General features: G+C 43.5%; 2 protein-coding genes across 5 annotated transcripts in view; one reads left to right on the top strand and one right to left on the bottom strand.

Annotated features, from left to right (window-relative positions):
- LRIG1 (leucine rich repeats and immunoglobulin like domains 1) overlaps positions 1-95819 on the top strand; it is a 178585-nt gene extending 82766 nt beyond the window's left edge. The window contains exons 4-19 of the mRNA XM_053295529.1: positions 40244-40381; positions 42236-42379; positions 46255-46398; positions 48915-49058; positions 54702-54845; positions 57521-57601; positions 66595-66666; positions 70427-70498; positions 72731-72894; positions 81164-81484; positions 83797-84078; positions 85162-85581; positions 87925-88050; positions 88733-88879; positions 90366-90671; positions 92673-95819. Coding sequence (XP_053151504.1) covers positions 40244-40381; positions 42236-42379; positions 46255-46398; positions 48915-49058; positions 54702-54845; positions 57521-57601; positions 66595-66666; positions 70427-70498; positions 72731-72894; positions 81164-81484; positions 83797-84078; positions 85162-85581; positions 87925-88050; positions 88733-88879; positions 90366-90671; positions 92673-92863 — 2896 coding nt within the window. The 3' untranslated portion in view covers positions 92864-95819. The remainder of the gene's footprint in view (positions 1-40243; positions 40382-42235; positions 42380-46254; positions 46399-48914; positions 49059-54701; positions 54846-57520; positions 57602-66594; positions 66667-70426; positions 70499-72730; positions 72895-81163; positions 81485-83796; positions 84079-85161; positions 85582-87924; positions 88051-88732; positions 88880-90365; positions 90672-92672) is intronic.
- Positions 95820-101766: 5947 nt separating this feature from the next.
- SLC25A26 (solute carrier family 25 member 26) lies at positions 101767-286723 on the bottom strand. Of its 4 annotated transcripts, XM_053297812.1 has the most exons (10): positions 286591-286723; positions 278150-278306; positions 273501-273610; positions 243407-243511; positions 236877-236924; positions 159703-159747; positions 127321-127390; positions 114624-114688; positions 113705-113778; positions 101767-102610 (listed from the first exon to the last, which is right to left on the bottom strand). In XM_053297812.1, exons 1-10 carry the CDS (start codon positions 286621-286623, stop codon positions 102514-102516), a joined length of 804 nt encoding a protein of 267 aa, XP_053153787.1. In that variant the 5' UTR covers positions 286624-286723; the 3' UTR covers positions 101767-102513. The 4 variants fall into 4 exon arrangements, with proteins under 4 accessions (XP_053153787.1, XP_053153791.1, XP_053153788.1 ...); XM_053297816.1 differs by lacking the exon at positions 113705-113778; XM_053297813.1 differs by lacking the exon at positions 159703-159747.
- Positions 286724-288358: the final 1635 nt, after the last annotated feature.

The raw sequence follows: 288358 nt of genomic DNA, 5'->3' as shown, positions 1-288358 counted from the left end.
GATGCTTTCTTAAGTACCCTGGACCTAAGCCATTCAGGGCCTTATAGATAATAACCAGCACTTGGTATTTCACTCAGAAACATTTTGGCAGCCAATGCAGTTATTTAAAGATTGATGTTATATGGTCTCCTTGGGTAGGGATGTGAACAAACCGGTTTGGAGGCCCTTTTATGGACCTCTGAACTGTTTGAAAATCTGGCGGTTCAGCCGGATCGAAGTGGGGGATAGCTCTAAGGACCAGGAAGGTTGATCTACTCTACCGCCATGTTTTTTCCTCCGGCGCTGTGTTAAAAAATGGTCCCGCAGGACAGCAGCGTACCTCCTTGCCGTCCTGGTGCACACCAGACCATAAGCACCCTCCTTGCCCCCTGGTGCACTAGCTTCTCCCTTCAGCTTAGTGCCAGTTTAATCCCCATGATGGGACTTGAGATTTTATAAGTGAAAGTGAGAATTTTACTAATAATTGCCACTGAAGAAGACTCAGTGCAGTTGAAATGTGTTTGGCAAAATTATAAGGCGGACTTGATATTGGCAAAATTATAAGATTGACCTGATGTATGGATATATTTTATTGATCTTGATTAATTATATCTAATTTTCAATCACATAGTTTTATTACTAATATCACATTAACACATTAATATTTAGTATTTGGATTCTTTTCTGATATTTGTTGCATTCTGAATCAGTTGTAGTTTGTGGACTACATACAAAGGCAGCCCCACATAGAGTCCATTACAGTAGTCAAATCTGGAGATTAGTAGGATCTGTAATACTGTGTTAAAGTCACTTACCTCGAGAAATGGGCATAGCTGACGTATCAGCTGAAGCTGATAAAAATCATCTCTGGCCACTGCCTCAGCCTGTGAAATAAGAGAGAGTTTTGGATCCAGGAGCACTCCCAAGCTATGTACCTGATCTTTCAGTGGGAGTGTAACCCCATCCAGAACAGGCAGATCTAAACCATCTCTTGGGTTGATCCCTCACAATCAGTACCTCCGTCTTGACCTCATCCAACCAATTACCGCTTCCAGGCAGGCATTTAGGAAAGTTATGCCATTTCCCGATGAAGATATAGGGAGAAATCAATCTGGGTGTCATCAGCATATTGATAAAAACTGTGCACCAAATCTCCGGATGATCTCTCCTAGTGGTTTCATGTAGATGTTTAAGAGCGTTGGAGACAGTATGGAGTCTTGTTCAACTCCAACCAGTGCAATTCAGCAGATATTAGGGCCCTGCCCTGCCCTCCCTAGTCCCTTAGCTATTCTTTGAAGAAAATATCTTCCTGCTGCAAGAGCTTGGGGTCCTGTTCATCATAGGAACTGTGGGAAAGGGGTCACCAATGGAAAAGGGATTCAGACTTTTACTCAACTTAATGCATTATTCCAAAGAAGCTCAGAGGCCAGTAATATTTGAGAGAGCTCAAAACATGTATCCAGATGTGTGAGGTTGAGAGGTTGAGTTGTCTCAGTGGGAAGTGTATTTTCCCCTTCTCAGAGAACCATTAGTGTTGTCATCCTTGGACTTAAAGAATGCCAACAATTGCACTCTTCCAGTGGCACCTCATGTACATTAACCATCCCCGGTGACAGAATATATAGTTCCCATTTGTGGTGGTTGACAGTTCACTCTCTAAAACATTGCTCAGGATCTTGGACTAATGGGCTGGTCACACACTAAGCATACAAAATGGCACAATTCAGTCCTGGGTTTGTATACACTCTGTAGAAACGACTGTGTGAGCAGGTGCATAGCCCCGTCCACCTTGCTAGGGAATGAACTCTATCAAGTATTGTTGCCACACTGCTTCCATGTGAACAGTCATCATTTGTTTTTGTTCTATGATGTATTGACTCTTGTTAGCTTTAATTATTATTTTACTCTTAAAATTAGTATGGGTGTGTGTGTATGTTTACTGTGTTAATATACTTTCTGTAAAACAAAATCAATAGATAAGTGTAAGTGAACACTGTTATTAAAGAGGGAAAGCTCTTAATAAGATAATTGCATCAGGGTGCGATTGTTGGCATTGTTGCTTATCTTTCTGCCATTAAATTAGCTGTCACTACAGTATTAGCTTTAGTCCCGAGACAACTCTCTAATCCTGGGATGGCCTGCTTGTGGTTGGTTCTTACAGACAATGAAAAGATGTGCACTTGGAGCAATTCGAGGTGACCTTGACATGTATGCTTGTTTTTTCTATTTATAGTACACTGAGTGTATAAGGGAGCAAAACAAATTGGGTTGCATTCCTATTTTTCCATCAAGACGGTGCTAAAACATGGAATGCTGTGGAGCTCCCTAACTAAGGTTAAAATGGGCAGCTGTGGCACTTCTCTCCTTCATTTGGCAAGGAATTAGTTCATATTTCAAACAAAACAAAGTCAGATTCAGATACTTAAAGATTTGTTAATTTGAACATTTTTCTCTGATCTTCCTTCCCCCACATGCCATCGACAGTGGGTGGGTAGCACACTCCTCTTGTCTGTTCTACAAGAGAAACAGATAAAACTAGTTGGATAACTTAGATAAAACTAGATGAAGAAACCAACCATCCTCCTTGCGTTCATGTACCCTTTCACTCCGATTACCTATGGAGATGTCCATTATACCAGTACTGGTGCTGTGGCTTCTGGGAGAGTGTTGGCATCTGATGTTCTTACCTACAAGGCATGGTTTCCAACATGGTGGACAAGTAACCACAGGGACCTAATATTGGCACCAATATTTCTTGCTATATTTCCCTGGTACTTTAATGTCACTGAATGGAAGGTCATGAAACCACCTTTTCCGCCATTGTGATTGTAGAGTGTCAGGTGCTCTGAGTTAAACTGCAAACCTCCAGGGTTTGGGACTGATTTAGCTTAGTGGGCTATACCATAGCTCACTATGTTTCAGGCCTCGCTGGTTTCTTCAGGATCAGAAGAGAATAGAGGTGTGTAGCTTGCTGTGGCTGGCCAGCAGCAAGAAGCCTCTGTATTGTCCAAGGCCTATAAACACTAAAATCCTGGAATTCAGGGGTTTTGATATTAAAATCCCTGGCTCTGTCAACATAAATTTTTGTACAAGCTGCAATTCTGCAGCTGGCTCTGCCTCCCAAAGCCACCATTTTGTGACTGGTTCCTGCTCCTTGAGCTTCTATGTCATGGTGGTAGCTTCCAAGGCTCTGGCACACACACCACCCCCCACCACACACACACACTCCTGGAAGCCTTAAGTCTGTCCACCTCTGGTCTGTGTTGTAGTTCAGATTTGTCATTCATGTTCCCCAGAGGTGATTGCTACTTGTATTTAGCAAGGGGCAAATAGTAAGCTGGGGACCAACCTTTGGCAACCATTCTGATTTATTCTCAGCCATTGCACTTGCCAGTTGTGAATCAGGAGGGTCTTTTCTGAATTTTGATATATAATTAAAAGCATGCAAAATCTCAGCTTGATTATTCCCCCCACTGCTGCCCCACACTGTTCCAAGAGCTTAATTTTGATCTTAATGCAGGTGTTGAAAAGACTTGCTTTGGATCTAGAAGCGAACACATAGATTTTTGGAGCCAGACTCATTTTTTCACCCTTCAGAGTTTACCTGGATTTCATTCCAGCCTTGATTTGTGGCTCACCCATTATGGTGCATAAGTGAACAATTTCTTTCTTTCTTTCTTTTTTTAACAGCTTAATCTTTATGGTCAAAACATCAATGAGAGTTATTGCACACAAATCTGCAGTCAGCCCAGTCTTGCTGCGTTGATTCTGTTTCTAATAAATAACCAGGAAAGCTGGTTGAAGAGAGAAAGAGAGTGACTGGATGGTGGGGGTGGGAGGGTGGGGAGTACTTCTCACCAGTGTGAGAAATTACTGGTAAGAATCCAACCACATATGGATCTAGGCAACCAAAGGAAACAAAAACCAACCCCGTGTACAATTTCTCTACCCCCTTTTCATTTTTAAAGAAATTTTAAAAAGGGTAGTGAGTATGGCAAGCCACCTAATGGTGCTGCAGGGAAATGCTTGACTAACAAGCAGAAGGTTGCTGGTTCAAATCAGCACTGGTACTATATTGGGCAGCAGTGATATAGGAAGATGTTGAAAGGCCTCATCTCAGACTGCACAAGAGGGGGCAATGGTAAACCCCTCCTGTATTCTACCAAAGACAACCACAGGGCTCTTGGGTTGCCAGGAGTCGAAATCGACTTGACTGGTGGCAAGCTCCCCGCCACCCCATTTCTTGAATGAATGAGAAGTGGGGTGAAGCCAGTATTTCACCTGTCATCAAATGCTCCTTCACAGGCAAGTAGCCCTCATCCTTTTCTAGTCATACAACCCGAGTGAAAATGGCAGGGTGTTCCTCTGAGGCAAAAAGGGAATGCAGCATTGGGGACAAGAAATATTTCTTCCCCAAGTCACTGCATTAATATCTCACTCCTCCACCTCTTTCCCCCTCACACCACAGCATCTTTCTCTCTGCCAGCACGCTACACAATAGTTTCCTGAAGTGTAAGTGCTGAGGAAGAAAGAGAAGGGGCAAGAAAGCAGGCAGGGCTCAATGGAAAGGAGGAAGGGGGTCGCCCTTGTCCCAGACGGGCAGTCCCTTCCCTGGCTGAGGACTGAGTTGGGCTTCCTGCCTGAGATAGGGGAGAACAAGGAAGCTCCAGCAGGCGGCACCAGGCACGTCTCATGTCAGAATCCGCTGCTCAGGAACCTCACATGCCTCTGCCTGGTCTCACTTCAGTGTGTCTCAGGTGAAGTGCAACAGGTAGTAGCAGCAAAAACTGCTAGCTGAGGCTGTCTGTCTTGCCTGTGTCCCACCCAGACTCAGCACCTGTTCCCTCTCATCCTGGCCTCCTCACTGCTGCCGCCACTGCCTGCTTGATCCAGGCGATGGACAGACTCAAGCTGGAAGAGGAAGTAGCCTAGCCTAGCCTTGCCTTGCTTGCTGCCTTCTGCTTGCATCTGTCTGTTGCATAGCTCAGGTGCCAAGATTAATTTTTGGGTGCCATGGTGAGTTGGAGCCCAAGAGTTGTTGAACACTGTCTTAATGTTTTCACGGGTGGGATTTTGACAGTCCTGCCACTCAAGTTTTATGTGAATAAAAGATTGTTGTTATTTAAAAATTATAACACATGCATCAAATAAGTCATGCAACAATAGATTGTTAGTTGAAGCTAAGCCAAAAGTGTATTTCAGTATTATTATTCACTGGCGAGCAAATTTTATTTTTCTTCTTTTTGAAAAGATTGCCAGAGCAGTTCATCTCCAATGCAAGCAAATATGTAGGGTTTGGAGGAAGGATTTTAAGGGAAAACAAGAAACCAGTTTGTATATAAGTTAACCATAGATGGACCTGAAAATGCATTTAGATGCTATAACTGTTAATGCAACCCAGTCACTGTACTCCCCGAGGAATTTCAACATTTAGGAACCAGATTCTAATTCTAAAGTTACAGCAGAAGAAGACTTTTTATCATAGTACCCTCAGTTATTTATTTAACCATCGTCTTGCAGAATAGAGCTTATGGGAGTTATTTACAGCTGTTCTCAGAGAATGTGTAGCTCTGGAATTCTCTCTGCTGCCTTTGTTTTGCCATCATCTAGTGTCTTAACTCCCTCCATCTTTTATGAGAGACTCTGTATAAGGATCCCTTTTATATGGGGGACAGCAGTTTCAGCGTTATTGGCAGTCAGAATCCAACATCCAGCAGTCAGACTCCAACATGGTAGTCATGGCAGTCAGAATCCAACATCCAGTCTCAGAATTCAAAATGGCTTACTTGCAAAATGAGGAACAGCCTGAGGATTATTATTATTATTATTATTATTATTTTACATTTATATCCCGCTCTTCCTCCAAGGAGCCCAGAGCGGTGTACTACATACTTGAGTTTCTCTTTCACAACAACCCTGTGACGTAGGTTAGGCTGAGAGAGAAGTGACTGGCCCAGAGTCACCCAGCTAGTTTTATGGCTGAATGGGGATTTGAACTCGGGTCTCCCCGGTCCTAGTCCAGCACTCTAACCACTACACCACGCTGGATGTTAGTGCCAGTGCTCTGAAGGGTGATTTAGTTCTAGCATGAGCTTCTTGCATGGCTGATATATATCAAGATAGTGCCCCTCACTGTTCTCAGTTTTTTGCCCTTCACTCTCCTCATTTTTTAGCTTTTCCAGGACTATTAGAACCACTTGATATGATCACAAATCCATCTAAAGAACACTGTGAGCCTGTTCACATGACCATATGGGGCTGGGCTGGGGGTGGAGGGGACTCGTTCCTACCCTGTGCCGTCCAGATGACCCAGTTAGATTTTTTTCCCCAGCCTCCACATGATGAGACTGCCACATGCTGCAGCAGGGAAGAAAAATCCACACTGGGTCCACCGTTATCCCACAATGCAATGCACGGGTAGTGGAGAGGCATCCCTTAGTACAGCAGCAGCTCCCCTCTCCCTGGCTTTCCATCCAACCCTATGGTTAAAAGGGCCACCAGCAGCCTGGGAACAGTTAAAATGTTCCAGTGCTGCAGATGTCCAAAACAAATGGTAGAATTGGCTCCATTTTTGTTCCACTTCACTTCTAACCTGGGTATTGGGTCTGGGCTATCCAGGTTTGGAACTGCTGGGTCCAGGAGGACTCCCACTGCCCCAGATGACCACAGGTCCTGGGTTACCCTCTCCTACCATTTTTCTCTTTGCAGCATATGAGTGGAAATAGGATCTGCTAAAAGGAGAGTTAAAGACCAGTGTGCCCATTTCAATAGAAGACTGGTGTGCACACTGTACATGTCAAACAATAGTAGAACACAGTAGTTTGGGTCCCAAGATGTAAGAGCGAGGCAGCAATTTGAGTAATAAAATAATTCACCCTTGTGTCTTCTAAGCATCTTTACACTTATGTCAGTCTTTCGCCCTTTGCTTCCTTGTTAGGCAGTTAATTTATATTGTGAGTGATCATTGTGCTTAGAGGAAATTTACAGAAATTTCTTCAGCAACTTAACAGATATGCAAACTGTTGAGGTTTTATCTAACTCCTCACTGGCCTGCCTTGTGACAGTTGCACTTTACTATTCAGTCTTGTGCTTTATGTAGTGAGGATATCTGTTGGTGCATTTATCCCATGGCATGATTAGGTGAAATTACAGTTAGATCAGTGAGTTGTTTTAAAAAGCTGCCAACTTTCAAATTGCAAAAGTTCTTGACCAGATTTTTCGGGGGGCGGGGGCGGGGCAGGGAATAGAGATGAACATATTACGTTTGTTAAATCATTGTTAATATTCCGCCACCCTCGGTTCCAAGGAATGATATAACAGATCAACATGGGGGGAAAGGGGTTGTCTAGAGAGGTGCTTACCTAATTCATTTATATCACTTTACCTCTTCTTTGGGCTCGTTCATGCGTCTTGTGACATAAATGCTTGCTTTGTTTACATATATGAGCACTGTGCTACAGAGACTCATGTTTGTAGGTTCCAGTAGCCATGCACCAGGGAACTGTGACTTCTTGGCGCATCTCCAAGTCTTCTTTTCATACTTTATGGTGTGAAAAACCAGGAGGCACAATCAAATTGGCCTTGGGTCTCAAAGCTTTTGTACTGTGGGAAGAGTGGAGAAATGAGCTAGTTGAAATAACCAGAGACACCTTCTACTGTATCTTCTAAACTCAAAGGGGATTGTGACCCAGAACACCCAGCAGCCTGCTGACTGGAATCTGTGTTCTGGAGCCCCTTCAGCATTATGGCACTGCTAAGAATAGACAGCAAGGATGAGGAAGTCAGAAGCAGGGCTGAAGGTAGGGGGTTTGGGGTTTTTTTGTTTGTTGTTTTTTGTTTGGAGCAAAAGAGTGGAAAATAGGATTAACTAATTCATAAAGGACACAGCAGTGCTCTACAGTGTATTTAGTGCCAGAGTAAGATCAATAGGCCGCCAAACAGAGCATAAATCTCTCTTGTAAAACATCACTCAGTTTTGCAGACTCATTAGTGTGGAGATGAATTCACATTAAATTGTTATTAAACAGAGAAGTCTAATAATGGAAGGTAAACTATCTGTTCTACCACTGTTATTTCAGAATACATGGATGTGCAGCTTTCTCTTATACCAAGGTTTTTTAAACAGAGCTTTGGGACTATCTACAGGAGTATCTGTTGTATGGGGGAAGAGAGAGGATTTTTCTTCCTTTCTTTATCATATTTATATACTGCCTGATATATGTAGCTCTATGCAGTGCACATAATCCAAATTACAACAGATACAAATAATAAATAATATTATTTCTTTATTAATAAAGAATAAAGAGAAAACACTTTCACAGGAAAAACATTAAACAATTTAAAATTAGTTTTATTTAAAAGCCTGAGAACACAGGTGTGTCTTAAGGGTCTTTTTAAAAAGAATCAGAGATGGTGAAGCTTCTATTTCAACAGGGAGTGCGTTCCAAAGCTTTGGGGCAGCCACAGAGAAGGCCCAGTCCCAAATCACCACCAGATGAGCCAGTGGCAAATGTAACTGGCTCTCCCTGAATTATCTTAATAGGCAGCAGGGTTCATGACAAAGAAGGTGTTCTCTTAAGTACCCTGGACCCAAGCCTTTGAGGGCTTTATAGATAATAACCAGCACTTTGTATTTCGCTCAGAAACATATTGGCAGCCAGTGCAGTTCTTTTAAAACCAGTGCTTTATGGTCCCTTTTGGATTGTCCCAGAGAACAGTCTAGCTGCCACATTCTGTACTATTTGTAGTTTCTAGGACTACGTACAAAGGCAGCCCCATGTAGAATGTGTTACAGTAGTCAAGCCTGGAGGTTACTAGCATATGCACCACTGTTTTAAGATCATTTTCCTCCAGAAATGGGTGTTGCTGATGTATCAGCTGAAACGGATTAAAAAAGCACTCCTGGCCACTTCCAGGAGAAACCAGAGAGAGTTTTGGATCCAGGAGTACCCCCAAGCTACATACTTGTTCTTTTGTGTGGAGTATGTGCCAGATGGGAAAGAATTCAGAGAAGGGCTCAAAGTTGAAAGAAGGCTAGTAGGACCATTAACATCAAAATTTAAAACCATTCCTTGGTTTCTTCTCCTTTCCATCTGCCTCCTCCTCCACCTCCAAGGATCATGTCAGCAGACTTGAAATAATCTTCTTTTTCTCTAGGCTAAACAGATTGAATTCCTTCAAAATTCCCCAAGCTACTGCTTGCCCACCGCAAAAACGTTTAAGATGCAGCTGCCCAAATCAATCCAATGCCTTGCTAAGAAGGTGCCGAAAATGTTCGGTCACATCTCTACATCCTCACTTTCCTAAATGGTTGGTTTTTAAATGTGGTCAATTATTTCAGTAACTTTTTATGTTGGTCTAACATAACCTACATACTGTAGATTTTAGTACAGTGCTTTACAAAAGCTGCATTTTTTGCTGTATGACCTATTCAGCAGTCCAGAAAATGACCACACTGCACAATGGGTTGGTTCAGACACGCATACCATCACTTGGTGGTATGTACATATGTGACTGGGTGACTATAGAATCAAGTGGAGACATGCAGACCCAGAGGGGTTCTTCAGCAGCTGATGTTAAAAGTATATGAGGAATGCAAGTATTGAGTAAGTAAGTATCTGTCAGACTGCATCTGCCTATATGAACCTGCTGGGGCTCTCCATTCTACATCTCAGGCCCTACTCGCAGCCCTGCCATTGACTGAGATTCAGTTGATGGGGACTGGAGATTATACCTTTTTGGTTGCATCCCCAGCTTTGGAATGCCCTCTCATATGAGTTTTACCATGTTCCCTCTCTTAGAGTTTTTTAAAATCACTTTAAAAACACATTTTTTAAGAGAGGCATTTCTGGTAGGTTTTTAATCTGTAAATCTGATTTTAATGGGGTTTTGTCTTTAACTGAATGTTGATTCTATATTGCTTTGTTAGTTTTATCGTCTGTGAGCTGCCCCAAGCAATATTGTACTGGAGGAGTAAAATATAAATATTTTAAATAAATCATTACATGCACATATTGTATGAATCTACTCAGTGAGATACTAGGTTTTCCAGTATGGGATCACATGTCTTTTCCTGAGTAATTGAACTCCTTGGCTTTATTAATGTAACCTCATGGTTGTGTAGGAGAAGTCTAGAGACGGTGATTAAAAGTTCATGAGCAAATCGGGTGTTTGGTATGAGTCTTTGATCAAAGGTGGGTTTTCCATCTATTTGTAACTTGTATCACCAGCTCTTCTCTGCATATTTGTTTCACCTTGGTAAAGTTGTGCCATCAAGTCAGTGTTGAATCCTAGTGACCACAGAGCCATGTGGTTTTCTTTGGTAGAATACGGGAGGGGTTCTCCCACTCAGTATGAGATGCCTTTCAGCATCTTCCTATATTGGTGCTGCCCGAAATAGGTGTTTCCCATATTCTGGGAAACATACCAGCAGGGATTCGAACCAGCAACCTCTTGCTCCCTATGCAAGTTACTTCCCCACTGCACCATTAGCTTATGTTAAACCTATCTTGTTTTATGCCTTTATGCACCTGTCAAAGCCTGTCCATTTTGCAAAACACAGTTTCACAACCAGTACTAAGATGACAAATTCAGAAAATGTGAACTGAGTCTCCAGCTTTTGTTGTTGTTGAACAGCAGTATATAAAAATTTTAAATTACTGATAATGACTTTTAATCTCAGGAAATGTGATTAATACAGCTCAGGTAATGATGGCCAAGGAACATGAAATTTATAGCTTCCTCTGGTCCTGATTCAATTTGGAACTCAGAGAAAGGTACCAATCCTGTCCTCTTCAGCAAGTAATTATGCTTTTGAACGTGCTTGGAAGGACGATTTCCAGTTAAAGGAGAGACCAAAAACACCTCTCCTGCCTCCATGAGCTTTGCCAATCACAGTTCTGCCCATCTTTCTTAAAGTTTTTGTTTTGTTTGGGGGGAGGAGGAGGGATTGTCAGGGAAGAGGGGATTCACCCATTTGGGTTTTCTTTGGTGCTTCTTGGGGGGGGGGACCTTGTAGGGGGGGAATACTTGTTTTTTCCCTTATTTCTTTAAAAAGCTCCCAAAAAAGAATGCTTTTTGAGACAAGCCAAGGGGGGGCTCAGTGTCCATAGTTCTCATTACAGCAGCTATACTATATGAATCGGCTTCTCTCAGTTGCAACCTGGGTAATGTAGCCCTTTGTGTACTGGGTGCTGTAGAAAAAGTATAATAAATAATCAGACTCTCCGTCTTACTTTTTAAGTTTTTATTGATCTTGCCCGGCTACCATTTTAAACAACAAGTTGAGTTCCTTGTGTTATGGCTTTTAGTGGTGCTGTGATGATGGTATCTGCTGCTCATGTAAAGCATGGTTTGGGCACCTGGGCTTCGTTGAGGGTGGGGTGAGGAAGGCTTGGTTCTTACAGGTTAGCAAGCAGCCAGTCTAGCAGTCCACATGAGGATACGTTGCCCACAGCTGTGTCAATTTGTTGTTGTACAAAGTACCTTTTTACCTCCTGAAGAATATCTCCCACTGTATATGCCTTCTTGCCTGCTTTCTCAGCCAACAATGGAAGCTTAGACAGTTCATTGTCATTCTCATTGATGAACGTCAGGTTGGGCACATTGAGATGGGAAGCCACCATCCATTGGAGAATAGCCTGGAGCTCTTTATTTACTTGACTGTTGTCAGAATTCTGATTGCCCACTATCACTTCAGAGTCAGTTAATTGTTCACCATTGGCTGGTGAAGCTGATGTTTGCCCTTCTGAGAAGGAGTCGCCAGAACCATTTTGTTTGTCTGTCAAGTCATCAGTTGCTGAATCGGAGCCATTGTCTTTATCTGAGTCTAAAGACAACTTTGTTATTGATACTGACAGTTGATCCATAGATTGGTTGTTTGTCTGGTTCATATTATCATGTACAACGGGAGCACTTTTGGTCTGTTCTGATAGGCCTCTGCCAGTCTGGGGTGAGTTCTCAGGATAATGGGTTGTGTTATTGGAGCTGTGAGACATAACTGGAACCAGCTTCACTTTAACAACCTTACCCAGGGCTGTACAGAGTCCTCTTTCAGTCGAGCAGCTTTTGTTGACCCAGCCGGACTCAAGATGTTGCCTGCTCTCTCAGATGTCCATACTGTTATCCTGGCTAATGGCATTTTCCCCTTGTGTGGGTGCACGGTTTCTATGTCAACAGTGACATCACAATGCATCATTTTAACCCACCAACCAATTACGTGTTGGCAATGCAGTATTTATTTAGATGTTAAGCCTGCCCAATTCCAACAGTTTGGGGCAGGTAATCTATTAGAGCATACATGAAATAATAAAATAGCCAATACATTCACCCCTGTGAATATTAAAACTTCTTCAAACAATTCTGAGATTTGGGCAAGTTTCCAAAATAAGATTTTGAGAGAAGCCATCAAAAATTCCTTTGTATATTATTATTATTATTATTTTACATTTATATCCCTCTCTTCCTCCAAGGAGCCCAGAGCGGTGTACTACATACTTGAGTTTCTCTTTCACAACAACCCTGTGAAATAGGTTGGGCTGAGAGAGAAGTGACTGGCCCAGAGTCACCCAGCTAGTTTCATGGCTGAATGGGGATTTGAACTCGGATCTCCCCGGTCCTAGTCCAGCACTCCAACCACTACACCACGCTGGCTCTTGTATTTCCCTTGTATTTGTAGCCAGACACATATGACCACCAAGTTAAGAATTGTACTTACCTTACATTATGAATTACTTTGGGAGCGCCATTTCCTGGAAAAGAAGTATATAATACAATTCTGTGAAATAAGACTCTTGAGTGTACTTAGAGGTAATCCAGCCTCAAAAACACAGCCCTACCCTAAAGTTTCCAGGCAAAAAATAATAATCAAAAAACACCTCAACAAAGAGTTCATATGAAAGCTTCTAGAAGGCGCCACAGTGTGATGTCTTAAATCACAGTCTTCCATGGCCAGATCTAAGTGTCTTACCCTCAAAGCACTGGGACAGATCTCAAGAGAGGGAGTTATTTGCTGATCTTTGCTAAGTTGCAGTCCCACTTGGATGATAGCCAGAGAGGATGCGGATGCTGCTGCTCTTTAGCTCAGCCATACCACTGATCTGGGGAATCAGGCGGGGCCTGCGTGGTCCTGTATAACAATTGCTTCAGACTTGGTTCTTTAGTCTGGGGAAGTCATCACTAGAGTGGCCACACAGTCCCCTTGGCTTGCCTTGCCTTCTCTTGGACTTCTGCATTTTGGAACTTGATCATTGGCCTGACCTTGACTCCATACTGCCTTCTGCTGCTGCGTGGGACCTCTAATTCTGCCCAACCTGATTACTGCTAGTCTTCTCTGGGTCCTCACCTAAACCCTCACTGGGCCTTTCTGAGGTCTGACAGATGAATCTGTTCTAGACTAAGGTTCTGTTACCCATTCTGAGCATCATTGTCTCTGGGAATGAAAAATACAGTATCAGTAATCCTCCTAGGTTTTGTGTGTCTGTCATTGCACAACATGGTTTTGTGAACACTTTGCATAAGGAAGTATTTGTTCCAAGTGAAGGACTGATATTAGGGTGGTGGTTTGCAACTTGTAATATCTGATTGCAAAACAGGCTCATGCTTGGCTTGTAAGAACACAGAGTTGTATTTCTACCTGCCAGAAGATTGTCTAATTTAATATAAATATTAAGTAGGACAAAGGACTACAAAGAGAGTTCCTCTGCAACTTACTCATAGCCTCCGTAGTTTTTCAAATGTAAATAACTATTGGATTACAATGAAAGGTATTATTTGTCACTTAGCATATTGGAGATAGGAATTAACTAGCAGTTCCATGTTATTTCAGATTGCCCTGGGCAAAGATAATTCCATTTGTAGTTGGAGGCCTTGATTTCCATGGCCAATCTTTCAAGAAACAGAACAAAATAAAACAAAAATCATGTACTCTCTGTTGATGATGATGATTATGCTTGACTGGTTTCTTCCTGTCCACAGCCATATGGTTCAATACTGGTGTATCATATCAAAGTATAGATAGAGATAGGTTTACACAACAACAGTATTCATCTGTCTGCTGGTTTACAGCAGTCTGGCACACTTTAGTGCATCTGAGAAGTGCAACTTGTGACACAGTTCAACAAAGGGTAAATTAAATTTATATATTTTCTATATAAATACTCCTAGCAGTGTACAATAAGTTTAAAGATATAAACACTAAAAGTACAGTATACAAATACATTACAAAAATACAGTAAATAGTTTTTTTAAAAAGCAGCAGCAACTCTTGGTCAAGATGATGATGTAGCCAGACGCACTTCAATGTGCTCTAACTGCTTAATCTCCTCATAACAGCAGGGACTTGCTCATTAAACAGGTGATTATTTTTCCTTCTCTATGGAGGAGGTCCCGCCAGTGAATTTCATAATGGCTTCTAAGCCAGGTAAGTGGGAAAATAGAGGCATGTTGGTATGGTGTTCCTTTAAGGTATTGTGCTAGACATAATGACATTGGAGGCAGGGTAAGCAGGTATGGCCCAGTCCTCCTCTCCAGGTCATTTATTCTAATCTCCTTTCTTAAAATAAACGGCAATCTGTAACCAAGGTTCAAAGTGAGTTACTGGTTTTGTTTTATTTCAAATAAGTAGGTGGTTGTTGTTGTTTACATTTATAAACCGCCCCATCTAGAGGCTCTGGGCAGTGTTCAACAACTTTTAAAAAGACATAAAAACACACAATTCAAAACACAGTGCTAAAAACAATATAAAAACAAAACCATTTAAAGCCAATTAAAATACTTTGGAAAAAACCCAACACTTTACAAGCCTTGGAAGACCAGGCCAAACAAATAAGTTTTTAGGACTCTCTTAAAGGCTGACAGCGAGCCTAAACTGTGGATATCTGCCGGGAGTGCATTCCCTAGACCAGGAGCAGCTACAGAAAAGGCCCGGTTCCGAGTCGCCACCAGACATACCAGTGGTAACTGGAGACAGACCTCTCCAGATGACAGCGAGTGATGGAGATCATACCGAAGAAGGCGCTCTCTAAGGTAGCCCGGACCCAAGCCGTTTGGAGCTTTAAAGGTACCAGCACTTTGTATTTCGCCCGGAAACATATCGGCAGCCAGTGCACCTGTTTTAAGACAAGCATAATATGGTCTCTCTGGGTTACTCCAGAGACCAATATGGCTGCTGCATTTTGAACTAACTGAAGTTTCCGAACTACGTACAAAGGCAGCCCCATTTAGAGTGCATTGCAATAGTCGAGCCTGGAGGTTACCAGCTGATGCACTACTGTTTTGAGATTGTTCTCTTCAAGGAATGGATGCAGCTGTCGAATCAGCCGAAGCTGATAGAAAATGCTCTTGGGCATAACCTCCATCTGAGATACCATGGTGAGGCCTGGATCCAAGAGCACTCCCAAGCTGCGTACCTGTCCCTTCTGGGGGAGTGTAACCCCATCCAGCACAGGAAGATCTAACTCATCCTTAATTCCTATCCCCCACAATGAGCACCTCCGTCTTGCTTGGATTCAGCTTCAATTTGTTCTACCTCATCCAACCCATTACTGCCTGTATGCAGACATTTAAGGGAGTAAATGCCATTTCCTGATGATGATGATGATGATGATGATGATGAGGAGAAATAGACTTACTGATACTGATAACACCCTGCACTGAATCTCCTGATGACCTCACCCAGTGGTTTCATGTAAATATTAAAAAGCATTGGTGACAGAATAGAGCCCTGAGGGACTCCATATAATAGCTCTTGTTTTAAAGAGGAACTGTCATCAAGCTCCACCATCTGGAATCTGCCTGAGAGATAGGAGCGGAACCACTGCAAAGCAGTGTCTCCTATCCCCAGTTCCCCCAGGTGATCCAGAAGGATACCATGGTTGATGGTATTGAACGCCGCCAAGAGATCTTAAAGAACCAACAGAGTTACACTCCCTCTGTCGATTCCCCAGTAAGAATAAATCATGTCTGGTTAGTTAGGACAATACATGGAAAGGGAGAGGCCTAGCTAAAGTACTAACACACCAGAAGTCAAACTTCATCTCTGAGAAAAGTAGAAACATAGGCAGCTGCCTTCTACCAAGTCAGACCATTGGTCCATTTAGCTCAGCATTGTCTACACAGAATGGCAGCGGCTTCTCCCAAGGTTTCAGGCCTTTCTGATGATGCCAGGGAGGGAGTTTGGAACCTTCTGCTTGTAAGCATGCAGGTACTCTTCCCAGAGCGGCCCCATCCCCTGAGGGGACAATCTTCCAGTTCTCACATGTACTCTCCCATTCAAATGCATACAGGATGGACCCTGCTTAGCAAAGGGGAGAATTAATGCTTGCTACCATGAGGCCAAATCTTCTGGCAGATGATAGTATGCCAAATACCGGCACTAAGATTGATTGAGGAGGAAAAATGGCCTGACCCACTTCTGTCCTTTTTACAGTAGCCTGATATGCAGGAATTGGCAAGAGAATCATGGCATCTAGCGAAGTATGGTTCCCTGTCAATTGCTGAAGATCAAACTGCTGTTAAAGGGGCCAGTTGAATAGCTCACAACCCTAGCTGTCATATGCATGCATGCATACATGTGCACATATATGATAAATATTTATATACTGCTTTTCGACCAAAGGGCTCACAATCTAAAAAAGAAACATAAAGACACCAGCAAGAACCCCTGGAGGGATGCTGTGCTAGGGATGGATAGGGCCAGTTGCTCTACCCCTGCTAAATAAAGAGAATAACCACTTTTAAAAGGTGCCTCTTTGCTCACTTAGCTCTGTGTGTGTGTGTGTGTGTGTGTGTGTGTGTGTGTGTACACACACATACATATACAGGACCCCACTGATTCAAGAGTGGGGCACACACACTCATTCTTTGCATCCCCAAACCCAGGTGCAGAACCAGCCAAGTGGCGGCCTGGGTCCAGCCCCACCCGGCGGCCCCTCTGAAGGTGTCGTGTGTGTGGATGTCACACACACAAGGTGTGCCCCAAATGTTTGCCCCAACCCCCCCCCCCCGCCACGCCTGGGTACTGGGAGCCCCGAGCAAGCGTTGGCTTGCCTAACATTTTCAGGCAGCATTTGCAAAATGCCTAACATTTTCAGGCAGCATTAGCACGTGCAAAAGGGAAATAGACACTTTTCAGGCAGCATTTGCTGCCTGAAAGTGTCTATTTCCCTTTTGCACGTGCTAGCCCCACTCTTCAGTTGGTGGGATGCTGCACTCTATGTAAGCCAGTCCCCCCCCACCCCCATTTTCAACATTTTTCTGCCTGGCTTTTCTTAAACAGTTTTTGACAGTTTATTAGAAGCAGGCAAAAGGTTGTTGAAAATAGATGAAACCGGCTTATAGAGATGCTTAGATTTCTTGGAGTTCAGGAGATTGCAGTCCATTTGTCATAAAATTTAAATAAAATTGAAAAGTAAATTGCTACAATTGTCTGAATAAACTATACTTCTAAATATAATATACATGATCAATGCAAGTTATACATAATAAATGCTCCTAAAGAAAGTAACCTTAAATTTGAAAAAGTGCTTTAAAAAGGTATTGTGTATATTTCAGTTCTCCCGTTCCCCCATTTCTGGATTTTTCCAGAAGAAAACCCAGAAAAACTGCGGGTTTTCATTACTTCAAAATTTCTGTACATTTTACATCTCTACACAAGACAGTGGTAAACTTGGAGAGCAAGGTCAGAACAGCAGGTGGATAGGGAAAAATGTACATTTAGCAGGGAAGATGAGGTGCAACTTCTCTCTGGGAAACCACTTTTGAGCTATGCTTGAGTACTGCTTGTAGCTGTGGGTTTTGTTTTTGTTTTTGTTCTTTTGCTACACCAGATGGACTGGGTGGGACTTCTAAAAAGGCAGCCATTCACAGGCAAACAAATCTCTATGTATGCAACTCATAACCTCCGGGGATTTAATTAAGTGTCTTAACCACTCAATCACCGGTCCTTGAGACAAGCTGAATTTCATGTAAAATGCACAGACCAAAAAGGGAAAGTTAAAACCAAACAAGCCTCCCCTGGCCCCAGGCTCCACCCCAACTCTAGCAGCATTCAGCCTAATGGTAAGGAGCCATCTTCTGTATCACTGCTCAAAACTCCAAAGTAAGTTTTTTTGAAAGGTTGTTCTTGCTTCTGGCTCCTATAAAAGGGATTGTTTTATGAGCTTGTAGCAAAAACTCATGACAATTTTTATGCACCACTTCTAGTTTTCCCTTATATATCAAAAGGCAAAGCAAAGACAGTACATGTCATTGTGCTGGAATCTAAAGCTCGTTCCAAAGTAGGAACTCTGCAAGCTCTAGGAACAATTATGTACTACTCAGTTTAACAGGATATTGGCTCTTCTTCCTTGGATTGCTGCGGACAGAGATTTTAGGCTCTTATTACATAATCAGGCATGTGTACTCTATCCACAACATAAATTTGGAATGGGGACAGGGAGGGTGGAATGTTACACAGTGAAAATTCAGTGTGAATATTTGTGGGACTTTTTTTGCTTCACAGGATAGAAATAAGATATATAAAACTACAGATATTTTTGAAACCACATACCAAGACCATGCTAGATAACAGGACAATCTCATGTCTAATCACAAGCAAACTTAACACACAGTTTTTATGTTTGAAAACTGCAGTTAGGGTTACAGGTCAGCAAGCTAACAGAACTGAATGGATTACAATGAAAGCACTGAATAAGTTTATTTCTGACACTCCACGAGATCAGATATAATGTTGTTAGATGTTAGGAACTGTACAGCACAAGTATACAGTTTCCAAAGATGTAGAGGGCAACTGTTTGCTTATGCCTGGAAAGGGGGAGGCCTAGATGAAGTACTGAAAACGTTAAACTTCATGTTGTAAGAAAGATACAGTTGGCCCTCATTACTCGCGGTTTCAACAACTGCGGTTTCACGTATTTGCAGATGGGCCTTAGCGAACCATTTTCTTTATCCACAGTATAAACCTGGGCTAAGATTTGCCTATTCCCGGCAGAGATGCACCTAGGTAATTTCAGAGCCTGAACCTAAAGACCTTTGAAGACCTCTGTCCCCCGTTTCAAGTTAAGTGTGTGTGTGTACACGCGCGCATGCACACACACAGCCAGTGACATATGTTGTATGTTTATCACATGGGTTTTTAAGGGCACAAACAGTAACTGAACTCTCAAGAATGTAAGAATATAAAACAGATATATTTATCCAAATATGTATCAGCAGAAACATTTCAACATACTACTTAATATATTCCCATTCAACTCTCCCTTCTGTCTTTAAAGCAGAGGTCAAGCTTGGCTGCCTGGCACAGGTCACAGACACACTTGGCCACTCAGCTCAGTGTACGTCGGCGGTGCAGCAACCATACCACCAGGGACAGACAAAAGAGGATTTGGGGGCCCCAGGGTGTGTGAGAGCGCTTCTGTTTCCTGGCTTTGAGTGACTAGAAATGATCCGGAAACAAAATTCTCTATGATCTTTCCATAAAAAATCAGATAAATTGGGGGTTGGGGGGTAAAATACATATTAGGGATGGGGTGGGGGAACCCAACCGGGCCAGTTGGGCCCGGCACCCCCTCAACCACCATCCCAGTTCAGTCGAGGGGGAGCGTTCACGAGCTTAATTTTGTAACGATAAATAAAAATATAAATTTCCTCTTTTTTAAACCTTTTACTCCCCCTGGGGAGTTCCTGGAGGCAGTGGCAAGATCTGCAGAGGTTCCCCCTCCCCACCGCTGGCCTTCAAAATGATCCCCTCTGCCGACTCGGCTGCTCTTCAGCCGGTTTTCAGCCTTCACCCGGTGGCCCGGTGGCCATTATGGGGGCCGCACGCCTGCGCACATGGCCTTTGCACATGTGCACATGGCTTCTGCAGGGTTGGACCGAACAGGGGATGGTTCGGTTCGACCCAGAATGGTCGAATCTGTTTGCACACCCCTAGTGGGGGGTTAAAATACTCTCCTTTCCTTCTATATTTATGGGAAGTGTGAGAGTGAGTGAGTGAGTGAGGGAGGGAGGGAGTGTGTGTGTGTGTGTGTGTGTGTGTGTGTGTGTGTGTGTGTGTGAGAGAGAGAGAGAGAGAGAGAGTGACTGATCTATAGTGGCACATAATAATTTACATGTGCTCACACTGTCTTGATACTGGTAAGCACCTTCTAATTTACTTTAAAGGGGCCTCTCACCACCACCACCCTGGCGCTGCCCTCACAGGCTGCTGCTGATCTGCAGGAGGGCTAATTGAGCAGCCCTGAAATAAATACATAAAAGTCTCACATACTAGACAGCCTCGAGCAATTTATTGTGTCTCAACCTCAATTATCCATCTATAATATGGTAATAGTAGTGATCTACCTCACACTTGTTCTGAGAAGAAACAGCAAAGCAATTTGCAAAAGTGTTATAAGTAGCCTACAAATAGGACAAAAGATGTTACATGGTATGTTACTGGAGGTCACCAGTACCTCCAGTGACTGTTGCTGGTGTCTATCTTACGTTTCTTTTTAGATTGTGATCCCTTTGGGGGCAGGGATCCATCTTATTTATTTATTATTTCTCTGTATAAACCACCCTGAGCCATTTTTGGAAGGGTGGTATAGAAATTGAATAAACAAATAAAATGTGTTGAAATCACGGGGATCACTTTTATCCACATGCTTGTTGACACTCTCAAAGAACTCCAAAATGTTCATGAGGCAAGATTTACCTTTGCAGAAGCCATGCTGGTTCTCTCCCAGCAGGGCCTGTTCTTCTATGTGCTGTACAATTTTATCCTTGAGGATGCTTTCCATCAATTTGCCTGGAATGGACATTAAGCTAACCGGCCTGTAATTTCCTGGATCACCCCTGGATCCCTTTTTGAAAATCGGTGTTACATTTGCTACTTTCCAGTCCTTCGGTACAGAGCCTGATTTCAGGGATAAGTTATATATTTTAGTAAGGAGGTCAGCAATTTCATATTTGAGTTCTTTGAGGACTCTTGTATGGATGCCTTCCAGCCTGTGAAGCTCCGGATGGTATCGTATGCTGCACCTCTATATTTCATATTTATTTGAAGGAGGAAATGTTCTAACTACTTAGCAGGAACAATGGTAAGAGCAATGACCAAATCAAATATAACACTAAACCAGTGGTAGGTAGCCGTGGCTCTTCAGCTGTTGTTGAAATTGTGGCTTGAGATGATGGGAGTTGTAGTTTAACAACAGCTGGAGAGCCAAGGTTTCCCACCCCTGCACTAAACCACAGTTTTGTGCTATGTGAATGCATTCAAGGAACTGATTGATTTGATTTGATTTGATTTGATTTGTATACCGCCCTTCCAGAATGGCTCAGGGCGGTTTGTAGGCTTGTGCATTCCCTCTTGTTGCTTGCACCCACGCAAGTGGAGGAGAGGAAAAGTTTCTGCTTTCATTTTAAGAACAAACCACCATTCCCCTTTACTACATTTAAAACCAGCCAGGGTTTGATATCCTGATTTGTTTTAATTATCCTGATTTGTTTTAATCAGGACAATTCCCCAAGTTCATATATATATGGGAGCAGCAGTATTCTAAAGTAAACATTTTGCATTCACTCTTCTCCTCTCTTGTACACATGAGAGAGGAGGGTGTGTCTGGGGTCAGGGTGGGGAGCATGCAAGCCCATAGTTCCCTTAAGCTCCACTAAACCATGGTTTAGCGTTACAGGGGTTTGAATAACTTCATGGAGGAGAGGTCTATCAATGGCTACTAGTCGGAGGGCTATAGTCCACCTCCAGCCTCAAAGGCAGGATGCCTCTGAGAACCAGTTGCAGGGAAGTTACAGCAGGAGAGAGGGCATGCCCTCAACTCCTGCCTGTAGCTTCCAGCGGCATCTGGTGGGCCACTGTGTGAAACAGGATGCTGGACTAGATGGGCCTTGGGCCTGATCCAGCAGGGCCATCTTTCCTTATGTGAGAGCCAGTGTGGTGTAGTGGCTAGAGTGCTGGACTAGGACCAGGGGGACCAGAGTTCAAATCCCCATTCAGCCATGAAACTAGCTGGCTGACTCTGGGCCAGTCACTCTCTCTCAGCCTAACCTACTTCACAGGGTTGTTGTGAGGAGAAATCTAAGTATGTAGTATACCGCTCTGGGCTCCTTGGAGGAAAAGCAGGATATAAAATGTAAAATAAATAAATAAATAAATAAAAAATGTTCTTATGTTCTATCTGGGCTGGTCTAGTGGAGTATATTCCCAACAAAGTTTATGAGGTCTTGTGCTAGACATTTTTAAACAAGTGAAACTGGGCTGAGCGATATATAATTATTTCCTGCATGCTGCCATTTTATTTCCAGAGTGACCTTTAGCTAAAGATGTTCTGAAACCAGGTTCTTGAAGCTCTCATTGGGGGGGCGGGGAAGAGTGTGATATTGCAGAGGCTGAGTATGCCTCAATGAACATAAGAGACAAAGGTCTTTGGGCATGTTCCCCTGGCAACAAATGACAACAATAATCTAAGTCTAATTGAGGTGCTAAACCTGTGTCTGGACTGTACCGCTTCAGACTGCAGCTGGGGCTCATATGGTGGCTGCTCCTCCATAGGGTTGGGGAAAAATCCTTCCACATAGAAACTTGCCAGGGAAAAGAGTTCTTAAACTAGCCTCCCTGAGGATAGGGTAAGTGAGCCTACCCTAATGAATTTCCAATCTTGCTAATGTTCAGTGTGAAACTTTGATATGTATACTATACGGGGGGAGGGGGGAGAGGGAGAGAGGGAGGTGCAATCTGTCATTTGAAGTGGTAATATCCTAGATAAAGGTTTGCCACCTCAGTGGGAAGTAGCTCTCTGCCACTCTTAAGATATAGACCCTGACATTTTTTCAGACTTTACAGCAGATACACAGTACAGTGGATGTGGGCTATACAACTAGGAAACAAGGCAGAGTTGCCTATTCTGGGTTAGACCAGTGTCAATCAAAGTGGTTTGATTGGGTGTTTTAAAAATTTCCATTCTTATTTTAAAAGGAGAAGATTATATGGCCCTCCTTTTTCTTTTTCTTTTAAAAGATTCTTTCCCACTCTAAATCAATCAAGACTTTATCTGGTTTTGTTAATACAGAACTTACTAATAAGAATACCAATACGTATTGGAAGAGGCCCTAGGTGGCATGGGACATATTCATCTTGGATGCTTTGTTAATACTTTCTTGGTCATTTTAGGCTTCTATCAACACTTTCATGGCATATATGATAAAATGTGGCTAGCTGGTTAAGCATAGCATGGAAAGCCTGCTCACATGCTGTTGAAAGGACTTACCAGTGTTGTCAAAAAAACTGCCTGCAAGGTATTGTAGGGAATGGGTAGACCATCCATGTTGAATTTTCTTCTACTCCCCGGGAATGTTCAGACTTTCAGTGGAAAAAGCATCAGCATCCTTAAGTATGATGTTTCCATTAGCAAAGAACATGGATTAAGTGACCTCTAAGTGACAGACTTGCACATTCCTTTATTAAAACTAACATCCATGAAACATTTGGTTCCAAGAAAGATGTTCAAGGAAGTCAGATATGGGAGAAATAACTAATTATAGATGCTAGGCCTCTTACCAAGCAAAATAGCTACCGTATATACAGTTTCTGAAATAGCTACATACAATTACTTCTTTAGCTGCCTTCCTTCCATAAAGGAAATGTGTTAATTGCTATAAGGCCATATATATTCAGGGATAAGTAATGGTTTATTCACCATGGCCACACAGAATACATTCCGCATACAGTCATACCTTTCATAGAGCCATACAAATGTAAAACATGAGTTTATAATAAATGGACCAGCATAACTCTGGCTTGCTTTTTAAAAGGCTCTACTACAGCTTCTAAGTATGCTGTCTTTTTAATGTGATTCATGATTGGTCGAGTTTAAATACTTTGGAAACTCAACATGTACACAGAGTAATGTTTTATTTTTGTTTGCTAATATATAATTCAACATTAAATAGACTTGACAGATGGGACATGTTTCCTTCCAACTACTTTCTCCCTATCAGTACATGTGTATCTTTCACTGATAGAATTATGCATGCACTTTACTGAGAAGGGAAATTATTCTAAAAAGAAGTGATTTTATGCCTGTATCTCATACCACAGACATGAGGTATCACTCTTTCTAATTCACAGTAATAGACAGCAAGGCTGTTCGAACGATCAGCCCAACCCAGGCTAGGGCAGCCCAGCCTGCGTTAGGTTGCTTGTGGGCAGCACTGGGATTGATTTGGATACCGGTGCTACCACGGCACCTAATCCACCTTTTTGACCTGGCCTTTAGCCAAGGTTAAGGATGCAGGTATGCCCTTAATCTAGCGGCCAGGATCATGTGTTTGTTTGGGCTGCTTACAGCCTAAGGAGATACAGAGATGGGCACCTAGCGTGCTCATCTGATGGGGGAATCCCCCAATCCACCATTCTTGTTGCGTGGTGCATTTTGGGATTCTTAGAGGTCAGGATGCATTGTCCTGGTCTCCAGAAAGCCGTGTGGTACCTGGGAGAGCCATTTGTATGCGTGGCTGAGCCATGTGGCTTGGAGGCAGTGGGGGAGGGCAAGGAGATGGTTTGGGGGGAAGGTAAGTTGAATACAGCTTTCCACTCCCCTCCCGCCACCGTCTGCCCTGCCTCCTGTTTTTGTGAATAGCCTTAGTATGTTGTTGTTTTTAATTAAATCCATTATGAAGCTAGGTTAGATCACAATAGATGATCTATTTATTTCAGACATACTGAGCTAAGAACGGGGAAGAAATGCTTTCCCATAACCCCTTTCTACAATAGGTTATCCTGGATTCAGCAAGAACATCTTCAGAATGAAATGGCTTTTGCCACAGGCACGTTCAAAACAGCTTGTCAAGCAGTCACTGACATTTTAATTATGTCAGTTAAACAAAAAATGCTTCAACCTATTTATTTATTTATTTATTACATATTTTTATACCGCCCCAAACTTACATGTCTGGGTGGTTTACAAAATAAAAACAGAAAGTAAAACATTAGTTGAAACAAAAACAAAAAGTTTAAAAAAACCCCACAGTTCAAAAAAATTTTAAACAATATTTTAAAACAGCATTAAAACAATATTAATTAAAAGCCTGGGTGAACAAATGCATCTTTAAAGACAAAAGCTGTCAAAGATGGGGAGGCTCTTATTTCACTAGGGAGCGCATTCCAAAGCCTCGAGGCAGCAACGGAGAAGGCCCGTCCCTGAGTGGCCACCAGACGAGCTGGTGGCAAATGCAGATGGACCTCTCCAGATGATCTCAGTGGTCAGTGCGGTTCATGACGAAGAAGACGTTCTCTTAAATACCCAGGGCCCAAGCTGTTTAGGGCTTTATAGGTTATAACCAACACCTTGTATTTTGCCTGGAGACTTATTGGCAGCCAGTGTCGCTCCTTCAATACAGGAGTTATATGGTCTCTCCGAGATGACCCAGAGTCCAACCTGGCTGCCGCATTCTGGACCAACTGTAGTTTCTGGACTACATACAAGGGCAGCTCCACATAGAGCGCATTGCAGTAATCCAGTCTGGAGGTTACCAGCATATGTACCACTATTTTGAGGTCGTTCACCTCAAGAAACGGACGCAGCTGGCGTATCAGCTGAAGCTGATAGAAGGCACTTCTGGCCACTGCCTCAACCTGGGAGAACAGGGAGAGGCTCAGATCCAAAAGCACCCCTAGACTACTTACCAGTTCCTTCTGGGGAGCATCCAGAACAGGCAGATCAAAATCGTCTCTTGGGTTCTGACCCTGCACAATGATTACCTCCGTCTTATCTGGATTCAGTTTCAGTTTGTTATCCCTCATCCAGTCCATCACTGCCTCCAGGCAGGCATTTAGGGAGGTTATGCCCTCTCTTGATGATGCTGACATGGAGAAATAGATTTGGGTGTCATCAGCATACTAATCACACCCTGCACCAAATCTCCTGATGATCTCTCCCAGCAGTTTCATGTAGCTGTTAAACAACATCGGAGACAATATGGAGCCCTGAGGCACACCATACAAGTGTTCAGATTTTGAAGAAGAGCAGTCTCCAAGGGACAGCATCTGGAATCTGCCCAAGAGGAAGGAACGGAACCACCGCAAAGCAATGCCTCCAACTCCCAACCCCCTCAGATGCTTCAGAAGGATACTATCATTGATAGTTTTGAAAGCTGCCGAGAAGTCCAAAATGACCAACAGAGTCACACTTCCTCTGTCCATTTCCGATTGGATATCATCCATCAGGCCAACCAAGGCAGTCTCCACCCCATAGCCAGCCCGGAAGCCAGTTTGAAATTGGTCTAGATAACCCATTTCCTCCAAGACTGTTTGGAGCTGGGAGGCCACCACCCTCTCATTTACCTTGCCCAGCCACTGAAGGTTGGAGATAGGCCTATAGTTGCTCAACTCTGAGGGATCCAAGATATGCTTCTTCAGAAGCGGTCTAATAATTGCCTCCTTTAGACAAGGAGGCATCCTACCTTCCCTCAGAGAAACATTTATAATCTCTACCCAGCCTTCTACAACAACCTCCCTGCCAGATAGTATAAGCCATGTTGGGCAAGAGTCAAGAGAACAGGTGGTGGGTCGCACCATTCCAATCAGCTTGTCCACATCCTAGGGAGTCACAAACTGGAACTGATCCAACCTATTCACACAGGAGGAGTCGCTAGACACCTCCACATCAGACACTGAAGTAATTGTGGAGACGGAATCCAAGTCGGCCCGAATATGAGAGATTTTCCCCACAAAGAATTTGTTAAACACATCACAGCGGGTAATTGATGGTTCCAGATTCTGATTCAACAGAGGAGGGGTACATACTAGCCCTCTCACAACCCTGAACAACTCCGCCAGATGTGAATTTGCGGATGCAATCTGGGCAGAAAAGAATCGCTTCTTTGCCGCTCGTATTGCCAGAGCATAGGTCTTCAAATGAGCTCTATGTTGCAGTCTGTCGGATTCAAGCTGAGCCTTTCTCCACTTGCTCTGTAGTCTTCTGCCTCGCTGCTTCAACCCTTGTAGTTCTTCCGTATACCAAGGGGCCAGTTTTGAAGCGGGTTGGAGAGGACATTTAGGAGCGATCATGTCTACTGCCCCTTTGATTTTGCTGTTCCAATTCTCCAGCAGGGCATCAACAGGATCACCAGCAGAGCCAACACTAAATCCCTCCAAGGCTTCTTGAAATCCTATTGGATCCAATAACCTTCTCGGGTGGGCCATCTTAACAGATCCCTAGCCTCTGCGAAGGTGGGAAGTGGTTGTAAGTCCAACCTTAACCAGATGGTGGTCCATCCATGACAATGGGGAAATCACATGATTCCCCACCCATGGAACACCATCCTAGAGTGAAAGACCAAATCAAGCGTGTCACCAGCAATGTGTGTCGGCCCTGAGACCACTTGAGATAGGCCCATAGTTGTCATGGCCGCTATGAACTCCTGAGCCGCCGCAGACAATAGGTCCCAAATTGTACATTGAAGTCCCCCAGCACCACAAGCCTGGGAGACTCCAACACCAAGTCCGAGAACAAGTCCGTCAGCTCAGTTAGGAACTCTGTTGAGCAGCGGGGCGATCAGTGCACCAACAGAAGTTGCAGTCTATCCCTGGTCCCCAGACTTAAGTACACACATTTGATATGGTCCGACACTCTAACAAGGATCCTGGTAAGGGAAAGACTATTCTTATAGACCACAGCTACTCCACATCCCCACCCACAGTCCCTCACCCACTCCTCAACAGAGTACCCTGGAGAAAGAAGCTGGGACCACACTGGGCCCCCAGCCTCCCCCATCCAGGTCTCTGTAATACATACCAGGTTGGCTCCTTCCTCCGGAATAAAATCATGGATGGTTTCTGATTTGTTCTGGACCAACCTGTCATTACAGAGGAGTCCAGATGATTGGATTGGGGCTACCACCTTGGGGGAAGAGCAAGCTTTCTATTATGGATCTAAATACATGAATCTTTACAGCAGTTAAATACCCTTAAGCTTCTTCTCACATATATAATTTGATTAAAACCTCTATTAAAAATCTAAGTTGTATTGGATAGTAAAGCAAATAAGATACCTTATTCAAAATTATCTTGAAAATTTTTCAAAGGAGTCATTCTTTTACTGAGATCATACCAAGTTTCAGCAGTTCACCTTTATAAGTGGAGCATGCATAGGAGATTAATACATAGAATCTGTGGATAAACCAGGATGTTTATCTTCAGATTATATGTATTAATCGCATACATATGCATCTGAGCCAATATTGGTTTATTCTAACCTACTTACTTGAAATAAACTATGATCTCTAACCAAGATTTGGAGTGGGTTACAGTAGATGTTCGTGCAGGTACGGGAGCAGGGAGCACATGCTCCTGTGACTCGGGGATGTTCCACTGGGCTGGGCTTTAACAATGATTTTTATGTGACATCTGGGCTAGCCCAGTAGATAATTCTTTTTAGAATGGATCCCAGGTTTTTGTAGAGACCCCAGAGTTCTGCCCAGATGTTAATCCCCAGAGATGTACGAGTCCTAACTTTTCTTCAAGGACCCACAAGGTTTAGGCTTAGCTCAAGAGCCAGACCTTATTTGTGGTCACCACCAATCACCTCTCTTCTCTCCAGTCCTCTTCTGGCATATGGGCAGACGTCTTAGGAGAGAAGTGGATCTTCCGTCAATTGTATCAGGATATGGAGATGGTAAGAAACAGTGGGAGCCCTCAGCTACAGCTCAGAAAAGATTCTTGCTGTTTCCTGTTTACTCAAATATGGCATTGGTAATGAAAGCCTTGGAGAAGAGACCAGTGTGGTGTTGGGTGTCCTGTTCACCAGAGGGCTCGGGGCAGGGGGCACTTACCACTGGGAGCTCGTGAGTAGATTTGTAGGTATCTGCTTTTCTTCCCTGATCTGGAACAAAATTGAATACACTTGCTAAAAATTAACACTGATAAATTAGGGCATTTATGTGGATGCCTTTAATTTATGTAATAGCAAGCCTAATACTGGTGTAGGCATAGTGTGGAGCCATGCCTTTGTAGAGGATCGTGGGATTGCTTGGCCAGGGTTCTGAACTGAAGTTTAAAGGTATCCTTAACCATGGCTAGCAATAGTCATTTGTAATGCCAAGCTAGGGTGGAACAAAAAAAATATAGCAGATGAGAAGAGGTGGAGTGAGAAAGTGGCTAACATTTCACCTTTGTTGAAGTAGTTGTGAGTTGATTCTGAGACTTAATGTTTGCTCCCAGAGTGAGATAGCAAAGGCTAGCAGCAACAATCCATCACAGGAAAAAAGTGGTAATGTGTGTTGGCTCAGATATCTGCAGTCCACTCCAGTTTTTTATGTAGTATTTGGTGGTTACTGCAGATGTTTAAATCAAATGTTGTGCCTTAAATGGATATGTGCATATCTGCATGCAACTATGACCAAAGAAAGAAAACACATATTTTCAGCCAGACAAAAGAAAGATGCATGACACAAGGGACATGAGTATGATAGAGGGAAAAGACAGATGTTTATAGAGAAGAAAAGATGCTTTGTTCACATTTTCAGGTTTATGTCTGCAATTCTGTTCCCTAGAAGCCAGCTGAAGTATTTTATGTATGTATGTATGTATGTATTTACTTATTTACTTATTCTAATTTATATACCACCTGATATGTGTATCTCTAGGCAGTGTACACAACTTAAAACAAATATAAAACAGAGTAAATATAATTAAAAGAATCCACAGATTAAAAAGTTTAAAACAATCTCATGGGATAAAAACAACTAAATAGTATAAAATTAACTTCAGTTAAAAGCCTGAGAAAAAAGGTATGTCTTGAAGGTATTCCTAAAAGAAACAGAGAAGGAGATGTACTTATTTCAACAGGGAGCATATTCCAGAACTCCGGGGCAGCCACAGAAAAGGCCTGGTCCTGGGTCGCCACCAAACAAGCTGGCGGCAACTGTAACCGGACCTCTCCAGAAGATCTTAATAGGCAACAGGGCTAATGACAAAGAAGGCACACTCTTAAGTACTCTGGACCCAAGTCATTAAAGGGATTTAATAACTAGCACTTTGTATTTTGCTCAGAAACATATCGGCAGGCAGTGCAATTCTTTTTTTTAAATTGTCTTATATGGTCCCTTTGGGTTCACCCAGAGACCAGCCTGGATGCCCTATTCTGTACCAATTGTAGTTTCTGGACTATGTGCAAAGGCAGCCCCACACAGAGTGCATTATAGTAGTAGAGCCCGGAGGTTACTAGTGTATACACCTGTGTTTTAAGGTCATTTAAATCTTAAATGGGCATAGCTGACGTATCAGCTGAAGCTGATAAAAAACACTCCCGGCCACTGCCTCAACCTGAGAAACAAGAGAGATTTTTGGATCGAGGAGCACTCCTAACCTATGTACCTGATCTTTAATGGGGAGTGCAACCCCATCCAGAACAGGCAGATCTAAACCATCTCTTGGGTCCCAACCCCCCCCCCCCCGCAATCAGTACCTCCATCTTACTTGGATTCAAGTTCCGTTTGTTATCCATCATTCAGCCCATTACCACCTCCAGGCAGGCATTTAGTAAAGTTATGCCATTTCCTCATGAGGTTGATATGAGAAATAGATTTGGGTGTCATCAGCATATTGATAACACCCTGCACCAAGCCTCCTGATGATCGATCCCAGTGGCTTCATGTAGATGTTAAAGAGCATTGAGACAGTATGGAGCCTTGTGGAGCTCCATACTTTATTTTTTGCTTTGCAGAGTAACAGTCTCCAAGAGTCACCATCGGGAATCCACCATCGAGTGGTACGAATGGAGCCACTGTAAAATAGTACCACTCAATTCCAGCTCCCTCAGGTGACCCAGAAGGATATCATGGTCGATTGGTATCGAAAGCTGCTGAGAGATCCAAAAGTATCAGTAGAGTCATACTCCCTCTGTCACTACCTAATTGGAGATCAATACCTAATCGGGCCAGCCAAGGCAGTCTCAATCCCATAGCCTGCTCAAAAGCTGCTTTGAAACAGGTCTAGATAATCCGTATTATCCAAAACTGCCTGGAGCTGAGAGGCCCCCACCCACTCAGTCACCTTGCCAAACCATGGAAGATTAGAAACAGGTCAGTAATTAGCTGAGGGATCCAATGCAGGATTCCTCAAATGAGGTCTAATAATACTCCCTTTAAATCATGGCGGCATCCTGCCCTCCTTCAGAGAAACTTTTGTAATATTTACCAGACCCTCTCTGACAACACGATTACCAGAGGAGATAAGCCAAGTTGGGCAAGGTTCAAGAGAACAGGTTGTAGGATGCACAGTCTGAAGCAGTTTGTCCGCATCCCCACGAGTCACAAACTGTCAGTATTCTGACATCAGTCCATTGTCAAATAAGTTGATGGGACAACCTTGGATATTATTAAAATCATTAATCTATCATTTGAAACAGAACAAAAAACCAAGGTATTGGGGCTTCATCTTGTGATTGTCAGTGGGATTGCCATACCAGATGCCTTTCACAGCCTGATGCTATGGATTGGCTCTAGCGGGTGCAGTGCAACGGAGACAGAGCAAAAGTAGACCAGGCTCATTTTCCTGTCAGGAGAGCAATGAATTCTAAGCAAGGAAAATCTATCCATCTCGGTTTTTCTCCGGGTTAGGTTTTGCCCCCATAAATCTGATATTTTTAACTGCTATAAATGATCAGGTCCATAAAGATATCACCTAAATTGAAGATGTATAGTATATCGATACTGTATCCTTGTTTAGAATTAATCTGAAAATTGAGGAATTGCATTCCTCTGGTCAGCTTGGACGGACACTGTTGCAATATACATGGGCTATACCGTGAGGGCATTTGTGGGAGAGATACATGGTGATGTGGGGAGCTTGGCTAAAGTACATTTTGAAACTGCCTTATTCTCAATCACGGACTACTACCTAGTCCAGTAGGGTCTGTTTTGGCAAGAACTTTGGCAAAGTTCTGTTCCCAGCCCTGCTACCTGAAGTCCCTTTAGCTGGAGGTGCTGAGGATTGAAGTTGGAACAGTTGGCATGCAAAGCATGTAGTCTACCACTGAGCTGTTGCTCCTCTAAATTATTGGAACCACAATTCTGGGTAGGCTCAAGAGTAACTGGTTTAGTCCTGCCAATAGTTTTCTGCAACAAGTGGGAGTTGCAGCTGGCTACAAGAAGGAAGCTGCTGCATATATAAAGGGGGACTGAAGAGTGAAGAAGGGCTCCCTCCCTTCCAATTTTCCATTCTGTGTGCAGAGAGGCATTCTGTGTGAAGAGAGGCTTTTCCATTGATCATTTCTGGTTAATGGCATGACAGGAAGAGAGCTGGTCTTGTGGTAGCAAGCATGAATTGTCCCCTTTGCTAAGCAGGTCTACCCTGGCTTGCATTTGAATGGGAGACATGTGTGAGCACTATAAGATATTCTCTTTAGGGGATGGGGCCACTCTGGGAAGAGCACCTATATATCTGCAAGGTTCCAAGTTCCTTTCCTGGCTTCTCCAAGATAGGGCTGAGAGAGACTCCTGTCTGCAACCTTGGAGAAGCCGCTGCCAGTCTTTGTAGACAATACTGAGCTAGATGGACCAATGGTCTGACTCAGTAGAAGGCAGCTTCCTATGTCTCTTGAGTACATAAATTATCATTGAGGTGGAAAGTCTGCTCATAATGATGTACTGGAACAAGCCTCGTTGAGTTATGAGGAATCACGAGGCTTTTCCCCCTAATGCCAAGCCACTCCTTTCCCCGAGAACATGTTTTAGTTTGGGATGTAGTGAATCAGAGTATGGCTGCTGCCAGAAATGGAAAGCTGGAAGAGTTATTCCTAGCAGCACTGATTGATTAATCTCATGTAACCTTCCTTTCTGATCTAGGTCTCCCATCATGGCCTGGCATTTTATTTCTCTTTGAGATGAGACCTTGTATGTCCTTTGGTAGCAGACATTTTTAGGTGGTGTAATTGTTCCCCTCCTTGCACAGAAACATTTGAATATTAATAGAATGAAAATGGATGTGTAGAACTCCCCTCATGTTTGAAGCTCAGTTTTGTTTTTGATGCTTATAGCAGGTGGTGTCTTAATAGAGTTTTCCTGTATCAAGGTTCCCCCCCACTGCCCCGCTAAATTAACAAAGCCTAGCCAGTACTGTAAGTTGATATCAGATGAAGGCCAACCATGCAATTTCTCCCTGTTCAACATGGTAAACCGAAAATAACTTCTGCCATGCAGAGAAAACTCCACCTTGTTAGCATCAGAAGGAGAATCTTCCCCTCCCAGTTTTGCTTGTGAAAAAGGCTGTTGGAAAGACTTACCAATAAATATTCACTAAGACATTTAGAAAGACTGGCCTACCCGCTGGGATTAAGGTGTAACCTTACCTTCTAAAGCCTGTACCCATATTCCTAGCAAAGGCATGATCTTTTGAAGTAGCACCACCTGTTTTACTCTCTCATTTCTCACCCCACCCCAGTGCACAAGCACCCACTTCTTACCTTCTGCTTAATTAGCATGTGTGCTTAAATTGCAAGCAATAACACTTTGCTTAGCAATCAATACAAGAAGGTTTCTTTGGCTCTACAAATAAAGTGTATTCTCCATAATAAAAAGCTGAAGACGGACGAAGGTTGCAATCCTAGACTCACTTACAAGAGAGTCCCATTGAACTCAGTGCAGCTTATTGTTGAGTAAAAGTGCATAGGATCAGGTTGCATGTCGTGCAAAAATGCAGCCATTATTTTGAGTACTTGAGTGTAGTTCTCCTGTGTGGAGAAACTTGCTGTGGGCAGGTGAAAGGGTATGAGAGAATCCTATTATGAGAGAATCCCATAAAGCAGTTGTCTATATGTGGAGACTGGAGTACCAAAGAGTGGGGATACCAGGGAAATGTGTGTTTGATCTTTAACAGCTTGTATATGTAGGCCATGTAAAGCAAGTTTTTAGCAAATGTATGTGGTAGTTTTAGAAGGTGTTTGATGTAGAACAAGATTGGCCGATGACCCATGAAGGCATCTCTTGCTTGAAATGGTCTTTTTATAAGTTTTATAATGTGATCTAAGTTTCGAGATCACATGGTTGCAAATGCTGACTCATTTTTAATAATGTTAATCATTAGCAATATTAGGGGTCTTGTTTTATTGTAGGTGCCCGGATTGCTTACATGTTGTTGTGCCAGGCCTTGACACCCTTCCAGACATGAGAAATGAACTTTCTTGAAACTGTTAAACTTGACATACCCAGACTTGTGTTTGACAACACTGTGGTGGTGTTTTTTAAATCAAGCATTTTAATAAAGGATGTCTACATGAAAATATCTATGAAATAATGATTATCTTTATAACATTGCAAGGATTGCCTATTTTCCGTTTCAGATCAGAAAGGACCAAAATTGCGTCTAGAAAATGTGGACTGTATCCTCTAACTATGATCCACCATATGCATGCTGGTTACATTACTAATGCAAATCAGTTGCAATCTTCCAGCATGTGTGGTTTTTCTCACTGGTCCATTGAAATGGAACAATTCCCTACCCTGACTTTAGTGCTACTGTTAGCTGAACTATAGGTACTACATGCTGGACGTGAACACAGAAAACCTAGATTCCTGTATTCCACATTGTCTGTGAAATCCTGCTTTTCTTCCAATGCCTATGAAATCTTGCTCTTCCTTGGTCTTTGGGTAATCTCCATTTCTTACTTCTTTCCACTGTGAAAATTGTCCATGTATTCCTACTCACCGGTTCTTTAACCTGTTACTATAAAGGACCTGCCCTCTTATCTCCTGATTGCTAAGTTTATTCAAGAGCCTTTGATAAGAGCTGACTTTATCAAAGGTGTTCAAGTATACAGTGTCAATCAGATCACCTCTATCCACGTGCCTGTTGACACTCTTCAATGATTCTAAATGCTTATTGAGGCAGGAATTACCATCCTTCAGCAATGCTTGATTCAGAGGTCAAACCATAGCTCAGTGGCAGAGCTCATGCTTTGCATGCAGAAGGTTTTGGGTTCGATCCTTGGCATCTCCAGGTGGGGCTGGGAAATACCCCTACCTGAAATCCTGGGAAGCTGCTGCCATTCAGCGAAAAGAATACTGGACTAGATGAACCAGTGGTCTACCTCAGTTAAAAACAGCTTCATATGTTCATAGCAAGGTAGGGATTTCCATATCCTTCAGTGCCTTATCATTTCCTCTGTGTTTTTATCTATACAGGTGAACCCCGTTATCTGCAGGGGTTCTGTTCTTGTGTGGATAATGGAACAGCAGATAATGCGTCATTATGTCAATGGGACCAGGGTGGGGGTGTTAGGTTCCTGGAAGTGGGTGTGTGTGTCTAAAAATGGCTGAAATTTTGATAATTATAGAAACTAAGTGCTATACCGTGCTCCGGAGTCTCCAGATGCCTAACAGTGCCCCCCACCCCGGCCCAATTCTTCCTTTTTTTTGGGGGGGTGAAAAATCATGATTAAAACATTTTAAAATTGAAAATGATCCACAAATTGGCTCTTGTCCTCAAAATGGTGATTATGACCTCAGAGGTCATTTCTGGCCACCCCAAAACTGCAGATGTGAGGAGAGCTGAGGTCAGTATTCCACATGTGCTGAGGTTGGGTGCCAATTACCCACCCGTAGCTATGTAAAACTGCAGCTGTCAGATCAGCAGATAGTGAGGTTTGACTTTTAGTGATAATTTAAACCCAATCTCTGATTTCTTATTGTTGAACAGCTTATCAAGTGTCTGTGGAAACACTTTAAAAAATAATTTTTAAAAAGCTCATCCATTGCAGGGTTCTTGGCAAATGCTGCCAGAAATATCAGTGACTATTCTGATTTAAAAATCATAATCTGCATCTGTTTTCCTTATTGTCACTAATGTGTTTTTTCATTGGCAATTTAAATTGTTCTGGTTTTACTCCAGCTCTTGTCAGAGAGTTTTTAATTAAAGCAGCAACCCCCTTCACCTTACACCCCCCCCCCGCCCCCCACCAATAACCACACAACTCCTAATGTAGTTTTCTTTTCTCCAAGTAATTTAAGTATTGGCTGGGCAACCTACTGAACATAACGGGGGTGAAGGGGTGGGGACAGGAGGGAAGCTGCACTGGAATCATGTAATGAGTTGGAGACATACCAATAATATGCATTTCTTCCTAATATTTCATTAACTTTCTGGTTTTTGCATACAGTTTGTATTAAGATGAGCATGAAGGGAGCATGTATCCACAAGTGGTAGATACACGGGAAATCAGTATGATGCCATTCATGCAATGTATATTATGACAGTAGAAGTGTGAATTCTTAAAATGTTTTGGAAACTAGTCAGCCAGTTGAAATTCTATCCTACACTTGTTTAGCATATTACAGGGAAAATGTTTTACTCACGGATGATGTGGTATGTGCGTGCGCATGGGCGTACGGGGGAGGTGTTGTCTTTAGAACTTCTTTCTTCATATTTGTTGCCAACAGGGTGCAAATCACAGCAGCTAAAAGGAGTCTGGGTAGCTTGAGGAGGCAGCTGCTGAGAGGAAATACTTGAAAAATATGGCAGATGTGCAGAATGGTGTGTTCACTACTTCTAAATTGTTGTCAGTAGCTCCCATGTTAGGATGTATATTCAGTAATCCAAAAACCTCCAGTTTAAGCTATGAGTTAAGATCCTTTACATTTTTACTCATGCTCTGAAAAGAATGGAAATTGTAAGTTGAGGTGCTCATCTTAACTTCCACACCATAAAAGCTGTAAATACTTTGTACCATCTGGTATATAATGATGGCTTTAGGAATGAGGTTCAGTGTACCCACGCTTTGCCTTGATCAGGAATGCATGAGGCAGAAATTAATCAGGAAGTGATTAGGAAAGCTGTATCTCTTAACTCTCAACAAAAATACCTTTGTAAAAGAAATTGTTTTACTTAGGATGGTGTGTCACACCAAAATGTCTTATGTTTTTATATTTACCAACGTTTAGTTTTTCTTTGTGTGCGTAATAAAAAGGTCTCTTTGTTGTGAGCTTGGAGTTATTATTTGTATTGCATCACCGACATATCGACTTATTGTATCTGTTAAATTTCTGCCTGGATGCATCCCTCTCCAGCCCAATGTCCAACTTAAAGTCCAAAGCAAAGTGTTAGAACCAGGAAACACTTGCTAGAAATTGCCAGGACTTTAGCTTCAGAATTCCAAGTGGGCAGACTCAGTTATGCTTTTAGCTAACGTTTACTTAGCTATTTCCCCTTTTATTGTATTTTGAACAACAATTACTCAAAAATCACTAAAATGGTGTTTTTCAAACCAGCAAAAGGCACCAGTCCAGTACAGGCGTACCTCACTATCCGCAGACTCACCATCTGCAGTTTCACCTATCCGCGATCAGGTAATGGACACCTGACCTCAGCATATGCAGAGAAAAACTGGCCAATGGGGGGTTAATTTCACATATCTGCAGGTCGGGAGTGGTTGGAAATTATATTGGAGGTAATTTCTGGCTGCCATTTTGTGGAGAAGAGCCATTTTTAGGCTCTCTTTTAAAAAGTGATTTTCCACTGAATTTAGCAGACTTTTGGACTTATGGCGCATCCTTGGACTCCTGAGAGCCCCCAGAGCAAGGCAGAGCACTTTATTTTGCTCATTTGGGGGGCACTTTTGGGTTTGTTTTTTTAGTCTGTAAACCTAACCCCTGTGATCCCATATACTCAATGCCTCATTATCCGCGGTTTCGTTACCCGCAGTAATCTGCGGAAACAGAACCCCCACAGATAATGAGGTCTTCATGTATAGACATAAATTTTTGGGAATGCTAAAAAGACATCAAACACTTAAAACTATATACATTATCTGTGGTGAAGAAAATATGCCAACACTTTGAACCCTCTTTTTAGGAGTTTAAAATGTCCTGTACCACAGCCATTTTGCAATAGATTTGCACCAAATTTGGAGGAGTTGTGTCTGTTGCCACTTGGTTGATGTGTGCCAGATTCCAGGTGGATTGGGTAGATACTTCTGACTTTATAAGCAATTGCAGTGAACTGCCCCTCCTCTCCCCTAAAGAGTGAACCGGAAGTGAACTCTGTCGTGACCTCCAGGGCTCAGCCAATCAGGATACCAGGTGGTTGGAACCTAGACAGGAGTTGGGAGGAAGAGAAGGGTTTCTTTGTTAGAAAGAAGCTGGGCTGAAGGTGCAGCCATATGTGTGGCCAGGGAAATGGCTGCAAAAGGACTGCAGTTCTTGGAAGACAGGACTGCAGGGGCTTGAATTCTCCATCCAGGGGTTGGTGAGCTTCAAGGAAAAGGAAGCCAGGGTTTTTGGCTTCTGGAAGTTTAGTCTAGGGAAAGTTTGTTTAGTCAGATTTAGCATTTCCTCTCGTGTGCTCTGTATATCCCTGAACCTGTTCTGCTGATAATCGGGTTGTGGTGGCAGCATAGGTCCTACCAATATTACAGGAAGGTTTTGGGAGAAGCCTTTGCCAGAAACCTCAGAGGGGATGATTCAGCATTTTTCTTCCCCTCACGTGGGCTTCCTCTGAGACAAATGCTTGGTTGTCTGCTACAGCAATAGAATGTTCAGAGCTTATAATCATGGCACATACATTGCTCATGTGGGGTCCTTTTATCACTTTAGTGTAGCCTTATTAACCAAATTAGATTGCATAAAATGGTCAGATGACCGAATATATTTTTTATGGACAAAGGTGCCTTTATCTATCTAGATATCTAGCTATTTCTAGCTATCTATTCATAGCCACACTATGAATACACTGTTTCTTCCAGGCTGATTCCTGTGATTTCTCATTCATATTAAGATCATCAGAGGAGGTAAAGTTGTGGTTGCCTCCTGCTCACTTGGTGGTGAACCCAAACCGGGCCTTCTCTACGGTTGCCCCATGGCTCTGGAACACCCCCCCCAAATGAAATCAGAATCTCCCCATCTCTGATTGATTTTAAACGGCTTTTGAAAATATACCTTTTTATCAGGCTTTTAGTTTATAATGTTCTACAGTTTTAAAGTTTTGTTTCTGAGAATGTTTTTTTTAAGATGATTTTTTGGTTTTAGTTGTTCACAGGTACTTTCAATGACCTATGGAACAATACTTTGATGGGCATACTTTGATTGTTGTCACATATGTCCCAATTTTCCTAAGATTTTTAACCTGTTTTTCATTCTGTTATTGGTTTTATATATTAAAAGTGGTTTAGTGAGTCATCTTGGTTCCTATGGCTATATTTCACCCTTTCGTAGCTGGCAGTGGGGGAGCCTCACATTTGAGTTTGCCAGTCTATCACAACCTAGATACTTTTTAAAGCTATCTTTCTATTCTGTCTGATATTCAGTGTAACTTGAAAACTTGCCTACACTAGCATATGTTGGTCCAAAAAAAGGTGTCACCTTACATTATTTTTTATTTAGAATCTCCAAGAACATAAAGAGAATGCTGATGGATCAAAATAAAGGTCTGTCTGGGGGAATATCTCAAGATATTCAGTGACCAAACAGAAGCCTCTAGGAAGCCCAGAAATGAGGCATGTAGGCAGATAGCCTGCTCTCACTGTGGTTTCCTATAAACTGATATTCAGAGGTGTACTGCCTCTGAACTTGGAGGTAGCATATAGCCATAATGACTAGTAGCCATTGATCAGCTCGACCTCCATATTTCTGTTTCTCTTCTCCATGAAGCACACTGAATGCCAACTGAGAACTAATGATGTGTTCAGACTGATCTGGAGGCCATTCTGCAGGCCTCCGGACCAGTCTGGCCTTGGGGCAGTTTGGCGGTTCAGTTGCTGGGGTGGGGGTCCCTTTAAGGGCAGGGAGAGGGTGTACCTATCCCTCCCTCCGCTTGTCCCCTGCCGGTACGTGTCCGTTTAGCGAGCATTTGGGGTGGCAGGATACCTCCCTGCCGCCCCTTCCCCCTCTGGCAGCAAAAGGCTTCAGGAAGCCTTTTGCGCGTGCATACGTCACGCACACACGTCACATCTCTGCAACGTGCACACGACGTGCACATGCTCAAAAGGCTTCCTGAAGCCTTTTGCTGCCAGAGGGGGAAGGGGCGGCAGGGAGGTATCCTGCCGCCCCAAATGCTTACTAAACGGACGTGCACAAGCGGAGGGAGGGGTAGGTATACCCTCCCCTCACCCTTAAAGGGACCCCCACCCCAGTGCCAGACCGCAGCTCCACGGTTCTGTGCACATCCCTACTGAGAACCAGATGGGTTATCAGAAACTCAGAGATGTAGACACATGTAGTTATTTTGTTTTTACCCAAGAAAACAAGTGGATTGTGTCAAATTCTTTTCCTTTCTGCACTGTAGGAATCGCAACAAGATCCATAACATCGAAGCCAGCCAGCTGGAGCCCTATGTTGCCCTGGAAACGTTGGACCTGAGCTCAAATAACATCACGGAAATCCGAAGTGGCTGTTTCCCAGTGGGCCTTCATATAAAGGATCTGTATGTTTGTTTCTAAATTTTTTAATGATATTCCTTTATGCACCAAAGAGGAGCATAATGAGCATCTCTTGATATATATATTATGTATTTTTAAAGGCTTGCAAATATTTTACAGTTATATTATGGAGTGACTCCATAAGTCAGTGGAGGCTTGCTGTTTTGTTTGTATGTATGCACATGCATGTTATCTCAAGTACCCTCTTGGTCAAGTGATCACATTACATATGAGAGTGGCTGAAAGAACACCTTGCTATAGCTTCCCCCTGCCTCTTTCTGACTCTTGGTAGTGGACAATTGATGGGTCAAGAAGTAATAACCTGTCTTTGAACTGCTTTGCTCTCCCATGCCTGCTTGCAGTAGCAAATAGGACAGGTTTGCAATGAGGGCGGATAGCATGGAACACAGCAACTCCCTTGTATAGCTAACATAGAGTTTCAGAAGAAGTAGAATTGGGTGTGGTTATTTGTGTCGGATTTTTAATCAGAATATTTTCCCCACTCTTTACTGCATAGTACATGATGATAATCCTAATGTTTCACCATTGCTGCCCACCCCGCTGCCAAATCTTAGCCAATTAAAAACATGAGGATTATAGCCTAATCCCATCTAAATTTATGTGGAAGTCAGGATTTACTTGCAGGCAAGTGTGCATAGGATTGCAGCCTTTGTCAAATAAATCTTTGAGAAGTTTCATATGACATTATCATAACTTTTGGGATGTGGCTATTTATTTGTTAAGTTTTTATCCCTCCCACAAACATTTATGGTAGCTCAGGGCTATATGCATGGTGGTTGCTCCCTCCCCAGTTTTACACTCACAACAACTGTGTGAGGTAGATCTAGGCTAGAGAAAGTGACTGACCCAAGATCACCCAGCATCCTCTTCTGGACTGAACTGGGATCTCTGCCAAGGAAGGGATCCAGTTGCATGACACCAATCTTGAACAGCACTGGGGGCCAGGAACCTGAAGCTATGTTAGTACTGAGTGGAATTTTGGAGACATGTCCCGCAGCTTATCAGAGCAGAGTGCTGGGTTTAAGGCTGCTGCCCAGGCAGAGTGACTTAGCTCCACCCCTTCCCTAGGGAAGAGTCTGTCTTTTAAAGGGACCTTGTCCAGTTTTGTAAGCACTGGCTAGCAATGCTTGGGAGGCCTTTGCCAATATTGGTAGGTCCTCAGGGGACTCCTCTAAGTTGGAGGACAAAGGCAGGGCAGTGTCCTTAGATTTTGGTGGAGGTGCTTGCTTGGATTCCCCTGGTGTGGAGTCTCAGTGGCATGAGTTCACTTAGGCTCTTAGTTGCAGGTTCTTCCCTACATTGTCTCATTCTCTACATTGTCTCCCAGTGACAATGTAGCTATGACACCCTGTGAGGCTAAAGGGCAGGGACTTGCCCAAGATGACCCAGTGAGCTTCATGTCTGAGTGAAGATTTAAAGCGCGGTCTTCCTGATCTTAGTTCAGTACACTAACCACTGTATTAGACTGCTCTTAGTGAGCCAATGTAGAACTCGCGTTTGAACACAGTTCTCCTAGGTTCAGTTAAAGCACTTGCTTTACTAGGCCACATTGTTATGTTCTGGGTGGGTGTGGGTGGGTTTCTGTACTCTATAGGTCTGACAGGGAATGCATAGTCTATTGATTCTTCTGGGAAACTCAAGGTGCTGAGGTATGTCAGGGGATCTCTTCTCATCAGCTGTCTAAATTGTGCTAATGGAAAAACTGACCTCATTTGTCTGAGGGAAAAACAGCAACTTTTGAATGTGATGTGTCTAATGTCACCAGCCACTCTGATAAAGCACGAGCAACAGAGACCTCTGACATAGCCATTTAAATGTTCTGTGTTGAATTATTGCAGCAACCTGGGGAGCAACAGAATCAGCACCCTGGAGATCAAGGCTTTTGATAGCCTGTCACGATCCCTACTAACGCTTCGCCTGAGTAAAAACAGGATCACCAACCTTCCTGTTAAGGCATTCAAGCTGACCAAGCTAACACAACTGTGAGTAGACATGTGCACTTTAATTATGGCTAACCAAACTTTATGGAGACAAACATTCCCTGAGGACATGCTCACCAAATTCAATCCTTCTTCACCCTGCATCTATAAAACACCGAATAAGCTATATTTTAATGACCCTATGGTGACACCTAATAAAACAAATTAGGGGTAGTTGTTTGTTTGTTTGTTTTTGGTGGTCCTGTACACTATTGACTTATCAGATCACTCTCTTAACAGGACTGCAAAAAAAAAAAAAAAGGTTTTAATATTAATTAGCATCTGAGTTATCAAGAACACTTAGTGTAGTGTTTTGTTTTTGTTTCACCTCTCTCAAGCCAGCTGGGGTATTTTATTTTATTTTTGTTCTTTCCCCACTTTGTTTCATAAGAGGGCAGTGAAAGTGAAGCAGGTCAGAGGGCTTTCTAGAACCATGTTTTCAGGACCACACATGCATCTTTATGTAGTTGTAAAACAACAATGAGGGAAGGCCGTTAAAGTGTGCAGTTGACATTTGGATGGACAAAAGAGTGCTTTTGATGAGTTAGCACACACGTTGTTGTTTGTTCAGCCAGAGTATAGCGTGGGCTGCATTTGATCATAAATATACATCTGCATCTGTGAAGGTGCTTTTATGTGCAGAAAATTGACCTTTGACTTCCAACATTTGCCCAATGCTTCTTTAAAAGTTTGGAACTTGACTCAAAGGCTAGATCATGCAGTATTTGATATAAGATTTCAAGTAATACTATAAAGATAGATTTTTATGTGAAAAGAGGGCAAAGTAGTTTATGATATCCCTTTTAAAATTGAAATTAAGTTACAAGTAGAATTTTGGTGGACCCCTCCTCTCTTATGAAACTGGTTTTCCTTATTCCCTAGTGGACAAGTCACCTGTTCAGACTAAAATCTGTGCTACCTCTGCATGAAAGGTTTATGTTTCCTTTATCGCAATTCTGAATAGCGAGGCTTTATAAGGTAGAGTTTCAAAAGCACATAAAGGATTTTGGAGCTTAGTTCTTATTGGGCATTTATGGCATTTCTTTAAATACCTTTATCATATTGGTAAACCTGTAATCCTATATAGGTAGATTTTTTTAATAATAATAATAATAATAATAATAATCCACTACATGGTCAATATTTGCACCACTGCATGGTCAATATTTGCACAATATAAGTGGAAAATCAGACATCACCAAGACCTGGCAATGGCTTAAGAATGGCAACTTGAAGAAAGAAACAGAGGGTTTAATACTGGCTACACAAGAACATGCACTAAGAACAAATGCAATAAGAGCAAAAGTTGAAAAATCAACAACAAACAGGCAAGTGCCGCCTTTGTAAAGAAGCAGATGAAACAGTGGACCACCTAATCAGCTGTTGCGAAAAGATCGCACAGACTGTCTACAAACAAAGGCATGACAAGGTAGCAGGGATGATACACTGGAACATCTGCAAAAAAATAAAAGCTACCTGTAGCCAAAAATTGGTGGGACCATAAAATTGAAAAAGTTGTAGAAAATGAAGATACAAAAATATTATGGGACTTCTGACTACAAACAGACAAACATCTGCCACACAATACACCAGATATAACTGTAGTTGAGAAGAAAGTAAAACAAGTTAAAATAATCGACATAGCAATACCAGGGGATAGCAGAATAGAAGAAAAAGAAATAGAAAAAAATCACCAAATACAAAGATCTACAAATTGAAATTGAAAGGCTGTGGCAGAAAAAGACCAAAATAATCCCAGTGGTAATTGGTGCCCTGGGTGCAGTTCCAAAAGACCTTGAAGAGCACCTCAACACCATAGGGGCCACAGAAATCACCATCAGCCAATTAGAAAAAGCAGCTTTACTGGGAACAGCCTATATTCTGCGATGATATCTATAATAAGAACAGCAACAATATTGATGATAAAATTCAGCCATCCCAGGTCCTTGGGAAGGACTCGATGTCTGGATAAAACAAACCAGTCAATAACACCTGTTTGACTGTGTAAACAAGAAATGATAGTAATAATATAAAAAAACACAACTTTGTTAGCCACTCCATAACAAATTGTTCTCTGGGCAAACTAAATTATGAATTAATCCCAGAGAAAGTTATTTTTTCAGCTGTCTGGATACTATCTTGCCTTCTGGTTCTTTAGATCTAACCCTGTAGTTTAGATCCAAAGTGTAGTCTCCCTCTTGTCTCCTGTTCTTCGGATTTTCCATGTTAAGAGTAACACAAGTTTGGGTAGTTTATTTCCCTCATCATGTACAAAGAAATGACTGTTGTTGTTTTCAAGTTGTGACTTTTAAATATCTTCCTACTTGAAACATGAGATGGAACTAAGAAGTTGACTTTCAAATACAGCTAATGTAATTGAAAGCCTCATATTGGCTTAATGTTTTTTCTCTTGATGGCAGGGGCACAGTTCAGATGTAATGGGTAACAGTTCGGCCCAGATTGTTTTCCCAAATTGTGGTTTGAAGTAAACCATGGTTCCCTGAGTTGGTGCATAATGTGGATCCGTGTTTTGCTTCAAACGGAAAGGAAACGCTTTTCCTCTTCTCCTCTTGCAAGCAGAAAGGGAAGAGAGGGGAGGTGGGAAGTGCATGAGCTTGCTGCTCCCCCGGGCTGTTCTTGTATCAGGAAACCATGGTTCCCCATTATATATGTACTACAGGGGCACACTTAGATAATTTTGGCACCTGCACTTGAAGGGCTTTGGAGGCCCACCCCCCACTGTGAGGCCCCCCTTACAATTTTTTAAAATAAAATTTCTGTCCTGGGGGGTCGTGCCGCTTGCCATTTCTGCCCCGCTGCTGCCCTGCTGTGCCACTCCTTTCCATTTTTGCCGCTGCTATGTGCGCGGCCAGGGGGGTGGGAGGTGAGCCAAGTAGGCCTTGGCCGGCAGGCACAACAGGTGGTAGGCCTGTCCGTCTTGGCTGTGAGCACGCATGCACAGTGGGAATATGAGTGTTGCAAGCCCTGTGGCATCAAGGGCTTGCGACTCTCATACTCCCACTGTGCAGGCGCACTTGCAGCCCAGAAGGATGGGCCCACCAGCCGCTGTGCCCGCTACCACCACGGGGGAGGCTGTGGCCTGCTCAGCTCACCCACCCACCCCGGCCACGCACATGGTGGCAGCAAAAATGGAAAGGAGCGGGGCAGCGGCGGGTGTGGGGTGGCAGGAGGCCCCAGAGGACATTTGGAGTCCTCCACAGACTCAGGAGGCTGCTAGCCAGGGCCCAGAGGTCCAGGAGTAAGAACGCCTCTGTATCTGTAAAGGGTGCCATCGAGTTGGTGTCAACTCCTGGTGACCACAGAGTCCTTTGGTTTTCATTGGTGGAATGCAGGAGGGGTTTACCATTGCCATCTCCCGCGCAGTATGAGATGATGCCTTTCAGCATCTTCCTATATTGCTGATGCCCAATATAGGTGCTTCCCATAGTCTGGGAAACATACCAGCGCGGATTCGAACCAGCAACCACTTGCTTGCTAGTCAAGACATTTCCCCGCTGCACCGTTAGGTCAATAAATAAATCCCTCACTCATGCTGAAAGTCTCTACAAGGACAGAAGAGGTAAAGCAATGTTGACCCTGTTTTTGCCCAAGTAGTAATTATATTCAGGCTTTGGAGATATGCAAAACTCTTAAGCCAGCAGAACCCCACTTTGTAATTTAAAACCTTGCATGCCTCTAAACTGGTAGGACGTCATACTGGTAACATACTGCCTGATCTACCCCTTGCTTGCTAAAACCATAGTAGTTATAACTGTCTGTGCTATATTTAAGGAAAGTGCAATCACTTAAAACAAAATAGATGAATGCCCTCAAAGAGATTGGGGTTTAACATTCTGCTGCAATGTTGGTCATTTTAGGGAGCTAAACCGGAATCGTATTCGCCTCATTGAAGGCCTGACCTTTCAAGGGCTGGACAGCTTAGAAGTTCTGAAGCTGCAGCGGAACAACATAAGCAAATTGACTGATGGAGCCTTTTGGGGTCTGGCCAACATGCAAGTCCTGTAAGTGAAATGGTTAATGCTATCCTGTATATTGATTGGTTATATCTAGTCTTCCAGCAGTTGACTGCTCTTATGCATATGCTGCATATATACCTGGTATATATCCAAGATGTCATAAATGCAGTATAAAACTATGCGAAGATACAGCTTTAAGTACTTACAGTAGCTGTGCCAAAGAGATGATGAGATTTTTTAAATTTATTACATTTTTGTACCGCCCCATTCAACGGTTCTGGGCAATGCAATCAAGATAGAAACAATCAAGATGGTTTTAATACAATATAAAACTATGCAAAGATATAGCTTTAAGCACATGGAATTAGTGCTCTGTGTGTCTATCATTCTTTTTTGGCACAGTTATGTGCTTAAAGCTATATCTTTGTAAAGTCTTATGTGGTATTAAATACATCTTGTTGTTAGTCATATTAGCACATTAAGTTTTGCAGCAGTTTTTTGGTTTGGGTTTTTAAAGAATCCCTTCTTTTCTTACACCTCTTTACAGATTTCACCTCTACAGCCGCATTATACTGGCATAGTCACTCAGTGTATTTAAGATGAGTGTTTTCAGTGTTTTGCCATTCTAAGCCCTGAATATTCTATTGCTTTATTGGTGCAAATTTGTAGCAAAATGGGTGAGATACAGCAGTTTAAGTATTTAATTATTAAAAAGAGGGGCCAAAGTGTTGTGATGTTTTTTTCACCACTGATAATGTATATTTTTAAATGTTTAATGTCTTTTTAGCATTGCTCAAAAATTCAGGTCCATCCTGGACTGGTGCCTTTTTGCTGGTTTGAAAAACATCAATCTGGTGATTTTTGAGTAATTTTCCTTTGAAATCCCCATAATAACAGGGAAAATAACTAAGGGAAGGTTTGCTTAATGCATAACTGCGTCTGCCCACTTGGAATTCTGAAGCCACACTTGGGAGGGCTAAGTCCTGGCAAATTCTAGCGAGTGACTTCCTGATTCTGAACATAGGTGCCTGATAACCATAATTTATAATAGGGATGTGCACGAATTGAGATTCAAGCAAAGATTCAAAACCGAGCTGATTCATGGGGCCGCTGAAACGATTCAACTGGTGGAAGGCGGCACCTGGCAGGAGTGGGGTGGTGGTGAGTGGCACCTTTAAGCGTGAGGGCAGCAGGTCTTTACCTGTTCCTCTTCTGCTCCATGCAGCTTCCTGCTGTGGTGGCGCACCCCCCAGTAGTCTACGCGCACCAGCAGTGCTCACCACAGTAGCCCTTGTACGGCGGTGATGCAGTGATGGCACACACATGCAGAGGACATGTGGATATGGAAACTTCACTTGGCTATACTTAGGAATGAAGCCTCCACATTTACAGGCAGTTTGACTCTTGTGTAGAACTTCCATGTGCAAGAGCAGTCTAAACCAGAATGACAGTTTTTTGGTCCTGGGTGGGAAAAGTTTCTGGGATTTCCTTGCTGTACTTCTTTGGGGTTTTCTGGAAGCATCTAGCGGACCACTTTAAAAAAAAGTATGCTGGGCTGGAGTAAAAGATAAAGATAAAGTGTGCTGCCGAGTCGGTGTCGACTCCTGGTGCCCACAGAGCCCTGTGGTTGTCCTTGGTAGAATACAGGAGGGGTTTATCATTGCCTCCTCCTGCATAGGATGAGATGATGTCTTTCAGCATCTTTCTTATATTACTGCCGCCCAATATAGGTGTTTCCCATAGTATGGGAAACATACCAGCGGGTACAGATGCCTTTTCCAGCAGCATTTTGTTAACTGAGCCTGTAGTTCTATACGCAGAAGGATATAAACTCCAATAAACCCAATGGGACCTGTTTCCAAATAATGAGGGAACAGTTAAAAAAAATCCCTCAATAATGATGTGTGTGGTGGTGGTGAATAATAGAAACGGCCTTTTAAATATGTGGGTGAGAAAAAAAGCCATTCCCTCTGAATGACTATTCTGATGTAGACTGCTCTTGATCATGGAAGTTCAGCATCAGAGCCAAATTGCTTGTGAATATGGAAGCCTCACTTGATCATACTGAAGAAATGAAGCCTCCACAGGCAGTTTTGCTCTCATGTAGAACCTTCATTTTCAAGGGCGGTCTATACCAGAATAGTCATTTGTTGGCACTGGGTGGGAATGGATGCAATTATTTATGCACACTTAGAAGGGAGTGAGGTCCATTAAACCCAGTGGGTCTTGCTTCAAAAAGAAGGAATAGTTAAGCAGTCCTTGAAAAATGATGTTGGGAGGGAAATAATGGAAAGATCTTTTTAAAAAATGTGGGTGGGAAACATGTAAAAATTATGTAATATAACTCCACAACCACTACCATCACCCTACCCAGTGCACTATCTGTTCTCATAGAATCTGGCTTTACCCACAGCATGCCACAGGATATAGACTTTGTTTGCTAATATGTTTGTAGTCAGAGAAGCCACCTGAATTTGCTTTCATAAGACACGGCATGGTGTGGTTTTTGTTTTAAAATAAGTGTGATCTTGTGCATATCCTAAACTTGGTTGTCCCTCTAGGCATCTGGAGCACAACATCCTCACAGAGGTGAACAGCGGCTCTCTCTATGGACTTGCATCTCTCCAGCAATTCCATCTCAGTAACAACTTGATATCCCGCATCAAGCCTGGCGGATGGAACTTCTGCCAGAAGCTGAATGAACTGTAAGTTAGCTGCTTTAGGAGTCAACAGCTGGCAATGAAAGTAGATATTAATGTCCAGAAGTAATATATCCTCTGTAATAAAATGGAAAGAAAATATGGGTGTGAGGGAGCAGGCAGCCTTAACATTGGAGGAAAAGGCTTAGTCTTGTTTTGATGGCCAGCAGCAAAGGGGTTCCAAGCCTCACTGCTACCCACCACCAGATTTGCAAGCTCTAGCCTTTGTCTCCGGCATGCAGCTAGAGGGAGGGCAGGAATCTTCTCCATGGCTGCACTGTGTGGGAATGAATTGTGTCCTCTCCCCAGTTTCCTTTAGCATTCTTGCCAGAGAGCAATAGGACACTCCCTATGGCAACCATGGCAAGAACTTCCTGACCCTGATTCTTGCACACCATCTTTATCCTAGTGCTGTTCTTGACACCTGAACAGCGAAGAGCCTTCTCACTCCCCTGAGGCTGTGCGCTGCTCCCTCCTCTTCCTTCCTCTGCTTGTGTCCTGGGAGAATTATGGTTTGCTAAACCACAGCTCTATCGCTTGTCTGAAACAGAAACTATTGTTTAACAGGCGCTTACAAACCATAATTATAACAGGTAGGGATGTGCACGAAACAGATTTGGCGTTCTGCTTCAAGCTCAAAACGAAATGCAAAAAAACATTCCATTGGAAACAGTGGTTGAACCGTTGTTCCGACAGGACAAACTCAAAATGTTTCGAGTGTTTCGGCCGTAGGAATCAATGGGGAAACCTGAAAAACCCCATTGTTCTCCATGGGTAGCTCCTGGAGACACCAAAGTGGGTTGGGTAGTAGGGCATGATGGGTGCTACCTACCAATCAGCCCACAAAAGAAATGGGCAAGCGGGTGATTTAAAACACATTTTTAACCTTTCCCCAAAATCCTCATAGGATCCTATGGGGTTTGGGGGAAAAGGTTAAAAATGGCCTGGCTGCCCATTTCTTCTGTGGGTTGGGTAGTACCCATCATGTCCTACCATACAGCCCACAACACTTGGTGTCCCTAGGAGCTACCTATGGGGAACAATGGGATGTTTTGAGTTTCCCAATGTACCCTATGGCCGGAACAAGCTGCACTCACAGAGTGCACTGCACAGAAGTTTTGCTTAGCAATTTGCAATGCATTTTGCAACTCTGCCTTTGAAAGCACTGCAGAAGCACACGGTAAAAGGGAATCGGTCCCTCCCAAGACAGAACATGCATTTCAGATATAGGCCAAAAAAGAATAACTGACTCAGAAACCATTGCCAGCCACAATGTGCTGCAGTAACATCATTGGCACAAGTTGCTCTCTTGCACACAATTATGGCTCCTTACGTTACTTCCTAGCACTGCCACAGCAGCACCCTTACTTAGCAAACATAGCCATGAGCTCAACTAAAGCAACTTTAGCCACATTTTTTGACTGAGTACAATTTGCTATACAGATTGAAGAGCAGACCAGAGCAGTGAGTGAAGCACAAGTTAGTCTCAAGGCTAGACCTGGAATTCATGACAGCAATCACAAAGAAATCTCTCACTCTCACTCACACTCTCTTTCTCACAAACCCCACCCCCTGCCACTGTCCATTTCTCACCACAACCCTATCTCACAAACAAAACAAAACAAAATCACAACTCAAGGAAAGAAGGAAGGCACCCAAGTTCTGCTTTTGTCAACCTGAGATCCAGCAAAACCAGATAGTTATAGCAGCAATAGCACTGCATGTTATACTCAGAACAGAAAAAAGAAAACCACAAAATCAAATCGTCATTCCTCCTCTTCTGTCCTGATGTATCTGCTTCATCAAGAGAGGCAAAGTATCAGGGCTTTCTCTGCCTCCCAGTCCCTTTGAATATATTTTGAAATTCCCTCCTTTTGTGTCCTGTTCGCCCCCCCCCCCCAGCCAGTGGGGCACAGTTGCCCATGACAACGCTTGATTTGTAGGATAAGCCAACCAAGAAGCAAGGAGATCGCAAGCCACTTGGAAGCCAGTGCCAGAAAACCAATCAGCAAGGGGAAAACCGGCCTTTAATAGAAATGGGCTTGTTTTGTTCCAAGCTCAAAACAGGTCCTTTATTTAAAGGGTGTCCTGTATCGAACTTGAAACATTCTAAACGGCCAGTTTTGAGTCAAAATGTTTCGCCAGCGAAGCATCCTGCACATCTCTAATACCAGGATGTGAAACCAAGGTTTGAAGTACTGGTTTAATCATGGCTTGTAAATGTTGGCAACATCTCAAGGTTCAGACAAGCCATAGAGCTCTTATTTCAGTGTTCTTCATTGCTGAGGCCACTGGTGGCCCATGGGGACCCCTCTGGTAGCCCCTGACCTTCTTCTGTCCCCTCCCCCCCACCAATTTGGCATGTGCCCTCCCCCACGCATCCTCTCTGCTGCCTTCTGCTGGGAAAAACAGGAAGGTGCCTGGTAGCACCTTCAGCGTGCAACCTCCCCGCTTGCCGCTGGGGTGTGTGCTGCTGGCAGGGCCATTGGGCCAGGCACAGGTCCATGGCAGATGGCGTGGGGGGTGGACTGTAGGGGGGCACGGGCTGGCGGCCCCCACTGCAAAGTGACTGAAGACGGCTGGCTTATTTAATAAACCATATTGTCCTTATCAGAGCTCAAGAGGTAAGGGAAAGGGAAGTATGTAGGCTCAGGAGGTTTAGAAGCCATGCTCCCAATCACAACAAACATAGTTTGTTGATTGTGTGACCCAGCCCCTAGAGAAGCACAGCGCATGTGTTATAGGTAACACCATAATAAAAGAGTGGAAAGTTTAGCATTTGAACAAACATAACGTGTGTTGGTAGATTCTGAAAGAAAAATGAACTGTTTGCTTTACAAACAGGCTGTAGGTGAATATATTGAAGGATAAGGGAAGAATAGTACTACAGAGTGTGTGAGTATGTGCATCTTTCCAGTTGGCTGAAACCGTAATGATGGATACTTGAGGTTTGCTCTTGGCTATCTGTAAATGACGTCAGGGAAGAAACATGCCTCTACCAGTTCTGACAGAAACCCCCATGCAGAATATCAAAGGGAACATTTTTTTGTTCAAGTCAAGTTTAGCATTACCTGCCAGTATTGGATTTCTCAATTTCTACCCTTCCCCCTTTTCCCCTTTGAAAAATTCTTTCATCGCAGGTGAGGAAATAATTTTGACTGGCTGCCATTTCTTCATAATTCAACACTACAGATTCTTTAGGAACGCATGTATGTTGTCCTATGCCTTTTTGAAATCCATTAATCTCTTCTGAATTTCTTCCCGTGCTCTTAGTTGCACCACCACCTCCTTTGCTCACACTTCCAAAGACAGACAGCTTATTTGCCGAGGAAATGACACTCCTAGCACTTAAAAGTATGTTCTGTTTTGACTTAGGCTTTGGCTCGTGCTGTTAACTTTCATGTGCACCCTAGACATGGTTTTTTATGGTGAGCGTCAAGAGCCAGCCAGATCTAAGAGAGAAAAGTGCAGGTCTAGAAGTGGACAAAATTATATTGTTTCTTCTATTACACTATGTAATATCCTCATAAAATATGTGAAAAAAATGTGTCTCATGTTTTGCCTGAGGAGATGTTGCTCAAAGGCTCCCAGAATGCAAAACAGCCTCCTTAAGCAAGGTACAGACAGTTGCTAGGGAAGCACAACCTTTTACTTGACACTCTTGTTGTCAGCTGGCACAATGCCAGCATCCACTCACAAATTCGCACAGTGCTGGAGACAGTGTGCCCCAGTCCTTTGGTTGCTTGGCAATGCTCTGGGTTTCTGAGGCAAACCTTTTGAGAGGAGGCAGTCTCCTGATAATTCCATTGGTTGTATGTACTGAAGCCTGAATTGTGTTTTTTCTTGACTTAGGGAGGCTCACTGGGCTAGTGTGAACAATACTCACCAGCTATTGTGTAAGGAGGATAGGCCACCTCTAAATACCAGTTGCAGGGGAGCAGCACTAGGAGAGGGGGCATGCCCCTGCCCTTACCTCTTGCCGGTGGGCTTCTCAGAGGCATCTGGTGGGCCACTGTGTGAAACAGGATACTGGACTAGATGGGCCTTGGGCCTGATCCAGCAGGGCTGTTCTGAGGAGGAGGAGGAGGAGGAGGAGGAGGAATTTGTACATGCATATTTCCCTCACACTGGTTCATTGTTCTGTAATTTCTAAATTACAGAACAATGTACATTGAATAAATTACATTGTGGATTTCTAAACCACCTGATATAAAACATCTCCAGGTGGTTTACATAAAAAAACAACCCATTAAAACCATTACAAAGAACTTTAACGTAAGTTAAAAACAATTAACAATTGGGGGTGTGTGTCCAAAGTGTCCCCCAACATACCATTTAAATACTGCTTTAAAGGGGTGGTTTGAATATCTCCCTGCTCCTGGTCACAGAATGGGGTACCAGATGTGGGGGAGATATGTGTGCACATGCACCTCATGGCATGCTGGCTGGGTGTATCATCCAAACAGGACAACTGTTGTACAGCCTTGGACCCTGGGACCAGTATTCCCTCTAACAGGGATTCCCAGATGTTGCTGACTACAACTCCCATAATCCCCAGTCAAAGGCTGCTGCAGCTGGGGATGCTGGGAGTTGTAGTGAATAACATCTGGGAATCTCTGTTAGATGGAACACTGCTTGGGACTAGTTTGATAGTATTATTTATTATTTATTTGTTTGTTTGTTTGCTTGTTTGATTTCTATACTGCCCTTCCAAAAATGGCTCAGGGCGGTTTACACAGAGAAATAATAAATAAGTAAGTAAGTAAGATGGATCCCTCTCCCCAAAGGGCTCACAATCTAAAAAGAAACATAAGAGACACCAGCAACAGAGGTACTGTGCTAGGTGTGGATAGGGCCAGTTACTCTCCCCCTGCTAAATAAAGAGAATCACCACATTAAAAGGTGCCTCAAGTTAGCAGGAGTGTAGTAGTAGCTGAAGCTCTAAAGCTAAGTAGGCTTGGGCCTTGCCAGTCTGGAAACCTTCTGGAAACCCCACGTATAACACTTGAGCTTCCTGGCGAAACTGTGTTAATATAATTGCTAGGTAGCATAGCCTTTGTCTCAGACCCACTCATTGCTGCATTCAGATGTAACTCCAAACCATGGCTTGTCCAGCCATGCTTACACATTATAATTGGTGAATAGGTGACAAACTAGGATGAACCATGTTTTGAATCTGGCGTTCTGTTGTATCAGAATTCACAAACCACAGTTAGGCCTTTGCTGCACCTCAAGAGGCTGTTGTGCAGTGCAGACAGGTGTTGCTTAATCTCAGGAGGCTCCTGCATCATGAAGATGAGAGAAAACTTTAAAAAGTATGATTCTGAGTGCTAAGCAGATAGAAAAAGAAAGCCGACAAGCAGCTCTAAACTATAGTTTGCCCATTGTACATTTGGAAACTCAAACCATGGTGTGGGTTTTTAACTTTTCTAAGCACCAACTTTGGCATGGTTTCTGAACTGACAGACTCTTTATCAGCTTTAGGGACGTTTGACAGATTTTTTTCACAGTGAAGATGTTGTGGGCATTTTCTGCATATTCATTCTAGTCAGGACAAAGCTTCTGAGAAGCCATGTCGAACTACTGGAGACAGATACAAGAAAACTTTAGGAAACTGCCATCTTTGATATTTTTTCTTTCTGTTCTCAGGTCCTTGTCGTTTAACAACCTAACCAGACTGGATGAGGGGAGTTTAGCAGACTTGGGAGGGCTACAGATACTACACCTCAACCACAACTCCATCAGCCACATTGCAGAGGGAGCGTTCAAGGGACTCAAGAGCTTGCGTATTCTGTATGTGTTTCAGACTTTGATTTTCTGACTGCCCAGATGGCCCCCTGGATCAATCAAAAGTGACCGTTTCCAGTTTTTGCACATCTTTACCTATTAAGACACAAAATGTAACATAAAAACCAGATTTGCCATTGAGCTGATGTGCAATTTGCATAGTCTGTGAGGTGACATTTCTCTATTACACAATATTTTGTGACACTTTCCAACCTAGGAAGTGGGTGTGTTTTTGTTTTTGTTTTTTTAAGGTTTCCCATGCTTGATAGAACTCTAGGTAGAACTGTACCTCTGTGCTCCATGGAGCTGTTCATCTTCAGTTAGGGTGTGTAAGAGCTAGCAATGCTTCTGGCTTCTTCTTTCCCACAATTTATCTTGGCTCTTAATGCCTTGAGATTATGCATGCACAATTATTAATCCTCTAGTGTCATGAAGTCCTTAGTGCCAGTTTTCCAGCATCCTGGCCAGCACTTAATGTGATCGTTGGGTTTGTGTGTATGTGTGTGTGTGTGTGTGTTTTAAACTACTAAATTAATTTTATTTAAGACAGATAAACAACACTCAATACTCTTTTTTTTTAAAAAAGTGTCCAAAGCCTTTCAAAAAACATTTTGGTTTAATTGAAAGGAAACAAGCACTTCCCTTCTTCGTTACCACTCTGTGTAGCTATTTATTCCTTTGTAGAGCAGAGGGAGGAAGTGCTTTATGTTTCTTAGCCTTTCCCAGAACCATTTTTGATCCCATGCATGTTTTCCAAAAGGTCCTTCTCCTAGGCAGCTGGCATAGAAAAGGACCAAAGACTTTCCCAAACCCCAAAGGGTATTTGGATTGCAGCTAATTCTGCTCTTCTTTTGTGTCCAGTGCCCAGAGAGAAGGGAGGGTGGGAGAGCAATTTCTAATTGAATCAAGAGGAAGGCCCATCGGGTCCTGCACCTGGTGAAAAAGAGCTGGGCATGCTTTAATTATGGCCTATTGTTGACGAGCCTTTGGTGGGTGTGAAACTGCTGAAATGCGAAGCTATTCAAATAGAGGTCAGGCCTGGGGACCTTGCAGCAGAATGATTAACAAGGCAGTATGCATTCAGGGCCAGCCAGCCAGAAAGAATAGGAAATTGGCAACAGGGGCTGGGAGAAAAGCAAAGTGAATGCAAAGAAAGCTGGACCAGAATGCTGAATCCCTGTACCTTTTTTGGGTGAAAGACTCTTTTTTTCCCCTTGGTATTAAAAGGCATTTGGGGTTCTTTTGGAAGAACATCATAGCAACAAGACATGCTCGTTTTCTCTCCTGTAATAGAAAATGTAATGCAGAGGCCAATTATTTAAAAGTGTGCTGCCCCTGATTGTCATCTGGGTATACATCATATGAGATGTGTGTTCCCACAGTGTCTTTTGCCCATCTCAGGTTTGGCATTACAAGGGGGTACCATTTCCCACTCCTCTGTATTTGCAAATGGGGAAAACAGAGAGGACCCTTGCTTATGGTACCACATGTGGAACTAGAGAAATGCAGTTCAGAGAAGTGAAGCTAAGCTGACTGTAGGCCTGACTTGGCAGCCTGTTGACATTAAAAAGCTGTGGCTACATCCTCTTTGCCTAGTTTGCACACAGATCTTTCCAGCAGCCACATTTACATCACCATGGTCAGCAACACCCTGAGGCCAGGAATGTTAAATGCCCCCTTCAGCAGCTAGATTACAAGGGGGCCCTAGGGCAAAGGCCTACACTGAACTCCTCCCCCCCACCTCCAATGGTGTACTGGGCCTGCCAGTGACATATCTGTGTCCCCTGGTATGTTCTTCCTCCAAACATTCTGGCAAATGAGGAGTCTGACTCTGCAGAAGCAGCAGCAGCAGATGGTGAAAAGGCTCCACCCATTCTCTCCCTTGGAGGGTGGGAAAAGAGGTGAAACTACTACCTCCATTGCCTACACACTCCTACTTGCCAAGGGGGATGGTGGAAAGGGAGGAGTTACCACTGCAGCTCTTGGGTGCTCCTCTTCCACAGGGGGATTTCTCCCCTTTGCTGAATGGGCATTCTTCCCAGAGGCTCCTGTGTCATCACAGGGTGTTCTGGTTGGAGGTCCATTTGCTGAGGGAGAAGACAGGAGGAGTCAGTGGCACCGCATGTTTCTCGCATTGTAGTTGCCTTCTCTCACCACCTTCCCATCTAAAACATGTTCCCATTTGTGGATAGGGGAGCCTTGGGAATCTACCCAAGGTGGGCCTTGTGAATCTACCCTGGGCCCTTGGGCCAGTGCTTAACTTGACTGACTGCTAATGCTACCTCTGAGCTCTAGAATAGTAGTTGTGGCTTTGATGTTCTTAATTTTTGTCTAATCTGCAATGTAAAACAAAACCAAACCCTTCCTTTGTTGCCTGGAAGGAGAATGAGAACAAGTGAAATATACTTCAGATGTAAAGAGGATCAGATAGATAAAGAATCACTTTGGAAATTTCCTATGAAAGAAAACAATATGGAAGAGGCCAGGTCTAGTCAGCAAGAGTTAATTGCCTCTGCTTCTCCTGCAAGAACTGGGCAGTTCTGGTAAAAGCTTTATGATGTAGGGACAAAAGAGGCGGCCTTTAGTAAACTTTTCCTAAAGGTTAGCCTTTGGCTCTTTTAACGTTGAGCTCACAAACTGGGAAATTGATTGGAAGCTTTCTTTTGTCTTCTGCTCTACAGGGATCTGGACCATAATGAGATTTCAGGCACAATAGAAGACACCAGTGGGGTCTTTACAGGCCTGGAAAACCTAAGCAAGCTGTGAGTGTCTAAGATGTTTTTGTTTCCTTTTTGTAAAGGTTTTATTTTGGGGTGCTTGTATTTTTTTGTATAGCCCCTTTTTCTTCCTCTTGCATTGCACTCAGCAGATCCAACTTTTAAGACTTGGGTGGAGGGAAGAGAAATCTATTGAAATCGTACTACATGAAGTTCCACACTTGTAATAAATGGAGTGCAAATATTTTTATTAGTAGCACATGCCTTTGTATTATGGAAGCAAACTCAGCAGCACTGTTTCAGAAGCCAAGTACCCTTTTGCTTAACGTGCAGTTCTTAAGGAGAAAAGAGAATGTTCCTTGTTCTAGAACTCTCAAATCATGAATCAGTTACAAAAGCAAGTCTCTCTTCATACCCTTATCAAATTGCTAGTTAACTGATATTCAGCATCACCACAAATGCCAATTAATATGAGAGAGACAAAAGAAATTTTATTTGTAGTGAACTGTGTTTATATGCAGACTTTACAAAATAAAATGCTGTCATTTGCTCTTTTTACACTGTAGCAGTACAAGTTTTTTTTAAATAGATACATATGCATTCATTTTTTAAAATTTTATTATTTTTTAATTACTGGTGGTTTTTCACTTAGCACATCTGTATAAACTTTCATTTAAAAGCTATCTAAATTAAATTCCATATGGCAAACATTACTTTTCATCAGGCAGGAACCTGTGTTTAAACTGTTAACAGCAAGCGTTTAAATGCATTAGCATAAGGGGGAGATGGGGAGCGGGTGGACACTTAAGAGGAAACCTTCAAATGAATTAATAATTACCCCAGCTCTTTGGAGATTGCTTTAAAAGCTGCCCCGCTTTTGATCTGTTGTGGATAAGCTTCTGAAAGGGTTTTGCAATGAGCACTGCAGTGCCTTGTTCAGCATATTGAAGGTGTAAAACTGGGAGAAAGGGGCAATCCAAGTCACTAGCCTTCTCTGAATTATAGATGAGTTTCTCTAGCATGGAGAAAGCTGGCCTAAATTAAAAGATCGCCTCCAAAGAGTGATCAGAGAACTGCTCTGGCATGAACTGCATGGCTGGTGTCACTGGGGAGCTGCTAATCTCTTACCCACCCCAACCCCTTAACTATTCAGACTATTTATTTATTTGAAATATTTATAGCCTTCATTTTGAGGCAGATAATAACATAAATGTATAAAATACAGTTCAGATAAAAACTTAAAAATATATGAAAGCACATTGAATTGAATATATGAAAGCACATTAAAATGGCTAAAATAAATAGGAGCTCCAGCTAAAGGTTTATAGAGTAGCAGAAGGCCCCTCTGCTACCTGCCGTTGAAATCGCCTTCAGAATAAAAGTTTAGCTTGGTGCCAACCGATAATGTCCCTAAGGAGCAGAGTTCAGCTTGGTGCCCTCACCATGATGAGTGTTCTGTTGTTCTGTGGTGAAGATGATGAGAGGAGCCTTGGCCTCTCTCTCCAACATGGAGCTGGGGATGGGGGTGGGATCATTCCCACCATTGTGCTGACCTTTGCCTTTCTCTTCCAATGGAGAGGGGTTGTCCATTCTGAAGCTGGATGGGTGCCATCCCAACAACAAAAGAAGCTTGCGCTTTCCCTTCCAGCTCTGGAGAGGGAGACTGAAGTTGTGCTGAATGTCCAAAGTCCCCTGAGTGTCTCACTCGCTCAGCCTCAACAATCTCCTGCTTCTGTCTTTAGCTCCAGTCTTGGAACTAGGAGGGGAGCAGAAGGTTGTTCCTGACTCTTCATGAAGTGGCAGTGCAGGATTGGGGGCTAAAGGTGCAATACTGTGCACACTTACTTGGGAATAACCCTCACTGAATACAGTGGGACTTACTTCTGAGTAAATGTATGTAGGGTTGTGCTGAAGGAGAGTGACAGGGCAACCACACATTTTGATTTGACAATCAATGCTATTGGCTGTCAGTGCTACCAGGAGGCTATTTTGTAGCTTGGACCTACCACTGAGAAGGCCCTGTCTATAGTGACCACTTGCCAGACCTTAGTGATGATCTTGGTAAACACGAAGGCTCACAGTGGAAGAGATTGTCTAGGACAGGCTTGCTCAATTTAGCCCCCCACCCAGCTGTTTTTGGACTACAACTCCCATGATCCCTAGCCATAGTGTCAAATAGCCAGGGATTATGGGGTGAGATAATCCTTCTGGCAGGTGTAAAGCTGACAAGAGTGGAAAGCAATGGCTTTCCAAAGAAGAGTAATGTGTATGGGACAGATACACCCCAAGCACATGGCATAGATGCAGCCCACTTTTTAAAATTATTAGATACATCAGTACATCTTAAGTCAATGTGTATGGGACAGGTGCAGTTTTTATTGTTTGATACATATAAACGTACAATCAATGCATCTTAAGTCACTGATTTTTACACTTCAAATATTGCTCATTATGACGACCTAATAAACACTTATCAATTAGCCATATATATTGTTATAATTCAAGCTAAGAGTAGTGGAGCTGCACAACACTCGGCTTCATACGTTCATTTTATTCCTGTTGCTGTAGTGCAGCAGTGGCTCCCAAACTGTAGCTTATCAATGCAAACACAATGCAAAGCCATGGTTAGCACTAATTGTGGTTTGCAAACCAACTTCACACCACAGTCTCAATCTTGATTTGTTGGGTCCAAACAAACTATGGCTTATGGAGCAGACATAATGCAAAACCGTTGTTTAGCTAAACAAACCAGGGAGCACTTGCTACTAGGGATGCACAAACCGGCTCAAAATAGAGCTAGTTTGCACTCGAAACATTTTGGTTTGAGGGCCCAACCTTGGACTGAACCAGATCCGAGATCAGAATGAACCTCTTGGGCCATTAGGCCCCAATTCGAGGGTGGGGGAAGCTGTTAAAAGTTTTTTAAAAGATTGACTTACTGCCACCAAGGGCTGCGGCAGCCATGGAGGGGTGATGCAGTGGCTGCAGAGGGACTCAGTTTCTGGCTGTTTGGGGGCTATTTCGGCCCTGTTTGCACATGCGGTGGCCATTTCTTTTTTTGGCCACCAAGCATGCATGGGTGCCGTTTGCATGACTGGGTCATGACCTAGGTTATGCAAATAGCCTGCACGCACACATGGCAGCCAAACTGGGCCAAAACAGCCCCGAAACAGGCTGAACTGGTCTGAGGAGACTCAGGGGGATGCTGGTGGGGGGAGGGGTAGCCGCCAGAGACACCCCCACGGCTGCTGCAGCACCACCAAGGCAACAAAAGCCCTCAGCAATGGCAAGTTGATCTCTTTTAAAACAAGCTTTAATGGTGCTCACCACCCTCGAACCAGGCCTGAACTGGTTCTAATTTGAGCCAGGGGCCCCGTTTGATGGGGCAAAACAAAGCATGCCCTGTCTGGTGTGAATCCGGTTTGGATTTGAACCGAGCCAGGCAAACCGGTTTTGTGCACATCCCTACCTGCTACTGTCTGCAAGCAATATCCCCCCTCATTCAACCTCTCAAAACCCAAATTACCAAACCACTAATGAACTGGTTATTTTATCCATTTGGGTAAAAAAATAATAATGGTTTAATGTAAGCCAAGACTTGCATCCAAGCCCTGGAAATGTGGAGTAATAATCTCCAACTCTATGCAGAATATTTTTCACCACTGAGCAATCACACTAGGTTCCATACGCCTGGGCTTAGGGCAGAGTACTGCAGTCTCAGCCACATGGAGGGAAGGCCTAATATGAAGTTCAGACTCCAGAGAGTCTGAGTGAGCTATATATGACACATGCTGCCATGCCTTTCTGGATTGCAGCCAGTCAACAAGTCCCTTCTACACAGGTAGCTTTAATGCAGCCATGTGGACTATTTTCTTTTAGACCCACAAGGTATGTACTGAGTTTGCCTTCGCAGTAGGGATAGGGAGGAGAAGCAGCCAATAGGCAGTCAGGATTCCAGGTACAAGCCTTGGGCTGGGGAAGGAAATAGCCCAGCTACAGGTGGCCCTCGCCTAAAACCACAGATAACAAAATGGCGGATAACGAGACCTTAAGGCGATGGAATTTAGGGGGTTAGGTTCCTGGAGGTGAAAAAAGGATTTTAAAAGGCAGAAACGATAGAAATGAAGTGCCACACAATGCTCTGCAGGTCTCCAGCTGTCCAGCAACCCCCCCCCCCATTCTGCCGATTTTCCATGAAAAATCATGGAGAATTTTTATTTTACAAAAGAGCCACAAAATGGCTCAGCTGAGCAAAATGGTGGCCGGAATTGACCTTAGAGGTTATTTCCGGCCACCCAGGAACCGCAGAAAAGCAAATTCTTACTGTTTTTTCAACCACATATGAGGAGGTTGGGTCTACATTGCCTGACTGGGGATACGTGAAACTGCAGATTCCTAGATTGCAGATGACGAAGGCCATCTGTATGTGGGAAGGACCTGTCTGGCTGTATTTCAAAGAGAACATAAGAACAGCCCTGCTGGATCAGGCCCAAGGCCCATCTAGTCCAGTATTCTATTCCATACCAATGGCCCACCAGACGCTTCTGGGAGCCTACAGGCAGGAGTTGAGGGCATGCCCTCCCTCCTGCTGTTACTCCCCTGCAACTGGTGCTCAGAGGCATCCTGCCTTTGAGGCTGGAGGTGGCCTATAGCCCTCTGACTAGTAGCTGTTGATAGACCTCTCCTCTAAGAGAAGAGGCAGCCTGAGTAACTCCCTGCCTGACTGGTGGCTTGAGTATGACCTGAAGGGTAGTCTGGAGAACAAAAAGAATTAAACAAGTGAAATGGTTGTTTTTACTTCGGTCTCTCTCTCTCCCCCTTTAACCAGGTTTACCCTTCAGTCAATAATGGTAAAACTGCCCCTTTAGGAATCCTTTAGGAATCCCTGGAAATACTCAGTGAAAGTGCTGAGAATTCTCTTGTCAGAAATTTGGCTTTCTAAGACCTCTACAGTTCCCAGTGTTTCCTCCAGTGTTCCTTTGAGGAAAACCATGACAATTAAATCAGTTTTTAAATTTGAAGTGCAGACATGACCTAATTTCACCAAAGCTCCACATTGGAACAGGAAGAATAGTCTGCCCTGACCTATAATGATTTAGAACCGGGGTTCCCAAACATCTCTGCCAAGCTCCCCCCACCCCCTCAGAAGTTCAAACCCTGATGAGCTGCAATCCTCTCCTTTTCTTTCTTTTTGCATTGTTTTCTTAACCCTCTTGGGACACACATTCATGTTTGAAGTTCTGTGAGAATGTAATGCTGGATAACATATAGGTCTGCCTTGGAAAACAGACATGTGAACTCTGGAAACTCCTCTTAGGAGTTCTTCTTTACCAAAGTGCTTCTTTTAGGATTAAAATGGGAAACTGCCCTGAGGTTCAAGCATAGGCAGTGCTTATGTTGGTTTATGTGGGATAGTCAGTTTATGCAGCCAAGATACAGTTTCCTTCATACAGTTTGCCAGCTCCTCATCTGATCCCCTAGGTTTGCCTGGGTGTGGCTGAGAACTGACTTGCCAGAAAAGGCATATCTGAAATATATAGCATGTGTTCTTGGGTGGAAGTGGTTACACATGCGGGTTACTTATGTAAACTATTGAGATAATTTTTCACTTTTCTTACAAGCTGCTTCAGCAGCTGTTCCTAGCTCTCAGTACTGGCACTTGATGTGTGAATCTCCCACAATGCCGCTATCACTGTAGTATGGGGGTCGTTTGCAAGTAGCACTTTGTGGGTTTCATGTAGGTCGATGTGCTTGTTATGGAAGTTGCAGAGGACTGAGCAATACTCTCTGGTGTTGCATCTTCCATAAGAACTGCTCTAATAGTGGATGTTTTTAAAGATGCATCTTGAGGCCTAAATCTTACAAAACTGGAAGGTCTCGGGCAGGAACCATCACTCATGTCTCTTCCATAGTCAGACATGTGCTCTCCTGTTTTCAGAGCTTTGCCAAATGTCCAATTTTGCTCTGAAATAGATATCTACATGATCCTTCTTACATGTTTGCACGCCACTTCAGACACTGATATTCAGAAAGTGCTGCCAAAAGCACAGCTGATTCTGAATAAAACTTTTAGAATACTATATAAGACGTCTAGTAGCACAGAGCACTATACTTACAGAAAGATCTCAGTCCTAGCAATGCATTTTCTGATTGTCTGCATTAATCCTATGTGATATCCTGCTCCAGCCTCTTTCTCCAATCATAGGTGATGATGATGATGATGATTTACATTTATATCTTATATCTAAATGAGCCCCTGGTGGCGCAGTGGTAAAACTGCCGCCCTGTAACCAGAAGGTTACAAGTTTGATCCTGACCAGGGTCTCAAGGTTGACTCAGCCTTCCATCCTTCCGAGGTCGGTAAAATGAGTACCCAGAATGTTGGGGGCAATATGCTAAATCATTGTAAACCACTTAGAGAGCTTCCAGCTATAGAGTGGTATATAAATGTAAGTGCTATTGCTATTGCTATATCTTGCTCTTCCTCCAAGGAGCCCAGAGCATTGTAGTACATACTTATGTTTCTCCTCACAACAACCCTGTGAAGTAGGTTAGGCTGAGAGAGAAGTGTCTGGCCCAGTCACCCAGCAAGTATCATGGGGATTTGAACCCGGGTCTCCCCGGTCCTAGTCCAGCACTCTAGCCACTACACCACACTGGGTCAAGATGGGGGATCTTGCTGACTTCCCAAAGCTCCCATGTTTTTGGCATCTTCATTTGTTTGTTTATGCACAGAAGTGAGATAGGGAAGCTCTTGTTAATGAAAGTTTAAATACAAGAAGCATTCCAGGACCCGTATAGTACCTTTCTGAATTAATGTATTTCAGCATTTTAATCTGCCCATTATCAGGATTCAGAATGGGCTACATTGCATTAAAAATCAAGGCTAAAACTCTAGAAGTAAAACATAAACAACAGAATAAAACCCTCAAGAACACACAACCAAAATCCCAAACTAAGGTCTTCAGTGCCAACTTAACCCTGAGCCCTTTCTCACGAGCAGTGAGAAAAGGCAAGAGGGCTTTTGGGGAGGAATTCTTTAAAAAGCTTATCTCCCTGGAGACAACTGAGGGCTCACTCTTCAGCGGGCGGATTGGCCGCCCAGACGATTACTAGCTGCTGTCGGTAGCTTGGAGGTTTGGGGTGCAGGGACGCGTCATTATGGGGATCCCCCTCCCCTCCCCAAAGCTGGCCTGGAGCCCCGCAGTCTGCCAGCCCTGGCTGCAAGCAGCCACGGCTAGCATACAATCACAGAAATGGGCTTAGGAGAGTGCTCACTCTCCTCACCTCATTATAGAGAGTGGCTACAGAGGTGGGTTTGCTGCCAGGGCGCCTCCGGGATCAGGCCCAATCTCAGCAGTACATGCGCAGGCAAAACCAGGCTGGGCTTCCTTAGCCCGATGTTGCCTGCACGTGAGAATAGCTTCCCTAAGTATTAAAATCCATCAGGAAGTCTTCCAGCGTATGTCCCCAGATGCGGTTCTTTGTTTTTATGACTGTTCAAGCTAGGCCACTTGAATGCCCTCACACTGCATTTGGTAAGGCCTGGTTTACAGATGCACATACACATATAATCTTGATGTAATCTTGAGGTGGTATTTTGAAGCTGCAGGTGAGAGACACAGTTTTTGACTGCTCTCTCATGTTCCAAGTTTCCTGCAAGTAAAAAGCTAGCACATCAGGAAGAAAGATTTAAACCCAATTCCACTCTGCAGCACAATTTTTACATAGGGGAGCATTCAAATACATGTTCAGGACTCTTCTGTTTCATTGCCACCTTGTTCTGCTGCATGTGTAGACTCAGTGAGACTGAGCAGCAAATGACAACATTCCCAGTTAGGATTCTGACGTGGCTTGAGTGGCTTGCCTTTTGTTTAAAAGTAGGTTTCTCAGCCCTCCTACAACAGAGAATATTGAGGATGTGACTGCACTTTATTGTAAAGGCTCAAAAGGCAAAATCAAATTCCCACACTCTAGTTTGCCAGATCCCATGATTGCAGGGACATGTGTCTGCTGATTTTGTACTTTCAGACTTTTTGTTCATCATGTCTAGCCAGCTTGCCAACTAAGTGGCAACAATGGAATCGTCACACTTTCTTTTGATTCAGGAATAGCTTTCTAAAAAGGTACCCATTCCCCATTTTGATTTTGTCATGGGCTCAAGTGTGTTCTTTGTGAAAGTAATATTTGACTTCTGATAATAAATGAGTTAATTGGTATAAGCTTGAAATTTCTCTACCCCCCAAAACTATCCCCAATCTGTAGTGTGGCCACAAAAACCCATGCTCAGCTACCAACAAAATTAAGACATTTAGAATAAATGCAACAAAGTACCTGATTACTGTATGCCACTCTTTTAAAAATGTGTGGAACTTTTTTGGGTCAGAAATTTAGCCAACAGATGAGAGACATGGGGGAACTTGAGAGACCCTTGTGTTGTTTCTGGAGGGAGAAAGGGAGGTATGCAGAATGAAAGGAGCCTGGCTTTTGGCCACTGGAAGCATCACCTAAGCTTATTGTGATAGATTAACAGATTCTTCAAAAGGCTCTTGGGGTTGTTGCTTTTTTGCTTGTGGTAATGAGGTCCAGAAACCTCACTAAATTCTCTGGGAATTATCAGAGTTTGCATTCAAAGCCATTTTTTTAAAAAAAACAGCTGTAAGAAATCAGGACAGAAATGTGCTGAAGCAATAGTCAGGTGTCTTGTTTAAACAGCATTCCCTGTGATAAGTGGTCACCCATATTCTGAATCCCTTTCCCCAGTAACCAAAGCAAAACGGCATTTCTTAATGCAGTACAACATGTCCTGTGTAAAGCTATCATCACTATTAAGTTGTAAGAAAGATAAAAGTATTTAATTTCAGGGAAGGGGGAAGAGTATGCATACTTCAGCTTCCTTAATCTCCACAGATCGTATTTCCAGCGCCTTACATGGGGATGTTTCATCAGATATAGCCACGCTAATTGGGGTCTTTTCATTTTCTTTTCTCCCCCCCACCCCGCCCGCTTATCTGACACTGGGTGTTTGGAAACTGCAGAACTCTGTTTGGAAACAAGATCAAGTCTGTGGCCAAGGAGGCGTTCTCAGGCTTGGAGACCCTGGAACACCTGTGAGTAACCCATAATGCTTTGCAGTTTTGAAGTGAAGTGGCTGGGTGGGAGAAGGGGAGCCTGCCAGAAGTGGCTGCTGGAGAGGCCTGTGAGCAATTTAATAGCATCTTTGTAAGCTGAGAAGCCAGTCCATTTGTGAGAGCCAGCTGCTTCCTTCTCATAATGAGAAGGCTCAACTTTGGCTTTTTTTCTGCCAGGAAGAAAGTTATAGAACACATGGCCAATTTGCATGCTCTTTTTTTTGTTCTTGGTATTTTTTTTAATGTACAGTGGAATACATCTTAACTTGCTCTCACAGATGCATGACAACGATTCTAGCCAAGTGGGAGACATATGCCTGTTCCTTTGCTCCCACTCTCTGTTCTGTCTTCCCTAGTGTGCTGGAGTAGTATCCTTTGCTCTGTCCCCCTTTCCCACCCAGGCCTAAGTGCTGTACCTGGAAGGGACAGTGGAGGAGCAAGTCTGTCACCATTCTTCTGGCTAGCAAAGTGGGGCAAACAATATAATAACTATACATGTACATTTCTGTAGCTTTTCCTCTGCTTGAAAGGAATTCAGAATCAGGCAAGCAGGACTAGGAGGCAACACTGAGAGGGCAGTATTTCATATAACTGCTAAACGAACCATTCCTTTGGTCTGTTTTGCTTCCCTAACTGGCAGTAGCTATCCAGGGCAGGCATCTTTTCCAGTCCTCCTACCTGAGATTGAGGCGGGTCTCACAATCAGTGAGACCCGCATTTGCTGGCTCTGCAGGGAGAGTGGGCTAAACCTGCTCTCCCCGCAGACGAGCAGGGTGGGAGCCCTGGGTGGCTGGATCGGGCACCCACACAACTGCTGGCTCTGTGATGGAGCCGGCAGGGGCTGGGGAGTTCAGGGGCTGCGCGGCCCCCGGAAGCTCCAGTGTGCCCTGCTTGAGCGCGCAGGGCATATTGGGGAGACCCCCGAGCTGGGAGGCTACTTCTCAGCCTCCCGCCGGGTGTCTAATCGTGAGTAGCCATGGTGCGGAGCCGCGCTGCGGCTACTCACGATCCCAAAAACTGGGTTTGCGGAGCGCTTGCTCCACAAACCCAGTTTAAGGGGCAGGCTACTTGAGCGGGTTACCCACTCAAGAACCACCAGGCTCTCAGCCGAGCCCGGTGGTTCACATGGTTGTAAGAAATTGGGCTAGCAGAGGCTAGCCCGATTTTCTACCATCGTGTGAATAGCCTCATTGTTTTATGTGGCTGGGTTGAACATGGAACCTTCTGCATGCAAAGCTTGTGTGCTTCCACTGAGCTATGACTACTCTTGCCCTTTGGCATTGCCCCCATGTGCCCCATGTTGCATGAGGCACATGATGGACTGGTAGACTGCTATGTTGTAGGCTAAAACCTCTTAAGCCCTGTCTCATCATTTTGCCCTTTCTGTGTGTTTCTCTGCTGGCAGTGGGATTGCCTAGGTCAATTGATTAGTTAAAATAAAAATACTTTTGATTGACTAAAAAGGTGCTTTCAGTTGAGAAGTCAGCCAATTATTTAGAAGAAGCTTATTATGTTTAATCATGACGAATAAACTCATTATGGCAGGTGGCAAGCATCATTTTAGACATTCCTCTTTTATTATGCTTGTTGTAACACATGGGGAGCCACCTTAAGTGGCACAGTGGGGAATTGCTTGACTAACAAGCAGAAGGTTGCTGGTTTGAATCCCCGCTGGTACGATATTGGGCAGCAGTGATATAGGAAGATGCTGAAAGGCATAATCTCACACTGCGTGGGAGCAGGCAATGGTAAACCCCTCCTGTATTCTTCCAAAGAAAACCACAGGGCTCTGTGGGCACCAGGAGTCGAAATTGACTCAATGGCACACTTTACATTACTTTAACACATGGGGACATTGCCCAAAAGCAAAGGGCACAATCCAGTTCACCGTGGGTGCAATGCCCACATACAGACTTGTCCTGAGGAGCTTTCAGTCTAAAATTCAATGTGGGAAACAGCAGGAAAAGGGGAGGGGAATGGAGGCAGGGATGGATAGGTGATACTTCACATATTTTATGGAATTTGGTGCCAGAAGAGGTGGTGAGGGCCACTAGCTTGAGCCTAGTCTGCACATGCAACACAATGGTGGAGTTCCAAGGTACTGGATGGACAGGATCACATGTGATGGCATTCTCAAATGCTCCTCTAGACCAAGAACTGTAATAATTTTAATTATAGTAATCATAAGCTACTGTTCCTTTAGAAAGGTTAGAACAGCTTTCAGGTGGATCCAGGCAAGTCTCAGGTCTCTACACCTGCTTTGCTTTATCAGTGCTGTAACATCAGGGGATCCCAAAGAATATTTGTTGCTTTTGAGGAACATGTTTTTTAAAATTCATTTTTAAAAAGCAGATTAAAAACATAGGAAGCTGCTTTGTATTGAGTTAGACCTTTGGCCCTTGTAGCTCAGATTTGTCCACATGAACCTGCTGTTGGTCCTCCAGGATTTGAGGTAGGGATTTTTCCTAGGTGAATGATTTATAAGATCTGAAGCCAGGGGTCTTTCCCAGCCCTACCTGGGAATGCCTGAACTTATTTATTATTTATTTAATTATTATTTATTTGTTCAATTTATATACCACCCTTCCAAAATGGCTCAGGGCAGTTTACAACAAAGTAAAAACAATTAAAACAAATTAACAGTTAAAATCAGAACTATAAAAACAAAATAAAACCAATTAAACATTCAACAGCTAAAAAATCCTGGAGATCCAGGGCAACCATTTAAAACCAATTTTAAAACAGTTTTTCAGTCATTTAAAACCGTGGAAGGCCAGGCCTAACCGGTCTTAAGGGCTCTCCTGAAGGACAGTAATGATCTCGAATTACAGATTTAAGCCTGGAGTGCACAGCCCAAGAGCAGCTACAGCGAAGGCCCACCTCTGGGTCTCCACCATACGAACTGGTGGAAACTGGAGACGGATGAACTTAGGTCCTTCTGCATACAAATATGTATCCTACCATTGAGCCATGGCCCTCTTTGAGATGAACAGCTTCTTCTCAACGTGTGTTGATATTTGTTATCAAGTTGAACTGAAAGGAGGAATTCCACCGCCAACAATCCTTGACAAACTAGATTTTTGCTGTGTCCAATTTATGTTAGCTGTGAAATCCATTGGGTGATTGATTCATATGAGCTAGTTGCACTTGAGTGTCAGTATAAGGGAGTGACAAAAATCAATGCAAGCAGCTCATTGTCATCTGTCCAGAGAGTCTTTATGTTCTATGTAAAGAGACACTAATGAAGCTTTGGCTCATCACATCTGCTGAAGCTCAAATATAGAATTTCCCCCCAAAACTGTGTCATCTCGATTCCAAATAATTCCTGCCTCTTGTTTACTTCTGATTATTCTAATTGATACTGGAGCAAGATCAATTTTGGGAGCAGAGTATGTTGTGAAATTGTTTATAGAGTAAATATTGGATTTAAAAGATTGTCAACTACAGGCCATTACACTGTGATTCATCGTGAATTATGGTGATATATAATTTGATTTTACACAATCTCTGATTAGCAGAGATTCAGATTTTGTGAGTAGATAAATGCAGAGGTGTACATTTTTGGATATAACAGAAGGCCAACACTGAATCCTAATTTCCTCATTGTAGCCAAGACTTGAGAATGCCCATTGTGTGATACGAACTAAACGGGCACAAAATCTTGTTTAGTGACAAAATCCATTAATATTTTTGTGCATGTGTGTGTATTAAAAGAAAAAACATATTTTATGTTTTCCAGGAACCTTGGAGATAATGCAATACGGTCTGTTCAGATGGATGCATTTGTCAAGCTGAAGAACCTGAAGGAGCTGTAAGTAACCTGGGTTATTTAGGCTCTCCTGTAGAGGTGTGCATGAAACAGATTTTGCATTTCATTTCAAGCTTGAAACGAAACACAAAATGCTTGAAACTTTTCATTTTAAAAAAGCGGCCAAGTTGGCTATTTCAACAAAACACTCAAAACATTTTGAGTGTTCCCGGCGCCATTTTGGAGAGCTGTTTTTCCAGGGAGAGCTGGTCTACCAATTGGAGTTGAGTAGACCAGGCCTCTACTATGGATTTAGCATTGACTGGGCTGACACGCTAAATCCAGGGTGAAGGCCTGGTCTACCCACTTCATTTGGTGGGTAGACCAGCCCTCTGAGGCGAGCCACCGCATCAAGTCCAGAGTGGAGGCCTGGTCTATCCATCGACCCCAATCAGTAGACCACCTCTCCCTGTAAAAACAGTAGTCCAAAATGGTGCTTGAAGCACTTGAAATGTTTTGAGTTGAAGCAGGGTTGTTTTGTTTCAAGCTCAAAACAGGCCCTTTATTTGAAGGCATGTTTCAAGCTCAAATCATTTTGCACATCCCTACTCTCCTGTAATGCTGGAGCATTGTTGTGACTCTTTGTTCCAGCAGCTTCGCCCCCAACCACACACCCAGTATCGTTGCTTTCCACTTGCTACCCCTCTGGAGCTATTTTTACACTAGAGCAGATGTCACAGACTCATCTCACATTCAGTAATGAGTGAAATTGGATCAGATCGGCAGCTTCTTTCATTGGGCTGCATCTATGCCTTTATCCATCTCTGCCCAGGAAATCCAGACTGCTGTTCTCTAGTTTTACAGAGCGTTCAGTGACTTACTTAATTCCAAATCTGCCTCGCCTTTTTATACCTATGTTTTGGGTGCACTGACATTTCATTGATAAGCAGACTTCAGATTTGATCCTCGTGCCCACTTAGTCTCAGGGATGGGGAAATTACTGACACATTAGCAGATCTGACACTTTAGCTGCATGAGGGAGATCTTGTTTAGAACATTAAATACCAAGCTTCCTGTCTTGTAATGATTTCCACCTTCAACCCATCCCCAAATGTTAATATGCTACTTATGTGCTACCGGATGTCCAAGTGATTTTGATGTCCAGGAACTAAATTTATTAACTAGGTCTTCAAATGTGAACAGCCACCAGGCAAAAAACCCCATATATTATACTGTCTAAGATCTTATGGATCTGTACCTGTCAGGAATCACTGTGCCCCTTAGAGGTCATTTCATTTAAACATAATTTAGGGAGTAGCCTTATTCATTCTCTCTCTCTCTCTCTCTCTCTCTCTCTCTCTCTCTCTCTCTCTCTCTCTCTCTCTCTCTCACACACACTCACACACACACACACACACACACACACACACAATTTGTAAGCAGAATTTGGTCATCAATTACATAATCTTAGTAGTGACAGAGGCATGTTCATTTCCAGTCTAAGCAGTATCACAGCAGCCATATCCCTAGGTATTAAAATATGCAATTTAATTTATGTACCTTGCTTTCCTAGGATGTAGTTATGGCTTTAAAAGGTGATTAGACAAATTAACAGTGGATTGGTCTATCCCTGGTTGTGGAACCAAAAAAAAGAAAAGGAAATAACCTTGACTATTTTCCCTTGTGAACAATAGGAACAATTATGACCTGTCTTATGGGCCAGTTCAGATGTTATGCAGAAACACAGTTACATTATGGATCTGTGCAACATCTCCTAACCTCAGGAGTGTGTGTTCCCCCTTTCCTTGGGCATTATGATATGGCACACAGAGCCAAATTGAACTGGCCCATTGTGAGACCGAAGGAAAGATAGTTAAAGCAACAATAAAATGGTATGGTATAGAGATTATATACTCAGTATCTGGTGGACAGTCACAGCAGTCATTTAAGGTATATGAAGTGAGAGATAGTAACTTGTTCAGGGGCATCCAGCAAGCTTTATTCCTGATCAGGATCTTGGCCAGTCTCTCCTGGCCAAGTCCAACTACCCGCTATACTGAAAAAAGAAACTATATCCTACCATATACTTGCCTGCTACAGTTATGGAGTTTGTGCTACTTTGGGCTCATTGTGCAATGCATGAAAATGCCCCCTTAGCAGACTTCTCTGTTTCTTCTGTCAATATCTGTGTTGCTGCTCATACTAAGGAAAGGCAAGTATGCCAACATTTTAAGACTCCCTTGCCAGTTCCCTAGAAAATTCTTTTTAAAAAAAATTGTGTTTGCTTCCTTCTAGCCACATAAACAGCGAGAGTTTCCTGTGTGATTGTCATCTCAAGTGGTTGCCACAGTGGTTAGCCAGGAAAGACCTGCAGCTGTTTGTGGTAGCCACCTGTGCCCACCCTGGGTCATTAAAGGGCAGAAGCATTTTCGATGTGGTGCCAGAAAGTTTTGTTTGTGGTAAGTCTTGGCTGTAGCCTGGTAATTTTGAGGTTGTTTCAGAGGTCAGGCCTAACCCGGAAATTTGTATGTACTTTGTGGCCAGCTTCTTCTGTTGTGTGTAAAGAATTCCCCTCAGGCAATCAAATTGTCACTGAGCAGAGATGATTTCCTGTCAGAAACATGCATCTTTTTGACAGCCTCTGGCAGTATATGTGTGAAATGTTGATTCCTAAATGGGGGCTTGGGGAGCCATCTGTAGGGCATGGGAGCTTTCTTGAGTGATCAGTGCAAGTGCCTGAGGTGAATGTGACCTCTGTATCAAGCTCTAGAATCTGTTGCAAAAGGTTTTATAGGGATCTGTGGGCTTCATACAGTTTGAATTTACATACTTTTCTTCACCTCCACGAGGCAATCCCCATATTTCTTTTAACAGTGACCTGTGCAGTCTCCCAGTCCCACAGTTTCTGTCAGGGGCGTAACTATAATAGAGCAAGGGGAGACACTTGTCTGGGGGCCCACTGCCTTGGGGTCCCCCCAAAGGCAAGTCACATGACTGACTCCCCCAGCCGCACACCCGCCTGGGCTTCCTTCAATTGTATTTATCCTCCGAAATTGATAGGAGAGTTAAGACCTGGAGCTACCAGAACAGCATGTCTTTCTCTAGTACCATTAAATGACTTGCATCGTCCACAGTTTAAAAAACCTTTTAAAAATATTTTAGGATGGTGTTCTAATGTGGCACATAGGTAGGCAGATAGAATAGATAGAATAGATTTTACTATGCTTTTTGTTACCACTGTTCAGCCTCATTTAAGATTTCTTTACTGCATGAGCTGAACTTCAATGCGGGGGGTGGGCATTTTAAAAACTTGTCTCTGGGCCCACTACAATGTTGCTATGTCCCTGGTTTCTATAATACACTCAAGGCCCACTGATATATATATATATCTTTTTTACTGAAAACATAATTACAATGCAGCTTGTCATGACTCTTCTCCCTTGCTCACACGATGAAATGGTTTCATGCAGAATGTGGGTGGAGCTTTTGGCAGCTTTCTGCCAAAACCAGTCTAGGTTTCCCAGGATGGTAAATGAAATGAGGATCTGCTTTTAGGAGATCTTAAGAGACAGAAATTTCCCAGCACTGTGTAAAGCACAAGTCTGAAACTGAAAGTCCCAATGGTATCATTTTTCTATATACATGTGTGTGTGCACGTACACACACACACACACACACACACACACACACACACACACACAGCCCTAAATATACACACACAGTCTGAGACCTGAATACCAGTTGGACTACATTCTCCCATATAAAGGAGCATGTGTCCTAGGGTTATCTTCAGAGTCATTGACATGTGTTTCCTCTCTCTTCTCCTCCATTAGTGTTTTGAGGGTCATCACACAGGGCCTTCTCAGTAGTGGTTTTTCTGAGACTATGGAACTTGGTCACCAGAGGTTCATCTTGCTCCTTCTTCATTAGTTTTTAGACAGCAGGTGAAAATATTTTTTCCCCAGTGGGTGTTCACTAAGTTTATGTTTCAAGTACTTTTTTGTTTATTTGTTTATTTCGGCCCAAGGCCAGCATATGTTTCAAGTACTTGTGTTCAGTTGATAGAAAGTGTGTGTGTGTGTGTGTGTGTGTGTGTGTGTGTGTGTGTGTGTGTTATCATGAGTGACATCCAGACCTTCAATGGAGCAGTGTTTGGTCAGTAGATGCTCCTTCCATTCACAGAAGGAGCAGCATGCTTTAGCAAGGGGTCCTTCCACTTCCACCAAACTATTGACACCAAATTATTTAGGGTAGTGAAATCCAAAACAGATTGTGAGGAGTTCTGAAAGAATATCTCCAAACTGGGGGATTGGGCGACAAAATGGCAAAGGCGGTTCAATTTTGGCAAGTGCAAGATGATGCATGCACATTGGGATGAAAAACCCAAACTTCATGTATACGCTGATGGGATCTGAGTTGTCAGTGACTGACCAGGAGAGAGATCTTGGGGTTGTGGAGGACAGCTCGTTGAAAGTGTTGACTCAGTTTGTGGCAGCTGTGAAAAAGGCCAATTCCTTTTTCTAGGGATCATTTGGAAGGGGATTGAAAATAAAACTGCTAATATTATAATGCCCTTATACAAAACTATGGTGTGGCTACACTTGGAGTACTGCATACAATTCTGGTCACCACATCTAAAGAAGGACATTGTAGAACTGGAAAAGGTGCAGATGATCAGGGGCCAAGAGCACCTTCCTTATGAGGAAAGTCTACAACACTTGGGGCTTTTTAGATTAGAAAAAAGACAACTGCGGGGAGACATGATAGAAGTCTATAAAGTCATGCATGGTGTGGAGAAAGTGGGATAGAGAGAAATCCTTCTTCCTCTCACACAGTACTAGAACCAGGGGTCATCCCATGACATTGATTGCCAGGAAATTTAGGTCCAGCAAACAGAAGTACTTATTCACACAATGCAAAATCAACTTGTGGAATTCTCTGCCACAAGATGTGGTGACAGCCAAAAACCTGGGTGGCTTTAAGAGGGGTTTGGATAACTTCATGGAGGAGTATCAACAGCTGCTCATCGGAGGGCTATAGGCCACCTCCAGCCTCAAAGGCAGGATGCCTCTGAGTACCAGTTGCAGGGGAGTAATAGCAGGAGAGAGGGCATGTCCCCAAATCCCACCTGTAGGCTTCTAGTGGCATCTGGTGGGCCACTGTGTGAAACAGGATGCTGGACTAGATGGGCCTTGGGCTGATCCAGCAGGGCTGTTTTTATGTTCTTATGGACCTCTTAAGAACATAAGATGTTCTTATGGACACAAGGACCTCTTGCATGGGCACAACGCTCCTTCCATTCATTAAAGGTGTCTGCTCTGTTAAAGGCCTGGATGCTGACTTGTGTTTTTATTTCTGTAACCTGCTTTGTGGACTATTTGGGATCGAAACACAGGATAAAAGTAACTTAACTAAATTAAATGGATTACATGTATATCCTGCTTTTCTTCCATGGAACTCAAAGCAGAATACATAGGGCTTCTAAGTAGTTTCCCATCCAAGCACTGACCAGACCAGTGTAGCTTCAGCTTGATTGCTATGTTGTGTTTCTTCAAGCCATGAGCTGAGACTTACATAAACCAAAGGCAGCAGATAGACGAGACAATGGCCAGGAAACGGGACAGCGTGAGACTCCTGTCCAGATCAGTTTTACAAGAGCTCACACCGCTTAAATGACAGACCTGATTTTGTACAGCAAACACCAGAAGATGGAAGTGCAAACAGTGGTTATTCCTTGGGTATGTGTGCTGTGGAATGTTCCTCCTTCCTTATGCAATCACCAGTAGTAGATTGCATGAAAAGCATACAGTCTTGCTTTTTGTGAAGACGGCAACAAAACTGTGGCAGCCTTCTCTTTTAGGTTCTCTATCAAATGTAATACTTAATAAAAAATATGGTACATAAATTATGTAATCACAGATCTTGAAATGGATGGAATAATAGAGTTCAAAAAATTATCAGGTTACAAGGTAAACTAGAGAAAGTCTGAAATTTTGCCATTACATCAGACATTTCCAAAGTCATTATTAATAAGAATTTTAAATAGCAACTTGAGGAAATTTGTTATTTAGGAATTACCCCATTTAAAAGCTGATCAAATTTAATATTTTTTTTAAAAACTGAAGTTATGGTTTTGAACTAGCATATTTTCAATGTTTCTGTAGAAGAGTAGTCACGATTTAGGACCAGCTGTGGGGCAGCCAGTTGCTAAAGTTGCCATGGTATATAGAATCATTAACGTTTTCTCCCTGAATAGACCTTTTCTGAGACTTTTTAATGCTTCAGGTTCAGGGTAGGGTTATGAACCAGCATAACAAATACAGAGCAGCTGAATACACACGTGCATAACTTCTTCCTTTTTTCTTTTCTTTTTTGGTTTTCTAAAATGGAACAGTTGAGGAGTTTAGATCCACAGCCAAGTCACAGTTGCTCACATTTTCCTCCTCTTAAACAAAATGGGGCATTGTTTCTAGAAATCTTTTTCCTTTGTTCAGCTTGTTTATTGACATAGAGCTGAAGCTGTCATCATTCATGAGGCATTCATTGCTTGTTTTACATGGAGCAATAACGGCTTCACGAGGATCTACCCTACTCTTTTGAAAGCCTAATCCATCAGTCTCATTGGAGTATGTTCACGCCACACGCTGCAGTCAACTAGGCACAAATATATAGACACCTGCTATACAGGCATATCTCAGCTGCTTGGGTGATCTCATTCTTCAGCTGTGCTTGTGTTGAAAATGATTAGGAAATGTATAGGCAGTCACCCAGATGATACTGCAGTCCCACCCACCATCACAACCAGTGGTTGCAGCCACACCTTGTTTACTGCTTGAAGTTACATTCACTCTCTGTAAAAGAAAACAACAGCTACGGTTTGACTGAGTTAAGAAACAGAAAATCAGAAATAGGAGATTGTGGTTATTCCCCCCAGTGTAAAAGCTGGGGGCCTAAGCTGAACCCGCTTCAGCACTGCAGGCACTGTGTTGACATCTCTTACACCTTCAGCCCCAGAAAAGCCCATGTAGGTTGTGGCTCAGTAACACTGGTGCTTGTGGCACAGTGGCTGGGCCCTGTGGTCTCTTGGTGTTTGCTGGTGAATGGCCGCTGATGCTGCTACATGGGCAGGTCCACTTGGTGCAGGCAATCTGAGCACATACTTTCTTTATAGATGTCTAAACTTGAGAGGTGGGGGTTCAGATGGGAAACAACGCAGGCAAGATCTAACCAAAATAAACACACTTGTTACCTGTCTCAAAATATAATACATAATAATGTGTTTTGACAACAAAGAAAATGGATATGAAGAAAACACTGTTAAATCTATCGTCTCCAACTAGATAATTAAAGCCCAGTTTCAAACAAATTTATCTCTTGTATCATTTCCTCCCCTAATTTCTGTAATATGTGAGTTTTATCATAAATGCCATAAGCAGGAATTCAATGAATATTTATATACTGCGTTTCAACAAAAAGCTCCCAAAGCGGTTTACATGGATGTAGATATAAACAAAGATGGTCCCCTGTCCCCAAAGGGCTCACAATCTAAAAAAGAAATATAAGATCGACAGCAGCCACAGCCACTGGAGGGATGCTGTGCTGGGGCTGGATAGGTCCAGTGGCTCCCCCTGCCACTAAATAAAGAGAATCGCCACTTTAAAGAGGTGCCTCTCTGCTCAGACTGACACCTTAGTCAGGTTCCAATAAAAGCAGTCCTCAGATTTATGACAGAATTTTGGTTCCAGAGAACTGTATCATAAGTCACAAACATCTTAACTTGGAACCAGTTTTGGAAACAATCTTATAAATGGGGGTTTGGTTCTTGAACCAAGGCTGCATACCCTCTTTTTACCAAAACCACCCAGAGGAGTGCAGAAACCCACCTGGAAATCTATAGATTGCCTTGTTTTAGGAATGAAATTGACAGGAAACCAAAACTTGTGTCATTCTGAGGTGATATTGCCAGGTTTGTTGTTTTAGATCTAAAAAATGGAAAGTGCACCAAAAGACAGACCTCAGCTGATTCATCCAACTTGTTTCTACAGGTTTCTTGGAGTACACTTACATACATCTAAAATCTTTTCTGCAAGTATGCCTTGTGGTATAATTTTGTTCAATCCAGACAAATTGGTAAATATAGTTTAAAGAGTGCAACCTCTTCTAGCAACCTTAAAAAATTATTGGAGGCTGGGTGTATATGCCCGAGGATGAGTGAGTGGGCAAGCTGGTTCTCCATTTCTTTCAAAGCTTCTGTATCAGCCAGTGTTGTTACCGTGTGCTGTAGAGAACTGGCTTGGTTAACTGGGTAGGTCCTTGTTTGTTGAATTAATTCTCTTCCCTTATGAAGATGGAGGGGATTTTGAGGGCTGTCCAATCCATTCCCCCTTCAGCATCAAGCTTTTCCTTTAAATTTAAAATATCCTCGATGAATGCTCATCTAGCCATCTCTGATTCCTGATCAGCTAGATTCTTACAGCTAGTGCTCAAGAGATGAGGAAAGGAAGTACTTCTGTACTGCATCCTTCAATTCAGTGGTCATAATTTTGCTCTTGCTTCAGAAGCTTTGTTTAATCTTTTTTCCCCCAATGCCATTTCTTTATCAGGTATTCAGATTTATGAAAACTCTCATTGCATCCCACCTGATCTTTTTTTTATTGCTTTAAAGACACACATCTGCTTCCCTCAGGGCCAATCCAGTGATGTGGAAAGTGCATGGGATACAATCCTTTTTGGACTGTTTAGAATCAGGCTGCAGCTGGTGGTTGGTTTGTCTGTCTGTCTGTCTGAATGCTCTCCTCTTTCTTTGCACAGGGAGATTAGCACGTCAGGGCTGAACAAAAACCTTCTTGTCTGTCTTGCTAGCTTTCCATATGCAGGCTTGGCTTCTTTTTCCAGCATGCTGGAGCAACCTGCAGTCTGAGGTTCAATAGTCTGGAAAAGCAGGATCCCATGTGCTGCTTCCAAGTGTGAATTGACTCCCAGTTGTTGTTGTTGATTTCTAAATATATGCGTTCCAAGCTCTGTATTCTTTTTAAAACCTGGATGTGATTTGAAGGCAAAGTTGCCACCTGTGTTTCCCCTTTCCATTGGAACACAGGAAACTGCCATATACTGAGTCAGACCATTGGTCTATCTAGCTCAGTATTGTCTACACAGACTGGCAGTGGCTTCTCCAAGGTTGCAGGCAGGAATCTCTCTCAGCCCTATCTTGGAGATGCCAGGGAGGGAACTTGTAACCTTCTGCTCTTCCCAGAGCGGCTCCATCCCCTGAGGGGAATATCTTACAGTGCTCACACTTCTAGTCTCCCATTCATATGCAACCAGGGCAGACCCTGCTTAGCTATGGGGACAAGTCATGCTTGCTACCACAAGACCAGCTCTCCTCTCCTCATAGCCATTGCTATGGCTGTGCTTTTGGGGGCAGAGGCGGGGGGGGGGAATGTTAGCCTTGAAATCAGAGATACCTTTCGTGTGACTCATAGATGGAGCAGCTTGGAACCTGGCTAAACCAAGCAGTCTTCGGTGTCAGGCCCCATGAGCCCAGGCCTTTGCTTTGGAAGGGTGACAAACAGATGCATCTGCTGTTCCTCGGATGTCTTTGTGCCAGGATGCTATCCCGCCTGTCAGCACTTGTCATGGGTGAAGTTAATTGCAACAGTTGCTGTAACTCTTAACAAATTAACAATGTCAGTGTGTGGTAGCAGCACTCTGAGAGCATCTCAGAGGCCAGCTGACGTGAGAAGATGGAAGCCGGGTGGTGCATATAGTGGCACATTTTTTTCTGTACACTTTGGAATTTTTTCTGCACTAAAAATATATTAGCCCAATAGATAGCACCAGAAGACTTTTCATAAGTCTCCCAAATGAGTTATGGCTATCATTTTTGCTGCATACATTTAGTGCTGCTTATCCAAGTTATCCACTGATATATATCCCAGCATTTGCAACCAGCAAATACGTTTTTTGAATTTCTTCTGGTATTTTGCATGCTAGCTACTGCAATACAACTTCATTTATGCCGATAACACTGGGCAATGGGAACAGGCAAAAAACATGCATCCCAGGTCTGACTCTCATGTCCTGAGGGCTGACCCTCTCCACTTGCATCCCACCATCACTGCCAACCACAGTGGAGCACCAGCAACCATGTGAGGAGGCCTCGGAGCTTTGTGGAACTGCTGCAGAGGCTAGCCGGGGATGCTTTGTGAAGGTGACACGAGCACCATGAGGGCCTGGATGTCTCAGAAGATGCCAGGGCTCTCATGGGCACCCGTGCCACTTGCTCCACACTATTTAGGGTGGAAGGGAGGCTGCCAAGGGCAGCTCTTGCCTTTTGCCCACCATTGTAGGAGCGGAACTGGGTGGTGTAAAGACCTTCACTGCCTGGGGCAGAAGCAGGGGGGGTGGCCCTTGGAGGCTAGTCTTGGGGCAAAGCACACACACGTGCATAAACAGAAGTGCCATTTAATCTAGAGTTACAGTAAAGTGTCACTGCATGAGGGAAACGGTGAAGGTGGACAGTTATGGTTCATATTTGTGGAGGGAGTGTTCTATTGCATTTGAACTAGAGAGAGAGAGAGAGAGAGAGAGAGAGAGACTGGGTGAAGCACAGATCTGTCCTTACTCTGGTCAATGGAAAAAAGCTCACTCTGACATCTCTTGGTGAGTTTTGAGCACCTGTGGCCACTGTGCCTTTTTAAAGGGAAAATACTTTGATCTCTTTTTCAGAGGATTTCCCCAAGCCCCAGATTATTGTTGAGCCAGAAACGACGATGGCCGTCCTTGGCAAGAACATCCGCTTCACTTGCTCTGCTGCCAGCAGCAGCAGCTCCCCCATGACCTTTGCCTGGAAGAAGGACAATGAAATCCTGCACCATGCGGAGATGGAGAACTTTGCTCACGTCCGGGCCAGAGATGGGGTGGTGATAGAGTACACCACCATCCTGCACCTGCGCCATGTCACTTTTGACCACGAGGGACGCTACCAGTGCATCATCACCAACCATTTTGGCTCTTCCTACTCTCTCAAAGCTCAGCTTACTGTGAATGGTGAGTGAGAAGGAGGCCGTCATAGCCAGAGCTGAAACTAACCTGCATTAGGGAAACCCACATTTCCACACCTCTGTTCTTAAAAAATGCATGCTATTTAGGGTGCTAACCCCATAATGGTTAGCACTAAAAATGCGAATGCAATAATGGGTGTCAATTTTAAGACACAGCAACAAATGGAGGAAAAATCTAAAATGCAGAAAGCAGGCCTGTCTGGGTATAAATGGAAGAGGAAGAGGTCAGGCTCAGAACACACTGGGATACTTCCATGAGTTTGTGCCATGTTCAATTTCTTTTTCCTTTTTGTTTCATTTCGTTAATGGTGCAGCTCTCCAGGGTTACTTGGTTAATGTTAAAACTTAACTTTTGGAGGTCCGCCATTTTATTATTCCTTTCACTTTCACAGGAGAAGCAGCACTTGAGGAGCTGACTGACTGACTTCTTTTGTCAGTCACTCTGGGGCATTTTGCCCTAAAGGCAGGTTAAAAAATAGGAGACAACCAAATAGCAGAAGGGAGTAGTAGAGTGGATAGTATTACTTCAGACTGCAGGCAGAGAGCACCATTTTAAAATGCTCCTCCACATTAAAAGAAAATCCCTGACAGAAGAAAACTAGCACAGCAAGAAGAAAGGTACAGGCCTAGCCCTTTCCCTGCTGTATTGGTTTCCTAATTACAGGGAAGCTTTCTATACAAATAAGGATTCAGATATGTTCCTCCCACATCAGGATTCTACCACCTTATTTTGCTGCCTCTGTAGATACAACCCGATACAACCTACAATTCAAATTTTGATACCCACATTTGAAAGGTGACAGAGAGTTGCAACTTGGTTGTCAAATCTCAAGATGGACAAGTCTTTTAAAAAGCCTTAAGTCTGCAGGATTAAAATTAAAGAAATTGATTGTATTTCAGTTTCCCCCCCAGAATTCTACTCCTGTTCTAATTTATAGATTTTTGCATAGGGGGAAATTGGCCCATTTTATAAACTGAGAGCAATATGGCATGCACTTGTCCTTCATTGTTGCTGAATGGAACTGATCACTTCAATGATGTCAGATTCAATGCTTTCGTGGAATCAAAGTTGATCCTGTTGATCGTTAGAATGCAAAATGATGCTTTGGGCGTGTGCTCAGCTGTGCATGAGATATCTCTAATACATGTAATTGGTTTTGTTAATGTTCTATTTAGTTACACTTCTAGCTTTTCTCCATAATTTTGAACACAATTTATGTGTGTTCACAATTTATGTGTTCATAATTATGAACACATAATTTTGAACATAATTTTGATTGTGCCTGAACATGCAGATCAGGGCAAAGAATGCCAGAGCGAGGGATGCAGGCTCCCTTGTGTCCGAGCAGCCTTGCAAACCATGGAGGCTGTCCACGTGCGCAGCCTAGCCCAGGCTAGGGCAGCCCGGCCTGGGCTAGGCTGCACGTGTGCTCGATCCTGGCGCTGCCCCCACGCCTAGCTCCGCTTTGAACCCAGTCCGTGGTGCAGCCCACCCTAGGATGCGGGAGTTGGGGAGAGTCCTCCCACTCCTGGCTACAGCCCTTGCTGTGCCCGGTGCTCAGACAGCTGCTGCTCATCTGCCAGGGAAGCCAGGCGAGTTCCTGCCTTGCCAGAAGCGGCCGTGAGGTCATGTGGAAGATCTCATGGCGTTTCCTTAATACAGCTAGGATGTTGCACTCATGCGTCAACAAAGGAGAATGCCGCAGAACTGGTAGAAAGACCTGGGTGTGGCTGGGGAGCAGGATGAGGGAGTAGCACGATCCTGTCCAAGGGCTTACCGCTCCCTTGTCTTGGTACAAGACTGTGATGGCAGAGTAGGGCCATTAACTCCAGAGTATCAGTGCCAAGTGCAAAGCAGGCCATAGCTAGGAATGGGAGACTAAACGGCTTGCACCCGCGAAGCTGCCAGTTTAGCAGCTTGTCCTTTAGTCAGTCAGAAACATCAGGTGGCCAGGTGTTCCAGTTGCCTTGAGGGTGTGCCTTTCCCCCTCATTACTAATTCCAGGCTTCCCAAAGTCTGTCCCACAGTTTCTGAAATCCTATTACATGCCCAGTTTCACTAGTTTTATAAAACCACTTCAGGTGGTTTTACAACCTGGGGTTACTTGAATAAGTTGAGTAACCAAATAAAACATGCCAGGCAGATACACACTAAGTGTGTTGCCCTGCAGATCCTTGAAAGAAATGATCATGTGGATACCTGCAGTATCCCCATAAGATTGTAGACTTCTTTGATCCTTGCATCTACGGCCAGTGCTCTTCAGGAATCATGGTTTCCATTCTCACTCTCCTTCACAGTGTTGCCTTCATTCATCAAAACCCCCCATGACATTGCGGCCCGGACAGGGACAACAGCCCGGTTGGAGTGTGCGGCCGGTGGACACCCCACCCCACAAATTGCATGGCAGAAAGATGGAGGCACTGATTTCCCCGCAGCCCGTGAGCGTCGGATGCATGTCATGCCTGATGATGATGTCTTCTTCATTACGGACGTGAAGATAGAGGACATGGGCATTTACAGCTGCACTGCCCAGAACTCTGCTGGCTCTGTGTCTGCAAATGCTACCCTGACTGTGCTAGGTGAGGAAACTTGCTTCCTTGGGAAGGGCATGGTGGGGGGTGCTCTGCAAGTACCTTAGTTTATATATCGCTTCTTGGAAGGGCAAAAGAACGGGACCTGTGAGGTGCTATCGCCAGACATCTATGACCAATGTATGGAAGTTCTAGCATTCCTCTTTTTTCGTCAGAGCAATCCCTTAGTTCTCGTTAGGATGCAGGGCAGAGGAAAATACTGCAGTCTCCCCCAGCCCCAAAATAGCAGCATCTCACTCCTCCCAGGGATTGGGGAAGCCTGTAGTGGTGGGCCACAAGATGTAATGGGAAGCCCCAGCTTTCTGAACTTCTGCAGTGCCTTCAGTTTATTTAATAGTATGTTGCAGAGTCAGTTGGGTCTTGAGTTAATTCTGGATGGGTGAGTAAAATGCAATGATAATTGGCTGTTCTGGGAAACTAAGATGGGGACAAGGGTGTGTGGGGTGGAGAGTTGAACTTTTGAACAGGGTTGGCAAAAAACAAGTTTAGGGATTCTTGGAACATAGGATCTTGGAAACCTATACCATCATACACAGCAAGTCTAGACGTTGCAGTGAATCTTTATATTCCATATAGAAGAAAAACACAGAGTAATAATACTTACTACAACCAGGAACTATTGATCCTTCTCACCATATATTATCCTTAATTGATAGAATTGATAGAATTGTAACCTGTCTATTTGAACAAGTCTGCTTAGCTGTTACATAGTTTTTGTTGGCATTCTGGCTTCTTTGAATCTCTGTTTGAGCAAATCACCAATTTTAGAGTTTCATGCATTTAAACAAACACCCAAACACAAACACACACCCCTGTAAATGGAAATTCCTTTGGGAGCAGAGGAAACCCTTCCTCTTCAACAAGAAGCGAGCTGTAGGAGCTACGTGAGCTAAACATGGAATACGAGGGTAGGCAGAGCACACTACAGAACTAGGTATTGTGGAGAACCCCCTGTTGCCCGTAGCCTGAATTTCATAAATTTGGTGGCTGTGACATTAAAAAAAACAAGAACCATAGCAAGCAAAATCATACCATTTCTGTAGGCTAACGTCTCTCTCCGCATCCTTGCAGAGACACCGAGCTTGATTCATCCACTGGAAGATCGCATTGTATCTGTTGGGGAAACTGTGGTCTTGCAGTGCAAAGCGACTGGAAGTCCACCTCCCCGTATTACTTGGCTAAAAGGTGACCAGTCTCTGACAGTTACCGAGAGGCAGCATTTCACCCCTGGCAACCAGCTGCTGATTGTCCGGAATGTCATGATGGAAGATGCTGGGAGATACACTTGTGAAATATCAAACATTGTTGGAACAGAGCGGGCGCACAGCCAGGTTAGCGTGTTGCCGTCACTTGGCTGCCGGAAAGACGGAACCACAGTTGGGATCATCACCATTGCTGTTGTGTGCAGCATCGTTTTGACTTCTCTGGTTTGGGTGTGCATAATATATCAAACCAGAAAGAAGAGTGAAGAATACAGTGTCACCAACACAGGTAGGCCCCAGTTCTGGAGGGATTCTTTTCTGAAGCCCCACTGTGTGGTGCTACTGCAGTATTTGTGGCTTTAAAAAACAGGTTGACTCAATTGAACCATATTTTTTCCACAAATCTGTCAGGCAGCAGCTGAAGCCACTAAATGTCCCAAGTGGCGTTGTTAGCTGTTTGCATGGTTTATTGACATGTTATTTTCCCATCCCCACTTCCTGCTCTTCAGGAATTTGCACATCCTGTCCATGGTCCTTCATACTACCAACTTACTGACGTTTTGATGAGGTTTGGGTAAACAACCCATATTTACCTTACCTCTCTTGGTACCTCACCTTCTTTCTGTCTGAGAGAGAGAGAGCGAGAGCGAGTTTGTGTGTCATCTGCGTAACAACAAAAAATTCGGATTCAAAGCCTTTTGAGTAGCGAGGAACACAATGCACATGCATTTTGTAGATTGTGCAAATAATGCAAGTTAAGGAGTTTAGCCCCTATTGGCCTTTTTTATGTCAGTATTTTTGCTGCTTAGATGCAACTAGGAAGAATCTAGATGCAACTTCAAGAGTCTGAATTACAGAGGGTGCACATTTTTAGAAGAGTGGCTGACATGATGCCCTGGGACAGTGGGGGAAGCCGTGGCAGTGCTGCTTGCACGACTGCCTCTTCTGAAGAGCAACGGGGCTGCCTTCTTACTCCACACACAGCAGCCCCCAGGGCACAGCATGATGGCTGCAGAACGCTATGCAGCCTGTCAGCCAGGGTTGTTTCACTTTCAAATGGAGCCGGTAGAATCTTGCTGATCACAGTAATAAAACTTCTGCTAGGACGAAATAATGTATGAATCCCACGTGAAATATGATGCCCACTTAAGAAGGCATCCTTGACACTTCTTGCTTCTTGGCGTATTCAATGCCCACCCCAAGCTCTGTTTTTATGGCCTGTAATTGGGTTAGCAGGTAAAGAGGAAAGCTGCTTCATGCTGCCATCTGAGTTAATGCAGTGGGAGTCACTCGGGGGCCTTATGATCCTACTTTATGTATGTAGACCAGGACTGCACAGCTTTGGCCCTCCAGTTGTTTTTGAACTACAACTTCCACAGTGGCCAATAGTCAGGGATTATGGGAGTTGTTGGCCAGCATCTGCAGAAGGGCTGAAATTGTCTAGACTGACGGTGCTGAAGATTCCTGGCAGCCCTGCTCTTTCAACTGCTCCCTCCCTGGAGTCCACAGTTGTGTTCTGCTGGTCAGTGCAGCTCCCAGACATTGTGAAGTTTATTTTGCTTTGTTTCTGAGAAGGTTTAAAAAAAAAAATGGGCGGGGGAGGGGGTGGCGTGCTTGGTGGGTGCTCCTTGTTAACTGCAAATAACAAATAGAATGTTTTCATGGTTGAAAGAGCAAAAACATTAATGTAGGAGTAATTTCTACATTGAAGCCTGTTGAAGCTGGGTCTAATTCAGCCTGTAGTAACTGCACAAGCTGTGCCATACTCTGTGCATTTCTCTGGTTCCAGTGCCAATCTTGCACCATGAACTATATTAAGAATTGGTGGGTCACCTCAGTTTGGTGCTGCAGGGAAATGCTTGACTAAGAAGCAGAAGGTTGCTGGTTCAAATCCCCGCTGGTACTTTATTGGTCAGCAGTGATATAGGAAGATGCTGAAAGGCATCATCTCACACTGCATGGGAGGAGGCAATGGTAAACCCCTCCTGTATTCTATCAAAGAAAACCACAGGGCTCTGTCGGCGCCAGGAGTCGAAATTGACTTGACAGCACACTTCACCTTACTTTCAGTTATTTTTATAATTTGACATGTCCAACCCATTGGAGAGCCTTCACCTTAGCTCATTATACTGTTTTCCCATCAGCTTGGTTGGAGGGGAGATATAAAAATATAGCCTGTCACCTGTACAAGTGTTCTTGTGGATCAGACGAAGTTGAAAATTTGGCTCATATTTTACTTCATTGTAAAGTTTATAGCACTCCACAAAACAAATGGATTTTACCCCTTGTAGAGAACTTACAGGGAAGACCAATGGACTTTTATGTAACCTATCTTCTTGCAGACAAGACGGTATTTGTTACCTCTTGTGTCGCTAAATTGTGTGCCATTGCATATAAGATTCGTCAAGCAATGGCAAAGGCTCCCCCTATCAGTTAGGTAAGGATATGCCCCTGATTGGGGTAAACTACCTAAATGTAACTGTGATATCTGACAGACTGTATCAACCGCATTGAACATTAACTTTGCAATCTAATACTAAAATCGGATCAAGAGCTATAATAAAGATATTGATATTGAATCTTGCAGCATGGCCTGGTCCTTCACCTTTGCCTCCTTTCCTTTTCTTTTCAGATGAGACCATTGTGCCACCGGATGTGCCAAGCTATTTGTCTTCCCAAGGGACAATTTCGGACAGACAAGAAGCAGTGGTCAGAATAGAAAATGGCCAGCAGCCGAATGGGCACATACAGAGGAATGGTATGCCTTGAACAGATAACAGATGAAAGCGTTGTGCCACTTCAGACTGAAGAGTAGATTTTTAAAAATGCTCCCACACATCCTCCTAGCACCTTCAGAACTAGCACATATCAAGGATAGGGAATTCTTTTTAAATTATTTTTTCTCTACATGGTGCTAGTTTTCTACATATAGGAGATTTTTAGGTGGAAGATGGTATTTACAGTGAAATACTTCAATCTGAAGTGGTGCCGAGGATTTGACAATGTAATTTTGCTGAATATCTAGATCAGCATCAAGATTAGGTAACCAAACCATAACTTCTTGAGCAGATGTCACCTGGCTATACTTGTGTTGTGTGTAATCTGCATAACAAAAAATTCCCAAATTAAAAGCATTTTGAGTAGTGAGGCACACAACGTTCATACATTTTGTACATTGTGCAAATAATGTAAGTTAAGGAGTTTGGCACCCATTTATCTTTTTAATTTCACTATTTTTGCTTCCTAGATGCAACAGTATGTTCACTTCATTTAAAAATATGAACTACAGAGGATGCTCATTTTTAGAACAGTGGCTGACATGATGCCCAGTGACAATGTGAATACCTGGCTTTACTTTTCCATAAGTTGAGCATTTCATCTAGTATCTCCCTTATCCTCAGAAACTTGCAACATATAACCAATTTGTCATTCTGTTGCAGGCACTTGCCGGACCGATTCAGGGAGGGGGGCAGAGATGGATGCTCACCCCATTGTTTATCGACAGCCAAAGCTCTGCTTAGGATATAATAAAGAAGCATGGAAAGGAGAGGATCTAGCTGACAGGATGCTTGTTGCAGACAAGACAGGTACATTGTCTTCATTGGGAGAAATTAATTTTTTTAAAATCCCTGAGAGAATTGTGACCCAGAATGCTGCAATTGTGTTGGGCCAGGGTGGTCAACTTCTGGATTGCATAAAGCTCTTGGAGCAATCTGAAAGTTTGCAATTGACAGCAATGCACAGTTGGTTTGATGAAAGGTTGTATCAACCTGCACTTTATATACTGAGAGGTGCAACCCAACTAGTGCTCGGCTAGTGCAAAGCTCCTGCCTGTCTCCGCCTGTTTTCTTGAAGCTCCACCTCCCTCTGCAGCTGCTGTTGCCACATCTCACATTTGTTGCAAAGGGTCCCTCAACTTGGGTATGGCTTTTCTAGTGACTGTGGAGGTTGTAGTCTGGAGGAAGAGACAGGCAACATAATTTTCATTCACACGAGCACAAGCACTGCTCTGCATGCTGCTGGCCTTGGTTGAACTGCAGGCCAGTAACAAAATTAAACTTTGACTTTGACATACAAGAGAGAGGAATTTGATGTTTGGCAGAATCTCGTTTACAAATATCCCCCTCCCATTGGCAAGTTCACATCGGGAATCCCATCTGGGGGTTAAGCAGCTGGAAGGGGGAATTACAGAGGAAGGGCGAAGTGCGTGCGTGCACACACACACACCAACTTCTCTGCTTCAAATCACGCTCCATTGACTTCTTTGCAACTCTTCAGCAGAGGATCTAAACTCCATCTTTGCTGGACCTGGCTCTCTACTCTGAGGGCTGTGTACATTCTGTTTAAAAACCAAACAATGCAGTAAAGTAATTCAACTTCTACAAGCCAAAAAATGTGAGTTCTGTAACCTGCACACCTTTATGCAAATTATTCTACTTTTGCTCAGAGTAAGTGGCTATACAGTGTGCTGCTGTAGATACTCAACCATCACTCTGGCTTTTGAGATTGTACTAGGCATTGATCACAAGCATTATTATAGTACTAACTGACGTGGTGCAGAGCATCTGTGCCCCTAGTTCTCCATGTCACTCCCCACCTTCAGCCCCATTTCATTCTCCCTCCAGCCCCAGTTCGTGTGCCGTCCCCCCATTTGTTCCCCCTCGGCAGCCAGCCTTCTCCTCCCCGCCCAGTGGCCAGCCTGGCCTCTAGTTTGCTGCCATCACCATCTTCTTCCCCACCCACCTCCCCTGCTGTTTCCCCTCCAGTCTTCGCCACTGCCCCCCCACTTCGCCTGCCCACCTGCTGCTGCCATTTTCTCCCCCCCCGCCCCCGTTCATCCCCCCACCCGCCGGCTGTGCCGCCACTCGTTGATGTTTGGTTTCCTCACTGGCCAACCAGCCGGCCAGCTGCTGCCACCATTTCCCCCCCTCCTTGCCATCCCGTTGCTATCCCGAACTCTTGCGAGAGCTGCCATGCGTGGGATTAGTGACAGGTACACCTAGGAGAAATAGATATAAAGAAGATATATTTTGAGCCCTAACTACTAGAACCTTCTTGCCTGTCTCTTTAAAGGGTACGGTTTGCCTGTTGTATGCACCGAATGCAGCGGGAGCACGGAGAGCAGGAACGTCACCATTTACCCCAACAATCCAGATTATTGCCCTCCGGCTGCAGAGGCTGCAGTGCCCCCGAATGCATGCACCAGCAACGAAACCAGCAGGCCTGACAGCACACCATCCACTCCCTGCCAAAGTCCTCCAATGTGCAACGGGAGCATGAGCAACTGGAAAGCAGATGGCAGCGGTGGCATCTACCCCAGCAATCATGATAGGATGCCAGCTGTTAGTGCTAGCAAGCCACTTCAAGTGGAGAGCAAAGGTGCGTGTGTAGTTTAAAAAAATCTTTTTTAGGCATACCTCCAACACGAGACTTCCAAGTTGCAGGAGTCCTCTCATGAGTCACTCCTAGGTGTCAAGTTATAACATGGAAAAAGGTTGAGCATGCATTTGCAAGGCAGACAGAGGCACTGAGGGCTACTTTCACCCCAGCCCATACAATTCCTGCAAGTGATTCTTGCAGAGTTGCTTTCCTACATACGGTGATCTGGAGGCACACAGGTTGGCTGGAAACCAACCATGTGGTTCCCAGCCACATGTGGGCAGCATGTGTTTGCCCACAGTACAGTTCTGCAAAGCATCCCACAGAAACTGTCATGTGGCTGGAAAATATATCATGAATGGCTGATCTACTCAGTAGCATCCCATGTGCATTTTAACACAACATGTGCACAGTTGCACAGGAACGCTGTTGACAAATGCCAGGATTGCACAAACACAGTCGCATGATGGTAAGGCCATTGGAAATCATGGCCATACCATCCCAGAGTTGTATGGGTGCAGTTCTGACATGTGTTGAACTGTGTGCCCATTCTGTTAAAACGCTCGTGGAATGCTGCACAGCATGCCAACCTATGTGTCTAAAATATGTGTTACAAAAAACCTCTCGTGAAACTAGGAAGGACTAGCTTTGGGGGGAATCACTGGGCACTTTTACTCGGGAGAGCTCCTCATTGTTGGGATGTATTGTGTGAGGTGGCACCACTGTTGGAGACAGGGCTGTCCTTCGGGCAGAGCAAGCAGGGCAACTGCCCCAGGCCCCGCTCTTTTAACCCCCATTAAAATTAACTGGAAAGGGCGCCACACTGGCTGATTTGCCCCAAGCTCTTCACCCCAACAGAGCTCTCTAGGTCCTGGGTGGGGAGGCACAGAAGATCAGTGTGTACAAATTCAGAATATGCCAGGAGAATCTGGGGTGCCCTGATAAGGCTTGTTGCTTAACTGGGCATATGAAACTGCCTTATGCAGAGTTAGAGCCCTGCTTTATTTAGCACAGTGTTGTGTCTGCAGTGATTGGTGGCAGCAGCTTCCTAGGGTTTCAGCAAAGTTTTCCCCCAGGGATTGAATCTGGAACCTTCTGCATACCAAACAGGTGCTTTGCCACTGAGCTGCAGCCCCTCCCCTGCACTTGCATTATTACACAAAACTCAAGTGAGAGGCAAGATAATAATGGCGGTTCTCAGTGTGTAGTCATGTGAATGTCTGGTCCCCAGCAGCTGCTTAGCCCCTGCCCAAATCTCGGTTGCCAAACATGGATGAACGTGCTCTTTAGTTATTGTTGAACATAAGAGCCCAGCTGGATCTAGTCCAGCATCCTTTCCCCCCTCACTGGCCACCCAATACCTCCAAGAAACCCCAGCAGCAGGACCTGTAGGCAATAGCCCTCTCCATTTATCCAATGGCATCCTACCTTGCAGGGGCGTAGCAAGGTTGGAGTGGGCCTAGAGACAAGATTTTAAAATGCCCCACCCCTCACTGAAGCTCAGCTCATGAAGTAAAGAAATCTTAAATGAGGCTGAATAGTGGTAACAAAAAAGTTTTGTAAGTTGTGGACGATGCAAGTCATTTAATGGTACTAGAGAAAGACATGCTGTTCTGGTTGGTAACTCCAGATCATCACACTCACATACATTTCGGAGGATTTATACAACTGAATGAAGTCCAGGTGGGTGCGCAGCTGGGGGAGTCAGTCATGTGACTTGTCTCGGGGGGGGGACAACTATCTCCCCTTGCCCTATTATAGTTATGCTCCTGCTACCTTGGAACATGAAGTTTTCATATATCCAGCATGACTAATAGCCATTGATAGATCTATTCTTCATGGATTTGTCTAATTCTCTTTTAAAACATCTGAGGCCAGTTAGGTCCAAACAGAATCCTTTGACCTGACTGGAAAGAGAGAGCTGATGACAAAGTTTAGAAAACTTCTGTTCTCGGTGACTTTTGTTTCCCATTCCTAAACATTTGTGTTGTTTTTGTACAGGTTCCTCACCACTTTTAGCCAAGTCCTCTGAGCCTTATGGCATTGTACTGCCTTCTGAAGGTTCATTGACGTACCTAAAAGGACCAGCTGACATTACACAGACATTACCAGAACTGGAAGCTAAACAAACGCTTCTCTCCAATGGACACTTACCAAGGTCACATGACTCCTTTCATGAATTAATGTGCTGAAGATCACATTGGACTGAGGAATCTTGCTGTGTGCAAATCAAGCAGAACGTCCTTTGTGTCTACAGATTTCTTTGCACAGAATGATCTAGGCTACTTCTACCTCAAGTTCTGAACTGACAGCCTCTCAAAGAAAACAAAATGAGGTACAAGCAAGCTTGTGTTGGGGAACCAAGTCCTCTCCAAGCAGTGCCCACCTGTACATAGTTTTGAAACTTCCATGAGAAGTATCAGTTGCTCACATGTTGGCTTGCATACAAAGCACAGAAATGCAAAAGATTCTTGTGTAAAGTGAAAAAAGTATTTGATAACAAATTTGTACATAAGAGTTTTCATATATACAAATCTATCTATATTATATATCTTCTAACAGAGGTTATTTTATTCCTTGGTGCATGGTTAAACTGAGTGAAATAATACAATGTTAACAACATGCATTGTTTTCTCACTATAAGGCTGCTGTTCAGCTCCTGCCCCGCAAAGTAACCCTTCTGGTGCCTTAGTTGGAGCTCCAAGGACAGGCCCATACACTTTTCATGGAGCAGACCATGAAAAGTTCCCTTTCTATAGCAAGTCATGAATTGGCGGCTGGTTGAAATATACCCTCAGAAATGTTGCACTTAAAAGTTGAAGCCAAGATCTTCTCTTGGTTCAACATGGTTGGGCAGAGACTATACAAAATGCCCCAGGATTATCTCATACTTGCAATAGAGCAGACGTTGTTAAGATGTGCTGTGGTGCAGTTCCCCTTCATGCAGTTGGGCTTGCACTGGAGAATTGGGGGTGTGGGGGATCTGGTAATCGCACATGCTATTAAAATATTTCAGTAGTGGTGCTTTAAACAACCGATCTGTTTATTTGCATACAAACATTCAAATCTGTTTGACTAAATGTAGATGCACGCTACCCTGTGCAGGATCGCAACTTGTTCTATGTTGAGTGATCCTTCCCCTAGCAATGATTTGTGCATCCCAGTGGAACAGCATTGAACTCTCATGAACACCTCAGAAACAGCAAAAAGAAGACGGGTACTGATTTGTGGACTGTGTGTTGCTCTGCAATTTGTCTGGTGCAAATCCCTTTATATTTTCCTTGTGACATCTGTGATAAAGCATCTTAGTACTATCCATGGAGATCTCCAAAGCTGTTACTTCCTGCAGTAATCTGACTCACCAAAAAAAATCCATTTGCACACAGAGGCCCAAGATTCTGTCTCTTGGCCAGTCTTTTCTTTCTCTGGCACTTCTCGCTTGGAAGCCAGCATCCTGGTTGGTTATTCTTTCTGATTTAAAGTAACTTCTTCAAATTGTATACAGTCTTAGCTTTTAAGCTCCTGTAAGAGTATTTTTTGTGTTTTTAAACAAAATTCAAAGATGTAACCACAGTAGGCTACTGTTTTTATTTTATTTTAATACTGGTTTGAGAGCTATCACCTCAAGCATGTTAAAAAAGTAAGCAAGCAAACAGCCAATGTGAACAGATGCAGGAACAATTGTTTTACTTAACGAGCATGTTTTTATTTATAGAAGTGCTGCTGCTTTTCTTGCTGTTTGTACCTGTGTAATGAAAATTTCATTTCCCCCCAGCTGTAATCCAGGCTCTGCTAAAACAGGGCTGCTGAGCTTAAATTATGACTGGGGTTATGAGGGATGGCAGTTTGTGTGCTCTGTTTTTCTCTTAGCCATGACTAAAGGCCAGTTTCAGAAGGAGCAAAGCTGAGGGGGAAAGCTCCATTTAGGCCAGTAGAGTAGATGGTCAATTAAGGATTCAGGCTAGTAGGATGTCTTCAGGCCCTACCTGTGAGGCCCAATTCTATGGGATGACACACACAAGTGGTCTTAAACTAGCTCTAAAGCCAACCATCTTGTTTAGATTTTTCTGTACTAAATGTGGTGTTTGTTAAATATGTCCTTGCACCAATTTTTCTCCCAACACCTCTCCCCATATTAGAAAATGGCCTCATGAAACAGCATCATAATACTAACTTAACACAAGGTTTCCCCTCACTTCCTAAGGTACGTTCTCCCCAACATCAGTGCCTTCCACTGCAGCTGCATAGGAAACAACCACCATTTGCGGCCTGCTAGCTATAGGTATTTTACCCCGTGTGTGCGCGTGCATGCAGGCATGCGTATTGGGAGGAAGGGGGCTTTCCTCTAATGGGAATGCTGGTAAAACACACCTTCTCCCTTAATACTTGTAAGTACTGTAAAGAGCTGGCCATTCTGCAACCCTATTAAAAGAGCCCCATTCCCACTCAAATCACTGAAGCCAGCATAGACTTGTCAAGCCAGGACTTTAAGCCAGGGGTAGGGGGAAAGGATACAACAATAAAGCCCAAGGCAAGTATTGCCATCTGCTTGTTGCCTGAAGCTGGCCTTTATTAAGCAATGCATAATTTAGCCAGCTACCTGTCTCTATCACTTCCTAACAGTAGACACACTTGCACTTTGTGGTAGGTGGCTAATTATGTAAAGTGCCAACTTGTCGCTATTCAGTGATTTTTTTTGATTTTTTTTAAGAGTGGCCAATAGGAAAAAGAAAAGAAAACCCCCAAGAGTGCATATTTCCCCTTGATTGTAAAGGAAGCGATATGTTTTCTGAGGAGGCAAACTAGTAAAAGGTTAGGTTTATGGGATATACACACAGAAAGGCATAGGAAATAAGTATCATCATCGGAAATGCTAAGCACACTTGCCATGTTAACGTTTTGAAAGATAATGTATTTTTGGATACGGTTAACTGATTAGGTAATGTTGTTACTTCCACTAAATATGTGAATCTGCTGCTTCTGCGAGGCAATGTGAAAGAGGAAGTATTACTTTTGTGTACAAAGTTATTTATTTATTAGAAATTTTTGGTACAATGTTGTACATTGAGATGTACATTGTAAAGAATATTGGAAGTGTCTAACAAATGGCATTGAAGTGTCTTTAATAAAGGTTCATTTATAATATCACTGAGTTTTGTCTGGATTCAGATCTGTTCTGCCTTATTTGAGAAAACAAGATTCTACAGGGGGAATTCCTCAAATACGGTAATCCCCCTTAATATCATTGCCACACAAACTTTTAGGAGGCATGGAGAGACATTCTCTCTGCCTGCGCCATGAAGTATTGATTTCTCTACCACCATTCCTTCAAGCTCCTTGGGCTGACCTGTCCAAAGCAGCCCAAGGATCTGGCTGTGTGCCGTTTCCACACCAACAGCAGGGCTGGCCTGCAGCTCAGATGATGTTAAAGCATACGAAAGGTCTCTCTCTTTCCCATTCACTCCCTGAGAGTCCCAGCACCTAGTCAAAGTCTTTTATATACTTGACTGCCTTAAGACTTGATGGTTCCTTCACTTTGCTTGCAATTCGGGGTTTGGTCTCATCATCACTTCAGGATCTGGGGGCTCTTGAAAAGTGTGCCTGTCTTGGCTTCCAGCCTATGACAGACTCCTCCTGTGCATCAGTTCTCTAACACTTCCCTCTCAATACAGGGACACTGGAGGATCTTCCTTTAAAAGGAAAGGCTAATGTACAGGAAGGGTGGTTTAGTGCAGGAAAACACTTCTGAGGAGGGGGATGGATAGTCTAGAAAAAATTAATAAAATAAATAATAAATAATCGACATGGTATCCTTCTGGGCTGCCTCTCAAGTATGGGAATCGGAGGCACTGCGTTGCAGTGGTTCTGGTCCTTTCTTGGGGGGAGGGTCCAGAAGGTGGTGCTGGGGGACTACTGCTCGGCCCCGTGGCCGTTGGCCTGTGGGGTCCCGCAGGGATCGGTCTTGTCCCCCATGCTGTTTAACATCTACATGAAGCCACTGGGAGAGGGAGTGAGTTGTCAGCAATATGCGGATGACAGTCAGCTCTATCTCTCCTTGTCATCTGATCCTAGGGAGGCGGTGGATGTCCTGAATCGGGGGCTGGAGGCTGTGATGGGTTGGATGTGGGCTAATAAACTGAGATTGAATCCGGATAAGATGGAGGTACTGTTGGTCAGTAGGAGAGCCAATTGGGATGAGGAGATTTTACCGGTTCTGGATGGGGTTGCACTCCCCTTGAAGGAGGAAGTACGCAGCTTGGGGGTACTACTGGACCCGGCTCTGCTTTTGGAAGCTCAGGTGGAGGCGGTGGCCAGGGGTGCCTTTGCACGGCTTCGGCTAGTGCACCAGCTGCGTCCCTTTCTCGAGAAGGCAGATCTGGCCACGGTTACCCATGCCTTAGTCACGTCGCAGCTGGATTACTGTAACGCGCTCTACGTGGGGCTGCCCTTGAAGAATAGCCGGAAACTGCAGCTAGTGCAAAACACGGCAGCGAGGGTTTTATCCGGAGCTGCCCATTGGGAGCACATCACTCCCATTCTGAAAGAGTTGCACTGGCTGCCGGTTCGTTTCTGGGTCCAATTCAAGGTGCTGGTTTTGACCTTTAAAGCCCTTAACGGTTTGGGCCCGGGGTATTTGAGGGACCGCCTGCTCCCAAGGGTTGCTGCCCGCTTGACGAGGACATCTGAGGGGGCCCTGCTCCGGGTGCCGACAATGAGAGAGGCCCGGCTGTCGTACACTTGGGACAGGGCCTTCTCTGTTGCTGCTTCCAGACTTTGGAATGCTCTCCCAGTGGCCATTCGCTCCTCGGACTCCATCACGGCTTTTAGAAAGTTTGTTAAAACTTGACTTTTTACCCAGGCTTTTACATAATCGTTTTTACTGCTGCTTCTGTGTGTTTTTACTTGTATTGTTTTCATGCCTGTTTTTAATATGTTTTTATATTTTTTAGCTTGATGTTTTTATTGCTTTTTTATTGTGTGTTTTTAACTTTTGTAAACCGCCTTGGGGTTGTCTTTTAATGAAAGGCGGTATAGAAATGTAACAATAAATTCTAAAAAAAATTGTTTTCATATTATCAAAAGGCCACTGTAATTCACTCAAGGTGAACAGAAGACAACATCTCCTAACACAGTCTGAATTTAGCAGAAGTCACAACCACAGAGATAGCAATAGCTGCTGACTAACATTGCTTTAAAACAATTATATTAGACATTCATGGAGCAGAGATGTATCAGTGGCTATTGGCTATGATAGCTGACTAGAACCTTCATGTTGAGACATAGGGGCTGTTCACACAAGCAGCTTGTGTAGAGCGCTGGGATTGAGCCTGAGCCCAGTGCTACACCGCCAGTTAGCCTGGGAATTTTACCCGGCCTTTTACTAAGGTAAGAGGGTGAACACACACATATACCCTCTTACCCCAGTCCCTGAACATGTGGCACCCTGCAGCCCATTGTACCCTAAAGGCCAGGGGGAGGCATGTCCTGATTTCTAGACTGCCTTCAATGCACTGGATGAGCAGTGCAGTACATTGTGGGATTTTTGGAGGCCAGGTGTCCCCACAGCCTGCCTCTCGCTGTGCCACTCCCTGAAGTGGTGATGGCGAGACCACGCTGTGCAGCGAGAGTCATACTAACAGCTGGTTGTGTTGGGGATGGTGGTAACACTCTTGCCTTGCACGACCTCATAGTCATGCATCTAAGTACCAAATGATGGGGACTAAGAGTAATAAGTTTTCCAGGAGCAGGCCTGTCCTGGAATGGAATACTAGACTAGGCCGACCTGTGCTCTGAGCCAACAAGGCAGATCTTGGTGTTCTGTATGGAAATCTAATCCTGTTTTGCTGAATGAGACTATTAGTACAATGTTGTGTCTTCTAAAAGCTCTTAATAGTAAAGAAGCTAGATACTCTAGTAGTTTTTATTAGTAGTTCTGTCTCAAACTTCAGTATCTTCATTGTGAAGTAATTAGTAGGCGCCATTCCCCTGAGCCCAGGCAATTTAACTCCTGCCTCTATGGATAGTTCCCTACCTGTCTGGAGCATCTGCCTGTGGCAAGGGTAGATAGTGAAACTTGGTCTTGACAGAGCCCACTGGTAACAACTGACTAGCCCTCCCATAAGCCACATAAGAAGTTCTGTTGATCTAAGACACAGACACCGTACATATTTCTGTCCCAATGCACTTTTCTGCACGTATGTTAGTAGTGATGGACAAGCTTACCCTGACCCAATTTGGAATGGGTGTGATAAACCTGAATTATATTCACATAATTAATATTTCCATTAAGGAAACTCTCATAAGAGTCATTTTACCCTATTAAGGCTCTATTAAATGTTTTCTAAATATACGGTGGTCTTTGGACATGGGTGCATTTGTGGTGTGAGCTAGCTGCTTTAATAGTCAGTCTGGAGGGAGACATAAAGACCTGATGGTGCCAGTGACAGAAGCGATACTGTTGTCATTACTTGCAGTTACTCTTATTAGCACCACCATTTTTTACCTTCAGTCCTGGAGCTGGCTAAAAGGAAGGAAGGAAGGAAGGAAGGAAGGAATGGACTATGTCCAACCCTGTCTTCAGTCTGCTTGTTGTTTCTGAAGACTGTTTACTCCTGTCTCCTGCAACCTGCATGCCAGTTGCCAGGGTCAACCGAACATTTAGATTTTTGAACTCTTATCCTGGATAGTTTCTTAGTGACTAGTGTGGCCCTGGAGAAGTAAGGTTTTGTTCCTCCTGTGAAGAGTTGGTGTGTAATTTGAACTATAGTAGAGCCTAGAGCACTTGAAATGGGACAGTAATACAAATGCATTAATAGGCTGGAGTCATATGACCACATGCAGAGTACTCACTACATAACCACAGCCAGTTGCTATGTAGATATGCAAACAGGTTTCCAGACAAGCTTGAACCATCATTCATAATCTGTTTGAGGAATAGACATAATCTCAGGCAAGCAGATTCTTCAGTTATCCACGGTGACACTTTTAATAGTTTGGTCTTTTTGCTGGTAAGACCTCTCTCATTTGGGCCATTTGGATAGCTCAAAGGTTGCAATGTCTAATGGCAGGGGCAGGGTGTCCAGGAACTACTCTTTCATGGTTAGATTGGATCTGGCTCAGTTTCAATCAGTGACTCCTGGGGATATAGACAAGTTGCTTGGAGCGGTGAGGCTTACTGCCTGTTCTCTTGACCAGCATGACCTGTAGCATTTGGTGGGGATTATTAGAGATGGCAGTAGTATTATCATAAATGCATCTGTGAGGGAGGGAAGGATGCCTCCTGGTCTTAGTGAGGTAATTATAAGACCACTTCTGAAGAAGCCTGCAGTAGATCCCTCAGAGTCGAGCAATTATAGAGAGGTCCTTAACCTTCCATGGTTGGACAAGGTGATTGAGAGGGTGGTGACTTCCCAGCTCCAAGTAATCTTGAAGGAGAAAGATTATCTGGACCCATTTCAAACTGGTTTTTGGGCAGGCTATGAAGTCGAGATTGCCTGGGTCAGCTTGATGGGTGAACTCCAACTGGGAGTCAACAAAGGGAGTGCAACTCTGTTGGACCTTCTGGATCTTTCGGCAGCTTTTGATATCATCAACCATGATATCTTTCTGCATCGTCTGCAGGGGTTAGGAGCGAGAGGCATTGTTTTTCAGTGGTTCCACTTCTATCTCTTGGGGAGATTCCAGATGGTGTAGCTTAGAGACGCCTCTTCCTCTAAATGGGAGCTTTTGTATGGTGTCACACAAGATTCCTATGCTTTTCAATATCTGCATAAAATCGCTGGAGGAGATCATCAGGATATTTGGTGCAGGGTGTTACCAGTACATTGATGACACCCAAATCTCATTCTCTATGTCATCTTCATCAGGGAATGGCATAACTTCCTTAAATGCCTGGCTGCATGTGATAGTGGGCTGAATGAGGCAGAACAAATAGAAGCTGAACCCAAGCAAGATGGAGGTACTCACTGTGGGGTGTCATAATTCAGAAGATGGGTTAAAGCTCCCTGCTCAGTCTGTCAGAAGAAAAGGTATGTAGCTGGGGAGTACTTCTTGACTCAGGACTCTCTCTGGTTTCTCAGGTGGTGGCAGAGGCCAGAGCTGCTTTTTATCACCTTCGACTGATACACCAGCTATGGCCATTTTTTAAGAAGAATGACCTGAAAACAGTGGTACATATGCTGGTAATCTACAGACTTGACCTCTGCAGAGTTCTCTGTGTGGGGCTACCTTTATACATAGCCCGGAAACTGCAATTGGTACAAAATGCAACTCCCAAGTTGGTCTCCAGGACAATCCAAAGAAACCATGTTACTCCTATTTTAAAAGGATTGCACTGGCTCTCCAAACATTTCCAGGCAAAATATAAAGTACTGGTGGTTACCTATAAACTCCTAAATGGCTTGGTGCCAGGGCATTTAAGAAAGCACCTTCTGCTTCAGGATGCCCACCACTTATTAAAATATGCTGCAGAGGTCTACCTGCGGTTGCCACCCGCTCATCTGGTGGCAACTAGGGGTTGGGCCTTTTCCATAGCCCCCACCTCGAGACTCTGGAATGAACTCCCTGTTGTTGAAAGAGTGCCACCATCTCTAGCATCCTTTAAGAGAGCTCTTAAGACACACTTGTTTAATTAACTAGGCCTTTGATCAGCTGTAGGAGATTTCATTGTCTTGTGTGAGCTGCTGCATTGGTGATTCCATTGTATTTTATTGATTGTACGGCTTCTATTCCGTGACTGTAGCTCACATTATGCTGAAAGGCAGCTAACAAATATATAAAATAAGTAAGTAACATTCCTGAAACTTCACAATGTTTCAACAGCAGCATATCAGAAACCCAGATGTACAGAGATAACTCACTAGGCCATCCTGAAGAACCTGAGCACAGACTAACTCATGCAATCTATATTGCTATCCTAGAGGCAAGGGATTGCAAACTGCATCCTTCAGCAATCAAGTAGATAAATCACCTTTCCCATACCCACTCTTCATTTGTCCTCCACCTTCCACTTTCTCGTGTTAGGTGATGCTGTAGAGGCAACAGATTTTTTTTGGGGGGGGGGGGTGAGTGGGGTGGAAGAAAGAAAGACCAGGGCTTTGTTTCGTTTTTCATAGGCTTCATTGTTAGACATGTAAAATAATACAACATTGTACTTTTAGTGGAGAAATCTGAGTCTAATTAAAAAAGGCAGCCTTGCTTATCCAAGCAAGAATGCTTGCTATGCACCTGCAGGTATGAACAGTGGGCTAAACTTTCCAAATGGGCTTCAAACTAGAAACAAATGGCCTTTCCTCCCTTCAATCTCTCTCTCTCTCTTTCTTAAAAGGAAATAACACACAGTATCTTTTGCCTGTTCTTTGGAGCATAGCAGGCCTACGGTTACGTAAATGGAGACGTCTTCCTCAGTGCTACAATTCAGGCGTCACAAAATGAAGGACTCCTCCTCTGATTCCAGTCATGCTGCTCAAATCACGCTCTTCTCATTTGCACATCATTCTTCCTAAATGAATTCTAATAATAACGCCTTTCAGGCAAAAGGCTGGAGCCCATAAAATGAGCCATTTGCCCCCAGATATTGCCTCTCTTGGCACACCCCTTCCCATGAGCTCATAGCTAGAACAGGGGTTTCCATACAGGGAAATTTTATATTAGGGAAATAGAATTAAGTTGGGGTGGGGGGGAGACCCAGTGAGAATAGAGTCCAAGCTGTTGAACAGCTACTAAACCACAGGAGGCAGAGGAGGGGGAAATGAACCTTGTGGGAAGGCAAATGAATATCTTCATGAATGTGTGTTTTCTTAGGCGGTTTCCTCAGCTGTTCAGTTTGAGTCCCATAACTAACTCACAAGAGCAATCTGCGGATCTTGTCATATGTCCCAAGGAAGATGAAGCCTCCGAGACTAATGGCCGACATTCGAGGGACCACGCCTGCAAACAACCTGAAAGAACCAAAGGAAAAGCAAGGGGTCTTTTAAGCCTATGAGAATGTTACATTCAAAGCTTAGTTGATGAGTTCCAACAAATAGGTAAAATTCTTCCCTGCAAATACACAGGAAGGGCTTCTCTCTTCCTGCAGAAATAGCAAGTGTAGGGTGCATGATCTGGATTTGGGCTGTGGTGGTGGGGGGAAGCATTCAAGTCCCCCTCCCCTCTCCATCACGGTTCCAATCTGGTCCGCATGTTGAGTCTGATCATCAGTAGCAGTTCAAGCATTAATAGGCTGAAAGATGCAACTCTTCCTAGTGAAAGGGGTGAGAGTGGGAGAAATACACTGAAAGGCAATTATGTTGCCTTGCTCAAATTCTCCAAACGGATCTTCAGCTCAGGTTCAGATTGGCAGCCAGGCAGAGGAGGGAGGAGCCTGTACATGGGGGTGGGTCACGTGATGACACAGCTGGCCTGGCCTTCCTTTGAAATGTAGCTCTACAAATCCCACCCACATAGTGGGGCTTTTCCTCCCAGACCAAGCTTTGCAGCCTAGCATTCTTGTGGTTCTCTTTGAGGGATAGTTTAGGAATTTCTAAAGTGAAAATTGTTGGGTCTCAATCAAGCCTGTCTGGATGAAACACTGACTGACACTCTATCCCCCCAAAAGCTGGAAGATGCTATGCCTAATCTCAGGCATCTGGAGGCTGACTGATTACTCAGTGGTGTGAGGTACACCACTCGTGATTAGAGATACATTTCCAGGAACCAGCCATAGCACTGATCACACATTCTAATGGTGCTAGGTCCTGGCTCAAATTAGGCCCTTGTTCATGTGTCTGAAATAACGACTCATTTCAATTTTAAGAAAGGACATGGTATGGCATTTGAGAAGTTGAATTAGCTTTTCTGAAACACAAACAGAACAATGCTACATGAAACCATAACTGAATGTTTCCTGATATTCAAACACTTTGGTTTATTTTTTGCTTGGACTTTTAATAGTGGGGCCGTATGTATAATGTATTCCCTAGAACTGTATGAATTCAAAAACTTGTGCCATGTGGTATGGCTTAATTTCTAAATGAAAAATGCTGGGGTTCAGCTTTATCTTACACATGGAAGCCATTCCCTATTTCCCTTGAGTGTGCAGATAACAGCTGATGTGGCTCAATAGAGATACAATGGCACTTCCCACATGTTGTAGGGCACTCTTCCTTTGTGACTGCTGTATAGTTGTGTGGGCAGGGTATAAACTGCAGCTCCATCGCCTCCAAAATTCACTAGCCACCTTCACTAGCCACCAGTAACCTCACTGCAACCAAAGGGTTTAAGAACTGAAACAAAGGGAGAATTATGCTGACGAACACATGGGAGCGCTTTGATAATGGAGAATTGCCCCTCCTTAGTCAAGCCTAAGGCTGATTACCAACCAAATACCAACTTTTCCTATGTTTTCTACTTTACTTAAACAAAGAAAACAAGCAAACACCAACTCAGCTTGGGGCAGGCAGCTCTAGATCTGGATTCCAGCACTTCTGAAAGTAGACATACAGGAGAACCTCGTTATTCGTGGTTCCGCATATCCGCGGGGTGACTCATTGACACCCTTTTTCAGTATCTGCGGATACGAAGGGGTTAAAACCCATGTATCAGCGGTTCCTAGAGGGCCGGAAGTGACCGCAGAGGTGACTTCCGGCCACCATTTTGTTTCACAGAGCCCAGGAGAAGCCATTTTGTGCCTCATTTTATTAAAATAGACTTCCCCCGTGCTTTTTCATGGTGGGGGGGCATTTCACTCTTTGGAGGACATTGCTGGGCACACTGGGGACTCGCAGAGCACACCACAGTGAGTTTCAGGTCATTTGGGGGCCATTTCGGGCTGTTTTCCCACTTAAAATCCCCCCACCTACCCTAGAACCTAAGTTACCTTAAGTGGCACAGCAGGGAAATACTTGACTACAAACAGAAGGTTGCCAGTTCGAATCCCTGCTGGTACTATATCGGGAAGCAGCGATATAGGGAGATGCTGAAAGGCATCATCTCATGCTGTACGGGAGGAGGCAATGGTAAACCCCTCCTGTATTCTACCAAAGAAAACCACAAGGCTCTGTGGGCGCCAGGAGTCAAAATCAACTTGATGGCACACTTTACCTTTTTTACCTTACCCTAGAACCTAACCCCCCTTTCCCCGTAGCTCTAATGCATCATTACTCATGGCAGTAGACATGGAGTGGAACCCTCGCAAGTAACAAGGTTCTCCTGTAATTCTAAACAGGGATGACTTATATCTCAGAACTGTCCCATTAATCATATAAACGGGCCATTCATTGTCCCACAGCATATGTAAGTTTAGGTCTGTCCATTCCCAACAATAAACTTTCAACATGCTCCTAAAAATCCATCATTTTATAATCCTGGCATAAAACCCACTCATTCACTAAACTTTTCCAACTGTATCATAATTCTCCCACATTCTCAAAATACATTTAGATATTCTTTCTGGTGAAATTTCTCATGTATTCCTCAACAGAGGAGGAATTAGCTCCAGGTTCTGTTTACAATAAGGTTTTATCAAATTGTTCACATTTTGTGTTAAGGTCCAAAGTCCCTGTTTGGGGTCCTTTGGAAGCCCAGTACCAACTTTGCAACAGACAGTTAAGTCATCCTGCTAAGTCAGATGCAGTTCTTGGTACAGTTCCTCGCCGCACTTGCTGTCTGTGGTAATGCTTTGCTTCAGGGCTGCAGCAGGCAGATGGAAATGTTTTATGGTTTCACTAGACAGCAATTCACCCTATTACCATAATTATAGCTTTAAAGCCAAGTAATTTGTAAAAAGGCATGTACTGACAGAACATTCAATGGGCAGATCCTGTGGTAGAACATCATTGTTCTCTACAAAAATGCTGTCGTCTTGCTTGGAGGTTGAGACAAATCTATTGAGACAGACCATAAGCATTACTGTGCATCTGGCCATTGGCAGGATGGTAGCCATTGACTAAAGAATGATGCATCACTTCATTATCCAAAAGCTAAACCAACAAGTGTCCTGTTGAATCTCAATGCAAACCAGTGAAGCTGGCCTACTGAGTCTCCTCTTCCCCATGGATTTTTTTAGTCATGGGTTAACTATGACCACCTTCCATCCAGAACAATCTTTAGAATAATGTGCTTGACTTGTAAGACCACATTCATATTTAATTCAAAGCAACCTAAACAGGAAAAGCTTCCTTTGGAGTATTTAATTTTCTTCCCTGGCATGTCATGGGGCTTGTTTCTATGAGTTACAGCAGACCTCTGCAACCGGCACATTAATACATTGACACACCTAATCCCAACACTTCAGCATTTCAGTATGTCTATACTAGAATGTGTCGACAGCCTAATCATGTATTGTGAGTGGGTAAGGTGAAGATCTAACAATCATATAGGTTTCTGGTGTTCTAATGGCAATATTCTCACCTCAAAAATGCTTTCACACATGTCTAGCTGGATATTGCAAGCCAATGCCCTTGACTCAATAGTAAAGTGTCAACAGGTGCATCTGAATACCAGCTGCTGACACTAGAGATATAATCCACAGCAGTTTTCAACACCAACATTTTCCCACAGCAGTTTCCAGCACCAAAGTTCAAACCTCTTTTAAAAGAGATTTAGAACAACCTGGAGGGCTTTAAGAGGGCTTTGGATAACTTCATGGAGGAGAGGTCTATCAACGGCTACTAGTCAGAGGGCTAAAGGCCACCTCCAGCCTCAAAGGCAGGATGACTGTGAGTACCAGTTGCAGGGGAGTAACAGGAGGAGAGAGGGTATGCCCTCAACTCCTGCCTGTAGGCTTCCAGGGGCACCTTGTGGACCACTGTGTGAAACAGGATGCTGGACTAGATGGGCCTTGGGCCTGATTCAGCAGGGCTGTTCTTATGTTCTAAAGTTACTGATCTGGTGAAAATACAAGGAAAACTTCAAATCCATGTCCAGTTCTGATCCCCACACATCACAATTTGTGTCACTGAAATATGGTTACCTGTACTGTTCTTGTAAGCACACATCTGAAGCCTGTAATTTAGCTGCAGCAATCCTCGCACACCAAGCAGTAGCAACTCCTCATTCTTGGCAAAGATGCTGGCACTGACTGACATCCTAACAAAGCACCAGTGCTTCCGAAAAGCTCAACTTGCTCAGCTCCACTGCTGGTTTATCAGTGAGGACAAATTTCAACAATCTCCCCTTCCACAGGTAGTGGTCTCTGCCACCCAAAAATATGTCCCTGGGGGTTGCACAGCCCACAGGGACATATTTTTAGGATGACACAGAGGGCTTCTGAGGTGCAGAGTTAGTCTGGAACTCTTCAGAAGTATTCATGCTACACTAGTGCTTCTCCTGTTGCACTGGTGCTTCGATAGGATGTCAGTCCCTGACATTTTAGTGGCCGGTGCTGTCCATCTTAAGTATGTGTATGCTGAGTCTGCTATGGTCCTAGCCATGTTTATTCAGAACTACATGTTACCAATTTCACTGGAATTTGTTTCCAAGTATGTCCAGAATTGCAATTGTGCACAAAGGTAATCTTCCGAGGCCCTCCTCCAAGGCTCCCACTGTCTAAGGCAGGAGTAAGGAACCTTGGCCCTCCAGCTGTTGTTGAACTACAACTCCCATCATCCCCAGTTATTGTGGCTGGGGATGGTGGGAGTTGTAGTTCAAAAACAGCTGGAGGGCCAAGGTTCCCCACCCCTGGTCTAAGGTGTGACATATGGCAAGAGGGGCCTTTGGTTGTGGCGCCTACTACTACAAATATTTATATACTGCTCTTCAACAAAATTATCAAAGCGGTTTACATAGATTTTTAAAAAAAACATAAATAAGATGGTCCCCTGTCCCCAAAGGGCTCACAATCTAAAAAGAAACACAAGGTAGACACCAGCAATAGCCACTGGGGGGATGCTCTGCTGGGGTTGGATAGGGCCAGTTGCTCCCCCCGCCCCCGGCTAAATATAAGAGAATCGTCACTTTAAAAGGTGTCTCTGTGATCAGTTAGCAGGGGTTGCTTATCTTCTATTATATTAATTCTCCTGGGTGTGCCTTGGAATGTGCGTCCCAGAGCCCAGCTGATTGGCTGGGCGGCGGACATGCCTGATTGGCTGATGCGCACCAAGGAGGATTGGTTGCTGCAGTGGCAGCCTGGCCATGGAGGCCAGAGGTGGGAGGCAAGGCCCAGGAGGAGGAAAAGAAAGTTGGGGGGTGGGTGGGCAGAAGTGGCAGTGAGGAGGAGAGGTGGCTGGGCCCGGAAGCAGAGACTGGGGCAGAAAGGGGGCGGGGAGAGGTAACCACCGGCCCTAAAGAGCGCACAGATGCTCTGTGCGGGGCCGGCTAGTTTATATAGTTCCTTCAAAGAGCAGTTCACAACTCAATTTTTAAAAAGTACAATAAAAACAAAGAGCCAGACTATGACAGTAGCCAGAAAACAGAAGCCAAGAGGAGCACAAAACTTTAATCACAAGAAACGAGCAAATGCCGGACAAGTGAGTTACTAGTCATCAGCTGGTATCAAAACACAGGCAAGGAAGGAGCCGTCTTACCTCCTGTGGAAGGGAAAGTGCCATTATGAGAGAAGGCAGCCCTTTCGCGCCATGTGCTGCCACCAAATGAGCCTCCAAATGCAGAGGGGCTCTCTCCCCAAGAAGGATTGCCAGGCACACATGCTGGTATCTTTCTGACACCTGACAAAGATCTCTATTTTCTTCAGCCTTTTTAACTTTAGCAAACTACATTCTCAAAAGACTGAGACTATTCTAATGCTGCCAGCTTTTATCAGCTGCTGTGTTTTTGTATTGCTCTAGTGTTGTTTTATGATTTGAATCAGGGTTAGCATCCGGAATCAGCCCCTAGCATAGGGGCCCATAGACATACGAAGGCCCACTTGACCAGACTGGCCCCTGAACATGCATAACTTCTCCTTTTAATTTGAATGGGACTTCTGCAAGTAGGTTTAGTCAGGATGTTAGCCACTGAACTTCCAGTTCTGACCAGCGTAAGCCTTGCATAGTCTGCCTCTGCTAAATACTATCCACACATTTTTAGCCTTATCTCCAAAAGCAGGAATACTAGAAACCTGCCTTAATAATGGAAACTAGGATTCTCAGGATGCCAAAATGCCATCGCAGATATCGGATTGTGCACAGCACACACAGCAGCCTTGAGTTTTTCATGCATCCAATTAAAATGGCAACAAGGTACTGAGATGTGCCAATATGCATGAACCTGGAAAGCAGGTCACCTAGGCACTCACTGGAAAGCATAAAAGAAGACGTCTGTTTTATAACCCTTTAATCTCCTTTTATAATCTCCTATTATATCATTGCCAAGATGTCTATTGCTGCTGGTTTACTCATCCCCCCAGACAGGATGGGATGCTAATTTGTTGGCCCAAAGCAAAGGTGCCAAGAAGCAGAGAGATGTGCCCTCTGGTTTTAATAAGATGGTAATGCCTATCTCCACATTCAGTATTCTCTGCTCTGAAATAGAGCTTTACTAGAGTGGGCATTCATCGTCCCTGGTTTCAGCCAGGCACAGCACCTGACACTTTTATTGCTTTGATTAATAGATATATAATTGGCAGCAGGCCTGGCAGGACTGGCCTTTAATATTCCCAGCCCCCTCTCTAAGACTTTCCTTGAAGTTGTCCCGCTTCTATGTCTCTCTCTTCTCAGGGGTTGCTCAGATTTCGGCTGACTATGCAAACTGATTTCAGTCGCCTCCAAAGACACAAATAGGAGTAGAACTGTCAGTTCTGCATGTTACAAGTGAAGGGGCCACCAACAGAATTTTATGTTTAGCTACAATGACATGTACAACCCACTGCTCCATACCCCTTTTAACTGCTGATATTACATTGTCTCCTAATATGATGGTGCGGCCATACTTGGAGTAATGTATACAATTCCAGTCACCACATCTAAAAAAGGGAAGAGAGCTGGTCTTGTGGTAGCAAGCATGACTTGTCCCCTTAAGCTAAGCAGGATCCACCATGGTTGCATATGAAAGGGAGACTAGAAGTGTGAGCGCTGTAAGATATTCCCCTTAGGGGATGGAGCCACTCTGGGAAGAGCATCTAGGCTCCAAGTTCCTTTCCTGGCATCTCCAAGATAGGGCTGAGAGAGATTCCTGCCTGCAACCTTGGAGAAACTGCTTCCAGTCTGTGTAGACAACACTGAGCGAGATGGACCTATGGTCTGACTCAGTATATGGCAGCTTCCTATGTTCCTATGACATTGTAGAACTGGAAAAGGAGCAGAAGAGGGCAACCAAGATGATCAGGGGCCTAGAGCACCTTCCTTATGAGGCAAGGCTACAACACCTGGGGCTATTTAGTTTAGAAAAAAAGATGACTGAGGGGAGACATGATTGAGGTTATAAAATCAAGCATGGTGTGGAGAAAGTGGACAGAGAGAAATTCTTCTCCCTCTCACATAACACTAGAACTCAGGGGTCACCCCATGAAATTGATTGCCAGGAAATTTGGACCAACCAATGGAAGTAACGCATAATCAACTTGTGGAATTCTCTGCCACAAGATGTGTTGACAGACACATGGCTTTAAGAGGGGTTTGGATAACTTCATGGAGGAGAGGTCTATCATTGGCTACTAGTTGGAGGGCTATAGGCTACCTCCAGCCTCAAAGTCAGGGTGCCTCTGAGTACCAGTTGCAGGGGAGTGACAGCAGGAGAGAGAACACGCCCTCAGCTCCTGCCTGTAGGCTCCCAATGTCATCTGGTGGGCCACTGTGTGAAACAGGATGCTGGACTAGATGGACCTTGGGCCTGATCCAGCAGGGCTGTTCTTATGTTCTTACTTCAGTGCAACAAGTCTGGTGATCTATGTACTCAGGCAGATTCCAAAGATGGCATTGTGCAGTAGGTGTCATTAGGGGTGAGCAGTTCTGCCATGAGGCTTGAACCCTCATGGTGATGACGAACGACACTGAAAGGCTACTTTCCTTTATGCTCTAAGGTTCCTCAACTCCACCATTGTCCACCCCTGACATGGAAGGTGAACTAAGAGCTGTAGGGCACAAGGCCAAGCCAGGATGGGCAAGGGGCCACTACTAAGTGCAAATAACTTTGAGGCCCAGTTTTGGAGGAGAAAGTGTAAAACTATATCTCATCCTAATACTTTGCTTAACACTAATCCTGGATCAACCTTGGGTAGAATACTGCACAAATACCCAATGTACTTGATCTCAAATTCAATTTGAATTCATAGGTTATTCAGGTCAGACAAAACTGTTTTTTACTTTTATTATTAAGAATATGTATGTACTGCTTTTCAACCAAAAAGAAAAGGTTCTCTAAGCAGTATCCTTATAAAAAGGCATGTGCGGGTTCCCTGTCCCCAAAGGGCTCATAGGAACATAGGAAACTGCCATATACTGAGTCAGACCATTGGTCTATCGAGCTCAGTATTGTCTTCACAGACTGGCAGCAGCTTCTGCAGTGTTGCAGGCAGGAATCTCTCTCAGCCCTATCTTGGAGAAGCCAGATTAAATCCTAGTCTACCAGCTCACATTCACTCCATAACAATCTCCAAACACAGGTGTCTACTGCCTCACTGGGATTAGAAAACAAGTTGTTCTAGTAAGAACTAATCTGCCTATTTTCCTTTCACTATTCCTATAACTGGACTAAATTTGTTCCAAATTGGCTAAGCAGTTCACAAGTTAGCCCACTTGCACATCAAATGTTCACACGTCTGCCATCTTGAATCAGGGTGGACGACATCATCACAAACATGACATTATCATGGGTTAGGGTTAGGGTGTATTTGAGGTGTATCCATATGGGTTAGGGTACACTGAAGTATATCCATGAGTCCCTACAACTATATAGGCATTGCAAAGTTGATGGCAGGCGTGGGGTGGGGGGGACAAACACACAGAATGCCAGGTGATCTCAAAAGCCTCCTGGAAAATAGGCCCCCCCCAAAAAAAAATGGAGAGAGAGATGAATATTACTTGCATATTAGCGACATTGTAGCCCTAACCTCCTTATAAGCTCCCCCAGTGGTTTCATACAGATGTTAAACCACATGGGGGACGGATTAGAACCCTATGTGATTCCATAGGCCAACTGTCAAGTATTGAACACTGTTCCCTAAATATAATGTTCCAGAACCTACCCTTCACGTGGGACCATAACCAAACAATATCATGCTTCGTAGTACCAGCCCAACCAGATGGCCCAGAATGAAACCATGGCTGACGGTACTGAAAGCTACTGAGAATGCAGCAAAACCACCAGGGTCACACTTCTCCACCTAGCTCTGGGAAGAGGTCAACAGCCAAAGGACCAAGATGGTTTCGGATCCAAAACCAAGTTTTGGATCCAAAATCAACTCGGATTGGTATGGATCTAGATAGTCAATTCCATCAGATTAGAACCACCCTCTCAAACAAGGTGTTTAAAAAGGGAGCTTTAGTACAGGCTTATAGCTATCCCAGATGAAGGAATCAAGAGAAGGCTTTTTCAATGAAGGTCTTACTATGACTTCTTTTGGTTTCAGCAGAACACTACCTTCTCTTAGTGAAGCACTCACTGTTTCCTTCACACATTTGGCCAACTCCTCTCTGGCAGCCTTGATTAACCAAGATGAAGAGGGCTCCAGAAAGCTTGTGGTTGGCTGCAAGCTTCCAAGAATTTTGTTCACATCTTGAGGCTGAACAAGCTGAAACGTATGCATAACAATAGGAGAAACAGACACACTGGGTACATTTATCGATCCTTCAATTAACCTGGAGTCAAGGTTGGAGCGAATGCAAAAGATTTTGTCTGTCTGTTGTGCAAACTGATCACAGTGTGCTTTTTCTCTCTCCAAGAAACCATGATGTAACAAACCTTTCACTATTCAGAAGAGCTCTGTTGTCAACATTCACTGCCTTGGAATTAAGCAGCAGAACTTTAAAGCCAGAGGTGAAAGTACAATACCTTTTGGGGTCAGTTTGGATGGGCACACAACTGGAACACTTTGAAACAATGGTGTGTAAAAGCACCTGGAACAAAAAACTGACCCACCAGATTCTAATGTGGACTTGAAAATCCTATTAGGCAATTTGAATTTTCACTCTTTTTAACTGTAGTATCCATAAAAGCATCTTTCCCCGTTTCAGGGGATTGCACTTGATAATATCTGAGGCCCTTCTAGATCTATACATCTATGATTCTACAAAGGCTCAAACACACAGAAAATGGGCAAATGACTGATCATTAGCATTTTATTAAACTTTAAAGCTCTCTTCTACTTGATGTTTAGGTTAAAGTCTGTTATGATCCCTCTTGCTGCTTCTTTGGCAATCAGAGAGGACGAAAAGAACAGATTGTTTTAATCTGTATTACTCAATTAGTTTTGCAAAGTAGTGGGTGATCAAAGGCGGCAGCCAGAAGGCAGGACAGTTTGAGGACTTTAAAAAACTCTTCTTTTAAGCCCCTCAACACTACTAGTTTCACTACTATTAAGTCCCCGAACACACTTCATGTTACCTGCAGTACAGCATGCTGAAAACAAGCATGGATCACAGAAGCATTGGTGTGCACTACTGAAGAAACATTATCCCTGTATTTTAATTAATCTCCCTACCCACTAAACTCAAGCTAGAATCTGACCCCACAAGCAACAACTCCCCCACTAGTGCTCCATGGAAACCAGTCTGTTGTCCTGTGGCTCTTATAAAACTACTGAATTTTCTTAGTAACTCCTTTAAGAAACACCAGCCTGGGTGTACTAGCCAGATTCATTGGTTTTCCTAAACAGGTGTGTACGTTCAGATCAATCTAACTAGGGGGCATTGTTGTATAGCAAGCAGAGAACAGTCAGTTTAGCGGCAATTCAATTTCCACCCTCTCTCCTGAAGAGCTACTGAACAACATGGATGAAAACAGTAAACATGTTATAAGGGGGGGAATTGGTGTGTGTGTGTGCTTGTTCATTTTCTTACTCAAATCTACCCTTTTTTAAATGATGTGTTCAATAGGTGAGGCATTTTCCTTTACCATCTTCTCTCCTCTTACACACACACAGGCACCCCTGGCAATCATCATCCTCATCCTCATTATCTTACCCAGATATTCCCTGGGTCTTCCATACTCCATGCAGAGCAGACAACACATTCCCACTTGCAGTTCTGGAGTCAGCCTGTATTAAAGTAGTACAGACATAAATACATTAAGCTATGTCAAGTCTGCAGTGCAAACAAAAACAAACAGTCTGGTCTAGGGGACAGCATGGTGTGACTGGGCCTAGAAGTTGAAATCTCTGACTACCCTGGGTGTCTTTAGGCAAACTGTAGTATCTGAAAAAGACATAGCGAGGCTGCTGGCAGCCCGTGGACAAGCCACCGAGGCTGCCACTGGCCACACCCTTCCGCTTGCATCATCACATCAATGCAGGGGACATGGTTGGGGCTGGGAAGGAACATGCAGTGATCCTTTGCCCTCTCCAGCCACAAAGCAAGCATTTCACAAGAGGACAAGAGGCCACTGTGCATTCCTTCCCAGTGCTGGCCATGCCAGATACCCTCTGCATCTCTGTGGTAGTTGATGGGTGTGAGAGTTGATGGGGGGGGCAGGGTGCCCTGGCAGCCCCCATAAAACATTGCAGCCCATTGGCATTTGTCTCACCCTCCACTCTATTGTCCCTACATGCATGATTGTGAGGATGAATGACATTACAGAACATGGCTACCAACCCTGAGTGGTAAGAATGAGGAAGGCTGAACATCTCAATGCATAAATCAAACCAACTCATCAGCACGGGTAGCTCTGTGTGGAGGAGAAGCAGCTGAACAGAATTCTAGCAATGATACAGAAAGCCAGAGACGGTGGCACTAAAAGTCTAAAGACAGATACCCCAAACACAACACACAAAAGAAGAAATCAGGGAAGGGGCTGGATTCAGTTTTGTTGCTACTCAGCAAACATCTTCGCATTCTTAACCTGCAAACCTGCCAATCAGTTTTGCGCTGTTCTTCTAGCTCTTACCTTTGCCAGCATAATTCTTGTCTTGGCTACATCCAGAGGGGTGGTGACTGCAGCTGCAAATCCACCTGAGCGTATAAAAATGCCAAACACAAACGAGACTTTGTTTGTTAAATATGCATGCTGCACAGCCCCATAGTTCCCACAGCTTCTGCCAAAACCACTTCATTATTAATGCTTACAGCTTGTTTCTCACTTCAGAATCTGGTTAGGTTTCTCTGAAGCCAGAATCCTGTTCTGGTGGGTTGTAGCAACTAGGACAAAAAACTGCTTTTCAAAGACATTAAACGTGCTCTTTATTCAAACTCCTTTCCATGGGGTCCAGCAGCATCTTATCCCATGCAATCAGTTCTCTCCTTGACCCAAACTTCCCATGTCACATTAGACAAAGCAAATAGTACATCAGACTGGACTCTAGAGCAGTATTCCCTCTAACAGGGATCCCCAGATTTTCTGACTACAATTCCCAGAATCCCCAGCCAAAGGCATTGCAGCTGGGGATGCTGGGAGTTGTGGTGAACAACATCCGGGAATCCCTGTTATGGATCCGGGAATCCATAAAGGCTCTACAGCATTCTTCCTTCTAAGAATGCTCTAGAGCCTTTATGGAAGAACACCCTGGTTGGAGAGGACATCATGTACCAGCTAGCAGGTCATAGCCCCTGGTGGCGCAGTGGTAAAACTGCCGCCCTGTAACCAGAAGGTTACAAGTTCGATCCTGACCAGGGGCTCAAGGTTGACTCAGCCTTCCATTCTTCCGAGGTAGGTAAAATGAGTACCCAGAATGTTGGGGGCAATATGCTAAATCATTGTAAACCGCTTAGTGAGTTCCGGCTATAGAGCGGTATATAAATGTAAGTGCTATATTTCTATTGCTATAACTCTGACTCTCCTCCCCAATCAGCTACTTCACAGAGCCTGCTTCCTCAATTCCTCCTCTGTTCATGAGGATACAAAAGGGCAAGTCCGTGGGCTTCAGAATGGGGGCGGAGAGCAAACTGCAAAAGCATTTTAGCATGGTGGCACCTCACATCAGATGCCCATAAGGCTTCTCTGGCAGTATGTCAGTAAAACTCAGTGCAAAAAGATTAACAAATCCTTTGGGATATGTTTAGACAAGAAGAGTGGTTCTCACACTGTGGGTTGGATCCCTTTAGGTGGGGCACACAACACTTGGAGGGGTGTCTGTGAAAGCCTAGAAGAGTGCCTCAGCAGTCAGAGCCAGCCGCATTGATTTCATAGATGCAGAAATTTAACATTGTAGCTGCTGAAACTGCTATGAACATAAGAACAGCCCTGCTGGATCAGGCCCAAGGCTGATCTAGTCCAACATCCTGTTTCACACAGTGGGAAGCCCACATGCAAGAGGTGAGGGCATGCCCTCTCTCCTGCTGTTGCTCCCCTGCAACTGGTATTTTATTTATTTATACATTTTATATCCCGCTCTTCCTCCAAGGAGCCCAGAGCGGTGTACTACATATTTAGGTTTCTCCTCACAACAACTCTGTGAAGTAGGTTAGGCTGAGAGAGAAGTGACTGGCCCGGAGTCACCCAGCTAGTTTCATGGCTGAATGGGGATTTGAACTCGGGCCTCCCTGGTTCTAATCCAGCACTCTAGCCACTACACCACGCTGGCTCTCTTGATGCCTCTCTATTGAGAGGCATCTTGCCTCTGAGGCTGGATGTGGTCTATAGCCCTCATAGACCTGTCCTCCATGAATTTGTCTAAAAAGCCATCCATACTAGTGACCATTACCACATCCCGTGGCTTCATTTTAAAGCCATCCATACTAGTGACCATTACCACATCCCATGGCAGAGAATTCCATAGGTTAATTATGCACTGTGTGAAAAAATACTTCCTTTTGTTGGTCCTAAATTTCCTGGCCATCAGTTTTATGGGATGACCCCGGGTTCTAGTGCTGAGAGAAAGCGAGAAAAATTTCTCTGTGTCCACTCTCTCTACTCCATGCATAATGTTATACACCTCTATCATGTCTCCCCATAGTTGCCTCTATGTGTGTGCGCGCGCACATGCACATGCGTGCGCACACACAATCTCTCTCTCTCTCTCTCTCTCACTCACTCTCTCTCTCTCTCTCTCTCACACACACACACACAGACACAGATGAGTGCAAGGATGCAGCAGGCTGACCATCCACCACTGAGATGACTGAGGAGGTTCAGAATGTAGAGTAAGTTTAATTTTTATACCACCCTTTATCACAAAACCCTAGGTGGTAAATATAATTAAATACATGTATTCAAACACAATTCTATTCTTTGCCTTTCCTTTCTTACACAAGAATCAACACCATTTATCAAAAACAAAAAAACCACAAACACATTATTTATTTGTTTACTTATTTAACTTATTTGTATACTGCCAAATACCGAAGTCTCTAGGTGGTAACATTAAAGTCACAGCTTTTAAATCAAGGTCTTGGTTATTAGTGATGCTGCTGCTGCCACCAAACAATATCAAAGCATCAAATCCAGCAAGTTTATTTTATTTTTACTTTTGTATCTTGCTCTTCCTCCAAGGAGCACAGTGCGGTGTACATGGTTATGTTTATCTTTAAAACAACCGTGAGAGGTAGGTTAGGCTGAGAGAGAAGTGACTGGCCCAGAGCAACCCAGTGAGTTTCATGGCTGAAGAGAGATTTGAACTCAGGTCTCCAGTCCAACACCCTAGCCACTACACCACACGGTTTGTAAGTCTTATCCTCCAATGTGAGGTAGGCATTATGACTCGAATGCTCCTTACCGAGGAACTTAAGGATCAAAAACAGAACAGCCTGTGGACCAAACAAGCTTCCAATGGAAGAGAGTTGCTGGAGTCACCACAGAGAAAATGTTGTTCTTGTCTGCCTGCTTCACCTTACCGGGTACCAGCATTCAAAGAAGGGCCCCGCCGCCTTCTCCTCCCGGCTACCAGGCCGCCCATCGCCACCACCTCTTGTTCCCGCCGGCTGATCCGGCCGACACTCCTATTTTTCCCTCATCCCCGTCGCTAATCCTATCCAGCAGCTGCTTGCAAACTCCCGTGAGAGCTGCCATGCATGGGATTACCGACGGGTACACCTAGGAGAAATAAATATATAGATAGTAATAAGATGAAGTTGTTGATGATGATGATAAGTGTTTCAGATTTTGCTGCAAACAGTGAGATGGAGCCCAGAAGCTTATTGTGTTTGAACACACCCAAGAAGATACTTATTGGCCTTGCTGGCTGTGAGCAGCAAGTCTATGTATATATGGTTGAGAGAGGTGGGGAGCTACAGTAGTTTCTTCCATAGCAACACCACCACCTCTTCCAAACTCAACTCATACCAGTATATTTAGGACTGAAATTAAATTTGCAGCTCTGACAGAGCTAGAGCTGTACCAAAACAGAACCACCCTTTTAAAGAGGGACACAGTACTGAATAAAAGGACAAGAGAGGGAGGGAGGGAGAGAGTAAAAAAACAAGCTCCTTTTTAAGGAGTACACTGCAAATCCAGAGCCAAGGTCAGAGTACATGTTCCAAAAGGTTCAGCCCAGCTCATTGTCTTGGGAAGTAACTATAAATAGTTGACTTTTCCTCCCAGTTTTATAGAATATAGAAAGTTTGTTCTTTTCCAAAGTGTAGGCGGGGGAGAGATATTTAAATCTGGAAGTGATTGAAAACCATATTTTTCAACTGGCTCTGAATGAACCTGGAAAGGTCCCTTGATTGCCTCCGTTTTGCAAGCTCAATCTCATATACTCAAGGCTTACACTGAAACAGGTAGAACACATTGTACAAAGTAATGATATGCAGTTAAGGTAGCCAAATGTGCATGATGCAATTAATTGAGTTCAGACTTTGGATTTCCTTGAAGCTATGTTTTCTCCAGCTGCAGGACCAGGAAAAGAACAAGTAGTCCAAAGGCCATAATTCCCAGTCTTTGTTCTACAGATGGAAACTGAAGACCTATGCCTCTGTATCCAGTACAGAATCAGGCAATCAAAGCCTTCCAATTAATTAGCATTGTTTACAGATTCATCATCATTCTCAGCCAAATGTGTTCAAGAATAACTTCAGAGGAAGTGGCACAGCAAGATGACAACTTCAGTTATTTTGCCTCCAGCTTTGGCCTAAGGAAACGGCGGCAGCAGGATCACCAAGTGTTACGCTATCCATGCACTGGTGTGACCTAGTTTTATTTCCATACTGAGACTATCCAGCAGCACTGCAGACACTTAACTCATATGATGGATGAGTGCCCAACAAGACATCTGAAGATCAGTCTACACTATCTCAGTTCTCAGCAGAGGCCAATCCGTGGTTATGGATTCTGGCTACTGAGTTCTACACGTAAGAAAGAACATCTAAATTCTGCTGCTGAATAGAAAAGGATGAATGTGTCCAACATTTCACTGATGCACTCTTAGCAAAATATAGATCTTTACATGGCTGGAGTCAAGGCTGCAATGAACTGTGGGATCAAAATGGTCCTTAATGAGAGTAAGGAAATAATGAGACCCCCTTCCCTCTTTTCCAGAGGGCTTCCAATTTGGCACTTAGCATGGTACACATCAGCTTTTGTTGGCCAACTGACTACCTGAAAAATGAAGGATAATGCACAAGACAGACCCTTCCTCACACAATTAATGGCTAACGCACAGTAAAGACTTTCAAAAAGTGGGCACTGGAATCAAGTGGGAAATGGGAATAGGCTTCTATGATAATAGCAACAGGCACTGGAGTTTGCACAGCAGGAGCTGCCAAAGAGTTTACCCAAGACTCTTGTCTTGTGTAGCAGGCCCAAACATCCCTCTGGCAAATCTCCCTAGTAAATTACTGAGTAAGCATTGAAACAAATTCCACTGAAAGCCTGAGATGGGGGAGGCTATAAAAGAGAGGGGGAAATATATGTGTTCTAAGATTCCCAGTGGAGGGAAGCAAGCACTATGGAGTTGCTCCACTGGTCAACAGCATCCAATACTACTAAGATCACTATCATAGGTGATGATAATAATTCACTATTTAAATGCCATGCTTCCCCCTTATAAGGTCTCAAACCCCTGCATTATGAACTTTTGCAATACAGCATTTTCCCCATTTCAAATGTTCATGGTCACTGGTAGTTGTCTAGAATAGGAACAGTGACATCCAAATCTAGTCATGCATTCATAACATAGGATCATATACAGTAGTTCTATCTCCTTCACCAAGATAACATGCCTAATTTGTGCCTAAAAGATGCCCATCCAACTTTAATGGAAGGGAATTTCCACCCCTCTGGAGTCAATGTAGAACTAGAGTTAGCTAAGACAGGATTCTCCCCACCTGCACACACACACACACCCCACAGTGTTTAATCTAGCTACCTTTTTGCCCATAATTTGCTAGGAGGGCTGGCACCGCCTCATTGTCTGACATGTACTTTAAAAGCACAAGTGTGATACACTGACCTGCTAGAGAATTTGGATTTACAAATATTCCCATCTGTACTGTTTGCACACCAAGATTAAAAAGCTCGTGAAGTACATAAGACTAGCTACCTAACCTCCTTAAGACTCTCATCAGTTAACCAACAAATCTGTACAGTCTATAAAAGGAAGATTTGATTCAACAATAAGTGGCAGAAACCTGGGGACTGGACATTTCATCTGTAATAATTTAACCAATTTAGGTTTGGATGAACTGTCATGAGCATCTGTAAAGAGTCAGGGCTAAAAGCAGATTTCATCATTGCCTTTATACCTTGTATGGGCAAGGAGACTCTCAAACACAGCATTGTAAACTTGTCAGAGCTAATTAGAACAGAAGGGAAACCAAGGCAGCTGTCCAGGTTTATTGCACAAAAAGCCCATCACTAGCCTTTCATTGTTTAAAATCTTTATTTCCGATACATTTCTGCCTCTAAAACATGCCCATGATGAACAAAGGCACGTTTTATAGATCGCATGCAGCAGAGAAGACAATAGCTTTCAACAAGGTAATGTCTTCAAACACATCAATGTAACACTGTATGTCCTGTGTGCTGTAAGAAATCCAAGTACGGATAAGATCAATTATCCAACCAGTTCAACTGCCTTGTGCCAGACTGAGAGAACAAAACAAAACAGAAACACCCTAGTAATAGGCAGCCTTACAACATATCCTGACTTGCTTCGGGTAAACAAATTCATGGACTTTGCTGAATCAGTCCCAAAGCCTATCAATTCCAGCATTCGATTTATGAAGCTGATGCTTGTCCCAAGCATATGGTATGAATACTGCCTCTGACCACGGAGGTTTCTTTTCACTATGGTTTTGGAATGCTCTTCTGAGGGAGGCTCATCTGACCGATCTCCGCCTGCTTTGAAAGGCAATGAAGACAATGAGGCTATTCACACACGTGTGCAAAACCGGGCTAAGGGAGCCCAGCCCAGTTTTGCACACGTGGGTGAACAGACAGGATCCGACCAATCCCAGCGGCACCACGGCGGCAATCCCACCTGTGAAGCCTCCCTCTAAAAAGGAGTTTGGAGAGCAAGCACTCTCCTAACACTTTTAAAAAAAATTGTCTGCTTGCAGCCACAGCTGCCAGTCTGCGGGGAGTCCGGGGAGGGGGGGGGATTCCCATAATGCACCGCACACTTTCACATTGCATTATGGTATTTCCAAAGGACAGGTTGACACGTCCCTGGCACTCCAAAGCCAACTGCAGCGATCTGCCCGCCCAGGGAAGCCTAGAGGATTATCTGCGGAGAGGTAAGATTTTCTGGACTTCCTCCCCACAGACAGGGTAGCCTTTTCTCACTAGTTTTGAGAAAGGGCTCATAGAGGTCATTCACACAATCAAAAACTGTGTTCTTGGTTGTGTGGAAACAAGGTAGGAGGAAAACCTGGGTAACTTTCCCCCCTACTTTGCTTCCACACAATCATTTCTACCCAGGTTTTCCTCCTACCTTGCTTCCACACAACCGAAAATTGAGAGCACACACAGCTCCCAAACCCAGGTAGAACACAGTTTTTGATTGTGTGAATGGCCTCATAGCCTTTTAGGCAAGCATTTGAACTAGGTGGGGGTTAGGTACTGCTGGATATGGTTTGGTGCTTTGGGGACTGTTTAACTAATTTAATTATTTTTACATTGCTTTAGGTGGTTTTTAACCTTGCAAGACTTAAAGGTCCTGGTGGACCAAAAGAATGGGGTTAAAATGTTGAAAAATAAATAAATCTAGCTATCATAGCTACTGAACTGGCAGCTGTTCTCCTCTTTGCTGCCATACAAATACACAACCTCCATACCATGTGCTACCCTCAGGCATGAGAGGAGAGATTCTCTAAGTAGAATAGATGAGGGGAAATGCAGAGACTGAAGTCAACATTTGCCCTCAAATTCCAAATATTTTTCAGTCAAAAAACGCGAAGGATCAGAGTAAAAGCCCCACTCTGTGTCTGAAAACATGCGCTTTAAACTTAAAAACAAAACTCAAATATCTTTTAGATTATGCAAACAAAATCCATTTAGAATATTTATGCAGTTTCAAAGAACAACAGGCACCTGGCCTACCTCTCTCAGGTACTCTTACCTTTTCTTTCTGAAAACATTTCTCTTTTATGCTGCCAAATTCCATACAAAAGATAACCCCTACTAGCTATACTGAAGAGATTTCTGCATCCCTGCAAGCACTAAGATGGAAGAGGCCGCACCTCCATTATTTCAGATGTTTATATCCTGTCTCAGATGGGATCTGGTGACCCTACTTCTAGCCTTAAGGGCTGCAGGGAAAATCCGAAAAACTAACTGCAGAATCCTCCTTACAATCGGATGTGTAGGGAGGAACAACCTTCAGATTTTAGAAAAACAAAAGTCTTCCATCTACTGTATTTCATTCAAGTGAATATTTGTGTTGTGGCAGTGGGAGGTATGTTTTCTTATGAATTTACTACATTTATATACTAACATTCAACCAATGTACTCAATGTAGTTTTAGATTTAAAAGAGTAGCACATACTCTAGTATAATGTGGAGAGAAGGTAGGCTGGGACCTACAAGTAGATTGCTTGGGGGTTTGTGGTTGGTCAGCAAGGTTTTCCAACTCCCAAAAGTTGACCAACAGCTGGTAAAATGGTAGGAATAACAAACAAAGTCTCTGCCATTTCTGGCCTTGCACCAGTCATTTCTCTCTCAGCCTTACTGTTCTTCATCTGCACCAGAACAGTATTAATTGGTTGCCTTTGACCTGGTCTTTATGGAGTTCTGTTGTCCAGTTTTAGAGTTTTGTATTAGAGTTCCTGATCTGTAGTAACTCATATGCAAGTTTGTACTGGTATATGCAGGTTGTCCAAGTGTATGGTTTATAAAATGCAGGAGGCAACTGGCTCCTTCCACTGAGCCACCATTGTGCATCTGGTTCTGCCCCTCCCTGGCACTATTTTGCACTTGGCTGTGTTGGCGCACCTTGGGTCCCAAATAAAAGTAGTTTCTCCAAGCCTGAAATCTGACCAGCCCTTCTCTGACACAATACAAAGGGGGAAAGGGTCAAGGGAGGAAATATGCACATTCAGGTATCAATTATTACATCTTACAGACATAAACTCATGTAATTGTAGTAATAATGATCAGATAGAATGGCCACTGAAGAAGACCGTTTGGGGAACGAAGGAACCATGCTGCAGATGATCCCAGCCAAGACAATCGAGTGGGCTTTGATGTTTCATCTCTCCATGCAATGAGATGGAACGCCTGTCGATGGAGACAGTTCTTAACGGGGAGGAGCCAAATGGGTTTATTTAGTATTTCAACAAACCATCTCAGGGCTGGCAACAATATTGGGTGGAAAGTCTTTATATTCAGAATGTCTTAAGTGAAAATACTAAAAGAAGCAGACACTGGCTCATCTGTGTCCACACACAGCCAGGGGCATATCTAGGGGTAGGGCAGGCAGGGCACGTGCCCCGGGCGCCACTTGAAGGGGGCGCCATTTTTCTAAAATGTAAAAAAAAAAAAAATTAAAATGGCTGCTGAAAACAAAATGGCCACCGCGCATGCTCAAATGGCCTCTGTGAGGCCCTAGGCCATGCCAGGCCTCGCAGAGGCCATTTGAGCATGCACAGTCGCCATTTTGTTTTCAGTGGCCATTTTTAAAAAAAAAAATTAAAAAATGGCCACCGCACATGCTGAAATGGTCCCTGCGAGGCCCTAGAGAACAGAGAGGGGAGGGGAAACCTTTGCAGACCCCCCCCCACAGCCTTTAGGAAGCCCCCCGAAGGGGCTACAGGTAATTTTTTAAAATTAATTTTAAAAAATTAAAAAAAATGATTTTTTTTTTTAAAAATGATTTTTAATTTTTTTAAAAAAAAAATTAATATAATATAAGTTACTGTACACATATTCAGTTTGGCACTATGTACAGAGAATCAGATGGGTGCCAGATATTTGGACAGGGGGCACAATTTCAGTCCTTGCCCTAGGCACTATTTTCCCTAGATACGCCTCTGCACACAGCTCCTGATGAGACCTGGAGACTGTGGGGCCTTTGATCTGGAGCAGGACCCATGGCTCAGGGAACAGTTAGTTAACCCTTCTGCTCTCACTTTGGTTGTGAACCGGATCCAGATACAGCTATCTGCCAATGCCAGCTTTCCTCTTGGGGCAAATAGCAGCCTTTGGAGAGGGGTTTTTTGACAATCTGGACCTGGTCCATGACCACAGTAGGGGCAAAAGGTTAGCTTCCTTCTCTCTGTACCATGGTCCAAATGTAGACTGAGCTCACCTAAAGATGATTTGTTAAAGAGATGGAGCTACACTGATGCACTTAATGTCATTATTTATTTTAATGTAAACCGCCCTGGGCCATTTTTGGAAGAGCGGTATAGAAATAAATCGATCAATCAATCAAATAATTTGTCCCAAGGGAAGAATAGGTGAAGATGAAGCAGTTGGTGGAGGAACTGAGACAGACTTTCACATATTTCAACCAAACAGTCAGTTGCGTGGCTTCTAGTTTTTATTTCCAAGTTTATACTACTTTTTTTTAAACTGAAGCAATGTGCTTTTTTTAAATAAACACAGATAAAAAGAATAGAATGGTACCAAGAAATACATAATGAACAGCTAAAGCATCACAGAGAGTTCATTTTAATTACTGCAATTTTGCAAGCTTAAAAAAAAAAGACATGGATTGAACTTAGCGGTAATGTTTGTTTTCCCTCTGCCAAGTATACAACATTATGCTTAAGACAGAAACGATTCAGTAATTTTCCTTGGTTAATGAGGGAGCTCAAAACAGGAGGGTGCGTTTATCTTGTTTAATGTTTTTTTCCTCCTCTGACCTCTAAAAGGCTTTAAGTAAATTTTGTGGTAAAGCAAAGAACATGAGCAACTAGAGAGTCTCAGATGGTTATAGTGTCTGAATACACTCTTTGTGGTATTGGCAACATTGCTGTGATTAAGGGTTGGCTAGTTGCTTGGGATTGTAAACTTTTATTTTGCTTCCAAGAGACCTGAAAAATAGTGATGAATGTAAATGACTCTCGTGCAATTGATTTTACTTATTTATGGTTATGTATTATAATTTGTATATATGGTTTTTATTTTGGCTTGTCCTTTTCCTCTCATAACCTACTTGCAAATGCTATACACATGTAAATTGACAAACACTCCTTTTGGGGAGATCGGCTTGTCACTAAAATGGGAATTAAGCCGACATGCAGAATGGATCTCACCCAACTTCAGAATCACACACCCCCGCCCGCTGAAGGCTGTTCCCTCACATCTTCCAAAATACACAAAGGGGACAAGACAGCCTGGAGTCTGTTCCAGAGAAGGCTTGAGGCAGGGAGAATCTGGCAGCTGCTAAGCAACTACTAACATACATGCTGACAACTTCAGAATATAGTTTGGAAGGGCAGCATTCTGGGCATCCATCAAGAGCTGTTTTCCAGATTTCCAAGGATGCTCCCCATTTATTTATTTTTAAACAGCCACCTGTATTGTGGAAGCAGCAGGGCACCACTATTCCAAGGGAATCACTGCTGGTGGGGCACATTAGGCCACTAACGGCACACACTTGAGAACATGGGATGTGTGGCCAAACCAGACACAACGGGGACAGCCATATGTGCTGTTCAGATGTCGCCCCTGTTTGCATACACAGCAGCAGGTGTCTGCTGTTACCACCAAGAGAGGCATGCATGCAAGGAGAGCTGAGCCCCCATCACTTCTCTGCCTTACATTCCCAGGAATTATCGCTTTAAGCACTTTCCTCCTCAGCTGGGTCAGTTTCAGGTGCTGGAGCCTGGCTGGGCAAAAGGGTAAAGACAAAGAGCACAGGAAGGTAAGGAAGAGGAGGGTTCACCTTGCCCCAGCTGTGCACCTGTTTCAGTGCTGAAAACAGATCCTCACTGACCCTACTTTATGTCTGAACAAAGCATGCATGTGAATAAACGATCATGGGCTGGCCCCATGACATAGAGTTTGTCTGGCAGAACACTTAACACAACATCCTTTTCACCACCCTATTGTTCTCTCAAAAATGTAAGGAGGATGGGTTTCCCCCAAACTTAAGTAAGGGAAACAATGGGTTGTGGCGTAAGTATACAGGAGGGTCCAATAAACAGGAGCAAGATCTGGAAGGGTGCAATAAACAGGATCAAGAGGCAAGTACAGGTGCTGTAGGCATTTACTAAGATATGCCACAATCCTATAATAAAATTGCACAAGCAGGCTACTAGATCTATTTGATATGCTACTAAAAACCCCTTCCTGTTTGCATTCACCATAGAAGGACCTCTCCATGTTCTTTGTTTTGAAGGCTAGACTAATATTAAAAGACATTGACATTTACTTTGGAGTAATCCACAAGCGTCAATGTTACTCGATTCACAATGTGCTTTTCACCGTGCCTGTGGAACCTGACTCTGCACATTTTACTTCCTTCTGGAAAAAAGATTTTGCCCCTCCATCCTCAGCAGCCACTAACCTGAGATTTCTATCAGGCCATTAAGTTTCCCCTCCCTGCTCCTTGTCAGACGTGTGGGATGAGCCACTTGTGACATCTTAAAGGAAATTATTTTAAAGCAGGGCTGTTATAATAAGGCAAGGTGGCTCTTTAAGAATTCAATTAACTTCCAGCTTGTTTTGCAATAAATCGTCCGAGAGCATGGCCTGCCACTCTTCATTCCAGGGATAGTGTCCAGAGACTGCCCAGATGTTTCAGCCTCCGGTTCTCCTCCACGGAAAGTTTCCGCCTGGAGGCTGCTGCATTTAGACATTCTGTTCTCCTGACTCTACTTAATCTAGAGTGCTGTCAGAGCTGTCACATGAATGGTGAATCATGGCCCCTTCCTGAAAGTCCTCAAGAGTTGCTCAGGGCAGACAGCTGCACAAACCTGCACCCAAATGTGGTCTCTCCTCACGGAGGGTTTTACAACTCAACCTTTGGATAATCCCAAAGCTTGACTGACAGGACCTGTTTGTTCAATAACAGAAATTTGTCAAAAACAAATTGGCTGTCTTTCAAACAGACACCCTTGCCTGGGTTCCCTACTTCACCTTTTCTGTCCTCTACTTTTGTTTCTCCCCCTTCCTCACAACGAGATCCATTTTCTTCCCTCTAAACAAACTGGAATTATAAAAGAATGTTGCTGTGCTGCCCACCTTAATAGATTTGTACATTTTCCCTCCTCCCCTCCTTTCTTCTTTAGCATTTCCCAAGATAACATATAATCCTTTGCACCTGCAAAAGCTCCACAGACTGCAGACTGCCAAGAATCGACCACGTGCCCTTGCTTCCATGACCAGAGATCCTGTGTTTAAAGAGATATGAAGGGGAGAGAGTTATTAAAAGTTAAAATCTGCCTTATTTCCCTCCGTATTAGTTAGCTAGGCAGGATGGGAACAAGAGGGTTTTTTTTTTTAAAAAAGAAAAACTATTTTTGTGGCATTTTCAATCATGTAATTCCCCCCCACCTCCCCCACCCTGAAGGACCTCATGTGCTCAAAAAGTAGATGGTCTGAGAAAGATAAATGGAACTGAAAGCGAGTAGGCTTGTTTGCAAAGAGTTATGTATGTATTCATTTCAGCCTGGAGCAATGCAATTTTGCAGATATAGCCTGGATCTTGCTTCCTCTTGGGAAGCTAAAACAATGCAAAAAAGAATAGTGGAAAAATATCAGCAGTGATTTCCACTCCCTACATACATGCCAAACAAAACCATTTCCAAAGGCTTGTCTCCAGCTTACTCCATATGTAGATATTTTGTCCTAAAGTTGAGATGAGCACTGTTCTCGGCTTTTTGCAGCCCACCGCTCCCATTGGCCCATCTCAGAATCAAGCAGACCACACAGCCACCACTATTCAAAGTACTAATGAGCTACATCAGATGACTGAGGTAGGTCATTAATATGCCCATTTTACAGATCTGGACCAAGAGATAGGAAGGCCACCCATTTACATTGTGCATAGGCTAGGGCTGGGCAGTTGTGTTGGTCTGACCAGGATGCCCTGTGCAGGCCATTGTTGAAGGGAGTTCTGCAATGACAGCAGGGAGCCACCAACAGACAGAACTGTCCAGAGGCTCTCTGCTGATGTTGCCAAAGTATTCCGACATTCTTTTGGACACAAACACACACACAGCCCTCTCCTCCTGCTCATCTTTACCTTTTATTGACAGGGGACAGGGCTGCACATTGCTTTATTTTTGCACCACAGGAAACATTCAACCAGCTGCCTTGCCATCTGAGGCTTGAGTTTAAAAGTGAGGTGGTTTCTCCGTCCACCCTTTAGCTCTCCTTCTAGATGCCTGAGTGGCCCAGGTGCTTCTAGGAATAATATGAATCCCAGAAACAACCAAACCACTCAGAGCCTTATAAAGAAAGCCAATTGGCCGAGTGTTCCCTCCGGAGCAAGACAGCTGGTTGAATACTCCCTCTGGAGTGAAGATAAAGCAACAAGAAGGCCTGCCCCCTGCCCCTGTCCAGTAAAAGGTAAAGAAAGACCAGGAGAGCGCAGAGAGGTGAGATGGTGGGGATGAGGGGGAGAGCATCAGAACTTCAGAGTTGTGCAATGACAGGACCTGACCCATCATGGCAACTGACAATGCCACTTGTCGGGTCTTGCTGCAATTTTCAGCTATGCCTAGATCTAGTGTAGACTTGAGTGATGAGCCCACTGTGGCTCTACATTAACTCTTTCTTGGACAGAAGTACAAACTTCCAGACTACACTGAGGTAAAAAGGAACTGGTTCTTCCTGTTTCCAGGAGAAGCCAGTTGTGCAGAGTGCTGACTGGCTGTCTCTCATGGCAATCATGAAGACGTCTCCTTCCATCCTTCCCAGCTGGTTGCATTAATAGCCCTTGCAGCAATCACAAAGAGTTAAATTCTCAAGTTGAAAAAAGAAAAGGAAAACTGACTGGTGTTTTTTTTTTTAAGTCACAGAATAAACATGAACCAGATTTACATGCAGGTACTTGAAAAGTTATTTTTTAAAAATCCAAAAAGACTGCTCAAAACATGATGGGGTGTGTGAAAATATAAACTGAATGCCGAATCAGGTATGTATGTCAACACAGAAGCAAAAACGGGGTGAAGCAAAGCTTGCCTCCATCTGGAAAACCTGCACCTATCCCCAGAGGATAGTCTATACACAGTTTCAGACTCTAACGCCCAAGTCCTAGACCTTGTTAATTAGACTCCACTGACTCATTTAGTCACTGCACTTTAACATGCAGCTTGGCCAAGGATAACTACTTACAATAAGTTTAAATTGAAAGGTAGAAGAATAAAGAGTAATAGGTAACTCTTTTGTGAAGCAGAACTCAAAGCAGTTAGAGAATCAAGGCCAAAGGAGAATTCAAGTTGGCCAACAGGAAATCATAAGACCACGTACAGTGAAGTCAACTGAATTGTGGCGCAGTCTTCCCCAGGAAAATGAGGAAAGCCCTACTAGCAGGATTATTTAAAAATAGACTGTAGAAGGCAGCACTTGAAAACAAACCATAGGGAATAATCTTGCATTGGCAAAGAATGGACAAGGATGACCTAATATGTTCCTTTCCATTCCTGTGTTTCAGAGGGAGTTCCAAACTGAAATATACAAGAGCGAGGGGATGAACAGAGTAACAAAAGAGACAGAGAGGACCAAAGAACATTGCTGTAAGCCTCTATGATAAGCATTTGTTCAGGTGACGTCATGCCAGTATCTGCATATGGGGGCGAAGGATCTACGAAGGATCTACCACCATCGGTGGGGCGGGCAGAGGGTAGGGAGTTTGTGCAGGGTTTTTATGCAACAATCATTCTTCTGTGGGAATTTTGTTAGCTTACAGCCTACCATTTGGTAAAACAGTGATCAGTACAGTCCCCATGCAGCTTACAGGTTTCAGGTGTGTGACAGTCTCTGTCTGGAGGCATGCATCTGTCTGGAGGCATTCCTAAGCAACATCATGTGGTAAGCCCTTTGCCTCCAATTACATTTTAAAAATTCCCCAACAACCTCATATGCTAGAAACTTGTTAGCTGGGGGATCAGGTAGCTCTCAGGACTGTTTTCCTGTGCAGGGCAGTTTGATTTGCTAAGTAAGCATCTATAAAAGAGGGCTCTTGTTCATTTAAAGCCTGTACCTACATGCACTGTGCTCAGAGAGAAGATTCATTAAAATGGGATCTCAGAATTATCTCTGCAAGTCAGAGATCTTCTGTTGATCTAAAGGAACATATAGATACTTGGTCTGGGGAATCAAGTAACACCACATGGAGATGCTGGTTGCTGTGTGGTATGGTCTCCCAGCTGTAAGGCTATGGAGGCCAGCAGTACAGCATTTCAATTGCAGACCCACCACCACCACAACCATTCATTCACATTTTTAAATCTCCCTCCACAAAGAATCTTGCCTGATCCCATCACTCCAGATTTGTGTTGCTATAACTGTGGGGGTATTGCTTGGATTTCAAAATGTTTTTTAAAGTAGGATGACTTATTATTTTAACCAAGTTCACATTTTGCGTGTGCTGTAAGCTGCTTTAAGTTCCCATATATGGGAAGAAATGCAGGCTATTTTCAGCTCCTCAGAGTTACAAAAACAGCACCCCTTGAAGTGCTGCTTTCATAAAGTTCTGCAAGCAGAATACTGTCATACACAAAACACATTCTGCAAGCAGTGAGGGGAAAGCACTGGTAGCATTTGTTTCCATTTTTATTACCGTGCAAACACTTATTAATTTAGGTTCTTAATTTCAAGATATATGAGTGAGAGTAAGCATGCAGGCATTCCAAAAGCGAAAATCACTGTTGAAGTCATTGCAGTTGGATATGGAAACTTGCACCATCTGTGTTTGCTTCGCTTCATGCTAGTAGTATGTGGTAGGATGTGTGAGCAAACACATGCTTAGGCCTAGAGATGACCCAAAATATTTTGGTGTCCGAGGCAGAAAATCCAAATGGCTTTCTTCCTTTCTTTATTAAAATATAATAAACAACTCAATAATGAACAATTTCCCCCTTTCATGATAACCCAAAATCTGTTTCAACTACCTGCTGGTAAGGCCAGCACTACCCACCCCACAGTATTCATCACTTGTAATCTAATGTTGCTTTGTCCTAAGAACATTATTGAAAGTTAGTCCTAAGGTTACTGGTGGGATACCAATGGTGAAACAGTGAATGTCTAATATATTGAGCTGGTGATATAAAATATGCACACTGGCCCAGGTTCAAGACCCAGATCAGTCAGAGAGCCACTGGATAACCTTGGGCAGTCACTGCCTCTCAATCTTAGCTCCACATCACTGAAATGTGAATAAAAGCCATAGAGTTGCTGTGAAGTTAAACAAGATAAACATTGCATAACCTTTTGCACATAAAAAGTGTAATCTGATCAGTCATAAATCAAAATTGTCTGGTATATGGGACTGTATAGTTGTTCTAGTCTCCTAAGTAAATCCAACTAAACACACATACAAAGTCCTGTGTAGGATAGGGGAATCAGAATTGCATCTAAATTATGGAGATTTTCTCTTTTTGTCCAATTACTCTGGAATTATAAATACGCTGGCTACGTATCAGTATGAGTACACAAAGATTTGGTCATCCTGTTTCTTTCTAATGATTCCCTTTCTGATTGCTCCAGGCATGTACTATTAAAGACAGCAGGAAATAATTAGCCAAGTTTTTCTTTCAGGGCAATACCCATTCCCACCAGCATTGCCAGTATTGGAAAGCAAAAGATGACAAGTGCTGTGCTTTTAAAACAGGCCATGATGCCAAGCCTATGTCATGTGTATTCTATTAGACCCAAGACTGAATAGAAGACTTTGTTTTCCACTTCAAAGGACCCATCCCAATCTCGCGCTCTTCCCTTATGAATAACAAATTGGAAATAAATCTTCTGGCTGAAACACATGGAAACTCATACAATCTGAGTTTCCTTGGCTTCCTGGGTCACTCGTATGCCAAGTTGCTGATTTTGTTTTTTCTTAAGTACTTAGATACTGGTTTGGTGTTTATCCATGTACAAGTCTTTGTACACTTTTACATTCTATTAAAAAAAACTTAGTCAAAATCCAGCTTCCACTCTTTTTACACAAGCAAATGGCTGCCTTTTTATTCTATCCACTTAATTATATCTAAATTCTATGCTAACTGACTTGGCTTCTGTAATTATACTCAACATTATAAAAGTTACCAATTCACCTCTACTTCCTCTTTTGAAACTTCAAAACTAATACTATCACCATATTTACAAGAAAGGAGAAAGAGGGCACGTGGAAGATCTGTACAGGAGACCCTCTATTATCATGAGGGTTACGTTCTGCACTACCACTGCAAATACCATAACTGCAGTAACTGGAACCTTGTGCCTATGGGAATGATGGAGCTAGGTTCCACAGGACATGAAAAAGCACTAAAAATTACAAAGGGGGGGGGATAAAAGAGGAGTACAGAACTATGCCTCTCCAGCAACTCCAGTAATGCCCCCCAAAACAAAACAACCCCCACTCCAAATTCCACACAAACATGCCCCAACATGGCGCTACACAACCTCCAGAAGTCCCTCCAAGCAACAAATGCCACTGAGAGTGTGAAATGTGCACACAGGAACCACAAATGGCCCTACAATAGTTGAAACCGGGTATATATTGCTTAACTGCAAAATGCTGGAACTGAGAACTGAGAACCTGAGATAATCAAGGGCCTCCTGTATTTGTTTAAAAGATGATTATTTTGAGAAGGATAGAATAATTGTACTGAGGCCTAAAAGAAAGTGCTAAGACCTTCTGCGAGATCTTCTGGAAATATTAACATTGCAATTCTATCCATGTTTACTCCTAGTGACATTAAGTTCAGTGGGGCTTATTTCCAATGCATGCATAGTATGTTATACATGCATAGTATAGCAGCCTAAAGTATATTTAGTTTATTGAACTACCCACAAAAAAGTGGGAATCTTATAGTGGCAGCAGAGATCACTATAAGGAATCTTATAGCGGCAGGCAGGGGCAATGTATCTATGAAAAAAAGGTTAATCGCGTCTGTGGTATTGTGAAGTGAGTGGCAGTGGGCGATGAGGTATCTCAGAGTTGGATCTCATTGCCCGCCTCCACAGCACAGCCTTGGTGACAGCACTTCCAAGAAATTCCACAGCCTTGGTGACAGCACTTTCCTCACAATGCTCACTGAGCTTTCTGGTTTCTCTCCTCTGCACCTCCCCGGTAGGAAAGTCATTGGGCAGGAGGCTAGAAAAGAACAAATGAAAGAGGCTGGGGGGCAGGGAGATCGAGCTAAAGAGGCAGGGAAAGATGGCAGAGAACCAGCTGCCATAGACACTGGGCTGCCTCACACACCTCTGAGGCCTTAACACTTGTTTCTCTAAGCAGAGTATGTGGCACCCATTGGCCATCCTTCTTTGAACTGAGAAGACTATAGTGTTGGCAGCTCTCTTGCTCATCATGTCTGAAAGATATATCATTGCTAAATGCGGCAATTTTGTCAAGTGTCCATTGTGCAACATGGTGGTGCTGATTCCTGGTGCTAGGGATCCTTCTGCTAGCAATGCAAGCAGTAATGATAGATTGCATACCTGTAACTTTGGTTCTTCTAGTGGTTATCCGTGCCTTGCACTAGAGGGAGCTTGTGCCTGTGCAGAGACCCATTCATTCCAAGCCTCTCAAATTTAGGTGGGAGCCCTGCCCCCTCATCCCATGCTCCTGAGTGAGCCTCAGTCTCAGAGTCCCCCTTACCATCAAACTAAGAGGGGAGGTAGGGAGGACGTATAAGAGCACTGATGACCACTAGAAGAACTAATGTTAAAGGTAAACAATCTGCTGTTGTTCTGCATAATAATCTGTGCCTTACACTAGAGGGTGCATCACAAGCTCAGGCTTACCTGGAAGTGTGAATCAAGCAAAGAGTGACTGAAGAACCACTTTCCCAAAGGCCAAGTAACAGTGCGCTTGGACATCCAAGGTGTAGTGCTGGATTAAAGACAGCAGAGAAGACCAGGTTGCCACTTGACAGAAGACATCTAGTGGAACAGATCTGTCAAAAGCTACAGAAACAGCAATCACTCTGGTGGAGTGAGCCTTCTTCACAGGTAGGGGGAGACTTGTGCACGATCTGATACAACAGTTGAATAGTGTTGACGGCCGAGCAGGACAGGGTCTGAGCTGAAACTTGGTGACCTTTCTGGGGCCCATCAAAGGAAAAGGACAAGGAATGGAGGTCCGCTGGGGTGCACTGTACATAAAAGGCCAAATCTCCACAGATGTTGAAGGAGTGGAGCTTAGGTTGCACCGGGTCCGGAGTAGGGAAGAAGGTCAGAAGGACCAGTGGCTGAGAACAATGAAAGGAGGACACAACCTTAGAGAAGAAGGTGACATTCAGTCACAAGACTATTCTTGTGGAAGCACATATAGGGAGGGTCAAGACGAAGTGCCAGAAATTCACTCATGCAACGGGCAGACGTGAGCACTACCAAAAAGGATACCTTCCAAGAGATGAGCTGAAGGTTGGCAGCTGCCAAAGGCTCAAAGGGTGCCCCCATAAGGCAAGAGAGGATAAGGACAAGGTCCCAGACCAGAGCCATTATGGGGGTATCTGGAAAACCGTGTTGCAAGCCCTTTAGAAACTATTTGACCATCAAGTTGTAGAACCATGACAGGCAGGTAGATGGCATGTGGGCCACAATTGCTACAAGGTGCATTTTAAGGGAAGAAAGCTTAAGGCCAGATTCTTTCAGATGAAGGAAGTAGGAACAGATAACTTTGGAGGACAGAGACACAAAAGCACAGCCTGTAGAAGAGAGAAAGTTCTGAAAATGTTTCCATTTCAGGGAGTAAGAAGACTGGGTAGAAGGCTACCTTGCAGCCTGGAGAATCTGCCCAATGAGCGGCACAGAAGTCTGGAAACCAAGGATGGTGAGACCACCACAGGGCAATGAGAATGCAATCGGGACTGTCCTGTTGAATTCTGAGGAGTACTCAAGGGAGCAAGGGTATCAGCGGGAGGAGACAAGAGAAATGGCCTGTCCATGAGAGCATGAATGCATCTCCAGGGAATTTGTCCTGATGCCTGCCCTGGAGCAGAAGAGTAGGTATTGAGGATTGGCTGCAGACGAAGAGCTCCATGGGAGGGTGTCCCCATCTGCAGAAGAGGGACAAGGGCACTTGATGATCCAACTGCCACTCATGGGTATCAAACTAAGAATGTTGGCTTCAAAGTTGGCAATGCCACGAATATGTACAGCATGGGGAATGATGCAGTGGGCGATCCACCAGAGTGTTATGGAGAGTTGAAAGAGGGCTCTGGAGTTGGTGCCACCTTGCCTGTTGATTTAGGCCTTTGCTGTGGTGTTTTCGGTCTATATGGTAATGGCGGGATTGTGAAAGAGGGGAAGAAATCCTCTGAGGGCCTTGTAGATTGCAAGGAATTCCAGGAAATTTATGTGATGGTGAGCCTCAGCCGGGGACCAGAGGCCACTGAGATAGTACCAGTGTGCTCTGGGTGCATCAGGGCAGCATTTAGTACCTTAAACACTGTTACCAACTGATTTATTTTCTATCACAAGTCCTCAGAATAGTTTACAGTACATGAGATGCTTGTCTGCCTCTGGAGGGGTTAGAGTTTAATTCGGTGAGGGAAGCAAAAGCTTCAGAAAGACAACAAGAATTATGTCCCAAAATAAAACAAATCTAATCCCTTCATTTGCAGTCTGAAATGAGGGAGCCTGACAGATATATTGGATCCGAACTCTTGCATTCCTCACTGCACATTTAACCCTCTGCTCAGTATTCCTTCTGAAATGAAGTCCTCTCTTAATCTAATATTTCTAGACTCTCATTCAACTTTTCTCTTGCAGAAAGTTTCAAACAGCCTTACTTCCCTTTCCAGATCATATCCAGCAAGCATATTATATATTCTCCTAAAATCTCTGCCCTATCCCTAGCAAGGAGTGTAAAAACCATGAAGTGGCATGTAAGTTGGCTGTTCTTGCTTAAAGATAGGAGGCAGAAGGTCTGGCCTCTCTCTCATCTCTAACAACAACAAAGTTCTTTCCACAAAACCAGGAACAAATTATGAGACTTCCTATGCAATAAATATAAAGATGATAGAAAGTAAAGTGGAAGCCCAGCATTTATTCCATATTCAGACCTCCTCACCTCTCCTCAACCTTTCCCACCACACATGCCGAAATACATTCTTGAATGCCAACTCTGAAGCTTTTCTGTAATGATTAGAGATGTGCAAATTGATTCGAGTTGAAATTTAATCAAGCTTGAATCGGGCCGTTTCAAGAGATGCAAACTCAAAATGAAACACCCTTAAAATAAAGGACCCGATCTGAGTTCAAATCAAGATAACCCCAATTTGAGTTCAAATCAATTTGAGTTATTTAAGCGCCATTCTGGAAGGCTTCGTTCCTTGCTGGTTGGTTTTCTGGCATTGGCTTATGATTGGCTTGAGATGTCCTTGCTTCTCACAGTTGGCTTGTTATCATACAAATCAAGACATGAAAGCTTTGTTGATGCCCTAGCAATTAGTACAGAGAGATAATCTGCCTCTGAAGATGGCTCAATTTAGTGATCATTGGCAAAATCACCAGAGACAGGTCCATCCTCTGCAAATTTGTCAAATCCTCTTTTAGATTCATTTAAACTAATGGTCATCACCACACTTTGTGGCCAGGAATTCCATAAAATTAATTATTGTATTAATTGTGTTCCATACATTAATCATCACTTAATGGGGGGTGGGGCGGGAGGAAGGGTACTTTGAGGGGAGATATGGGTTATTAGGTGGGGGGGGGGAGTTCAGAAAAATGAGAGAATTCCTCAGATGCTTGTGAGGGGGTTGAACCCTTAGTAAGTTGCATTAGAACTCAATGAAGCTTGCTTCTGCCTCATTGTGCGGTGGGTGCTTTTTTTATCTGTCCTGAAACTGCGGCCAATACATTTCACTAAGTTCTCACAGAAAGAATCAATCTATTTTGACTTCAGGTTTTGGTCTTATTCTGTTCTGCTGTTAGTTTTTGCCACACAACTTTGTAAACCTATTACTTTTTGGAGCATTGCCATGAGTTGTGCTTTACTTGGACTGATGATTCTCATCTCCATGACTATGATCAATGTTCTAAAATGGTATTCACACCGGAAACCTTCATCCAGACATAGAACATGGAAGAATCACACAGATGTTTACTGGGACTGAAGCAGAGGGGTGGGGGTGGCTTCTAACCAGTTGCCACTGTCTGCACAGCTTTTTCTGATAGCTTGGGGTATGGGTTTCCCAACAGGGTGGCATAGTAAATTTGCTCACTAAACATAGGGCTTCCTGTCCAAATGTATTCAAGGTGTCTGGGAGGAGATCAGAAAGCATGAAAGGAATGGCGAGTTCCTGCAGTCAGCTGATGAGGAGGATCTTCAATACTCTGTTTAAACTGCTGCCAGGCTCTGGACCGCCTCTGCCTTTTCAGGATTCTGTACTTACCATCCCCAACTGGATCAGCACTGCTTTTTACTGTGCTCAGCTTCTCCTTACTAGTTGGGCTTTGTTTCTAATTTTCTAAAAATAAAAGTGCTGAGCTTATGCTGGCCTGGAAGACAATGCCTGTGGTCTGAAAGCTCAGATCCCTAATTTCAGATTAATTAGAGCTGGCTATGATTATCCAAGGGACGTGAACACAGGGATAGTTTCAGCTGAATGGTAGAGCATGCAGAAGTTCGCAGGTTCACATGAAGACATCTTCAGTTAAATCAATCTCATCCTGGAGAGCTGGTGCCTGTCAGAGTAGACAACGCAATGCTGGATGGACCAGTGGTCTGATTCAGTACAAGACAGCTTCATATGTTCAGATACATCTGATTCATAATAAAGAACACTTTCCTCTTTACTAACAACATATTCCAGGGCTGAGCAAGGCTGGCTTCCAATATTTCAACTGATCATTACTACTTAAATTCTTCTACAAGGAAAAGTTTTAAATAGAAAACATCTTGCTATTGGCAAAGGGTAGGACTGGGTTCTTCTGGAAGTTCCTTCTCAATTCTCTGTGATTTTCTCCCTAGCCATACTGACGACTTGGAAGCAATCCCAATATTCCCTATGTAAGATAACAAAGATGAGCATTTGTATAGCACTTTCAAGTGTTCAAAGCACTTCAAATGTATTAGCTTTCTTGTAATCCTTGCAATAGCCTCATAAAAGTATTATCCTTCCCATATTGTAGATGTGGGGCTAAGGATGAGAGAAGAGTGGCTTGCCCATGGACCTCCAGTGAGTTCCATAGCAGTGAAGAGAGTCTAAGTGGAGGAATTCTGATTCATAGTTCAGTCTCTTAGCCACTATGCTAAGCATAGACAACTTATTCTTAGACATACTTTAGCCAAGATTTTTTTTTTAAAAAAGTTGTAACCAAGAATTTCCGCTCAGGAAGAAAGAACTCTTCCAGCCCTTTTGCAGTTCTGTCCAAATTGGTATTCTAGTACAGAAGCACTCTAGGGACAATAAGACATTCTGAAGCTTAGAGTACTTTCAGTACACATTGAGAATGAGGCAGGTACACACTCTTGAGGAATAAGATCACTTCCCATTCAAAAAACAGGGCTGATACCAGTGAAGGAACTCCACATGTATTCATCCTCTGGAAGCCTGTTTCCAATGTGCTGATTCTTTCCAAACCCTCCAGCATTTTCAAAGGGTGTTTTAGCACACGGCAAGGAATGTATTTCCTTCCCTTCACTGTTCCAAGCATACAGCAACTTACAGATGGTGCATAAGAATGTCTTTGACAGTTTTTTAAAAGCCACTGTGAATAACAGTTATTGTGACACTAATAAAATGAGGTTTGTTTGCTGAACAGCTGTGGCTATATTGTTCTTTTGTGAGGGGAAGGAAAAGAGGCAGTCATTAGGTGAATGGAATGTGCACTCCCCATTGGCTGGAAGTGACATCATCCGCCTTGAAACAGTGCACTAGAAATCTGGTTTCCGTGAAGGAGCACCTAAACAAGTGGCAGACACGTTAGTGTAACTGAACGATTAGCGTCTAATCCCCTAAGAAAGCAGGATCGTTACACCAAGATGGAGATGGGAATGGTAGAATGCTTACTGCACAGCCTGCAAGGAAATGGATTTAAGGCTTTGTCTGGGTTTCATCTACCCTGAGCTTACATGCCACTGAGAACAGAAAAAAGAAATGAAGAGCTAACTTCATTCAGGGTGGGAGGAGGCAGTTAGAAGAGAAAGACAGAAGAAAGACAAACTAGGATAAAAAATAAATTCAGTTGCTTGCAACTTAGTGAAAAGCACTTCATGGTTTAAAGAAGAATCCTGTTGATGCTGCCAAGCAGAATAATTTTTAAAAATACAAACATATGTCTCTGTGTGTGTGTGTGTGTGTGTGTGTGCGCGCGCGCATCTGTGTGTGTGTGTGTGTGTGTGTGTGTATACACACACACACACACACACACAGGCGACCAGGTTAAAAGAACCTGGGCCGCTGCCCCTCAGGGGCTATGCCTCGCGGCCCCGACACACACCCCGCATCTGACGTCAGACGCGGGTGGTGCTGGTTTAGCTCCTGAGCGGGGCTGCACGGCCCCATTCGGGAGTTAAATGGCCAGTGCTGCATTTGCAGCACGGCCAGGAGCGGCTTTTCCATGCCTTAAGGGCAGGGAGAGCTGCTTCTGGCCGCACTGCAAATGCAGCACTGGCCTCAATCTAGCTCCCAAACAGGGCCATGTGGCCCCGTTTGGGAGTTGGATGGGCAGCACTGCATTCGCAACATGGCCAGAAGCGGCTCTTCCTGTCTTTAAGGCAGGGAAGAGCCGCTCCTGGTCATGTAGCAAACGCAGCACTGGCCTGGATCTAACCCCCGAACGGGGCCATGCAGCTCTGTTCGGGAGCCAGCCCACGTCCCCCATGTCTCACGTCAGCCATAGGGGTGTTGCTAACCACCACATCTGATGTCATACATAGGGGGCGGGGTGAGTGGGGCTGCAATGGCAGCCAGACACAGGCCGCCCGTGGTCTGGCTCTGCTAGTGTACACACACACACACACACACACACACACACACACACACACACACAGCATATATAAAGTTCTGAAACTGAATCCCGGCGAAGCACCACTGAAATCAATGAAACAAGTCAGCCATGACTAATTAAGGTCTCATTAATTTCAATGGACAGCATCCAGATTAAGACTCCTGCAAAAGACATGCCTCTTGTCTAAGCGGGCTGTGTGTGTGTGTGTGTGTGTGTGTTTGTGCGCACACGCATTTTTAGTTCATATCCCCTTTCCTCTGCAACCCCTTTGACACCTCTAAATGTTCTTGAGGCACATTTTGGGAGGCACAAAGGGGGCCACAGAAAGAAGGGGAATCACCCACCCCCTTTGTGCGCAAGCAGAACATCTTAGATTTGTGGAAATCTTAGTCTGAATGCTGCTCAATAGGACTAAATCATAACTAATTTTCTTAGGATACAAACCACTGTATTTTTGAATTCTAATGTGACATGGGTTGTCAGCAACAGAGCATGCTAAAACAGAGAATCAGTGAATAATAATATTAATTCAAGCAAACTCATCACTCCAATTCTTTAGGGGAACTTTCTATAATTAGAGCTTCCAAGAATGTTTCATTTAGAATCATTGATTAGAGAGGAGGACATGAGAATGTAATGCACGCAGTTATCAAAGTTGTAAGTCACCAGGGGAAGAGAGATAATATGATGGAGACCGTGGTGTGGCGGGAGGGTGGATAAACTCTTCCCCCATATTGCTTTCCCGATCAAAGTGCTATTTGCCTGAAATAGCAGAAGGTATTTGCCCTATGGGAGAATGCACACAGTTACCCATATGGAAAACAAACTACTTTCCAGGTCCACTGAGGAAAGATGAAAGAGGGAAAGGTTCAAGCTGAAACTGAGCAGATTTGAGTCAGATGCCAGGAGAAACTACTGTGCATCTCAATCCTATGCATGGTTACTCAGAAATAAAACCCACTGTGGCTTAGGGTACTCTCAGGTAAGTGTACGAAGGACTGAAGCCTTAGAACAATTGGTTGGACAGGACCTTGGATGTCTTCAAGTCCAACGGTCCATAGACAAAAGTGCCATACTACCATTTTTATTTTATTTTATTTTATTCTATAGTTAAATTAATATACCACCTTTCATTAAAATAATCCCAAGGAGGTTTATACAAAATTTTAAAAACAAGATTATAAAAATGACAATTAAAATATTAAGCTAAAAATATAAAACAAATCTGATTAAAAAAATTTAAAACACAAGCATTAAAAAACAGTACAAAATACAAAGAAGCAGCAGCAGAGACTATAATATAAAAGCCTAGGTAAAAAGCCAAGATTTAACATGCTTTCTAAAAACTGTGATGGAGGCCGAGGAGCGAATAGCCATTGGGAGAGCACTGAAGAGTCTGGGGGCAGCAACAGAGAAAGCCCTGTGCCATGTGGACGAAAACTGAGCTTCCCTCATTGTCGGCACCTCATTGTCGGCAGAGCCTCCTCAGATGACCTTGTCAAGCGGGCAGCAACCCTTGGGAGCAGGCGGTTCCTCAGGTATCTTGGGCCCAAACCGTTAAGGGCTTTAAAGGTCAAAACCAGCACCTTGAATTGGACCTGGAAACAAACTGGTAGCCAGTGCCGCTCTTTCAAAAAGGGAGTGATATGCTCCCACCAGGCATCTCCAGATAAAACCCTAGCTGCCACATTTTGCACTAGCTGCAGTTTCCGGATATTCTTCAAGGGCAGCCCCACGTAGAGCACGTTACAGTAATCCAGCCGTGACGTGACTAAGGCATGGGTAACTGTGGCCAGATCTGCCTTCTCAAGAAAAGGATGCAGCTGGCGCACTAGCCAAAACCGTGCAAAGGCACCCCTGGCCACTGCCACCACCTGAGCTTCCAAAAGCAAAGCCGGGTCCATTAAGACCCCCAAGCTGTGTACTTGCTCCTTCAAGGGGAGTGCAACCCCATCCAAAACCAGTAGAATCTCCTCATCGCGATTGGCTCTCCTACTGACCAACATTACCTCTGTCTTGTCCGGATTCAATCTCAGTTTATTAGCCCACATCCAACCCATCACAGCCTCCAGCCCCCAATTCAGGACATCCACTGCCTCCCTAGGATCAGGTGACAAGGAGAGAGAGAGCTGAGTGTCATCTGCATATTGCTAACAGCTCAAATCCCCGGATGACCTCTCCCAGCGGTTTCATGTAGATGTTAAACAGCATAGGGGACAAAACTGAACCCTACAGGACCCCACAGGCCAATAGCCACGGGGCTGAGCAATAGTCCCCCAGCACCACCTTCTGGACCCTCCCCCCAAGTAAGGATCGGAGCTACTCCAATGCAGTACCTCCAATTCCCATACTCGAGAGACGGTCCAGAAGGATACCATGGTCAATGGTATCAAACGCCACCAAGAGGTCCAGCAGAACCAACAGAGACGCACACCCTCTGTCTAGTTCCTGGCGTAGGTCATCCACTAGAGTGACCAAGGCAGTTTCAGTCCCATATCTGGAGTGGAAGCCAGATTGAAAAGGCTCCAGATAATCCATATCATCCAAGACCCTCTGCAGCACACACTCTATCACCTTGCCCAAAAAGGGCAGGTTGGAGGTCTATAGTTGTCCAGGTTGGAGTGATCATGGAAGGGCTTTTTAAACAATGTTCTTACCATCACCTCCTTAAGGCATGATGGCATCCTGCCCTCTCTTAATGAGGCATTAATAATAACCATCTGCCTGTACCCTCCCTGGCAGCTTTTATTAGCCATGAAGGGTAAGGGTCAAGAGCACACAATGTTGCCCACACACTGCCCAGGATCTTGTCCACATCCTCAGGCTGCACCAACTAAAAAGAATCCAACACAATAAGACCAGACGGTACCAAAGGCATGTCTGCCGGAACTGTCAAAACTTTGGAGTCCAAATCGGCACGGATGCGAGTGACTTTATCTGCAAAGTGACATGCAAACTGATCACAATGGGCTGTAGATGATTCCTCCCCCATTACTTGGGGGGATGTGTGCAGCAATGTCTTTGCTACACGAAACAGCTCCGCCGGTCTGCACTGAGCAGATGCAATGGAGGCAGAGAAAAAACGTTTCTTCGCTGCCCCTACCACCATGTAGTTGTCCCATCTTCAGTTGGATTCATCACAACTCATCCTCCAGTGTCATTCTAGCCATCACCCGAGTTGTTTCATCGCCCTAAGTTCCAAGGAAAACCAAGGAGCCAAACGGGCTCCACCAAGCTGGAGAGGGCATTTAGGAGCAACCGTGTCAACCACCTGGGCTATCTCTCCATTCCAGAGATTTACCAGGGCCTCGACAGGGTCACCAGCTCTGGACACTGGAAACTCCCCGAGGGCCGTCTGGAAACCAAGCTTCCGGGGATGGAACATTCTAATCGGTCCACCACCCCTGCAGAGGGCAGACGGAGCAGTCAAACTAAACCCCACCAAATGATGATCTGTCCTTGACAAGAGAGTTATCTCAAACTCCCCCACCTCCAGATCATTTATTTCCCGGTCGGCAAAAACCAGATCCAGAGAGTGTCCTGCCATGTGGGTAGGGCCCGATACCAGCTGAGACAGGCCCATGGTTGCCATGGAGGCCATGAAATCTTGAGCTGCTCCTACTAGGGGGGCCTCAGCGTGGACACTGAAATCCCCCAAGACAATAAGTTTGGGGGAGCCCAAGGCCATCTCCGAGACTACCCCCGCCAGCTCAGGTAGGGAGACTGAAGTGCAGCGGAGTGTTCGGTACCAATCATTAAATCAACATCTTGCAGTGGGTTAATTGCTAAAGTTATCCTGAATTGTATTGGAAATATCTATGTAGAATCATGTTAATGTTATCCAGAATTGCCTATTTGCTCTCAAAGCTGCATTCTAGCCGAGTTGTTGAAACACTACATTTATAATTCATTTTAGCTCCACAGCATCTTCAGTGTTTTCTAAAAGAGTCTTGTATTCTGGAAACCACTAAATTATGTTTCTGTTTTAAATTGTTTTTGGAAAGCACATAACTCCCCCCATACACACCTTTAATACTGCCATCTCCATTATTCAGAATGAAAAGTATACTGCCCTAGTAATTACTGTGTCACACTAGTTCTGCAACATACAAGTTAATGGGAAGCTGCTACACTTTGGTATTAAAACAGATTCCTAATAAGGTAAATGAAGTTATCCTGTAGGCTGAGACGATTCCCAGATACCAGCATGATGAGCAAACTTCAGCAGCGAAAAGAAGAAGAAGAAGAAATCACCTTATAATCAGTCAGCTGGTTTCATAAAACTGTATCCTACCCAATACGTTTTTATGATTTTGTCAGCAATTTCCAAATAAGTGCCTGTCAGGAATTCTGAGGCTTAAAGTGGGAACCTCTGGGTCTGAGGTTAGGGTCTAGTCTGGTGAGGTACCAGAAACTGTACCAGAAACTGTGCGCTCATGACACACAGCTCTCTTCACCGTAGAAGGGAAAATGGGTTTTTAACATCAGCCGCTGTGACTGGCAGGAAATACGATGCCTCCAAATGGTCCAGGCCTAGTTCACATGCTAGAAACCTCCAATCTCCAATCTTTGTCCAGCCACAGAGCAGAGCCCTCTGCTTGCTGAAGCTCAGACTCCAACTCGCAGCATTACCCAATCAAACACTGACCTCCTAGATTCACATATGGTCATTCATGGCTAGCTTGGCTGACATCCAGACCATCACTGCAGAAGTGCAAAGATCATAATGTTTCACTAGCTGGTTCTGCTAAGTCAGAACCTTGCATTCTAGACTAGTGTGGCACTAAGTCTGGAACAGGGTGCGTTTGCATAACCTGCAGTGTGCCTCCTGCTGCGAGACCTCTTCCTCAGTCCATATATGTTGCAGGGAAGGATACAAATCTACCTACTTTCCTTGCCATGCAAGCACAATGGTTGTGCAAGAGGACCAAGAATGCAAATATGGGGCCTACACTGATACCCTCCCATCTGTATGGGCAGCACAATTTATTCCCAATTTATTCAGAAATAGTCATTTAACTAGCTGAACCCGCACAGAGCATCTGTGCGGTAGTTTACTTACTTTTTGGAGTTTTGTTGTGAGAATTTGTTTGGTTGTTATCCCACGCTCCCTCACTCTCTCTCCATCTCCCCTTTTCTTGTGTATGGGCAAAGTGGCTGCTGTTGGCCCTCACAGTCCTACCGCTTTTTCTATTTTGTAGGGGAAGGGATTCTGGCAGCTGGCCTTTTCAGTGGCCTTTTTTGAGGCGGGGAGAAGAGTCTGGCAGCTGTTGGCCCTCGTAGTCTCAAGGTTTTTATCATTTTTATTTTGGTGGGCAAACTGGCTGCTGTTAGCCCTTGGAGTCCCCCCTCCTTTTTTTAAGGGAAGGGGTGTCTGTTAGAGAATCTCCATCTCTCCTTTTTTGTGTGTGTGGGCAGAGTGGCTGCTGTTGGTCCTCACAGTCCCCCCTCCCTTTTTTGTAGGGGAGGGGATTCTGGCAGCAGTTGGACCTCACCGTTTGTTGTTTTTTTGGAGGGGAGGAGTCTTACAGCTATTGGCCCTCAGAGTCCCTAAGGGTTTCCCCCCAGTTTTTGGTGTGAGGTCTTGCATTCCCAAGCTTCCCCCCCCCGCCCCTCACTGTTTCCTCCCCCGCCTGTTCTCCTTCCCCCTTTTTATACCCCGTTCTGCTTTGTGCACCCTGAAAGCACATCCATCTGTCCATCCGTCTCCATCTCTCCTGTGTCAGGTACAGTGGGCAACCAACTGCAAAATAACTGTCGCCTCCTGTCTCACGCCTTGCCGCCCTCATCTGCCCAACCGCCACCTGTGTCTTGTGGCCCTTCCTGAAGCGGCCAATTGCCGCTCTCGTTTGTCTCGCGTCATGCCGCCCTCATTTGCAAGCCATGACTCTCACTCCCCACTGCATAACTCCTTACCGCTTACCCACTCCGCTTGCTTTACTCTCTGCCAAACTTGCCCAAGCAGCCCACCCGCAGCTGCCAGCTTTTTTTAATCGTTTGCCGTTGCTGTTCGTTTTCTGGCTCCTTGCCGCCGCTGTCCATTTGCACCCGCCTTGCCCCCGCGCCTTCCCCAAGCTACCCGCCACCAGCCGCCCACTTCCCAAAGCGCCTAGCTGCCTTGGCGCCTAACCCAAGTGCGCCGCCGTCTGCCGCCTAGCAGCCCACCAACAGCCTCACGCTTCCCCCAACAGCTCACTGACAGCCGTGAGCTTTCACAAGCGGCCCACGACAGCAGCGCGCTTCCCCCAGCGGCAACTTCGCGAGTGGTGGCTGCCAACTGTTGGCCAGCCAATCCGGAGAGCCTGTTCCGCCCAGCCAATCCACTGTGTTGCCGGGACACATCCCCACACAGGCACGTCTACAAGAATTAATAATAAGGATGGTCATGGCTCCACACCAGCCATATAATGAAGCATGAACTGCAATCTTTGCATCTGAAATCCTCCTTGACTACAACTGACTTTATCTCCGTGGAGGCTCCGATTCCCTGGCCCCCACACTTCCAAGAGGACTCTGATCTGTCGGCAGGGATATTCGTCAGTTTCCTGCACTGAGCAGGTGGTTGGACCAGAAGACATCGAAGGGCCCTTGCCACTCTAAACTGCTATGATTCTGTGGTAAAATCTAGTTAATGAAACTATCACCAGCACTTAACATACACTGAGGATGTTCTCACGAGCAGCCCAGGCTTGGCTGCCTGTGAGAACCAGCAGGAGCTTCTAGGCTCCCAGCAGTGCCACGGTGGCAAACCCCCCTAGGGAGCCCACTGGTTAGCCAAGGCTAATGGCTAACTGCTTGTGTGCAAGTACCAGCTGCTCCCAGGAGCGGGCTCTTGGCCGTCGCCAGGGGATCCCCACAATGCACTATGCACTAGCGTGGTATATTGTGGGATTTCTGCAGGGGCTGGGACTCCCCACAGACCACAGTTAGGCTTTCCACACAGATCGTGTGTAGAGCCTCAGTATCTCAATGATCCTTACAACAGCCCTGTAAAGTAGTTCAACATGATTACCCCACATTGCACATTTCAGTAAAAAAAATAAAAATTAAAAATTAAAAAGCTGCAAATTGTTAAAACATATTAAGTGGTGTCTCGGCCAGTGCATTCACAAAGGAGTTTCACAATAAAGCCCCTTTGTTTTTGCATGTATATACTACTATGTATTTTTTGTTTTCTCTATTTTGGAATGCTCTGAATCTTTAAAAGGTGAAATACCTTCTGTGGGAATTAGTTCTAGGTTTGGGTTAATTTGCTTATAGCTATTGGACTAACAGTGATACCTCAAACTCTGTTTAAAAATGCACATTGATAGACTTTAATATTTTGGTTATGTTGAAATACAAAAGTACATTCTTAAGTTTAAAGCAAAAGCCACTTCTGTGGAAATTATTTCAACCTCAATGGCTATATATTTACTAAAGAGTCTGGGAGTACAGTAGCTTGCAGAAAGTCTGTAGAAAGTATTTTGTTTGCTTGCTTGTTTTTTTAAAGGAAAGCCACTTTGTGGCTAAGATGAGATTTGAACTGGGAAATTCTGCACTGGTTCACTGGCAAAGTAACTGATTTCTTGTCCTCAGTATCAGCGGCATAGCAAGATGCCAACAGACTAGCATTTCTGTCTCCTCTGTTGCTTCACACACACTCTTACCAATTCCTTCCCTCCAGTATACCCCTATTTTATTTTGTATTCTTGATCTAATGATTCAGTGGTGGTGTCAGACATTTTGGTCCCCTAATATGCTGGCCTATGCTCTTCCACCACCAACATGCATCACACACATTCAACAACATCAAGCTGATAAGAGCACTGGATAAGAGCAAGTTGATAATGGACTGGGTGACAGAGTGCCTGGATGTAGTAATGGACTGGATGAGAGTGAACAAGTTGAGACTCAATCCAGACAAGACAGAAGTACTGCTAGTCAGTAGTTCCTCTGCCTAGGTGAATGATGTTCATCCTGTTCTAGATGGGGTTGCACTCCCCCTGAAGGACCAGGTTCACTGGCTGGGGGTGCTCATCGATCCAGCACTGTCACTAGAGGCTCAAGTGGCCTCTGTAGCTTGGATTGCCTTTTATCAGCTTCGGGTGACACCTCAACTGTGACCATGCTTGGACAGAGATAGCTTGGCCACAGTTACTCATGCTCTGGTCACCTTTTGCTTACATTACTGCAATGCAATGTATGTGGGGCTGCCTTTGAAAATGATCCGGAAATTGCAGCTGGTACAAAATAGGGCTGCAAGATTGACTGGGGCTGGACGTTTTGAGCATATTACGCCAGTGCCTCCTTGGCTTCACTGGCTCCCAGTCCGTTTCCAGGCCCAATTCAAGGTGTTGCTTTTAACCTTTAAAGCCCTCAATAGCTTGGGACTGGGTTACCTGAGTGAGCACCTTGCCCCATATGTCCTGACTTAACTCTTAAGATCTTCTTCAGAGGCCCTGCTCTGAGTGCCCCTGCCAAATGAGGTGAGGCAGGTGGCTACTAGGGAGAGGACCTTTTCGGTGGTTGCACCCCGTTTATGGAATAGCTTCCCTAGTGAGGTTCGCTTGGCTTCATCACTTTGTTCTTTTAGATGCCAGGTAAAGACCTTTTGGTTCAATCAGGCCTTTTACATTCTGATTTTTAAAACTGATTTTTTTAAAAAGTTCTTAAATTGTTTTGTATTATATCTTTCTATATATTTAATTCTCGTTAACGTACCCGTCGCTAATCCCATGTGTGGCAGCTCTCACAAGAGTTTGGAGAGCTGCCAGATAGAGACAGGGATGCGTGAGGGAAAGAAAATGGCGGTCAGGCCTGGAAGGGAGAGAAAGCGGTGGCCAGGCCTGCCAGCGGGGAGGGAAACCACCGCGGGAGGCCAGGGAGGAGAAGAGGAGGCCAGGCTGGGTGGGGAGGACAAGCGGCTGTCAGGACAAGCAGCGGCTGGCTGCCAAGGGAGAATAAACTGGGGTGGGGGGAAGAGTTTGCGAGCAGGTGCCAGGCGAGCAGAGGACGAACAGGCCAGTTGGGGAGAATGATCATCAAGCGGGTGGGGGAGGAGGAATGGGCGAGCGACAACAGGCACAGCTGCCAGGTGAGTGGGTGGGGACAAACAGGCACCGCTGCTGGGTGAGTGAAGTCTGATGTAAAGCCTTCTGGGATATGTAGTCCCATTGTGAATAACAGGCTCTGTCAAGCTTTGTAGGTTTTTGTTTTCCTGTGGATTCTCTCCCCTCCCATTTCTTCCTAACAACCCAAGAAGGAGTTTGCTGATTGTGCAGCAGTGATCTTGAATCTCTTGCAAGCTTAATTATGCATGAGAGAGACCTTCAGGCAGCTTCTGGGCTTCTACTTGGGGTCCCTCCCATGCAGTGGGGGTGAGAGGTCTCAGAGAAGAAGCGTGCATTCAACTCTGCTGCTGGCTGCTCGGGACAAGGGGAAGGGCCATTGTGGAGGCCATTTGGTGTTGTGGAGGGAGCAACACACTCTTTGATCATGTCATACTGCAGGCAAGAAGGTGCTGGGGTGTGCGCAGAAGGGGAAGAGGTGGCCACTGAAAAAGGAAGATGCAGCAGCGTCTAGAGCTTAGCTGAGTGTACAGAATGGAGGGTGCTAAGGGAGACCAGTCTGGAGCCCAGAGAAAAGGAGGAGTGAAGCTGGGAACCTCCAGAGTTGCATCGAGGAAAGCGGGGCAGGCGGGGGTGGGGAGATGTTGTGTCATTGCCTTACAGGATGGAGGGGATATTTCCCGATAATTAAAGGCCCAATAATTAAAGTACCAAATCCAGTCAATAACATGTGGTAGACTGTGTGTAAATAGATGATGATAATAATAATAATAGTTTTTGTTAATAATAATAATTATTATTATTCTTGCTGTACCCTACAATTTCCTGGGTTCAACAGCTTCACACCTCCTGTGCCGGCCTTTGCAGCATGGTCCCCCACCCCAACAAAACTATTTGCCATGTCCACCAAGTGGTACAAGAAGGAGAGTGGTGGTGTGAGGAGGACACCATCAACGCTTCATGGCTTACTTTCCTCTAAGCTTGCCTTTCTTTGATATTTACTAGCAAATACACAATTGACTCTCTAAAATAAGTCACTTCTGAGACTAAATTTAGAAAGCTGTAATGTTCATTAATGAAATATTAGCCCACATTTGCCACAGCTTTACAACATGGAGGCAGGAAACTAGCTGCACTGCAGGCATGTCTTGCAGGCCAGCATGCAGGGAGGGGAGGGGGAAGCAATTTTTATTTCTCTCCCTTCCACACAAAGCCCTGATTGCCTGTCAAAATATGTCCCTGAAAGTCACACAGCTAGTGTCCTCCTGGCTCCATACAAGGGAGGAGCTCTTGCTTCAATCTTGAAAAGCTATAGAGAATGGGGGCCACTGTCACCTTTCAGTGAAAAATAAGATGTCAAATATTAGAGGTGCAGCATGTGAAATTCCATTTTGGTCACTCCTTTTGACATTACTGAAATTTATTTAGCAAGTTTCTTTGTTCTTTCCTGTTTTATCCCAAAGATTCATAATTCAGAAAGTTATAATCCAATTTTTGCTAATACAAAGCATCTCAAGGCAATTTTAAAAATGCATTTTCAGTACTCAGATGCCAAATACAAACCATGTAGTTCCAAAAAATATCAATTTTACACTTCAAATCAGAAAAAGGCATCTCTCTGTGGCATCTTCTTCACATTTTCAAAATTCTCGTCTTCCCTGCTCAGTTATTAGAATACTAGGTATTTCCCTTGTCTTGCAATAAACTATACACATAAGTGTCAAGTAAACATTAATAAAAACACTGCTTTAAGTTTTTCATGTTATATGAAGTTAAACCTTTGGGCTTTTCAAGGAAGATAACTTTAAATGGGGGTGGGGGGGAATCAAGGTTTTGTTTTGTTTTGTTTTTTTAAATCTCACTTTAGCAAAGCCTAGTAGTGGTTGAAATTTATTGGCATCTGACATGAGCTTGGTGGTTTATGTAAAATTAGACTGCGGTCTCAGTCATTTTCCAAATGGGCAAGTGGCTTCAACTCCAAAACCACGAGTGCAATTTCAGCTAACTTTGCCTCAGAAGATAGCTTTAAGTCTAGTTTAGAAGAGGAACTGATTTATACAACAACCCTAAACAAAAGATTTCAGCAGGATTACAGTTAATCATTGATAACGTGCACTACAGGCTAGATTAGCAGGACTTTTCAATTTACATACACCAAAAATAAAAATCCAGATGCTATGACAAACTCACCCTCATTCTAAGCACTGTATAATCCACCATATAATGTACCTTGTATAAGTTTAAGACTGAGGAGGGATTCAAATGGGAAGGAAGGAAGGAAGGAAGGAATACATGTTGCCAGTCAATTCTGAAAACCCAGCCAATCATGGCTTGCTGAGTTGTGAATGCAACCCAAAATCTGCAGCTCCCTCTCTCCCCATCACCATCTCAGCTCCAGCTCACCCTGGCTTGTCTAAGCTGCAACTGTGCATGTTGTCCAAACCCAGGAGCGATGGTTTCCAAATCATAGTTAAACCACAGCTTCTGAGTTTGGACAATATGATTTAAACAAACTACAATTCCAAGGATGCACAACTGAGAAGGGAAATGAGGAAGCAAGCACACAGGCTCAGGAGGCTTCCGGCTGCATTCATGATGCAACAAACTCTGGTTTGTTGGATCATCTGAACCAGCCCACCCCCAAGTACTGTACATAATACAGACATTTCTTAACATCCAATAGCATTTCAAGCTCCTATATATTTAACTTGTTTATTTAATTTTATTTTTTTGTACATTTAAATTTCGCTCGTCATTTCGCCCAGAACAGTGTACATGGCTATGTTTATCCTCACAACCACCCAGTGAGGTAAGTTAGGCTGAGAGAGAAGTGACTGGGATTTGAATCCAGTTGTAGATCAACACTCTAATCACTGACTAGAGACAGCATGCTGTCTCTATATAACATTCAAAAAACAGCTACAAAGAGAAAGGCACATTGGTCACTCACCGTGAAGGCTTCTTCTTGCTGCTGGTGTTGAGGACATCTCACATGGGTTACACCCTCTCCAGCATGCTCCAGAGGGGCAGGACATATTTAAATTAGTCAAGAAACCTTTAAGAAGCCCGGGAGGATAGCCCCTCCAAGTTTAGTTAGTCAAGCCAAGCTTGTAGAAAGGAGAGAGAAAATCCATAAGAGGTATGGTTAGTATCAAAAACACAGGTAACAAGGTACAGATCAGTAGCCACGGACGCCCTGGGTGGGTTGAGATGTCCTCAACACCAGTAGCAAGAAGAAGCCTTCACGGTTAGTGACCAATGCTCCTTTCTCAGCTGCTGGGTGAGGACATCTCACATGGGACATGCCACAGCTAAGTGGACCCTGGGAGGGAGGGCGACCCCGGCTACTGGGGAGAAAGAACATGTTGAAGTACACGCCTGCCAAAGGCAGCCTGAGATGAGTGCATTAGGTCTAACTTGTAATGCCTTGTAAAGGTGGATGGAGAAGATCATGTTGCCACTCTGCTTCCAAAGGAGCGTTCGTGGAGAAGGATGCTGAGGTGGCTGCTGAGCGAGTGAAGTGAGCTGTAAGTTTCAGTGGAGTAGGAAGGCACTGGACTTCATAAGCCAGGGAAATACAGGCCTTGGTCCATCTGGACAAAGTACAGTAGATGTCAAAACTTGTCTCATTTTGGACGGTAGGAAGGACATGAACAGCTTGTGCCACTCTTTCTCTCTTGGGTGAGAGGGGTTAGGACAAAAAGAAGGTAGAACTAGTTTCTGAGATCTGTGGAATACTGAAGCCACCTTTGGTAATACTGAGGGGTCTGGAATCAGAGTAACCGAATCTGAGGAGAAGATGCAGAATCTGGGATTGGCAAATAGGGACCTAAGCTCAGAAACTCGCCTAGCTGATGTGATAGAGGAGAACCTGTGAACTATGAGAAAGGCTAGCTTAATGGACAGAATGCGGAGAGAGAGATAGAACGCAATGGTTCAAATGGAGGTGCGTGTAGTACCCTGAGGACCTTGTGGAGGTTCCAAGAGGGGAACCTGTGAACTACCAGAGGGAATGACAGTGTGGCCCCTCTCAGGAATCATTTCAAGTGAGGGTGTGAGGTTAGGCCCTTTCCTTTGAAAGTGGAGAGAAGCAATCCCAGAGCTGCTGCATGTCACTTGATGGTATTTGCGCTTAGACCCTTGTCAAGACCATCTTGGAGGAACAGTAGAAGTTCAGGAAGTCCGCATCCTATCGCTGAAAGTTTGTGTTGCCTGCACCATCAAAGAAAGACGCGCCAGGTAGATGGATAGATTCAGTTGGTGGGTGCCCTTCTGGATGCCAAGAGTGTATCTAAGACTCGTCTGTCAGATCCAAGGAGGCAGAGTATGTTGCATTTAGTCACCAGGTGGAAAGCCTGAACCAGGCTGGGTCGTGATGGAGGACTGGACCTTGACTGAGGAGATCACTTCTTGGTGGGAGGAACCACGGACCGTCCACCACCAGGTGAAGAATTTCTATGAACCATGGGCGGTGAGGCCAGTAGGGAGCCACTAGAATCACCTGTGCTCCCATCAATCGAATGCAGCATAGAAGTCTGCTGAGGAGTGGGACCGGTGGGAAGGCATACAGTAGTTCCCGGGGCCAAGGAGCTGACAGGGCATCCACCCCTTCTGCCTGTTGGCATGGAAAGTGGGAGAAGAAACAAGGTAGTTGAGTGTTACGGAGAGACGCCAAGAGGTCCACCCACGGATGACCCAAGGCTCTGGTGAGGACATGGAAGGTCTGAGGGTGAAGTTTCCATTCTGCTGGGTGCAACTCCTGGTGACTCAGCCAGTCTGCTTGAGTGTTGAGGGAACAGCTGACGTGATGTGCTATGATAGAGGACAGGTGCATCTCCACCCAATGCATTAGTAGAACCGATTCCTGGTGGAGGGAGCGGGATCGAGTCCCTCCCTGGCGATTTACATGGGCTTTCGCTGTCATGTTGTCCATGCATATTTGGACATCCTTGAGTTGGACCTGTTTTTGAAGGCCATAAGTGCTAAACCATATGGCTCTTAGTTCCAGCCAGTTCATGCTGTGTCGCTTTTCCTGTGGAGTCCAGGTGCCTTGTGCTGAGTGCGAAAGACAATTTGTTCCACAGCCATAGAGGCTGGCATCTGTCATGACAATTATTGGGTGGGGGGGATCCAGAAAGAGTCTGCTCTGACTCAGATGGGAAGGCTCTATCCACCAATGTAAAAATTCCTTGATTGACAGAGGTAGAATGACCCTTGTGTGATGCTTCTGCGTGATCTCCAGTTGGTGAGGTATGAGGAACCACTGTAGAGGGCAGAGGTGTGAGCACGCACAAGGGGAGGGCTTCCAAAGTGGACACCATGAGACCCAGTAGTTGGGCTAGGGTCATGACCAATACCCTCCTGAGAGACAATACAGATCAGGTTAAGACCATTATCTTGTCCTGTCTCTCCTCTGGGAGAAAGAGTCTGTCTTGTAGTGTGTCTATGACCACCTCTAGGTGTTGAAGTTGCGTGGAGAGAGTCAGGTGGCTCTTGGCGGTGTTTATTAGAAAACCGTGAGAAGATAATGTAGCAAGGGTGGTGTTTACGTCTTGTGTTGCGGACACTCTGGATTGAAATAAAAGCAAAGAGTCTGACCCTTTGCAGTCGGAGGTGAGCCACCAGGGGGGCCATCACTTTGGTAATGATCCTTGGGGCAGAAGAGAGGCTAAATGGCAGCGCTGTGTACGGGTAATGGCATCCCTGGTAGGATAAATGGAGGAGGGGTGGGAGTGTGGGTGTACGGAATCCAGTATTGAATCTGCTATGAATGCTTGGGCTTTTTGAATTTTTAATAGAATCTGTCTCTGTCTGGGTGGATCAGGCGGCGGTGATTGAAGGAGTTCGTCCGTCCAGAGTAGTGATGTCCTAGAAAGGATAGAAGCTGCTATGGAGGCGGGTTTTATTTTTTCTTCCAAATTCATTTTTTATTAATTTTAACAATAGCAATATTGTCATTCATTACAAATACACACATAAAAGATGGACTTCCCGCTCACATTTCTTCGTGTATCATCAACTATAAGATTTTCCCTTGCTATAATAATAATTCAAAACATAAGTTCAAACCCTTACGAACATAATTAAACTAACCAACCTGCGATTTATACTAAATTTCAAACCCTGCTGTCAAGTCCATAGTAGGGAAGTAATTTTTTAAATACAACAAAAATGGTTTCCAATCTTCTTTAAAACATTCCAAGTTTTGATCTCTTAATAGTGCTGTAAGTTTTGCCATCTCCGCATATTCCAAAATTTTTATCAGCCAGTCTTCTTTTGAAGGCAGTTCACTAGACTTCCATTTCTGTGCATATATAATTCTAGCTGCCGTAGAGGCATACATAAAAATGTTAAATTGGTTGTAGAAATATCTCCTTGTGTTATTCCCAGCAGGAAGGATTCTGGCTTCTTAGGAAATGTCATTTTAAATATTTTCTTTAGTTCATTATATATCATATCCCAATAGGCTTTAGCCTTCCCACAGGTCCACCACATGTGAAAAAATGTGCCTTCAGAATGTCACTATGGAGGTGGGTATTGACAATGAAATGCATTCATTGTTTTTCTTGAGTTGGAATTCAAGCTTCTTTTCAGTGGGGTCCTTGAGCATGGATTCTCCATCTCGGGGCAGTATAGCACTAGGTGCGAGAGTGGCCACGTGAGCGTCGGCAGGAGGTGTCTGAAATAAAGTTGCTGCTGCTGGGGCAAAACCATAGTGTTTGTTAGCCAGTGTAGTAGTCTTCTTCTATACAGATGGAGCCTGCCATTCCTGTCTTAGTACTTCTGCAAAGGTCTCCGGTAGTGGGAACAACAGATCCAGAGAAGATGTGGTGGGTAGGACCAAGTATTCCCCGGAAGGAGTGGTATTACCCTGTAGGCCATCAAAATTCATGCCTAGAGTCTGTAACGCTTTCACAGATACTAGCCAACCCCGTACAGAGCATCTGTGCACTCTTTGAGGCTGGCAGTTATCTCTCCCCCACATTCAGGCCCGCCGCTGCAGCGACCAATCCTCCTGGGTGCACCTCCGCCAATCAGGCGTGTCCGCCACCCATCCAATCAGCTGGGCGCTGGGACTCACATTCCAAGGCACACCCAGGAGAATTAATATAATAGAAGTTAGGAAAGTCTTCTGATGGAAAGAGCCTGCGGGAATGGGTGGAGGGCTCCACCTGTTGTCCATCCGACCATTCTCCCTCCTCACAGGACTCAAGTTCTGGGTCTGGTCCCGTGAGGTTCCGCCCTGATTCCATGGGATCTTCCTGGGGAATTGGTGGCCCATGTGGTTGCAGGGGTTCTATAGGCCTGCCTGGGTGAGGGTCAGGGGAGTCACAGTCCAAGATCAGGGATGAATGCTCAGAGGAGGGTTGCTTGTGCTTTCGGTTTGACTTTTTATTTTTCTTTCCCCTGGACTTACAACAGGAGTGTTTATGCTTATGACTCCTTTTTCTCCTTTTAGGAGAGGGTTCAGAGGATGCCGCAGAAGAGTCCAAGTCCTGTGAGGAGGAGGAGGGGAACTGATCCCTGTGCTTGCTACACTTTCTATAAGGGTGACGTTTTTCAACTGTCTGGCTTAATAAAGAAGAAAACCAGAGACGCCAGGGCTCAGATACTTCCCCAGTGGGAGGTGGGGCTGGGATGGCGGCACCTGCGGGAGGTTGGGGACGCACTGGTCTGCTAGGGGCTACTGGCCCAAATGGTCCTGGACTCACCTAATCAGGTTGAAGAGGGTTGTCTGGCATTGTCAGGACCTCTATTTGTGTACTCTCCAGCTGGATAGGTGTGTGTTGGAGTGGTGTGCCGTTTGGAGCTCCTCCACCCATGCCGTCTCTCCCTGCACCGACGAGTCTGGGGAGCCCACAGGGTTCGCTGGTAGAGAGGAGCCTGAGACCATCTCGCCCGTCCCTTCTCCGGGCATTGGTTTCCCTCTCATTGGAGTGGGCACGTCGGCGTCCGTTCCACGGGAACCGGGCGGTTTGTTCGGGAGCTGCACTGGCCACAAGACTCCCGGAACACTGATAACGGCCTCCAGAACCACGAGGTTGGGGTTTACAGGCCTGTTGAGGGGGGAGGTTGAACAGTCGTGCTTCCGAGCACACTGAATTGCTGTGAGATGGCCACCCTGGTGTCCCAGCAGTGGATTATGGCCCTTACTCCCCCACCCCGGTTAAGCCTGATGAAGGCACAGTGGTCCGTGGCAGGGAGTTTTGGGCGGCATGCACTATCATGCGGTGGTGATGGGGTTTACCGGGCTGTAAGTAGTCTGCCGATTTCTTCGCCTTTGGCATCAGCACATGCAGTATGCCCGATCTCTTAGGCTCCATCGGCAAAAGAAGAGGGAGAGTGGGGAAGAGAATGGAAAAGACAGAGTGAGGGGGTTGTTTTTGTTTTTTAAGGTGTATAAAGGCGAGGTAACGGAAGGGTGGAGTAGGTAAAGAGAAGACAAAGAAGTATAGGAAGAGTGGTATAGAAGCAAGGCAGTGTCGTCCGCTCTGGAGCTCTGCAGGACAAACTAAACTGGGAGGGGCTATCCTCCCAGGCATCTTAAAGGCTTCTTGACTAATTTAAATATGGCTTGCCCCTCTGGAGCATTCTGGGGAGGATAACCCACGTGAGATGTCCTCATCCGGCAACTGAGAAGGTCTAATCTACACATGTAGCAGACTGAGATGATAGCCTGGTAAGGTAACCAGAGTAGACTGCACCACTTCAGACTGTATGTGGAGATTCACAATTCTGAATATTTCGTACAATAAAAAGATTGTACGAAAATAAAAAGATTTCCCTAGAAATCTACACAGCAAGCAAAATGCTAGGCTAGAATAATTCTCTCTGGTGTGCTATAGGTTTCTATTTGAAGATGGAGCAACATTCAGGAGTAGACCCCTCACTTGTAGTGTGAAGTGGTACTGTCCATTCTGCCACCTCAGCATTCTCCTACTTCATTCTGCTGCATGTATAGAACAAGTCATCATTGTCTTTCTGTCTCCCAACACTCTGAATACTCTTAGAAAGAACTCAGTCACATCGCAGCACAGAATGGGGATACTAACATTGTTAGTGAGTTGAGTGCAATGTTTTAGAGAAGTGACAGGAAAAGTTGAAATGCAGGGAAAATAACAGGTCATCTAACTAGGCTGTGCCCATTTGCCAAAATGTACCATCTATCAATCTGTCCAATTACTGCTTAAGTTTTTTTGAGACATCCAGTGCAAATCTCCAGCACATATATATAATGGTTTGTTGATCTTGCATTCTTTTAGAATATGAGCCACTTTGGGGAAGGAAATCATCTTCTCATTCTTTTTTTTTGAACCAGTTTTTTTATTTTTTATTTTTTTGCTCGAAAGCAACTTGTATTCTACAAAAGAATCTATATATTTAATTCTCTTATGGCTGACTGCGTAGGGAACTGCATCTGGATGTGTCTGGATGGGGATGAGTCTATTTGGCAAGCCCCACCCCCACTGCAGCTGTGACCAATGAGAAAGCGGGGGCGAAGCTGCTGCGGGGGGAAATGGGGAAAGAAAATGGCGGTGGGCTGCAGAGCTGTGCCACCGAGAGGAGCGCTGCCAAGAGCAGGCCAGGACCTGTCACAATGCCGGAGGAGGCTAGTAGGCTGGCGGCAGAGACGGGAGCAGGGAAACGGGCCGGCCATGGAGGAAACTGTGGCAGCAGACAGCAGGGAGGGGGGAGGTAACGGCGAAGAGGGCAGGCAGCCAGGCAGGAGGGAAGAGACAGGGTGGCCGGGGAAAAGCTGTGACGGAGACAGGCGGTGGGGGGGGGAGCTGCCAAGGGCTTCGGAACCCAGCAACCAGCCTGACTGATGGAAAGAGGCAGCCAGCCAGGGAGGGGATCAAATAGGCTTTTAAAGGCGTCAATAATCCTATGGAGACTGAGTAGAGAGTAAGTCCCAGGCTGCGACGTAATGGGCTGGGACTTACTGGGGCTGAAGGTTTTTTGGGGGGGGAGCAACCTGGGGCTGAAGGTTTGGGGAGAGGAGCAACCTGGGACTAAAGATTTTGTGGGGGAGAGTAACCTGGGGCTGAAGGTTTTTGGGGGGAGAGCAACCTGGGGCTGAAGGTTTGCGGGAGAAGAACAACCTGGAGCTGAAGGTTGTGGGGGGAGAACAACCTGGGGATGCAGATTGGGGGGGAGAGCAACCTGGGGCTGATGTTCTGCGCCAGGTCAGCAAAGTCTCCGGAGGGGAGATCAAAGGCTGAGTGCACTACCGCACAGATGCTCTGTGCAGATCAGCTAGTATAATACTAATTCTCCAAAACATCCACGACGATCTTTTCCGTTTAAAAACAATAATGTAAAAGAACTTTTCCTTCTTGGCTTTATCCTGTCTTCCAGGGTTAGAGGTGTGTGTGTGCATGCTAATGTGTCTATTTACTGCCATTCTTTCCAGTCTTAACACCTGCTAAATATGCACCTATGTTTTAGCCTTCTTCTTTAATCTTGTACTATTCACATTTCTAAGAATTTCAACCTCCAGAATTTTTAATTAAAAAGCAACTTACCTTTAAGGATTCCCATAAAGGAAACTGCACAAGAGAGAAAGGAATCTGAAGTTGGAAAGAGGGGAAAAAAAGCACTTGTCACATAAGCAAAATTAAGGTGGCATGCTAGTTGGCTTACTAAATTAGGAAAAGTTATTGTACGCTTGGTGAACTGTAGCTTATTACATTTATAAATCTTCAAGGATTAAATTATGCACATGGCTCTTAGAAGGTTGGTCTCCCGAAAAACAACTTTAATTTTGTTTAGCACATTCCCTGCTGAGAGGCTAACATACTGTAACAGGGTGGGCTCTAAGAGTAATAATTGGCACCATCTATTGTGTTTAAAAGTTTAACTGGATCTGCACAAGCCAAAAGGAGGATGGTTTAGAAACCACACACAGAAACCCAGCCTGCCAAAGACCTGCCAGCTCAGCTTTAGAGCTCAGTTGTCACTAAGGTTTGTGTTAAATTGAAGGCTTAAGAGAAAGGAAACAATATTTCTACTATTTCATGGACTTTGGGTCAGTTCTGACCCCTGGCAAATAAAACTGATCCCTACAGTTAAGAATATCTTGGGAACTGAAGTTGTTCCCCACTTGAAAAATATCTCTCTCCGGGTTTAGCCATCCACACCTAACCACCCAAGTAGTTATTTATCTCTCTCACAACCTCTGATATAAAGGGTGCAGAGCAGTGTTCCCTCTAACAGTGAATCCCAGATGTTGTTGACTACAACTTCCATAATTTCAAGCCAAAGGCCATCACAGCTGGGGATGCTGGGAGTTGTAGTCAACAATATCTGGAATTCCCTGTTAGAGGGAATGCTGGTGCAGAGTAAAAATGGCAGCCACACTCTCAAACATTCCGCCAGGTAAACAGAGGAACATGGGTTTAAACTGGTAGTGGTGGCGGCGGTGGTGGCGGCAGCAGCAGCAGCAGTAAAGCCCTAGCAAGTTCCAGTGAACACTTTTTGCCACCTTATGACCACATATAGAAAGCCAGCTTTGTGACTGGGCCGAACAGATGCTTAGCTACCCACTATTCCTGAAAGCTTCACATATGCAGCCAGTCTCAAAAATCAAGCCGCCTCTATGCATGAATAAAAGGCAGCTAAATGCATTTTAAAAGTATCCACAAGACCAACAATTACCAATACCAGATGACTGCACCATCTTGTGGTGAGAAAAAAGGACTGTGTAAATTCACTCTGAGCCGGTGAGGCTATGATGCAATATCTTGATTACTGAATCTTTAGGCTTTTAATCTCTGGAATTCTGCTGGAAAAAGAGATCTTGCTGATGAGAAGAATTTGTTTTTTTAATCTATTTTTATATTTGTGAACCGCCTAGAGCCATCTGGGTGAAGCGGTATAAAAGTCTATAAATAAAATAAAATTTAGTTGCTGCCAACTATTGTCCCTGGATCGTACTTCCCAAGAAGGCAAATGATACATCAGAAGAAGCCAGATATTCAGCAAATAGGTTAGTGATTTGATATTTGTTGTTACCATTGGCTGCCAATCACACACAGTTATTTTTGCCTTTGTTCCTCTGAAGACAACAGGTTAAGCACAGCTAACCATATGCTGGATGGTAGCCATTGTTATTTTAGCATATTTGTTATTTTATCATGTCATTTTATGATGATTGTAAAGTGTCTTTTCAAAAACTACATTCTATCAAGACACTATGCACTTTAGGTGTAAAACATTATTATACCCACGACTGTCAACATAACAAGCTTCAGTACATACACATTGACATCAGACTATAGCTGTCCTATTAAATCTAGAAAGACATATAATAAAGAGTGAAACAGAGAGCCAGTCATTCATTGTGACGTTTAATTTAATGTGATTCTAAAAGGCACTCAAGAGCCCTGACATGAATTGTTTATGCTTTATTTTTTTAATTATGAAGATGACTAACTTAATACATACATTTTTAACAAAACAAGACAGAAACAGATGTAACTGCTTAACATTAATCTAATATATTCAGTCAAAAATCCACTTGCATCTGGCTATCTGTCCACATCACCATCTGTGTACTTCTCAATTTCAACTTCCAAAAATTGAAACTCTGTATAATAAAGTGGATGCTTGTTGTACTATTAACCCTTCCTTTTTCCTGCTACTACTTTATCTAAACTACCATAGTTCAGGGAAGTGGCTTTTATTTAACTAACAATCTACATGCCTTTAATGACACTGTGATCTATATGGCATTCAGTTTTTCAAGCGGCAAATCAGAGCGTGAACACAACATTTGAATCTATGAAATGTTTCCTATTGAAATGTCTGTAACATCCAAACCAAGCTGTAATACAGTGTCCTGACCAAAGCCATTTAGTGAAATATTTCACAAAACGAATTTGGAGTGTGGCCACTCAACTTCTGCAAAACTGAACATATGAAGCTGTCTTCTATTGAGTCAGACCATTGGTCCATCTAGCTCAGTACTGTCGACAGTGATTGGGAGCAGCTCTCCAAGGATTCTGAGTGGGGGTTTCCCCAGATCTACCTGGAAACATTAGACACTTGGGACCTCCTGCATGGAATGCATGTGCTCTAGCACTAAGCTACAGGCCCTTCCCCAATTTGGAATTCATCCCAGCCTCCAACAAAAGATCTGGATTAACCAAACGGCATCCATGTACCTTTACTCACCGAAGGGCTAATGCAATTTCCACAACTATAAGGCAATGAATGTATGAATGGATGTATGATAAAGATATTAGTCTTTTTACCAATTTGCTGTGGCAGCAAAAATATAATCCAATAAAGTTAGCCTAGTCGAGAGGAGAGCTGATCTTGTGATAGCAAATATGACTTGTCCCCTTAGCTAAGCAGCGTCTGCCCTGGTTGCATATGAATGAGAGACTTGATGTGTGAGCACTGTGGGATATTCCCCTAGGGAAATGGAGCCACTCTGAGAAGAACATCTAGGTTCCAAGTTCCCTCCCTGGCATCTCCAAGATAGGACTGAGAGAGATGCCTGCTGCAACCTTAGAGAAGCTGCTGCCAGTCTGTGTAGACAATACTGAGCTAGACAGACCAATGGTCTGACTCGGTATATGGCAGCTCCTTATGTTCTTAGCTTCTGTTCCTATGGTTAGGTTCATACCAGGATGTGGTTTAGACACTGAAAATGACAGCAGTCACAATAGGATTTCTAACTTCCCTCATGAGTTTCAGATTTAGTCTGCTTACCCTTCTTGCTCAGAAACAATTTATACACAAAGTGGTAGCTTTTCTAGACTTGACTGTTCCAAAATGCAGGTGGTGATTGCATTTTTAGTGCTACTTCACATTTAACCCAATTCATAATTTCATGAAGATCTGGGCTACATTCCATTTCTGGTTTTCTGTATAGAGAAGGAGCTGCTGGAAGGACTACTTGATATATCACTGATTTTGCCCTCACTCATTTTTGGCGCTCACTAATTTTTTGTTTCAGTAAAAGACCCCAAAGAAGTGGGTCATTTTCCACAATAACGGGTAAAGCAAAGAGAAGCTGCCCCACTAAGATGGGATCAAGCTCGGTTTCATACCCTCAGATGCAAACCCAATGTCTTAAAGCTCTAGTTTAGCTTGCACTATGTTTTTCCTTATTATTTTTCTCAGTAAAATCCTGCCATGTTGACAGAATGGGCTCTCATTCTCCTCCATGTTTTTTCAACACCACAGAAGTTAAAGATTATTGTCTGGTTTATCATGTTGCAACTAATGATTAATAAATGAGTCTACACCATTCCTCTGCCAGACAAAACTAAGCTTGACAGACACCTGCCACGGGAAATTTGTTATCTAGTCAGGCAGGAAGTGGCAGTGAGAAGAAATCAATGTCACTGCTGTACATTGAGCTGACAAACTGAAATCTCAGAGGAAGTTTGTCATCGCAAACAAGGAAGAATTTCCCTTGTGGCATCTCAAAGTCCCACAGCAAAGGTCAAACATAGTTCTTATTTATCAGGGCTATGAAACTCAAGTGCAGTGATTAAATTTCTTCCTTCTCCCTGATTTCAGGTGCCAAAGACCTGCTCATTTTACAGCAAAGGGCATAATATATTTATGAGGAGATACAGACTTGCAAAAGGATGCCTCATTCCAAAGTAGGAACTGACTGCATGATCTCCTTGCACAATCAAACGCAGCATTGGCTTATTTTATTTTGGGGCGTCCAGCAGTGTTCCGTCTAAGGCGTGCACATGTGCGTGTGCACATATTTATTTTTATGTCCACTCAGTTGATTTTAGATCCTGCTCGGGTTGAATCAGGAAGGCCCCATTCTGAATGTACATGTGCACACACACTGCCTTGATACTTCTCCCCAGAATAAAACTCATTCTACGCACAGATGAAAAAAATTAGACTTAGCACTGGTGTCCGGCTCAGGCTAAAAATGACCAACAGTATTGCCCTTGTACTGAACCAGGATGGAAGTCAATTCAAATTTTATGATTATGCCATTTAAAAACAAATTTCAAAAACCCAAAAATCTTCATTTTCAGTTTTAAAAATTGTTCTAGTCTTTGTGGCTGAGAATGCAGGTTTCCACATGACGGGAGTGGACTAGAAAGAGCTTTGAATGGTGCAAGTGGAAGCACAGTGCATTATGCAAAACTAGCTGAACCAGGCACAGAGCATCTGCGCCTCTAGTTCTCCCCCACTGCCATTTTCTCCCACCCACCATTTTCTTTGCCTGCCCACTACCGTTTTCTCCCACCCGCCGCCACTTTCTGCCCCCGCCCGTCCACCACTGCCATCTTTGCCCGCCCACTGTCGCCATCACCACAGTCTTCTCCCCGCCCACCTCCTCTCTGTCTGTATGGTGCCGCCACTTTCCTCTTCCCCTGCCGGGAGCTCATTTGCGAACTCTTGTGAGAGCTGCCACACATGGTATTAGCAATGGATGGATGGATGGATGGATAGATGGATAGGATGGATAGGATAGATAAAATAAAATAGTCCATATTTTCTGAAGTTACAAAATTTAATATTTTTTGGAAGATAGGTTGACACCTGCCCCAAATATTGCTGTTTTCAATGCAACTTACATATATTTATCTTTGACAGGCAGCAGCTCTTAAGAATCTCGAGCATTAGACTCTTCCAGTCCAGCTACCCACATCCTTTAGCTGGAGACATCAGGGATTCAGTTATGCAGAAGAGGTGTTCTAACACTTTCATGGCCTCTTCCCTAATGCATTACTTGTAGTCTTTGTTTGATAAAGCCCTAGACAGCAAATCCTAGACCTGGATCTAATGTTAAATCATGCTGATATCCACATCATGGATTCAGATTTGGTTATCTGAAACACTGGAAATATATCTGCCTTAACTTGTGTCTTGTGAGCATGATCTACAATCAATGGACAACACCATTTGATACAGGAGCAGCAATTAAGGCAATTCAAGAAAATAATGAATAAATCAGGAGCTGGAGGCCCAAGATGGCAATGGGGGGGGGAGAGGAAGAAAGAGAATTGAAAGAGGATAAAGATGAGAGAGTAAACTCTAAGTCTAAAACAGCTTAAGTCAGTAAAGGAGTTCTTGAATCATTCTAAGATGTAAGTTGACTGCCATAGTCAAACCATAGCCGAATCTAATGCAACAGCTGTTATTGTCCCTCATCTCCAGTTTTACAACTCTACTAACTGCATGTCATTAGTCCTCCTCACTAACTCTCGTTCTGGAGACTGGATTCAGAATTCAGTTGGCAGTACCAAAACATTTCTTCATAACCATGCTTTCTGGGCAGCTGTCGTACAGGCAAGTGACCCCACCGTGGCAGCTAAAAAGTACATGTGAGGCACCTAGTGGTAGGACCTCTGTACTAGCTTCTCTGCAGAATGGCACACGTACTCAAGGCTCCTCAGTGAAGGCCAGTTATATGCATACTCTAATCCAGGGCTGCACAACTTCAGCCCCCTTCCCCAGCTGTTGGACTACAACTCTCATCATCCACAGCCACAGTCAGGGGTTATGGGAGTTACAGTCCAAGTGTGGCTAATGATTAGAGTGTTGGACTAGAACTGGGGAAACCCAAGTTCAAATCCCCATTCAGCCATCAAGCTCACTGGGTGACTCTGGGCCAGTCACACTCGCAACCTAACCTACTTCACAGGGTTGTTGTGAGGAGAAACAATCATGTATAGCACTCTAGGCTCCGACACTGGGGTGGGGGCTGGTTTTAAGAGAGGGGGGAGGGTTTACTTACCCCTCCCGTTGCTTTCCCGCTCTGGCGCCATAATTTCAGAAGTAATTGGGGCGGCAGGATACCTCCCTGCCGCCCCTTCCCCGCTGTCACTATTAAAAACTCCCAGGAGTCCTTTGCGCGCGCGCACATCGTGCGTGTGCTTCATGACTCTGAGACGTGCACGCGCGCAAAGGACTCCTGGGAGTTTTTAATAATGACAGCAGGGAAGGGGCAGCAGGGAGGTATCCTGCCGCCCCAATTACTTCTGAAATTACGGCGCCACAGCGGGAAAGCGGCGGGAGGGGTAAGTAAACCCTCCCCCCGCTCTTAAAGCCAGCCCCCACCCGAACCAGACCGCCCAGGTCCGGACCGGTCTGGAGGCCTGGAGGAAGAGTGGAATATAAATGTAAAAACAAACCAACAGCTGGAGGGCCAAAGTTACACAGCCTTGCTCTAATCTTTCAGTATGGTGAAATGAGGGGGTTCCCATTCCTCAAATCCATGGTTTTATGCAGAATGGCCATTTTAATCTGCATTTGTGCTTTCAAACATATAACCAGAAATTTCATTTCAAGCTAAGAGGCTGGAAACCTGTGTACATATTCCTGGAAAATCTCCTACAAAGGCACATTTACTAAATGCAGAGCATTGTTACCTCCCTTAATCCACTAAATGTGTCAACAGAGTAACAAAGTAACAAAAGACCACACCTCTTGAGATGGCACTTGAAGCAAATGATCCCTGAGGCAGTCAATTCTTAACACTGAGCGAACCCACAGCAAAATATTTAAAAAGAAGAAGAAGAAGAACTATCTGTGAACCCCAATAAACCACTACTGATTAACTACAATTCACTAAATCAACCGTTAATCTTGTTTTATGCATTCCAATGAGCAAATTCTAGGTGCAGGGGGGGAAACAAAGTTGGTCACTGTGGAAGTTGAACTTTCATATTATTTCTAATGCTGCCCACCAAATGGTGGGAATGTTTTAATTCTTCAGCATGGTCAGCTGCCCATTGTCAGCTTGGAATTTTCCAGTGCACAAAGAAAGGGGATTGATACAGTCAATCCTAAAAATGGCCCTTAATTCTATATTTTCCTTACAGTTGTTCCTAGGTGGATATGGCAAGGAGGGAGGGAAAGGGGCTGTCTCCCCAGTGAAGGGTAAGACGTTCTCAAACCAGTATACTATCTTCCCAACCTTCTCACATTTTCTGACACTCCCTTTCTTGCCTGTGCCAAGGAAGCATTTCAGGAGAGGAGGAGGCAGATGAACTCACAGATTCTCTGGCATGCTCATAGACTTCTGGGATACTGTCATAGAGATTAATACTTAGCATTCAATACAGTGCCTTTCCTAAGTGCTCAAAGATCTTCACATACATTAAGACAACACTAAACAATAATCCAGGCTGAAACTGCATTTAATTACCTCAAGCTGCAATTCTACACAAATTGTTTTTAAGAAATGAGCACTCTCCAAACCTTTTCTTTTTAAAAGTCTACATTTTGATACCAACTTAGCAGAACAGACTTTGAAAGGGAAAAGTGAGGCACAAACACTGAGTCACAGATACAAAGGCTGCTTTCTTTACGAGGGCATTCACAGAGTGACAAAAATTGATTGGATTCACCACAAGCCTTTTATAGCTACACCACAATTTGAGCGATTAAAATGTCTTGCTGCAGAAAAGACTTCTCTTTTTGGTGGTTTGTGAACTGATTGCATTCTGTGATTATTTTCCTAAAGAAATCACCGAAACAGAAGATCATCACGCCCTGCCAAGCATTGATATTTACACCTGAAATATGTTAAAACAACAGTGAAAATGTGTTCTGCACATGTGGATAACTTTCTGCCAGCAAAATGCCGGTTGGCTCCATCAACTCTCTCATACAATGTTCACAGAAAACAGACACCAGAGTACCAGCTCTCTCTGCCTGTCTGGCTTGATGTTATATAGCTGTACTGATTATTCAACATAGTTGACTAACTCCAGAATTACTTCCAGACGGACATCAATTATTCTAGCATGTTTTACAGATTAACATTGACTCTTTTCTTTTAGCCACATATACTTTAACTCAATAATATCAATACCACAAACTATCAGTCATTTTATTCCAACAAACATTGCAGATTTCACTGCTTTAGTTAAGAATTTAGTCAATTTTTATTTCATATGTATAGTTTTAAAAGATTATATTCTCATACTCTCCAACTATACCTGTTTTGATAGATATAGTCTCTATTTATGATTCATACCAGTGGCTGGTGTGCTACCAAATTGGCATATAATGTTGAACATACTCTGCAGCTACTGCAATTTGGCTTAGCCAACAACATCTGCCTGTCTCTGGGATGAAGATTCATAGCGCTATTGGTATTCAACAAAACATTCAGTTCCAAAAATGAAATATTATACAACAAACTATCTTCCCTTTGTGACCAATTAGAGAAGGGGAACCCATAAGAGTCCATCTCCATGTGTTTATCTACACTGTTCATATTGCCGTGAGATTTCACAACCAGTAGCCTTTAACTTGACATAAGTCATAACCACTCTGACTGGATCTGATATTCTTTTGACTGGATCTTGTATTCATTTGTGTTTTGCACAGGAATCTGACACATCCATTCTTACATCACTTGGTCTTTTGGTCCTACTTTGGTGAAACAATTTATTGTTGGGTGCACATGTGCTGCACATTCGCAAGTGCACGCAAACACACACACACACACACACACACACACACACCACTACTTTCTCAGGTGACTAACTCATGAGGGCTCTGGACAACAAAAGCTTACATCACCAGAAAATTTGTTAATCTTCAAGATGCCAGACTCCTTGTGGTCTTTACCTACCCTGCTCACTTACAGAAAGTTGTTCAGTATGTTTGACAAATGCATTCCAGTTTACTGAATTATATTTAGGCGTTTATTGAGGCTGCTCTCACGTGCAGGGGGAACCAGGCTAAGGAAGCCCAGCCTGGTTTCCCCTGCACTTGAGAGTCACTCGGCTCCTGGTGGAACCACTGCGGCAGCAAGCTCGCCTCTGGAGCCCACCTGCAAAACAAGGTTAAGGGAGCAGTGCTCTCTTAGCCTTGTTTTTAGGATCATCTGCCAGCCCCGGCTGCTTGCAGCCAGGGGTGGGAGACTGCGGGGTTCCCAGCCAGTGTCAGGGGTGATTCCCATAATGCACAACACACTCGCACAGGGCATAATGGGAGTTTCTGGGGCAGGGTGACGCATCCTGGCTCCCGACCCTCCATGCTGCCCGAGGGCGCAGCTGCACTCCTCCAGCGTGATCTCTGTGCCCAGACCAGCAGCCCGGATCGTCTAACGGGAGGTAAGCATTTCAAGGCTTCCTCCGAGCTCACCCTATAGCCCTTTCTTACCGATCATGAAAAAAGGCTCAAAGAGTTCTAATCCCAAACAATATAGAAAACGTCGTTTATCCAGAGCTTTACTGAATTAGATTTGCTTCTCACTTGAGTATTTAGAGATGGCCAAGCATGCACTGCAAGTAACTGGGGGAGGGGGGGGGGATTGTGTGTGTAAATAGCAATAGATATGTAAATAGCAATAGATAATTAATTAGATATGACCAAATAACCATGAACAAAGATGATATAGATAAGGAATAGGCAGGCCACAATTGTTCTCTCAGAATAAGCAGGTGAGTTTTTTTAGTCATTCTGGTTCACACATTTACACTCATTTCTTGATATACTTCAGCCCACATATTGATCTATAGTAAACACTGGACTATGTACATTGTTTAGGCAAGGTAAGGAGGAATTACCTCTACTGCTAGTAACCTGAAGGCTGCTCATGTGTGTGCACACGCATTACACTCCTTTTCAGTCTACCTAAATATACTTCACTCACCTTAAAATCAAATCTAAATCCGCCCTACTAGCTCATCAGGTTAGTCTCAGTTAAGGTAAACCAGATTTCATGCCAAACCCAAAAGCTTTACAGACGAAGTTAACTGAACTAGACACCAAGTCAACGAGTATCCAGTGGTCACCAAATGGAAACAAGTTGTCCCATCAATCTAGCACCCACAGATTGCCTCACCCAATCAATGATTTGGTGTTTGGAAAGAGAGGTTTACTGGGCTGATGGGAAGAAAACAGCTGCAACCCTGAAAGCAGAAAGTGAATATTTTGCATAAAGAAGCTTTATGTCAGAAATAAGACTCCAAGGATGGTCAAGGAATGGAAGATGCTGCTGTTATTTTGTATATGTAAGGGGGTGGGGAGATAAACTTGAAGAGAACTGGTCTTGTGGTAGCAAGCATGACTTGTCCCCTTAGCTAAGCAGGGTCCACCCTGGTTGCATATGAATGGGAAACTTGATGTGTGAGCACGGTAAGATATTCCCCTCAGGGGATGAAGCCACCCTGGGAAGAGCAGAAGGTTCCAAGTTCCCTCCCTGGCATCTCCAAGATAGGGCTGAGAGAGACTCCTGCCTGCAACCTTGGAGAAGCTGCTGCCAGTCTGTGTAGACAATACTGAGCTAGATGGACCAGTAGTCTGACTCAGTGTATTGCAGCTTCTTATGTTCCTATGAAGGCCAATTGGGAACTTAACTTGCAAAATAGGTAGATAAATAATCACCTTCAAGACCTAATAATAAGCTGGATAGACACTAGGACAGAGTCTGGAAGCAAGGCAACAGGCAAAGCATACTGAAGAGTGGCAAAATAGAAGGAAAGAAGGCTCCTTTTAAGAACTGAAATTGCCTACAGAGTGCTAGAATTCTTCCACATCAAGAGGAAACAGATGTCCATGCCTGGAATTTGCATGTGGCTTTATTCTCTTCTAAAATACAATAAAACCACTCTTCTGCTGGGGCTTTAAAATGTAAAATTAAAACAGTGGCATGTCATGCCTAGTGCAGCTGTGTCTTCTACCCCCATCCTTTGTTGCCAATTTTTTTTCCATTGGAAGAAAATTGGAAGGAAAAAAATGGACAAACAAGGGAAAGAGCACACACAAAAAAAGGAAAATGGTATGTACTCTCAAAACAATCTAAAAACTACAGATGTTCTTACTAATCTGCAGCAATCATTTGTATATTCAGGTTCTGTCTGTTTCTGAAGCAATGCGGCTTTGTCCTCCAAATTATCTCTCTTTACAACACTCTAAAACAAATACTGGAAGAAGAGATCTGTGTAAACAGCCCCAGGAGAGAACTAGCTCACCTCGTAGAACTGAAGGTCTTTGTTTAATTCAACAGGTGTAGCTTTGTTTTTGTGTGTGGAGAGCCTGAATAGCCCAGCAGTTAAACATGTGGTTAAACTTAAACAAATTAACAGTCTCAATTAAAGCACAACCCAGAGGACAGGAGGGGAGGACCAGCTGGTCCCATATGGTTAAAGATTTCTTTCTTTCTTTGTCCAGTGCATAGCAAGATAGCAAGAAATGAAAGTGGAGAATTAGAAGTAGATGGTGTAGGTATTATGCCAGCCAAGATACAGGTAGCATTTTCAAAGCCTCAAAATGCACTATCCAAACTGAAAATTCCCAAGTAGTAACTATAGCAATGTGCTGGAACACACAGGAATCGATAGAGTGGCTAAGAGTAAAAAACTTTTACATCTGTCCTCTTATTCCTCCAGTATTCCTTGAAAAACTCAATCATGGCTGGTAACCTTTTCAGTCTTGACATATGCCCCATCACCCCATCATTCCTGAAGATAACAATGAATACATACAGGGTTTCCCCCAGAGCTTTTAGCACTGACATTGATGCATGAGAAACATGGTGGGCAATTTCTTTTTTAAAAAGTAGTAGAAGCAACAATAAGGCACAACTTTGCAGAATGCTCATCCAGGGTGCAGACTACATCCATGTTGCACTAACGGCACCGCAGTTCCCTCCCTCTGAGATGCAGATGGGCATAGCAATATCATGCAAGATGGGTACTGTATGGCTTGCAGTAAAAGACAACAACTAAGAAAAAGAAAGATGTTTCTTAAATCTTCAGTTATCTTCTCAGAAGGATATATTAAGTTATCTCCACAGAAGGGCTAGCTTGAATCCTGTTGACTTCCTGAAATACCAGTATTCATATAAACGGAGCTGTAAAAACAGATGTCGATGTATTTTAAAATTATAACAAGGACAAAATCATTAAAGGAATTCAGATCTTGTCCATGCATAGACTTCCCACCATCATCAAGCTGAGAAATCTAATGGACCTCGTTATCTAGCTGTCTGGAAAGCTGAAATATTGTTTTCAGCCTCATGTAGACCTGGTGCACTAAAATGTGACTAGAAACCTACAATCGATGTAGTGGCTATTAAATTCCACCAGTATATGATGGTAAGTCCGTCATCCTCACTGCGCTGCCTCTTAACTCTCATTGTCTCATTAGGTTTGCCATATCACAGTTCCACTCCTCTTCCTAAGAGAAGCCTTTCCTCATTTCTCTTCAATTCCTAAAGATTTAAAAACGTTCTAAACTATAGATCTGGGATCCCTGAAGCATGAGAATCCATGAACCATGGTCCCCAAGACTTCAAAGCTCTTTCCCCTTCTGTTTTCTGCCTGCCATTTGAGAGAGGTGGTGTAGGACAGTGGTTAGTGTTGGATCAGGATCAGGAAGACCGGAATTCAAATCCCTACTTAGCCATGAAGTTCACTGAGTGACCTTGAGCCTGTCACCATCTCTCAACCTAGTCTATCTCACAGGGTTGTTGTGAGAATAATATGGAGGAGGGAAAACTCTGTATGCCACCCTGAGCTCCTTGAAGAAAGAGTGTAATAGAAAACTAACAAAACAACAAATTGCATGCAGTTACTTTTGTCCCTAAGCCTTATGTGAGGTTTACTTTCATGATTTATTTATTTTCATTTATATATCACCAATCCAAAACATCTCAGAGCAGTTCGCAATCAATGAACCAAAGAGCCCTTTCTCACGATTACATGAGAGGGCTACCAGGCAGACCGTGGGGGAGGCTGCTCAGACTTACTTTCCCTGCAGATGATCTGTTAGTGCTTGCTGGGTGCTCAGATCGCGCTCCCAGATGGTAAACTGGCTTTCCCCAGCAGCACGGAGGGTCAGAGGAAATCCCATAATACACCACGCAAATGCTGGCCAGGAACCTGCTCCTGTGTCAGTGTCACATGGCGCCAACACACAATTGTTAACCCTGGGTTAAAGGCACACCCGCGCCCTTAATTTCAGTTAATAGACGGGCCTCTTTGACAGGTTTGTTGCCGAGACACCGCCAGCAGCCACACGGCTGCCAGCGGTTCTTACGAGCAGCCAAGACCAGGCCTGGCTTCATTAGCCCAGCCTTGGCTGCACATGAGAACAGCCTCAAAGTCACTATGATCCCACCTTTTTTAACGCCATGCCTCCACCAACTGTTAGGTTTCCATTTTCAGCCTACCATCTATTCTTCAGTCCCGATTTCAGCATGACATCTTGTATGGCTACCACACCTGTCTCACCACCCCGCATCTATGCCAACAGCATACATCTTCTCCTGGCCTTCAGCTTAGCAGGGATCAGCACAGCCCCTGAGTGGCTTGTGGGTTTCAGACATGCTCAATTAGCATCCCTGACACTCTAAATGTTCTCCATCTGGAAACACTCTGACTCACTGAGTATTTGGTGGAGGGAGGGAAATCAAAGACTTAACTCAGTTCTATTGAATGCTATATGGTATAGAAACCTCACCAGCCAGATGAACTATGGTCCATATTGAAAATACCAAGGTGATGTGCTGTTCACTCCTACTCATCTATCAACTTTTGTCACATACCATTCTCTGTGCCTTTTTAAAATCGAACACTCATTTAGACTAATGTCACAGTAAATATGATGCTGTCAACGAATGTTTTGTCTTCTGAGCTCACCTTTTATTTACATAATAAATTTGGACTAGGATGATAAATGGTTGTCTTCGTTCTACCCATAATAGGTTCAGAAAAAGAACTACAAAAAGGAAGAGGATAAAAAAAGAAAAGAAAAACATAACTGATGTCACAAGAAATGTTGTGTCTTTAGAACATATGCTACCAGACAGCTGTACTTTGTTCACTATCTTCCTTTATATTGTCAACATTCATTTTCATAAAACATTAAAATTATAAACAAGATTCCAATGAGAGGGATGTGCACAAAATGGATCTTGTGTTTTGTTTCAATAGCAAAACAAAATGCAGATGTCCGAAACGTTTAACTGAAACACTGGTTAACCCAGTTGTTTTGACAGAACAAAACAAAATGTTTTGAGTGTTTCGGCCATAGGGAACAATGGGGAAACTAGAAATACCCCATTGTTCCCCATGGGGAGCTCTTAGGGACACCAAAGTGGGTTGGATGGTAGGGCATGATGGGTGCTACCTACCACCCAACCCACAAAAGAAATGGCCAAGGAAGCAATTTTTAACACATTTTTAATCTTTCCGCAACCCGCCCCCCCCAATAGGATCAAAAGCCAGTCAGAAGCCAGTGCCAGAAAACCAATTAGAAAGGGGAAAACAGGTCTCCAAACGGGTGTACCAAGGTTTGAGTGGGCCAGAGACAAGATTTTAAAATGGGCCCCTCACTGCCTTCCTCTCCTTCTCCTGGCCCCATGTCTCTGCTGCAGAAGGACATTTTGGAAATTTGGACACATGTAATATAGTGTAGCAGATTAACAGAGGAAAAGAGACTACAGTTACAAGGTGTAAACAACAGGAGAACTAAATAATACAACCGTATTAACTTTGTGAAATACAAGAGGGCAATTCATGCTTGCTACCACAAGACCAGCTCTCCTCCCCTTCTGTGGGTTCCAAAGGAAGCTTCTGTTCCAAGTTTAACAATTTTTGTCAGGGCTGTAGCATGGCAGGATTTAATTTTTTTTAACACAATATTTTTCATTTGTTCATTTAAAATGAACAGTAATATGAACAATGCATCACATTAAAAATATACAAACAAAATTCAGCATTATTAATATCAAAAGGGACATATAAAATATCCACATCCTTTTGAACTGAACCATTTCACAATCTATCATCTTTAACTAATCCGATTCCCCTCCCTGACCTCCTTGCTGTTTCTTCTCCAAAAATCAGCCACAGCCAACACATTCATCCCCATCCAGTGTTCCCTCTAATTTTTTTCAGCCATGAATGGAATGGGTTTTGTTCCGGGAGGCAATACGTGTATCAAAGCAGTGTGCCCACATGTGCATTATTATATGCTACTATAGATGCAACACACACACTCGGCTCATTTGTCTCAATATAATTATGCCTCTAATAAACCCCTATTAAAAAGTCAGAAATGTACATTCAGCCATCAGTTCAAACATCATAAAATGAAAAGCCAAAGAAGTATATGTGGGCTGCAATGACTGAACCAATTTCCTTAATACTTTTTTTTTCTTAAAATAGCCTCCCAGTCATACTTTTGCAGAATAGTATAGAAATAACATTGGATTTAAACTATTAGATACCTTCATGGCACTACATCTGAAATGAAGAATGCTGTTCACACTTTATTCTATAGGAATGTAATGATTTTAGTCATTATATATATATATATTTCTTTTAAAATTATCATTGCATGTATAATAGTAGAGCATCAACATTACCTTGACACACTGGGCACCCTAGTAACAAACAAATGTATTACATTCATGCATAATTAAAATTCCAAGAGGATATCTGATTTAATACACAGATGGGTTAAAGGGAATTTATAAGAGATAGAAAAGTGAATTTAAAGAGATCACTGGTGAGAGGCTATGCATGCATGGAGATAATGAACACAAACTGGGAATAAAAGCAGGGATGTAGGATCATGCTGGTTTCTGGGAACCTAAACTCTTTAGTAACAGAAGCACAGTACAAGCAACAGTATTTGGCAACCTTTGCAGCATCAAAAATATGAAACTATACAAGACAGGGTGAGAAATTAATGGTTATCACACAATATATGAAGGAAGAGGGAGCAAAGGAGGCAAAAGGGAGAGGGGGAAAGGGGAGACAGAAAGAGAGAGAAGGAATACACAAGTGGAAGGGAAGAGAGGATGATGCTGTGAGACAGCATAGGAGGCAAAAAGGAGATGCAAAAAGGAGGGAGAAGTGACGGGGAGAGGGAGAGAGGGAACACACAATTGGAGAAGACATTGTGGGACAGCATCGGAGGCAAAAGGGTTGATGGGGAAAGGAAAGAGAGAACGGAATGGAGCAAACAACTGGGAGGGGAGGGAAGACACTGTGCCAGTCTGGCCGAAGGTTACCCAGAAACATGGGATTAAGCCCCCTCCCTGTCTCCACCAAATCCCCCCATCCTTGCCACTTGCTCTGTCCGCCTCCACAGCTATTGCTCCCCCCACCCCTGTGCTGCCTTTCCCCGCCTGTTGCCGGTAGTATTCCCACCCTCCACCTTTGCTGCTCTGCTCTTCCCCCTCTCCACCTTGGCTCTGAAGTCCACGTGGCAGCGGTGACAGCAGCAAACCGGTCAGGTGGCCCTGCTCTGGAGCTTCTCCTCCTTGTCTCCTCCAGGTCCTTTCCACCCCTTTCTTTCAATGCAATTGGCCAACCGTCGGCCAACTTTGCCGCTGCCTAACTTCGTGCATGCTTCCCTACTCCTCAGTCAGGGAGAACACAAGGCAAGCAGGCGGCTGCTGACCTGCCCGCCCAGACCAGGAAAGAGGCGCAGGCACAGCTCCTCAGGTCTTGCCTTGAAGGAAAGGGCTCCCCACCATCCTCATCACACTAATGCTGCCGGCCATTGCGCGGCCTGCCTGGGCAGTGGGCTGCAATCGAGCTGGTGCTGGAGAGTCGGGATGGGTGTGACTTGCCTCTATGGGGCCATTTGAGGCAGTGGGCCGGGAGACAACTGTCTCCCCTTGCCTAATAGATGGTATGCCCTTGTCTCCAAAATGGTGCTCAAAACATTGAAATGTTTCAAACAGAAACACAGTAGTTTATTTTAAGGGCATTTTGTTTCCTGCTCGAGACACTTGAAACGGCCCGTTTTTAGTCAAAACGTTCTGCACATCCCTATCCAATGATTGCATCTCAGACTTCCTCAGAAACATGAGCAATTTATGTTTGCTTATGCATAGAGACTTGCATTTTGGGCGGTATACAAATGTGTTAAATTAAATTAAATTAAATTAAATTAAATTAAATTAAAGTAAAGTAAAGTAAAGTAAAGTAAAGTAAAGTAAAAAATAAATAAATAAATAAATAAATAAATGAAATCTGTAAAGTTCAGCCCTGAACAAGACACACAAAGATTGTCAAACTACAAGCACTGATGTTGCTAATTTGAAAGTGGTGGTGAAAGAATCCTGAGAACAGCTATTTTTAAAGATTGTAATGAAGTTAATAAATATGCATATGATCATTTTTAAAAGGCTTCGAAGTGCAAAAAAAACAAAAGGGGGACCAAATGCTACCAATGAAAAGCAGGGAGGGGGAATGAACTGTATCTTAAATCCAGTCAAGGTCTCTGTTAAGACTCTCAGAAACTTCACTCTCTCTTTAGGGTTGCTTTTAAAGACTATTCAGAAATTGCAGCTGGTACAAAATGTGCCACTGGCTGCCAATTTGTTTCCAGGTCCAATTCAAGGTGCTAGTTGTGACCTCTAAAGCCTTTAACAGCCTAGGCGCTATATATCTGAAGGACGACCAGCTCCCAACTATACCTACTCACCCCTCAAGGCTGCTTTGTATGTTGACACAAGGCGAGGCACACAGGACAGGGCCTTCTTGGTCAGTGTCTTGGGAGCACTGTTCCCTCTAAGGCGTGGGCATATGCACGCACTCACACATTTTCTGATGTCCGCTCAGTTCATTTTAGATCTCGCTCAGGTTGAATCAGGAAGGCCCCACTCTGAATGCACATGCACATACACTTCCTTGATATTGCCACCCAGAACAAAACTCATTCCACACACAGATGAAAAAAATTAGAGAGAACACTGCTTGGGAGAGGTGAATTCTCACCATCACAGCCCACCTGCCAGAGACAGGTGAAGACCAATTTATCCATGGAGGCATTTGATCCATAAGGAGAATGCAGCCTTTATGTACTTTTAACTACCAGTGGAATTAAATGTTCATCAGTGTACAAGTTTTAGGGCTTGCCTTTATGGTTTTATTGATACTTGATTTATACTTTTAAATTTTATACCATAAGGCAGAATTAAATTTTATACCATAAGGCAGAATCTAAATAAATTAATAGTTGTTTAGACACTTTTTATTATTTAGCTTTAAATTCTTGTTGTACAATACCTCAAAGTGGTATGAATAATTTAAACACATAAAATACCATCATTAAAACAATAAGGGCAAGCAAAACCTTTTTTATTAGTCTAAAATATTTATCTCTCTCTTTTATAGAACATATTCAAAGTGGTTCACAACATCATCAAAAAAAATAAAACTGAATAAAACCATTTCTAAAAGACCAAAATAGAGCAAAAATCACCTAGAGAGCAGCAACCAAGTTGTAAGACAGCACTGAATAGCAATAACCATTAACAACCCCTCACCCACTCACAAAAATTGGACAATAAAAAAGTCTTCACCTGAAGGCTGAACAGGAGTTGGTAAAGAGAGCCAAGTTAAACTTGCCTGAAAAGCAGTTTCCACCACCAGTTGTCACCCACTTCACCTCTAAAACTAGTTAAGTCTGAAAGAGGTTCACAGGGCCAGTAGGCAAATGCACATGTGTAGCACTTTCAAATACAGTAAAGGGTGATCCCAGTGTGTGTTTAATGGAGAGAGGAGAATGTTCAAGACATGAGAGTTGATTAGTACTGTTAAAAAATCGTTTAGGACATCTTTTTAGCCACTCCATATGAGACAATGGCACTTCAGTGCGCACATATGTAGTGCAATTTTGCTTTCAGCCTGAGTCAGGCAGCAAGCAGCATCATAGCAGTGTAGAAGATTAGACTTAATCCTATGCCACACATTTAAAACCTATGAGCTCTCTTGCTTCTTACTTCCTGTGTCAATTGTGGCTCCCAAGTTCCAGGGTGACCCCGTATTGGGATTGCTAAGAATGGCTTGGACTGAACTAGGTTACTGCCAATGAACTGGTCAATGAACACAGAAAAATTGGGTATAGAAGGGTTAGAGAGATAGCCCTGATCATAAATATTCCACTACCTTGTAAACCTAATTCAGAGAATATTACAGATTGCTTCCATAATAAAAATAAATAAATCTACAAATGGCATTGACAGAGCTATGGTTCTGGGCAGGCTGTACAGATATCCTAAACCAAGCTCGAACTTCTATATCCTCTAATCTAATCTCACAGAAAGAAAGGAAATCAAGTATGAAGCAACCCAATTTCATGATTTTCTTTAAAGCAACTTTTTATTTATTTTGTCAGCTTTATTTTAAACACACATAAATGAACACATAACCAATTTGATTGTTATGCAAATATTTCATAGTATGTTTTACATATATTCACAGTATGTTTTACATAATATGTTTAACATATATTCATAGATTTGTAACCTAAAAGAAATCTCATTTGTATACAAGGACTGGTTCAAAATCTGAACCAGTTGATTAGTACTTTGAATCTGAATATACAAAATCTGAATAATTTTGAACCATTCCCTGTAAAATATGCAAATGTAATTTGTTTAATGTTGGAAAACTTGGAAAATATGTTTTAAAAATTGTAAACAATTGTTTTGTAAACAATATTATGATTGAATGGATCACATGTTGAAAGTTAACAACTGCACATGAGATCTTGACTGGCAGCCATCACATTCATGAAATGATTTTACATGCTCTGACGGGGACATGCAAACAACCTATGCAAATTAGCTGCAACCTTCTTGCTGATTATATATTTCCAACATGCCTTCATGATCACTTATGACAGTGTGACAATATGCAAAAAAAAAGGCATAACAGCGAAACAGGATATACAGCAATCCACTTGTACATGCTGTTTTCAAGGCAAAGATACACATCTCATAGGATAACAGATGAGTTTAGCAGCTCTGGAAGAATGAAGGTATTGTTTAACAGGAAGCAGATGTATGTCAGATGGCAAACTCATTAGAGTGTCCCATCGTTAAAGGAAACAGGATAACAATGAGCCATCTAAAAAAATGTGAAACGATCAGGAAATATACAAGCCGCAGCTAATCTCCTATTTATTGGTAGGTAATGCCTTTAAGTCATGCACATGCATTGAGTTTAGGACCATGAAGGACGGAACTTTGTTCACAGCAGAAAAAAAATGCAATAACCAACCCCTTGAGCATGGAACGCAGCATTTCTTGGGGTGGGGGAGGAACATCTAAAGTGCAGATGTAAGCGAGGAGAACAAGGATGCTAGTATTTGAGAAGCTGTCCAATATCATCCACAATCCCAAAACAATTTTTGTCAGGGCTGTAGCATGGCAGGATTTAATTTTTTTAAACACAATATTGTTCATTTGTTCATTTAAAATGAACAGTAATATGAACAATAGCTACATTTCCACTAGAACAGTTCTTGTCAAGGTAAACGTTATCAGGACTGCAACCTATTGTGACATCTGTCTATAACCAACAAATAGTTTTTGACAAAAATATTCATTAAAAATCTTTTATTGGAGATTTCATACTGGATACCAAAGGGGGTGGGGGAATAGTGGATTAAATATTGTCCAAACAAAGTGAAGCATGTAAGTCCTACTGACTTTAGTGGGAAAGATTTAAGCATATGCTTAACTCATCTACCGAAATTAATAAGGGAGAGTGGCCATTTAAACCTCCCAGACTGGCAGGGAGGTTTTACATTTAAATGGCCACTCTCCCCACTTCTCAGCTGGCATGGAGGGAGGCTTAAAGGAGATTCACGAGTGGCTGGGACACTCTTGAAATATCCCAGCTACTCATGCAGCCTGATCCCATTTTGTGGGATAGGTAAAGCATGTGAAGAATATCATCGATTCACTGCTTGCGGAACTTTCCAGGAACGTAACCCTCGCAATATTGGAGGGCTTCCTATACATGCAAAAAGCCTCTAATACTTTAAGAAACAAATACAGCCATAAAATATTCACATAGTAGGAAGTATATAAAACAAATGACACTCTTTTGAAGAAGTCTTTGGAACATTCCAACAAAGAGCTTCTGAAAGAGTAAGTTCAGAATTTAAAATTTGCTCCCATTTTCTTGCACATTTTCCACAGTCACACATCACTGCAGTGTTTTTCAACCCAAACTCACAGAGGACACATCATAAGAAACCATGATCAATTGACCCATATTATTTGTCTTCGAGCGGGTCAAACTAATTCTAATGATTTTTTCATGATATGGTCAGATTTTATTTTGTTCACAAATCAAGATAAGTCATTCTCCTCCATCTAATTATTTACATATCTGGAAGGATGGTTAATGATGTCATTATGTATCAGTTTTACTATTCATGTTTATGTGTTTTCTTATTAAAATAAAATATTTTTAAAAATAATAATAATAAGGAACCATGACCACTGGTAGGTCCTCAGTGATCTATGAATTGGACTAATATGGACAGTCAGTAAAAACCTCAGCAAAGGCAGCTCCTGTGCTTCATAAGTTGTACAGCTGAGTAAACTACAGGACATACACCTTCTCCCATCGTTTTTAAAGTGATGAGAGAAGCCAGACCATCCTATTTTCTCTCAGTCTCACAATACAGGCACTTTAAGGCCAGCCCCGGAAAACTTTAATGGAGATAACCGAATTATGCATTCTGGATTCATTGAAAAGGATATTCCAGCATCATTTTGTATGCCATTTAATAAACACCCTGCTTTGCTCACAATTGACTCAAGTTGACCGAGTTTTACTTAAGCACCTTTGGATTAAGGATAGAGCTAAGAACTGACTCAAGGGACTGTGGAATTAAGATTGTATATATGAATTTTGTCCCTTTCCCTTCTTTAAACAGGCATTTAGGAGCACAACAATATTGCTTTTATAATTGCTATAACATGCAACTGTACATCAACAGGCAAGAATAATCAAGTTTTGTACTCAGTGAAAATGAGGAAAGTTTCATAACACACATCAGCTTTTTGTCAATATATCTCTAATTACCGATTTTTCTAGTTACTTATATGCAGATCTCATAATCCAAAACAAATTTGAAATGATTTGTTGTGGATTTTTATATTTTAATTCTTTTAAAAGGATTTCAGAAGTATTTGCTGATGGAGAGTACTTTATTGCTCTCACTCCCTTTTATTATCTGTGATCAATTATTCATTTAGAAGAAACTATGAAGAGGATAAAATGTCCAATGGTACTGTACAGGAGCAAGCAGGCATGAATTGAACATAATTCCTTGCCCAAGAAGTTTTAGCCAGAGAAGTCATATCTTGCACCATCATCTCCATCATGTGGTAGAGAGATTTATCGCAGATTTTTTCTCAAGCACAGGAAACAACACACTTTGCAACCTCATTTTTTAAAATCTGAGGCCTTCTGTCACCAAACAATGCAAAATCTGCAAACTTCCTAATGAAAATTATGAATGTGTATAATCTCCCCACTAACACCCACAGTTTCTTCCATTTTCATAATCTGATTCTAGGGTCTTGATTTTACATATGAATTTACTATACATCTCTTCTTCTTACATGAGAATTCTGGGGGTCTCCTAAGCAAGAGACTACACTTACTTGGCTTCAACAAGGTTTCAGCCTCAGATACTCCAACACCATTCATTGGGCTCTAATCTTGCTTGTTCAAAATATGAAATATTTTGGCAGCAAGATGGAAAAGAGTGTAATATAGAAGCATTTTGGTGCAAACATGCACTGCTTTGATAGTTCAGCTACCAAAGTTTCTCACCATGTGTAAGCTTGCTCGTGGGAAGTTTTTGTACTTCAATAGAAAGAGAAAGGAGAGTCTCCCTGGAATTCCACCCAAATCCAGGGTGGGGTTTAAACTCTGTAATAATTGGGTGGCAGCGGCAGCGAATCAGCTACTGGAGAAGCAGGAAAGTTTAAAGGAACAGCCTTTGTGGATGAAAGCACAGAGGGGATGATTCAGCATTTTTCATCCCCTCACGTGGGCCTGCCTTATGACAAAGGCTGAGGTAAATCCACTACACTTCTGTCAACATAAAACTTTTTAATGGGCAACATATACATTGCCTAACCCATCTCACACGGTTGTTGTGAATATAACCATAATTATGTACATCACTCTGTGCTCATTAGAAGAAGAGCAGGGAGTAAATGTAAAAATAAATAAATAAATACTCAAACCCGTGATTGGGAAACCTGAGATAGGCGAGGGACTCCTGTAAATTCCACGGAAATCAAGTAAGTATGTTCAGGGTTAGACTTCTAGGTTGCGCCTACACCATCACACATGTCACCTGCTCATATGTGACTGGGCAGACAGAGATGGCGCCAGTATACAACACAACTCCAGCTCCAGGCCACACAAGATGATTCTAGAGGAGATGTACAATATACAGGAAACTCAGAAAAAAGTAGGTTGTCTCTTGGATGCCACAGCACTGATCACCAACAAAAGGAATGCAGTGCACTGCATTCATTTGCATTCTTGTCCTCCTTCCAAGGAGCTCAAGACAACAAGCATGCTTCTCCTTTCCTCCATTTTAACTTCACAACATTCCTGTGGAGAGGTTAAGCTGAGAGTAAGTGACTGACCTAAGGTGGTTCAATGGTTTGAATGAGGATTTAAACCTGAGACTCTCAAGTCTTAGTCTATCCACACCAACACTCATATATTAGCTCTATCTGCCTTTGATCAAGCTGGAGAGCAAGAATCTCATTACTCTTCTGACAAGCCCAACTATGCCTCTCTAAGGAAGTCCAACCTCACACTTTGAGAACTGCCACTTGGACTATACAAAGAGCATTTGTTTTGCTCACCCAGACACCTTTAAGCCTCTTGCGGCAATTGCCTTTTCTTTAAGAGCTTGATTTTAAAGAATTAAAACATAAACTTTTACTTGTTTGCTCTGGAACATATAGTGCCATAAGATAAATGGCAAACGCCTTTACTATGTCAGGACAGCTAAATAAAATCACAATAACATTCCACCTGTCAAACTCCAAAAGCACCGCACATGTAGAATTTATACAAGCTGAACTGAAGTTATTTCAGGGCATGTCATAACATTTAGTCATTTCTGTAATGTGTACTGTTAGAAATGGCTTGGAGAAGAAATGAGTGCCTGCAAAAGGGCAACCACATCTCAAGGAAACTGGGGTACGCAGTGGGTACATGGACAACTTCAGACTTCCAGCTGCATTCCAGGGTGTTTAATTTTGCCGCCTGTGTTTTGTGCAATGCGTTTCCAGGGTGCTTCTAAAAATTATATAATCCAGTAAAAATAAGTTACAGTGGAGCTTAACAGCAGCAAACAGGTTTTCCGTTTATACTGAGAAGATTTTTGTATACCACTATCCAAACCTGGGCTTGTTAAGGATAAGCAGGAGCCACAAACACATCTTGTCTCCCATAAATTGTCTGCAGTTTGTCAGTTCCCGTAAACTAAGATACAGAGTTTCCAAGTTGACAGCATCAAATGAAATATTTTTAATGGTCATCGCTTCTAGTAGTGCATTTCAGTACACATATGAGGCTGATCTTGAGACACATTACCATCAAAGTACAATCTTAAGCGACTTTCCTATCAAAATAGTAGTTCTCAAGGAGTCTAAGGAAAAGCCACATCAAGTTTTCCCTTAACTGAAACAGACTTGGCAAGAAAGTTATTAAGCCTAATCCAGAAATGTACACAGTTTTCCAACCAAAATGAATAGAGAAAGAAAGCTCTACAACTATATTCCCAAGAGAACACAGCACACTACAGAACTAGGCCCAAATGTGTAAAATAAGCTTTCAGTAATACAAGAGTAAAACTTTTCCTGTAGTATAGAGACAGTGGCATCAGTTACCTCCTGTGTCAGCTACCACATACTTTGTTCTGGACTTCACTCCATGAGTTGGCTAAGTGTGTGACTACAAATATAGATACAAAACCTATTATCTGTACACTGGAAAAACTGTGAGTATAGATTGTGTAATCAGAATCTGTTTGTACATAAGCCACCATGCACACATTTGACCAATGTATGGAGGAAGGACCTGCAACAGTGATTGGAACCCCCTGTCCTACTTTTAAAAAAGAAGATGAACATCTGCACAGGACTTCAGAGAGCTATTATTACAAATAATACATGCACTATAGCTGCAGCAAAGACAGAGAATTGTACATAGTTCTGAAGAACCTGAGGACAAATGGTGGGGGGAGGATTCTTTAAAAGGATGGAAATTTATCTTCTTTTTTCTTCTCCCTCCAAATACAATGGAGTTCCTGCCTGCTCTGACCCAGACATAAACATGGTCCCATTTCTTCTATGTTCCTACCTTTCTTCATTCATGTTTTTGTTTCCAACTCCCTCCCAGATCTGTACTTTTCCTGCCCTGTATTTTCTGGCCTTCTATGAAGCAACTTTCCCAGTTCACAATTCTTTTGACTTTGATTTTGCCTTTTGATTTGGTGTATTGCCTTGGATCCATATTAAGTTATTCCTCCCATATCAACTCATTCCTGATTGAGAGGCCATAACAGTTAATCCCTCCTCATCCAACCCATCCATCCATTTATGATATGAATAATTTATTTATTTATCTTTATTTAGCAGGGGGAGAGTAACAGGCCCTATCGACCCCCAGCACAGTACTTCCAGTGACTGTTGCTGGTGTCTATATTATGTTTTGTTTTAGAATGTGAGCCCTTTGGGGACAGGGAGCCATCTTATTTATTTATGGTGTCTCTTTGTAAACCACCCTGAGCTATTTTTGGAAGGGCAGTATAGAAATCGAAATTATTATTATTAATCCCCCAGTGAGGCACAACCTTGGCATGGTTGTGGGGCTTGCGTGCTCTGAGGAAGGTGAGAGCTATGCCAGAGGTCCAACCTTACTGGACAGATCTCACCAGAGGAACCAGACAAAGAGTGCCTCTCCCATCAACAATATGGTGAGACGTAACTTTAATAAATCTATACCGGTTAGGTCGTAGCCCGGGTCAACAAGGACCGCGCCAGGTGCTGGAGTCCCTGAACATCTGGTGGCAAGTGGGCAACAGGACTAAGGATCTTCAGTTGAGCAACAAGGGCTGAAGACTGCAAAGTTACTGGAAGACACGTTGCTTAACCGAAAAAAAATATACGAAAAATGCCAACAAGGAAATAATGATCTGCTATTACAGGTCTAGTCCAACTAGAAGAGGTTATTTAAAAAGAATGTACCAAATTTGGAAAGAGAAACATCCAGATACAGAAATCACAGAACAAAGGCTAGTAGACCAGAGAAGATTCATAATAAGAAATAAAGTATTCACAGGAGTTGAGCTGGAAGAACTGCAAAGAGCAACACAGGCTCAAGTTGCTGAACTGTTTCAAAATCAAAACCAGGCAACCTCCCCTGTGCCTTCACCTCAAAAACCCGAATGCCGTTTAACAGAAAAGCAACAAGAACTAAGGCAAAAAATAACTGAGCACATGAACCAAACAATCACCAGGGTTCAACTTCCAGCTCTAAAAACAGTTGCCAAAAAACAACTTGCTCAGGCATTAAAAGATGTCAATGCCGCACTTGCAGAAATAACAACCAAGAATTTGCAAGAAACAAACCAACTAATGTACAGTGCAGCAACAATAACAACACAAGAGCTCGGATATAAGATCAGTGGACCTCTAAAAAAAGAAAGTAGTACATCACCTAAATGGAAGATTAGATTAGAAAATAAAATGGCCAGGCTAAGATCAGATGCTAGTAAATTGAAAGAAATGAAAGACAAGAAACTGAAGAATGAAAACACCAAACAGTATCTGATCCAAAAATACCACCTAGATTCAAGGAAAATTAGAGAAGTCCTGGAAATAATAAAGCAGCAAATAACAGCAGTGTCAAAGAAGATTAGCAGATACTGTATGAAGCCAGAATTACACAACACAGGCAAAAGCTCAAATTCCAGTCGAATCAGAGATTATTCTACCAAAGCATAGAAGGAGAAACTGCAAGGAACATAGAAACACCAAATAAAGAAGAAACAGTGCAATTCTGGGGGAAATTATGGGACAATCCAATAGATTATAATAAAAAAGCAGGCTGGATGAAAGAGGTCAAAAAATGTAACAAAAAATGCAAGATCTAATAATAACACCAGAATTAATAAGTGAAAGAGCAAAGAAAAAGAAAAATTGGACTGCTCCAGGCGATGATGAACTGCATGGCTTTTGGCTTAAACACCTAACAAGCCTTCATAAACAACTATCAAAACAATTCAATCACATTTTGCAAGGAGGTGATATTGAACAATGGCTAACAAATGGGAAAATTCATCTCATAATGAAAGACACAGCAAAAGGTGCGGTTCCAAATAATTATAGACCGATAAAATGCCTGCCAACCATGTTCAAATTATTAACTGGAATAATAGCAGATGAAGTGATGCAACACTTATTAACAAACAAACAGCTTCCAATTGAACAGAAAGGAAATTGCCCAAACACCAGAGGCACAAAAGACCAGCTGCTGACTGACAAAATGATTTTAGAAAATTGCAAGAGAAGAAAAACCAATATTAGTGTTGCATGGATTGACTACAAGAAAGCCTTCGATTTATTGCCTCACACATGGATACTAAACTGTTTAGAAACAACTGGTGTCAGCAAAAACATTCAGATATTTATAAAAAAAGCAATGAGCATGTGGAGTACACAGTTAACAATCAATGGCGAGACACTTGGGCAGGTTAGCATTAGAAGAGGCATTTTCCAAGGGGACTCACTATCCCCTCTGTTGTTTGCAATCGCCATGACCCCACTTTCACAAATACTAAATAAAACAGGCCTCGGATACCAAACATCTAAAACATCAACCATCTGCTGTACATGGAGAATATGAAGTTGTATGGAAAGTCCCAGTCAGAAATTGAATCACTGCTAAACGCTGTCCGTATATTCAGTAGCGATATAGCAATGGAGTTTGGACTAGACAAGTGTGCTGCATTAATAATGAACAGAGGGAAAATAAGAAAAACAGAAGGAATAGAACTGCCCAATGGAAGTAACATCAAGAACCTGGTAGAGAAAGAACATTACAAATACTTGGGTATTCTCCAGGCTGATAACATCGCACACACTGAAGTTAAAAGAAAAATTGGCAGTGAATACATCAGGAGAGTTAGAAAAATGCTCAAGTCCAAACTCAATGGCGGGAACACCATACAAGCCATAAACACCTGGGCTATACCTGTAATCAGATACACTGCAGGAATAATAGACTGGACCCAGGCAGAGCTAGAGACGCTAGATCGTAAGACCAGGAAAATCATGACCATCAATCATGCTCTGCACCCCCACAGTGATGTCGATAGGCTATACCTCCCTCGCGGCTCAGGTGGAAGAGAAATGCTGCAAGTCCATCAAACAGTAGAGGAGGAGAAAAGAGGCCCTGAAGAATATATCAAGGACAGTGAAGAAGATGCACTTCAAATGGTCAAGAACGAGAAACTATTCAACACTAATGAAAGAAAGCAGGCCTACAAGAAAGAACAAGTCAAGAACCGAGCAGAAAAATGGAGAAATAAGCCCCTTCATGGTCAATATTTGCACAATAAAAGTGGAAAATCAGACATCACCAAGACCTGGCAATGGCTTAAGAATGGCAACTTTAAGAAAGAAACAGAGGGTTTAATACTGGCAGCACAAGAACAGGCACTAAGAACAAATGCAATAAGAGCAAAAGTCAAAAAATCCACAACAAACAGCAAGTGCTGCCTTTGTAAAGAAGCAGATGAGACAGTGGACCACCTAATCAGCTGTTGTAAAAAGATCGCACAGACTGACTACAAACAAAGGCATGACAAGGTAGCAGGGATGATACACTGGAACATCTGCAAAAAATACATGCTACCTGTAGCCAAAGATTTGTGGGACCATAAAATTGAAAAAGGTGAAGAAAATGAAGATGTAGAAATATTATGGGACTTCCAACTACAAACAGACAAACATCTGAGACTTGACTTGATGTGTGAGCACTGCAAAATATTCCCTTCAGGGGATGAAGCCGCTCTGGGAAGAGCAGAAGGTTTCAAGTTCCCTCCCTGGCTTCTCCAAGATAGGGCTGAGAGAGATTCCTGCCTGCAACCTTGGAGAAGCCGCTGCCAGTCTGTGAAGACAATACTGAGCTAGATAGACCAATGGTCTGACCCAGTATATGGCAGTTTCCTATGTTTCCTATGTTCCTATCTGCCACACAATATACCAGATATAACTGTAGTCAAGAAGAAAGAAAAACAAGTCAAAATAATCAACATAGCAATACCAGGGGATAGCAGAATAGAAGAAAAAGAAATAGAAAAAATCACAAATTACAAAGATATACAAATTGAAATTGAAAGGCTGTGGCAGAAAAAGACCAAAATAATCCCAGTGGTAATTGGCGCCCTGGGTGCAGTTCCAAAAGACCTTGAAGAGCACCTCAACACCATAGGGGCCACAGAAATCACCATCAGCCAGTTACGAAAAGCAGCTTTACTGGGAACAGCCTATATTGTGCGACGATATCTATAATAACAGCAACAATATTGATGATAAAATTCAGGCATCCCAGCTCCTTGGGAAGGATAAAACAAACCAGTCAATAACACCTGTCTGACTGTGTAAACAAGGAATAATAATATACAAAAATTAATAGACCACTTTTCAAAAAAAGTTCTCAAAGCCATTTATTTTTAAAAAGAACAAGATGTAGTACGCTGCTTCCTGTTGCAAAAGGGCAAACAGTCTAAGACGAAACACAAGGGGAGACACCAGCAACAATCACTAGAGGGCTGCTGTGCTGGGCTTGGATAGGATCAGTTGCTCTCTCCCTGTTATACCTATGAAAATCCCATGCCACGGGATTTTCACATAGTACAGCTGTGTCATCCCAAAGGGTTCAGACCCACAATTGAACTTTTTGTAGACAATGTATTTGGTGCTTAATTCTCAGAAGTCAGTGCACCTGCACATGGAGAAAGGAGCGGGGCACAATTCCTGGAGACAATTTATTGCTTATAAATCATCTAAACACCTGAGACAGACATTCACTACTTCCTTCAAGATAATTATAGTTTTTAGGCACTTCCAAATGAACAGGGGTTGCAAATGAATTCCCAAATACCATTCTACTGTCGGAATGTGTATTTTATTGGGTGATTCATTACCTTCAGCAGGAGTTCAAACCTTGTTCGTGACAGCTCCTCGTAGACAAAAGACCAGTTCTTCAGCTTCAGGTGCCGATGCTGCAACACCTGTATTTTGTTGATTTTTTTCCTACAGTTATCTAATGATGCACATAATTTACAAGAAACTTATTTCCTTGTAGCCCAAGCAAATACATGTGGCTCAATCCAGGAAGAGCTTTTCCTCAGGAAACACCAGCCAGCAACATACCTGCCAACAGGACCCTACTTTTCCATTCACCTGAATGGAAAAATAGGGACATGGGTTGGCAGATATGCAATAAGTAGGCAAGATCTAAAACACAGTGCATCATTTTATATTCAAACTAATAGTCAAGAAAGCTGCAGATACCCAGGACTAATCCCCAGATCACATTCCACATACATACAAAGATAAATAATACAAAAAGGCTTTCCTCACTTTATCATGTGATCAGGAAAACTAATAAAGCCCTCAATTAACAGAGAAACTGCTTATGGGGACATAGTCCTAGAGTAGAATTTGTAAGGAAATGCCCAAACAGTTCTAATTCTGCCCCAATTGAAAACTGGGGCAGAATTAAGCTTCCAAATATTTGATTTGATTTTTATAAATTAAATATTTGATTTGATATTTTTAGCTTTCAAAACTAAGCTTCTAAATATTTGATTTTAAATACAGAATTGCAAAGTTAAATATTAGGCATGAAATAAAATAAATTTTTCACAATGTGATTTGTGCCCCACAAATCAATGGGAAGCTACTCAAAGGGGAACAAGTGTTCTTTGGGCTGCAAAGTATGATCGCCTGCACCTACAGAAAGCAGCAGTATGAGCTGCAGCAGGATCAGGACCTTTACTCTTCCACAACCAGGGCCTGATCACCTACCTGAGCCACAGGACTAGAGTACTGCATGAGGATGTTGTGGAGTAACGTATCTTGACTGCAAAAAAGCATTCAACAAAGTCTCCCATGATGCCCTTGTTGACAAGGCTTGATGCTGCTGCTGTCAGATGGATTTGCATCTGATTGAACAACTGTACCCAACAGTGCTCATTAATGGTTCCATACCAAGCGAGATTTTGAATGGATAACCTGCCCTGGGCCCTGTGCTGTACAATATCTGTATACATTACTCGGATGAGAGAGTAGAGGGAATGCCAATAAAATCTGGAGGCAACACAAATATAGGCGGGTGGGGATAGATAGCCAACACCTCAGAAGGCTGAATCAAGATTTAGTCTGATCTGAATAAGCTTGACCACTGAGAGAAAACCAACAAGATGAAGTTTAACTGAGACAAATGTAAAAGCCCTGTATTTAGGAAAGAAAAATCAAATGCATTATATAGGATGGAGGAGAACTGGGTCAGCAGAATATATGTGGAAAGGATCTAGGTGTCTTTGGAACACAAGTTGAACATGAGCCAGCGGTGTGATGCATCTGCTAAAAACTAGTGAAATCGTGAACTGCATTAACAGAGGTATAGCTTGGGAAGTAAAAGTTCCATTCTATTCTGCACTCGTCAGGCCTTACTGGCTGACATACAAAGCAGTGATGGGAGGATGAAGCAAGAGGTTGCATCTTCACAGCCAGAGTCTTCCTTAGCAGCAAACAGTGTGCATGGGGTGGGGTGTGTAGCGATTTTCACTGCTCTGCCCTGCCCTCCATAATTTCTGCCCTCTGGAAATATGTCCCTGAGGGTCATGCAGCCCTCAGGGACATGTTTCTGAAAGGCCAAGCGCACTTAGGGAGGCAAGGCAGAGCAGCGAAAATCACTTCCCCTCTCTCCCCAAGTGAGTGGCTCTTCCTGACTCTGGCTGAGCTACGAGCAGCCTCTCCTTATGAAAACACAGTCAGTTTCAAATGTGAATCCAACCAGTTTCAATCCTTCCAGTTTCAAATGAGAATCCATCAGGCTCAAGGGACCCAGTTCACGAGAGAGATCTCCTGCTATTCCTCCAAGGAGCTCAGGGTGCCATGAATGGCTCTCCCCTGTCATGTTATCCTCACAACTACCCTGCAAGGAAGATTACTGCAGGTTGAGAGTGACAGTGACTGGCTGAAGACCAACTTGTGAGCTTCATGACTGAGCGCAAATTTGAACCCAGGTTTCGACAGTCCTTTTCTGCTTGAAACCTGTCATTTTACAGAAGGTTGTGGTGCAGTACTTCAGCCTCTGATGCCTTCAAATCTGCCATTGCTTAAACCCTCCCTGCTAATCTGACAATCTATTAACCACTTCCCCATGGCAGCCAGCCTCACCACTGTGTGCCTCATATAATCTATGGCCACGTAAAGCCAGACCAGGCTACCTTCTGTAAAATCTTAGAGGAACAGGGTGTGTGTGTGTGGGGGGGGGATAATTTACTATTCTTTTTTCCTTTTTTCAAAAAAAAAAAAGATTTAGATTTTAATTTGAAGCTACCTCTTTGGACAGAACCAAATGAATATTTGAATCAATATAGTCTGCCTGCTCTTCTCAATGGCATCCAAGTGACCACCACTCATCATCATATACATAAGTATTAAGTTTCATTTTACTTTTTAAAAATACACTAAAGTAATAATAATAATAATCCATATAAGTTAATGCCAGTATATAAACTTTTTTTACAAGAGAAGTAACTAGTTTATATTGAAACAATTCTATTTCTCCCTTTAGGCACGTCTAAGCTTGTTTATACATAAAAGAGAAATCAAATGGCTTCAATATATCTCAGTTATGAAAGAATATCCTTCCATAGGCTTATCTGATCAATGACAATCATTTATTGCCTTGGTTGCATATTGAATGAAAGGATGCCATGTTACCATGAACTGGTCTGGTTTTACCAGACCAATAACTAGTCTTCTTTGGTTAGTAATTTTTCAGATACAGCCGTTTTCCAAACCCTACTTAACTGACCTGAGATTGTAAAGCTCTTTCCCAATTTCCAGCTCGTTGCTACCTCCATCCTGGAGGCTGCCAAGCAGCAAAAGAGCTTTGTGAAGGAGTTCTTTATAATCAGTTTTAAAAACAGATAATGCTAGTGTGGGGTCTGGTGCTATGATCTGTATCATTTCACATCTAAAATGGTACTAGATACAAATTGCCAGTACTCAAGGCCAGCGCAACACAGTAAGCTGGACCGCATTTCAGGAGGACGCCTACTTGGGGGGGGGGGCACACATGCTGCTCTCATCTCCCCACTGCACCGCCTGTTCCCCCGCCACTGTGACACTCTTGCATAAAGTTGCCATTTCCACTGGATTCATAGGTTTATTTGCTCGGATTTAGCCACCGCCCCTTCCCAATCTCTTCAGCAGTTGTGGCACAACTTGGTGGGCTGCACCGGGTGGCTGGCCAGGTGAGCTGAGCAGCCTGCTGCTGTCTGCTGAGCTGCTTCTGCGTGCCGTGCGCCTGCGCAGTCCACAGCTCACGGCATGTGACAACGTCGTGTCTCTCACTCGCCTGCCCAAAACTCAGAGGAGCGCGAGCTGCGAGGCATGGCCGCCTCTCTCAGCAGCCCACTCCACCTGCAGCCTGAATAGGACGGAGCTGAGTGGAGATCAAGGAGGAGGGAGCACAGAGGGAAACAACCTAGCAAAAAGTATGGCTTTTAAGTGTCGCATCCCTGTGACTGCTGCGGCTCTGGGGTGGGAGGGGGTTAAAAAGCAGCTCTTAGGCTTAGGATACATGGCGTTGGCTGCTGGAGGTGGGGAAGGAAATGGATGAGAACTTGTGTCCCATGGCAGGTTCCTCAGGTTGGGGTGGTGTCAAATGCTGCCTGCACGCTCTCACTCACTCCCCATGTTGTAGGCAAGTAGGCATCTCCCTCACTCTCTTCTCCCCAACATGCTTCATTTTGCATTTTTTTAGTCTGATTGAACACTTAGAAGGTTGACAGTTCTTGAGAATAATGAATAAAGGGCTCTGTATTGGAACGAGCCCAGCAGAAAAACAGTCCTACATCCTAGGCTCCGCAGGGGATTTGCCAGCATGCTCATGTTCAAGCAAATGAAAGGGTAGCTCATCCCCCAAAAGAAGGTTATTTATAATTTTAAAACCCAAGGGGAAGAAGAAACCCATAGATTAGATTCCAAACATAAACCAGAGTACCATTTGCATTGTTCCATACCTATCCAGAACAGTATATGGATTTCATTCTCTCCCTTTCTAATTATTGTGATAGTCCCTCCTTGTACACAAATCCTCAGAACCATTTATACGAACAATCCATAATTTCTAAATTTATTCTATTGCCCAAGTGTAGCTTTTCAATACACCCCAAAGAATGTTTTAAAGCATGCCTTAGGATATGGATACATGAGACACTGCTCAAATAGCTGTGTACACACACACACACACACACACACACACACACACACACACACAGAGAGAGAGAGAGAGAGAGAGAGAGAGAGAGAGAGAGAGAGAGAGAGCAAGCAGACAGGAAGCTTACTGACTAGTACCTGTAAAATTAAACTTGGGGAAGCTGGATTCAAATCCACACTCAGCTATAACGCTCATAGGGTGACTTTGGGCCAGTTACTAACTTCCTGCTTTACCTTACAGGATTGTTGTAAGAATAAAATTAAAGGGGGCCATATATGCTATTTGCAGTTTCCACAGAGAAAAGGCAGGAAACTCCAACACCCTGAGCTTTCAAGCCTTCCAGTGTTCAAACCTGTTCAGAGGCCCATAAAAGGGCCTCCGAACAGGTTCATGCTCATCCCTATCAGTTTTCTGGAATATAAGAGCACTAAATCACAAGTGATCACCTGGAGTGATCACCTCTTTATTTTCTAGAATGTGCTATATAATGGATGTCTGCAACTTGAGACATGGAGTTAACTAATGAACGAGATGCGCAATATGGGTCAAATTATCTGGACATACCATTCATGAGATTTCCATTGACAAATGCAGCTTACAAGGTCAGATGTCATTGCTCTGTTCAACCATTACAGTAGTGAATTTTCTTAAGTACCTCACCTCTGAAAGTGGAGAGAAGGGAGACACTTCACAGTACATCAGTCAACTCGCATACTTTGCGCAATATGCAAATTAGTTTAGCATAATTTGCATAATTTGCAAATTAGGCTGCCGGATTTGGGAAGCTTGAATATGGGAACCCTACTCTTGCAAGGCAAGATCAGATAAAGTAGCCAGATCTGCTACTTGTGACAGGGACTGCCATTAACCCTGATGAGGGAGGGGCGCACCAAATTGCAGGGGGGCACCAGAACCCTTAGCACCGGCCCTGCCAGTACTTTCTAACTTCTGGGCAATCCCACCATAAATGTATAAGAGTCCCACAGACCTGATATTCCCTCCAACAATTTAGAGAGAGTGTTCTGTGAACTTAGTGAAGTTTCACCAGAGTTAGGTGCCATCTGTGAATTAATTTGTGTGTGGCTTCTCATGTTCTTGAAGTTGCTGTGAAAGGGTTTCTACTCCATACAGCATCCCACTCAGAATGTGGTATTTGAATTTTGCGGTTAGCTTCCCACATCAACTTTAGGCCTCCTGTTCAGCCATTAAATTCCAAGTTAAGCATAATGTATAAAAGTGAAAGCAGCCTCTTTGTTTTGAGTGACTCCCAAGCGCATATGCTTTCAAAGTCTGTTAATTGTCTGGTTGCTTCATTTCTGTTATGCAGAGATGAGGCAAACAATTTGATCTGTGTGCTTTCTGCAGCCAATTGGACAAAGTCCCTCTAGCAGTTGGTTTAATCTAGTGTCAGAAATTGGCTTCCCGTTCTCAAATAAATCTTGTAGTATAGAAGTAACTCTTAAGTGCCATTATTTGTATGCCCCAAATATAAATGGATCTGAAAATATGGGATGATTCAAAACTGGAAGGTGTGGGGATGTAAGGGGGCAATAATTTTGGACCATGATCTCCAGATACATAATATGATTAACTAAAAGGTGGTTTGGGGTGTCGGTTAACCTTTTATTGGATAACTAGCTGACCTGGCACAGAGCATCTGTGCCCCCAGTTCTCCCTGTCTCTCCCCCACCCCCTGCAACCAATCCAGATCCCTATCCAGTCTTCATTTTGTCCCCATCCCTTCAGCCAGTTCGTTCTCTGCCCCGCATCCCTTCAGCCAGGTTGTTCTCCCCGCATTCCTGCAGCCAGTTCATTCTCCCCCCCCACATCCCTTCAGCCAGTTTGTTTTCCCCCTCCACATCCCTTCAGCCAATTCGTTCTCCCCCTCCACATCCCTTCAGCTAGTTTGTTCTCTCCCTCTCATCCCTTCAGCCAGTTTGTACTCCCCCTCCACATCTCTACAGCCAGTTCTTTCTCTCCTCCCCCCCCCCGCATCACTTCAGCCCCAGTTTCGCTGCCCATGCCACCGCCTGCTCAACCGTCCTCCTCATGAGAAGGTGGGCGGTTGGAGCCAATGTGCACTCTCCCACCGGCTCACAGTGGTGCCTCCTCCTCCGTGACCTCCCTCCCTCCTCAGCAGGCTGGCTCAGAGAGAGGCTCCCCCTGCTGTGATCTGCTCTGCTCTGTTCTGCCCTGCCACGAAGTCTCGTGAGAGCTTCCACGAGTACGCCTTAGAGAATTATATAGAGAGATGGGAGAAAAGGATGCTGTTGGGTCAACTTGCAGTGAATATATCTTTCATTTCTAGTGATATGTCAGTTGACAGGAATAGAGCTTAAGCTTGGGAAGGTCAAATCCTCTTGGCTTTAGTACTTCTGTACATTGTTTTTCAATCAGTTCTAGCTTTGTTGTTGTTGCAAAAACACTCTATTCTGCGCTGCCATCATTCAAAACTATCAGCAGGAATCAAAATAGTTATGTTCTGGGGGAAAAGAAAAGAATAAAGATAGCACCATCATTTTCATGGCTGCAATTCTGCCTAACCATGACAGGTGGTTAGGCAAGCTAGTGGCCCTCACCACATCCCATGGCAAATAATTCCATAGATTCATTCTGCACTGTGTGACAAAGTACTTTCTTTTGTTGGTCCTAAAATTCCTAGCCTTCAGTTTCATGGGATGACCCCTAATATTGTGAGAAAGCAAGAAAAGTTTCTCTGTCCATTCTCTCTACTCCATGCATAATTTTATTACACCTCTACCATGTCTTCACATAGTCACCTCTTTTCCAAACTAAAAAGCCCCAGATATTGTAGCCTTGCCTCAAAAGGGAAGGTGCTCCAGACCCCTGATCATCTTGGTTGCCCCCTTCTGCAACTTTTCCAGTTCTACAATGTCCTCAAGATATGGTAACCAGAACTGCACGCAGTACTCCAAATGTGGCCACACCATAGATTTGTATAAGGGCATTATAATATTAAAATTTTTATTTTCAATACCCTTCCTAATGATCCCTAGCATGGGAATTGGCCTTTTCCAGAGCTGCCATACCCTGAGTTGACACTTTCAATGAGCTGTCCACCATGACCCCAAGATCTCTCTCCTAGTGTGTCACTGACAGCTCAGAGCCCATCAACATATATGTGAAGTTGGGGCTTTTTGCCCCAATATGCATCACTTTACACTTGCTTACATTGAACAGCATTTGCCATTTTGTCACCCACTCCCCCAGTTTGGAGAGATCCTTTTGGAGCTCATAACAATCTGTTTTGGATTTCACTACCCTAAATATCTTAGTGTCATCTGCAAATTTGGCCACTTTGTTGCTTACCCCAACTTCTAAAGTGTATTCCAAAGCTCAGGGGCAACAATTCAAAAGGCCTGACTCCAAGCCAGCAGCATCTGCAGGTAGACATCCCCAAAAGATGACATTCTTTTACCTAGGCTAGCACTTTGCATTTCACCCAGAAACCATTCAGCAGTTTTCTGTTTAATGCTTTTAAAACATGTAGTGTCTTCAAGTTGGTCTCGGAGACCAACCTGGCTGCCAAATTTTGAACTAACTGAAGTTTCCAGACTAGATTTTAATTTGTAATGAAAAATGACTAGATCTCTTTTCTAATTGGGGAATATCTTTAGTAGTTCTGTTCCCTAGATATTTCAACCTGGAAAACTGTGGCTTTAAGGAGGATATATTTAGGAAAGCTTTCTGTTCGTACAGTTCATTTTACTTTAACTCTCAGTTTCTCTCAGGCACTGATAACCACATAAGGTTTGGCATCTTTTAAAAAATGAAAATGCACATGAGTTCAACGCAAACTATACATTTTAGATATTATATGTCTCTTGAAGTGAATATAAACATCTTGAAATTTTTAAAACAAATATATTTGTAAGTTAGCAGCTGTTTTAGCAGTCGTGAAACCAAATAAAGCCTCCCACAGAACAGTTTTCTCCATTTATGGTGCCAGATGTGATAGAGAGAGAACAGAATCAGCTCAACCCCTCAAAGTGATGAACACAAGAAGCTTACCGGCTTTTAGCACTAGAAGCACTATTACAGATGTACATTAATCCCTTGCAAGCTAATGATAGATAGATAGATAGATAGATAGATAGATAGATAGATAGATAGATAGATAGACACACACACACACACACACAATCTCGGATGCTTGCTGTTCTTGTTTGTACACCGCCCTGTGGATTGGGAAGTATATTAAATCTATAAACAAACACAAACACACACACACACACAAACACACACACACCCCTTTTGACCTGTTATTAGAATTACATCCCAAAGTTGTTAGATACTAACTGACATTTTGGCAACCAAGGTGTTTCTTCTTCAAGCTGCTGTAGGGACCCAGTAAGAGCCCATATGCTACTCTGTTGCATTCTGAATTATGGGCACAACTGTGCAAAAGCTCTAGAGCACTAATATTTGGGGGCACTCTCCTGTGCTGCAGAAGCATTCTGCAAAAGTGGAAGCACATCCCTTAAAGCAGGGGCGTGTTGCTGCTTTCACAGAGCACAGGAGAGCACCCCAAAATACCTGTGACACTGCACTCATAATTCAGAATACAATGGAGTAAAGCACAGGCCCCCACTGTGTGCCTGCAGCTACTTGAAACATGGACGCTTCAGTGCTCAGGATGTCGGCTGCTGTCACTAAGCTATATTTATTACACTATAATACAGAACTTTCAATTGTGTCACAACCCTAATAATTAAACTGTTTTTCAAGTTACCAAGTTTTGTTTCTCATATACTTAACCAAGATAGGCCAAACTGTCAAAGATAGCCACATTCAGAATGTAAATGCTTATTTTGCACCCACAGTAAGGAAGGGAAGATAATGAAGGCAGCACAAACTCACTGATCCAGATGAAAGTGAACTATGGCTTTACTGAATAACCAAGTTCCAACAATTTGGAGTTAAGAGAGAAGGGACCCTAGCATCACAGTGACCAGCCTCTATGCTGGGTAAATCTGTGTCTAGACCACCTGCTGCATAAAGTATGTTCAGATCATCAACAGGGTAATACCACAGGAGAGCAAATAAAGCAAAACAGAAGCATACACAAGCACCTCCTGCCCCTACGCATCACCCTGAGAGTTCTGCTTTTATCCATCTCAGTCTCAGGGCCAATTTGGAGGCAAAAATTCTCAAGGCCTATTAATGTGGTCTCCATAGGAGATTCACAGTGCACACAAACTATTTAACCCCACTAAGCCCCAGTCTGTGTGAGATGCCAAAGCAACAGCTGTGACAGCATTTATAAGGCACAAAACCACTAGAATTGCTAAGAAGGCGAAACACTGCAGAAGGATCCAAGTTCCCTCCCTGGCATCTCCAAGATAGGTCTGAGAGAGATTCCTGCCAGCAACCTTAGAGAAGCTGCTGCCAGTCTGTGTAGACACTACTGAGCTAGATGGACCAATGGCCTGAGACAGACGAATGGTACAAGGCAGCTTCCTACGTTCCTAACACTCAGGGTGCCAAAACCAATCAGGTGACTGGCAAAATCTCTTTCCTGGCCCTGTTAATCAACTCTGTCCCATAGTGAGACTGTAGCAAAAACAAACCAACATCCACTGTAATACTGTGTAAGCAGCTCTATGGTTAAGGCAACCAACTGTTTTATCATTATAAAGTCTGAAAAATTATCATATAAGCAAGTCAATTTGTCCTATGGTATGATATTAGGCATGGAGAATCTACCTGGCAATGCCATCCTCTCTAACCCAAATGAAAGCAGATACATTCACTAGTACATGTAGATTAGATGAGGTGTGTTGGGTGGCATACACGAGGCCAATTGTCTTAGGTGGCTTTTATTGTAAAGGTAAAGTGTGTCGTCAAGTCGATTTCAACTCCTGGTGACCACAGAGCCCTGTGGCTGTCTTTTGGTAGAATGCAAAAAGGTTTACCATTGCCTCCTCCTAGACAGCATGAGAGGATGCCTTTCAGCATCTTCCTATATTGCTGCTGCCTATACAGTACCAGTGGGGATTCGAACTGGCAACTTTCTGCTTGTCAGTCAAGCATTTCCCCGCTGTGCCAATTAAGGTGGTTGCTTTTATTTTACTTCTGCAGATATTCTTTACTGTTTCTGCTGGTTTTATGTAACAGTTGGCTGTTTATTTTCATTGAATTAAGTGTACTTTGAGCCACCATGGGTTCCTTAGAAAAGCAAGATAAAAATATTTTAAACTTATATAAGGAAAGCAGAGAATAACTGGCCACTGCCCTCATAGTGTCTTGAGCTTCAGCGTTCACAAACCTACAGAGGAAGAGGACTAGGGCTGGAAGACCAAGGGGAAATGGTGCATGGAGACCAAGTCATGAACAAGCACAATATTCAAGGCACCTTAACTTAGGAATACTTTTATTCTTGGTCCATGAGTGAATTTTTAAGTACCTTCACTATTCTCTTAAATAACAGGGTGTTCCTTAAAAAACAAACTAGAACAAAATAAAGAATGCATGGCACAAAAAATTAAGAGAGCTTAGAAAGGTGCTCAAGAAAAGAGTACTATGACTGTCTAAAGAAAATTACTGCATATCAGCATTTGGCCACAGTTGCAAAGCAGGAAGACAGCCATTGAGTGATCCACAAAGATCAGAAGCAGCAGAACTGCACAAGCATTTCAGGCAGGAGGTCTGAGCAGCAAGATGTTTCACCTAACCAGTGAACCAACATGTGATTGCAAAGAATGCCACAGAGATCTGTTGTAATGTCACACAGGATGCTGGGGCAAAACCTTTGCTGCTGTGTGGGAAATGTATTCCAGCACCCTCAGTAACACTGCAAGGGATGCACCTTTCGGATCATGCACCGCAGCTCCTTGGGACATCAGGATCTCATGGGCCCTCACTGCCTAGGATTATTCTAACAAATCACCTGGAGTGTAGGCACTCTGTCCTGATCTACACATGCAGCAGGAGATGGTTGAATGGACTGCAGTACTTTAGACTGCAGATATGGGATCACATGTAATGCTCCTTTAAGTTAGAAGTTCACTGCAACTAAAACAGCATCAGAGCAGGCAGAAAAGCTTGCTCTCCTCAGTGTGCTAATGTTGTTTGTTTGTTTGTTTGCAAAAAACAAACAAAAAGGGGGGAACATTCAAAAGTGTGACATCCTCCCGACCCTGGAATCTGAAGTGGAGCAGTCCATTCTACCATCTCAGGATACCATTGCTGCCTTCTTCTGACTGCAGGTATAGTCCCAGCTTCTTGCAGAAGAGGAGAATAGACACAAGAATTATCATAAGGTCTAGAGAACTTGCGTTTTGGGCGGTAAAGAAGTGTGATAGATAGATAGATAGATAGATAGATAGATAGATAGATAGATAGATAGATAGATAGATAGATAGGAGAAAATTTATCAGACTGTAAATCTGTGGACTGGATCGCATAACACCACACAGAGTTTGAAAAATTGATTTTTAATCAATGAAATTGTTTGGTTGATGCAGCAAAGCCTTTTAGAAAATTTACTGCTGCAGAACCCTGATTTTTTTTTTCTTAATTTAACTCATTTAACACTTGCTGAAAGTTACAGGTGGTTCATGCAAGACATTACATAATCTTAAAATAATTAACTATCTCCAGCCAAGAGTAGCACTGAAAAATCCACAGAGAATTTTAACCCATGTTATGCACTCTGAACATCAAACTGAACATCCCTCATCCTTCCATATGCCCACATTCCCAGGTTATTGAAAACACATGCTGGCACTGAATCATTTCACGGTTCATTTCAGACAAACATGCAGAAAACTGTGGGAAACAAATATGCAGCCCCTTGAAACAGTAAAGCATAAAAGGCACTCCGAACCAAGGAAAACTCAGACAAGCTGTGGCTTGAAGCATGAGGAATTCCAGAAAGGGTACTACATGTATGGTGGGAAAAGGAGAGAGAAGTCTTCCAGAAAAACTCCCTGAAGTTCTACATTTAAAAAGATATCTGACTGCTGCCTCTCTTCAAAAAACAACAAAAATACACACGAACGGGGCGGGGGGGGGGGGGCGGCACGGGTTTCCTAAGATACAAGAAAAGGTTACTGCATGAACAAGTCCCTTGGAATGAGACCTTGCAAACCCCAGTTGTACAATTAATTATATGTGTTGTTTAAAATCCTTATAAGCCACTTCAAGCTTCTCTAAGAATTGGAAAAGTGGGAAAGAAGTTTATAAAACACTAACAGTGAAAAAGTTGTATTCTTATGTCTATCACAAGCAGTAAACCCATGCAAGGCCTACATACACATATCATTATCTGGCTTGTAATATTTGATAACAATATTACAAGGTAGCTTTTCTGTTTAAAAAGACCCACATAAGCAACTCTCTAAATTAGTAACTGGAAATAAATTCAGTTCTACCTGTTAACTTAAGCCTACTCTCATTGTAACATATGAGCACATGGCAACTACCATGGGTTAAAACTATTTTTTCCGAGTATAAATGTCGTGAAGATCAAACACAACGTATTTGCAATACCATAATTTTGGACAGAAATGCCATGCCAGGTACATTATTAACAGTTGTTTAGTGTCGCCTGCGGCATTTATGCCAATGCAGCATTTGCACTAGAATTCAGGCTCAAGCTGTAGTAAAATTTTAAGCATTCAATACACAACTAAAAAAATAATGCATGATGCCCCCCTTTAACTGCGGTGCTTACGTCAATGCAGTGTTTCTGCTGGGTTTCTGCAATTTTTCAGCCTTTTCCCCTCACTGCGGCATTTACGCCAACGCAGCATTTCTGCCCAAAATTACAGTACTTTATTGCCCAACTTTGCATATGAAGGAGGTACAGCAGTGGTTCCCAGTGGTCAATCATGATGCATCACAAGAAATATACAGGCACGCCGCAGGCTAGCCAATTAGTAAACACTGTGCAAAGTAAAACTCAAGGTGCTAAGCAGTTTCATTTCTGAAATGGAGCCCAGCCAAAACGATGTTTTATCTCCCTAAAAATACCCTCACAAAAGAGTTTGGGAACAATTGTTCAGATTTGCTGATTCTCACTAAACCTAAAATATAACAACGAACTACTGGAGGTCACAAGAGGCCAGCTTTGAATTATGCCTTTGGGATATTAAAGTACTTAACAGGGTTATATGTCCATGCTCACCCACCACATGAACACACAGCAATAATAACTGCAACTCCTCATCCTCAGCCTTAACTGCTTAAAAAAAATGGAATGCATCCACACCTTTGAAGCCTGTCAGGATCCTGTAGCTGTTCATGGTAGCCTGCCTGCGGAAAGATATTGCTCACCAAAAGTAGATTCGATGCAAGCAGGCTCAGGCAACTGCCCAGATCCTAATCCGGTCAATATGAAAGCTTGGCATGAACGTTCACTATATATCCAAGTCGTGTAATGTTATAAGAGGTCATTTGCCATTTTTTATTGAGCATTTTATTTGCCTACTCATCCAGTTATGAGTTGGTGTTGACAGAGTGTTGGAACTGGGCCTGGGATCTTGCTCCTTCAACTCAATTCCTTAGCAAGGCACTTTCAGATTCTACATGTCCATCTGTAATATCTGAACAGCCAATCTACTTCAGAAGGTGGGTTGTGAGAACACTGCAAGAATGAATAGGATAACAGTCATTCAATATTTATGTGTTTTTTTAAAATTGTTAAATTTATACCCCGCCTTTCATTAAGAAAATCTCAAGGCGGCTAATATACATTCAACACACCCTCCAGCCCCAATACATTCAGCTTTCATAAGAAAGGGCCCTACCCACATATTCAGCACAAAACCCCAGAAATTTAGGGTTCCCTTTCATGTTAAATACGTAAGTAGGGCCCCTTTCGAATGGAAGCTGAAAGTGCAGCTGCGGGGACAGAGTCAGGAGGTAGATTAGCAAACAGGGACTGAAGGTGTTGTCTCCCCACTCCATGTTGAGAAAATATGTGGAAGATTATGTAAGAAAAGAGCTAGCATCTACCAAGGTGAGAAATATATAACGTGATCATTCAAGAGATATTTTCCAATTTTCCACCATTAACTTTTCCAAAACTCCACACATTAGTTTATACCTCCCAAAACGAAAACAAAGATTATCTTTACTTAAAACTGACATTCTTTCAAGCACTTTTGGAATCATCATGTGCCACAGAGGAGATGGATCTAAAATAAGACTCTCCAGCCATTCTGACACTCTGGTGATCCTTAGTGCTCTGAAGAGTAGGGGTGTGCATGGAACCGCCAACTGCGGTCCGGCACTGGGGTGGGGGTACCTTTAAGAGCGGCGGGAGGATTTACTTACCACTCCCGCCGCTTTCCTGCTTGGCGCCGTAATCCTATGTGTAATTGGGGCGGCAGGACACCTCCCTGCCGCCCCTTCCCCGACGTTGCTTGCAAAATCTCCCAACAGTCCTTTGCGCACGGCGCCAAGCGGGAAAGCGGCAGGAGGGGTAAGTAAACCCTCCCACCGCTCTTAAAGGTACCCCCACACACCCAAACCGGACCACCAAGGTCCGGATCAGTCCGGAGGCTCTCTCAATGGCCTCCAGACCGGTCCGGGCCCATCCCTACTGAAGAGAGAGATGCAGGTCTGTTCCATTATGTTTGCTCTAGACTGCCTGATTGTTTTTTAAAAGCTTCTTTCCAGTTATTTCAGGAATTTCAATATAACAAACTGTGGAATCTGCTGTGACAGAAGAGACTCTGGAACTAAATCTCCAAATTTTAGCCTCCTACCTTTTCTGAAAAATAAATACAAATTTAATTTTACTTCCTAGAGCAACAGCCTGTCAACAATGTAAATGTCCATACAATGAACAACAGCCTGTCAACAATGAATGTCAAACTATACATTCAGGTCATTCACACAGTCAAAAACTGTGTTCTACCCAGGTTTGGGAGCTGTGTGTGTCCACTTCCACCCAGGTTTTTCTCCTACCTTTCTTCCACACAAACAAAAATTGAGAGCACACACAGCTCCCAAACCCGGGTAGAACACAGTTTCTGATTGTGTGAATGACCTCATTGAATTAAATGCAAAATCTGGCCCTTTATGTTTGTTTCCTGTAAGTTAAAATAGGTGCTCCAAATGGGAGCTTTTAATAGTTTTTTTTTTTTAAGTTAAACAACGTAAGTGCAATCAAGTCACATAAATAATCTATCATCTCCTGGTACTTGGAAAAAAATCTTCACAAATAAAATTTATAAAAACCTGGCTCACATACAGACCAGTGCTCCACATACAGCATAGACTATGTATCACCCTCTGCCATGGGTTGAGCGTGGGCGGCTGCAAGGAGAAGGGAGAGAGCCAGGCAGAAAACCTGCTCTGTGGTGGAGCTTCGCCCAGTTTCCAGGATCTCTTCCCTCCCCAATGAAGCCACCCATGCTGCTGCCCATACCAAGGGCTTTTCAGGAAGATCACGATGCTGCTCAGGGAGAAGGTGAGCGTTGTGCTGTCTCTGCATCCTGCGGGTGTTACTCTGTGGCTGGGCCCTTACAATCTGCAACCACATGACAGTTTGCCTTGTGTTGTTCACCTGGCAGCACCAAATTCACAAGATGTATCCCAAGTATAGAACCTTCAAAGTCTGGGATGTCAGCGTTAGGTCAGACTTTGGACCAAGGGAATTGCTGATAAGATGTGCACGCGCGCACACACACACACACACACTCCATTGAGTAGTAATCATCGCCAAACAGAATTCTTTCATTCACACATCTCTTTAACCACATTTTATAGGGCTGGCAGGAGATGAAGCGAGGTATGTCCTCTCTCTCTCCTTTAATTATTTAGAGATACACAAAGACAAAGCAAACAGTCTCAATCCTTTCAGCTTTTCAACAGTTGGTGAACGCGCCTGTCTGGTAAAGATTTTAAATTTGCCATCTGACAAATACAGATGTAAACGTTAATATTTCCCCACAATGGCAAACAGTTAAACATTTGGAGGAAATAACTAACTCAACTGGAAGGAAGGGGAGACATATTTCTTTTGGCACTGTGAATGTATTTTTCGCTACTTGCCCTTTACCTTATAGAATATTTACTTTGCCTTACTGGAAACTTAACCATGAGGTCAAAATGAATCCTCCACACAGGCAAATTAAACTGGCAAACTCTTTGTAAGAGGTAAGCTCATGCCCCTCAAAAGCACCCTAATTAGCACCAGTGACTGTTGCTGGTGTCTATCTTATGTTCTTTTTAGATTGTGAGCCCTTTGGGGACAGGGATACAGCTTATTTATATATTATTTCTCTGTGTAACCCGCCCTGAACCATATTTGGAAGGGCAGTATAGAAATCGAATTAATAATAATAATAATAATAATAATAATAATAATAGAAATAGAAAACCAAGATTTGAGACCTATCATACATTATTGGGAAGAACTATGCAAAACTGGGTCATCACAAAGCAACTGCACCATAAGTCACATCTGGGGCATGTTGGTACCCTCAATCATATGCAATGAACGTTTGGCTCAATAAATTCAGAACAGGACATAGTCATATAACTCAACTCTAAGTCATTCCGTGGAAAATTCATATTTCACTGCACGCCAAGCACATTAGGCGATTCCCCCAGGAGATGGGTGCTGTAGAAGCTAGTCTCTATATGTGGGCAGGCTGGAAGCAGCCTGGCTCGCACATGAGCAGCAAGCACAAGTTAAGGGAGTTAAGGGAGTGCTCACTCCTTTAACCTTGGTAACAGCCGGGCTAAAAAGCCAGGCTAGGCAGCGCTGCCCTGCCAAGATAGCGCCTAATCCTGGTGGTTCTCATGCATAACCTAACCCAGCCTGGGCTTCCCTAGCCTGGGTTAGCCAGCACATGAAAACAGCCTTTAATTGTTTCTTGTGTGCATTTGTGTCTTTCTAAAATATATCCACTTTTTAGTGCATTCAACAAAATCCTAATAAGGTCTTACAAATAGCTTTGCAAGGACAGAGAACCCACCCCATCGCTTATCCCCTCCTCCACTTTCATCCTTCATTTTCCCCCTCACTGTCATCACCATCCTTACTATCACCACAGCACTCAATCAAGCAGAAAAGCATCTTAGGGCTACCTCAACTCCATGCTCATTCGGCTGCTGAAAAGACCTGCACAGCATTTTCATAGATGCACCTACTATCCATCCTTACTGGCCATGATCTTAGATTATTTTAAAAGAAAATTAGAAAAATCCATGGAAAGAGGGCTGTCAATGACTAGTTATGTGGAACTAGGTTGTGATGCAATAGGTCTCTGAATACACATTACAGGAGGACAGCAGGAGATGCCTATTGAACTCTGCTCTTGGGCTTCCTTCTAGGCAACTGCTGGGCCATCCTGGGAAACAGGATGCTGAATTACATGAACCCTTGGCCTGATCTATCAAGGCCCTTTTATGTTCTTCTGGTTTTAACCCTGGCCCTCAGTCTTAGTGGAAAATGAGCCTACAGCCATCATATTGTAACAGTACTCTTTCTGCAGGCTGCAGGGTCATTCTGGCTGACCCCCTGGCTTTAAAGAGCTAAATATATAATCACACTATGCTTATGCCATTCTTCCTACCTTAGGAAGGAGTACTGTGGTGGAAGGAGTGGTGGAGTGCCAGCACTAGTCTGCTTGCCTGCAGCAACTACTACCCTGGACACTGAACAAGATGCACTTCTGCTTCAGCAAAGGCGAGCGCTGTTGCCAACGTTCTTAAATTATAATCTGAAAATTCTGTACATTATAAAATGATTTGTATTTTGAGCCAAATTACAGTATGTAATTTGGCTCAAAATGATCTACCTGAAGAAAGGTATAGTGTGGTAAAACAATGGACAAATAAATATAACTGATTCTGGACACTTCAGAAATTCCATCCGCTTCCACAACTAACAACTATGCAGAGAGAAACAGGATTGGGAATCTGAGAGAAGAGTTCAGTGAGTGTCGCACCTTCTGGCGCCTCAATCTGTGCATCCATGGCTTTACAGACATTTTCACTGTTTTGTACTCTTCTATGAATTCAAAGCCTGCCCTCCCGCTTTCTTACAAAGTAATTACACAAAAAGTTCCAAATGCTACTTTTAAAAATTCTATGAATTGTATATCTATATCAATTAAGCATGCATATATAACACAATCATGCACATTTGCTCAATGTACACAGGTGCATTTATTTATTTAAAATATTTATAAATGTTTTCCCATTGTGATTTCTGAACTCAGAATAATTTATCACATCCCTACAGAGTTCCCACTATAAGTAGACCAAGACAGATTGATCCCATATTATAGGCCTACCGCCTAAGCCATATGAGAATATGGTTTCTCATATTCACTCTAGGACTGTGATGGATGTAGTTACACCTGCCAGATCTCTCCCTACCATTTGGATATGAAAGGGACATAAGCCCTCATGGGGCAGGAGTTGGCAATCCTACCCTGTAATGAAAGAGACAGAGACAGAGTCACAAGCAGACATATACAAAGAATACAAGACATAATAAATGAAGAGTTGAATTTTCCCTAGCATAAGCAGCAAGCTTTGAAGAGGGGAAGGAAAAACCAGTGAAACAAAAATGGTATGGTTGTCCAGTTTTGAAGAAAAGCTTGTTTGTGCCCAATGGATCGAGGAATTTATTCACCCTGGCCTGTAGACTGTAGACATATAAGATTGTGTTGCCAAGGTCACTCCAAGATTGGATTACTGGCCAAGTTGAGTTCCAAGGGCAAACGTAAGCAAGCCTGACTTTTTTTTAAAAAAAATGTTAACATGACAATAGATGACACAAAAAGACCTCCCCAACATCTATACAAAAGCTATACTCATGTACTTGGAAGTTGCACTAAAAATTAAAGCAGCAAAGTAAGAACTGAACCAGTTAATATTTGCCTTTTTTGCCATTTTGCAGAATGAGCCCTAGCTCATTCTGTTTTGCAAACTACATCTGCTGTGACATGATTGTACAGCTTATTCTTATATGCATATTTTCCAGCAGCATAGGATCAGGGAAATGAAGTGAGAGAGAGAGAGAAAGTGTGCAAGCGAGCAAGCGCTCTGTTCACCATTATCCATTATGGTAATCAGTCTAATGTTCTAAACATTACACCTTGTGTAATCATTATGACAATTAAACTGCCTCGGGGGTCACAGTCACTACATCCATTATGAACATGCAGCACATACAGGCTTTATTCAAAACATCAAATTTCACTGACAGTTTTTTAGTAGCATCCCAATTCTACCCACTTTTCTTAAGAGGAAAACTTTAAGATTTCAGTTTTAGAGAAAGCCTGTGCAGATTTCCTCTCAATAATACAGGGGTGATGCCATTAGAGAGCTGACAAACAGAGTCTGAATTTACTTTAAAATGTCCTGTCCTTGAAAGGGACTGAAGTCCACAACACACTCCACTGAGTGGTGATGCTGCCTTCTTCATATACAACACATCAGCCTCAACATGGCAACATTCTACTTCTATATGGCAGTGGGCAGCTGAGGAAGCAAAGGACCACAGATTGCTGCCAGCTGGTAAGTCTTGACCAGTTGTTCCATCACAAGCGAGAAGACCAATTTCTTTGCAAACAGGTGGGAAGCTCTATGTTCACTTGATTCAGAAAGAGTGTCACCTTCCTAGCAGAAAGCCACTGAAGTTTCAGCCCATACATAGGGCCCATTTCGTACAGGAGAAAAATGGACTACTACAAGATGAGCAACAAGTAAGTGAGATAAAAAAACAAGTAAGCAAAGCTCTAGGAAATGAGAACAAAGCACAACCAAAGTTCAGCCCTCATTGCTGGATATGAGGGATTAGTATATTTCTTTGTATGTCAACCAAATGGCATATTTCCACTTATACACTATTTTTCTTAGGCACCAGCCTTCAACCTAAAACAAACAAGCAAACACTGGGGGAAATACCTAAATATCATAAAGCAGGTTTTCTTAACTTTGACTCCTTGTCGGACTACAACTCCCATCATCCCCAGCCATAGCTTTTGTGGCTGGGGATAATGCAAGTTGTAGTCCAAAAACATCTGTGGACCCAAGGTTAAGAAACCCTGCCATAAAGTGATATGAACATTCTACAGCATTAATCCTTGCATGTAAGGGGGGGAAACATGGCACAAGACACAAGTTGACATATACTTGCCTGCAGATAAAGCAGAACAAACGTTGTTTTCCCGCCTCTTTGGCTCCTGCACTACTCAAACTCATGTGGCCAAACAAATGCGTGTCATGCTTGCTTGTGCTTGAATTGTTGTTTTTGGCCATCAACCTATTAAATTCTACGGCAAAACTACAAGAGAGTGACGGCTTTATTGTTAGTGTTCATTTAATATATAAAAATTGTAACAAAACTTTCTAGGTTATTTGTGATTACAAGAATGCCATTTGGAATAACTAGAGGGGAAATGAAAGAAAACACACCCAGCAGAAACAAGAAATTTTGTGGGAACAACATTTCACCACATTCTAGAGCAGAAGTTTTCAAATGTTCTACTTTCAGGAAACACTTTCCAGATCTGCCGAGGAGTCCCTACCTTTCTCCTGAACCTCTTCAAACTTGATAATCTTTGGCCTGTCTATCTCCCTTTTTCAAATAGTATGTTTGAGCATATGGAGGTGGCCAGACTCCAGATGTTGGGCAATATCATCTGGATCCATTTCAGTATGACTTATGGCCTGGATTTGGGTCTGCCTTGATCACGTCAGCGAAAGACCTATGCTGAGAACTAGACAGAAGAAGCACATCCTGGTTGGTTTTGCTGGATCTCTCAGCAGCTTTTGAGACCATGGCCAGAGAATTCTTTTGGACGGCATGGCCAGATTGGGACTGGAGTCATGGTTTTGTGTTGGATTGGTCTTACCTGAAAGACAGGCTCCAGAAGGCAATGCTGCTAGATTCCTTGGTCATTGGCTTATGGAGTCCTTGGCCACTGGCCTATTGACATGTTCAAATATCCTCATGGTGTTTAACAATCCAACATCAAATTCTTCAGGTTAAATCAATCACTACTTTCTAGTGAAATCTTTAACTGAAGAAACTGATAACTTATTCTACAAATGTGATTTATATAGGTTAGGTTAGATGTGCAGAGTTCTCTGAAGGTCACTTCTCATCTGCAAAAATATGTTCCCATCACCCTTCTAAATTACAGGAAGTGAACAGTTAAATTCTTTAATGCTGAAGGTCAAATGAATTATCAGCATGAATGGATGAAAAGAGCATCTGCACAGCTGTACCATAAACACTGGGAGGAAAACAGCTGATACAGCAAGCATCAAAGACATGTAAAGCAAATGACCCTTCACTAGGCAAAGGCAGAGTAGTCCTAGCTGAAACAGATTTCTGTATGCAAAGAAAATAAAGACTCTGATGATGACTAAATTAACAGACTTGCACTTTTTAAAAAAATCCTTAGAGAAGCAGAGCATAAAAGCTGGTACTAGATCTGTGAACTCACAAGAAAGACTTGTTATAGAGAGTTTCTATTATCCACTTCTACAGGGAAATGGCACCATAATGTGATATTTCTCAGAAATTCTTTTGTGCTTACTTCTTTTTTATAAATTCACCCCATCCTCATCCAGTAAAATCAGAATACAATAGCGGAAAAAGCTGCTTCTAAAATTCAACTTGTAATGGAGATTTCGCTGCCATTTACCCATCTTGTGATATTTCCTGAGATATCATACTTCAACTCAATCTTAGGTCTTAAAAAATGACAATGCACTTTCTAAGAGATTCTAACATAATTAAACCTCTCTTTTGTCATAAAGCAACAGATTTATATAAAGAATATGAAAATTACAAGAAAGAATTTGGAATGTTGGTTTGATTTTTACTTGTTTACACAGATACTTAAACGGATACAGAGCTTGTGTGTGTATACTGGGGTGTGTTTGTGTGTGCGCGTGCATGTCACACAACCCCACCACCACAACAGTGTACACATAGACAAGAAAAATAATATTCTTAGATAGTACATTAGCAGGACTGTGTGGAAGTGTGGCAACTACCACTCTTCTTGCCTATATTTTGCTTTCATGGTTGATTTTAAACTCCTCATTTGTTTTAACTTTTATGTGTGTTCTAATTGTTTTATGTTAACCACGCAGAGACGAAAGTTTGGTGTATACAATACAATACAAATACAAGTTCGATGAATGAATGAATGAATAAAGTGGGGGGAATTACAGTCAAATGGGTGCAGATCAATCTACAACTATATTAACCTTAAAATACCTGGGAAGGTTGGTTGCGGTGTGACAGTAAGTGCTGTCCTGTGGACAGTAAGTGCTGAGTACCGACAGTAATTTGCCCTCTTGCTGCTCCCTCCTCCCCAGAGGCGCTCTTAACCCTGGACTTCCAGGCTGAAGACCAGGGCCTCCACAGCCCTTGGGGTGCCCAAAATATTCTTTAGTCTGTCCCGGGTGGTGTGGTCACCTGGTCAAGCATGATGATGCTTAATTTGCCAGGGAGGGGCGCCCTCCAAAGCCCTCTAGGTCCAGGCTCCAAAATTACCTAGGTGCACCTCTGCTCCAACCACCTTAAGTGGTTCAGCGGGGAAATGACTTGACTATCAAGCCAGAGGTTGCCAGTTTGAATCCCCACTGGTATGTTTCCCAGACTATGGGAAACACCTATATCAGGCGGCAGCAATATAGGAAGAGGCTGAATGGCATCATCTCATACTGCATGGGAGAAGGCAATGGTAAACCTCTCCTACCAAAAAAACCCCACAGGGCTCTGTGGTCGCCAGGAGTTGAAATCCACTTGACAGCACACTTCACTTTACTTCTGTTCCACCCCATTTCCAAACTTCTGTTAGAAAAGCTCTCCTGGTGTGCCTCTTGCCTTCTCAAGAGCTGCTTGTAAACTCAGCAAACTCCAATGTGGCCCCTCCCACAAGCTGGATGACTCCACTGCAGCTCATTCCCGCACAGTGTCCCTTGAGGCACAACTGAAACTGAAACAGCCCTGTCAAGCGCATACCCCTAGCCTGCCAGAAATAAAATCATAGGGAAGTCTAGCCCTAGCAAGCTCACCTTGCCCTTTCCTCCTTATTTTCTTGATGATTCATTGATTTGCTTGATTGCTGTCTTTAAAAAGAAAGTTTTGCTGCCTCCCCTGGTGTGCCACTTGCCTTCTCAAGAGCTGCTTGCAAACCCTTATATGATCAGGGGATGAAAGGGATTAGTAAGGAAGATAAGGAGATTGCAGAGATGCTGAATAAGTTCTTTGCATCTTCCTTCATGGCAGATAATATTGACCATATTGACCCTGGAACTGAAATTCTCAGGCTTGTTGGCTCAAGAACTGGGCCAATTTGAGGTTATGAGAGAGGACGTTCTAAACTGTCTTGAAAAACTAAACTTTAACAAGTCACCAGGGCCAGATGGCATCCACCCTGGAGTCCTGAACGAACTCAAATGTGAAATTGCTGGTCTCCTAGCAAAAATATGTAACTTGTCCCTTCAATCAGGCTCTGTACCAGAGGACTAGAAAGTAGCTAACGTAACTCCGATTTCCAAAAAAGGATGCAGGGGGGGATCTGTGAAATGACAGGCCAGTAAGCTTAACTTCTGTGTAAATTGATGGGAAGCATACTTAAGGACAAAATGGTTAAACATATAGAAGAACAGGCCTTGCTGAAGGAGAACTAGCATGGCTTCTGCAAGGGCAAGTCTTGCCCCACTAACCTTTTGGAGTTCTTTGAGAGTGTTAACAGGCATGTGGATAAAGGTGATCCGGTTGACATAGTATACTTGGACTTCCAAAAAGCTTTTGACAAAGTTCCCCACCAAAGACTCTTGAGTATGAATGAATCAATGAATGAATCAGTTTATTACAGCCATAGGCCATACAGAAAACATACAAAAATTAAAACAAGATTAAAAGCAAAATATACCAGCAGTAATATGTCTTGAGTAAACTTAGCAGTCATGGGATAAGGGGACAGGTTCGTGTGTGGATGAATCCCTCAGTGGATTCCCATTTACACGCAGAGCCCCTCGGACCAGGTTAAACTGGGTTGACCCAGTTCACATGAATAGACCAGACCGCCAGCCAGTAGTCATGTGCACGGACCAGTTCGGAGGCCATTCAAAAGGCCACCAGACCAGTCCGGACACGGGGTGGTTTTGGTTCAGGTGGGGGGGTTCTAAAAGAGTACGGGGGAGCTTTACTTACCCCCTCAAGAATTTTGTCGTATTTATTTGAGTAAGCGGGCGGCATACCTCCCTGCCGCCCGCTTCATTCCCCCTCCTTTCGGCGGCGCGCGGCTTGGCTTAAACTTCCTCCTCCTTTGATGTGGAATCAATGAATGCTCAATTGGGCGGCAGGGTAGCTCCCAGTCCCTGCCGCCCGGCTCTTCAATTCCCCCGTCTCGGCTGGTGGCCGCCCCCTGAGCAGCCCCAAGACCCCTGCCGCCCCTTCCCTTCCATATTCAAGGGGTTGGCAGGAGAGCTCCCCTGCCGACCCCGTCCCCTTCCCCGGCTCGGCTGCAAATGGCTTCCTAGAAGCCATTTGCAGCCGAGCCAGGAAGCGAGCGGACAGCAGGGAGTTCTCCCGCCGCCCGCTCTCTGAAGTTAACGTTAATAAAGTTAACTTCAGAGAGCGGGCGGCGGGAGAACTCCCTGCCGTCCGCTCGCTTCCCCGGCTCGGCTGCAAATGGCTTCTAGGAAGCCATTTGCAGCCGAGCCGGGGAAGGGGACGGGGTCGGCTGGGGAGCTCTCCTGCCAACCCCTTGAATATGGAAGGGAAGGGGCGGCAGGGGTCTTGGGGCTGCTCAGGGGGCGGCCGCCAGCCGAGACGGGGGAATTGAAGAGCCAGGCGGCAGGGACTGGGAGCTACCCTGCCGCCCGATTGAGCATTCATTGATTCCACATCAAAGGAGGAGGAAGTTTAAGCCAAGCCGCGCGCCGCCGAAAGGAGGGGGAATGAAGCGGGCGGCAGGGAGGTATGCCGCCCGCTTACTCAAATATATATGACAAAATTCTTGAGGGGATAAGTAAAGCCCCCCCCCCCCCGTATTCTTTTGGAACCCCCCACCCCAGTGCCGGACCGCAACTCCGCGGTTCCGTGCACACCCCTACCAGCCAGTTCGACAGAACCGGCTCGCAGACCATCAGTTTGGTTCTAATTCAGTTCAAATTCAAACCAAACTGTCAAATCTGGTTCCATGCACACCTCTACCTTGAAGCAGTAATTTGTTTCAGAAAAACATCCATCCACATCCTCTTATTGATATGGCAGTCAGTAGTAGATCTCAACTACAAAGTTGCTTTTATTATCTTCTCCTTTTATTTTTACCCAGCAGCTCTCTGCAGGCTTCTATGTCAGCTGTACACACATTGACATATAATGCTATTCCTCCTCTCTTTCTGTTAACATCTATTCTTTCTGAACAGTTTATACCTTTCTGTTGCTAAATTCCAATCCTGGGAGTTTTCCCACCGAACCTCAGTTATACCTATCAAGGCATGTTAGTTAAATACCTCTCTAGGTATTTTCTTAAAAGCTAATCTGGCAGCAGATATCTTAACTCCAACAGAGTAATTTACAAGGCAGCCACATGAACAGAAGAATCAGCTATTTTTCATCTCATTCATTTTCAGAGATGCCTAAATATGAAGTGAAAAGGCTCAATTTTGTCCATGGTTAAGGTTGCTGTAAATATTTTGTCACATGTTGACAGAAGTACAACTACTTAATTCTTCTATTGAATATTTCAGGTATGAAAAGTCCATGGTTGTTCCTTTCTTCCACTTTGTCTGCATTTAAATAAATATTAAAATATGGAATAGCTGCTGTGATTCTTCATGCAGAGGATTTCATATGCTTCCCTTCCCTGCTTTTTAAAAAAACAACTTTCTAGACCTTACAGTTATAGAACTATGGCTGACAACAGAGACACTGTCTGTAAACATCTTCAGTTTTCAGTTTCTTCATCCTACATTTTTATCTGTCTCAACATGGAGATGACCCATGTTACCTCTCGCTTAGATTATTGTAACACTCTCTATCTAGGGTTACCTTTGAGAATGATCGGGAAGCTACAACGGGTCCAGAATGCAGCGGCTCGCCTAATCATGGGTGCCAGCAAATATGACAGGGTAACACCTTCCTGCAGTCATTGCACTGGTTGCCTATTCGCTTCCAAGCTAAATTTAAGGTCCTGGTTTTGACCTTCAAAGCCTTGCAGGGCCTGGAACCTGTCTACCTACAGACCCGCCTCTCCCATCCAATTACATCCTGTCCAGTCAGATAATCTCAGATGGCCCTTTTGTCGGTCCCTGATTTCCGAGAAGTTCGGGGCGCTAGGACACATGAAAGGGCCTTTTCAGTTGCTGTCCCACTTCTCTGGAACTCCCTTCCCCTTCAGAATCGTTTAGCTCCTTCCTTACAGTTGTACATATGTACAATCTACATATAGGGACATTCTTCTTACAAGACTCGGGGAGATACAAAAATGGAAACCCATCTCACGCCAGTCCGATGGGGCAGACAAGGATAGATCAATACAGCAGCTTCCCAAGAGCAGCCAGAAAACCTAACAGAAGAGGGGCATGGATATAGGTTTCCCAAGTCCACATTCTACCTGCTCCATCACCTTGGCTGTTTCATTTTGTATTGCTAAAAGGTAACTACTGCTATCAAGGTACAAATTAAAAAAACTCAGGAAGGAGAAAGCAAAAGCCAACAAGATGCAATGGTTAGAATGTTCGGCTGCAATCTTATTTTCAGCTTCAAAAGGTGCTCACTGAACACATGGGGGAGACAATGACAGCACAAGAACCTTAGCTGCATGGGAGAGCATTTATACGTACAGTTGTATGACTATAGAGCCCTATTCATAGCTCTAGCTGAATGCACAGAGGTCAAGAGCAGGGTCAATGGTGCAACTCCACTCCCTCCACACAAGAAGATGAGAATTATGACTGGGGAGACCTGAATTCAAATCCCTTTGCAGCCATGAAACCCACTGGGTGACGTTGTGCCAATCACTCTATTGCCTGCATCACAGAAGTATTGTCACAGAAGTGATAAAAGGGGGGACCATGGCTACCTGCTGAAAGGGCAGGTCCGGAATGCAATGTTTATTTGGATCTAGGAGCCAGCCCACACATTTAGGTCAGACAATGAACACTTGACAAAATTATAAGACTTCATGATGGGTTGTGGCAGTAAAGGGTAAATGGGCTTCTCTTTATACCTTCTACAGTAACATACTTTGAACTAAAAAGGGGCTGCCTGGGACACAAAAAGTTTTTTATTAAATAACTCTACCTCTGAATATCCTAATTTAGGTGACATAGTTAAATTTCTAGGCACCATAGCTCCCTGGCACCTGAGATTTGTCAAGTCCTGCAATAAAGAACATTCCTTCAAAATTCACTATGTGAGCTATTAAACTATCCAAGGGCAAATACAACACAAACACAGAAACACATACATGCATGTGTTAATTCTTGTATAATAAACCAGGATGAATATCTTATTTTTTTTTCACACATACAGAAGTATTCCTTGAAATTACAAAAAACTAAACAACTTCATTAATATGGTTCAAAGCTATAACATAAAATTAGCTCTAAGACTGAAAACAAAACTTTTGTGAAGCATGTTTGAAGTATTTTGAGCCAGGCATTAAAACCCATCAGTTATTTACAGATCAAAGAAGCTCCAAGTGTCCTGGAACAATCAGAGTGAGAAATGCCAAAATCTGATTTCATCCATGTCCACATGTTTCTTTGAACTTGTAATTCAGAGAATTGGTCAGTGTATTGAACTAATTATCATGCTTAACGCTTGCCAATTTTGATGGCTGTGATCCTTTCTTGTTGGGTAAAAAAAAGGATGAAGGGAAAGGGAGAAGGGGGGAGGATATAACCATCTGTGATGAGGGTCTGGGAAAAGTACACGTGCAAGGATGTTATCACACATACAAACACAAAAACTGTCTATTCTTCTATATAGTTATCCTAAGAGTGTGCCGGCATGAACACGCTTTTATAAAGATTACGCAATGTCAAACGTGAATGACAGATAACTTTTTCCTTTAACAATTCTAGCAGAAATTTCACTTACAGATTTTAAGACTGGATGGCAGAAAAGAACATTGTTCAAATCAATTCCTTCAAAAAACTAGAAGGTTCTGATAGTTCCCATGATCAAGAGTTTACAACTTGGTCTTATAGTGATATAAATAATCATGCTAGTATCATCCTGATGTTTCAGTAGGGTACACTGAAATCAGATACATTGGGGTAGGCGTGGAGAAGTGAGAATTTTGCAACTGATAAAATGATTTCCATGTCTGAAAATTTGCCTGAAACTATATACCGACAAGTCTGTTGCTTTCATTCCTTCGGCAGCTGCTATGCACTGACCAGTGACTGTGCAAGATGCAGCGAACTCTGAACATTTATGCAGGGACTCACTAAAAACTTTGTTACTTCGTGGTTCCGTTAACACTATCTGACGCCCATGGTGGGTGGAAGGAGCATCTATGATGAGAAATGTACCATCAGTACTTGTTAAAAATCTTAAATTGAATCAGAAGAGGCAGCTTAGGGTCTTAGTGGAGCAAGAAACTGAAAACTTTGAAGTCTACTGCATCAGCACAGATGTCTTGAAGAGAAAATGACAACTATGTATACAATAGTAAGAGAAAGACAGAATGAAGCATATAATAGAGCAGCATAAAGCAAGATAAAGAGATTACTGACATTCAATGCCAAGAAGCCAGTTTTCATCTTGGAGAAAATCTATTTTTTTAAAAAAAATGCTCGTGGCACACTGAAAACATTACACAACTGAAAAGTCTGTCTCAAACAGGCCTTGAAGCCCATATTTATTTATTTTATTTTTTACATTTTATATCCCGCTTTTCCTCCAAGGAGCCCAGAGCGGTGTACTACGTACTTAGGTTTCTCCTCACAACAACCCTGTGAAGTAGGTTAGGCTGAGAGAGAAGTGACTGGCCCAGAGGCACCCAGCTAGTATCATGGCCGAATGGGGATTTGAACTTGGGTCTCCCCGGTCCTAGTCCAGCACTCTAACCACTACACCACGCTGGCTTGATAGGCAAATCTAAGAAAAAATAGATTGTTTAGAATTAGTTTTAAAGTCCAAATTTGCTCATCAGTTAAGTGCCTTTAGAAGAGAATTGGTCACACTACTTGAGCAGCATGTGCAATCCAAACATACGTTTGTTGCAAATTAGCAGCTTCTGAAACAATAATACTTTGTGTGTATAATTAAGAAACAGATCACTAGCAGTATTTAGGAGTTAATTTGCTAGTTATTTTAATGAAGCATCCTTTGATCACACTTTTTTTTAAACCCTCCTAAATCTGCTTCCAAGCAATAATTGTTCCTTGAGGCTTGTGAGCAACTATTCCCAATGATAACCACTTTTAGCAACTTGGAACTGCGGTAGCTCTACAGCTTCAATTTTCTAGAATTGCACAAACGACTTTGTGAGATAAAGCATTATACTTGCCTAGAGATCAGCATTAAAAAACTGTGACCCACTGATACTACTAGTAATTTCTCATTTACACTATGGATAAGGTGTTGCAAAGTGGCCAAAATTAATTATTATGGGACCTGACATACATTAATGGAAACATTATTGAGTGGTTCTTCTTGCTTCTAGCATGGAGGCCCCAGAGGGTCCTGATGAATGATGGCCAATTATCTCCACAGGTTCAGACTCACACAGGTTTGTAGACTGAAGATTCTTCACTGCTGCCTCTGCAGTTCTAGAAAAAGGTACTATTCTTTTCATAAAGGCCCATTTGTAGTAACAGCAGAAATATCAGATGACCAACTGCAAAGACTGAAAAACCAAATTCTATCACATTAAAAGTCACATCAAAACATGTAGTGTAAGGCAGCCTTCAGTTTAAGTATACGGGATAAATCTATAATTGTGTTGTTGCTAGTGCAGATTCAAGAGAAGCTTAAAATTCAGAATCAAGATCATTAGCACCTGGGTTTTTTTTTTAAAAAAACACAAACACATTTGTAAAGTGTGTGTGTGTGTACACACACACACACACACACACACACACGGACCTCGATATTCACAGGGGTTCCATTCCATGACTGTACCGCAGATATGGAGAAAGCGAATATTGGATCATTGATCCCTATGGGATTGCAGAGGTTAGGTTCCAAAGAGGCCGAAAATGGCCCCCAAATAGCTAAAAATCAGCCGATTTTCACAGGGGAGAGCTTCTTACTTTGCTTTGCTGCTCCCCACAAATCGTGATGTGCCAAAAATCATTCTCTCTCTCTCTCTTTCTTTTTTTTTTTTACAGGAGCCATTTTGTGGCTCCAGTCCCTAAAATGGCGGCCAGAAATTATCTCCATGGTAATTTCCAGCCACCCCCAACCATCAGATATGTGAGGTCAGCCGCGGTCAAGTGTAGAGTTGCCATGTCCCCCAAAATTCCGTGTTTCACCCAGATTTTAACCATCTCACCCAGCTTGCTTAGCCCACCTGGATTCTCCCCAATTTCAGCTTTCATTAATTTTATTAATTTTTTTTAAGCTAAGCTCTAGCCCTTGTTATGGAGCAAAATGTGTAGTCACTATTCTGCTCAGAAATATTTTTCAAGCCAATTTACATAATATACAAATTAGGCCCCCGATTTGGAAAGCAAGAATATGGCAACCCTAGTCAAGTGTCATTTTCCCAACCGTAGATACACAAAACCATGGATAACCTATCCACGAGTAAAGAGGTTTGTTTGTATATACCAAGTGTATTTGTTTTCTCATGTTACAGATTTTCACTCTTGATCTTAAATATGTCTAGTGTTCCTTACAGGCTTGGCTTCCAAACAGATTCCTTGGATACAACATATGATGACATTTACATTGTTGGGAGAGAGTGGCCTACCCACAGCACAGTTGAACTCACCTGAATTAGCATCCAGATGATCCCAATTGGAACAAAGGGGCCCTAATTTGACACTATCAATTTCCCAGTCAGGACCGGGGGGGAATGTACTGTTAGACTCAGTTTAATTATACCAAACTCCATGATTTCTCAAAGCGCCCTGACACTGTCTTTCCTCCTCTTTTCTTAAGAACACAACAGCAACCCTGCTGGATCAGGCCCAAGGTCGATCCAGTCCAGCATTCCGCTTCGCAGTGGCCAACCAAATGCCTCTGGGAAGCCCACAGGCAAGAGCTGATGTCACAGCCTCTCTCCTGCTGTTACTCCCCCTCCACCCATTTCCAGACTTTTAAAAACAAGCATCTCAATAAGTTCAATAGAATGAGTATGGCCATTTTCAACTTTTTTTTTTTTTTAGCATGTACTACAACTGCACAATGCATGTATAGGAAAATCCAAGTTGGACATTCAGAAAAATGCTATACCCATTATCAGGATAATCATCAGCAGAACGAGTGTTGACATTGTCAAAACTATTAGAGAAATTCACCTTATAATTTCAGTCCAGCTTTCAAACGTTTTCATTTCCTTAAATAAAAGTATATTAACAAGAAAAACTCATCTATAGTTAGCAAATATCAACCCCTTCTCACCCATGCACTTGTCCAACCCATTAAAGAAAGGAGAGTTTCCTTAACATGTGTGAGCTTGTGTTTAAGGCATGCACAAATACTACAGGGTGCATAGGGCTTTGTGGTGTGCTTTGATAGAAGCAGGAAGGGTACAGGCAAGTCTGTGACATAGAGTTAGGCCTGCACTACTCCAGTACTGATCATCTGCTATTTAATGGCTCCACAGACTAGAGACAAAACCACACCGAAGGTACAAGGCAGTGCTTATTTACTACACCATACACCAGGGTGGCATACTCCTAAATTATCCTCATACTCAGGATGGATCTCAGACACATTTGCCAAAAAGGTGGCCCACCAATAGTTTAGGGAAACCATTACACTTGAAGCATCCCAAATCAGGCAAAGTGACGCAAGACCACGGACAGCTGAATTAGCTCACAGCTGGAGAACTGAAGATCTGGAATACTGACAATCTTTTCACATCCCAAATTGATATCAATCGCTGTAAAAACAAATCTTGATTTTTTTATTTTTATTTTTATTTTTAAACCCTCACACACTAGCAAGCCCCAGACCGTTTGATACAACTTTGCATCTGGGGAAAGCAAAGCTAACAAGAAAATTGCTTGAACACATTTCTCCAAAGACATGAAGATAAGATCTTGCCTGGAGAAAGATTTACTTCAAGCACCTGGACACTATAAGAACATAAGCATTGGGTACCCTCTAGTGTACTGTTATGGAATTGCCACTGTACTACTTAAGCCCAGTTTTAAAGAGGAATGTGAAAACACTACTAAAGAACCATTCAAATCAATCTCCCAATCTCCATGCCACTTTAAACAAGAGAAAGAAGCAAAACTGTTTTTCCCCCAACTTCTAAAAATAGCCACATTTTCCATATTGTACATCATTTTTAAAGTGTGTATTATACACATACTTAAAGCTGAATAGTTTCCAAAACTTTTTTTAACGACCATACCATGAACCACGTGGTTCATGCCATCTGGAACCACTCCTTCCCACACACACTTCAATATTGCTACATCTTGGAGGTGCACTCTGCCTGCCCACCAAGAGAAAAACAGAAGCTGTCTTGTACCTATTAGTTTTTTCCAGGTTTGTAGTGCTGTAGAAAGACTAGGAAGCTGCACCCACCCAACCCTAAATCCATTTCTGTCCCCTTGTGGTTTCTTTCTAAGCAGGGCCCCCAAACAGATATCCACATATCGTTTTGGAAAACTGTACTGGCACTTAGCCTCCAAAACATACTTAATTGATTAGATTAGTGTAATGAAGGATTTTTTTATTTTTTAAAAAACTTACGTCACAAGTTTTCTATGGGAAGTTTGCCATCACCAATCCATATTTCAGCAATCAGGATGCATGACTTTTGAACCAGGTTTACAAGTCAATCACCAACTTATTCAACATGTACGCCTTTTCACTATCAGAGATTATCTGCGGATAGACCAAACCTAAAAACAATGTTTTACCCAATTCCCTCAAAGATGACATGCTCTCCTACTGAACCCAGTAACTGAAATTCAGGCATATCACTAAAACATACTCTCCTCTGCCCCAATGCATGCAGACATTCCTGGTTTGCATCAAGTCATGGTTTGTCACTGAATCCAAACTTGGTAAACTATGATTTACACAAATAGAGATAGCAAAGCAGGATTAAACCATAGTTTGCCATCCCAGCTTGTGGGCAAACTTGAATTTGCAAAAGTAACAGTTTCTCTGAATTATCAACTTTCCTGGTTTGGGTCAAACAGAATTTTCTACGCATTAGGTGAAGAGAGAGAAAGGGAGCAGAGGAGCATGTAGACCAATTAAAAGAAGCGTCTACATGGATTTTTCATGGAGACTACCAGTATATTTCAACTCCCAATCTGTAGATGAACTGTCTGTTTAAACCCTGCACCACCACATTCCTCTCTCAGTGTTGTTGTAGCCGGTCTAAATTACTTTGAAATCTCAAAAATGTTGGTTGCTTGACAAGAGTTTACGGGCCCAATCCTGAAAAAAGAAACCAGGTGGATGGAACAAGTGAATACGTCTTCACAGATAATTGAAACCTGAACAGATGGAAGAAAACTGGAAGCTTGCCAGCAACTTAAATCAAGGGCAAATATTACTGCAAGAAAGAAAATTCCTTTTTAAATCCCACATATTAAGAGCTTCTTGTGAATATGAAAAATATTCTGTCACACAGCTAGCTTTACAGAACATGAAGACCCTGCTTGCCTAGGTTTTGGGCTGAAAGGCCAATGTTTTACAATGTTTTGCATACACTAGCAGAGCATTAGCTGCTTGAACACAGAATCACCTGGATGTATAGTGTGATTTCAACTATATGACCATAAACACCACTCAAAAAAGTGAGACGGCATTGGCATTAATGAAATCTGCCAAACCAAGTTGGAAGCTGGTTCATACAAACAGTTTGTGATTTTGAACAATGTCTGGAAAGGTTTGACTTGCAAGTGGCTACTTACAAGAGCTGTAAATAGATCTGGTGGTAGCAAGCATGAATTGTTCCCTTTGCTAAGCAGGGCCCAACCTGGTTTGTATTTGAATGGGAGATTACATGTGTGAGCACTGTAAGATATTCCCCCTAGGAGATAAGGCTGCTCTTCTGTATGCAGAAGGTTCCAGGTTCCCTCCCTGACAGGGTTGAGAAAGACTCCTGGAGAAGTTGCTGCCAGTCTGTGTAGACAATACTGAGCTAGACGGACAAATGGTCTGACTCGGTATAAGGCAGCTTCCGATGTTCCTATGCTGCTAGCATAATTGGGCCCCAAACCAAGTGATATGATCACTGTTTGCCTGTGGGTGTGCACACAAGTGCAATACATACTGCTCTCATCAAACAAACATATTTAATGAGTTTATACTTGGTAGCGGCTCTGTGTAAGCAGCAACCTAAGTTGTCATTTTAAAGAAATGACAGCAAGTCTGTAGACTCCATGAAGTTTTCCACATATGGCTTTTTGCCTGCATCTCCTCCGGAATGGAGCGGGTGCATTCACATATTGGGCAGATTTACTCCAAAGTCCCTGTGAGCTTTTGGGGAGCACTTCACACATGATTTGGGTTTTTCACTGCTCGCTAGAGTGCAACCCGATTTATATCCGGGGTAAAAAAATCCACCTTTTCATCGGGTTTTTTGGATAGCATTGAGTTCACAGTAAAGCCTCACAGAAAACTTGTGGTAACGCCTACTGTGTGGATAACTCCCATATGTTGTAGAAAAACTCCTGACATGGGGAACTTATAGTGATCAGGGATATATCAAAAGTGTCATAGCCAAGATCTAAGTTCAAGATTGATCTGCATGTGGCAAACATAATGTGTATATGCTGGCCATAGTGGTTACAGTGCAATGGTTCTCCTGTGTAGTTCCGTATTTCCTATTTTATTATACAGGCATTCAAGTTCATAAGCAAAGCCTGTCCATAACAACACCATACAGATCACATCACCACATTTGGAAACAACTTTCTTCCTAACACAGCTTCATGCATGCTCTGCTCCCACCCTTCATGCATTTTAAGGGAAGGCAAGAATGGTCTTCAGCTGCTCTGGAACCACAGGGAGAAAAGTAAAATAAAAGGAGGCGCTCCCGCCCCCCACCCTATTTTGGGTTTTCCCCATTTCAGTACAGACTTGCTTTATTTTTTCTTCTAAATGGCAGTGATGCGGGGCAGAAATTGTTTTTTCTACTACTGTATTATTCCACAGAATATTTTCCATTTCTAAAAATGCATTGCTTTATCAAATTACTTAGTAACATATCCCCGGCTTACTGGATAAAGGAGGCACCTTTTAAATCGATTGCTCTCCTATATTTAGCAGAGGGAGAGCCACTGTCCCTACTCAGCCCAGCATATTGTCCCTTCAGAGGCTTAAAAAAAGAAAAAGATGGTGAGCCTTTTGAGGAAAGGAAGCATTATTCCCTTATAACAGTTTCCCCTTATATAAACTGCTTTGAGAACTTTTTGCTGAAAAGCAGTAGTATTCATAACAGCCGCCAACTGATAAAATACCAGTCATACTGGTCAGTTTCAAATTGGTAATTAACCTCTTTCTAATGACTATAGCCCTCTTCACACACATGTCAATCATGCATTTAAACAACATGTGAAGGGAAGTAGCAGGCAAAACCAGGGCTTAAAGCATGTACAGACAGAACCCATTCTCACCTTCCCCAAGATGTATGGGGTGGCAGGTGGTACAGCTGACAAGATCATGAGTCCACTCCATGCATTGATCGAATGCATTGACAGACATGAAAAGAGGGTTTATACCCTGGAAATGGGTCTTATGGGCAGCTCTTTGAGGATCAAATTAATGTTAACAGTTCTTAAATGTATACAATATAAAGGAAGTGCATTCTAGTGAATTGTGGCGTCTTAAATATTTACAAGGATCAAGTATCCCATTCATATGCAACCAGGGCAGACCCGCTTAGCTAAGGAGGCAAGTCATACTAGCTACCACAAGACCAGCTCTCCTCTCCTGGAGAGTGTGAACCAGAAATATTATACTGGAATCACATTTCAGCTTCAGTGATGGCAGAGGTAGAAATTATGAACTGCGGAGGTCTGCAGTTCAGTATCTGGAGTTAGCCAAAATGGCAGCAACAACACAATCATCCAATCCAGCTGGTCTATATTAATGCAAAGCTTCTCCTGGGCTAGCTGTACTACAAGTCCCCTTAGAAACAGGACTGAAACATACAGCTTTATGTTTATACTAGTATTTTTAAGCCCGTTAAAATAACGGGCGCTAGGACCTTTTTTCTTGTTGTTGTTGTTTCATTTATTCCTTCTCCCTCTCTCTTTCACCCTCCTCTCCTTTTTTCTTTTTCTCTCTCTCTCTTTCACTCCTTCCTTTTCTCTCCCTCTTCCTCTGTTTCCTTTCCTTCCTTTCTTCTCTCTCTCTCCCTCTCTCTCTCCTTTCCTTCCTTTCTTCCACCTCTTCTCACTCCCACCGTTCTTTATTTCTCTTTTTCTCTTTTCTTTCTTTAACGGGCTCGCTCTTTGTGGTTGGCTGCTCCTCCCTTTTTTCTGTTTTTTTTCCTTTTCCCTTCATTCTTTTCTTCTTTTTCTTTCCTTTTCCCTCCTTTCTTACTTCTTTGTTTCCTACCTTCCCTCCCTCCCTCCTTGTTTCTTTTGTCCTTTTCCTTCCTTTCTCAAACTGTTCCGTTCTCAAAGTCAGGACTCACTCCGGAACGTGCAAAACAACAGAGCCCTCTGGGCATGTGCTAAATGCTTATCCCTCCCCAGGACCATAGGCAGAGCTTCAGGGCACATTTCAACACAGTTTTAAGAAATGAACCAAACTCCAGCTCGGAGACAGCGGAGGGGGCTGCGATGGAAGGCCCTTCTTATCTGGACTTGGTGGGTTGCTGCAGGGCTCCAGGTAGTAGCTGCTGTAGCCGCGCTGCGGGGAGAAGAGGCAGACGGTGCGGCTGCGGTAGATGCAGTTGAAGAGGTAGCAGCGGAAGGAGGTGGGCTGCTGCTGCCCGACCGCCAGGGTGCAGCGCGGCTCGGCGCAGCAGGCGTCCAAACACTGCCGCGGGCATTGTGTGCCCTTTGACCTCCCCCCGCCCCCGCAACACTGCCTTGGTGGACGGGTTCCCTGGCAGCACCTGGACAGGATGCTCAGCAGGGTGGGAGGCGGGGCTGGCTTCCAAAGCGGGGGGTGCGCTTCAGTCGCAGCAGCCATTGAGCATGCTTGCAAGCAGAGCCAGCCTGACCCCGCCCCCCATCTTCTGTTTGCAGCCCCCTCCTTGCACCGAAGGCCTCCCTCCCCAGGACCATATCTCTGCAGCCGGCAGAGACGCCTCTGCTGGAAAAGCCGCCGGGCACGACTGGGATCGAGCAAAGCAGCCTCCCAACTCGGCCCCCTCCGTCAGCAACCTCTCGGTCTCCCGAGGAGGGATCCTCCTCGCCAGTCTCCTCGCCAGCAGCCACTAACACGCTGCTACGGGGCCGGGGCCGAGGGCTGCCACAGCTGCCTTGCTCCTCTGTCTGCCCCCCCCCGCCCGCCCAGCATTAAAGAGAGGAAGCCAGGCTGCCCGCGGGCCCGTCCTTGGTGCGAATGATGGAGTCGGGCCTGGCTGAGAAAAAGCCCCCCAAGCCGCCTGCCTCTCCTTTATCCCCCCTGCGGCAACGCCCCGCAGCCTCTGTCCTTTCCTTGTCACCGCCCCCGGCAGGGAGCTCCTGCTCGGAACTCCTCCAGCAGCAGCATGGCCACCTGGTGTCGGCGGTTGTGTCTCCCTCGGGCTGTTCTGGGCCTGTGCTTTGTGCAGGCCCAGAACAGCCCAGGGAGACACGGATGCAGACCCCAACGTTCCAAAGGCACGGACACTCACTTAGCACTTTATTATAGAGGATAAGTCAAAGATAGTTTAGTTAGGCAGGGGTGGGTCTTCTTTTTGCACTGCATTTCTGAATAAATGAAAATCTTCTGAATCATAGGAGTGGGGAAAACAAATTAGAAAAAAGCCTAACTCTCCACAGATTCACAGCAATTTAAAATGAGAGACAATTTAAAATGGGAGGGAATATGTCAGCCTTAATTACCACAGAGTAAATCATTATGTATTAAACTAGAGTAAAAGCTGCAATTCAGTAAAAGGTTGTTTTTTTACTCTTACATTCTCATTCATTATACTGTCCATTTTGGACATCTGTTAAAAGACTGCTGGTTTTAAAAAAAGCTAAAGAGAGAATACAGGATTGGGGGAGGGATTCCCTCCTTTCCACCCCCCTTTTCCCATGAACTAAATATAATGGAATTTTAACAGATGTTCTCCTTGGTCATAGTTAATAAAACAAATTCTACAGAAATTGAAAAGCTTGGCTCAGCTTACTAGGCTAAACCTTCAACAGAGGAGCTATAGATGTCGTCAGCTCATCACACCATCAGACCAAAAAGAATGCACAATTCCCCATACAACTGGCCCTATCAGAATGATCACAGTTTGCAAAAAGGATGCATAAAGGACACAAAGAAGATTCTCTCCCTACCCCTTCTGGCTTAAATTGCAAATGACATCATCACATGGACTCTCTTCACTCCATTACCCCTTACACTTGGGCCACTCTGGAAACTCACACAAACTTCATCAAATGCCTTGGTTCTCTTTTAATGTAACTGAAGTTCCCACTGCTTATAGCATAGTCCTATAAACCCTATTCAGACATTATGCTGTACGAGTGTACAGATGCCTGTACACTCATACATGGTTCTGTGTGAATGACTGTGCCTGCTTTCATTTTATGTGAATCTGGGTACAGGTCCCTCAAATATACAATACAGGTAGGAAGTGCACTGGCGTACCTGTGTTTAACAAGATACATGAATAAAGCCCTGTTCGGAGAGGACAGTGTACCTGAGTACAGCACATGCTGGGAAGCTTCTCCCCCGCCCCCCACACTCTGTACAATTATGATGCTTATCTGATGAGGCAAATGCCGTCACCGTGATCACGCATTTCCGTGATTGGCAGGCTGGGGCCAAGGTCATCTACTAAGTTTCATGGCTGAGTGAACATTTGAACCCAGGTCTCCCCAGACCTCTAACCATTATACCACACTGATTCAATACATTAAACCAGTATACATTTCAGAAGCCTGAAAAATTAAGCCATGTAAACCAATGCCAGTGGCATCACAGTCTGAGAAAGTTAAATCAAACTGGATGAGCTAGGAAGCATTTGGCTTCTGCCCAAAAATGCAGTTCCACATCTCAAACCCCTTTTTTCCTGGCATCATCTAGAACAGGCCTGCACAACATAATGTCTGTGGGCCTGATCTGGCCTGGGGGGACTTTTTTGCTGGTCCACAGGAAGGAAAGTCCTGCAGTGACAGCAGGAGCCATGAAGAGCTCTTGGCCGGTCTCATGACAAGCAGCAGTGACTCAATACAGTTGTCCAGTCGAGAACAAATGTCCCCCACCTGCCCCTGCGTCACAGCCCACTCTTGCCCCTCATCCAGCTGCCCCCTTCCTTTCATTAATATATTTGTAATAATTCATTTTGGTGTAATGATTGATGTGCTGAAAATTGACCTTGGCCCCCAAACACCAAGTCATGATTGGTTTTAGCCTGCCAGTAGATTTGAGTTATGTACCCCGATCTAGAACCACAAGACATCCCATGTCATCATGCTGTGAGTTGCCCCACCCAGACTGCACTTCATGGATTGTCTCTTGTGGGGGTGGGGGGGAGCAAATTGTAATGGTGTAATATCCACTTTATTTCCTCACACTAAGCAGGGGGTAGAAGGAGGTAATTTAGGAGTCCTGCTTCCAGCAATAGTCATGTGGCTCCCAACTCATCTAGTTCCTAATTCAGTGCATAAAAAGAACAAGGACATAACCAATGATTATCACCATATCTCCCATCCAGTACAGAAATGTTTCCACTAAAGGGGGACAGGAAAGATTGTGTGTTTGTTTTCTTATATTACATGTCTAGTCTAAGTGTGGAGTTTGACAATAATCCCAGCTGCGTCTCTAATTGGCTTCTTCTACACAGATCAGCAATTTAACAGATATTTCCCCACAAGACAGTAATATGTGTTGTTGAAACGTGAGTCTATTAATACAGAGCTAAAAAGGCCCCCCTTTTAAAAAAAATGAACACCACCTGATCATTTGTGATTTGTTTCATTCTGAAGTGAAGTCACATTTTATTCAACAATAATTTGTTACTCATTCTATCAAGGCAGGCGCTAAAAAAAAAAAACAATATTTCAACTGAAATTGGTTGTGAAGGAACTTTTATGAATACGCATAATGGAAGGGGCCCCAATTAAATTTCCAACAAAGTGTTGCCATTTTGAGTAAACAAAGTTTTCTCAGCAGGGTCACATACTGTGCTAAGAGAGCCGCATGGAAATTAATTACCACCCTGACACACGTCAAAACCCATTTTTAAGAGAGAATAGCATCCAGTTGTAACCGTACATTTTATCTTTCTGTGGGTATGCAAAAAAATAAAAATAAAAATCAGTATTCCTTGGCAGTTACATTTATTCATTTATTCAGAACCCCTCAGAGAAATCAAAAAGGCTTGTTGCCCCTTTTTTGCCTGCAACCAGATGAAATCTCAAGGAGTAACACGTGCTTAGTGAGGCAGAAAATAAGTACAGGATAGAGCTACAGTGGAGGTTATGTTTGAGAAAAGCTGAGGTGTCATCTCTTCACACAAAGAACGAATTTGAGGCAGAAATCCTAGAACAAAGAAAGCCTCATCACCATTCCCCAGTACCTACAGCTACACTAAAAGTGGAATTATTGTTATAACAATATTTACAGAGGACATAAAATGGTTGCTACTTTATTTCAGCCTGACGAGGTTGTCACTATTTCCTCTAAATGCATGAAGGAAAGATATTTTTAAAAAGAAATAGCAAGCTTCTGAAGAAATATGTGCAAACAATACTTTAAACAACATAAACCTAGCATAAACTTTGTCAAAAACCCATAAGATGTTTTGGTTCTGTTATTAACAGTTTATCAAATTTTGTTTTTCAAGCATAAAATTATTTACAGTCCTATATCCCATTCTTTCTATCCTTCTACCCACCCACCCTCAGCCAAGGAAAGGGAAGGGGTAAAGAAACATAATTTTTGTGATTATTTATTTATTTAGTGCATTTTTATACCGCCCAAACCCAAGGTCTCAGGGCAGTTCACAACAAACAAAAAAAAGGGCAGTTCACAAAAAACAAACAAAAACACAACAAAAAACAAACAAACAGGGCAGTTCACAACAAACAAAAACATAAAAATCAATTAAATACTAAAAACAGTTTAAAACAAATCAATAAACAACCCAAAAGTTAGAAGGCTTGGGTAAAAAGATGAGTCTTTAGACACTTTTTAAAAACCACTTGAGATGGGGAGACTCTTATTCCCACGGGAAGCAAGATCCAAAGTCTCAGGGCAACAACAGAGAAGGCCCGTCCCTGGGTGGCCACCAGACAACATGAAGGTAGCCACAGATGAGCCTCCTCTGATGTACACAGTGGACGATGGGGATCATGCAGAAGAAGACGCTCTCTTAAGTACCGTGGGCCTAAGCTGTTTAGGGCTTTATAGGTTATAACCAGTACTTTGTATTTTGCCTGGAAACTTATTGGCAGCCAGTGCAACTCCTGTAATATAGGAACAATATGGTCTCTTCAAGATGACCCGGAGACCAACCTGGCTGCCACATTTTGTACTAATTGTAGTTTCCAGACTACATACAAAGGCAGCCCCACATAGAGCGCATTGCAGTAATCAAGTCTGGAGGAAGTGTACTACTATTTTGAGATCATGAACCTCAAGAAATGGACGCAGCTGGCATATCAACCGAAGCTGATAGAAAGTGCTTCTGGCCACTGCCTCAACCTGGGGAAACAGGGAAAGGTGAGGATCCAGAAGTACTACCAGACTGTGTACCTGTTCCTTCTGAGGAAGTGTGACCCCACCTAGAATAGGTAGATCAATATTGCTTCCTGAGTGATGACCCCGCACAATAAGTACCTCCGTCTTGTCTGGATTCAGTCTCAGTTTGTTATGGCTCATCCAGCCCATTACTGCTTCCAAGCAGGCATTCAGGGAGGATATGCCTTCTCCTGGTGATGTTGACATGGAAAAATAGATTTGGGTGTCATCAGCATACTGATAACACCCAGCACCAAACCTCCAGATGATCTCTACCAACGGTTTCATGTAGATATTAAAAAGCATTGGAGACAGTATCGTGCCCTGAGGGATCCCATATAAAAGCTCAGATTTTGAAGAGCAACAGTCTCCAAGCAACACCATCTGGAATCTGCCAGAGAGGCAGGAGTGGAACCACAGCAAAGCAGTGCCTCCCACCCCCAACTCCCTCAGACATTCCAGAAGGATACTATGGTCGATAGTGTAGAAAGCCACTGAGAGATCCAAAAGGACCAACAGAGTCACACTTCCTCTGTCCATTCCCAATCGGAGATCATCCATCAAACCAACCAAGGCAGTCTCCACCCCACAGCCCATTCAAAATCCAGTTTGAAATGGGTCTGGTCAGTCAGTTTCCTCCAAGACCGCCTGGAGCTGGGAGGCCACCACCCACTCAATCACCTTGCCCAACCATGGGAGGCTGGAGACAGGCCTCTAGCTACTAAACTCCGAGGGGTCCAACGCAGGCTTCTTAAGAATAGGTCTAATAATTGTCTCCTTTAAACAAGGAGGCATCCTGCCCTCCCTCAGAGAGGTATTTACAGGTGAAACTCGGAAAATTAGAATATCATGCAAAAGTCCATTAATTTCAGTAATGCAAATTAAAAGGTGAAACTGATATATGAGACAGACGCATTTCATGCAAAGCGAGATAAGTCAAGCCTTAATTTGTTATAATTGTGATGATCATGGCGTAAAGCTCATGAAAACCCCAAATCTCCAATCTCAGAAAATCAGAATATTACATGGAACCAATAAGACAAGGATTGAAGAATAGAACAATATCGGACCTCTGAAAAGTATAAGCATGCATATGTATTCAGTACTTGGTTTGGGCCCCTTTTGCAGCAATTACTGCTTCAATGCGGCGTGGCATGGATGCTATCAGCCTGTGGCACTGATGAGGTATTATGGAAGACCAGGATGCTTCATTAGCGGCCTTCAGCTATTCTGCATTGTTTGGTCTCATGTCTCTCATCCTTCTCTTGGCAATGCCCCATAGATTCTCTATGGGGTCAGGTCAGGCGAGTTTGCTGGCCAATCAAGCACAGTACACTGTATACTTTTCAGAGGTCCGATATTGTTCTATTCTTCAATCCTTGTCTTCTTGGTTCCATGTAATATTCTAATTTTCTGAGATTGTGGATTTGGGTTTTTCATGAGCTGTACGCCATGATCATCACAATTATAACAAATTAAGGCTTGACTTATCTCGCTTTGCATGTAATGCGTCTGTCTCATATATCAGTTTCACCTTTTAATTTGCATTACTGAAATTAATGGACTTTTGCACAATATTCTAATTTTCCGAGTTTCACCTGTATAATTGCCACCAGACTCTCCACAACAACCCCCTTGCCAGATAGTATAAGCCACGTTAGGCAAGGATCAAGCAGACAGGTGGTAGGACGCACCGTTCTGAGCAGCTTGTCCACATCCTCAGGAGTCACAAACTGAAATTGATCCAGTCTAACCACACAAGAGGAGTTGCTGGATACCTTTGCATCTGACACTGCGATAACTGTGGAGTCTAAATCTAGACTGACCTGAATACGAGATACTTTGTCCACAAAAAACCCATTAAAAAAGTGTCACAGTGGGCAACTGATGGTTCCAAATTCGGATTCAGGGGATTATATAGGAATTATTGAGGCTCTTCGCATGACCGCGTGGAACCGGGATAAAGGAGGCCAGCCCGATTCTGCACGTGTGTGTGTTGCAATGGGAGCCACGCGGCTCCCGCCAGCAAACCTTCTAAAATACCCCTCCCCTTAAACGAGGTTAGCAGAGAGAGCGCTCCGCTAACCTCGTTCTTCTGATCTTGAGACGCTGCGGTGAGGCTCCGCACCACAGTGACTCACGAGGATACCCGGGCTCTAACAAGGGGCACTTGCGCGGGGCAACCTGGGACTTCCAGGGGCCAGGTGGCCCCCAATCCCACCGCCCCTACTGGCCCCAATGCGGAGCCGGTAATTGTGTGGCTGGCCGATCAAGCCGCCTAGGAACGGCTAAACTCGCTCTCCCCACAGAGCCCGGTTAGGCTCTCCACACTGCTCGTGTGGAGAGCCTCATTCTCCTTTTGCTCTGGCATGCCACCCACCCAAAGCCCTGTTAGATAATAGTTTAGACTCTTTTTTTCTTACTAAAGTTAAAAGGAAATTGTCCCACGATGTTAAACCAACCTTTTAAGTGTTTTCCCTGCTATTGCAGGCCTAGGTTTTGTTTCCTATCCCCTGTACATTTTGTTTACTTTACCAACTTTCAACAGCAAGCTCTGACCATATGTCATGATTCAAGGAAAGCATAATACCCAGCGCCGATGAGAGGGGGTGGGAGCCAGTACAAATTAACGGGGCCCAGCTGTCTGTAAGGCTAGGGTTGTCAAAAATGGGGAGGGGGATGTTTTTCAGCCGGGGCCCGAACCAACTCTTGGCGGCCCTGGTAATACCCAGTGGACAGGGTATTTCATCTTGCCAATGAAAGATGCTGCAGCAGCTTTCCAATCTGAATAGGAGACAACACAGGTAAGGGCAATGCAGTGAGTCTTGCTGAAAAAGCATTATAGAGCACAAAATAAGACTGAATTAGAATTGCTATATGGGGTTTAAAATAGGGAATATGTTAATTGAAACTAAAATCAATGCATACTGTATATTGCTTGTATCTTATAATAAAATGTTAGTAACGAAGAAGATGGAAGTTGTACCCTGAATAATAGAAAAAAGGTTGCACAAGAGTGCAAAAGAGGGTCAAATCAGAGCATCAGTAAACTCAACAAGACCTCCACTCCTCTGAAAGTTAAAATACCTAGCTTAGACTTGTGCAATGGACTAAATCAGATTTTAGAATCTGAAGTAGTTAATTAGCTTATCCGCCAGCAAGCTACATGTCTAGATAAAAAGTAGAGAACAGTTCAATCTACTGCTCTGTCTCAAACAGGGCAGTATGAAGCTCATTAACATTTTTTACTTCTAACTTTAAAGGAACAGGATCTGAATGGATGCAAATATTGGCAGCCTTGCAAATGCATTTTCAGGGGATGACTACAGAAGGCCTCTTCTACTCAACCCGATGTCCCTCCCCTTATGGTTCTTCCTGTTGCCACGGCTATTGCACACCACTGCCCTTGGCATGGTGGTCCTGGCTCATTGGAGATATGGCAGTATGCTCCAGCAAGGGAGGAGACAACTGTTTTGGCAGGAACCCATCCCCAAAACAGAGCAAAGCAAGGCCAGTTTCCATCTCCTGAGTGAGCAATAATCAATCACTTCCTTTATTACAGTCACCGACCAGCACAGTATACAAACAGACAGAAGCCCAACAAAATAAACCTACAAGGTTATGATACAATAGTTAAGCACACAGTTAAGCACTGTTAAAAATGATTCTTAATGAACTCCTGGCAAATTTTATTGGCTATTAAACAGAATTTAGCCACATTATATGATCTCAAGTCATTCTGGTCAGTTAAAAGATAATCAAGATAAAAAGAATCTGTACAACCTGGATGGCAGCTAATAAAAGGGGTTATATGTTTATACCGTATATCTTGGTAAAATTGACAATAAAGGAGCACATGAGCCATTGTTTCAATAGCTCCCAATTTGCAGAGACAAGTGCATTCTTTGTAGGGGAGTTTTTGATATCTCTCTTCCAGGACTGCTGTTTGCAAGGCATTGCATCGTGCCTGTGTCAAAGCTCTGCGGTACTTTGGCATGGTTATCTGGTTTAGGTATCTGGCAAGGTTGAAACTCAGAACTTGGTTGCCCAAATGGACACCAACAGGAATAGAGCCCTGATCAATGTGACACCCCATGTCATATATTATTTGTCCCAGAGTTATCAGTGCAAAAGGGAAGAAATCATAACGTTGCAGCCTTTCCTCCAGCTCTGAATTTCCTCCAGGTCTAATAGACAGCCAGAGCAACCAACGGCAACATCCCAAGTACATTGTGTAAGGCACGAGAAAAAGAGGAGTAGAAACTGAAGTAAATCTGATTTTGCTCTTGCTCCATATCAGCCAGGTAAAGAGGAGCAAGAGAGTTGCTGTCTTAAAATTCCATTTTGATTCAGCTGTACAATAGTCAAGAAAGATATACATCATTTTAAAAAAGAAATGAAAAAGAAAAACCTAGTGTGTTACCTCTCTTAATACCGTACTTCTATAACCTCGATAAAGTCCTAGAATACCCTGCAAATGAACAAGAGAAAGCTTCAGCCATTGCGAATTATGCTAGCAAAGACTGCAATTTACTGATGATTACATGGCAGGTATTACAGCTTTACTGAGCACAATACCCAGGCTTACAACCAATTGACAATATTGATTATAAACACACTATATATTGTCCTCCTAGCTTTACTGACAGAAGAGAGCTTTATCCCCACTTTCAAAACTTGTTTAACGGCTACTAAAAATAATCAGTTACAGTTGCACATTGAAGGGACAATGTTATCTCATGATTTAAGTTAGAAGAACAGGAAGGCACAGAAATATGTGAACTCATTCTTGCCATGCTTAACATTTGACTTGCATCGCTGGTATAAAATCATCAACCATTCAAATTGCACATAAACAGAGCAGCAGGCATCAAGCCAATTATCAGAACCAATTCAATGTAAGCCTTATCAGACAATTTGTCAATCGTATATAACACGATTAAAAATTTGTCTAATAAAAAAGGTCTAATTTGGTACAATACAACATCGTACTGTATCACATCAAACTGTACCAGTGTAGTAGGGGGGCTCACCTAAATTCAAGAAGCAGGCTTCCTTCTAACTTCTGATTGGAAATTAGCTGCCTTCTGGGCAGCCACAATGACAGTGTTACCTTTTCGTCCATAATGCCCTGGAGAAGGAAACAATATTTTGACGTTGCCTCCTTTCTCCAGTGCTTTGCAAGGAAAAAATGGCCGGTCACTTTAACTCAGAGCTGCTCAACTTAGGCCCTCCTGCAGATGTTGGCCTACAACTCCCATAATCCCTGGCTATTGGCCGCTGTGGCTGGGGATTATGGGAGTTGCAGTCCAAAAACAGCTGGGGGGCCTAAGCTGAGCAGGCCTGCTTTAACTATAGTAGGCAGCCATATTCCTCCCCCCACCCCGCACCACCCAATAATGCTCCACGATTATTAAAAGGACACATCATGACATTGCTTCCTTCTCAGTGCATTGCCGGGGGGGGGGGGGGGACAATTACAGGAGGAAAAGGGTGGCATTTTTAAGGATCCCTGCGGTAGCTGCACAGAAGGCAGCCAAATTCCAATCAGAAGTTAGAAGGAAGCCCGCTTCTTGAATTCGGGGTAACTGAATTCTTGAATTCAATCCCAACGCATCAAAATGATCTGATATATTATTTATTATTATTTTTTACATTTGTATCCCACTTTTCCTCCGTGGAGCTCAGAATGATGTTCATGCTTATTTTTATCCTCACAACAACCCTGTGAGGTAGATTAGGCTGAGAGATACATGACTGTCCCAGAGTTACCCAGTGAGTTTCATGGTTGAATGGGGATTCGAACTCGGGTCTTCCCGGTCCTAGTCCAACACTCTAACCACTATACTATGCTGGCTCTATTGGATGCCTAATTGATCGAAACAATGCCTAAAAACCCTGTGCATCAGCAACATCATGCATATTAACTGGTATCTGATTGGAACTAATACCAAAGGTTTGCTCAGTGCTCAGCTATAGTTCTCAATACTCAGGGACACCTGAAATTTAATACATGTGTAGGCATACGTTCAATTCTTTAACAGTTATGACTTGGAGTTTTTTCCAAGAAAGGCAAGCAGTCTTCATTGCTCTTTAAATGGAGACAGAACTTTTAAAAATGCACTTGTGTGCATTCTGTAGACCAAGAATATGAATAATTTCATATTCACTACCACTATAACTTTTTTCCATCTCATTGTCAGTCCACCTCGACAATGGAAATTGGTCATGAGAAGTGCAAGAAAGGAGACCAGGCATGGCTGGGTATAGCATGATAAAAAGATCAGCGAGCCTGAGACAGGAAAGGGCAGCAAACCAAGTTGCTTTGTTGTTCTTATAAAAGGGCAGGTCTAACGAGAAGCTTTTTTGCAAGATTTGCCTTCAAGATATGAAGCTGCCTTCTACCTAGTCAGACCATTGGTCCTCTCTAGCCCAGTACGGTCTACTCTGATTGGCAGAGGTTTCCAGTATGTCAGGTAGGCGACCTTTCTCATGACTAGCGACCTAACTCTAAGTGGAGAGCAGAGATTGAATCTGGAAGCTTTTGTATGCAAAACATGTGCTCTGCTATTCAGCTGTGAGAGGAGCCTTATCTATGTTCTGTTGAAGGTTCTAGCAGGTCTGACAGGGCATTCTGTACTTCCCTCTGTCCAAGACTCAGTGCCAGGACAAATATCCTCCAGCCCTCATGAACTTGGATTCATCATGAGACCACCACTGCAAGCCATTGCCACTACTAAAGTGGCAACGTGACAATCATTGATACGTGGGGTACTTCCTAATCAGATATGAACTAGCAGAGCAAGATTCTTCCAAGTCAAAATTATGCCTCTGTTACAGTTTTAGTCATGGATCCAAAATATTGACCTCCTTGCCCAAGTCTTTGAACTTCCACTACATACCTAGAAAAAGTGTGCAAATAAGGTGTAACTGGATATAACGAATTGTGTAATTGTTAATTCAGTGACTCGCATTTCATGATAGTGAAATGTAATATGAGTAGATTATAAGCCAACCTTTATAGTGTTACAATTCCTCCTTTTCCCATGTTATTGTTTATAATGGCTTTTACAGTGTACTTTTATCTTTGTTTACTGCAGATAGCCACTTGTACGGATGAAAAAATATGTGGTTCCTTTGCTCTAGCTTTTCAGGGAAAGCTTATATTTCTATCATTAAGTCTGAGGGCCACATGACATGTTCCCCCCACACCAGCCCCGCCGACACAGATAATTTTCATGGGTCAAAACCACAGAAGGATTATTTATCTACAAACCACAATATCAAGTACTAGTATTTTTAAGCCCGTTAAAATAACGGGCGCTAGTAGGGTTGTGTAGTTATGTTTGTTTGATCTGTATCTCCTCTACAGCAAGGGTTGTGTTTTTTGTTTTATTTCCCCTTTTTGTTTTCAGTAAGTCTTTTTAAGTGTTCATTTTCAAGTTTTGTTTATTTTCCCGATATGTATGTAATTTACTTATTGGGGAAATAAGCAGAATTTTTAAATAAAAACTTAGTAAGGCTTACTAAAAACAAAAAGGGGATAAAAAGAGAAAACCTTTTCTGCACTCTTTTATTTCCTTTCCGCTCTCCCTTTTTCTTGTAGCTCCTTTTTCCCTTTTCTTGTTGTCTCACTTTCTTTTGTTCTTCCATCTCCTTTATGTAGTTTTTCCATACTTATAAGGTTATTTTATGTTTAAATAATAATCTTTATTTGTTTTGTTTTTTTAACTAATTTCCCCCCCTCTCAACTCTCATAGTATTTCTTCATCTCTTCTCTCTTTTTTGTGTGTTTGTGTGTGTTTTTTCTCCCCCTGTCTGTTTCACTCTCTCTCTGTCGATTTCTCTTTCTTTGTTGTTATTTTTTCTTTCCTTTTTTATTCCCCTCTCCCTTGTCCTTGTGTCTATCCTTTATCTCCCTTTTTGTTGTTGTGTTTGTTGGTGTTGTTGTTCTTCATTGTCCCTTTTTTTGTTCTTTTACAATTCTGAGGCTAATTTTTGTTTAAATTTTATGTTTTATTTTTTGTTTTCTTGGTTCCCCCCCCCCCCCTTCCCCTTATAGTATTTCTTTATACACCACATTTTTGGTGAATATTTTTTCTGAGCCTGCTATTAGTCTTCCTTGTTCTGGGCCTTCTAATACCCTGATCACGATGTCTTTAAAACTTCTAACTCTGGTTTAAGGTATGTGCTTCTTTTCAGGTTGCTGGTATCAGGAATAATATTGGTTTTCTATGTCTCTTGCTTGCTGAAGCAGGCTCTGGCTACCCCTTTTTTCCCTGAGCAGTGGGATGAGGATTTATGCCAAAGTGGTTTAGGGTGGAGTAATTTGTAATCTGCGCTCTGCTGCGTTATAGTATGGCCTGTATGGCGAAGTCAGTGGTTCTGGTGTAATTATAATTTTCCCACTCTTTGGGTAGTTCTCAGGGCTAACTTTTGTGTATGTCTTTCTTATTCCTTCCCCCCCCCTCTGTTTGCAGCTGCTGAAATGTTGGAGTGTTGTGCCCCTTCTGCTTTCCTCCTCAATTTAGGCAATTTTCTCACTGTCTTATCTATCGTGGGTATAATCCCAAAAGCAGTGTTGAGAAGTATTTTCTATTAAAATATGTTGTGCAGTGAGTTCACTTTGTACTGAGTTTTGAATCTACTCCCTAGAGCAGCAGTGAGAAGTGGTTTCTAAATCTTTGTTTTTAAAATTTATCCTTTATCTTTTCTGCACCCCAGCATATATATATTTGTTTTTTTATTTTTCCTTTTTTTGATGGATGGTGACAGATACTCACTGTTCCTGTTGCATTAAAGAGTAATGGCAGGAGACTCACAGTGTTAGTCTGTCAATTTATCTTGCTGCAGCTGCTGGTCTAAATTTAAAGCAGCGTGGTTTTTCTTTTCTTTTTGTATTTTTCAAGCAGTCTGTTTCCTGTCCTCCTTCTCTATCTGTCTCTTTCTCCTATTTTTCCTTCACCCTTTTTTATGGGGGGTGTGTGTGTTAAACTACTAAATGTGCAGTCATCAATTTTCACTTCACAGCTTTTTAAGAATAATATTGCAGGTTAGTTCTCTGTGAGTGGAAAGGAATTGTCTCTGGTTGTGAGGGCTACCGTGTAGGTTGGTGTGCTGTCTCCCCTCAGAGATTTTTGAGTTTGGTGTAACATCAAGGTACCCGTTAGTATCTCTTGGCAATTTGGTGACAGTAGTAATCAACGTGTGGTGCTCTGTTTTTTGAGCTTGCTAAATAAAAGATCAATGCTTATTCCACTGTGAGTGGAAATGAATTTTTTCTGGTTCTGAGGGCTTCCCTCCCGGTCGGTGTGCTGACTCCCTTCAGGGAGTTTTGGCTCCTGGCAGTATCTGGTTGAAATTCAGTAATAGAAAGCCGCTCCTGGATGTTTTGAGTAAATTTTGGCAATGAAGTGCCTGTAGTAAGTGTTGTGTTTCACTCTCGAAATAAGCTGCTCTAACGGTGACAAAGTGGAGACCGTTAGTCAACTGGGCTGCTGCGCGCAGTTGCTATTTATCCAGGCTGTTTTCCCGCCCGTACTTGGAAGGGGGAGGGATTTCTCTGAATGTGATTGGCTGGCCAGGGAAAGGGTGAGGAAATGGAAGCTGCAGTGCTTGTGAAACTGTGTGTTCTGGCAGTCGGTCCTCACAGCTGGCTGAGTCCTCCTCCCCCCCCCCCGCCACGTGTAAGGGCTGAAAGGGCGAATTGAAATACACCTCCTGCTGTTGCCGCTGACCAAGCTGTCTTGTGCACATTAAGCTCCAAGCCCCGCGTGTAAGGGCAAAAACGGCCCTTGAACATGTCCCTGGGGCTGTTGGCAGCAACCCAGCTTCTGCCCTCCCAGCTGCCGAGACCTCTTCTGCCCTGCGTCACGTCCCTCCCTCCGCCGCCCGCTCGCCCTCCCAGCTGGTTGAGTCCTCCCTTCCACCACCCTCTTACGTTTAGGGGCTTAAACGGCCCTTCAAAATGCCACCGCCCACCCTCCCAGCTGCCGAGACCTCTTCTCCCCGGGTCCACGTCCTGGCATAGTTAGTAGAGAAGGAGAGAGGAACTCACATGCCAAGCTCCCCACTCCTTAAAGCCTCATCCCGTACTGCCGCTTTGACCGAAAAGGACACCTCTTGCGTCCTTTTTATCCAAAGCGCCAGTACAGGAAGAGGCTTTCAGGAGTGAGGAGGTCTGCATGCGAGCTCCTCTCTCCTTCGCTACGTTGGCTAGGCTAACGATTTAAGGACGTTTTCCCGGGAATGAGAGTTGTGTGTGGGGTAAGCAGGTTTCGGCAGCTGGGCGGGCGGTTGGCGGCGATAGCCGTGTGGCCATTTTTAGGGGCCGTTTTGGAGAAAACACGGGGGCATTTTCAAGGTCCGTTTTGGCCCTTAAATGTGGGGGTGGGGGTTTAAAGCTTGTAGGGGGGGCGGACGGTTGGCGGCGGCAGCCGCGGGGGCAATTTAATGGGGCATTTTAGCCCTTAGACGTTCTTCACAATATTCAAAAGAAGATGGCCGTCGGTGTCTGGGCGGCCGTGTCTTTTTGGGCCGATCTGAGCATGCGCTCCGCGCATGCTCAGAACGGCCCAAAAAGACACGGGCAGCACGGCTGCACGCTTAAGGCTTTTATGGTATAGGATGTGGAAGCCACAATCGACATCCGCTTCAAAGAGGGTGGTACAGTTGCAAAATAGTCACATGGTTTTCTCACATGGCTGCAGTGCCCACAGGTTCACATGTGTTTTTCCTATACGGAAATCATTACCATGTAGGAAAAGTGTCATTTGTGAAGGGGCCCTGCAAAAAGGCCTGCTTTCCATGTTGCCGGTGAGAGAATACTTCTAAAATTGATTTCCTTGACTAAAACTGCAATAATAATTACTGTTAAACACACACACAAACAAACATTCACAACAGCATTCACAGTTCCAAAGTTTTAACTAAAAGCTACTTCTGTGATCTTACCTCTTCATATACAGTGTTGGAAAGGATCCGTAAGGTACTGGAGGAGGGAGAAACTTGGGCTCTCTGTTTCACAACTTCAGAGGGAACCCGTATTAGACAAGCAACCTGAAAAAGAATGATACACTTCAATAAGAAGCTCAGAGTGTTCAACATGTTTCTAACTGCTGTTCCTTAAAAGGTGCCCCTTTCTTGTCAGGAAAGCAAGGTATGATTTATATCTTGTTGAGCAATTGTGAGCCTTGAAAGGAGGAAGGCAGAGCAAGTGTTTGTTTCTCAAATATGCGACTTGTAATGAATAAAATAGTTGCCAGTGCAATTTTTTTTTAAAGGGGGAGCCTGAAAGTATGTGCAACCTTTCCATATTGTCACACACTCCGTTTCTAGAACTGCTTGTATGTCCACTTTTCTTTTTAAAGTAAGATAGGCAAGCAGCGCCATCTAGTGACCAACTATAAGTACAGTACTCATTAGAATGTGCACACGAGCACACAACTGCTACTAACGCAGAGCACATATTAAAAAAACATTTACTTTTTCCTGAAATCAAAGAAAGATCTGTTAAATAGCCCCTACCTCTGCACTGTAGGCCTGATGGCCCCAAACAGCTGCTACTCTTAAAAAACGAGACCAAGTACACACTGACACATTTAATGTAATGTGCAGTTTCTCTCCCTAGATAGTTCCATGGGGCAAGTAACTGCAATTGTGCTAACCAGTGTTCTACCATGATCCTATAAAAGGACATTAGCCTGATTCAGAGAGGCAACATGGCATAGTGGTTAGAGTGTTGGACTAGGACCGGGAAGACCCAAGTTCAAATCTCCATTCAACCATGAAGCTCACTGGGTGACTCGGGGCCAGTCACTTATCTCTCAGCCTAAGCTGCCTCACAGGGTTGTTGAATGATAAACATAAGCATGTACTCTGGGCTCCTTGGAGGAAACGCAGGATATTATATTATTATTATTATTATTTATTCAATTTCTATACAGCCCTTCAAAAAATGAGTCAGGGTGGTTTACACAGAGAAATAACAAACAAATATAAATGTAATATATAATGAAAATATAAATAAATGTAAATAAAAAAATTTTTTAAAAGCTGTACGAGTGTGTGAATGATTGTACCTGTGTTCATTTTAAAAATGAACCTGGTACTACAGGCTCTTCAAGCATGGTAAAGATAGGGAAGTGTACAGGTGTACCTGCGTTCAACATAATATGTGAATGACTGTACCTGTGTACAGATCTGTACCTGTGTACACTATTCACTCATACAAGTGTTGAACATAACATGTGAATGGGCCTATTACTAGCATATTGAGAAGAACACAACCAAAATGATAAGGAAGTCCGATATCATCATAAGGAAACATAATAGCTTTTATTTCTCAAAACTTAATTAATTAATTATTCACTCATTCATTCGATTTCTATACCACCCTTCCAAAAATGGCTCAGAGCGGTTTACACAGAGAAACAACAAATATATAAGACTAGTATTTTTAAGCCCGTTAAAATAACGGGCGCTAGGACCTTTTTTCTTGTTGTTGTTGTTTCATTTATTCCTTCTCCCTCTCTCTTTCGCCCTCCTCTCCTTTTTTCTTTTTCTCTCTCTCTCTTTCACTCCTTCCTTTTCTCTCCCTCTGTTTCCTTTCCTTCCTTTCTTCTCTCTTCCTCTCTCTCTCTCTCTCCTTTCCTTCCTTTCTTCCACCTCTTCTCACTCCCATCGTTCTTTTTTATTTCTCTTTTTCTCTTTTCTTTCTTTAACGGGCTCGCTCTTTGTGGTTGGCTGCTCCTCCCTTTTTTCTGTTTTTTTTCCTTTTCCCTTCATTCTTTTCTTCTTTTTCTTTCCTTTTCCCTCCTTTCTTACTTCTTTGTTTCCTACCTTCCCTCCCTCCCTCCTTGTTTCTTTTGTCCTTTTCCTTCCTTTCTCAAACTGTTCCGTTCTCAAAGTCGGGACTCACCCTGGAACGTGCAAAACAACAGAGCCCTCTGGGCATGTGCTAAATGCTTATCCCTCCCCAGGACCATAGGCAGAGCTTCAGGGCACATTTCAATACAGTTTTAAGAAATGAACCAAACTCCAGCTCGGAGACAGCGGAGGGGGCTGCGATGGAAGGCCCTTCTTATCCGGACTTGGTGGGTTGCTGCAGGGCTCCAGGTAGTAGCTGCTGTAGCCGTGCTGCGGGGAGAAGAGGCAGACGGTGCGGCTGCGGTAGATGCAGTTGAAGAGGTAGCAGCGGAAGGAGGTGGGCTGCTACTGCCCGACCGCCAGGGTGCAGCGCGGCTCGGCGCAGCAGGCGTCCAAACACTGCCGCGGGCATTGTGTGCCCTTTGACCTCCCCCCGCCCCCGCAACACTGCCTTGGTGGACGGGTTCCCTGGCAGCACCTGGACGGGATGCTCAGCAGGGGGGGAGGCGGGGCTGGCTTCCAAAGGGGGGGAGCGCTTCAGTCGCAGCAGCCGCTGAGCATGCTTGCAAGCAGAGCCAGCCTGACCCCGCCCCCCATCTTCTGTTTGCAGCCCCCTCCTTGCACCTAAGGCCTCCCTCCCCAGGACCATATCTCTGCAGTCGGCAGAGACGCCTCTGCCGGAAAAGCCGCCGGGCGCGACTGGGATCGAGCAAAGCAGCCTCCCAACTCGGCCCCCTCCGTCAGCAACCTCTCGGTCCCCCGAGGAGGGATCCTCCTCGCCAGTCTCCTCGCCAGCAGCCACTAACACGCTGCTACGGGGCCGGGGCCGGGGCCGGGGCCGGGGCCGGGGCCGAGGGCTGCCACAGCTGCCTTGCTCCTCTGTCTGCCCCCCCACCGCCCGCCCAGCATTAATGAGAGGGAGCCAGGCTGCCCGCGGGCCCGTCCTTGGTGCGAATGATGGAGTCGGGCCTGGCCGAGAAAGAGCCCCCCAAGCCGCCTGCCTCTCCTTTATCCCCAATGCGGCAACGCCCCGCAGCCTCCGTCCGTTCCTTGTCACCGCTCCCGGCAGGGAGCTCCTGCTCGGAACTCCTCCAGCAGCAGCATGGCTGCCTGGTGTCGGCGGTTGTGTCTCCCTCGGGCTGTTCTGGGCCTGCGCTTCGCGCAGGCCCAGAACAGCCCAGGGAGACACGGACGCAGACCCCAACGTTCCAAAGGCACGGATACTCACTTAGCACTTTATTATAGAGCATGGTTCCCTGTCCCCAAAGGGATCACAATCTAAAAAGCAACGTAAGACAGACACCAGCAACAGTCGCTGGGGGGCGGGGTGCTGTGCTGGGGGTAGAGAGGGCCAGTTACTCTCCCCCTGCTAAATAAAGAGAATCACCACGTTAAAAAGGTGCCCAGTTAGCAGGGGACAACTTCTGCCTGCTATGAAAAGAAACACATCAAGCCAGATTGTTTCTTTTCTTTTCTTGTGACTTAGACATTCCATGAACATTTTAGGTAGAAAGAGGGTAAAAACTTTACATTTTCATTTCAAGTTTACATCTATCTGTCTATCTAAATTTTCTTATATATCGCCTCCTCCAAAGACTCTACGCAGTGAACAACGACAATACCAATACCTAATAAACAATACCCAGTAATAAACAATAAACAATAAACAAATAATGAATATTGAATACTGAATAATTATTAGGCAAACACCTGGTGAAACAGATGGGTTTTAAGAAGGGCCTTAAAAGCAGCCAGAGAAGGAACGAGTGTTCCAAAGAAGAGGGACGGACACAGAGAAGGCCCAGGCACCACACACTACGCCAGGCCCTGAGACAATAAGAGGGCCAGCTGAGAAGACCTCACAGGACGGGCTACAACTGGCCGAGAGAGGCAATCTCTACATAACATATTAAAATGTGATATATTAGCACAAATAGCACAACAATGTCTTTCCTCAGCATTACTTTAAGAAGGAGGAGAGCTGGTCTTGGGGTAGCAAGCATGAATTCTTCTCTTTGCTTAGCAGGGTCTGTCCTGGTTTGTATTTGAATAGGAGACTACATGTGAGCACTGTAAGATATGCCAGGGTTGCTCTGGCAAGAGCACTAGCATGCTTGCATGCAGAAGGCTCCAAGTTCCCTCCCTGGCATCAGCAGGTAGGGCTGAGAGAGACTCCTGCCTGTAACCTTGGAGAAGCCGCTGTGTCATCTGGACTAGATGGACCAATGGTCTGACTCAGTATAAGGCAGATTCCTATGTTTGTACTAGTCTCAAAGCATGCATGAGGTTAGCTTTCTTCCACAATTATGCATGGGCAGTTGCTAGTGGACACACAATCTCACACCTAATTTCTGCCTCCACTCCTATCCCATCTTATGAAAGCCACTCCTTATGAAAACCAGGAGAATCGGTGCTTCCCCAACTCTCACACTGTTTCACAGGAGCAGGCATATTCCCTGTATTACAACAATTGTTATGGTGTTGGAATCAAACGGTCAATGCCTCATTTTGGATGAACAAACAAAAAAGGGTGGAAGGCAGTGTTCCCTCTAAGGAAGAGTGTGCACATGTGTGCATTCACATGTTTTTTGATGTCCGCTCAGGTTGAATCAGGAAGGCCCCAATCTGAATGCATGTGCGTGCACACTGCCTTGATACTGCCGCCCAAAACAAAACTCATTCCGCACACAGATGGAAAAAAAATTAGAGAAAACATTGGTCGGAGGGAGAAGAGGACATTATTTCTTGTGATCTTTACACCCATATGGTCTGACAGGGATAACCAGAACCAGTAGGTTCCACTCTAAAACGGTTTGGCAGACCAGAGAATTAATCCATCCACCTGTGCTGGAACGGTAGAGTGGTATGACTAAAAAAGAGTCTACAGTCTTCTTAGGGAGGCACAGAGAGGCCCAACATGGCTTGGTCTCTCTAAACACAGCTGACCGTCTTCAGTGTACAAAGCAGTGCAGAGCTATTGCCACTCCCTCACTGCCCAGAAGTCTTTAGCAAAAGTGAAGGATAGAGCCATCTAGGGCACCACAATAGGCCCCAGCTCACCTACTTCAAGATGCCTAGAAAGAAAGAATATTGCCATATGCTCAGCAGGCAGGAGGCCCCAAGGTAGATGAGAGGAGATCTAGGTCTGAAGATGTGCCCAAGACCAGGTTTTGCCTTGCAGTGTGTGAAGGCATGAGGCCTGAACCTCCTCTTTTTGTATGTAAGATTTCTGTATTACAATTGCTTTGTTTACTCCCTATGATTTTTTTTAAAAAATGTGCAGGGGTAAAAAAAATTCACAGCTCCTGCTCTATAGTTTGGTTTTGGAGGGAGAAGAATTGTACTGGTTTAATTTTGGAGGGAAGAAAGGGTTGATTTGATTGGATACATTTTAAAATAATGGAGGGAACTTGAGTTGTTTTGATTGATTTGGTTGAAAAAATTTGGAGGGAAACAGTGGAATATAAAGAAGCTGCCACCAGCAGAGTTTTAGTGCAAGTTGGAAGCTGAAGAGAGTCCAAGGAGAACAAGTTGCCGTCACAGTCTGAGAAAATGAGAGCTGGTGCTGGAAAGAGAGCTGAGAAATCATTGCGAGAGTATGTCATGGCTCAGACTTCTGACTCAGAAGAGTCAGAGCAGGAACGGGAGGATTCGCCTGCTCAGAGGCACAGCAACAGGATTTGGCAGGGAGACCAGATTCTGGAGCTGAGGATTCGCAACAGCTGCCAGACATGAATCCGGAGGAGGAGGAGGCTGGGATTTCACCTGTCTTGAGAAGACGGCTCAAGAGGAAAGCTCAGTGGGAGTCACACAGGCGCAGGAGATCACAAGAGAGGAAGCAGAAGTGCTGACTCAAGGAAACCTGATTGGCTGCTGGTTCCCTTGAGCCATATATATTTAGCGGTCTGTGAATTGCTCAGATGCCGTTAGCAACTTTCGCTGACTGCAGACCGTGTGCTATTTTGAATTCCCAACTTTTCCAAGTTCCAGTTTGCCCTTGTTTGTGCTTTCCTGCTTTGTTCCATTAATTCCTTGTTCTGGTGTCCTTCGTTCTTTTCATTCCTTGCTCTGTGTTTTCTTTTCAGTTATTACTCAGTTATTGTTAGAGGGGGGTACCTAGTTCAGTTCAGGGGACTTGATTCATTTTCTTTGTGAGCCTTTTATTTTCCTTCGTGCAGATTCGCTGCTACTTTGTTAACTCACAGGGGGAGTGCTGAAGGGGGTTGTAAATCCTGTTGGGTTAGCCAAGCTAACAGATTTACGACAGAGTTGTGACTCTCTGGAGAACTGAAATACTCCTAAAGCAGCTGGAGAAACAGTCTGGGATTGAACCCCCAGAACTGGGAAGGAAGAGCAGGAACTGAGACTGAGCAAGAGACAACCCAGGATTGCTGCAGAAGCTGTGCTAGGGATGACTGCAGAGACATAACTATAATAGGGCAAGGGGAGACAGTTGTCTGGGGGCACACTGACTGGGGGGGCAGCGGCAAGTCACATGACTGACTCCCATAGCCACGCACCCACCCGGGCTTCCTTCAGTTATTTTCATCCTACAAAATTGATGTGAGTGTTAAGACCTGGAGCTACCAGAACAGCATGCCTTTCTCTAGTACCATTAAATGACTTGCATCGCCCACAATTTACAAAACCTTTAAAAAAATAATTTAGGATGATGTTCTATTGTGGCACATAGGTTGTATGTGTGTGTATTTTACTATGCTTTTTGTTAACACTATTCAGCCTCATTCAAGATTTCTTTACTTCATGAGCTGAGCTTCAGTAAGGGGGGCATTTTAAAAGTTGCCTCTGGGCCCACTCCAACCTTGCTATGCCCCTGAGTGATTGCAAGGACTCTTGGTAAGGGCTCAGAGTTAGGGCCAGGTATTAGTGCAGGATAGATTGAATGCATTTTTCTCATATCTATATATTTATTTCTCCTAGGCATACCTGTCGCTACTCTCATGCATGGCAGCTCTCATGATAGTTTGCAAGCACCTGCCAATCAGCAACAGGGAGAAAATAGAGATGCCAGCCGCCAGTGGGCAGCCGGCTGGCGGGAGCAGGCAGCGGCCACCCGGCCAGTAGGAACAGGTGGCGTTGGGCTGGGCCGGCCACCGGGAGCAGCAGGTCACTGCGGGCCTGGCGCAGCCACCAGCAATTGACTGACTGGCAGGCAGGAGATGGTGACAGGCCAGTTTTTTCAGCTGACCCACCAGCCAGATAACACAGGCGGGCAGGGGGCGAGAAGCGGGCTGCTCCCGCCAGCGGGAGGGGGGGCAAGAAGCGGGCTGCTCCCGCCGGCGGGAGGGGGGGAGAGAGAAGCAGGCCGGCCGGGCCAGAGGAGGTGCAGATGCTCTGCGCCTGGCCCAGCTAGTTTTATTTATTCCTTATGCTCATATGGTTGTTTTATACAAAATTTTCCAAAATAATTATTGTTCTGAATTGGACTATTTTAAAGTAAAGTTTATTGTTTTGAAGTTAAAAAATGCAGAGCTTGTCTGTTTCCCCACTGCACGCTTAGAAGCCTTTCCACCCTACCTAACTTTGAAAGAGAAAGAGGTTTGGAAGGCTATTTTAGTAGACAGAGCCAGAAAGATAAAAAAAAGTCTACTTGGTGGCAGCAGTGAAGCTTAAGAACACGGGGCTGGTGGAGACTGGGCCATGACACATGGTGGCAGCACAGTGGGATAAGAAGATAAGAACAGCCCAGCTGGATCAGGCCCAAGGCCTATCTAGTTCCAGCATCCTGTTTCACACAGTGGCTCACCAGATGCCTATGAAGTCCACAGGCAAGAGCTGAGGGCATGTCCCTTCTCTCCCACTGTTGCTCCCCTGCAACTGGTATTTAGAAGCATCTTGCCTCTGCAGCTGGAGGCAGCCTATAGCCCTCAGACTAGTAGCCAGATAGACCTGTCCTCCATGAAATTATCTAAATCCCTCTTAAAGCCATCCAGGCTGTCAGCTGTTGCCACATCTTGTGACAGAGAATTCTATATGTTGATTATACGGTGTGAAAAAGTACTTCCTTTTGTTGGTCCTAAATTTCTTGTCATGTCCATGACAGTGTTGACTCCATTAAAGGACTAGTAGGACCGACTACTCCAGAAATACTTCTACCCTGACCATTTAGTTTGAGCCCAGAATCTGGGGGAGAAACACATCCCTATTCCTCTTTATTATTTCCTTTTAATTTTGATCCGACTGAAAAATATGCAAAAATCCATTATAAGGGTTGTGAGAAAAATCAATGAATTGTACAGAAAACAATGAGTTTTCATCCTTCAAATTCACTCTTAATCAATTTGAGTTATTGCAATCTATAGATATTTTCCTAGATTTTGAAAGCTCACAATGTCCTTGTTTGGGAAAGAAAAATGTAATTCATTGGGAGTCTGATCCTACACACATTTACAACAGAAGCAACCCCAATGCATTCAGTAGGACTTACTTCCATTTTGCATAGGATTTCTGACAGCCTTAAATGTTTCAAAAACCCTCCTTAGCCACCTATACCATGCTATACAAAATAAGATTTGTGACCAGCCAGGTATAAGATCCTATTTATTAGTTTAGATTCCATGCAACAAATTTCTGAAGTGCCTGTGAAATGAAGTCAGTTTATAAACTCATCAAGAGTGCAAGGAGAAGTGCCAATATCCAAATGTCATTCTGAGAAGGCACAAACTCATGTGTGCTCTTTAATCCCAGTGGTCAAAAACAACAAAATGACCCCAATATGGCTAAGAAAATAAGAACTGTCAACCTTTTTTTTTTGGTAGTTCGGCATAAATATTTATGGAACTTCACGCTTCATAACACACACACACAATTTTCTTATATTAGGGTGTGCTTTTTTAAATATTATTCCTTAATACTGAAGGGAAAAGACATTAGAAACACTCTAGATGAAAAACAATCTAACCTACCAAGGGGATCCAAAGCACCCACTGTGGCTTCTTGACTTCTGTGGCGTTGCAATTTTGGCATGAGAGAGGAAGCTACAAAGTAATGCGTCTCTCTCTATTTTCTCCCAGACACTTGCAGTGCCTTCCATTTTGTTTCATATTATACTTTGATGTCTTTCAGATTTGAATTTGAGCTACAAGGGAATATTTCACTGCACAGGAACAAAAAAGAGTATCATATTGTAGTGGTATGAAAGCTAATGTCATCCCGAAGGTCTGTTGTCAGGTTGGTTCTATTGAGCCCTCTGTTCTCATAGGCCTGTGCACAGATAGTTTCCATCCCAAATCGAAGGGTGACATTTTCACTTTACATCTGAACGGATGACTCGCCGTGATAGTTTTACATGTGCACCTCACAATCCGTCTCCTTTTGCTAAAATCCATCAGCTACTTGAAGTATGGAAAAAGTTTCTTAAGCCTAACTTATTTCAGCCATATCAGGTAAGGGAGATTGTTGTAGAATTACTGTATGCAGTCCTAAACGTCAGTCAGTTTCAAGTAAACCTCCAGGACCATTTCCCAGATAACTTTCCTTGGTATATATGTAAGGAAAGCAACTCTTCAGAACATGTATATGGAAACCCAACATGAAAAGCAGTCTCAGCTCAAGCAGCCCAAGGTGTCTCTGGAAATCTTCATACATCACTCCTTCAAGTTTCTTATCCTCAAGACAACTTTGCAGAGTTAGCCACTGCTGGATGAAGGTAGGAGAAGAGCTGAAGTTCAGCTATACTGCAAGCCTCTTATTCCTATGCCAATCCCTCCACAGTCTACATTCCTACAGCCATGTATAAGCAGGTACACAGAAAGAGGAGTAGGTTTCTTTCATCCCACTAATGTCATACTAAGACTATCGCACTATAAATATGTCATGCAGCCTGTCATCCAAGACACACTACTGATTATTTTAACAGCAAATAATGACCACAGACATTGCTCTCCAGTCACAGAGAAATGACTTAAATCATTGAAAGGACTCTAGAGTCTAGGAAAGCATTTCTTGCTAAACAAGATGGATCCTCTTTGTTTTTTTACCGCTGTGCACAGAAACAACAACAAAAAATGTTTCAAGTTTATTTCTTATGCCACTGCCAACAACCTATATGCCTTTCTAGCTTACCACCACCATTTGGGCTAGAGAGCCAGTCTTGCAGTAACTCACATGAATTGCCCTCTTTGCTAAGCAGAATTCACCATGATTTGCATTTGGATGGGTTTCCCAGATGTTGTTGACTCCCATAAGCCCCAGCCAAAGGCTGTTGCAGCTGGGGATGATAGGACTTGTAGTCAACATCATCTGGGAATCCCTGTTACAGGGAACCTTGGTAACGATATGTAAGTACTGTCTGATGTAAGAGACGCCCCTTAGGGGATGGGGGCCATAGCTCAGTGTTCCCTCTAAGGCATGCATGCTCAGGAGTTTTTTTAATGTCCGCTCAGTTAATTTTAAGTCCCGCTCAAGTTGAATCAGGAAGTCCCAACTCTAAAGGCATGTGCGCACACACAGCCTTGATACTGCTGCCCAGAACAAAACTCACTCCGCACACAGATGAAAAAAAAAATGAGTGGTAGAGCAACTGCTTTGCATGCAGAAGGCCACAGACTCAATCCCTGGCATCTCCAGACAGGGCTCAGAGAGACTCCTCTCCAAAACTTTGGAGAGTTGCTACAAGTCAGACAGTATTGAGCTAGATGGACCTGATCTGACTTGCTAGAAAGCAGCTTCCAAGATTCCTAGGCCATCAGAACTGCACAGAATGTGTGTGTAGTAAAAGAGTTGGAGTTAACACAGACAGCACACATACACACTATGAAATGAACTTCTGAAGAAAGGCTAAGTTGAAGTAGCAGTCATTGTAGAAGTACCACCAAATGACATTTTGCTTTTTGTTTGGGAGAGCGGGCACATCTGTAGATTTTTCTAGTCAGTCAACAGAACACTACTCATGTAAATAATCAGCAAGGCTATTGTGCACTTGCATGTCTATGCACTCTCCCCCCTCCCCCCACATACACACACCCTGCTAGATTTATTTATTTATTTATTTATTAATCAATCTAGATTAATTTAGACCCTGCTAGATTAATTTATTCATAAATGATCTAGAAGCAGGGGTAAGCAGCGATGCGGCCAAATTTGGAGATGATACTAAACTCTTCCGGGTAGTGAAATCCAAAACGGATTGTGAGCAGCTCCAAAAGGATCTCTCCAAACTGGAGGATTGGGCGACAAAATGGCAAAAGCAGTTCAATGTTAGCAAGTGTAAAGTGATGCACATTGGGACGAAAAACCCCAACTTCAAGTATATGCTGATGGGATCTGAGCTGTCATTGACGGACCAGGAGAGGGATCTTGGGGTCATGGTGGACAGCTCGTTGAAAGTGTCGACTCAATGTGCGGTAGCTGTGAAAAAGGCAAATTCAATGCTAGAGATCATTAGGAAGGTGATTGAAATTAAAACGGCTAATATTATAATGCCCTTATACAAAACTATGGTGCGACCACACTTGGAGTACTGTGTACAATTCTGGTCACCACATCTTAAAAAGGACATTGTTGAACTGGAGAAGGTACAGAAAAGGGCAACCAAGATGATCAGGGGCCTAGAGCACCTTTCTTATGAGGCAAGACTACAACACCTGGGGCTTTTTAGTTTAGAAAAAAGACAACTGCGGGGAGACATGATAGAGGTCTATAAAATCATGCATGGTGTGGAGAAAGTGGAGAGAGAGAGAGAGATTCTGTTCCCTCTCACACAACACTAGAACCAGGGGTCACTCCATGAAATTGATTGCCAGGAGGTCTAGGACCAACAAACGGAAGTACTTTTTCACACAACGCGTGATCCACTTGTGGAACTCTCTGCCACAGGATGTGGTCTGGATGGCTTTAAGAGGGGTTTGGATGACTTCATGGAGGAGAGGTCTATCAATGGCTACTAGCTGGAGGGCTGTGGGCCACCTCCAGCCTCAAGGGCAGGGTGCCTCTGAGTACCAGTTGCAGCGGAGTAATGGCAGGAGAGAGGGCACGCCCCCAACTCCTGCCTGTGGCTTCCAGCGGCATCTAGTGGGCCATTGTGTGAAACAGGATGCTGGACTAGATGGGCCTTGGGCCTGATCCAGCAGGGCTGTTCTTATGTTCTTATCAGACCAATGATCAATTTAATCTAGAATCCCATTTCACACTGGCTAAACTGAAAAGTCCACCGTGTCCTGTCCCAGTTGCCTGAGAAGCCAGGCCAGGCCATCACACAGGGCCATGGAAAGTCTGACTGACTACCAGTCAGGGAGCAAGTTGACTGGATACCAGTCAGAAACAGACTGAGCCCTTAAGTTCCTCCGACCTCAGACTGCTCCTTCTGGCCTATTCCTCCCTGCCTAGAAATCAGAAGCCTTTTAAAAGGCAGTCTTCTGGAGTCTAGCACTCACCCTCTGCTCTGTCTGATGCTCCAGACCTTGTTCCCGGCACTCAGATATTGGTGAGTGTGGTAACGTGAGCGAGGCCAGCTCTGCCATGGGCTTGGCTGTCGAGGGTGCTACCTCAGGGAGCTCAGGCCCTAAGGAAGCTCCCTTGGGAGACTCCAACTCTGGAGTTCTCTCAGAATCTGGCCTGTGTCCTGATCCAGAGCTGGAGCTCGTTCTGCCTCCTCAGTGTCTGATTCGGAATAACTACTGTGAGCAGGAGCTGTGATAGGTCGGGCTGTGATACACAACGTAACTTTGGTAATATCTCACTGCCCCCCACCACCAACCATCCCAGCCATTCAGAACCAGTGGCATACGGCCTCTGAAAAGTCCAGATTTCATTTAGCTATTGTTTTAGCAGCCACTGATTAACCTATCCTCTATCAATTTGTCTAATTCTATGTTAAAGTCATCTAAACCTGTTGCCATCAGCATATACTGTGGCAGCAAGCCCCACACATTACTTGTACAAAGAAATACTTTCTTTTGCATCTCTCAGATCTATTGTGTGTGAGCACTGCCAGCAAGGTCCTAGAAAATGTATAAGTATCAACTAATTATAAATACTACCCAGGGAAACTGTAAGAAGCTTAAGTTCACCTTCCGTTTGTTATGCATATTTGCTTTTGTGAGACAAATAGGTCTTCAGGGGAAGAAGTTGTTAATTAGGGCTCATCTTCCTCATCAACAAGGATGCATCTTTAAAAATCTATTTTTCAATAAATGTATCAATGCTGCCACCTGGTGCTCAGAACTGGACTGTAATCTGCTTAAAATAGAGGTTACAGACTCCAGTAAGCATATAATCAAGAAATCATGCTTTTTAGTGAATTAGTTATGTTTCAAGGTCAGTTGCAACTAAGCTTTTATGATGAATGACACTATTTTCTCTCTCACTTGCAATATTAGCAATAATAATACTGGCAGGATAATTGCATTGGCCTCCTCTACAGGTCTGTTACAAAAATTACTGAGCTATGCAAGGCACTCTGAACTCTTTAAGTGCATTGTTTTATCTCTGTCTAGTTCTGGCCAGCAATGATCTGGGAACTTGTTTGGTTCTGGTTCACACACACAAAATGAATTAAATATTTGTATTAGATTTCTGATTCAGGGACAAGTGAGTTAACTGAGGACAAGGCAAACAGCTGGATTTTGACATTCACATCAGATACGAGCTTTTATTCACCTTTCCAGGGAAGTCAGCATATTACCCAGTGAAGATGCAGAAATCAGGATGATGATGATCAAAGCTACATTACAAAATGAAAAGGCGCAGTGATATCTGCGACACTGACAAATCCTGCTGTTATAAGTGGTCTAGTATTGCTCACATTTCATACATTCTTCACAACAGGTTACTCAACCAGTCTCCAATTGAACATTTAGAACTACAGAAGCATTAAAGGCATTGCAGGAGCTGTAAGACTTAAGCCAACAGAGAGAGTAAATTCCTCAAATGGTTCCTGCAAAACCTTTCAGAAGTCATCGATTTTTTAGCAAAACATTTCTTAGACTGTAATCAGAGATATACATTTTGAATTATTGAGTCACAGCGACTGATAGCTCTTTACCTGACTGCAGCCATATATATTTACACGCTTTTACTAGACATGTAGTATATTCAGAGTTTGTTACTGTATTTTGTTGCTTCTGTTTTCAATCCCACATGATCATCCTCATTTTCTGCTCCAGCAGGTAGGGGAGGGTAAGGGGAAGTGTGCATTATGGCCGGCTAAAGGGATACAGATGATGCCTGGAATGGGAAACATCACATATGCATGACAGGCTGAAGGAACTTTGTATGAAGTTTGGAAACATCATTTAGTTCAAAATGCGGCAGCTAGATTGGTCTCTGGGGTAACCCGGAGAGACAATATTATGCCTGTTTTAAAACAGTTGCACTGGCTGCTGATATGTTTCTGGGCAATTACACAATGTGCTGGTTATTACCTTTAAAGCCCTGAACGGCTTGGGTCTGGGCTACCTTATAAAGTGCCTTCTTCAGTATGATCCCCATTGCACGCTGAGGTCATCTGGAGAGGTCCGTCTCCAGTTACCACTGGTATGTCTGGTGGTGACTCGGAACCGGGCCTTCTCTGTAGCTGCTCCTGGACTATGGAATGCACTCCGGGCAGATATCTGCAGTTTAGGCTTGCTGTTGGCCTTCAAGAGAGCCTTAAAAACTTACTTGTTTGGCCTGGCCTTCCAAGGTTTTTAAATTTTTAGTATTTTAATTGGTTTTTAAATTGTTTTTATATTGTTTTAAACGGTGTGTTTTAAATGGTGTTTGTTTTTATTTCTTTTTAAACTTGTACACCGCCCAGAGCCTTTGGCTGGGGCAGTCTATAAATGTAATAAATAAATAAAGGTATGAGTAAAACAAAATAGTAACAACATAACACAGAACACAGGAGACTTAAATTGATGCTAGATTCAAAGCAGATTGCATGGGGAGTTATCACAGGACACGGGGGTGGGACACAGAGAAAAGACAATTTGTGAAGAACTACTTCACAACTTCACAATTTGTGAAGAACTTCAGAAAAGAATTTTAAGAAGTCTGAAAAATATAGCCTACAACTACAATTGCGTAAACAGTAAATAGACTTCCTTTTGATTTATGTTGTTGGCTAAGGAAGAGGGCTATATTAATGAGATTATTTCTGGATGCAACTGCAGTAACATTTTGGGCATGAACCAGGGAAATTGTTATTCAACACGGGAGTAAGAAAATACTTTACAGACTTCCAATGTCTTCTCTCAAGCACCATTTGCATAATAGCTTATGCTTATTATTAATAAAAAGCACTTTGCATCCAGGGGGAATAAAATGCATTGCAAACTTCAAATTAAGTCTTGCAATATCCCATGCAAAATCAAGTACCTGCAGCCATTTCTGGATAGGGAAGTGATGCTAAAGAGACACACAGAGTACGCAATAAAATCATCAAATGAAGCCCTCTGTAATATTGGGAGTGGGGGAAGAGATTGGACAATGCTTAATGCACGGGCTTGAATTGTTCAGAACTTAAGAAGATCACATCAATAGTCAAGTTTACCTCAATGGCCAGTCAAAAGCCACAGGTAAGCTCATGAACAATGCATAGCAGCAATAATCATCCTCCAGCTTCTCAAGCTCTTTCTACTGCTAGTTATAGGCATTTCTCAAATGTCACATTTACTTCTGGGTACTATCATCTTTCATTCCTGTCTGCTATAATCCTAAGTGACAGGTACACTTCTCATTTTGCATCTCCCAAGCAATCAGAGAGAAGTGGATAGATGTCGCCTCACTCGCCTGTTTCACCACTTACAGATTCTATCTGCTGTTGCACGACAATGCAGCATGTGAGCAGCTACATGAATAAATGGATGTTACCTTTGAAATGTCAGGTTACTTTGAGATTACGCTTTGGTCAGAAGAATCATAATCAGATGTCACCTGAAAGCACCTTAACAAAAGAGTGATCAAAGTTTCATGTTAGAACACATGCTTTGCACGTACAAGATCCTGGGTTCAACCTCTGGTATTTCTTGTTAAAGGATTAAAGGTACAGCAATGGGAAAAACCTTCAGAGCGAGTCCTCAGAACGCTGCTGCCAATCTGTATCGTCAATACTGTGCCCAGATGGATCAATGGCCTGTTTCAGTATAAGGCAGCTCTCAATCTGAGGACTGCTTCACACATTACGAATATTACATTTGAGGACAGCCGAGTTTTCTTTTCAAATGTGCACCTAAACTGCAAGATGTGATTGAGACCAGCTGTTTCACAGAATTACACTCATCAAGCAAGTGAGACTGGCTGCAGCTCTCTCTGAAGCATACACTTGGTCGGAAAGGTGCAGAACAACATCCTAGAACATAAAGACAGCCTGCAGCACCAACCTATGTCTACTACCTGGAAACAAGTCAATGGGGCCGACTCCCAAGTAAGTGTGCACGGGATCACAGCCCTAGTCTCATTAGTCAATTAGCTCTCTCCATCTGCTATTCTTCCTATCCCAGCTGTCTCTCCTATAGCTTATTTCACAGCCTTTAGGATATTTGTGCTCACATGATCCCTGGGAGAATGGGAAGTAATATAATTTATACGGAGCAGGTTACATAGGCATGCAGATTCTCTCCCTCCCTCCCTCTCTCTCTCTCTCTCTCTCTCACTCACTCACTCACTCACTCACTCTCACACACACTCTGCACTTTGCTCAAGGTCACACAAGCAAGCTGTGACCCAGTAAAGCACAAAGTCCAGGCTTGCCACATTACCATCTAGCACAGGAGAACGTAGACTAGGCCTGATAGGAAATGTGTTACTAGGAACATACTATCGCCCTCCTGTTCAAAACGCTGACAGTGACTGGGAGTTGCAGAAGGAAATCAGGGAGGCAATAAAGAGAAACAGAGCTGTGATACTGGGTGACTTCATTAACCCACACATAGAATGGGTAAATTCACATTCAAGTAATGACAAAGAGACCAAAATTCTAGATAAGCTGGATGACTGTGCCCTAGAACAGTTGATCATGGAACCAACCAGAGAGGAATGCACAGGACATGGTGAGAGATGTCAATGTCATGGAACCTTTAGGGAACAATGACAATAGTGTGATCAAATTCAGCATATATGCAAGTAGAGAATCACCAAGGAAGTCTAACACAGACAATTTGAACTTCAGAAGAGGAAACTTCTCTAAAATGAGGAATCTGATGAAAAGAAAACTGAAAGGGAAAATCAAGACAGTCACTTCGCTCCAGAATGCATTATACTTAAACAAAAACAGAAGTCTAGTTAGAATACATACTAAAAAGGAGGAAAGGTATCATCAAGTCCAGAAGGATGCCAACATAGCTAACCAGTAAAATCAAGGAAGATATAAAAGGGAAGAATTCCTTCAGAAATTGGAAGGCCTAATTGACTATTGAGACTTGATGAGTGTAATTTTGTGATACAGCTTGTCTCAATCATATATTGCATTTTAGGTGCACATTTGAAAAGAAAACTCAGGTGTCCTTGGGGACATGATGGACAGCTCGTTGAACGTGTTAGCACAATGTGCAGCAGCTGTGAAAAGGAAGAATTCCCTACTTATGGTGTAGTTCTGGTCATTGTGCCTCAAAAAAGACATTATAAAAGGTGCAGAAGGGGGCAACCAAGGTGACCACAATGATCAGTGGCCTAGAGCACCTTCCTTATGAGGTAAGGCTACAACACCTGGGGCTTTTTAGTTTAGAAAAAAGCTGAGGAGAGACATGATAGAGATCTATAAAATTATTCATGGTGTGGATAGGGAGAAATCGTCTCCTTCTCACATAACAGTAGAACCAGGGGTCATCCCATGAAACTAATTGCCAAAAAATGTAGGACCAACAAAAGGAAGTACTTTTTCACACAGTGCATAATTAATCTATGGAATTCTCTGCCACAAGATGTGGTGACAGCAACCAGCCTGAATGGCTTAAAGAAAGGCTTAAATTCAAGGAGAACAAGTCTATCAATGGCTACTAGTCTGAGGGCTATAGGCCACCTCCAAACAAAGAGGCAAGTTGCCTCTAAATACCAGCTGGGAGAGGGCATGCTCTTAGCTCTTGCCTGTGGGCTTCCCAGAGGCATCTGGTGAGCCACTGTGTGAAACAGGATGCTGGACAAGATAGGCCTTGGGCCCATCACCAAGCTTCCAAAGGAAATGTATGCATTTTGGGAACCAGTTACTAGAGCAACCATGAAGTCAAAATGTCACAGTGTCAATCAAGCCAGAGTCAACTTGTGGATAATGGGTTGGGCTCCATGACCAACCTTCATGCCCCTTTAACATTCTCATACCCTGATCCCAAAACATATTTTGCACATTTTAGGCATATTCTAGATTCCTAAAGTAGAAGGTGGTGGCAGAATCCTTAAGTGGTAGTATGGACTGAACCATTTGGTGTACAAGTAGGGGATGACATTTTATAATGCCCTCACAAACATCCCCCTTCAAACAGAACACTACCTCATCAGGGTAAGAAGTTCTTGGCTAGCCATTTTCTTGCTGTGCTGGTTTGCTCTTTGCAGGGTGATATTTATATGGCAAGCATGCAAAAATGTGATATCCATCTTACAGTCAAGTGGCACACATTTCCATCTAAAGGTTCCATTGTTTCATTTGACTGATTTCATTCCATGCTAAGGAAGTGGGGCAAAGAAACACAGAGCATAACACCATCACATCAGATGTTAACTTTTCTAATATATAACCAGGAGAGAGAAAGCAGCAGTCAGGGGCTGCAGCCATGCGCTTCCCACAAAATGTAGTTCTACTCAGGGACCTCTCAGCTCTTGAGGACTATGGAACACACACACACACACCTGCAGTTCCCACAGTATTGCTAGGCAGAATATTACTTTAAACAATCATTTAAGATTACCTTGGCAATCAACAGGAGGCATTCTTTGAAGAAAAAAGATCTCAAGAATATTTCAAAACTACCTCAAAAAAAAAAAAAAAAAAAAAGCCCAGCTTCGTAATTTTATCATTTGAACTTGTTTTGTGTGAACTTGATGTCAGTCTGTGATAACATCAATCACTCCCTTTTATCACACCAGCTTCTCACCTAATCTGGGGAGGCAGGCGGGGACGTGATCAGAAAGAATGATCCAAAACCCTATAGCCATTATGTTATAACAGTAGCTTTATCACCCAGAATATAAACATAATGTGTACAATAAAATAACACCAATGTCCTCTACTAAGATTCTGCCATCAAGCCAGCTATCTCCAAAAAGATCATTGTACAAGAAGCAACCACAGTCACCAGTGACATTGGCAAGGGAGGAAGGTCAAAGTCAAGAGTGACTCTCCCGACTGCCCTCACACCATACTGTAACGAGGTTTAAGTACAGGGACATGAAATAACAGCATCTTCTTCCCCAGTTTATTCTTGCTTCCACTCCCTCCCCTTCCTCCATCAGTCTCCCATCAGTCAATATTAGACTGTGAGCCCAGTGGGGCAGAGGCCTGAAATGACACTGAATGACAGCAGGAAACATCCAGCCTGCACTGATGTCACCAAGGTCCAATTCTCATGTTCACTTCTGACGTGGTAAAAGCAACTGTTTTATGGTCTTAGCTCATGTAGCAGTATGTTTCTTCCAAGTGCTAACCCACAATTAAGATGTGAGGTAAGTATGCAATAATTATTGGTTGTCACCACATGGGAATGCATCAAAAGGATGTAAATCTACAAAGCTCCAGTGAGATTCTGCAGAAAACTCAGGCATAAGTAGCACTAATGGGCTGTGAGGTTATCCTCAAGAAAGAGGAAAATATCAACAGGACAGAAAGCTCAGCTTGGACAAAGGAACTCTCTAGCTGAAATCAGAAGTCAACTATTGCTTTGGCCACTCACTGTTAGCAGTTATGTTGTGAAATGAAAGGTGTCTCTTTAAATTTCTTTTTGCCATAGTCTTTTTGGAAAAAGGAAACAGCTCTCTTTTAGTGCCTCAAGGTGAAAATACATTGACTTCTATTTTTCCCCTTTGGTTTGTACATTTTTGTTGCTCTCATCTGGAGAGGTTCATCTGCAGTTGCCACGGGCTCGTCTGGTGGCTACTCGGGGATGGGCCTTCTTCGCTGCTGCCCCGAGGCTTTGGAACACACTTCCTGCTGAAATAAGAGCCTCCCCATCTCTTACAACTTTTAAAAAGGCAGTCAAGCTACATTTGTTCACCCAGGCTTTTAATCAGATATTGTTTTAATTGTGTTTTAATAGTTTTAACATTTTAAATTTTTAAAATCTTTTTATTGGTTGTTTTTATTGTTTTGTTGTAAACCGCCCAGAGAACTTGCGTTTTGGGTGGTATAAAATGTGTTAAATAAATAATAAATAATAAATAAACCCTAGAACAGCGCTTTTTTAAAAACATCATGTAAATATTTTGAGATTTAAAACATTTTAAATCTATTTTTAACTCTGTAGATGTGTGGGTTGGCGGGCAGGTTAATATGTTTTGTGACTCATTTGCAAGACTGACATATAGTTTCAAACATATATAAAATACACATCCCCCTCATTGGGATTAAGGCAGCATTACCTTGTCAAGATCACCATCATCTATATTTTGTTTTACACATGATTACGTCTTCCATATATCTTTCTCATTAACAGTTACTATTTTGAAAGAATTATATCATGATCAGTTCACTTTCAAGCTACCAACATGTTCTCTGGTTGGCATCCCCCAAATTACCTCTTTTATTTCTATTTCTACTTTTATGTTGGGCGAGAATAAAAATTCCCAGATGACCCCAAGAAACTGAAGCAAGGAGCAGGCTGGGGGAGCAAGCTGGGGGGTGGGGGGACCTGGAAGGCAATGCATGAATGCAAGCAAGACTGTGTGGGTAGCTGGTTAGCTATCTGACAGTTCCTAATTTGCTGGTTTCAGCCTTTAATTGTGTGATGAATCTGCTGGCAGTGTCTGGAGCTCTCTGCCGCTATTCATCTTTATTTACAGGCAATTTCCACCTGCAGCCTAATTTGAGTTTCCTTCTGATATAACTACACCTCTCCTCTCTGTCCACCACCAGGTCCTAATGGCAGCAAGTCTCATTTGCTCTGCAGCCTTTTGACCAAGATGTTCAATCGCTCTCCTGTAGAGGAGTTGGACAGAACGGTCAGCATCTGTACAACACAAACCATCTTGATCAATTTATGAATTCTTCAGAACCTAACAAGGTTTGTTCAAGAGACAGCACTTCTTTCCTACTGACATCTGCATTACAGATCTTGCAGGGGTCATCACAATTCTCAGACCAGTGCTTCAGAGAGTTTGTGACACGGTGGCATCATCCCTGTGCATAGCATGTATTTGCCACACATGTATATAAACAATTCACTCACAGAATAATGCTTACTAGCTTAACCTGCGCAGAGCATCTGCATGCTAGTACTTGATTGCTCCCCTCACCCCCTGCCGCAGCCCCCCTCACCTGAGCTGCACTCCTGCTGCTGCTCCTCCATCCCATTGCTTCCACCTCCCTCACCCCTCTTGGTCACTCCTCCATCCCTTTACTCCATTCCCCTCACCTCTCTTGGTCACCGCTGCAGTGTTACTGGCACCTATTGGCCAAGCTGCAGCCTCCTATCCCCAGAGATCTTCCCACCCAAGCCCTGCTCCTGCTCTTCCCCACAGGAGCAGCAGCAATTGACTGGACCCTTCCTCACTGCCACCACCACCATGGCCACTTGTTCCCCTCAGGTCGCTGTAGGCCCGGGCCCATCCCTTGCCTGCCTGCCTCCCTCCGCCAAAGGCCTCAGTAGCCCCAAACAGCAGCAGTGGTTGACTGGACCCTTCCTTGCTGCCAGTGCTGCCATGTCCGCTCATTCCCTTCAGGCTGCTGACAGGCTTGTGCCCGTCCCTCGCCCTCCCTTCTTTTTTTCTCTCTCTCTCCTCCACTCGCTATTCCCCACTCTTTCCTCCACCTCCCTTCATGTTCTCTCTCTCCCCGACACCATCCCTGAGTTAACAGATCTTGTTCATCGTGTTTCCTCATCTAATTCACACAATGGCAGCCTCCTTCTTCTGAATGGGCTCTTTCCTCCCTCATGACCCCTCTCTTTGCAGAACCCTATCTGTTATCCTTTTATATATAGATAGATTCCTCTCCTCTACAATCAAGAACATCTTCCGACCAGTAACAGTTGCATTCCAACTTACCTTAACCATCACAGGCTCCTCCTCCTTATCTGCATATGGAATCCCCACTGCCCAATCACCACAGTGCCACAGGTATCCTCCTCACTATCTGCATATGGAATCCCCACTGCCCAATCAGGTGCTTCTCATTGCAAACTCTCGCAAGAGCTGCCACACACAGGATTAGCCATGGGCATGCCTTAGAGAATTAAATATATAGATATTTGTTCCCACTTTGTAAATAACCTTCAAGTACAGGAGATCTAGCCAAAATCCAGAGACTGGATTAGAAGATTACAAACTTTTCCAGTCTGTCCACACACTGAGGTAAGACCTGGATAAAATACTGCTCGGACAATAGCCTGCATGGAAAACTAGCAGATGAGGAAGACCTCTAGGCTAGAACTCTTCAACCCAGCATGCTAGCTTTTCAAAGATCAGAATGTTGTTGGTGGGAGAAACTTGGTTAAAACCAGGATTCCACAGTCTGCATTCTACAGTAGAATGGCCCCAGGAAGACTGTTCTGGGTGCTTTTTCTATTAGAATGGGCTGGTTCAGATGCCACTGTCTGGACTCCTTTCATCACATAATAGAGTAGCATGGGTATGCACTCACTCACTCATCTCCCCAATGTAGTTAAAGAAGGCCAGTCAGAGTACTATCCAAACCAGCCCGAATCAGCAACAAGATGGCAGTAACTTACGTAGTCCCTATGGAAGGAAGTTCTCACAAGGGAACTCCACTGCCCCATTTCTTCCCACAGCAGCACCTTGTAACCCTAAAAAGTCTCTCCTAAGGGTTGAAGGACAGGACAGACTGGGAAGCACTGGGAGAGGGAAATTGCTCTCAGCTGAGAAGGCACCTTATGAAAGTGGTCCAAGATTCTCTCATCTCTTGTAGTCCCCTGCATCTCACTATGCCCCATTCCAGAGGCCATTATGGCTGTGGTGATGGGAGCTGTACAACTTCAACAACACCTGGGGACCCAAGGTTCAGCACCCCTGCCCTACAGCAAAGGCATTATCAACAGTATCAATATTATATAGGACATTATCAACATAGCATCATATTATAATGGAGCATCATGCAAAATCAATAGTTCTGGAAGACACGCCAAAAAAAATGTGTAAGCTTTGTTCTTCTGTTAGAAAAACATACATATATTTCAGAACTATTATTATTATTATTTTACATTTTATATCCCGCTCTTCCTCCAAGGAGCCCAGAGTGGTGTACTACATACTTAGGTTTCTCCTCACAACAACTCTGTGAAGTAGGTTAGGCTGAGGGAGAAGTGACTGAGGGAGAAGTGACCCAGCTAGTTTCATGGCTGAATGGGGATTTGAACTCAGGTCTCCCCGGTCCTAGTCCAGCACTCTAGCCACTACACCATGCTGGCTCATAGCATTCCTTAACCTGGAACTCATCCTCTCTTTAGGTCTCTCAGACTGCATCCCCGCACCCCACACTCACTGCACAGAAATATTTCCAATATTTTTGATCAATTTGAGGCATGATTTTAAATCTCTCGATCCCAGTTTAAGAAACCAAATAATTTGATCTCCTTCTATGAAGCAGTTTCACTTCTTTAAGATGTATTTCTGCACTTGCCTTTCAGTTTGAAAACTTCCAAGGCAGCTTACAAATAAAGAGCAGTAATTAAGCACAATGCAAAAAATTCTAGAAAATAATATTAAAGCAGTGCTGCAGACACAATGAAGACAACAGCAGAATAGCACTTCAGTGTTTAGAAAGGCCTGGACAAATAAGATGGTCTTCCACCGGCATTTGATGGTGCCCTGCGAGTGTCCCCTGAGGACAGAAATTCACGAATGGGACACCACAGCTACAAAAGCCCTTTTTTCTGCTGGGTATATCTAATATCTAACGGTGGGTGCACCCCCTCAACAATGCCTTCAACAATAATCTTAATCAGGAAGGTTCAATTGGGGAGGTGATAGTCCTTCAGATGCCAGAGCATCTCCAGCAGAGCACCTGGGGATGGGACCATGGTTCAGTGGATAGAGCATCTGCTTTGCAGGCAGAAGGTCCCAGGCAGGGCTAGGCAAGACTCCTGCCTGCAACCTTGGAGAAGCCACTGCCAGTAAGTGTTGACAATACTGAGCTAGATGGTCCAATGGTCTGACTGGGTATAAGGCAGCTTCCTAGGTTGCTTAACACTGCCTCTTTGCATCCTTTGCCCCAGAGAACAATACTAGATCTAATGGGCTTAAATTGCAGGAGGGCAGATTTTGGTTGAACGTTATTGAAGCTGCAGTAAGAACAGTTCAACCATGAAGCAATCGCTGGGGGAAAGTAAGCTACCACTCTCTCGCTCGCTCGCTCTCACTGGAGGTCTTCAAGCAGAGGCTGGACAGGATGCTATTGCTCTGCATTCTAGACAAGGGTGGCTGAAAGTGTTACAAAAGGCGGCTCAGGTATCCTGGCACCACTTGCCTTTCTGGCTTTTCACTGAACACCTACATACAAGCCGTGTGCTGTTACAACCAAGCAATTAAAGTGTTTGGAGGTGTGCTGGAAGTTGAGACCTACTTAGAGAATTAATCGCCATCCCCTGTGGTTATGCCCTGATTAAAACCTAATGACTAATCAATAAAGCTATAATTACAACTTTCACCTTTCTGCTTGCAATTTGGGATACAGTGAAATCAATCAAATAAGGTTTGATAGGAGACAGTGGCGAGAAGAGAGGGAGAGAAAATTCTCCCATTTTTGCTGGCGCTAAGAAGCCGACACACCAGGCCTCCAAACTCCTGGCTCAATTGTTTTGCCGCTTCATTTTCATCACAAAAGAAAGGGGCTAAAAAGGCCAGGATGGGGAAGGACCACCTTATCAAAAGTTGTGTTATATATCAGAGAGCTAGTGTATGATCAGAGAGCAGCATGAAGCTGGAGGCTGCTAGAGACTAAACTGCCTTGAGGAAAATTGGTGTTCTAGGACAAGTTCTTAAATAAACTTGAGAAAGATGACATGTCATCAGAAGACAGGACTCAGCTCTGTGCAGGTGTTACATGCCCTCCAATCACCAGACAATACTACCCAGTTTGGATTCTATTGATTCTTTACCTAGTGCAGCACCAAAAAGTAAATATCCAGCTTTCCCAATATAAAAATGATCACATTTCTTTTTACTTCCGTTCAAGGAACCTACATGCTCTGCTTAGTGCAGGAGACAGATCTGAGTAACTGCTGCATTCTCTATTTTCCAGAAATGAAGCGCACATGCGGGGTGGGGGTTGTCAGCCACTATTGTTTCTTTATTCCAGCACAAAATCACAAAGGGGACCTTGTAGGGCATCCTTGTAGTCCCACCCCCACCACCCCCTGTTTGATCTAGAAAATCCAGAGCTGCAGCATCCTGAACAAATGGCTGTCCAGCCACCTCTTGAAGACTAGGGATGTGCACAAAACTGATTTTACGTTTTGTTTCAAGCTTGAAACAAAACAGAGACAGCCAAAAGATTTCCGAAGGAAGGAAGGCAAGAAAGAAAGAAAGAGAAAGAGAGAAAAAGGAAAAGGAAAAGGAAAAAGAGAGAAAAAGAAAATAAATAGCTAGCTAGCTAGCTAGCCACCTAGCCAGCCAAGAAAACAAGAGGGGAAGGAGAAGCTCGGTCTGCTAGGGATGGGAATCTCCTAGGGTCAGATTGCTGGCTGGCGGGCAGTGTTTGTGTCTTTGCCAGAGGAGAAGCCTGAGTGGGGGATCCATTCCAGGTAAGGGCCCCAGCTTATGGGAGGCCCCACATTCCTGAGCTGAGTCAGTTTGACTGCTGGTGTTGAATACAAGGCTTGGACCAGAGGAGCTTTGCAAACAGATAATGAAGGAGTTTTGCAGGAGTTTTGCAGGAGATTGGCGGGGAAAGCTGTGGGGAGACACACAAGGCAAGAATAAGGTGAGTACTACCCAACCTTTGTAATTTTCTTGGAGGACAAAACTAAAAATCATTAATTAGCTGACAACTGTACCCAGTACCTAGCTTCAGACACCATATACTCTAAATAGCCAATAAAACTAGTTTTGAAGGTAGAATGCCAGCAGGGGAGGGGCTGCTTCTCAATGTATTGCACAGAATGTCGCATGTATGACTGTCTGCCTGAGGGGCAGAAGTCATGGTGTGCGCTCAGTGCAAAGAGCTCTTGGCTCTCAAGGAACAAGTTTATTCCCTTGAAGCCAAGGTGCAGCTGGAGAAACTCAGGGAGGCAGAGAGGTGTGTGGATGAGACCCTCAAGGATGTGGTAGAGGCATCCCACTCCCAGGCTGATGGCGCTTCTGCTGTTATGGAGAATGAGGGTCTCAGGGAAGGAAGACATTGGTCTGAGGAAGAGGGAAACACTCCCTTAGCAGGGACCCCTTCCTTGGGTGATGCGCTCATATCCTCTCACACACAGGATACTCCTGCAGGGGGTGGGGGCCTCTTAGTAGTGGGTGGTTCAATCATTAGGGGCATAGAAAGATAGGTCTGTGACTCACGTGTAGACCGCATGCTTACTTGCCTTCCTGGGGGGAAGGTTGCAGACATCACGCTGCATCTAGGTAGGTTGTTGTGCAGTGCTGGGGAGGAGACAGCTGCCGTGGTGCATGTTGGCACCAACGATGTTGGGAAATGCAGTCGGGAGGTTCTGGAAGCCAAATTTAGGCTGCTAGGTAGCATACTGAAGTCCAGGAACCCCAGAGTAGCATTCTCTTAAGTGCTACCTGTTCCACAGGCAGGGACAGTGAGACAGGTGTTGCTGAGGGGTCTCAATGCATGGATGATACGGTGGTGCCGGGAGGAGGGTTTTGATTCATTAGGCACTGAGAAACATTTTGGGGAAAGTGAAGCCTGTACAAAGGGGACAGGCTTCACTTGAACCAAGATGGATCCAGACTGCTGGCACTAAAATTCAAGAAGGTCACAGAGCAGCTTTTAAAATGACACCTGGGGGATTGCCAGTGGGAACAGGGTGGTATCTGCTTCGGCCGGCAAAATCTCCTAAGGTGTGAGGGTGAACATGTTTCGGATAAACAAGAAGGGGACAGAGTAGAGTCAGGAGTTGAGCAGATGGAAACTCAGGACATCTTGCCAAATAGGTCAAATGATGGTAAGGGGGATAGCACACGCCAACACCAGGTGAGGGACTCAGCGTATAGGTGTCTGTATACCAATGCCAGAAGTCTCTGAGACAAGATAGGTGAGTTGGTGTACTTGGTTACTAATGAAAACACAGATATAGTGGGTGTAACAGAAATCTGGTGGAATGATGAGAACCAGTGGGACATGATTATTACTGGATATAAACTCTATAGAAGGGACAGGGAGGGAAGGGTTGGGGAGGAGTAGTGCTGTATATCAAAGAAGGAATAGATTCCAATAAGCTAGAAAACCTAGGTGGATGAGAGTCCGCCACAGAATCATTATGGGTAACATTGCGTGGACTGAAAGGAAATGTGTTAATAGGGACGTGCTATCACCCTCCGGATCAAAGCGCTGAGAGTGACCTGGAGTTGGAGAAACAAATAAGAGAGGCATCAGAGAGAGACAGGGCAGTAAATAATGGGTGACTTCAACTACCCACACAAAGACTGGGAAAATTCACATTCAGGTAATGAGAGAGAGTCCAAATTTCTAGATGTGCTAAATGAATGTATTTTAGAACAGTTAGTTGCGGAACCAACCAGAGAGATGGCAACTTTGGATTTAATCCTGTGTGGTGCCCAGGTCCTGGTGTGAGATGTCAGAGTTGCAGAACCATTGGGAAGCAGTAACCATAGTGTGATCCAATTCAACATATATGTGAGTAGAGAATTGTCAAAGATGTCCAACACAGATGTGTTGGACTTCAGAAGAGGAAACTTCTCAAAAATGAGAAGGAAGAAGGAAGTTGAAAGGGAAAGTCAGGAGGGTCAAATCACTCCAGAAAGCATGGAACGTATTTAAAACCACAGTACTAGAAGCACAGTTGGAAGGTATATCACGAAGGAGGAAAGGTACCACCAAGTTCAGGAGGATGCCAGCGTGACTAACAAGTAGAGTCAGGGAAGCTATAAAAGGGAAGTAAACTTCCTTCAGAAAATGGAAGTCCTGCCCAAATGAAGAGAACAGGAAGGAAAAACTCTGGCAAAAGAAATGCAAGGACACAATAAGGGATGCAAAGAGAGGGTCTGAGGAGCATATAGCTAGAAATGTCAACGCAAATAACAAAAACTTCTTTAAATATATCAGAAGTAGAAAACCTGTCAGGGAGGCGGTTGGACCCTTAGATGATGAAGGTTTGAAAGGGATTAAAGAAGGATAAGGAGATTGCAGAGAAGCTGAATGGGTTCTTTGCATCTGTCTTCACAGCGGAGGATACTGACCATACACCCTCTCCAGAATTGAGCTCTTCAGGTTTAGCGGCTGAGGACCTCAGCGAATTTGAGGTGACAAGGGAAGAGGTTCTAAACTGTCTTGAAAAACTAAAAATTAACAAATCACCAGGGCCAGATGGCATCCACCCAAGAACTCTGAAGGAACTCAATTGTGAAATTGCCCATCTCCTAGCAAAAATATATAACTTGTCCCTACAATCAGACTCTGTACCTGGAAATTAGCCAATGTTACTCCAATTTTAAAGAAGGGATTGGGGGGGATCCGGGAAATTACAGGCCAGACAGCTTAACTTTGGAGCTGGGTAGGTAAATTGATGGAAAGCAAACTTAAGGGCAAAATTGTGTCAACAGGCATGTGGATAAAGGTGATCCAGTTGATACTTCCAAAAAGCTTTCAGTAAAGATCCCCACCAAAGGCTCTTGAGAGAACTTAGCAGTAATAGAATAAAGGGACAAGTTCATGAGTGGATCAGTAACTGGTTGGAGGACAGGAAACAGAGAGTAGGAATAAATGGACAGTTTTCACAATGGAGGGAGGTAGGAAGTGGAGTCTCCAAGTGATCGGTACTGGACCATTGCTCTTTAACGTGTTCATAAATGACCTAGAAGTTAGGGTGACCAGTGAATTGACCATATTTGCAGATGACACTAAACTATTTCGGGTAGTGAAATCCACAATGGATTGTGAGGAACTCCAAAAAGATCTCTCCAAACTGGGGGACTGGACAACAAAATGGCAAACGCGGCTCAATGTAAACAAGTGTAAAGTGATGTACATTGGGGCAAAAAACACCAAATTCACATATACACTGATGGATCGGATCTATGAGATTTTGGGGTTGTGGTGGACAGCTTGTTGAAAGTGTCGTTTCAGTGCATGGCAGCTGTGAAAAAAGCTAATTCAACGCTAGGAATCATTAGGAGGGGGATTGAAAATAAAAATGCTAATATTGTAATGCCCTTATACAAATCTATGGTGCAGCCACATCTGTAGTACTGTGTACAGCTTTGGTCATCGTATCTTAAATGGTGAAGAAGAGGGCAACCAAGATGATCAGGGCCTAGAGCAAGAAAGATTGACTTGAGCAAGAAACAAAACACCCTTTAAATAAAGGGCCAGTTTTGAGCTCGGATGAAAGGAAACCCATTTCAATTTGAAAACCTTTGACATTTTGAGCGCCATTTTGGAGGCCTATTTCCCCCTTGCTGATTGGTTTTCTGGCACTGGCTTCCAATTGGCTTGTGATCTCTTTGCTTCTTGGTTGGCTTGTTAACAACCAAATAAAGTATTGTCATGGGCAATTGTGCTCCCATTAGCTTGGGAGAGGGAGTAGGGTGGAGCCCAAAGGAAAGAATTTCAAAATGTATTTAAAGGGACTTGGAGGCAGAGAGGGAAAGGTTAAAATTTTGTTAAAAGTCAAGACACCGTCCCTTAAAAAGTAGCAGTACACAGTTTTCTCATTACACAGATAGGAAAACACATGTAGAGAACGTTGCCTTGCCTTTCTGGATATATGGCAATCCTATAAATGCATTCCTTTACTGCATCTGCGCTGGGCTTTTCAGCCAATGATGGTAGAAGCTTTCATCAGGTATGGGCTCTTATCCACTCATGCACTTATAAAAACATAGTCATGCCCCAACCCCTCCCTCCTCCTCTCCCACACACCCCTACTTACTAGAAAGTGATTAAACCACTACTTACTACTTCTCCAAAAGAGGCAGCCAACATGTGTGTCACTGGTGCTAAATATGGAGATGCATCTGTGTGAAGCATGGCTTTCATGTATTCATATGTGACAAAAAAGGCAGCAGCTGGAACATGAGAGAAAAGGTTTCCATTAAGCAATGCAAAGGGACCTGGCAGCAAATGTGGTTTTGCAGCAGTGCAGAGCAAATATCAAGTGCTATAAACTGAAGATCTTCTAGCCCAATATAATTTGCAAATTCTCCACCTTCCCCAATCATTCAGACTGAAAAATGTTCATAGAGTGAAGAGGGCATAGCATGCCAGAAGAGCCTTTAGGCAAGGAATTGCCTTAAAAAAACAGCCAGATGCCCTGATTGAATGAGCACAGAAAACACAAAATCTATTATTATTTTAAGACACTATTATCTAAACACTACTGCTAGACAAATTCCCTAGTTGCCTAGGCACCTAATAAATTAGATGTTTACACACAGGAAATTGAAATATCTATCCAGCCTTTCTAACACTAATTTCTGCAATTTGCATTTTTAAAAGAAAAAAAGAAAGAAAGAAAGAAAGAAAGAAAGAAAGAAAGAAAGAAAGAAAGAAAGAAAGAAAGAAAGAAAAAGCTAACATTTCAATTGCTGGGGTGCAGAGAGGGTTTGTCACTTTTAAACAATGACCTTAACAGTTTTGAGTCTGAATGCACAATATCTAGATTAATAATACACCACACACACACACACACACACACTTCAGCAGTGTTTTAATTCCTTACCTAGAAATGCATCATGGGGCATAAAGATACAAACTAAGTTCTTCCTTAGTAGTATGAAAAGTAATTTTCCTTTAGCATTACAAATTCTCACCCAGTATTGATTTATTCACCAAACAAAAAAAGCAATAAATGTTTCTACTTCATTTGTGTGAGAAGTTTCTTTAGGTATGTCTAGGCCCCATTATTTGTCTCTCTCAGCAGCCCCCTCAGTGAAACCCCAAACTGATTTTTAAAGTTCCCCAGGAATTAAAACACAATTTGGGAGCTGGGCATGAATGCTGCTGAGTTATAGGGCAAAAAGCCAAAAACATAACACAACATAAAAAGCAACAATTGTTACAGTGTCTGATGCCGAGCTGTCCAGCAGCTCATCTTATATGAGGTCCCTGGATCAGTTTCAGTTCGTGAACCCTGAGGATGTGGACAAGTTGCTTAGAATGGTGCAGCCTACCACCTGCCCTCTTGGTCCTGGCCCGACATAGCTTATACTATCCGGTAAGGAGGCTGTTGTAGAGGGCCTGGTAGAGATTATAAATGTTTCTCTGAGGGAGGGCAGGATGGCTCCTTGTCTTAAAGAGGTAATCATTACACCGCTTCTGAAGAAGCCTGCCTTGGATCTCTCAGAGTTAAGCAACTACAAGCCTGTCTCCAACCTTGCATGGCTGGGCAAGGTAATTGAGAGGGTGGTGGCCTCCCAGCTCCAGGCACTTGGAGGGAACTGATTATCTAGACCCATTTCAAACTGGCTTTCGGGCAGGCTATGGGGTGGAGACTACATTGGCCAGCCTGATGGATCATCTCCTATTGGGAATTGACAGAGGGAGTGTGACTCTGTTGGTCCTTTTGGATCTCTTGGCAGATTTCGACATTATTGACCATAGCATCCTTCTGGAATGTCTGAGGGGATTGGGGGCTGGAAGGCACTACTTTGCAGTGGTTCCACTCCTACTTCACGGGCAGATTCCAGATGGTGTCTCTTGGAGTTTGTTCTTCAAAATCTGAACTTTCATATGGTGTCCCTCAGGGCTCCATATTGTCTCCGATCTTTAACATTTACATGAAACTGCTGGGAGAGATCATCAGGAGATTTGGTGCAGGGTGCTATCAGTATGCTGATGACACCCAAATCTATTTCTCCATGTCAACATCTTTGGGAAAAGGCATAACCTCCCTAAATGCCTGCCTGGAGGTAGTAATGGGCTGGATGGGGAATAACAAACTGAGGCTGAGTCCAGATAAGATGGAGGTATTTCTTGTGCAAGGTCGAAACTCAGGAGATTATTTTGATCTGCCAGTTCTGGATGGGGTCACACTCCCCCGGAAGGAACAGGTATGCAGTCTGGGAGTGCTTCTGAATCCAAACCTCTCCCTGATGTCCCAGGTTGAGGTGGTGGCCAGAAGTGCCTTCTATCAGCTTTGACTGATACACTGGCTGTGTCCGTTTCTTGAGATGAATGACCTCAGAATGGTGGTACATATGCTGGTAACCTCCAGGCTGGACTACTGCAATGCACTCTATGTGGGGCTGCCTTTGTACGTAGTCTGGAAACTGCAGTTGTTACAGAATGCGGTGGCCAGGTTGCTCTCTGTGTCTTCTAGGAGAGACCATATTACTCCTGTGTTGAAAGCGCTACACTGGCTCCCAATATGTTTCTGGGCAAAATACATGGTGCTGGTTATTACCTATAAAGTCCTAAATGGCTTAGGCCCTGGGTATTTAATAGAGCATCTTCTTCACCATGAGCCCCATTGCCTATTAAGATCGTCTGGAGAGGTTCGTTTGCGGTTGCCACCAGCTCGTCTGGCAGCGACTCGGGGAATTGCCTTCTCTGTTGCTGCCCCAAGGCTCTGGAACATGCTCCTGGATGAAATAAATGCCTCCCCATCACTGACAACTTTTAAAAAGGCACTGAAGACATATTTATTCACCCAGGCTTATAATTAGATTTATAGTTTTAATACTTTTAATGTTTGGTTTTAAATGATTTTAATGCTAATGATTTTAATATTTAAATGATTTTAATTATAAACCATCCAGTTCAGGGCAGTATAGAAATATGTTACATACATACATACAGTGGAAGCAATTTCTCATTCATTAGTTTTTGTATGAAACCTCCAAATTACTCTTTAAACTCTGGAAGTTTTAAAAACATGTTGAGAGTGCAAACCTTTCATATATCAGCAATTCTGAGTTTGAGCCAAAGGCTGACACGTATTTAGTCTAGTCAAATGTGCAAAAAGGAAAACTATTTTAAATATACTTTTTCCTCACCATTCATCCAATCATACCAAAGCAGCGGCAAGGAAAAGTCAAAGCCAGACATTGAAATAGCAGTAATATTATGCACTGAAGAGAAATCTAAAGGGATATCTGCCTTCTGTCAAAATAAATATTTCTTCTACTCCACAACCATTTAAAAATTTCTATCCCGTGATGCGTCGCTAGACCAAATTCAGTTCAGAATTTTAAAATGCAAATGGTAGACAAAAAATCCACTCAAGTTTGCCACAAGGAAGAGGTTTTAATTGCGTGACAGGGCTCCATCTGTTGCCCTCTGCTGCTAATCAAAAGATGCTTATCGCCTCCAACAGGAGATAACAAAAGCAGAGGAGATAAAGAATCGAAAAAATTCATATAATCTTAGGAAGGACTTGGAAGGTTTGAAGGTGCCCGAGGGTGCTTCTGTAAACTTTCATTAACATCCATTAAACAAAAGTGAAGAGCAGTTCAGAAGACAACAAAAGCACTTCTTAAGTTCGAACTGCTATGATGAAGGTCAAGCTAGTTCACCCTAACCCAGTTTCAATACTCTTTTTCCCCCCATTTTCTTCTCTCACTTCTATCCTTTACCCCATTTTCATCTCCTCAATAGAAACTCCTCATGTACTCCACTCACTGATACACAGGACTAGGGGAGGGAGAAGAGAAAGTGAAAGGAGCATAAAGGCCTAATTCAAACAATAATCTAAACTATGGTTTAGATCAGGGGTTCTCAAACTTGGGTTCCCAGATGATGTTGGACTCTAACTCTCATCATCATCCACAAAATGGCTGAGGATGATAGGAGTTGTAGCTCAACAACTATGCCTGTAACAGTATTTACAAATGAGCCAGGGTGATCCTTGGGCTTGAGCACTCTCCCTATCCCCTTTCTTATGAAAAAAAGAGAGAGAGAGAAGAGTGAAGGCCTCTGCTTTCATTTTTGACTAAGCCACAATTTCCTCTTCCATACATACTCAGGGAATCTGATTCATTATAAACACTAATTAGTTAAACCCACTAAGCATGCATTATGCCTGACATAGAGAGTACTTGACAACCCCTCTGTTTCTGCATTCCCAAGCAAAGAGGAAGAACAGAAGACTTCTCAAGCCCATTATGTGCCACCAGACATGCTTGGTGGGCTGTATTAGGTCTGATGGGTCACCATTTGTACAGGCCTGCTCTAGAGGCAACGCCAAAGAATAGCTTGCAGATTTCCAAGCCTATGGCTTCAGGCTCAGGCAACAGATTTCCAGGCCCAGAGGGCAACTCACTGGGAGGTCCAGGGAGCAGGCGGCAGGCGGGGAAAGAGCTTACACCTAAGGATATGGGGAAATGGGGGCTTGCAACAGCTGCAAGACCTTAGATATTCCTAATTAACAAAGCATACTAAATCAATAAAAGGTCTGAATGTTGGTGTGATTTTTCCTCATGAGAGGAAACAGTATCCAAAAGGTGAGTCAGTTCCATTTGTACACCGTCTAGGATGCCCTCAATCACTTTACACTGAAACTAACAAGGTCAAGGCCCAAGAGCCATGTACACAGGCATACACAGATGTTTTGGTTACTGTAGGTGACAGTAATGACCACAAGTATATAACACAAAAGAAATCCTTACCATTTGGAAAAGACCCCACAGCAGCAGATGGAACGCCAGCATAGATGCCATGAAAACCACCAGACTTCTTAAATCCCTGAGGACTCTGCAGTCTAGTTTTGACTGTATCCAAAGGGTACAATATCAGGTCGACGCACACTCCAGCTAGTCCACCGGCCTTCAGAATATGGACAGACAGACAAGCAACACCCCCACCAAGAAAAAAAACACATTATTAGCACAAATATGAACATGACAGACATAACTAGGCAGAGTGAAAAATATACAGTGTTAGAGAAAGACTGCCCACAAGGGGATGTCTGCAAGTCCCACCCCCATCCCACCCCCGCTGATGTGCCCTGAAACCCTGCCCTACACGGTTACAACACTGGTCTGCGAAGACAAAGGTGGCACTCAAGAAACTCTTCCCTAGAGTTCCACACCACAGGGAGGATCTCGCCACGTGCACATCATTTGTGCTTACAGACAGACAAATACTGTAACTGTGGAGAGTGGGGAGAAGGACTTCAGAGTGCATCAGTGCAAGGGCAGGGCTTGCAGGCCCATTCTTGGGGATGCTGTACATCCCCATGATCCCCCAAAACATGACCATCAACACTATACTCTCTATCTAGAGCAATAATGCACTTGCAGTCACCCGTCAGCAACCACGAAGAGAATTTTCAACAACACAGCAGAGCAGGCTTGACAATTCTCAGGTGCCAGCTCACCATGGTACCTAGAAAATTAGGCAAGACGCCTGAGTCAGGTGATGGATGGACATGACCGACAAGAGAAGTGAGACATAGGAGATCTGCAATCTGGGGGCGATCTGTAGGGAAAGCGGGTTACACTCATCCTTCCTGCAGATGAGCAGCTGTTCCTCCTTGGGCGGGTGTATTGCACTGGCTCCTGCCAGTAGCTCCGGGGGGTCGGGGTGCAGGCAAGAGCTGCCACACGTCATGCACCGTGCGAGTGTGCAGTGCATTATTGGGATCCCCCTCTTCCCCCAACCCGAGTGTGCCAGACACAGCTCCAAGCAGCCGCAGATGACACACAAACACAAAAATGTGGAGGCGGTAGCCAGGGGTGCCTTTGCACAGCTTCGGCTAGTGCGCCAGCTGCGTCCCTTTCTCTGGCCACAGTTACCCATGCCTTAGTCACGTCATGGCTGGATTACTGTAACACGCTCTACATGGGGCTGCCCTTGAAGAATATTCGGAAACTACAGCTACTGCAAAATGCGGCAGCTAGGATTTTCTCTGGAGCTGCCAGCTGGGATCACATCACACCCATTTTGAAAGAGCTGCACTGGCTACCAGTTTGTTTCCGGGTCCAGTGCAAGGTGCTAGTTTTGACCTTTAAAGCACTTAACGGTTTGGGCCCAGGGTACCTGCGGGACCACCTGCTCCCAAGGGTTGCTGCCTGCTTGATGAGGTCATATGAGGGGGCTCTGCTCCAGGTGCCGACAATGAAGGAGGCTCGACTGTCGTGCACGTGGGACAAAACCTTCTCTGTTGCTACCACCAGACTCCGCAATGCTCTCCCGGTGGCTATTCACTCCTCAGTCTCCATCACAGTTTTTCGAAAGCGTGTTAAATCTTGGCTTTTTACCCAGGCTTTTATATAATTGTCTCTACTGCTGCTTCTTTGTATTTTGTACAGTTCTTGTGCTTGTATTTTAAATATTTTTAGTCAGATTTGTTTTATATTTTAGCTTAATATTTTAATTGTGTCATTTTTATAGTTGGGTTTTTGTGTGTGTGTGAACCACCTTGGGATTGTTCTAATGAAAGGCGGTATACAAATGTAACAATAAAAATAAAAATAAACAAACAAACAGGGTTAAGGGAGCGCTCACTCCCTTAACCACATTTAGAAAGGAGGCTAGTTAGGCAGGTCTGCTGCCATGTAGCCGCCGGGATCAGGCCTGATCCCGGAGGTTCACACAGGCATGCAAAACTCGGCTGGGCTCCCTTAGCCTCACCAAGGTGTGGAGGCCATTGCTGGAGGCAAACTCATTGCTAGGGGCAAAACAATGCTAAACTGTGGAAACACAGAGAGTGCAAAGTGCAGCCAGGATAAAATATCCAAATTAGAAAAGCTTTTTTTTATTTTAAAATATAGACTTTTCCCCTGATTATAATAAATAGCTATTAGAAATTTCCAACACACACAAAATTGTATTTCACCATTATTTAATTTGGAATCAATTACTTTTCTAGAATTGGAGTGAAGTAACAGAAGCAAGTTATCCTGCTCCAACATTACAAGTAAAAGCCAAGGAGACACAGCATGCAAACGCCAAAATGATACACCATTACTAGCATAAGAATAGTTGTGGAATGTAAATATTCAGCAAAGAGACACAATCAGGTAGCAGATGAAGTGAAGGAACAGGTGCAATGAGCACTGATGTTAACCATTATTTATTGATGACACCGTGCTAAGCACCAAATTGTAAGCAGAAGAGACAAAGCCTCTTTCTGGAGACGTTGGAGATCAGAGATTGACAAATGAGTTGTAGGGATGGGGTAAAGCCACCTGACTCCAGAAGTGAAGGCGAGATGGACCAAGTTTGCTTAATACAGGCCTTACTGGAAAAAATGAGAACTGAGGGGACTCAAAGGAAGTGGAAAACAGCTTGGTGGTGAACTAAACTAAGAAGGTACTCAAAAGCAAAAATGAAGGCATGTTGGCATTTTCAAATATCTTACATTTTAAAAATCCCTTATTTTCTGAATTGCTTGTGGAAGTCATTGTACCTATTCAAAATATCAACAAATACAGAGAGGTACCCTGCTAACTGAGCAAAGAAGCACCTTTGAAATGGGGATTCTCTTATATTCAGCAGGGGAAGAACAACTGGCCCTATTCAACATCCCAACATCCCTTCAGTGGTTGTTGCTGGTGGCTACCTTATGTTTCTTTTTAGCCTGTGAGCCTTTTTAAGACAAGGAACCATCTTATTTATTTTTCTATATAAATTGCTTTGAGAACTTTTGTTGAAAAGCAGTACATAAATACTTGTACTATTAGCAGTTTCTTGTGGCCAAATTAAACTGATTCAAATGTTCTGAAATCTGGAACGGCACAAGCAAACCACACTACATCAATAACTGATCAAACAAAATATATCAAGAGACAAACTGTGTTTCATCAATCCTTACAGGTTGCCATCTTACTTTATCTGAATCCTTTGCCAGAATATTAGAACCAAGAAGTCATTCACCAGAACTCCAATAGCTTTAAAAGTTCAACTGTGGGGACTAATTCATATCTTGAACTCATATCTCCATTTTTCACCAGACAGAGGAGTTGGGCAGGAAATGGAAAGGAAATGTCGTTGAGTTGGTGTCAACTCCTGGCGACCACAGAGCCATATGGTTTTCTTGATGGAATGCAGGAGTGGTTTACCATTGCCATCTCCTGCACAGTGTGAGATTATGCCTTTTAGCACCATCCTATATTGCTGCTGCCCAATGTACGTGTTTCCCATAGTCTGGGAAACACACCAGCAGGGATTCAAACCAACAGCCTCCTGCTCTCTAGGCAGGTTGATTCCCCGCTACACCATTAGGTGGCATGCACGAAGTGGGGTCACTCTTAAAACCAGAACAAAGTAAAATCTGTCCAACTCATCCTATGATACTATCACAAGCTTTTAAGCAGCTACTTGCTTACTCAGCCACATGACTTGGGAAATGACCTGACCAGCAAGCCAGAGGCTGCCAGTTCGAATCCCCACTGGTATGTTTCCCAGACTATGGGAAAGACTTATATCAGGCAGCAGAGATATAGGAAGATGCTGAAAGGCATCATCCCATACTGTGCACGAGATGGCAATGGTAAACCCCTCCTGTATTCTACCAAAGACAACCACAGGGTTCTGTGGGTGTCAGGAGTTGATACCAACTCAACGACACACTTTACCTTTACTCTCTATGTGGAGTCAAGAACCTACTGGAGGTGACCAGGAAGAAAGCTTTATAAAAGTTGGCTCTCTTTGTCTTTTAGGTAGGAGAAATTAGCAATATTAGGGAATTGGGGATATTCCCTAAGAAATTAGGGAAACATAGTGATAGATAAGCAGATGAGCTAATAAGAATTGCTGTAAGCTAGTAAAATGTTGTGGACTTCCCTGAAAGGCTTCACCAGCACATGGTAAAATTAAATGAAGTTGTCTTATAACAAGCCAGCAAACAAGACAAATCAACAAGTTCTCCAAATAAGGACTCAAAGATTCATTTGCTTTGATAATCAAGCAAATAGAGGTTTGTTTCAGCTCACATGGTACTGCTGCTAACCGAAGCCAAGTAAAGCCATCCTTAGGTCTGACATTCTTTTCCATCCCATTCAAGAGGTGTTCCCTGCCACAGTTAAAGTTTTAATCAATAAGTTAATTACTCTTTTAATCTGCTTGGCTATTTTGCATGCATTGATTTCTCCACCTCCACCCCATACCCTGCCAGCTCTTTTTCCATCAGAATTCTTATCTGCACCAAGTGATTAAAAAAAAGAAAAAGAAAATTGATCTGATTTTAATCTAGCCATCTGGCAAAAGCATGAATCAAAAGTTACTAATTGCTTCTTTGGATTTCAAACTTCGGTATCTTAAAAGTAATTTAAATTCATGAAGTGACTAATGGAGCATCTGCAGGAGAGCACAAATACCTGGCTGCCTGTTCCATCTGTGAAAAACAGTAATGATTTTTTTAGACAACAAGTAGACTTAAGATACCCTCTCTGAATGCTACATCTGCAGTTTGAAGGCTGATATATTGAAACGTTTGCATAGATCTGCCTTTGCCTGTCCTGTGAAGCTTGATTCAAATATATTCTACCATTATGAATCAACAGGGTATATTATTTTTTTGGCTACCTTTGACCAGAACAGAGGTAGGTCAAACATTTGGCGGAAGGTCCACAGCATGACTGATCTAACAGAACAACAAGAGGATCAAGTGGCATTGAGTGCCCTCTGTAATAAATTTAGTGGATATCACTTAATCCCAATACTATTCCTGTATGGTCTATGCAAAGAGAAGGAAAACGGGACAACTGTAATAGGGTCTAGCAGCTGAGCAAGGAGTAGAGAGAGAAGGTGTCAGACTCAATTACTTAGCATGTTCATGCGCAAGGGCATATGGGATGGGACCAAAGCAATGAGTCACAGACCAGCAAAATGTTTCTTGGAGCCTGTGAACTCTCACAAAATTCGATGAAGACCACCCTAATCCTCCTCCTCCCCTAACAGCCAACTTGGAAAGTGCCAAATGTTTATTTGATTAGTTGGATGCCATGCATTGTGAGCAAGATATAACGGTTTATAAAAGTTGTCCTTAAAACAGGAATATCCAGCTCCAAAAAACGTTCTCTATGGACATCCCTAAATCTGGTTGCCATTTTTCCTTGATGTAAAGAACATCCTTTTTACTAAATTCTGTTTATTACACATATATATTACCCACGCCTAATAGCCCTAGGCAGTTCACAACAAACAGGAACATAACAATGAGAACAGTTAAAACATTTTAAGAATTTACAATTAAGCAATTTAAAACTATTAAAGACAACATACTGGAAAATCTAGCAATTGGGTGACCTGAGGCAGAGAACTGAGCATTTCCTTAAAGCAGGGTCAGCCCAACATATGGGTGCCTAAAGTGCCCTGTCTCCCGCTCAGCTGTACACATCCGATCACAACCTGATGCACTGCTCTGACTAGCCATGCAATGAAATCACGTTTCCCACCATCACCTTGGATTAAACAGATGGAGTTGTCTGATGACAAACAAAAAATATGCCCCCTCACAAAACCAAATCTTTCTCAATCCCTGTCACATATCTACAACCATCCATGGCGATAATAAAAAAATATTTTGAGTACACACTGTGTGCTTTCACAATCCTTCCCTTTGCATTCTCCTCCTAAACACTTGATCATCTTTACGGAGCAAAATCAGCTGTACAGTATAACCCCAAGTCAGTACGTTTAATGGGGGTGGGGCCTGAAGATTACAGATGCCACATTTATGACTCCATTATATTCACAGTCAAGCTAAACAGAGAACAGTAACAGTGTGAAACATCCACTTGCCTATTTCAATACATGCCTATGGGTGAAGCATAGGTTCTATTCTACAGTATTGATTGAGAACATGGAACATGGAGTAGGAAGTATTACAGATTAATGCACATATGAGAGCCAGCGTGGTGTAGTGGTTAGAGTGCTGGACTAGGACCGGGGAGACCCGAGTTCAAATCCCCATTCAGCCATGAAACTAGCTGGGTGACTCTGGGCCAGTCACTTCTCTCTCAGCCTAACCTACTTCACAGGGTTGTTGTGAGGAGAAACTCAAGTATGTAGTACACGGGCTCTGGGCTCCTTGGAGGAAGAGCGGGATATAAATGTAAAAATAATTAAAAAGAATAATAATATGATCATTCAGATACTTTTGGGGGGGTTAGAAACTGATAGACCACTTTTTTAAAAAATGATAACATCATCAAGGAACATTTCAGGCTTCATCAAACAGTAGCTGGTTTCAAAGAAGCTGTTCTTTAAAAAGAAATTGGAAAACAATTAATTCACTCTCTTTTTTTTTAGCAAAACACTGTTTTAATTACCTTTTCATTGAGCAAAAAAAAGAAAGTAGATACGCTGAAGAAAGGTGATGACAAGTGGGAAAGCTTGAGATCAGTCACACGAACTAGTCATAAGAATGTAACAGCCCTGCTGGATCAGGTTCAAGGCCTACCTAGTCCAGCATCCTATTTCACACAGCAGCCCACCAGATGCCCTCTGAGAAGCCCACAGGCAAGAGGTGAGGGGGCATGTCCTTTCTCCCACTGTTGCTTTCTCCTGCAACTGGTATTTAGAAGCAGCCTGCCTCTGAGCCTGGAGACGGCCTATAGCCATCAAGACTAGAGGCCATTGATAGACCTGTTCCTCATGAATTTGTCTAAGCTTCTTTTAAAACCATCCAAGCTGATAGCCATCACCACCACATCCCATGGCAGAGAATTCCACATATTAATTATGCACTGTGTGAAAAGGTGCTTCCTTTTGTTGGTCCTAAATTCAAGTCAAACAAGACAGCTATCTTCTGTGCGGAAAGGTTACAAAGCAAAATAGGTTCACTACCAAAGGACATGTGGAGATGGTGTATACATTCAGCTTTAACCCAGTTTAGTAATGTCAATTCTGCAGAGGCCTATAATCCAAATTGGGCTGGGCTGTAAATACATTACAGCACTTCTGGTTAGATGCATGTGTGTGCATATGCGCATATACACACACACACACACACCAAAGCACTGAAAAGTGACCAGATGATTATTACTGACCATTCTGAAAGCACTTCCTAAATTTATTTGTGATTTAGCATATTTATATACTTCTCAACAAAAAGTTGACAAAGCCATTTATATAGCAGAGAAATGAAAAAACAAAATCCCCTGTACCAAAGGAAATCTCTCTCTCTCTCTCTCTCTCTCTCTCTCTCACACACACACACACACACACACACACACATACAATACTAGTATCAACCACTGGACAAGACATTATACCAGAATGAATAGGGAAAGCTGCTCTTTTCCTGTTAAATGTAAGAGAACTACTACTTGAAAGGTGCCTTTTTGTCTAAGCACAAATTGGGTTTTATAGATTATTCAACCACCAATACCGATACTCCACCTTTCTATTTAAAAATATTCAAGGTGACTTAAAACATAGAACCACTTAAAGCAGCATAATAGTTCTTGTATGCATGTTTTGTTCACAACAATCCTGTGAGGTAGACTGGGCTGAGAGAGTCAGTGGTTTGCCTGGAAGCTTTATGACCAAACAAGGAAATGGGACCATCCCAAGAAAGAGCCTTTCTTCGTCTCTTTTTTGGGGGGAACTTCGTTCCCAAATACCAACGTTTGTATGCAAGAGGAAGACATGGGCAATTCCTTTTCAAGTATGAGCTGTTTAAACTGGCAGGCAGGGGAAGAATACACTACCAAGATCCTTGAAGGAACCGTAGGATAAATACATGAATAATCTGACAAAAGATAGCAGCCTGCCAGCAAGCAGCATTTCAAAGAAATTCAAAGGCAGAGACTTAGAAATGCCAAACTGCTACTCTTTAAAGAGAACACACTTAGGATCAAATTTAACCTCAACTCTGGTGCCAAACTTTGTAAAAAATAAAATAAAATAAGAAATTACATTAGTGTGACTTCCAGGTAAACTTAGATAAAATCGGGGTTTTACCTAATATTCGTGCCCCTGCTCTTCTCTATAGCTACTTTAGCAGTTTCAAGACGCTGTGCAATTTAAGGGATAGCCTCCTTTCACTATTCCCTTGACTTCCATTGAAATCTCATCATCGCGACAATGTCGTAACTATTTTTCTCTCTCTGATCAAATCTAACAAGTTTATTTACCCCTTTGCGTCTCCCTCACTCACCGTCAGGGAAACCCAGAAATCCCCCCGATCCATGCGGACACGAGACTTCAACCACACAGCAAATGCACCAAACACTTGCTGCACATGGGCGCAGCCATATTACAATCCTCCGTTCCCCGACTGTCACATGACCAATGCTTGCTTCACCAGCTTATATTAACTAGGCTGTCACAACCATGTGCTGCAGAAAGCGCATGTGCAACGTCGAAAAGTGAAGCCGTTGCCCTTTCTTTCTGCCCTTTCAGTGTCGTTCTATCTTTCTTAGTTCCATGATTCTATACTGCCTTCACCGCAAGAATATGAAAAAGTCAGCCAAGGAGATTGTGTTTTAAAAAGAAAAGAAAGCCCACAAGGACTGTAGACGAGAAATACTTGTTGGCTGAGTATTTTTCGTTATGCTTTATAATACTTATAGCGTATATACTAACGTAAAAACAGATACTTCTAAGGTTTGCATAGTTTTTCAACACAGAAAATGTTCTGAAGGCAGTTCTTAGACAATGTTCCCACCAAAACAAAATAGCTTTGCTAAAGAACACTATGTGCTAATTTAATTACTATGTGGATTGGGGGTCCTATTCTGCACTATATTTTGGAGTTCCCAACCTTTAAAAACAAACAAACAAACAAACAAACAAACAAACAAACACCTTTTGGCCAGTTGCTACAATTTGTGTATGTGTGTATTTTAAAAAGACAGAAAAGGGCTTGATTGTCAGAATGTTTTGGAGCCAATTTTGAAATGTTTTTGAGTAAACACTAGCATAATCATTTTCATTTTGCTTGCATGCTTAAATGGCTAGTGCATGGCTCTAGGTCAGGCTCTTCAACTTAGCCCTAACCAGTAGTGGCTGGTCAGGGTGCCAATGGAGGGGTGGCGAGAGGCACCGTTAAGAGTGAAAGAATAGATGCTTACCTCTGCTCTCGCCACACCTGGATGCTGCTCGGAGAAGCAGCATGCCACCCAGCACCCCCTGCAGTGGGGGATTGCCTCCACCACTCACCTGGCTTCCATAGAGCCGATCCCCCACCTGCGGCCAGGTGAGTGGCAGAGGCGATCCCCTGCCACAGGGGGTGCTGGGCGGCACACTGCTTCTCTGAGGAAGTGAACCCCTGTTCTTGACTGACAGGCTGGCAACCCCCAGGGCAGACCAATCAAACCACCAGGTGGGTGGGATATGAGAGCTGCTGGGGGAATGGTGGGAACAAGAAGAGGGAAGTTGAGGAGGAGAGTGTGGAGGGACAGTGACTGGCATGGTGGCTGCTCCTGCATGATGGAGTCTGCAAGACAATCTTCTCAATTTCAGGGTGAGAGATTTGTAGGAGGCTTGATATTACTGGGATTTTTGGTGAGTTTTCAAGGGGCAATGAAGCCCAAGCTTTTGAAGCTTCAGAATCCAGCATAGGGGAAAGTATGTTTAGTCAGACTTTGCGTTAGGAGTTATATTTATTTTCTGCATGCTTTGCATTCCTAAATATCTGTTCATTATAACTGAATAACTAAGGTTTCAATACGTGCCACCTAAGCACAACCTGGGCATCTTGAAACATTCTTGCAACCCAAGCTAAGTGTTTTTAAATGTATCTAAAAAGGGAATGCCACAGACAAACTAGTCTGTAGTAATTGAATAAAAGATTTTTCTCTGTTCTTTTCTTTTTACAAGCCTCCCAGAGTTGGTTATTAACTCAGCAGGAGAAGGGGGGGGGCAGAATGGGGAGTCTCTAGTGTAAACATGTCTCCAAAACCGCTCAGCTAGCTATCATTAGC

The sequence above is a fragment of the Hemicordylus capensis genome, chromosome 2 (genome assembly GCF_027244095.1).
Source record: "Hemicordylus capensis ecotype Gifberg chromosome 2, rHemCap1.1.pri, whole genome shotgun sequence".
NCBI classification, from domain to species: Eukaryota; Metazoa; Chordata; class Lepidosauria; order Squamata; family Cordylidae; genus Hemicordylus; species Hemicordylus capensis.
Note: the sequence above shows the minus strand (reverse complement) of the source record. Positions and strands in the feature narration are given on the sequence as shown.

Excerpts from the sequence above, each read along its gene's own strand:
- SLC25A26 (XM_053297812.1), bottom strand. The coding sequence starts at position 286,623 with ATGGATCGGGGGGATTTCTGGGTTTCCCTGACG. Across the intron at positions 113,779-114,623 it reads CAAGAATTATGCTGGCAAAG|GCTGACTCCAGAACTGCAAG; the intron begins GTAAGAGCTAGA and ends ACTTTAATACAG. Across the intron at positions 102,611-113,704 it reads AAGACCCAGGGAATATCTGG|GTTGTTTGCAGGCGTGGTCC; the intron begins GTAAGATAATGA and ends TGGTTCTTTCAG.